This window comes from Myxocyprinus asiaticus, chromosome 43 (assembly GCF_019703515.2).
Source record: "Myxocyprinus asiaticus isolate MX2 ecotype Aquarium Trade chromosome 43, UBuf_Myxa_2, whole genome shotgun sequence".
Lineage (NCBI taxonomy): Eukaryota > Metazoa > Chordata > Actinopteri > Cypriniformes > Catostomidae > Myxocyprinus > Myxocyprinus asiaticus.
This window is the reverse complement of record NC_059386.1, coordinates 12,328,007-12,616,364: the sequence shown is the minus strand read 5'-3', so window position 1 is coordinate 12,616,364 and position 288,358 is coordinate 12,328,007. Positions and strand designations below refer to the sequence as shown.

At 38.4% G+C, this 288,358-nt stretch overlaps 7 protein-coding genes and 2 pseudogenes across 17 annotated transcripts; 6 read left to right on the top strand and 3 right to left on the bottom strand.

Annotated features, from left to right (window-relative positions):
- The first annotated feature begins 13,422 nt into the window (after positions 1-13,422).
- Positions 13,423-85,401, top strand: gnaz (guanine nucleotide binding protein (G protein), alpha z polypeptide). Of its 5 annotated transcripts, none has more exons than XM_051685581.1 (3): positions 13,423-13,688; positions 62,018-63,336; positions 83,422-85,401. In XM_051685581.1, exons 2-3 carry the CDS (start codon positions 62,614-62,616, stop codon positions 83,764-83,766), a joined length of 1,068 nt encoding a protein of 355 aa, XP_051541541.1. In that variant the 5' UTR covers positions 13,423-13,688; positions 62,018-62,613; the 3' UTR covers positions 83,767-85,401. The 5 variants fall into 5 exon arrangements, with proteins under 5 accessions (XP_051541541.1, XP_051541545.1, XP_051541543.1 ...); XM_051685585.1 differs by lacking the exon at positions 13,423-13,688 and adding an exon at positions 59,905-60,011; XM_051685583.1 differs by lacking the exon at positions 13,423-13,688 and adding an exon at positions 59,911-60,054.
- A 14,551-nt stretch (positions 85,402-99,952) lies between these two features.
- LOC127433623 (ras-related protein Rab-36-like) lies at positions 99,953-108,244 on the top strand. The gene is made up of 11 exons (XM_051685666.1): positions 99,953-100,009; positions 100,478-100,566; positions 104,485-104,576; positions 105,416-105,490; positions 105,669-105,770; positions 105,885-105,949; positions 106,620-106,671; positions 106,769-106,850; positions 106,938-107,028; positions 107,332-107,448; positions 107,619-108,244. The coding sequence occupies exons 2-11, from the start codon at positions 100,513-100,515 to the stop codon at positions 107,672-107,674; spliced, it is 786 nt and encodes a 261-aa protein (XP_051541626.1). The 5' UTR covers positions 99,953-100,009; positions 100,478-100,512; the 3' UTR covers positions 107,675-108,244.
- Positions 108,245-143,435: 35,191 nt separating this feature from the next.
- ywhah (tyrosine 3-monooxygenase/tryptophan 5-monooxygenase activation protein, eta polypeptide) lies at positions 143,436-148,546 on the top strand. Its single transcript, XM_051685274.1, has 2 exons — positions 143,436-143,853; positions 146,034-148,546. The coding sequence occupies exons 1-2, from the start codon at positions 143,767-143,769 to the stop codon at positions 146,685-146,687; spliced, it is 741 nt and encodes a 246-aa protein (XP_051541234.1). The 5' UTR covers positions 143,436-143,766; the 3' UTR covers positions 146,688-148,546.
- Positions 148,547-159,044: 10,498 nt separating this feature from the next.
- On the top strand, positions 159,045-188,179 carry LOC127433556 (sodium/glucose cotransporter 1-like; annotated as a pseudogene).
- A 7,256-nt stretch (positions 188,180-195,435) lies between these two features.
- On the top strand, positions 195,436-211,819 carry LOC127433760 (RING finger protein 208-like). Its single transcript, XM_051685940.1, has 2 exons — positions 195,436-196,156; positions 209,592-211,819. The coding sequence occupies exon 2, from the start codon at positions 210,573-210,575 to the stop codon at positions 211,356-211,358; it is 786 nt and encodes a 261-aa protein (XP_051541900.1). The 5' UTR covers positions 195,436-196,156; positions 209,592-210,572; the 3' UTR covers positions 211,359-211,819.
- Positions 211,820-212,372: 553 nt separating this feature from the next.
- si:dkey-106l3.7 (uncharacterized) lies at positions 212,373-220,724 on the bottom strand. Of its 2 annotated transcripts, XM_051685939.1 has the most exons (7): positions 216,274-219,668; positions 216,074-216,153; positions 214,996-215,157; positions 213,630-213,783; positions 213,246-213,322; positions 213,028-213,128; positions 212,373-212,927 (listed from the first exon to the last, which is right to left on the bottom strand). In XM_051685939.1, the coding sequence occupies exons 1-7, from the start codon at positions 216,284-216,286 to the stop codon at positions 212,858-212,860; spliced, it is 657 nt and encodes a 218-aa protein (XP_051541899.1). In that variant the 5' UTR covers positions 216,287-219,668; the 3' UTR covers positions 212,373-212,857. The 2 variants fall into 2 exon arrangements, with proteins under 2 accessions (XP_051541899.1, XP_051541898.1); XM_051685938.1 differs by lacking the exons at positions 216,074-216,153; positions 216,274-219,668 and adding an exon at positions 219,708-220,724.
- A 1,673-nt stretch (positions 220,725-222,397) lies between these two features.
- LOC127433940 (protein FAM166B-like) lies at positions 222,398-229,804 on the top strand (annotated as a pseudogene).
- Positions 229,805-230,559: 755 nt separating this feature from the next.
- On the bottom strand, positions 230,560-238,331 carry LOC127433938 (AP-4 complex accessory subunit RUSC2). 6 transcript variants are annotated; one of them, XM_051686317.1, is made up of 12 exons: positions 238,269-238,331; positions 238,021-238,144; positions 235,928-237,229; positions 234,786-235,263; positions 233,837-234,631; positions 233,599-233,721; positions 232,819-232,895; positions 232,424-232,598; positions 232,201-232,306; positions 232,077-232,123; positions 231,460-232,003; positions 230,560-231,370 (listed from the first exon to the last, which is right to left on the bottom strand). In XM_051686317.1, exons 2-12 carry the CDS (start codon positions 238,036-238,038, stop codon positions 231,217-231,219), a joined length of 3,819 nt encoding a protein of 1,272 aa, XP_051542277.1. In that variant the 5' UTR covers positions 238,039-238,144; positions 238,269-238,331; the 3' UTR covers positions 230,560-231,216. The 6 variants fall into 6 exon arrangements, with proteins under 6 accessions (XP_051542277.1, XP_051542278.1, XP_051542281.1 ...); XM_051686318.1 differs by having other exon boundaries at positions 235,928-237,348; positions 238,021-238,284; XM_051686321.1 differs by having other exon boundaries at positions 230,560-231,389; positions 238,021-238,284.
- Positions 238,332-240,208: 1,877 nt separating this feature from the next.
- atp8b5b (ATPase phospholipid transporting 8B5b) lies at positions 240,209-268,497 on the bottom strand. The gene is made up of 28 exons (XM_051686254.1): positions 268,357-268,497; positions 256,831-256,908; positions 256,626-256,681; positions 256,419-256,532; positions 256,011-256,109; positions 255,849-255,910; positions 255,594-255,666; positions 254,148-254,218; positions 253,972-254,054; positions 251,899-252,057; positions 251,711-251,799; positions 251,427-251,620; positions 251,022-251,230; positions 250,891-250,934; positions 250,162-250,327; positions 249,833-250,021; positions 249,569-249,684; positions 249,322-249,486; positions 249,105-249,216; positions 248,419-248,524; positions 248,180-248,321; positions 247,863-248,046; positions 247,177-247,400; positions 246,714-246,797; positions 246,109-246,354; positions 245,875-246,013; positions 245,652-245,782; positions 240,209-242,089 (listed from the first exon to the last, which is right to left on the bottom strand). Exons 2-28 carry the CDS (start codon positions 256,883-256,885, stop codon positions 241,835-241,837), a joined length of 3,567 nt encoding a protein of 1,188 aa, XP_051542214.1. The 5' UTR covers positions 256,886-256,908; positions 268,357-268,497; the 3' UTR covers positions 240,209-241,834.
- Positions 268,498-288,358: the final 19,861 nt, after the last annotated feature.

Below are 288,358 nucleotides of genomic sequence, written 5' to 3'. Positions count from 1 at the left end.
CAGGGGCCCTTGACTACCAGGGGCCCTTGACTGCCCGGGGGTGGGGCCTCCTCAAAATTGTCTCCAAAATGATCGTAACAACAAAAGTGATAAAATTAACCATTGTTTTAATTAATTTACCTACTAACATACAGTACATAACTCCTTTGCCTTAAATGGAAAAATATGTAATTTGTATTTCTCTTTCATGCGCAGGTAAGCCCAGGTAAGTTTTAATCAATGTTTGAATCGGTATTAATGCCAAAGGAGGCTGACGGCATAAAGTCTCCTCTCATTAGTAGACTGACCAATCAAAATTGATACTCAAATGATGCAACGTCATCTGCTTCCGTCCAAAATTAATCTGAAAAGGGTAAAATGGAGGCAAAATGAAATTTGCCTCCTTCCGGATTTATAACATATGATATATGATAATCATTATCAGAGGTAAACATTCAAGCCAATCAGCTTTCAATATGATGTTAATGTGTCATGAAGCCTACTTGTGGTTAACATGACAGGTGAAGAGAAACTTTTAAAATTTGCCAAAATATAGATTAAATAAAAATTATTGGAGGGTTGAAAAACATGTGAAAGAATTAAATAAATTTCATATACGGTATAAATTTGACTCAGTGAAGCAGTGGAGGATGGAGTTCCTCTACACATACTGTATTAGGTGAGTAGATGCTACTCTGTAAGGAATGGAGCCCTCCATTCATGCATAAATGTTTGCATTAATCATATTATGTAGATGTGATTCGTTCCATTTTGTTTACTGTATTGACAAGTTTTGGGTTGGTGATCAAAAAGATTATACTGTAACACATAGGTAGTTATCAAGACTATTTTAAGATATCAGGGAGAGCAGATCATCTGTGTATGGGAGCGTACTTACCAGCAAAAAACTTGCAATGAACATGATATTTAAATCCACTGCAATCTTTTATTGGCTTGATCTTTCAATACTGAGTTACATATTCACCTCAGAAAATTCCCTCACGGACTGCCACTGGAAATCGTAAAAAAATATATACAGTTATTAGACTGATCATTAAATCACTAAATAAATCAATAAATGCCCCTTAAATTTAATTTTAGCACTAGTTTGTGTTCATATTCATTTTATCCATATCTTTGGTAACCCTAAAAATAAAAAGACAAAGCTTGCACTTAAATGAAAAATCAACCATTTTGTGTTGTGTATGACTTTCTTTCTTCTGCAGAACACAAACGAAGATTTTTAGAACATTATTTCAGTTCTGTAGGTCAATACAATGCAAGTGAATACTGTCCAGAACTTTGGAGTGCCAAAAAGCACATAAAGACAGCATAAAAGTAATCCATATGACTCCAGTGGTTAAATCCATGTCTTCAGAAGTGATATGATAGGTGTGGGTGAGAAACAGATCAATACTTAAGTCCTTTTTAATATAAATCCCCACTTTCACTTTGACATTCTTCTTCTTTTGTTTGGTGATTTGCATTTTTGTGCATTTCGCCACCTACTGGGCAGGGAGGAGAATTTATTTTTTGTAAAAAAGGACTTAAATATTGAACTGTTTCTCACCCACACCTATCATATCGCTTCTGAAGACATGGATTAAACTATTGGAGTCATATGAATCACTTTTATGCTGTCTTTGTGTGATTTTTGGAACTTTAAAGTTTTGGTCACTTTTTCAGGGTTACGGTTATCGGCACATCACTCAATGACACTGATAATGCTTAAATTAAAAATCAACCCAAAGAAAATGCTAAAATTAAAATGGATGCAAACAAGTGCTAAAATTATATAAAAGGGACATTTATTGCAAAATGTTGTTTTTTTTTTTTATTACTTTTTGTGATAGTTTAATGATTAGTATATTCATTTGAATATTTATAGATTTAACAATTTCACTACGCATTTGAAATATTTATTTAATGATTTAATTTCAAATATTTGGCCCTCCATAGTTAGGGGTTTGTTCAAATCCCTAATCCTAAGTATGGGGTTTCCATACTTAACATCTGCTAAATACCTTGAAAAGATTAGATTTACAAACATTCTAAATCATAAAAGTCTCAAAGACATCTGAATGTTTTTTTTACATCTGTGAGGAAACATCTTATAGATGTATTACAGATGAGCAGACAACCTAAAAAAATATGTCTTCCAGATGTAAACACACAGATCAAGTAGATGTTTGGGTGATGTATGTGTGTGACCAGGGAAAAGTAATTATGTAATGTTGTAATTAGTAAATAGAAATTATGCTTTTTTTGTTTTGTTTTTGTAAACACTACTTAAAATATATTTTACAACAGAAACTCAAAGTAATGCAATTTAGAAGTAAAATTAAAACAAGTCACAATAAATCAGTTATCTTACACACTTCTTTCCTTTCCTTTGAGACATTAATTGTTGTATCAGAATGAAACATGTCCACTTCCTCTAATATGCTGACTCTTATAATATAATTTCTAACCACTAGATGGCACACCAGTGAAAGAGAAAATTGAGTTTCACTAACAAAGACGAGGACTTTTAACAACACGTAGGCTACGTCTGAAAACTGGAAAATGCTGCCTTCCGAGGCTGTATTTGGAGGTAGGATGAAAATAAGGTGCTTTTCAAACTGTTCTGAGACCAGTTTACTTGAGAATTCCATTCATTAAAAAATGCTGTCAGTTAAGCCATTAACTGATTAGACATCAAGTCAGCTGCCTACGTTTTCAGATCAGCAGCCAGTGAATGTAAATTAATAATAGTGAATGACCACTCTATTCAAGTATTGTCTGAAATGTACACGTAACATATCCAACATGTGCAACATGTTAGTGACTGAATCAAAATTACTTCGAGATATTTACAATGTATTTTACCCTGTTGTATGCCTATAGCTAGTAATAATTACCATTAAAAAAAAATGCAGACCGTCAGGCTTTTTATGGTGTACAGGTGTGTTAATGCAGCAAACACAGAATGTGAAGTGGGTGAGAAGAAAGGAGGGTAATGTGTTAGCTGTGAAACGCTTTTTAGGTCATACAGGGGATGGTTGGTGGGTTGCACCTCCTCTTATCAAGGCCTAAATCACAATGAATCTCTTTATACCGTCTGTCAGTAAGAGCACTAATGATCTCTCGCTGAATCAATGCACACCGGGGGACATCTCAAAAGCATCCTTGTTAGTTCTCCCAAAAATACAATTCTGTCATTTAATCATCCTAATTTTGTTCCAAACTCATAACTTAAAATCCTTTCGTGTTCCATAGAAGAAAGAAAGTCATGTGGGTTTGAAACAACATGAGGGTGAGCAACATGAGAGTTTCATTTTTGGGAGAATAATTTTTTTTTAACAGAAAAAAACAAAAAATTTTTTTTAAAGGAACTGATCATTATTAGTTGCTGAAATAGCAGAAAGAAAGAGCGACAAAAGGGATACGGCCTCATCTAGGTCTTGGTTGATTATCAGATGCTATACTTCCTGTATGCAGCTTTGGCACCTACTCATGCACCCTTTCTGATACAAAGCTCCTGAATACATTTCTTATGCACCAATGTTATGTGTCACTGCTATTATTGTAATAGACATCAATTTGAGCTGATGTTAATGGCTGAAATGAGATCTGTGAAACCTGTAGATTATTCCATTGACATTTTCTCTTGTTTTTTGGTTACATGAATGATTCAAAAGTGAATTTACTTCAGGTCAGGCATCTTTTATTTGCAGATGACTCTTGGTTTGGTTAAGGTCTGAATATATATATATATATATGTATATGTGGCCAAAAGTTTGGAATAATGTACAGATTTTGAGCTTATGGAAAGAAATTGGTACTTTTATTCACCAAAGTGGCATTCAACTGATCGCAATGTATAATCAGGACATTAATAACGTGAGAGATTACTATTACAATTTGAAAAAAATTTAAATAAATAATTAACCTAATTAATTAATTAACCTAAAATTAAACTAATTCAAAGAGTTCTCATCAAAAAATCCTCCTTGTGCAGCAGTGACAGCTTTGCAAATCCTTGACATTCTAGCTGTCAGTTTGTCCAGATACTCAGGTGACATTTCACCCCACACTTCCTGTAGCACTTGCCATAGATGTGGCTGTCTTGTCGGACACTTCTCACACACCTTACAGTCTAGCTGATCCCACAAAAGCTCAATGGGTTTAAGATCCATAACACTCTTTTCCAATTATCTGTTGTCCAATGTCTGTTTCTTCGCCCATTCTAACCTTTACTTTTTGTTTTTCTGTTCAAAAGTGGCTTTTTCTTTGCAATTCTTCCCATAAGGCCTGCACCCCTGAGTCTTCTCTTTACTGTTGTACATGAAACTGGTGTTGAGCGGGTAGAATTCAATGAAGCTGTCAACTGAGGACATGTGAGGCGTCTATTTCTCAAACTAGAGACTCTGATGTACTTATCCTCTTGTTAGTTGTACATCCGGCCTTCCACATCTCTTTCTGTCCTTGTTAGAGCCAGTTATCCTTTGTCTTTGAAGACTGTAGTGTACACCTTTGTATGAAATCTTCAGTTTTTTGGCAATTTCAAGCATTGTATAGCCTTAATTCCTCAAAACAATGATTGACTGACAAGTTTCTAAAGAAAGCTGTTTCTTTTTTTGCCATTTTTGACCTAATATTGACCTTAAGACATGTCAGTCTATTGCATACTGTGGCAACTCAAAAACAAACACAAAGACAATTTTAAGCTTCAATTTAATGAACCAAATAGCTTTCAACTGTGTTTGATATAATGGCAAGTGATTTTCTAGTACCAAATTAGCAATTTAGCATGATTACTCAAGGATAAGGTGTTCCATTGAATATAAAGTTTCTGTCCGTGTCAAATGGGCACTCTGGTTACCAGTCGGGGTGTGTGATATCACTGTACAAGAAGTGGAAAGTTTACATCCCCTGGGCGAGCAAAGCTACTCAACACCAGACACGCAGAGGATTCAAGACCAGCACAAAACACAAACAAAGCACATGGCAACTCCAACAGATGCATACAAACGAATGTTCAGTCATATCAAATGATCACAGAGGTTTACCACAGATGTAGCATAAATTACTTACAAATTTTAACCTGAAATCCACATCCCTTGTAGCAGCCCAACCTGAAATGCATTTACAAAAATTGAGTTCATTGCAAATTTTCCACTCAATATTTTCACATGCATATGAGCTTGTGATTCGTCGCAAATGTTTGGCACAAGTTTGCAGCTCTTCACCGGTAGTGGTGAACCTGCAGCAAACCTTTGGTAACAATGGACAATTTGCAGTTTGCAGCTAAGCTCATTTGCATGTGTAAATAATCATTGGCGAACTTGCTTCAAGTTTTCGGCAAATTAGCCATGAACTTTCTATTTTTTTAAGGGTGGGATGTGTCTCATTCCACTCCCAAGTTAGGGCACTAGCAAGGGCCTTAATCCAGTAAACACTGATGACTCATACCTTCGACATGATTATGAAGTTACACATTAAAGGTTCACTCAGTATTTTTTTTTTCCTCATTTAAAAAGTTTTACTTCTAAAGAAATGAATAGTCATTTTTAAACATATGTATAAAATCATGACCACTCGTGTGAGATGAAGAGTTCAGTCATATCAGTAACTTTATAAAAGCTCTATTATTCTACATGGGGCAGGGGTGCATCAATAGTATAGTGCTATTATAAAATCCTCTATTTTCGATAACTTGAAGACATGCAGTGTTGTATAAAGTACTTAACTGTCATCCTTAATTAAAAGTAAAGATACCTTTATGAAAATTGACTAATTCAAAATAACTAATATTAAAGGCGCTGTAACTGATTTTAACCGCTCTACTTCTACAAAACTGAGCCTTTGAATTAGCCACGCCCCCTCTTTCCAAAACCCTGCACTCCAAAGATTCCAAATGAGCTTAATTGGGACCGACATCATGCAGAAACAGTTGATAAAAATAACATCAGCAAAGTAGCACCTTTAACTGACAACTGTTATGAACAACATGGCACAAAAATGGCAGTAAGCCACGATAATTCACTGAAACCACAATACAATGAGAATGCGCAAAATGATTGACATGTCGAACGCGTCAGAGACCGCGGTCCGCGGACACATTTTTGTTTGCCGTTTACAGAGTCTAGAGTTGTCACAGAGACAGGTGAGATATCTCACAGCACTTATTTCATTAATATCTTTCAGGGATTAGGAATTTTTTTTTATACCTTTCCATGAAAAAAAAAAAAAATCGCTTACAGCACTTTGTAGGGCTTTACTGGTTGTTTAGATCAGTGTTACTATCAGAAATAATTAATAATTATTTCTGTAGTTATTAATTAATATTTAAATTAATTAATTGGATCTAACTCATTAAAACCTCATATGGGGCTCCAGTAAATGTAGTGTGCTACGTTTAGGAGCAAGTTTGGTTATTAGCAATAATTAATAATTATCAAAGACAATTATTAATTATTAAAATCAATAGAACATTGATGAGAATCAATGTTAGCTTTTTAAAATCCTTTTTAAATCAAAGATAATCGTTAATTGTTAACATCGATGAAACAATTAAAATTAAAACTAGCTTATTGATCATTCAAATTCAACAATCAAAGATAATTATCAATTATCAAAAATCAATAGAATATTAATAAGGATTAACAATGACGGGGCACCACCCTGGAATTAGGGACTAATAACCAGATAGTAAAACAGTCTCAATATTAGATTGTTTTCTTAGGAAAATCGACATCCGAAGAATATCGATTTTCGGGAAAAAAAAAAAACAATGAATGAAGGTTTGAATCCGAGCACTGACATCCCGTCAGCATGACACAGGTGTATGCAAAACAAACCAAAACACTTCTCTTTGTAATATAAACGAAGTTTATTTATGCAATAATATCAATTAATAATTAATACAATGCAGTCAATAAACTTCCGACTTACAACTACAAACTAAACAGTGATATGATTAGATATGGAAATCAAAATAATCCTATAACACATAAGGTGTGTGTGTGTGGGGGGGTGTGTGGTTAGTAAGAGAGAGAGAGAGAGAGAGAGAGAGAGAAGTGACGGCCCTAAAGCCGATTTCGCGATCGTGGGAGAGAAAACAGCTGTCAGTTTATCACAGAGACGCGGTGGACGGCTTGTAAACAGTCCCGCGTTATTCGACTCTTTAATGGATGAAATCAGTTGCTGTCTCACCCGCGATGGCGGAATTGCACAACAGTCCAATTTGGTTGGACCACAATACAGCAAAACAAATTTGTGATAATTAATACCCTGAGTATTAATAATGAGTGGACATGGCGGTCCGTAAACTGTACAAGCAAAAACCTTGAAACACAAGAATAACACACTACAATATTCTATCTCTGCCCAGACGTAAACCTCTTACTTGAATCGCATGAGGACACAGGTAGAATGTGTTTTCCTCTGTCTTTTAACTCTGACCTGGTTCCTTGAGACTTGGGTGATGACGGGAGGCCGTTTCCTCGCTCTGTCGGCGGGCGGTACGGCTGTTGATTCTCGGCGGGCTGGCGGAGAACTCAGAAATGTCGACTTGATTGAAGATGGAAGAGAAATCTTTAATCTCTTCACTTCTGTAGGCAAACGGATGAAGATGCAAATTGCTTGGCGGTCTCTCCTTCGGATCCGTTAGAGTGTTCGGTTGAACACAGAGTAATCTCAACTCGTCCAGCGAGATGGAGATTGTATGGCTACAGTTTCAAGTCGGATGTTACTTCCTTGTGCCACGAGGTTGCACCGGAGAGCAGCGAAGAGCTGCGTCTACACACTGCAAACAAAGTCGCTGGAAGCCACTCACGAAACATTTCAGAGGTATTTCAACTCCTGATGATGTCATGTTTGAGGGACGTTCTGTTGTGTGCCTCATCCAATAGGAGTTGAGAGTTTGATCCTTTAGTGAGCAAGGCTTCATGGATTTGTAGTCTGTTTTGGACTCCCTTTGTTTGATTTTGGCGCGATTTTTATCAGTAAGATTTACGACTTGGAAGGTGGGGGCTTGAGTTAGGTTTTTATGACTATATTAGGCCTGCCTTTGTCTTCTATCTGAATACATGAGGCCCAACAACTTAAATGTACTTAAGTAAAAAGTACAAGTCAGTGGCATAACGAGTTGTCTGTGGTTGCCATTGTGATTCAGATTCGTGAATCGATTCATGAAATTGGAAATGGTTCAGGAAACCTGTTTGAAAACCTTTTTTTTTTTTTTTTGCTATTCCATTTGGTGCCCCTCATGGTTTAAACAATAACAGTAGCTCTTACATTAGTCTGCATAAACATGAGAAATCCAATGGCAAATTCCACAAATTCAGTAATTGTTACATGTGATACGGCCATTAGGATCATGGTGTCTGGGCGGTGGTGAACTGCTGTCAGGAGCTCATGTGCCAGGGCTCCAGGGTTCTGTGGAATCCGGGTGAGCTGACACTGAATCCACCGTTGATATAAGAGCCTGATCAAAGCCACCCTGTTTCGCCTGAACGATTTTCACAGGATTACCGATTAGGGAGACAGGAAGCAATGAGAGAGCCACAGAGACAGAAAGGGAGAGGGGGAAGATGCAGAATGAGAGAGACAGACAAACGGAGCATTAGAGGAAGCTATAATTATGTGGAATTAAATACTGAATGCAGAAATGTTGTGTAAAATAATGGTGAAATGTGTATTTTTTCCATTCTGTTGCATTCCATCTAGCTGTTTTTGAACACAAGAATGCATCTTATGGTCCCCTAAGAAACAAATCAGGGATCTGGTGAACCCGAAACCAGCTTATTTATACAGGGCTTTCTTGACTGATTAGTCAACTAATCATTGTTTAACCTGTTTGAAAACAGTAATTAATTTTGCAATTCTGTTTGGTGCCACGAGTGGTGCAGAAATGACACATCCTGCATTTGATAAAATCATAACGGATGGTGCAATGCCAGGAAGCCATGGACCCCTTGAAAGTATTGCCACAGAAGGCATTTTTCTTGGTTAAGGATCATTGCTCAGTACAGCATCTGTTTTCGACCGGAGGAACTTCACAATCATTATACAAATGCTTGTGTTGGGGAACTACACTACGGATTTCTCAATGTCGGTTTTCACTCCGCTCAATCTGATAAGACACACACGTGCATGTGGTCACGTCTAGCATCTGTAACATCTGCTTCCCCTGAAACCCATGCAGCACGGTGGCCCTTTATCCATCATGTTCACAGCACTACCACAGGTTCATTAGAGTTATGTGGTTATAATGCATTCAAAACTTGTACGAAACTATTAAACATGGTGCAGGCAACTAAAAACATGTGCAATGAATGGCTCTAATTGAATAAAATGCTGAATGAATTGGAATTGAACCAGGTCCACATTCACAGTTTTTTTAAAAAAAAACGCATCAAAGCATGCATGAGGAGATTATGCATGCAATTTCTCTTTAGTTGTGATTGAAGAAAACACAAAAAACAAGATAATGATTAGCATATTGTGTGTTCTCTTTGCATGGCCCACATGAATATTTATGCCTCTTGAGATCAAACTGCATGTGTATTCATATGTACAAACACATCTGATTTGCAGTTACAGTAGTATACACACAGTAAACTGATTTACCTGCTATTTCATGGAAATGCAAGAGCCAATGCAACACTATAGTGTGGTATCATGGATTGCAAAGCATTTTTCATGTGCCAGACTTTTAATTTCGCCTGCATGGACTGACTGCATATACATCATTACTCCCACAAGAGAGCTGTTTATAGAAATGTACCATAAAATCACCTCCAGCAAGAGAACAAGCCCAACAATGTGTGCCTGGTTAAAAAGCATTTATAGTTCGATAATCTTACACTTCACTAAAGACCCATTCACACTAGACTAATTTAATCAAGCACTGTACAGTGATTACTGTTGCACACTTGTAATTGTAATCCTACTTAAATTGATCAGGGCTGTATTGTTCACATGTCTGCAATGTAAAAATTTCAGGCCAATCCTCACCTCCACTTTCTGTTTAGTATATTGTGGTTCCTGGATACAGTCTGGCTAACAACTAACGCACGTTGCCAAGTTGATGACACATTACTCTAGTAAGCATAAAATACAGTACATTGCACACTGACATATTTTGTACACTACAATAGTCTATTTTTAATTAGATTTTAGAAATTCTTTTGCAATACTTCTCAGAACTGAATTAATTATATTTATAATGTACATCTCTGATTGCATTCTGGATATAAAGGATGTATTTTTTACTGCTAGCTATATTAGCTCTTTTGGAATAAAACTACATTTTGAAACAGCCTTCATTTTGGGAATGCTCCTCCGATGCCTTAAAATGCTGCCAATGTAGGCAGCTCAGTTGGTTTTGCAACAGAGCCAATGAAGTTGTCTAGAATAGATGGACTATATAGATGCAATATAACGCAGTTTAACATCTCTGAAGCTGTGCACCTATCATGCATGACAAATGTATATATTATTCCAAAGTCTGCTTCTAAAGGCTTCTACTTATGATAAATCCTACAATTCAACTATGTGTACAGTAGTGTCAGAAAATATAAGGTAACAGAACCATCCACCTTAAAAAGGACTAACGGTATCAGATTTTGCAGTGTTCTCATCATGCCAATTTTTGTCTCAACCATGACATTTCAGATGCCTTCCCTCTCTAAGCTTTAATGAATGACACTCAATGTGAAATCAAGATGCTGTGACCCAGCGCTGGAACAACATGTTTGACAGCTGTATACAAGGAGGTCCACTTTTTCCATGTTGTGTAAGGTAACAGGGCAGCAGCGGAATCTGATCAGATCAAGTGTCTGAGTTTGTTCATTAATCATCAACTGCTGCACACACGTGGCCAAAGACTGCATGACAGTCCTCGTTGGCACTCATGGCAGTCACCTACCTGTCCGGTAAGACCTACACAAATGTTATGCTTGGGGTTTATTCTTGAGGTGAATATGAACAATTTGTGTGTGCAAGAACACCATGTAAGTCAAGACATGACTTTACTCCCCTTTGTATGCAATGTCTAAATGCACTTTTCCACCATTGGGCTCAATGGTTCTCATTGCGTAACTGCTGTTCTGTACCAATCCGGGCTCGTTGATACAGTTACGGTTTCTTTTTCCACTGTGGCGCTGCTAAATCAGGATTAAAATGGACTGACTAAGTGAACAATTGTGAGTCGCCACACACTAAATCTGCTCCACCAGCACGGTTGAGTACGATTAGCTAACCATGCTGAGAAAGCCGGGCAAGGAATGGTTTGTAATTTTACTATACCAACATGCTCAAATGGAAATGCTAATAGAACCATTACTCACCATGCACCATACTTGTGATGAAAATGTGCCTTAAGTTGATATGTACTTCAGAGGAAAAGGATGACACCTTCCTATTTCAAACAAATCTGTAAAGGTCTAGTGCAAATCTGCACTAGGACTATTCAAATCTGCTCCTGGATGGCCACTATCCTGCAGAGTTTAGCATCAACCCTGATCGAACTTACCTAAACAAGCTAATCAAGCTCTTCAGGATTCCTTGAAAAATTACAGACCGGTGTGTTAGAGCAGACTGGAACAAAATTCTGCAGGTTGTTGGCTCTCCAGGAGTGGATTTGAATAGCTGTGATCTAGTGCAGGGCTGTTCAATTCAGTTTGTGAAGGGTGATGTCCAGCAAAGTTAACTTATAACCCTGCTCTTAAACACATGCCTGTAATTTTGAAGTAATCCTGAATACCCTAATTAGCTGGCTCAGGTGTGTCTGATACAATATGAATGACTCTTTTCCTCCTATCCTACCTTTCGGAAATCCTCTGGAGGGCCACATTCTAAAAAGTTTACTAACTAATTAGCTGTCTCAGGTGTATTTGATTAGGGTTTGAACAAAATTCTGGATGGTGGCTCTCTGGGAGTCAATTTGCATAGCTTTGGTCAAGTGCAGGGATATTCAGATCCGTTTGTGGAAGGCCATGAATTTCTGAAACGTAGGATGGCAGAGGAATAGTCATTTATATTTATGAAGAAAGCCATAACTCATTGGACAGTTCAGTAATATCCCTAAGGAAAGCAGTACCTGATTGGTCAGACAAACTTAACCCTACCCCTAACCCTAAACCAAACCCTAACAAATCAGGTAGTGCTTTACCCGTAAATATGAATTCATTTTTCCCTTCTGACTCTTTCTGCTGGAGGGTCACATTCTGATAAGTTTATTTCCTGATTAGCTGTCTCAGGTATATTTGATTTGGCTGAATTCTGAATGGTGGCTCACCAGGAGTCGATTTACATAGCTTTGGTCTAGTGCAGGACTATTCAGTTCTGTTTGTGAAGGGTCGTGAATTTACGAAACGTAGGATTGCAGGGTAAGAGTAATTTATATTCATGAGAAAAGTGATACATGATTGGATGATTCAGTAATATTCATCAGGAAAGTCCTACCTGTTTGGTCGAACAATCTGTTAACCAACCCTAACCAATCAGGTAGAGCTTTGCTCATAAATTTGAATGACACTTCCTCTGCCATCCTACGTTTGGGGAATCTGCCGAAATGCCACATTTCCAGAAAAGTTTACTTCCATGCCTGCTTGTAATTTTCAAGTAATCCTGAAGACCTTTATCAACTGGTTCAGGTGTGTTTGATTAGGTTTGGAGCAAAATTCTGCAGGATGGTGGCCCTCCTGAAATGGAATTGAATAACCCTGGCCTAGTGCACCTAAAACTGTGTATGTTTGTTAGTGTTAAGTGATGTTTGGGATGCAAGGAAATGTACTGGATGTGGTCCTTAGCTGCCTGGGGTGAGGCAGAATGTCATTGTCTCAACAGGAGGGTGGGAGGTGAGAGGTAGGGTGGCCCATTGGTCCAATCACCCACAAGCTATTGCTGGATATTTTATTTGTCAGCACATCCATCCGTATAAGCTGGGGACCAATGGCTGCAGAGGAAGTGGTCCTTCTGTCACAAAAAACAGTTGGCACAAAAGCAACATATTACAGCATTATCCAATCCCCTCTCTGTCGCTTGCCGTCATCTGCTCCCTCCCCTTCCACTCCCTCCTTTTGCTCTCTATCGCTTTCCTGCAAGCTATTTCAGCTATCAATGAAATCGCAGCCAACCCTGTTGTGGACCAACTCTTGCAGCTGTGCGATTGCCAGAGCAGCGCTGCAGAACATCTGTTTACACTGTTATATGTCCTGCTGACACAGATAACCCTCCGTATTCTTCATTCCTATCCATTTTTCTTTCCTGTACAGCTTGTATGTGTTTCTCACAGAGCCTTTCGACAACCCTTTCTGCTTTCTCCTCAGAATTTAATCCTGGCTGTTTTCCCCTCTCCTCTCCTCTATCCCCACAGACTCCTCCCTCTGTTTTTCTCATGCTCCCTCACTCACGGACAGACACACTCAAATACAAGCACACATACACACACACACACACACACCCTCCTCCCCCATCGCTGCAGTGTCTCAGAACTGCCTTGGAGCTAATAAGAGGGGAAATAGCACACCGACAATTATTAGAGGAGGAGAGAGAGCGCAGCACAACGAGTGAATGAGTGCATGTATGAGAGGAGATTCGGGGAGATTCGAGGATGTTGGTGATTCAGGACTAAAGGGACGGATTGCGTGCTCCCTCTGCCTCCCAAGCGAATATTTGTCTGCAGCGTTGCTGGTGAATGGACGGCAAACAGTGAAACGGTGAGGCACTCCTTTCTTTTTTTGCAATTCCCTTTGCACACACACCTTATTCTAGCTTTTGCACCAAGGCTAACTTGCCTGTTAGTGCCCTTGTGTTTGTTTTTGGTTGAGATAGGTAAATGTAAGCATTTGTTTAATGCCGTTCAGCATCTTAGGTAGCAGAATGGCATTTTCCTCTATCTCGGTTAGATGATGTTGAGGGATGATGCTAAACTAGTTATCCTGAGCCCTAGATTGGTTAGCGACTTTATGTTTAAGAACTAAACATCTTATGTTTCTTGCCCACATATCGAAAGCCCCACATCAACATTGTCCCTAAGGCCGTACCCCTGCTAAGCTTTGACTCCCACCGCTCCACGTTAACCAACGACACATTCACTCTCCATCGATCACCGTCAACCCATGTGTATGCATATGTGTGAGAGGCGTGCACGGATTTGTGGTTTGCCCATAGAAAGGCCCCCTGCCCCTAAAGTAAGTGTCATATAAAGCATTTTTGCTAAAAATAAAATTGCTGAACATTTTTGCAACTAAAATTCCTTGGATTGTTAATATGGCAGCAGAGGGCGGTGTAGCCTGGTGACAGGGTTGCGCGTTCATGCAATGAAACCTGCACAGGGAGGGGTTAGGTGGCTGGGGTGGGGGGTATAATGGTGGAGAGATAGTAGGGCAGAGGGGCGGAGGTTGATGCAGTACAAAGAATGAAAAAAAGGAGAGAATGATGAAATATATCCTAAGAGAGCTTTGCAAAAACCCGCCATAGGCAAAGGAACAGATACAGGCCTGTGCAACAAAAGGGGGGAAAAATCACAACTTGTTTCTCCTAGAGAGCAATGAGAATAGAAAGCAAATGGAGATTTTGCTAAAGACTCTTGCTTCTCAAATATTTTTTATTTTTTTTCTAGAAAAAACTCAAATGTATGTCCTCTAAATTCAGTTTCAGAAGAGATCCCAGCCATGTCTTAAACTGTGCTTAGATTTGCATATTTTCTAAAGTCTGGAATTAAAAGTTGGACATTTTAACTCAAACATTTCTCAAAATCCTTCCAAGACCAAATTATCCGAGATATGCAACATTGTAAAAATGTTAACTTAAATGTCTTCATGTGGAAACATCTAAATTAACTGGTTTAGAAGTCAAAATATTATTTATTAGGACTGAATCAACTTAAATTAATTAGGTTACACCAACAAAAGTAATTTCTAAGGGTCAGATCAAGTAGAAATAACTCAAGTTTATGGTAAAAACAGCATTTTTGTATGGTGTATTCACGTTCATTTTATAGCCCTATACTCTTACTGTATGTCAACAATGGTCTCATTTTTGTTTTTTTATTTATCCTAAGAAATGTTAGGATAAATATCTGAGACAAAGTTGATACTTAAATGAGCTATAAAAGAGTAACCAGTGAGCAATATAATTTTTCTCTTGGGAGGTTTGGCAAAGATGTCAGGCATATGAACTGTTATGCTCACAAACTTTTTTTGAAACACAGAGGCCCTTAGTGTTGCTCAGTAGAGCACTAATTCAGTTAAGATGCTGTTGTACTTACAAAGTAAGTACAGAATACACCAATCAGCCACAACATTAAATCCACCTGCCTAATATTGTGTAGGTTCCCCTCGTGCCGCCAAAACAGCACCAACCCGCATCTCAGAATGGCGTTCTGAGATATTATTACTCTCACCACAATTGTAGAGAGCGGTTATCTGAGTTACCGTAGACTTTGTCAGTTCGAACCAGTCTGGCCATTCTCTGTTGACCTCTCTTATCAACAAAGCATTTTCGTACGCAGAACTGCCGCTCACTGGATGTTTTTTGTTTTTGGCACCATTCGGAGTAAATTCTAGAGACTGTTGTGCGTGAAAATCCCAGGAGATCAGCAGTTACAGAAATACTCAAACCAGCCCATCTGGCACCAACAATCATCCATGTGATCATGTAATCAGCCAATTGTGTGGCAGCAGTGCAGTGCATAAAATCATGCAGATACAGGTCAGGAGCTTCATTTAATGTTCACATCAACCATCAGAATGGGGAAAAATGTGATCTCAGTGATTTGGACTGTGGCATGATTGTTGGTGTCAGATGGGCTGGTTTGAGTATTTCTGTAACAGCTAATCTCCTGGGATTTTCACACACAACAGTCTCTAGAATTTACTCTGAATGGTGTCAAAAACAAAAATCCTGTGAGCGGCAGTTCTGTGGACAGAAACACCTTGTTGATGAGACAGGTCAACGGAGAATGGCCAGACTGGTTTGAACTGACAAAGTCTACGGTGACTCGGATAACCGATCTGTACAATTGTGGTGAGAAGAATAGCATTGGGGTTGGTGCTGTTTTGATGGCACAAGGGGGACCTACACAATATTAGGCAGGTGGTTTTAATGTTGTGGCTGATCGGTGTATGTGAAGACTTCAGCACTCCCCTCCTCCCACAGCCCACAAACTGACCAAACTGCAGGATGGTTGTGCAACATCAGCTGAGTACCAGTTAATATTTGTACATCCTGTGCTGTCGTCTGATATGATGGCCGTTATGGAAGGCTTACCCCCATTTTGATATTGCTGCTCATTTGCTTATAAGGACGCATGGAAAAATGGTGCTCGTAAAAACACAGACATCAATATCGGTAATATAACCATAACAATTGTTAAAACAATTACCACAATAAGCGAGTGAGCTCATAGAATGATGGTTAAAAATAAACCCCTCACAGAAACACTTTAGAAGCACGTAGATCAAGAATGTGCTGTAAACAAAACCTTTAAAGCAGTGAACCACAGATTGTTATGCATTTGGGTCATGTTTTAGGCATAAAAATACCTGAGCTTGCCGCTATGATGGCAAAGCATGCATACACATGGAAGCCATTTTAATTCATTTTTACGGAATTAAGTTCGAGCTTTATCATTACACCACATTACATTTATTATTCATGTAGGCTGCTGTCACTGGAAATATGTCAAATAGGTTAGGATCCAGACCGAACTGGATTATTTTATTCAGCTTGTTGAGGACAAAGTAATTCTATCTATGTTATCGACATTGCACAACATTTCCAACACCTTGTTAAAAGCCGAACACATTTTTATACCTGAAGATAATGTAGAGAGTAAAATTTAGTCACTGTTTAACATTGATAGGAAAATTCTTAAAAAAGAAATGACAAAATATAGCCTACACATGCAACCTTTAGAGTGAATACCTGAACAATAATAATGATCGTGTTTTCTGGCAGAGCACTAGTGGTTTGTCAAAACACCTCACCGATGACCTTGCATGCACTGATAGTCAGCTATTCATTCATTCTGACAAGTTAATAGTATTAAAACAGTAATTATTATTATTATTATTATTTATAATACCTGGCATATTGTTTAGTTTCTGACTGTTTTTAAGTGACTTGTTTGATACATTTGAAAGGTTTTTGAATCAGTCATATCTCTAATATTGCTAAAAAGGTCAAGTGTGCTACATGTTACAAAATTGTTCCTAAAAAGGAAGTCAGTGAGTCCTGCAACCTGTCCAAACACACTAAATCAAGGATGTACTTTTTTATTGTTGGGTGAACTATTACTTTAAATACAAGTTAAGCTCAATAAACAGCATTTGTGTCATAATATTGATTACAACAAAAATGTTTTGTGACTTGTCCTAACTTTTCTTTAAAAAAAAAGTAAAACATTTTGGTTACATTGAGGCACTTACAATGGAAGTGAATGGTGCCAATCCGTAAACGTTAAAATACTCACTGTCAAAAGTATAGCCACAAGACGTAAACCATATGCATGTTTACATGATTTTAGTGTGATAAAATCACTTAATAATCTTTTATGTGTAGAGATTATGGCAATTTTACAACTTCATTGCCATGATGATGTAATGTCAACTAACCGTAAAATGACTAACAATGTTGATTTAAACAACTTTACAGCTCAAATAATACATGAGTTTTAACAGAAGAATTAATGTAAATGCTTTTATAAAATTATTAGCTTCACAAAGTGGCAAAACAAAGAAAATAAACAACAGACGTTAGTATTTTCTGATGATTCAAGTTTACTGTGAAATTCTGGTATGACACATTAGGTAATTAGGAAATAACTAAGAAACCTGATTGATCACTGGAATTCCAAAAATGAATAATAATAATCACTATTTTCAGCTGGAGTGTCCCTTTTTAGTAATATCATCATGAAGAAATGCAGCATGCGCATTGTGCAAGACTTCTATCCTGACATAGATTGGCTGAAATGAGAGTACTGGATGAAGTCAACTGAAAGGGCTCTTTTTTAGTGAGTGCAAGGAAAATCTGACACTCTGACAAGTTTGGGGGTCATGAGGTGACTGGGCCCTTATTTTGTGGAAACACATGTGAGAGAAGCCTTTTGTTCAGTTGAAACAAATCATTAGTTATAATCAAGTGATTCATTTATATGAAGCTGTATGGAATTCTATATGATATAGATCATATGCAGATCTTCAGTTGGTTGCATTAGGGTGTAAAGGTAAAACAAAATAGAGCTTATGCTTATACGGTTTGGGAGGAAAATTGAGGACATGCAGGGAGATGTTTAGTAAGAAAATGCTGCTGAAATTTGCCCAAAGCATTGCTATAAGTGGAGTAGGTTTGATCTTATGTTACTGTGAGAGAAAAAATAAATAAAATAAAATAATAATAAAAAAAGAACAGGTCTTTTCTAAGAAGCCATACCATATCTGAGCATTGGACAATGATATTTCCATCTGAAACAGCCTTCCAGAGAGGTTATTATCTGTAGACTAAATTAATTCTTTGTGAAACAGTTCTTTGACAGCTGAAAATCTAATCCAACAGTGACTGACTTCACTAGGATCAAGATTGTTTTTGCTCAGCAATGTGTTCAATGTGAACGGGCCCTAAGGCCTATTCCACACTGCTACCTACAATCCAATATTTTGGTCTTAACTTAACTATATTAACTGAACAACCCTTATGTTGTGTTCCGGTCATTTTGACCTGGACGACTTTTACAATTATTTTTTTCTTAATCCAACTAAAATTCCTTGACTTTGTTCACATATGGTATCTGAAAACACACCAAAATACAAAATACAGAAATGTTAATTGTTCAGGAGCATCCCGATTCTTTAGATGAGCACATATGTGGATGTGTGTTTGCACACACAAAGTCCTCGGACATGTGTGCGCATGCGCGCACACACACACACACACACACACACACACACACACACACACACATAAGGTGTGTTGAGTGCCCTTTTGTGCATTGTCTTTCCATGTACAGTACACTCTTTGAGGACTATTTCAAGATCTACTTATCATATTATGTTGTGTTTGGGCTTGTTTGAATCATGATAGTCTGCTGTAAGTTACGTTATGTCATTGTCTATGTTATATGTATGTTTGAGGAAGTAATAATATGAAAAACGTGATGAGACACTCCTGTTTATTATATTTATGTGTGTCAGTGGGAATTTCATACACTAATACTCACTACAGTGTGTCCTCTGAGTGAAACAAATTTGCTCTTTGCATTTCACTAATAGAGACCTATCCAACGATATATAAAACATGGCAATCTCATCTTTTTTATGTTTTTACCAACTCTGAATATAATTGTTGTGATAATACATTTGTAATGTAACACAATTTTTGTTCCTGGGTAGTAAGTGTTATTTCCTAATTGCTTATGCCTCAAAAGTATAGAAAATGGCTATTATTCCTCACAAACTTTGCTTTTGTGACCAGGACAGTGACATTTTGAAATTTACCTATTTCCAATGAGAAAATGGGTGAATTTGTATCTTTTCGTTCACATAAAGTCAGAAAAAAACAACATGAATCCAAATTAACATGCATTTATACTAAAGTAATACAAAAATGACTACAAAAGATTTAGAAGTGGTAGTTTTTCGAGATTTACGATTATACTGTAAATCACTTTCACCAATCAGCCCCCAAAGGTACTCATCATACTTCAAGGTGTCCAGCAATGTCTTGATGCTGTTGTAATCCTCTTTGAGGTGCACCAAGTGAGCCAGGGGAAGAGACGGGTACTTGTTACCATTATGGAGCAGCACGGCTTTGAGGCTCCTGGATGAGCTGTCAGTGAAGAGGCATAACTCACTCTGGTTACAGGCGATTCCATTTGCCTCGAACAGACTGGTCACATTGTGGCAGAAGCAGAGCCCATCTTGACGGCTGAAGAAGCTGGAAAAAGGTTGGTGATGCTTCCTCTGATCTGCGACTTGCACACTTTCATCCAACAAGTTCCACTGCTTGAGCCTAGATGTCAAAAGCTCGGCATTGGACTTGGTGAGACCAAGATCTCTAATCAAGTCTTTGAGGTCTTTTTGGTTGGGGTACTGTGGGTTTCTCTCCTCAGCTTCACCTCTGAAATTGTCATCTGGATCTACAATGTCTTCCTCGCTCTGACTTGTTGCTGTCTTCTAAAAACAGCTGCTCTCTCTCCGGAGGAGTGGGTACGGGGAGCTCGTGGCAGTGTGGCACCGGGGCGATGGATGAAGGAAGGCCGGATACGTGATAGCAGGTGCATTCATGCCAGTCCGACATTTGGAAGGGTCCACCATGCAGAAGTAGCAGTTGCTTGAGTGGTCAGTGGGTTCCCGCAAAATTCTTGGGATAGCGAACTTCAAGGCTCTTTTTTCCCCTCTGTACCATCCTACAAAAATACATTTAATTCACCCATGACTAATGTGTAAGATTAATATATCATTTTTTATATATGATATATTTTTCAATAACATAAATTGCAGAACATTTTATTTTTTTACAATTTTAAAAATTAACAAATTTTATAACATAAAATTCTGAGCAACAATTGTCCATTTTTTTTTTTTGCAGTGCTCACAGGTGAAATGAGGTGCCCAGGGTTTGTCTTGATCCCTGACAGGCATGCCAAAATATGCCTTGTAGGCCTCACATCTTAGCAGATGCTTCCACCGAGTACTTTTTCGCTCTTATCTTGATAAATTGGCCACAGACATAGCAAAATGCGTCTGCCGGATGCATGCAGCCTCTTGATGCCATCTCAGAAAAATGCAGATATGTATCCACTTAGGCAGCTGGAACTAAACTGAACTGGTGGGCTTAAGGCTCCTGTATTTATACTACTATTTATATTACTGGAAAGTTCTAGAAGTTACTCCAAGTTTACTCAGCACTGAATCTATCTGGAATGTTCTGGAAAATAGGTAAATTTCAAAATATCACGGTCCTGGTCACAAAAGCAAAGTTTGTGGGGAATAATAGCCATTTTCTATACTTTTGAGGCATAAGCAATTAGGAAATAACACTTACTACCCAGGAACCAAAAAAAAAAAAAAAAAAACATTTGTTACACGGTGTTATGGATCAGCTATATGCATTGTAAAATCCAGATTATAAGCTTTAAAATTACACCTATTTTGTTTAGATCAATCAAGTGGTTAATTTATAACATAATTATTATTATTTGTAATTTTTTCAGCAGGGAGTGCCCTCCACTAGCCCAGTAAAAGCTCAATTTACTGAATCATTCTATCAATAAAAAATAAATAAATAAATGTAAATAAATAAATAATAATAAAAAAAAATAATAATAATATATGTATGTATATATATATATATATATATATATATATATATATATATATATATATATATAAGGGAAAAAAGTACAAAACCTGTCATAATTACTAAAAAAAGAAGCTGACAAAAATGTACAGTTGAGAAGTTTACATACACTTAGATTGAAATCATTAAAACTAATTTTTTAACCACTCCAAACATTTAATATTAGCAAACTGTAATTTTGGCAAGTTGTTTAGGACATCTACTTTGTGCATGACACAAGTAATTTTTTCAACAGTTTTTTACAGACAGATTGTTTCACTTTTAATTGACTATATCACAATTCCAGTGGGTCAGAAGTTTACATACACTATGTTAACTGTGCCTTTAAGCAGCTTGAAAAATTCCAGAAAATGATGTCAAGCCTTTAGACAATTAGCCAGTTAGCTTCTGATAGGAGGTGTACTGAATTGGAGGCGTACCTGTGGATGTATTTTAAGGCCTACCTTCAAACTCAGTGCCTCTTTGCTTGACATTATGGGAAAATCAAAATAAATCAGCCAAGACCTCAGAAAATAAATTGTGGACCTCCACAAATCTGGTTCATCCTTGGGAGCAATTTTCAAACGCCTGAAGGTACCACATTCATCTGTACAAACAATAGTACACAAATATATAAACCATGGGACCACGCAGCCATCATACCGCTCAGGAAGGAAATGTATTCTGTCTCCTAGAGATGAACGTAGTTTGGTGCTAAAAGTGCAAACCAATCCCAGAACAACAGCAAATGACCTTGTGAAGATGCTGGAGGAAACAGGTAGACAAGTATCTATATCCACAGTTAAACGAGTCCTATATTGACATAACCTGAAAGGCTGCTCAGCAAGGAAGAAGCCACTGCTCCAAAACCGCCATAAAAATGCCAGACTACAGTTTGCAAGTGCACATGGGGACAAAAATCTTACTTTTTGGAGAAATGTCCTCTGGTCTAATGAAACAAAAATGTAACTGTTTGGCCATAATGACCATTGTTATGTTTGGAGGAAAAATGGTGAGGCTTGCAAGCCGAAGAACACCATCCCAACTGTGAAGCATGGGGGTGGCAGCATCATGTTGTGGGGTTGCTTTGCTGCAGGAGGGACTGGTGCACTTCACAAAATAGATCATGAGGGAGGAAAATTATGTGGATATATTGAAGCAACATCTCAAGACATCAGCCAGGAAGTTAAAGCTCGGTCACAAATGGGTCTTCCAAATAGACAATGACCCCAAGTATACCTCCAATGTTATGGCAAAATGGCTTAAGGACAACAAAATCAAGGTATTGGAGTGGCCATCACAAAGCCCTGACCTCAATCAGATAGAAAATTTGTGGGCAGAACTGAAAAAGCATGTGCGAGCAAGGAGGCCTACAAACCTGACTCAGGTACACCAGTTCTGTCTGGAGGAATGGGCCAACATTCCAGCAACTTATTGTGAGAAGCTTGTGGAAGGCTACCCAAAAAGTTTGACCCAAGTTAAACAATTTAAAGGCAATGCTACCAAATGCTAACAAAGTGTATGTAATCTTCTGACCCACTGGGAATGTGATGAAATAAATAAAAGCTGAAATAAATCATTCTCTCTACTATTATTCTGACATTTCACATTCTTAAAATAAAGTAGTGATCCTAATTGACCTAAGACAGGGAATGTTTTCTATATGATTAAATGTCAGGAATTGTAAGGTACTTTTGACTTCAACTGTATAATGCAATATCTTAGGATAATATATGCAATATGAGAGATTTATTAACAATCTTAGTGGGCGGGTCATTTTGGCCCAGGAACACAAAAGATGTTACCACAAACACAACACAAGGGTTAAATGACATCACCCTCTCGTTGCTCATGCCAAGTTTGTGTATATATCACCTTTATAGGTTTGTTTACTACACATTTATGCATGTCCATTTACAAGGCAAAGTGATTCGGCATCAATGCACTGTTGTCATGACATCAGCAGGACGAAAATGATCCGACTGTTAAAACAGTAGTCTGGATCACATTTCTCCTGTAGGGCTTACTCAGCATCAGCATTTGTGTACATTCACTGTTATCAGCAGAGTTTGTTACACAGTGCAGTGAATGGTCTATTAACGTTGTGTTGAGGTACACAGATCAAGAAAGAGGGTTTAAGCTTTGAGAACTGACATTAGAGGTTCCAATTTGGCTGTTTTTTAGGAACAATGCAATATTTGTTCCAGCACCAATAGGGGATGTATATGCATTTTATTTTCAATTACAATGGGTAGTTGACAAAATTATTGTTATAGTCAACTACCCATATTATTTAGTGGAATTTTAATTTTAGTCACAGCCAAACGTTTTATCATTCAAATACACATACTTTGGTTAAAATAGAAACTACATGCATCATGTGTTAAAACTAAAGGTGTAAAGGTGAACTAGTTGGCATTCATCGCATTCATTGGTCAAGCTTGACTGCATGCGACGTCTGCCTCTATCACTCACAAATGGTGCTTACCAAGAAGAGGGAGGTACAGTGTCTCATCTAGGTCAGCAGGTACGGAAGAGGGACCCAGAGGTGTGCGTATCTGTTTGTGTGCACATGCCACCAGGGGAAGGGGATTTAGGAGCTTTCACAATAACTGGGGAAAGAAAATCACATTAAAATGGGTTCATCACATAATAATGTAATGCATCATAATGGCATGTTTGATTATGAAATCCAGCATATCAAATAGCTCATTCCCTATTTTTACTAGACGTTATACGCATGTGGTCATTTAATCACATTTTCTGCTTGCATAAACCACATCCAACTTTAATAATAACATAAAGCAGATTTAGATGTATCAGACAGAATTTGATGAGCATAGAGGTATTTTTATACAGATGTTACAGTTAAGGATTATGGATTCCTTTTTTTTTTTTTTAATCTTGCTTTGATCTAAAGTATTGCCAATACACCAATATGTGTGAATCCTCATAGGAAAGAAAGATAAAAAATGAGATCTCTTTAATATCTCAGTTGTTCTCATAGACAGCAATTGGATTATATGGAGACGTTTGCATTAGTCTCTTGCTTTCTAGATTTTTCTCCAGAGAAAAGACCCTAATAATCTCACATGTGTCCACTAGTAGAGATCTCAACAACGTCAAACTGTGCTCAGATCTGCCAAGATGTCATACTCTGTAATCAAATATCAAAGATTTCAAAATGAACTAAATATTTTTTAAATTCTTCTAATGTTTCATCATTATGGTACAATAACATTTTGTTTCCATCCATTTAACACGTTAAAATGTCTGTCATTTCTACTCGATTTTATGAGTTTTCAGAGTTTCAACTCAATTTTCTACATCTCTATTTAAAAAAATACTCCAATTAATTTATCACTGCAGGTTGGAACCACCTTGATTTTACTTCAAAATTTAAGGCAGAAATTAAACAAACTTTAACGAGTCCTTGCACTAAAAAAAAAAGCTAGATGCGGCATGACAAATAGAACAGAATGCACGTGTCTCAAGTTGCATTTTTTAACAAAAAAATGTAATGCTAATGCACGAGATACTAAAAAATCTGCTAGACATGGCACAACGATTAAATATGTCCATCTAGCGCATGTTTACATAGAAAAACAACTGAAAACAACATACGAACAACTTATAATTCATACGAGGCAAGATATCATATGACTTCGCTCAAATTTTTTTTTGTGACTTTTAATCCCATTGATACCAACCAATCAGCAAACAGAATTACAAATCGATACAATACAGGCATTTCTTTGCTACCCTCCTATCCAATACTTTATTTTACAGCCTGATCTCATAAAATTAATATGATATGGCAACATTTTTGCAAACCAATCTTACGTGCTAAATTACATGTTTGGCTGCAGTTTCCCAGGAAAATGTCCAGCGAGTGGCACCAAAGGTGAGTGAAATGTTGTTGTAATCAGACGAGGTTTTTAAGGTGAATATTAGATGGATGTTTTAATGCGTAAAATGTACCTTCCTAACCTAAAACTTTAACTTAAACCTAACCACTAGTGTTCTAAAAGATAACTGAGAGGTGAACAAAACAGACATCCTTACCCTAAATCAAAGCCTAAACCTAACCGACAGTGCTTTAAAAGCAAATTCGACATGAAAATCATATTTACTGAAGCAACCACAAAATTTTGTCTGGCTTCTATGGCACTTTCGCTTCACTTTCACTTTCGTTTCAAGCGTCCTTGGCTGGGCTTGAGCCTCGGTCTCCGAGTCCAAAGTCCAACACTCTATCAGGTGAACTAGAGCAGAAGCTAATCTCATTGGAATAAGTGTGTAAATGTAGGTGGGTCTGTAATACAAGCGTTAAAATGTATCGTTTTTCAAATGATGCGTTAGAGTAAAAGTGTTTTGATATAGTAATAGCATAGCAGTAGTAATACAGCGAAAAATAAGTGTTTATAAAGTCATAATCAGCTGCTGTAGTCGTGATTTGTGTGAAAGTGAATAAAAAGCACAGTTGTTTTAGCGCTTCTAGTGTTCATTTCACCAAGAAACTGCAGCAAAATGGTTAGGTTAAGGTTTGGGTTAGGGGTTGCTTAGGATAAATTGTGATATCTTCGTTTGTTGGTTCGTTTATTTTTCTCTATGGAAGTAAAAGTTGGCGTTTTTGTACAAACAATCTTGTACTGTTATTACAACTTCTCATGAGATCGGGCTGTTTGAAAAATAGTGCAGAAGGACACAAAACATTAGCTATGCTCCTTAAACCCTTGAGTATTCTACAAAATGTAATGTTACAGCTCTTATTCTGACTGTAGGTCAACAATTGTGTATATTTTTATTTTCCCTAAGGAAGGAGGAAGAAAAAAGTTTATCTTTTTATGAGAAACATCTGAGTTGACACTTAAATTAATCATACAGTAATTGAGATCTTTAAGTCTCCCAAACTATCAAAGAGCGACCTCTGAGCAATACATTTTTGTTCTGGGACTGTGTAAGAACCATGCTACAGTATTTGTGTACAGGTTTAACCTCCAGTGTGGGGACCAAATGTCCCCACAAGGATAGCAAACCCTGAGATCTCCTACACTGTGGGGGAAATGGCTTAGTAAACATACTAAAGGATTTATGTAAAAATGCAAAAAGGTTTCTGTGAGGGTTAGGTTTAGGGGTAGGGTTAGGGGATAGAAATTATTGTTAGATCTGTATAAAATCAATAGAAGTCTATGGAAAGTCCCTACGATGATATAAAACAAAACGTTTGTGTGTGTGTTGTGTGTGTGTGTGTGTGTGTGACTGAGGGTGGATGAGCTAAGTGGGTCCTCTTTTCTGTTCTCATTATGCACAGAGCATCTTTGTATTCAGCTGAACAGTCATAACAGCAGTCATATGACTGAGGGGTGGTGGAGGGGTGCTAGCACCCCATGAGTTCTCCCTCAATCATATGACTGCTATACAAGTTCAATACAAGTTAAGCTCTATTGACAGAATTATGCTGATTACCATAGCTAATCATTTCAATTTTTCCTCAGTATTTTTTTAATTTAATTTAATTTTTTAAATTGTGCAATGTTTTTTTGCATGGGAGCATTTGCCGTTTTTCTGCAGAAGGAAGTGTTTCTGCTAGCTTTAGCGAATTAGCCAACCTCAGTACAACACTTATCTTAAATAAAGTACAAATTCACACAGCGTGGAGTTATGGTGAAGCATTCAACGCAAATGTGTAAGGTGCTGTCTTCACAGAAGTTTTGGTAGTTGCCACATTCGCCATTAAGTACAAATGTTGCAGTGTCGCTTGGGTGCATGAAGTACATTCCACAAGTAGTCTTTTTAAGAAGTACATCATCTGCATACTAGCAGTACTCTGAGTCTATTAACTCTATTAACACTATTAACACTACAAAATGGTATAAAATAATGCAGAAGTGCTCAATTTGGGTTGAAGCTACTATCTTTGCAATTCCATTTGGTGACACTTGTGGAGTAGAAATTACACAATACACCTTTAAACTTGTGACCCCGCATTCACATGCATGGACGTTGTATTTTGGCTTTGCTATATGCAACACATACTTTAAATTAAATTAAACCAAGTGAATACTATTCACAAGACTCTAGTCTGTCATTTAAGGGTTAAGGGTTACACTTCTGGTGCACCGAGTTACGTTACACAACAACATGACGTCGAATTCTACAGGTGCAGAGCCAACAAAAGTGCCTCTGGTAACCTCTTAGTTTTTTAATTGAAACCTGTTTGGGTGTAAAGAGGAAAGTCTCTAGTTTCGTTTGATATGCCGCTTTAAAAAATGCATTCATTTTTCAGCACACTGATAAACATGATGTCCACATACGCAGATTTTGGGACAATATTACCTGACAGTGACAGTAGTCACGCTCAGGTCTCAGGAGGTTAAAATATACAGTTTCAAAAAATGGCCACAAGACTTAAAAGTTACATGTGTCAACATGAGACTATGGAATTGCTTACTAACCTTGTCTGTGCAAAGTTAATTTTTGCAAACAATTGATGTAAGAGATTTAACAAATACACAAGCTTTACATTTCTTCACATTGCTTTTAAACCCTTGAAATACCTTGAAAGTGCCTTACTGTAACCATGATTTTTGCTTTTTTTTTTATATATATAAAAACAGAGAGATGAGTCTGAATTAATCAGTTTTGGTAACAACATTATGTTATCAACATTATGCAACAAATGTTGGTGAAAGAGCTCATCTTGTATTGACACCAGAACATTCCTTTAGCATTACTTTCTTGTCTGACTACCCCTCATAAGCATCTTTACAGACCAGTTTTGTGCTGATACTCCCCCTCATGGTCTGTGTTTACAGTGAATAGTGAAATCACACCCCAGCTAAGTGCAGCAGCAAGCCCTAGCGCAGAGATAAACCGGCCCCTCCCTTCACCATACAGCCCAAAACGGCTCATATCTTATCAGAGTCTGAATTTTAACTACGCACAACCGCAACAGTGCTAGACAGATTAGCAACATGTCACTCTTGAGCTTGATCAGACCTCTTTTGTATTCCTTTATTTGACAGCGATTGCAGTCTTATGGACTAGATCGAGCCCAGACAGGCCAATAGAACTCACATACTCACAAATAGGAATGGCGATCGATTTAAGGAATTTAACGATTCTGGTTTAAATGATCTAATAACGTTTAAACCATGCCATTGATGATTCTTTTATCACTTTTTAACAAGCATCAAATAATTAATCCTAATTATATCATACCATATATTACACTTTATATATATTATAAACAAAAATACTTAACAAAAATACTATTTTAGTAAGATTGTTTAAAGTAACACTAATTACAACAAAACTTTGTTTCCAATGCTTATCTTTAATGTTTATATCCTCTAACATACTGTATATCTGAAAACATTCATGCACACAAGTGCACACAGACATGCCATTGTCAGGACAAGAAGCCCATGTGACTGAAAACGACACATTTATCAGGGTGTAGGCCATGCCCCTACCTCTCATGGGACAAAAACAGATTTACTGTGCGGTTGCCCACCATCAGCGGCGGCCCATGACAACTCAAAAGTCCTCTGTTTTGGGGTTGCTGCTGAATGAAACACTGCCACTCATTGTTTCGCCTGATGTTTGGACTGTTGTATAACAAAGAAGTGTCCTTTGAGTGAGACATGTAGGGTCGGTCTTGGGCCACGAGCGTACAAAGCCTTGGACAAATGTGATTGTTTGAAGCTCATCATGTGATGCCCTGACACTCATTTCCAATGTACTGTATATGATTCCTTCATCTGGACGTGATGACATGCACAAGCCTGGAACACTCTGAACTTCATTAAAGGGATAGTTCACCCAAAAATGTAATTTCTCTCATCATTTATTCACCCTCATGCCATCCTGGATGTGTATGACTTTCTATCTTCTGCTGAAAACAAACAAAGATTTTTAGAAGAATATTTCAGCTCTGTAGGTCCATACAATGAAGGTGAATGGTGATCAGGCCTTTTGAAAAAGTGCATAAAGACAGCATAAATGTAATCCATATGACTCTACTGGTTTAATCCATGTCCTCTGAAGTGATATGATAGGTGTGGGTGAGAACAGATCAATATTTAAGTCTTTTTTAATATACTTCCACTTCCACATTCTTGTTCATACAATGCGAGTAAATAGAGGCCAGAACATAAAGGCAGCATAAAAGCAATTCAGTGATTAAGTCCATGTCTTCAGAAGAAGCCATACGCACAAATAATGCGAATTGCCAAAAACAAAAGAAGAAGAATGTGAAAGTGGAGATTTATAGCAAAAAAGGACTTCAATATTGATCTGTTTCTTACCCACACCTATTATATCGCTTTTGAAGATATAGATTTAACTAGACACCATTCACTTGCATTGTATGGACCAACAGAGCTAAAATATTCTTCTAAAAATCTTCGTGTCCAGCAGAAGAAAGAAAGTCATTCACATCTGGGATGGGTGAACTATTCCTTTAACATCTTAACATTTCTGCTTTCAACCTTTTTTGGCACAACCCTGCAGAAATGGCCAGCTTATAATGAATTCTTAGACTGGTTTATAAGTCTTGCTAGTTAAGCCAGTTAGAGCACACCAGCATCAGCAATGCTGGACTTTTCAACAGGGAAGTTCCTTTCAATAAACTTTTCACTCCTTTTCTGGTAATTGTGTCCACTTGGTAGAGTAACAGAAGTGTTACCACACCTCTTGGATCAGTTCTGGAATCTACAGACAGCCTTGTCAAAGAAAAATAAGTAATTTATAAAAATTCACTTTTTTTTCAGTGAATTTTGAGTAAAAAATTGTCCCCAATTTGGAATGCCCAATTCCCAGTGCGCTCTAAGTCCTCATGGTGGCGTAGTGACTCGCCACAATTCGGGTGGCGGAGGACGAATCTCAGTTGCCTCCGCGCCTGAGACCGTCAACCTGCGCATCTTATCACGTGGCTTGTTGAGCACATTACCGCGGAGGCATAGTACGTGTGGTGGCTTCATACCATCCACCGCGGCATCCACACACAACTCACCACGCGCCCCACCAATAGCAAACCACATTATAGTGACCACGACGAGGTTACCCCATGTGACTCCACCCTCCCTAGCATTTGGTTGCTTAGGAGACCTGGCTGGAGTCACTCAGCACGCCCTGGATTCGAACTTGTGACTCCAGGGGTGGTAGTCAGTGTCAATACTCGCTGAGCTACCCAGGCCCCCTTGAGTAAACATTGTTTAAAATAATGTATTTAATTTCAGCAATTTAGTCTCTTTTGCAGCCATTAAATTGCATTCCCTGATGACAAAAAGGTGGTTAGCTGGTTTGACCAAGCTGGTAAGGCTTGTCTATTTTAATGGTTTTAGATGGGATTTGGGCATTTTTCAGCTGGTCAGGCTGGGAGACCAACTAGACTGGCTCACCACTGTAGTCTGCTTTAAAGGAACAGTTCACCCAAAAATGATTTTTTTTAATCATTTACTCACCCTCATGCCATTCCAGATGTGTATGACTTTCTATCTTCTGCTGAAAACAAACAAAGATTTTTAGAAGAATATTTCAGCTCTGTAGGTCCATACAATGAAGGTGAATGGTGATCAGGCCTTTTGAAAAAGTGCATAAAGAGAGCATAAATGTAATCCATATGACTCTACTGGTTTAATCCATGTCCTCTGAAGTGATATGATAGGTGTGGGTGAGAACAGATCAATATTTAAGTCTTTTTTAATATACTTCCACTTCCACATTCTTCTTTTTTTGTTTTGTTTTGTTCACCTACTGGGCAGGGAGGAGAATTTAATATAAAAAAGTACTTAAATTTTGATCTGTTTCTCACCCACAGTCATAAACATCTGGGATGGCATGAGGGTGAGTAAATGATGAGAGAATTTAATTTTATGAGGGGAACAATCCCTTTAACATGTCTTTTCTGCAGGGTTATATATCTGCCTTATATCGACCTATATGCACTGTCTACATATTGCATTGGTATTGACCAGTATTTTCAAAAGCGTACAGTCTCAAAACTGCCTTAACATAAAGACAGTGATTACTGAGCATTGATTATGCTTTAGCTGATCTAACATGGAGACATATACCTGATGAAGACAAATAATGCTCGGATTTCCAGTGGTTTATTGAAATCCCATGACTTCAGATAGAGATAAATGAGAAAAACTTTAACCTTCACTGATTTTATGAATTAGTCACAATGCTGAATTAATTTATCCTGATAACCTGACGTTCTGTCTCCCCATTCATTCATTCTCATAAAGATTTGTCCCAGTTCCCAATTTGCATTATGCTCTCTGGCAATCTCTACAGTCACTCATAATTAAAATCTTTCAACCGCTATTACTTACAGTAAAGGGCCTCAACATCTCATCTATCTCTTTGTCTCCTTGATCCAGGACTCTCATCCAGGCCTGGACATGACTTCAGTCTAAGCACCTTGCCTTGGTATGCCTAATGTCTTGTCACAGCAAAAAAAGAAAGGAAATTAAGTAGAAGCATGTAATAGAAATTCTATAAATAATCTTAATAAAAGATTGTACTGGTCACCCAGCAGGGCAGGACTTCAGTTCACCCAAAATGAAAATGTATTCACCCTCATGTCTTTCGAAACCAGGTTGACCCGCTTCTTTCTTCCATGGAACACAAAAGGAGAAATTTTGAAGAATTTTACTGGTCGTTTTTTCCCCATGCAATGACAATGCATGGACACGGAAGCTTTCAAGCTTCAAAAAAGTATGCAAAAGCACTAAAAAGGTATCATTAAAATCGTCCATTCGCTGTATTCTAAGTCTTCTGAAGTCATACAATAACTTTGTGTGAGGAACGGACTGAAATGTAAGTCATTATTCACTGATAATCTTCCCCTTCAGTGAGCTGTTGATCACTGCAATTGAATCAATGAGTCAGTCCAAATTGTGAACGAATCATTCAGACTAGTTTAGAAAATCCGACTCAAAAGAATGATTTGATAATGAATTGAACATTGTTACTTCACTCATGAAGAAGAGCTCGGACAGATGTCAAGATTTCAGTGAATAAAGACTCAAATTTCAGTCTGTTCATCACACATACTCCCTTACGAAAATGGAGAGTTCATGGCAAATTTGCCACTGATAATTTTCACATGCAAATGAGCTTTGCGGCAAACTTGCAGCAACTTGCCCATTGTTGCCAAAAGTTTGCTGGAGGTTCACCACTACTGGAGAAGAGCTGCAAATTTCTGGCAAACATTTGCGGCGAATCAAAAACTCATTCGCATGTGAAAATAACAAGCAGCAAATTTGTAAGGGCTGGCATATGGGACACCCCTCACTGCCTTACGAGCCATCTATATCAGCATTTCTTAAATTATGGATCGTGACCCAAATTGGGTCACATAGCCATACATGTTGGGTCGCAACGTATTTTGATATACGTGTAATTATTTTCTTAGTAAAAGTAACTGAAGTTGTTAAGAGCAAATGCACTCTGTCCAGTGCACTCTTTCATGCTGTTGCGCTCGCCGTGACTGTTTTTCGGCTGTTTTCCACAATATAATTTGTTATACTCGGTCTCTCACCACGTTATCAATCTAGGCGGAGGCATGGTCAGGTGCGAAGGTGATGCGGCCAACAGGTCACTCCACTTGACATCACAACACACCGCTGTTACCGTGCACACTCGCCAAACAGAAAGATTACAAAGTATCAGAAAGAGTGAGGACCGCCAACAAAGCGTTATGTGGGCAAGTTCAAAGTTTTGAGTCGCTCTTAATAAGACGACATTTCCTCATGCGGCACCCGCAGGTTGAGAGAAAGCCGCGAAAATTCACTCAGAACATGATGAAATGTTAAAGTCAGGAAAATAGAAAATAATTGATGTGGCGGTAAAGATAAGTGGAAATATGCAAGTACTGTCTATCCAAGTGGCATAAGTGAGTAAGTTGCTTACAGACAATCACTTTGGGTTGCGTTTCCCAAAAGCATAATAAGCCTCTTATTATATTGGTGCCAATGATCTCTATGATGAACTTAAGCTTGCGATGCTTTTGGGAAATGCAGCCCTGTACAGTTGTGTGTCATGCAGTTTTTCATAGTCCAATCCTTAATAAATAGAAAGACATCAGTTCAGTATGACGAATAATGGTCAGCTTGATATTAATTTAATGATCTTATCTGTTCTGTGGAAACTATTATTCACAAATGTATGAACCTTTTACCATGGCAACCAATATTTTCTGCCAAACTACCATAGTTAAGCCAGTGTTTCCCAACCTTTTTTCTGGCACGGCACACTTTTTACAATTAAACAAATCCCATGGCACATCTCTATCCCACTGTCCCACATAACCATCATTGATAGTTTTCCTTTTCAAGAATTTCCATGTTTTCTGTCCATTTTAGTTGCGTGTTTAATGTTTGAAATTCGGCTATGCAAAAAACGCAAGTCAAGTAGGTACAGTAATGAGATCACAGGTGGCAAGAGTGCTAATTGGGTAATGAATAAAACAACAAATTTGCATCTTTTCTTATTTTTAGGTTTGTTCTTGCAAATTAATTCTTGCAACGCCACAGCAAATAATTTTTTATTTATCTGTTTATTTGCATGGCTCCAGACTAACATTTAAGAGTGTTAGCACCGGTGTTAAGTTCTACAAATGGTCACACCAGCACTTGAGTTGGTTGCACCGGTCCAACTGAAAGAAAATTTGTTTTCTTTCACTGTTTCTTTCTTTTTATCAGGATCTTGATGATTAAAATACAGTCATCTGAAGACAAACAAAGCCTTTTTCTACAATCAGAGTGCATTAGAAAAGATTTTACACAGAAGGAAAGTTCCATTGTATCCATAGTTTTAACTGTGGCATTTGAAATAAGATCATAGCAACCAAAATTAAAAGTAAAACCATGATTAGCAGTAAGCATAAAACAAATTATGGCATTTTTCATAAGAAAAATACATTCTGAAATTAAATTGTATTCTCTCACTACTATTTTGAAATAAGTTCATGGTAAATATTTTTTTAATATCTGTGATGTGTGGATTGAAACCTTACAATTTCTGTCTGTTCATTGTGCAGATTTCTCCTTTATTCCTTTTCAGTGCTGTTTAGAATGTTGGGGCCGTTTAATAAAATTTTTAACTAGTTTAATCATCAACACATTATGGGTTCACATAGAGGTTTTAAACAAATAATCAATGCCGAATTCGTGACCCAGCCCATGCTTCTCGCAGCTCTGTTTACGATGATCTGTGCGGCTGAGCGCTCGAGACCGGTCCACGTGTAAATGCACGTCTCTGCGCTAATCTGTCCATTGAGCAGCGCTGACTGATCCGGGTAAAGCTGTTTCCTTTCGCGTTTGGAACATACAGAACAAAAAATGACAGCGCACAATCAGAGAGTCAGCCAACTTTGTAGTCGCACCAATGCGACCTCTTGCAAAGTTTAATCGAACTGTTAGGAAAAACGGTTGAAAAATTAGTCTCAGTCCAGAGCCCAGATTTTTTTTGTGGAATCTGATAATTTTCCACAGCACACCTGACAATCTTTCATGGCACACTAGTGTGCTGCGGCACAGTGGTTGGGAAACACTGAGTTAAGCTACTGCAATTATTGTTACTAAAAAATTTGAAATTCATATGGTATCTCTTTCAAACTGTGTAAAATGCTTGCAGAATCTTTCTATCTTTTCCTGACTAAAAGTTCCCACTAGGTTTGTTTATCTTTTTTTTTTTTTTTTTTTTTAAATACATGTAGTATGGGGGGTCACGTGACACCATGCAAGAAGCAGACGTGTGAGCGACGAGCTCTGCGCACTTTGCTAAATTTTTTATTATTTTCATGTTATAATCTGGTGAATTTGATACACCCAGTTACACACTTGCTCTTTGACGCAAAACATAGCAAAGAAGTCAAAATCCTCAGGCTCTGGAGACATTAAAAGACACTTACGTGTTCAGGATGAAAGCCCCGACAGGCCTACAGACCGGGGACTCGATTTGAATGGCGTGGCGGGAGAGGTGATCCAGCATCAGTTGTCCAACATGTCAGTGATATTGACGAAGATTCTTGCTGACTTGGAGGATCTCGCTGTAATATGTTGATCGATTACGGCGATGGAAATAAAATTCTCTGAATTAGTTACAAGAGTGACTGATGTTGAGAGACGAATCGATTGTCTGGAATCTTTGGAGAGGGAATTAACCACTAATCTGCCCGCGACCAAAGTTGATTTGGAACATCTCCTTGAAAAGCTTGAAGATCTTGAGAATAGAAGCCGCAGAAATAACATTCGAATTGTTGGAATTCCGGAGCATGAGGAGGGCACAGATATGGTGAAATTCCCGAGTCTGCTCGACATAACAGGCCACAAGCTGGAAATCGAGCGAGCTCACAGAGTCCCAGCTCACAGATTTGCTGAGGGAGATAGGCCCAGATCGATTCTGGACAGATTTCTGAGATCATCCGATAAAGATCTTGTGTTGCGCCAGGCGAGGAGCAAAGGAAAGCTTTCTTGGAAGAACCATAATATTTTCTTGTTCCCGGACTTTGCAAGTTCGACGAGAGAAACGCGATCGGTTCAAGGAATGTAAGAAACTCTTACATCAGCGAAAGATCACTTTTGCTCTGATGTTTCCAGCCAAACTGAGAATAGAAACGAAGGACATTTGCAAAGTATTTACATGTCCCAATCAGGCAATGTCTTTTATTGAATCAATGGGTGAGTAAACTGCGTTGGCTCCGCCGAGCAGCTGGAGCTTGTTTTGTGAATAACATTTATCCTTAAAGAAACTTTTGCATTGATGAGAGATTACTTTTGCATTGAAGTTCCTGGCCAGTTTGAGAGTGGACACTACGGATGGCCGCAAAATATCTACATGCTCACACAAAGGATGTCTTTTATAAAGATGACGGATTGTGTAAGTCATGGTATATACTTTTATGCGGCCTCCGAGTGAATTGACTCGACCATCCGGGGAACCGGAATGCCGGTTTTGTTTCTTTTTGTATTGGTTCCGCCTAGCGGCTGGAGCTTGTTCTATTGAATAACACTCCTTTGGAACAGCTGTGGATTAATCTGTTCGTTCTTCGTGCTTATTCCTCCTGCTGGCTGGAGTTTGTTTTGTTGAGTATTTTTACGGGACATTGGAATGATTACATCATCTGCTGAACTCATAACAGCTGGCTCACTGAACATTCGTTTGGAAGATATGGGGTGGACATGTTTTTTTTAGTGCTGGTTCAAGTAAGAGCAATGGAGTCATTATACTGATTAATAAATCTACAATTCAAAAGTCTCAAACAGACTAAAGATAAATTAGGGAGAGTCATTATGGTTTTAGCTGAAATTCAAGGGCAAAGGTTGATTTTGGCTAATATTTACGCACCTAACGCTGATGATCAGGGCTTTTTTATAGATATTGAAGGGATGCTGCAAACCGCTGGCACCCCTCATGATATAATATTGGGAGGAGACCAAAATCTTGGTCTTACGGATATTTGGAGACTTTTGAACCCATCTGGTTGGGACTATAAATTTTTTTCATCAGTCCATAAGATTTATTCTAGAATAGATTTTTTTTTTTTATATCCAAATCCCTCATTTCATCTGTTGTTGATTGCTCAATTGGAAAAATCTTAGTCTCAGATCATGCCCTGGTGAGTTTAGAGGTGTTGCCATATACAGAGAAAAATAAATCATATAGTTGGCGCCATAATGTGTCCCTTTTGCAAAATCCTGATTTCCAACAAATGTTAAAGACTGAAATCAATGTTTATATGGAGACCAACTGGTCCTCAGTATCCTCTATGGGCGTGGCTTGGGAGGCACTTAAGGCGGTTCTTAGGGGTCGGATCATACAGTATGCCTCATTCATCAAAAAATCCAAAGCACGAGAACTCGTGGAGTTGGAAGAGAATATTAAAAGTGCAGAGGCAGAGCTGAAGCGCCGTATGTCAGCTGATGGCCTCAGAGAATTGACCTGATTGAAATATAGATATAATATTATTTTGTCACGGAAAGTGGAGTTTTGGTTATTCAGGGCAAGACTGAATAACTTTATACTTTGAGTCGGGTGACAAAGCAGGGAAGCTTTTGGCTAGATATATAAAGCAGAGAGAGTCTTTTTCTATCATTCCCTCAGTGAAATCTGCTGGTGGTGAAATTTTTACCTCAGCCATTGATATTAATAATGCCTTTAAAGAGTTCTATCTTGATCTTTATAGCTCCACGTCTTCGTCTACTAATGAAGATATTAGAAACTTTGCGGAACCATTAGATCTCCCTAAACTGACGACTGAGCAAAAAAACTCTCTTGATTCTGAGATAACCTTGGAGGAACTTGACGAGGTAATTAAGTCCCTACCTACTGGCAAGGCTCCGGGGACAGATGGTTTTGCCGCAGAATTTTTTAGATCCTATGCTACAGAACTGGCTCCACTTTTGTTAGAAGTTTATACTGAATCATTAAAGAATGAAAAGCTTCCTCCAACCATGACACAAGCTCGGATCAGTCTGATTCTTAAAAAGGACAAAGATCCATGCAAGTGTAAAAGTTACCGTCCAATCTCCCTGATCCAACTAGATGTAAAAATATTGTCCAAAATTTTGGCTAACCGATAAAGTAAGTTTATGTCATCTCTTATACATATAGATCAGGTGGGGTTTATTCGGGGCTGTAGCTCTTCTGATAACATCAGGCGTCTCATCAGTATCGTCTGGTCAGTAGCGAATGATCAATCTCTGGTCGCTGCCATCTCACTTGATGCCGAAAAGGCATTTGATATGGTAGAATGGGATTATCTTTTTAAGATTTTGGAAATGTATGGGTAGAGTACATTTATTGGTTGGATTAAGTTTCTTTATAGACACCCTGTAGTAGTGGTACAAACAAATGGATTCATTTCAGATTATTTTACTCTGGATAGGGGCACTCGGCAGAGCTGCCCTCTTTCCCCATTATTGTTCTGTCTTGCCCTGGAACCATTAGCAGCCGTGATAAGAAAGGAGGATGATTTTCCAGGGGTGGTGGCGGGAGGTGTGGCGCATAAGCTTCTGCTTTACGCAGATGATGTTTTATTATTTGTCTCTGAACCTACTAGATCTATGCCTTGCCTCCACAGAATTATTAATTCCTTTTCCAAGTTCTCAGGATACAAAGTTAATTGGTCTAAATCCGAAGCTTTGACTGATTTAGTTAGTGTCAATTTTGACCCTTTAATAAAAAGATTTTTGAGTGATGTGGGCAGGTGGGCTTCATTACATTTATCGATGATTGGGAAGATTAATGTTATTAAAATTAATTGTATTCCAAAATTTAACTACCTGCTACAATCTCTCCCTGTAGATGTCCCCCTCTCTTATTTCAAGCAATTCGATAGCATTGCGAAGTCCTTCATTTGGAATGGTAAACATCCCAGATTGCATTTTAATAAGTTACATAGGCCGATTGACAAAGGAGGGCTAGGCCTACCCAAGATTTTGTTTTATTACTATGCGTTCAGTCTCAGACATTTGGCTCATTGGTCACTTCCACCTGAGAGAGCCCCTCCCTGGTTTGTTATTGAACAGGCAGTTGTTGCCCCTATTTCGCCATTACAAAGCATCTCTATCAAACTAATCGGAAAAGTTAAGTTACACCCCGTTATTTCGCATTTACATTCGGTATGGACTAAAGTGTCCAGATTGTTTAAATTGGACCCTTATTTAAATGTTGCCTCAAGCATATGGCAGAACACAAGATTATGTATTGGCAAGTCCCCTTTCTGCTGGCCAGAGTGGATTGTGAGGGGGTTGCTACACTCGGTGACCTATATGAAAGTGGAGTGTTGAAATCGTTTGAAAACTTGGTCCAACATTTTGGGATCCCCAGACCTCAGTTTTATAGGTATTTCCAATTGCGCCACCTGCTTTGTACTATTTTTGGGAGTAGCACACACCGCCCTAAGGAGGCAGATGCTTTGGGAGAGGTGAATGCGGCTTTTGGAAAAGGTCATGAGGCATCAGTGTACTACTCCCTGTTAATTCAGAGTCTGGGGGATGGAGCTTTAACTTCTATTAAGAGATTATGGGAGAAATATTTGAATTTGGTATTGGAGGATTGAGTGTGGACTAAGATTCTGAAAAATGTCAAGTCTGCATCTAGAGATGCAAGGGTTCACCTTATGCAATTTAAGACTTTACAAAGATTTGATTGGACCCCCTCTAGATTATATAGGCTTGGTCTTAAAGACACACCCACCTGCTGGCGATGCCAATCAGAAGCTGGAGACACAACCCATGTTTTTTGGGGATGCGTTAAGATCCAAGATTTTTGGTTAAAGATTCAGAATTATTTGCGTGACATTCTGGGCACTCAAATTTTACTTTGCCCCAGACTTTGCATTTTGGGCGATGGGGAAGTTATAAATTCGGGGGACAAATATGTAAAAAATTGGGTTCTGACTGGCGTGGTGATTGGTAGACAAATTATTTTAAGGGGATGGAAGTCAGACGGAGCGCCACAATTTCCGGAGTGGTGTGAGGAGATGGGGAGGGTGGCGGCTTATGAGAAGATGATAGATGGAAGGCTGGGGCTGGAGGACTTATTTTTCAGGAAGTGGGGTAGGTATTTGGCAGTTTTGGAGGACTCTAGGGGAAGGGATGAGGAGGGAGACGTTTAGTTTAATTATGCAGGTTTATTATATATTTTATTTTTTATTTATTTATTTTTTATTTTATTGTTTGTGTGTGTGTATTATTTTATGTGACCACAGGGGTGTTCTTTGGGGTTGGGTGGGGTTGGTGTTAATGAGGGTTAAAAGTTAAATGTTGATTCGGTGTGTATATGTTGTGTTTTTCTCTGTGTTTTTTCTTTGAATCAATAAAAAAAAAAAAAAAATAAAATAAAAAAAATAAAAAAAATACATGTAGTATGATATTTTTTGGCAGAACTTTGGTTGTCATGGTACATGTTTGTAGGGGTTAAAAAATATGATGCTTTCCAGTTCAAAATGGATGCAATTGATTATATCAATATAAAAAAAAAAAAAAAAATTTAATTAATTTTTTTTACAGTTTCAGAGTGCATGTTTGTGTGCATGTTTAAATGTTTAATTTTATTTATTTTATAGTCTTTATAAAGAATAATAATGATTTCTGTTAGAGTCTGTCTATATCACAATTGTTATAAAAAAGTGAATAAATTAAAGGATATAGCAAATACAGCATATTGCACGGTTTTGTAAGTGTGGGTCCCAGGTAAACACAAAATTTCTCATTTGGGTCCTGGGCCGAGAAAGTTTAATAACCTGTGATCTATATTGTGGGTAAATTTGCTCATATAGAATGATTTTACTCATGGAAGCATCATAGCAGCAAATATAACGTGTTTTTACACAGACTTTTTAATGGCTCACAAAATATACACAGGTGACAGGAATCACAATTGATTGACGTTAAAAGACAGCGAGACTTTTACCAGTCTTAACTGCTTTCCAGTGATGTGAAGGGCTCACATACTGTAGTCACACATAGGAATGGCAATCGTAAGGAATTTAATGATTCTGGTTCCAATTAACCATGCCATTTACTATTATTTTATCGCTTTTTAACAAGTGTCAAATAATTGATCCTAATTATTTTATGGTATATACTAGATTTTACATATATTATAAACATACTATTATAAAATACTAAACAAAAACAATACTATTTTAGTGAGATTGTTTAAAGTACTACTTTTTACAGTAAAACTGCAACGAACAAGGTATGATGTCTTGCACAAGGGTTTCAGGTTTTAATAAATAATAAATCACAAATAACAAATAATATTATAAACAAAATTTTAAAATATACCATCTCACTTCAAAAATGTAAGATATAGTACATGAGTCGTATGGACTAGTTTTATATATTTTAAAGGAATTTTTCGGGTTATAAAACAAGTTAAGCTCAATTGACAGCATTTGTGACATATTATTGTTTACCTTAAAAATTTATTGTGAGTCGTTCCTCCTTTTCTCTAAAAAAAAAAAATCAGTGAGACACTTACAATGTAAGTGAATGGGGCCAATCCGTAAATGTTAAAATACTCCCTATTTCAAAAGTATAGGCGTAAACAATAGTATGTGTGTTAACATGATTTTTGTGTGATAAAACGGCTTACTAACCTTTTCTGTGTAAAGTTATATCCAATTTTAGAACTTTGTTACCACAATAATGTAGCGCCATAAACCCTGTATTTCCGGTAAATGACAATTCAAACAACTTTACAGCTCAAATAATACACTAGTTTTAACAGAAGAATCAATGTAAGTGCTTTTATAAAATTATAAGCTTTACATTTCTGACCTTAAACCCTCCAAAGGTTGGCCCCATTCACTTTTATTTTAAGTGCCTCACTGAAACCTCGATTTTTGCCTTATTTAAAGGAAAGAGGGACGAGTCGAAATTAATTTTTATGGTATTCAACATTATGCCACAAATGCTGTTGACTGAGCTTAACTTGTACTGAACCCGGAATATTCCATTAATGGTGTTTCTTTTTTTTTACATATTAAAGCATGACAGCCCAAGTCCTCATTCACTTTCATTATATGGAAAACAGTAAACAGGATACCCTTCAAAATTCACCTTTTGTGTTCAAACGGAAACAATTTTTTTGGGTGAACTATTTCTTTAACAAATTTAAATGACGCTATTTGGGCCACGTCTGATGTCTTGCATAATGTAATGGTTTAAATATAGAGTGCTGGATATCTCGGAGTCTGCAACCTACATCTAACTTGTTTCTGACGTAGGCAGGTTCCTGTGCACCACCAATGAGTCAGAAGACCAGAAAGAGAATGCTGATGCATCTCTGTTCCTTCATTGCATCCTGTCTGTAATCAGTGGCATTTACTAAATCAAGCATCACTATTGTCATTGCTCATTTTAGGGTTGTTTGAGGTTCCCTGGTACTTTCTGTTGTATAATTGGATGAAAAATCCCATAGACCAACAATGAAAGAGGGACCTGAGCCATATTTAGTGGCAATAACATCATAGAGACTGGGGGTGGGCTCTTTTGGCTTGATCCAGTAAGCAACCACCTAGCAACCACATTGCAAAACACTTAAAAACTGTTACAATGGTATTCTGAGACATTTTTTCACTTCCAGCACTGATGGTTTTTGCTTGAAAGTGTGTTTGTAGTTTGAGGTCTTGATATGATTTGAAAATGTTCCCACAATCGGTGTCTCAAATCTCAGAAAAAGTTCTCAAAAAAACCCAAAGACCGTTATGTCTCACTTCCAATTCTGGTTTCAATTTTTGTCATGTGGGTTTCTATGTAAGTTCTTGCTGCAGGTTGAATTTATCATCCTTTTTCGGCCATTGATAGCTAACATAAGATAAGATAGACTTTATTGTCCCAAAGGAAATTTGTCTTGGACATATACAGTACAGTATACAGTTTTAGCTCTAGTATAAATGCAGTGTCAACAGTTTCTGAGGCATTCAGTTCAGAGATTACTAACACACAGGAAGCAAATGTTACAGTCATTAACACTGCACTGATAAAAAAAGTCACCAGAAATGAGACCAAGGATAACTTCCCTATCTGAATCATTCTGAGGTGTATCAGACTAGCACGATTTCAGTTATATCTGAGTGGGTACAACCAAAGTGCCTGTAAGGCAGGTCAGGTCACTTGGCAGCCATATTCGTAATGCCCCTGGGCAGCTATGTTCTTGTCATTCAAAACAATTTGTACATTTCATTCCGAAGGGCTCATCCCTATGCTCTAATCCCTTAGAAGGGTTTACCCTGCAGACTGAGAGCTTTTGAGGGTTGAAGGGTGTAGGGCTGAAAAATATCGGTCATTCTGAACGCACATCAACATCCGTCCACAAGGCTGATGCTCAGTTGCACCTAATCATAAATCTTTATACATGATTTTGCCTTACTATTTACTACTTTCAGAATAAAAACAGAAAGGAAATGCTTTAAAACTTTATGAAGAAATGTAAGCTTCATGTTTACATATTTTTAATTACATTTTTTTTTTAAATGAACACGTAAACAAATGTTCAGCATATGTTCAATACTTAACTATAATGCCACTGTGTATACTTATTTTATTTCAAGTCCTTTATTAGAATAACATGCAAATGTACAGTTTTGCTGAGTGTGCTTGCAGTTAGTTACACTTGGAAAACCTGCAGACTTATGGCGCATGATCCGCTTTTGGTCCACTTGTCAGCGAAATGTCCATCAGTTGAAACCTACGGAAACATTAATTTCAAAGCACCCTGCGAAGCAGCTATTTATGAGCACTTCGGTTTGGAACAACCCTTCAACATGCCTTTCGGAGGCTGATTTATCACATTTGAAATGCAGGGGAAGTGCTCGCAAACAACAACAGAACAAAAAACAAGACAATGACAGAAGAGCACATAGCAAAAGAACACAAACACGAACCATGTGCTTACACACAACATATGAGACAAGACATGGGTGGTTAGAAAAAGGTGGGAAAGGTAGGAAAAGAGTTATGAGACACAAGCCGAAAGAGAAATCCGTGAAAAATCGTGAATTTTGAGTGTAAAAATAAACAGACCGTTTGAGTTGCATTCGCCGTTTCCCGCTTCCTCCTTTCCCTAACTGTGAACATTGTTACACTGGTGCCGAAATCTGGGATTAAGGGAGGAAGAACACCATCATGGATCCCTCACCTCTGGAGGATGGGGTCAAGACCCTTGCCAGCATCCACCAGACACAACATCAGGCCCTCCTCGAGCTGCACACCGAACAGGAGCAGCGACTCATTGCGCTCCTCCAGGCCCAAGCAGAGGACCGGCAAATGTTCCGGAGCTTGCTGCATCAGGAGGGTGCTGCTGCCGCATCCCCAGCCCCTGGGACCGCCCTGCCCCATGTTCCACTAGTCAAGATGGGCCCCCTAGATGATCCGGAGGCCTTCTTGGAGCTCTTTGAGCAGACGGCAGGGGCATGCAGATGGCAGACATTGCCAGACATTGCACTCGCCTATCCGTACTTTTCTATTATAAATAACCGGTTATATCGAGTGATGCAGGACGCTCAGACAAAGGAAGATACGACCCAGTTATTGATACCGAAGAACCGTCGGGATATGTTATTCCAGATGGCTCATTATAATCTGATGGCAGGTCACTTAGGGCAGGAAAAGACACTGAAGCATCTAATGGCCCGTTTCTATTGGCCGGGCATTCACGGAGATGTTCGCAGTTGGTGTGCAGCATGCCGTGAATGTCAGCTGGTGAATCCGCCGGCCACCCCAAGAGCGCCTTTGCACCATCTTCCTTTGATTGAGGTCCCCTTCGATAGAATTGGTATGGACCTCGTCGGGCCATTAGAGTGGACGGCACGTGGGCATCGCTTTATGTTGGTTCTGGTGGAATACGCAACGTGATATCCGGAAGCAGTGCCTTTGCGCACTATCTCAGCACGTAGTGTTGTGGAGGCACACTTCAAAATTATCTCCCGAGTGGGGATTCAGAAAGAAATCCTCATTGATCAAGGCACTACTTTTATGTCACATACACTATGCGAGCTGTACGAATCATTGGGCATTAAATCGATTCAGACAAGCGTGTACCACCTGCAAACAGATGGCTTGGACGAACGGTTTAATAAAACCCAGAAAATGACTCCAACCAGGTCTCCTAAGCAACCAAATTGGCCTGGTTGCTAGGGAGGGTAGAGTCACCTGGGGTAACCTCCTCGTGGTCGCTATAATGTGGTTCACTCTTGGTGGGGCGTGTGGTGAGTTGTGCGTGGATGCCGCAGAGAATAACGTGAAGCCTCCACACGCACTCCACGGTAACGCACTCAACAAGCCACGTGATAAGATGCGTGGATTGACGGTCTCAGACGTGGAGGCAACTGAAATTCGTCCTCCACCACCCGGAGTGACTCGCCTCAATACGCCACCACGAGGAATTAGAGCGCATTGGGAATTGGGTATTCCAAATTGGGGAGAAAATAAAAATAAATAAATAAATAAATAAAACCCTGAAAAACATGATTCGTAAGTTTTTGCACGAAGATGCTTGGAATTGGGATAAGTGGCTTGAACCCCTGTTATTTACAATGTGAGAGGTCCCACAAGCCTTCACGGGGTTCTCCCCATTTGAATTATTGTATGGGCGTAAGCCTCACGGTGTCTTAGATGTCATGAGGCAAAATTGGGAGGAGGGACCTTCAAACAGCAAAAACGAAATTCAATACGTTCTTGACCTAAGAGTAAAACTCCACACATTGGGGCAACTATCACAGGAGAATTTGCTACAGGCTCAAGAACGTCAGACCCGGCTGTATAATAGGGGAGCTCGGCTATGGGAATTTACACAGGGAGATAAAGTCCTTGTATTACAACCCACATCAAGCTCTAAATTGCTCGCAATATGGCAAGGGCCCTTTGAGGTCACACGGCGAGTCAAGGAAGTTGATTATGAGGTTAAACGCACAGATAGGGGTGGAGCTTGTCAGATTTACCACCTCAACCTGGGTGGTGGTCCCCATGGCTTTGGTGACGGTGGTACCGGAGAGGGAGGAGCTCGGGCCGGAGGTGAACTTAAAAGCCAATCACGGCACCTCGGTCATTTGTGGAGACCACATCTCACCGTCGCAAATCACGGACATGGCCTGGTTGCAAAGAAAATTCTCGGACGTGTTCTCGCCCCTTCCCGGTCGTACAAACCTCATAAAACACCATATCGAAACAACCCCAGGGGTAGTGGTACGCAATCGTCCCTACCCATTACTAGAGCACAAAAAAAAAAATTTTTTCGAGATGAATTAAAGGCCATGTGGTGCTGGTTCCAAAGAGCGACAGTTCTGTGTGGATTATAGAAAGGTCAATGCGGTGTCTAAATTTGACACATATCCAATGCCTAGTATTGACGAACTGCTCGATCGGGTGGGTACGGCTCGCTTTTACTCGACACTGGATTTAACGAAGGGTTATTGGCAGATCCCCTTAACGCCAATGTCCCATGAGAAAACGGCCTTCTCCACACCGTTTGGCTTACACCAATTCGTGACCCTTCCGTTCGGTTTGTTTGGCAAAGAATTTTCATCGTCATGTGTGTTTTTGTATGTTTCTGGGTTAAGAGTATGGAGCAAAAAGGTCAGTTCGTTCTCCAGTTAATTTCATTGCTGTCTAGGGGACACAATAGAGATGTTAATGCTGAAGTATGTAATTTCTTGTCTTAAAAAAGATAGTCGCAGCCCAAAGTTGGTTGTCGGTCTGGTCAGGATGCTTAAACAATGTTTTGATAATGCCACAGAGTCACAGTGTTATCTTTTCAGGGTTCTTTAAGGGTTCCCCCTCCAAAAATGGCTAATATAAAGATGTCTCTGCACATTAAACTGGGAAAGAAGAAAGTATTTTTTAAAAATGCACACTTCACCTTTAAAGTGATCTTGTTTGTACTAGATAATGTCCTTTCTGCCTTGATGACTCTGGGTGCTCTGGAATTCACAAGAACAGTTAAATGGCTGATTTGAGTCATGCATGTTCCATCAAACTCTCTGATGTCATAATGCGACTCCAAGGGCCGTAGCTCTCCGCCATCCAAAATTAAACCCCCTGTCTTCAATCCTTAACTGAGAAAGTCAAGAAACATAATAATTAGCTGTAAAACAGGAAATTCTCCCCAGCGGCACTTGAAACCGATTGTTACAGTGGTTTAAAAGCATTGTGAATTCCCCTCTGAAACATATCTCCTGAAACAATGATTGTTTTTGTGACAGATGGTTGAAACCAAGAGGACAAATGAAGGGAAATGATATCTGATTGTAACATCATTCTGTGAATTGTATGATTGTTCACTGTTGTCAGTATGATTAAAGAATGTGTCTGTTCTGGTTGGTATGTGGTCTCAACTGCCCACTGACACAGTAACCCAGGGCTCTTCCCAAAAGCCACTGCAGCTCAACAGACAAAAACACACTTAATTTGATTCCTGATTTGGGAACTTGCTTAAATACTGGCAAATAGTGGATTAAAGGAATAGCTTAGCCAAATATGAAAATTCTGTCATAAATTACCCTTGTGTTGTTCCAAATCTGTATTCTTTCTCTCTTATTCAGGACACAAAAGGAGATGTTTTAATGTATATTGTGAGAGGAGAGGTGCAAAAACTGGTTTCCAATTTCTAACCATTTCAGTTTTGGTGGCTTAATGTGGCTACATGGAGTTAGAAAACTTTTGAAAAGAAAAAAAAAACTCGTAAAAATGTGTAAAAGTAAAAGACGTGCGAGTCGCGATTTGTATGTATTCGACTGAATTGCTTTACTCAGTTAACTCATCATGGGTCAGATTATTAATGGGATTTAAATCATGTGTTATGTTGCAGCTCTTAATAAAGTTGCCAGCAAACTAGTGAGTAGGGCTAGGCGATATAGCCAAAAATATTATCACAATATTTGTTTTCATATCGTTCAATATTGATATTTATCACAATATACAATTCATACCATTAAAGGGGGAGGAAACCCTTACAAAAAACATACTAGCTGCAAACTAGCCGCAAACTTGCAGCAAATTTGCTGCTCGTTATTTTCACATGCAAATGGGCTTTTCATTTACGCAAATGTTTGCCAGATGTTTGTAGCTCTTTGCCGGCAGTGATGAACCTCCGGCAATCCTTTGGCAACAATGGACAATTTGCCGCAAGTTTGCCGCAAAGCTCATTTGCATGTGAAAATTATCAGTGGTGAATTTGCGGCAAGTTTGAACTCTCGATTTTCGTAAGGGAACACATTCCACATGTGTGTTAGATCTCAAGAATGGATGTGAACATAACTTGTTTATTTACAAGTAAACTCCAGGGCATAAGCTAAGTATACTCAGTTAAGTATTCATTCCGACATATGTTGTATGTGCCCTTTTTTCGACTAAATTTAGGCAATTTCATCATTTTTATTCAATGTTTGACTCCACTGAAAGACTTTCTTGTGACGCTCCACACTCCAGCTCAGTAGGTGGCGATAATGCACCATAAGCTGTATTGCCAACTGGATATAAACATAAGAAGAAACACTTTCTTTCCTGTGACAGTGCTATGGATCATGAAAAACGTTTAACTTAATAGTACATTGGAGATGCCATTGCGTTCAGTCGACAGCTGTATTGCATCATCAGTGCGTCTTGTTCGGTACACAACGTTATCATATTAGACGAATAGCGGCTACCGAGCCACATTATCAGTCTCCATGACAGCAGAGCTGGTGGCTAATACTTCCTAACCGGCTGAATTCATGACTGTGATCCAGTTAGCTGGTTGTTTATATAACTTTGCCAAAATGCTTGCATTTTTAGCGAGATGTACCTGATCTGATAGTCTAGATGCAGAACATAGGCTAAATATAGAAAATTTGTCATCATCGATGTAGAAAATCTATTGTTTAAAAAAATCTCAATATAATTTTATCGCCCAGCCCTACTAATGAGCAGGGTTGGGAGGGTTACTTTTGAAATGTATTCCACTACAGATTACAGAATACATGCTGTAAAATGTAATTTGTAATGTATTTAGTTAGATTACTCAAGGTCAGTAACGTATTCTAAATACTTTGGATTACTTTTAGATTTTTTCTACTTGTTTTGACAATAAAAACTCTATACATTTTTTATATTTTATATCAAAACTATATTTACTCTATAATTTTTTTGTAGATATTTTTACAGGAAAACAAAACAAAAATTATTATGAAGAATATGATTTTTGCCCTAATATCAAAGGTCTTACTAGAAAAAAAGAAATTATGATCCAATGTGAATTTTCTTGATAAAAAAGTATGATCATGCCTGGTAACGGTGCATGTAAAATGGCTAGAAATAGCATTTTAGCTTAGCGTAAAGCTGACAATTTACACAAGGTTTATTTCTATTTCTTGTGCTCCAAACTTACTTCAAACTTACTTCTCTGTCTGCTCGTATGAATGTAACACATCATAAGAAAGTGTTTCACCGCTGTTCAAATGCACTTTGGATCGCATCATTTATATGTATAAATTTTTTCCATCAGAAAGGACTAAATATTTAATTAAACAAATGACAATAAAATGCAGAGTAATCTCTTCAGTAATCAAAATACTTTTTGAATGTAACTGTATTCTAATTACCAATGATTTAAATTGTAACTGTAGTGGAATACAGTTACTTATATTTTGTATTTTAAATACATAATCCCATTATATGTGTTCCGTTACTCCCCAACCCTGCTAATGAGTAACAATGTGAGAGTAACGTTTTATCTACTTGCCAATTTAATTCACATTTGCCCGTTCAGTGAGTGTTAATTTGGGAAACAGCTTTTATATTTGTCCACAGCGAATGAAATATCAGCACTCATGGTTTACATTACTGTGGCATCCATTTCCATGATGCTTCATTAATAATACAGTGACAGTAGATGCGCTAAAATTTATGAGCCTATATGATTGAGCTGGGATACAGTAAAGTGTCTGTAAATGGCTTTCAAATTATTCTGCACTGTAATCAATTAATGTCTGTAACCGGGCCATGAGTCATGCGCCGTGGGTGGTTGGGGCAAATACAGCAGTATGATTTAGGGGAACCCTCCCTCAGTAGTGTGCCAGAATACTAAAGGGTGGGTGTGTGGGGGTTTAAAGGATTGACGTCAAGGCCTCATTCAAACAACTGGCAGACTGAACTCTGAAGTCTCTGGGCCAATTTACTTAGACAGTGAAGAAAACAGTTCAAAAGCTATAAATACTGATGGTTTGTGTAAACCAATATTGTATATTTGGTTTAATATACAGAATCAACAAAGTTAATCATTCATAGGTTGATTGCACTAAAATATTTGTGTGGCACTATCGAATACATTGCTCTTATGATTCAGGTAATTGACTGAAATACAAATTCTGAAACTTGGTGCCCATGAAGTAAAGATGGTAGCATCCAGGTTGCATAATGGATCACATATCATCCGGATCCATGCGGCAGCCGAGAAACTGCCATTGAGATCAATGGAAATGCTAATGGATAGTGCTCTCCAGGTATCCTTGGTCCAACCAATTTTTAATGATTTTAAGCTAATATTACCAGCTAAGCTGCTTTGTTTTTGATTATGTTAGTTTAATGAACGTTGAGTAATGAGTACAGATCCAGTGGTGGCAGATCTGAGGTTGCTCTATCATACATTACTGACACTGCAATAGCTAGACACTTAGGGACTGTGACAGTGGGCAACCGAGGACAAACTCGGCTAGCACATGCACAGCTACAGACAGTGGAGACATTAGGACAGTTTGTAAATAACAATGATAGGAAATGGGAGTGTTTTGATACTGCAGGTCATAATTTAAAGGGACAGTTCACCCTTAAATTAACCCTCATATTGTGCCAAAACCTGTAGGAACACAAAAGGAGATGTTAGGCAGTATGTTCGTCTCAGTCAGCGTTTACTTTGATTGCATCTTTTTTCCATACAATGAAAGTGAATGGTGTTTGAGACTGTCATTCTGTCACAAGGGTTTGGAACGACATGAGGGTAAGCAAATTATGACAGATATGTCATTTTTGGTGAACTATTTAAACTAAGTACGTGTCGGATGAATACATTTTGAAATACACTGTCATATTTTCATTGAATTGGTCACCAATGTGACCCTGGACACTACTGAGTTCACCCCTTCCCCAGAACAAACCCAGCTTTGTGCAATAAACAGATTGTTATATAATATGCAGTGGCATCTCTGCCTTATTGATGAATGCTTGTGTTATAGAAGGCTGCCTGCCAGTTGTAACTCTTTGGGATAAACTCTTGCCCCACCTCATTTATGTCACATTCATCTTACAGAGTGGGAAACCTATGCATAATTAATGAATGATCACCAATGCATAATGTAATATTTTACACGTATATTATATGATTAATGTTATTAAATATAAATAATAGTATATTTACTATGATTAAATAATAATTTAATGTATTATCTAATACAAATTATATTTAATTTAATATTAATATATTTTATTGTATATGTTTATGCTGACTTATATATTATTATTATGATTTAAATTATAAACTAATTTTGTAATGCACAATTGCAAGTATATACTGTATGGTAGTATTTGTTGTGCTGAATGTAATTTACACTGATTTTAATCATTTAAAAAATTATCCCAACTTTACTGTAATATAGATTTTATTCCATTACAGTAATGAGTATGATAAAAAAAAAAAATGTATAAGAAAATGTGCTTAATTGTCATGAAAATGACCAATGTCACAGTGCAAAAATTCATATTTGGTGTGAAATATGATCTGGATTTTGTAAGATTCACCCACAAACTCCCTGTAATAATGATTAGACAGGAGAAAGTATTTTAGCATCTTAAAAATGACACACTTCATATTTAAAGGTGCACTCAGTCATTTGTTCCTCATTAAAAAAGTTTAACTCCTGAAGACATGAATTGTAATTTTGCAATATATGTAGGAAATTATGAGCATCACATCAGTAACCTTATAAAAGCTGTTTTATTCTACATGGAGAGGGTCCACACATGGGGGCTGCCATGTTTGAATCACATGACCAGCCGAATACTACTCACTTAATCTCAGTAACTGTCCTGTTGTTTGACACTTTTAGTCATTGATTAAAGTAATCATGGCTGACTGTGAATACTAAATGTCTACAATGGCATCTGAAACTGAAAACTATTGATTTTAAATGATTCTGCATCCACACAGCTAGGTGTCAGTGTAAGTCCAAGATGATACAAAGAAAAAAGTTACTGAGTGCACATTTTAAATCAGTTCTGAAAACAATAATGACAGTTTGCCAGTCTTTCAGTTCTTTTGTTGTTAAAGTTGCACTTTTTGTGTATTTATGTTACGCAGCCACCTAGTGACGTAGATTCAGTATCTCATAAAACAAAAAGTTCTCTGATAAGGCACCGATACACTCACGGTGAAGTTCTTCTTCATTCTTCGCTCAGAGCTAGAAAGAAGTTCGAAACAGTTGAGAAATTGTCACTGCGTCCAATATATCCATACTTCCCTACTATAAAGTATGCCAATGCAGTAGTATGTCCAAATCCTCAGTATTCACAAACAGTAATCGAGAAATACCCTGATGACCTACAATTTCCAGTGAGGTTCTGAAGTGCAAATCGTCTGGACACTTTTCAATCCCATAATACCTCAGGAGTGGAGGACACGTTACATTCAAAACACGGGATTTAAAAAAACGGCGGTGAACCATGTGTTGGATGGCTCTTTTCAACTGTGATATATAGGCCTATACCAAGAAAGTTTGTTCCTTGTTCTTATATGGTGCTTGTTTAACAAAACCAGAGTAGATTATTTTTGCGGTTGTTGTTATTAAGTCATAACTTTGGAACACGGGTCAATACCCACGTTCCCGTATGTAGTATAACCGGAATCTATTCATACTACTCGCATGCTTACCTAAAAGAAAATATTGTTTTACCGGCCAGGAGTCCTTCATCACATACAGGACACTGCCCAAGCCGCTGGGATGCACGCTGTCCTGTAAAACAGACTAAATTTAAATCATTAACCAATATGACTTTAAAATATGTTATAAAGTACTATGAATAGATTACACAAGATCAGTAAAATAAGCTGTTTTAGCCACTCATGATAATTTAAAGTAATATACAGTATATGCAGTAGGTAATGTGTAATTTGTCATGTTTACATTCTGCATTCATGGCGTTAACGCTAATGCTAACACTAACACGATATACGTGCTATACGAGCAATACACTTTTTTCTAAAAGACTGATATGACAAGAGTCTTCATCTAACTGGAGTGGACATCATTTTAAACATGTTTTTCAAAAATACTAAGCTATTCATTTTTATTTATTTTTTAAGTTTAGTAATTGTCAAAAAAATAAAAAATAAAATCACTGAGTGCACCTTTAATATCTTGCTGATCCACAGCGTCGGAAATAATACTGAACAAATATGTTTTTTTTTACAAATCAAACATATTACACAAGATTATCATACTTAGACTCCCTCCCATGTGCAGCTTTATGAAAAATCATTATAATTATGTGCGTATTAAAAACAGGAAATATGTGAGGCTGACAGCAGCTGATCTCTGGAGGCGAGAGGCAGCCGCTGGGTTCAGATTACCTCAGCGCTCATAAGAAAACATGAGTCTGGCTTAACTGTGAAACTTCTGTCATACTTCAATACTATATCCACTCACACATCAATTCATTACCTATCTTAAGGACACACGCCAATACATTTCCAATAAACACAACCAAAAATATTAAATATTTTGGTTCTTAGGCTATTTTTTTGTGGAATACTTACAACAAAGGACAAATGTAGTTTAGGCCAGGGTTTTTTTTTTTTTTTTTTTTTTTTTAGTGTCCATCAAGGGGTGCTAGCGGGTTGGCTGAAAATTTCAGACAACAAAAGCTTTAGTAAAATGGCAATATAAAAGCCAATTATTTTTGTCTGTATAATATCATGCTTATTTTTTCTCACACTGTATAAATGGGTCTTTGTAGGCCTACATTAAGAAATATATATGCCTTTATACTGAACTTCACAAGGGGACAATAATACATCTAAGGTTTGAAAACCCCTGGTAAGAATAAATGTTTTTACACTGCAACAGTAGCTTGTCAAGCTAAAAAGCTACCATTATTTAAAGTAATTAAAAAAATAGTTCACCCAAAAATGAAAATTCTCTCATAATTTACTCACAATCATGCCATTCCAGATGTGTATGACTTTCTTTCATCTGCAGAATACAGCTGAATATTTTTAAAAGAAATTTCAGCTTTGTAGGTCCATAACATGCAAGTGGATGGTGACCAGAACTTTGAAGGTCCAAAAAGCACATAAAAGAAGCATAAAAATAATTATATGACTCCAGTGTTTACATCCATTTCTTCAGAAGCGATATGATAGGTGTGAGTGAGAAACAGATCAGTATTTAAGTCCTTTTTTACTATAAATTCTCCTCCCTGCCCAGTAGGTGGCGAGATCCACAAAGAATGCGAATCACCAAATAAAAATCAAGAAGAATGTGAAAGTGAAAGTGGAGATTTATACTTTTATGCTGCCTTTATATGCTTTGTGGACCTTCAAAGTTCTGGCCACCATTCACTTGAATTGTATGGACCTACAGAGCTGAGATGTTTTTCTAAAAATCTTTGTTTTGTTCAGCAGAAGAAAGAAAGTCACACATCTGGAATGGCATGAGGGTGAGTAAATGATGAGATAATTTACATTTTTGGATGAACTTTCCCTTTGAGCTACAGTCAAGCTAGCCTTCTGAAAAAGTAGCTATACTACAGGCTACAAACAAAAAGTAGCTGACTGCACTGATGCTATATATAATTTGTTTAATTTATTAATTTTGTGTTATCTGAGCAGTATTTTTTGGCACCAAAAACAAAAAAATATAATCTAATTTAGGGTGTCAGCACTAATCAGCATTTAAACAGATACATTTACACAAAATACTACCAACAATAAATATATATATATATATATATATATATATATATATATATATATATATATATATATATATATATAAAACTTTTATAACTGAGTTGAAAACATAGTGATAAACAGTAGAATTTCACTACAATTAGAGTATACTATTAACAGACTTCCCATGCTTCATATGAGAGAGACAGTACATTGTAGGCGAATGCATTTGCTTTCTACCTCAGTTCACTCGGCTTTAAAGCTGTGATATTGTAATATTATAAAATATATTGTTCACTGGAAAAAGTAGCTAGTTACTGGAAAAGCGACTCTGTTTTAAAAACAGCTGAGCTACTTTACTGTCAGGGTACTGAAAAAATGTAGTTAAGTTAGTTGCATTGCAACATTCCGTTAGATACTCCCCAAACCTACTCACCCAAGAAGGGTCAAGTTACAGCGGAAATGGTTACACAAGGCTTAGTCTGGTGCATGCTGTATTTCTCAGCAATTCCAGCTGTCAAGGGCTATGACAGCCATGAAATGTCGCAGGATAATCAACAATCATACATATATTCCAATAACCTGGTTTCCTCTGAAGTAATTATCTAAAATGGTATTAGCTCTAAAAGCATCACAGTAGACTGATGATGCAAAAAGGGGAATACAGAAGAAATGCAGAAATGTGCTTGTGTAAGCTTTGAATATTTATGGTCATACAGAAACTGTTCTCTGCTCTGCTAAAACTAGCTGAATGTGAACTAGTTTGGCATGATTTTAGAAGCATTTATTGAAGCATTCTGTGTAACACCAATATGGCCAAATGGCTTGTGTGCTTTGTTCCAAGTCTTATGAAGCCATACAATAGATTTTCGAGTAACAGACCATGTTTAAGTTGTTATTCATTTAGGACAGATCATCTTCACATCTGCCCTAGCTTCCTTATAGTGTGTGTCTTATTTTGCTTTGACATTGACCGGTCAAATCCTGCCACACATATTTCTGCAATAAACTTTCTAAGTCTGTGTGACCGGTCTAGGAAATGTAATCTCTCCACTGAAACTAGGCCATGGCATGATTTCACATTTGTTACACCGCCAATAGCACACAGCCTGTCACAAAGAGCATCCATTTATTATGCTGTCCCTCAGGCACTTGCTTCTGTTCTAAAACATCACCTTTAGAGCTCATCTACTCCACTTGAAAGTACATATATGAATATAGTGTCAGTGACCACATCATATTGAGGGAGTCATGTCCTTTATCAGTATATATTTTGGCATGCTTTTAATAATGGATGGCATAATGCATTCAATATTTTTTGGCATGCTTTATTAAGAAAGTTTGACTAAAGCTTCAACTGAATTGTAGCATCTTTAGGTTTAATAATGAAGTAGATTTTTGTGGTACTTGTCCGTGCAAAACTCGCTGCCACATGCACAAAGATATTTTGGGTGGTTGTTAGCATGTGGTTGATAAAAGTTTTTGGAGTGGGTGTTAGGATGTTGCTATGTGGTTACTTAGGTGATTTGAGTGGTTAATGCCATTCCTGTGATGTTGCTAGGGTGTTCTGGGTGGTTGCTAGGGAACTGCTGTGTGGTTTATTATCTGTTCTGAGTGTTTGTTAGCGCGTTAGCCGAATGGCTGTAAGTGGTCATTATGCTAGCAATCACAGCTTATTATTCCCACATTTTATACTTACGAAAAAAATAAAAAAAACAACAGTGTTGTATAAACAGCAACATGCTTCTTTATTACTTCTGAATATATGAAAGTGTTCAGAGCATAGGCTTGGTTGAACGCAAACAAACTGTCCTGTTTCCTAGTGGCTAATGCAGTGACCAGTAGCCAGTTGCAACAAACCCCTTCAGATAAAGGAACAGTTCACTCATAATTTACTCACTATGAGCACAAGCTCATTCACAGCGGCTCACGTGTTCACGTGTTTTTAGCACTAAACAATGGAAGCTTGCTAAAGAACGTCTCTCTTATTGCGCTCATGAACCTGCAATGGATGTCAAGATTTTCACTGAAAAAAAATTACTTAAATAAATCCATCTTGTTTCTCACTAAAATCTTTCATATGTCTTCAGAAGACATAGAATATGACACTCAAATCACATGGACTACTTTTATGATACTTTAGGGTCTTTTTGTAAGCTTTAAAGTAAGGCACTATCCACTGCCATTGTATTGAAAAGACTAAGATATTCATTGAAATGTCTTATTTTGTGTTCTGCATAAGATACAGCCCACTACATTGCAAGTAAATCACCAACATATGCGACTAAATTCCACGCTATGGGACTAAAATATGCCTGTTATTAGCCACTGGCTAGTAAATGTTCAGATTTCACTCACCAGTAGGGCTGAGAATCGATTCCCAAAAGAATCGACTCCTCCGGTTGATATTTTTTCAGACTGTGTTTATTTCCTTGACCACTGAACTACTACACATTTCAGAAGCCAAACAGCACTAAAACAATTGACAAAAGTCTTATAAATGGCTGCATCTTGAGTCTTTTGTAGTCCGTCGACATCTATAAATCCGCTCTGTTTGTTCATCTGTATGAAGCAATCACACAAGCCCTTCAACACATTTGCTTTCCAGTGTTGTCTGCAGGTATTTTACTTTGGATTAAATTTATAATCAATTAACATGCCCAATTTGTGACAGTAAATTACAATAACAACTTCCCTGATGTTACAACATAAGTCTGCAACAAGGAGATGGCAGAGTTCAGTTAGCGTCCTAGTTCACGTCGATAAATCGGTATGTTAAAGTTTAAATGATCAAGGTGCTGCACTTAAAAGCGAGAATCTAATGCTTCTCTAATCGTTCTCAACATTTTACAGTGTTTTAAATATATATATATATATATATATATATATATATATATATATATATATATATATATACACACACACATACACAAAAGGTTTTAAAGGCCTAGCCTACATTTTACACCATTTTACATTTAAATTATTTTATGAAATTAAATTCAAAGACAACATTTTTTAAATACATGTTATAAAATATATTTTTATATTGTATGAAATAAACCACAACAACCTGGATTGTTAAATAAAACTGAAGTGTATTGTTTGGATATATTATTCAGTGTACAAGAGGTAGTGGACAATTACTGTACATTATAATTTAAACCTCTTTCTAAACAAGAGCTCATGAGTGGTAACAGAAAATTTCAATGTAGGTAAAATGGTGCTTTTAAGATTATTTGTGGTAGTTCTTCGAAATACAGCCGCATCTACTCAAACTTCCCTCAAATTTATAATAGGATTGAAGCATCACACTTTGGTATGTGTATACAGGCCCTGATTTAATTTTAGAATGGACTTATTAATAGTAAATGTTGTTCATGCTATTATAAATAGTGCAAAGAACACTTTGTAGTGAGTTGTTTATTATGAGATTTCACTTTACCTCCTGTTTTTTTCGAAACTGAAAAAATTAGTCTGGAATCAGGAATCGGAACAGATTCCCACATTTCTGGAATCGGACATCCCTACTCACCAGTGATGTAGTTGTATAGTGGTGCAGAACTTAAGCACATCGATCATTTTATTGAATAAAAAGCTGGCATTTAAGAAGCTGGATTCAACCTCATCTTTTACTGCGTGCTGTGTCTCGTGAGTGCACATTCTGAAGGAAATTTATTTGGCTGCAGTGGTTCCTGAGGTGTCATGATCGCTTTAGTTGAGTGTGATATGCCTAGTTACATTTATATTGCATTTAAAGATGTAAACTCTGATTTTGCTTAAACTTTTCCACGGAATGTTTCACAACATTCACCATTTTACAGCATGGCTATAGACCAGTAACGTGCTTGTTGGACGTCTGTAAGAAGGTAAAAGTGTTGCAAAACTCGAGAGCTTGTAGATTTGAATTTGAGAACTTGTACAATAAATATTTGTACATGTAAGTCAATACACATATTATGCAAGTAAAGGTTTCCTTTTGGCTCGTTCCGTGTATTTTGTGTCCAAAGACCAGATCCACATTTTTATTACGTCTCTATTAATACTCTTTCTGTAGGTGATCAAAAGTAAAAAATAAACATTAATTCTAATCATACATTGCACGGATGAGAGACAAACAACCGTGCAACTTCTCTGTCCTTAATGCGTGCTATGTTAATTCAGCTGTAAACATTTACTTGCGGAGTTGCCGGTTCTCTTAAAGAGACAGTACAATTTTGGCACTTGTTTTACATATCTTTGAAAATACATGTAAATCGTACAAGTGCACATAAACAAACATGTAACAAAATGTAGTAATGTAGTAAGTGTAATAAATGTGTACATATTAATATTTAAAGGGACAATCATACATTATGAAATATTTTAACTTAAACATTGTAAATATGGAAGAATTTGAAAAATAAGCTCTTGTAGCATTTATGCAGGTTTTTTTTTTGCAAAACTAAAGTTTTTGCATGGTACATTTGATATAGTAGCACTTAACTAAATTATTGTAATATGTAGAATTCTATTTTCAATTTTACGTTCCAACCTTGTAAATATTTTGCTTAAAATGTGTATGAAATGTTTTAACAGTGACAAAAGCTTGTATAATTACTATAAATAAAATTTTATGACATCATATAAATTGACAGAATGTGACATTTTTACTTGTTTAAAAATCTAAAATGCGACTGAAATGATAAAAAAGCAAAATATGAAATAAAATGTACAATCTCGCATACTATATCACGTGGAGTCATATATATATATATGAATACTTTATATATCTGAAGATGCCCCCTTCTCAATTTGCTTAATATCTTTTTCAGTTTTCAGTTGCATTACGCTTACATGTCATTTAAAGTCTGGCGACTAAAAACAAAAATGTACTAGTCAATCGCGATTTGTCCGTGGAGGGTTGAGAAAGTCATTAAAATTAAACAGGAAAAATTATGATCAAGGGTTTTCATAACTTAAGGGGTTTGTTGCAACTAGACACAGGTATTGCATTGGAATGAGCAGAATCAGAGTACCTGCTGGTCTGAGCCAGTTATTTTCCATCATGATAGTAAATAAACAGTCCACCTGCTATCTGTTAGCTTTGTGGTTAGAGGCTTGGAGAAAGGGGTGTTACCTCTCGCTTCAGGGAAGGACATTCAGCTCACATCTGTTTCCGTTTCACACCCTGCCTGCCTCTGCTCGTGTGTCTAAAAACTTTGTGCATTTGATCACCTCTTTGGCTGACCTGAATCTATGATCGAAGAAAAACGCAGGTAACAAGGGAGTCCATGGTGGGACAGGTTTGCTATGGAGAAGGTTAGATTTTTGATGCATACCAAGGTCTGAGGTGCTTAATGCTTGTCCAGTCCAGTGTGAGAGGTGTGTGTATGTGAGAAGCAGAATTGTGTAATGTGAAGTATATTGTAAGGCTAAAAGTGCGGTCACACTAGGCTTTGAGTATGCCTTTTTTTTTTTTTTTGGACCGCAACGGACCAGGATATGCTGTCGCGTGGGAGGGCTTCTGGTGTAAGTAAATAATACAACACAAATAACAAATAATAGTATATTCAAAACGTTACTCACTTTCCTGCAACAATAAAACACGCCGTTTTAAAATATGTATTCTTTGTATTGAGCCAAGAGGTCAACGTGTGACATTTCGATCTTCTATTGGTCACACTCAGACTTCCTCTCGTCATACGGATTCGCAATTCAGAGTTCACCAAACTTGAACTTTTGTCCGCAGCTGAAAGTGAATTTCTTGACACGAGCTTGCATTTTCATTCTCCCACTTTCAGATGCGTTTGAATGGGAGTGAATGGAGCACGAAGTGTAGCGTGACCGCCCCTTAACGGAGGCTGACTGTGCTAATGACCATGTCTTTTCATGTTTTGTTGAAGTTTACTTAACTTGTGGGCACATGAAGGCAATTGGTGTGATTTTATATGAGTTTATGATGAGTTCTCACATGTGCAAACCATTTATTTATTCTGCATGTGTAATTCAAGAGTTTTTATTTGTTGAAACTTTTATTGTATGCAGGAGAATGTTCTTGTTGTTCTTTTAAAAACACTATTTATATCTGTACAGATGCATCATATATTTAAAAATATATTTAAATAGTAGGGGCACCATAGCTCTTTAAAAATTACCTGTGTAGTGGTCAATTTTTAAAGGGATAGTTCACCCAAAAATTATAATTATCTAATTTGCTCAACGTCATGCCATCTCAAATTCATATGACTTACTTTCCATGATCCCACTTTATATTATGTGTCTTTAACTACTACATACTAATGATAAAATACACACAACACAGTACTTATTGTGTAACTATATGCTGTTCTGCAAAATTCTCACAAGATTCAAATTTGCTGCTACTGAGGTTGAAGTACAGGTAGGGATTAGAGATACAGGGGTAGGGATTAGGGATGGGTTAAGGTTAGGTTTAGGGGTAAGGTTAACAGTGTAACTACAGATGTAATTAAATGCACGTACTTTAAATGTAAGTACAATGTATCAACACATACAGTATGTACATAATACGTACATTGTATAAAATGCTTAAGTACATAGCAGTTAAAGATACTTTATATAAAGTGGGTCCCTTTTTCTGCAGAACATAAACAAAGATATTTTGAAGGATGTTTTGTGTTTTTTATAAAACATTGTAAGTCAATGTGGTCCAAAATCTTCAAGCTCCAAAAAGGACATACAGGCAGTATAAAAGTATCCATATGACAAGAGTGGTTTAATCCATGCCTTTTGAAGCAATATGATGAAATGTCTTATCAATGTATAATGATACCGGGACTGAGTACCTAGCAACCGCATGCAGCTTTAAAGAATCACAGTCTTGAAGTCTGCACTGGTCCAATCAGGCCGGATGTCAATATTTATAGTGAAAAAGGACCTATATTTTGGTCTGTTTCTCACCCAAAGTGATCGCTTGGATTAAACCAATCGAGTTGTATTGATTACTTTTATGCTGCCTTTATGTCTTTTTTGGAGCTTGAAAGTTTTAGACCCAATTGACTTATATTGTATGGACAAAAACATCTCATACACCCATCAAAATATCTTTGTTGGTGTTTCACAGAAGAAAGAAAATCATACAAGTTTGAAACAAGTTAATGATAAGAGAATTATAATTTTTGGGTGCACAATCCCTTTAATTTTCTGGGAACTAGTCCGGACCTCTCCAGAGGAGACATACATTTTCACTTTTACTTGCCCTGGGCTCCTTTATGATATCTAACATCATGTTTTTTACCTGCAGGAACATGGGCCTGTAGCTACCTCACTGGCTTATGTAGACAGGAGGATCTAGTACACAGAAGCCTAAAACAGTTCACGAGAACAAAGGTCTGACATTCCAAGGGAGAGAGAAATTGAGTGAAGACTAAAGGACGGAAGGGGTTGTCAACAGATGAATCAGACACAGAAATACAGTGAAGCACACTGGACACCATGAGGGAAGACAGCGAAGGGATTTTACGGTTTCGACCTTCTCTCTCTCAACATTGACAAGTCCACTTGAAGCCCAACGTGTTCAGGGGAGTGTCCCCTGATGTAAACCCCAAATCCTTGGGATCTAAAAGGCAACCACGCCCTTATGCCAGGGCCTGAGTGGGTCTTCCAACATGTTATGGTAGCATTGCACGCCAAAATACCAAACCTTGAGAAAATCCAAGACGATTGCTAGACTTCGACGATGCAAGTTGTGTAAACTGAATCAGAAACTTGTAGGTCTGACATTTCTAGCAAAATATTCCTCTAGCATCATTTCGGCTCTATCAACGTAACATCGCATACTTTGTTTTTACTGTGCACCTTCCCACTACCTGGGATTACCAACTCTAGGTGCAGCAAACCATGGGGTGTCGACAAAGTTCAGAAGAGAAGGAGGCCGCCCGGCGCTCACGGCGCATTGATCGGCACCTTCGTTCGGAAAGCCAGCGGCAGCGCCGTGAGATCAAACTCCTGCTGCTCGGCACGAGCAACTCAGGCAAGAGCACCATCGTGAAGCAAATGAAAATCATCCACAGTGGAGGTTTTAACCTGGAGGCCTGCAAGGAGTACAAGCCACTGATCCTCTACAATGCAATCGACTCACTCACCCGCATCATCCGTGCCCTCGCCACCTTGAAGATCGACTTCCACAACCCGGATCGGGCTTACGATGCGGTGCAGCTCTTCGCCCTCACCGGCCCTGCTGAGAGCAAAGGCGAGATCACAACGGAGCTCCTGGGGGTGATGAAGCGCCTATGGGCCGATCCAGGGGTCCAAGAGTGCTTCTGCCGCTCCAATGAGTACCACTTAGAGGACAACACGGCATATTATCTAAATGACCTGGACCGCATTTCTGCGGCAGAGTACATCCCGACTGTTGAGGACATTCTGCGCTCACGTGACATGACCACTGGCATTGTGGAGAACAAATTCACCTTCAAGGAACTCACCTTTAAAATGGTGGACGTGGGTGGCCAGCGTTCAGAGAGGAAAAAGTGGATCCACTGTTTTGAGGGTGTGACTGCCATTATATTCTGTGTGGAGCTCAGCGGCTATGACCTCAAGCTTTATGAAGACAACCAGACGGTAAGAGCATGATTATTTGTTCTTCAGTGTTTCAATCCCAAGTCAAAAAAATTAAATACAAATATGATACCAGTTTTTCTAAAGTGACAGTAGTACAGAGTTTGGTACCTTTAAATTTAGTAGCTTGTCCGACTGTTAGGACTGGGAGTCAATTCCAAAAATAATCGATTCTTGGATTCCGAGACATTGGAAATCGAATATGAAGCTTATTTTCATATTTTTCATTTATTTTAAATAAATGAACACTATTTCTTTTTGACTACTGATAACTACTGATTCTTTTTCACATTTGCCTTTTCATTTCAATAATGGCAGACTTGCATAAAGATTGCAGTGAAAATGAAATGTCAAATCATCAATTGCATTTTATTTAATTTTTAATTTTGGTACATACTTTGCAGACACTTTGTGAAAATGAAACAGTTTTCATTTTTATGACAGTATTTATTTGTCGGCAAAAATAAGCTCCATAAAGTCGACTCTGCTCAGGGGAATCGATTCAACATGGAAAACACGGCCTATTATCCTAATGACCTGGGCCGAAATTTTGCGCCAGAGTACATCCTGACTGTTAAAATCGGCAGAAAACAAGCTCCATAATCGAAAGTCGACTCTGCCCAGGGGAATCGATTCTGACCAGGGATGTGAGATTATCTTTTGTCATTCATACTATCAATCATACATAGTGTGAAGCTTCATATTGTTTCAATTCTTTATATTCCACTGTTTATTGTAAGATTTCACTTTGTTTCATTTATTTTCTCAAGAAACGAGAAAATTAGTCTGCAATAGACTCGAAAACCACCTGGAATTGGAGTTGATCCCTGAATAGCCCTACCAACTGGTAGACGGCTGCTTTCAAATGCTCACATTCGTATTTGCACGCATGCTCTGTGAAGAGTGCTCACGGTCCGTCTTGACGAGATATTAAAAGGATAGTTCACCCAAAAATATAAATTCTGTCATCATTTACTCACCCTAATTTTGTTCCAAACCTGTAAGACTTTCTTTCTACAGTGGAACACAAAAGGACATGTTAGGCAGTAAGTGAGTATATGTTGACAGAATTTTCATTTTTGGGTGAACTATTCCAACCATAACAGTTGGTTATGTTTTCAATGAATGTAAGTTAGTGTAAATAAGTGGGACAATTTTAATTTTTTTATGTTTTCAGATCTGTGCATTAGGCCTTGCAGTGTAAATGCAGCCTTATACCTGCTGGTGTCTGCTATGTTGTTAATATGAATACTGTTAATATTATTTGTTCTGCTTGTAATTAGCTTATTTGTTGTTTTTTACTGACTGTTTATTTAATAGCAAAAAACTTAAAAGGTTACCTGCAATTTTTTTAAATTTGTGTTTAATAGGATGATTAGTTTTTGCTACTGTATTGCAATTGGTATCCTTAAATTTTACTGGCATTGCTATCGACTACTGAAAATGTTGTACCATGAAAACCCTAGTTCTGGCCACTGGATACATTACTACATTAGGCTACGTACATCTCTACTGTGAATTCATCCCATCAGTGGCGCTGACAAACGAACTGCTTTTATCATCTCAGTTTCACATTTCCTGTGGCACAAAAGCTTGCAGTTACATTCAAGCTATTCGGACACCTAACAGTATCCACAAATTAACAGCAAATGTTATTTACATTTATTGTGTAAACCTGATTTGATTTTCCTCCAACATTAATTAAAGATATGTTGATGGTAAAACATGGAATTAACTTTTCTTAATGGTCGTGTAGCGGCATAGATTCTCTCGCCATGTGGCGAGGCTAATTGCTTACCAGCAAATTCAAAGACTGCATACCTGTGTGTGCTAAGCTAAACCTTTTCCCTCGACTCACAACAAGAACATCCAAGTAGTGCATGAGCCTGGAATATCAATTAACATTGGGGAGTTAAAAATAAAAGTGTTCTGCAAGTCTTGAGGGGTGGAGATGTACCGGAGTGATAATTGAGTTCACAGTGCAAGGTGTCAGGGTGTACCCATGAGAATTATCAGATTTAACACTGGGGAAAATCGCTGATGTGATGGGGGGGGGGGGGTCAAAAAAGTTTTATAAGTCTTCAGCTTAAGAGTTACAAGAAAAAGGAAGTAGCATGTCAAAGAGGAAGTGTGGAAACTGGGGGAAGGAATTAAAGTCTCATTTCCAGTGTTCAAAGAGAGGAGTGGCACTTGGGGGTATATTGACAGAACAGTGTGGCCTCCTCCAATAGCTTGTGCAGATTTGGCACCTTATCTGGTCTGAAAAACAATGCAGCAGTTAGAGACAGACGTCTAGTATGATTTTCAGTATTAGTTTCAGCCAAGGTGTATAAATCACTTTCATGCCAGATTAAATGATGTCAAACATTTTGAATGTCGTTCAAATCAACATTGTAATCAAAGTTGAGTTATATTTTCTTTCTTAAAGCTGAACTTTTTCAGTGTTAAAATACTTTCTCCTAACCGAGCTTTACTGTATATGCAAAGACAACTGTAAGTAAGCCATTTGAATGAAACTTTTTTTTTTATAAAACAGTAAACACCATGGCCCAATTTACACCTTGCAGTCAAATGCATCTCAAATGTGATGAAAAACTCTACTTACATATTACATAAGAGGCTGTGGTAACTTAAAAATGATTCATCTTTTATCAGTTTAAAAATATTGATGCATAATTCAAATGCTTTCCATCACTTTGACAGTCAAGGTTTTTCCTTCATTAAAATTACAGGCTGAAGCCCTAAATTTGCCAAAGCAAATTTTATGATATTCATCTCAAGTTCAGTGCTTTGTAAGTGCTAAATATGCTTCTTATCTGAAATGAGTGAAGCCTGGTTTCACGTGACTGTTGCACAAACCACATAGTGATAAGAAAGCTGGAGAGAGATGCAAGCGAGTGGAATTTGAGGAGAGAGATGAGATATTGTAATCCAAGTGTATTCCAATGGAATAATTAATGGGATATTATTCATTGTTCAGGTGACAAGATTGCCAGACGGCAATGTCTGTTGAGTTCTTTACAGTGCAATGGCAGAATAAACAGAACAAGGCAAAAACCCACAACACAGCACTTTAACAACGGATGACTGTAGCATAATCTCATCACATAATTAATTACTTGCGTAGTTTTATCCGGATAATGAAAATGCATTTGCATTTATATCTTCTTTGAATGTGGTCAGAATCAGTTCCTGACCACCTCCGACTGTGTTTTCAATCCAATCACAATGCATCTTGGGTGCATTTACACCTGGCATTTAATGTGGTCAAGAGCTATCCATTTGTTTTGAGCGTCTAGCTTGACACAACAACACTGACTCAACCAATGAGTTGGAGGCGGGACTGTTTGTGCAGATGGCCATATTCGGAAGGCTGTTAGAAAAAAAATATTTTTACATTTCCATACTGGTCCAAAATGATTTACTGGTCCATAGTTTTCACGAGCAAAAAATCTGAGTCGGGCTTGCTAATCAGAATAGCCAAGAAACTCAGTAGGGGCTCCACTATACCAGCATCCAAAACACAACATATGCTGCGTTAAAAAAATGCTCATGAAATATCTGGCTACATGGGGCCTCACAAGTTTCATAAACATACGCTAACAACTAGAGTGTGTTTGAGCACTGAAATCAGGGTCTGTGGTGAGCCTCTGAATTAAATTACTCAACAAGCACTCATCTCAGAACTGGCCAACATGTGGATCGCTTGCATGCTGCCAGTCTGCTTCAGTTCTGCCAGTACTGACCAGAATTGCCAAAATGAGACACACCAGAATTGCCAAAATGACACCCCTCTTCTTGCGCATTCATTTACTCAAACATCAAACACGATGGATCAGTCTGTCTGAATGAGCCTTCAGCAAGAGAGAGAGAAAGAGATGAGCATAGTGTTACTGGGAGAAACTCTTGGTGACTCTTGAGGGTGTTAAATAGAAAATGTTGACTAAGATGACAGGGTCAGACTAGTGACACTAAAAGCTTTTGTGCTGTAGTAGACAACTGCTATATTCGTAGGAAATTTGAATGCATTCATTATAAAGGATTCATTGTAAAGTAAAACAGGACACAAAACTTCCAGTTAAACGAACAGAATGTTTACTCTACAAATTACATTTAGCAGCTTCTTCAGTTTACTAACGTCTTAATACAAAAGTCTTGAACATTTTGTCACAACCTCATTTTATTGCATGAAATCAATTTAAACTTGTAAAATGGAACTTTACTTAAAGGTGCACTCAGTAAGTTCAGTTTCAGATGCCATTGTAGAAATTTGTATTCACAGTCAGCCATGATTCATTTAAACCATGAGTGCAAGTGTCCAATAACAGAATGGTTATTGAGATTAAATGAGAAGTATTTCGCTGGTCATGTGATTCTAACATGGCAGCCCCCATGAGGGGACCCTCTCCATGTAGAATAAAACTGCAGTTATAAGGTTACTGATATGACTGGAGTCTTCATTTCATGTGAGTGCTCATGATTTAATACATATGTTTCAAACTGACAATTAATTTCTTAAGGAGTACAACTTTTCTAATGAGGAAAAATTACTGAGTGCACCTGAAATCCATTTACAATGGGACTACATGAATAAATCCTGTTGGCCATAACCGAATGTATAGAAACCCAGATCCAGACTGCCACAACACAGTTTGGAATTAATGCTATCCATGTAATAAAAAAATACAAATAAAAACAATTAAAATATGGTTATTTCTTTATTTCTTGTTGTATGCCAGATGGTTAAAATTGTGGGAAAAAAGCCAAATATTGTAAAAATCTACTGCAAATTTCTTATATTATGAAGTAATATAATGCAAAAACATTTTTTATTTACAATAACACATTGTACACTCACAGAGCACTTTATTAGGAATACCTGTACATCTACTTATTCTTGCATTTATCTAATCAGCCAATCATGTGGCCACATTGCAATGTATATAATCATGCAGATACAGGTCAGGAGCTTCAGTTAATGTTCACATCAACCATCAGAATGGGGAAAATGTGATCTCAGTGATTTGGACCGTGGCATGATTGTTGGTGCCAGACGGGCTGGTTTGAGTATTTCTGTAACTGCTGATCTCCTGGGATTTTTACACACAACAGTCTCTAGAGTTTACTCAGAATGGTGCCAAAAACTAAAAACATCCAGTGAGTGGCAGTTCTGTGGACGGAAACGCCTTGTTAATGAGAGAGGTCAATGGAGAATGGCCAGACTGGTTTGAACTGACAGAAAGTCTACGGTAACTCAGATAACCACTCTGTTATATTGTAGTGAGCAGAATAGCATCTCAGAATGCACAACACGTTGAACCTTGAGAGGTATGGGCTACAACAGCAGAAGACCACGTCAGGCACATTATTAGGACCACAGTGTTCCTAATAAAGTGCTCAGTGAGTGTATGGTGGTACAGGGTCGAATCCCGCTTAGTCCTTTTTTTCATTGCATGTAGTAGGCATAACTAAATTAATTCAAGTTTGTAGAACAAGACTGGAACAAATCCATTCAAGAGACTATTTTTTTATTGAAAAAGCTTAATTTTATTCTGTGGAAAAGTTTTCTTTAGATTAATTAAGTTCATTCAGTGTTTTTGTGTGTGTATAAAAAATACAGTTGCAGGAAACACGTTTGTAAGATGTCCCAAGGCAAGTTTTTCCATAACACTGCAAAGACTCAGTACCTTCCACAGATAATTAATTACCTACATGTCCATGCTCTTGCAAGTCTCATTTCCAGCTGTCGTGAGTTTTGCAAAAAACATTTTTATTCAGGTTTTATGTGGAGTGATATTTAATAGGTTGTTTGACCAGAATTCCAGGAAACATTTTAGTACAGCGATAAATCTAATTATTTGCACCACTCTGCCTGGTGTCTTGAGCTAACAAAACTGAAAACAAACATTGAAGTTTAAACGTTCCTTGAGCAATTTTTTTAAGCAATTAAAGTTTTGCTAACTCCACCATTTTGCACAACACAAACCCCTCTCTACATATCAGCCAATAAAAGGCCTGCAATCCCAAACACACAGCATGATTCATAGACAGAGAGCGTTTCTGATTGACTAGTTTTCTGATTGGCTTATTAATATAAGAATACATTTTAAAAAACACAGGCCGGCCCGCTGACTCTTTTTTGCTGTTTGTAAGCTTAAAGTCCCCATGCAATCAAAATTAAAGTTTTTCTGCTTTTAGTCTATATCTATTAGCTTTAAGGTCATCTATATGCATACATAATTTGTTTTCAGAAGATATAAGCATTTTAAATCTTCAGTCTCTCTCTTCCGGCTAAAACAGTAACGTCACCATAACGTTACTTTGTCCAATAAAATACTTTCTAGAAGGAAACGCACCCTTCTCCTACATTTATTCATCGCACATGGCTGTTCTCACCTACACTGATGATGCCTTCACAGGAGACTTCGAAGGGAGCATCCATCCTGTAGGATTGTTCTAAATAGAATTTCCAATAAGAATCACTTAAAAAGTGAGTTCTGACTTATCATTATCACCTTTCAGTCCTCTGAAGCTCTCACAGTGGAGGGTAATTTTCTTCAAAGGAAATAGGGCATAGCGATGATGCAGGTGCTGGATATTATTCATATGTTTAATGCAGGTGTTTTTCAGAGGTTTCTTGGGGTGTACAGAACAAGAAAGTGTTCTTTATTTTTAAGTATACTGGAATTCAAAACATTGATAAGATCTTTCATGGATCTGGATGTTTCTCATTCATCTGCACTGGACTTGCACAACGGCTCCAACTTTGTCGTAAGCAAAGGCCGCGATGCTGTGTTTGTTTTGGGGTTGGTTATGTAGTAACGTGGTCAGTTAGATCATCGTTCGGTTCTCAATTTGAAAAAAAGTCGTACTCGGTATTGAGATTGCTTCTCAGTTTCCCTGACTGAACATCGACTCTGGCATGAGAAGCAGCAGAGAAATGTCTGTGTATGTGGGTTTGCAGGGGGCTTCGATGTAAACTAAAGCCTATTGTAAGGCTGGGCGATATGGCCAAAAATATTATCACAATAGTTGTTTTTTTTCATATTGTTCAATATCAATATTTATCACGATATAAATTTCATACCATCACAGGTTTATTAGACCTCAAGAAGGAATGTAAACATAACTTGTTTGTTTACAAGTAAACTCCAGAGGGTAAGCTACCTTTAAAGTATATTAATCCGACATAAGGTGTGTGTGACCTCTTTTCGATTAAATGTAGCTAATTTTGTCATCTTCAGGAGATGTTTGACTCCACTGAAAGACTTTCTTGTGACACTCCACACTCCATCTCAGTAGGTGGCGGTAAAGCACCATATTGCCAGATTCACACACACTCTGTGAGCAGGGCGTGAGCGAGGCATGAGCAACGCATCGTGTTTGGGCTTTCACATTGGCCGCGTCTCTTTTCTAGGTTCCTACAGCAATGCCGAGCAATCACTTGCACATGTTTATCAGCGTACTTGGTTAACGTGATTGTTTAATATATCAAAGCCCCTTTCAAGGCAAGTCAGTTCAATCTGCGGTCATCTTTGGAGCGCTCTCGGGCAGGCTGGGCATCTTTTTCTTTGTAAACAAGCGGTATAAAAGTACAGCTCCTGTCTACTTGAATGGGGAAAGACAGAAACTTCCAAAATGGTTGGTCATGATTACGATCAAAGAACATATTTAAAGTCAGCAGTAAAATCTGACGACAATAGTATCATAAATTGTACTGCTTTACCTCAGATTACGCTAAAAAATTATTTTTTCAGGCTGGATCAGCTAATGCACATGCACGTTCTTGAGTTGATTGACAGTCGATGCCTTTATCTAAACGGTGACTGGCTCTTTTAACTGTAAAGCGGGACTTCCTTTCTACATACGTTGACCGCTGGGTGCTAGAGCTTCTTGGTTGAGCGTTCCAATTACTCCCATTCATTTTAATACCAGTGGTCCGTCTCTTCTAAACTGTCTCTGTATATAAACAACACGGGCAAAAGTTCTGCAGTTTATTTATTAATTATTTTCTTTATTTAGTTATTTTGCGTTTGTTTGTATGTAGACCTATACATTGTAGTGTATAGTAGGTTTGGTTTAAAAACTTTTCTATACTCTCCTGATTATTTCAGTTTTCTGCTACACCCAGAGCCACTGAGTTCAGCGTGAGCCGCTTGGCAAAAATAGGCTCGGCGCCGAAACCATCTGCTCACTGGGATGCTTCTGGGACACGTGACTAACGCTTGCAATGTGAAGGGTCTAATCTGCTAAAATGGGAGCTGAAATGAAAACGCGCTGCTCATGCCTCGCTCACATCCCGTTCACGGAGGATATGTGAAATTGCCCTAAACTGGATGGATTGCCAACTGCCATTAAACATCACAAGAAGAAGAAACACTTTCTTGCCTGTGACAGCATTATGGATCATGAAAAAACTTTTAACTAAATAGTACGTATATAAACATCAATGGTGTTGATGTCGGAGTTGGTGTTGTGTTCAGTTGATAGCTGTATTGCTTTGTCAGTGATGTCTTGTTCGCTACACAACGATATCATATTAGCCGGATAGCTAGCTAGTGGATACCGAGCCTCAGTATCAGTTTTCATGACAGCAGGGCAACGTAGCTGCTAGCCTGCTAATACTTCCTAACCAGCTGATTTCATGACTGTGATACAGTTAGCTAATCTTGTGTATAACTTTGCCGAACTGCTTGCATTTTTAGTGAGACGCACCTGAGCCGATCATCTAGATGTAGAACATATTCTAAATATCGAAAATTACTCAAAATTTTATCATCAACACATTTTTTTTAATTAATATAATATTATATTTTATAAATACTGATATTGTTTTATCGCCCAGCCTTAGTCTATTGGCAATTTTTTTTTAAAGGCATGAGCCGTTCTACAAATTCACGATTCAGTAGGAAACTCATACTCTGTGAAATAAAATCGCTCACAGCACAGATAGACCATGCAGTATTTTATCTATTTTGACTATATACTATATAAGTAATTATTTGAACATCCTAATAAAATGTCCATTTGCATTTATGCATTTGGCAGATGCTTTTATCCAAAGTGACTTACAGTGCACTTATTACAGGGAAAATACCCCTGGAGCAACCTGGAGTTAAGTGCCTTGCTCAAGTACACAATGGTGGTGGCTGTGGGGATTGAACCGGCAAGCTTCTGCTTAACAGTTCTGTACTTTACCACCCACTACACCACCACCAATCATTTAACAAAATAAAGGAACCAATTTAATAAGCCAAATTTAAACACATTTGTATTAGAAATGTCCTCACTACTGTAATCCTACAGTCCCTCATTAAGGGAAACACGTATTTCCGCACATCTGGCTCAAAATCTTTCCAGTAATAGACCACCAGAGATTTAACTTTTCAGTTGCAATTCGCAATAAACTAATTCTGCTGGGGACTTCAAGCAACAGTTGTCAAGTTCGAGGCACGACATGTTCTATTCTCTTCTTTCCCCCCTCAACATCCTTTTCCACGTTTCTTTTTTTTTTGACCCAACACTCCCTTTAAAAAAAAAAGGGTTACCATGGTAACTGTTGCCGAGCAACAGAGCAGTCAAAAGCTCCTAATCCTGGGCTGTTGACAATGAGCTGTGACCGAGAGAGGGGGGTTGGGGTGTTTTACATGGCGCTCGGCAACAGAGATAGAGGGTAGAAGTGTGCTTGTGCCAGTTGCGGCAAACGTGTTCTTGTACGGAGTAGGACAGTGTGAGGAATTGCATTGGGCAATAGTCCATTAAAGCAATGCAGCTCCAATGCAAATTGGCTGGGAGGAGATGGAGAGAGACTGAAGATCTGGGTCATGGGATGGATGTTTGGACAATATGGTAGGATATTTGCCATTGACAAAGTTCAATCACGGAGAGCTTTTAGCATCTCACCTAAAATATGCAAGCATGAATGGACAAATACCAGCCACTGAGCTACATTTGAATCGTTTTGGACCAGAAGGCACTGTAACTGCAGTTAGGCTTTAATATTATATCTACACAATACACTTTGAGATTATTTGGGGTATCAGGATTGATGACAAATTGATGCACATAAGCACAACCAATTAAGTACGATACTATTCCTCATCAAAAAGAACCTCCTCCTTTCTACAGTAAGTAGAATTACATGTATTAGTGCCTTATAAGTATTAAAAACGTGCCTAAGTAATGACATGTAAAAATGTGCAAAAGTCAGCACATAATGTGATGCATGCTAACGCTAACCCAATAGAGCACATCAATACCCGCCCACTTTTTCAGCCGTCTGGGTTCCGGAAGTGTTCCCATTCATTTCGCCCATAGGCTTTTTATAAAATATTCATAAAAGAGTTATAACCCATGAACCAAACCAACCAGCTCTTAGGTGGATCACAACATTACAAATTTTGATTTGAAGGAAAAAAAGCATTTAAAAAACAGACTAAAAGACAAAGGTACAAAGCTGAGGCTGCAGTGGGCACAGGCTCACCAAAACTGGACAGTTAAAGACTGGAAAAACACAGCTGTGTCTGATGAATCTAGATTTCTGCTGAGATAGGCCCACTGCAGCCTCAACTTTCTGTTCTTGGCTGACAGAAGTGGAACCTGATGTGGTCTTCTGCTGTTGTAGCCCATCCGCCTCAAGGTTCGACATGTTGTGCATTCTGAGATGATATTCTACTCACTACAATTGTACAGAGTGGTTATCTGAGTTACCGTAGCCTTTCTGTCAGCTCGAACCAGTCTGACCGTTCTCTGTTGACCTTTCTCATCAACAAGGCCTTTCCATCTGCAGAACTGACGCTCACTGGATGTTTTTTTGTTTTTGGCACCATTCTGAGTAAACTTTAGAGACTGTTGTGCGTGAAAATCCCAGGAGATCAGCAGTTACAGAAATACTCAAACCAGCCCGTCTGGCACCAACAATCATGCCACGGTCGAAATTACTGAGATCACATTTTTTGCCCATTCTGATGGTTGCACCTACGCCCTCACTCACAACTCTCACATACAGCAGACACTAAACAATCTAGCCAAATGATTTTTCATTTACATCAAATTTTATTTTTGAATCATAAAACATTTACTGAGGTCTGGAACTCTGTAACCTCATAGCTGGTTACGGCCATGGCTGGATCATGGGTAGTGTAGTTCTTCTCCAGGTATTCAGCTATTAAACACGATTTTTAAATAACAATGTTGAAATAAAGCAGAATGTTGTGATTTATTGTTGGTGCTAGCTAATGCTAACCCTAAATAACCCTGCATTATTTGTACTACACGCATGAATGCTACCTCAAATCATGTGACCTGTTGAGGAAATGTGTGCTAGTACTTTTCTAAGCAGTCGGTCTTACATGGTAGACGTACTGTACGAGACTACATAGATTTACATTGAAGGAGGAACCTGAGCCGTATCTGGGGACCAGTATATCTTAGAGGCTTGGGGGTGGGCTCTTTTGACTTGGGCCAGTGAGCAACCATCTCGCAACCACCCAGACTACTATAACAATCACCTAGCAATAACCTAGTAATCACTTAGAACCCCTTAGCAACCCAACAGCAAGGCCCTGTCAACCCCCCACAACACATTAGCACTGTAGCTAGTTTTTAATGTAAAATTATTACTTTCCTTTAGTGACATGGCATGTGCAGCCACTGCCAGTAATGTAGAGGGATGCAGAGGGAGCTATACAGACACATTCACGTCTTCCAATTACTGATACATGTGGATGTCAATGAAAAAATCCATATCATCCCAGGTGACTCAGTCTGCCTGCATTCAATGAAGCTTTGAAGTTAGCCTTTTAGCCACATGATTTGCGATTTTTAGAAGGTTACCTTTTTACATTGATTGAAACAACTCATATTCAGTGTTCATCTCGTCAACAAAATTACTAATAAAAATGTTCATTGACCAAAGGTTTTTTGATTTTATCAATGATAACAAGACAAGACAAAAAAGACACATCATGACAATAATCAAACAGTTTAAATTAAAACATACTGTTGATGAAAATATGACAAGAAACAAAAAATACTGCAAAATATTTACAGTGCACTAACACTGTTTCTTTTTTATTTTTTTAAAGAAAGAAAAATCTAGAAAGAATTTGTCAAATAATCTAGTTATACACTACCGGTCAAAAGTTTTGAAACACTTACTCATTCTTTATTACACTTTTTTTCACATTTCAGAATAATAGTAAAGTCATCAAAACTATGTAATAACATAAATGGAACTGTGGGAATTATATTGTGACTAAACAAAATCCAAAATAAATCAAAACTGTGTTATATTTTAGCATCTTCTAAGTAGTCACCCTTTGCCTAGAATTTGCAGACATGTACTCTTGACATTTTCTCAACCAACTTCTTGAGGTATCACCCTGGGATGCTTTTTAAACAGTATTGAAGGAGTTCCCATCTATGTTGGGCACTTATTGGCTGCTTTTCTTTATTATTTTGTCCAAGTCATCAATTTCAGAAACTTTTTTTTTAAATTAAATTTTAGTTTTATAATGAAATAAATTAATATGGTGGCACAATTATATTTTTGTCTACAAAACTAATTTCAAACATTTAAGCATACGCCTTCAGATCAAAAGATTTGTAAGATCATGAGAAACATTTCAGTCAAGTGTTTCAAAACTTTTGACCGGTAGTGTAGTTACGCTTATAACTACAGTTACGCTTCATCTGCGTAAGCCAGACACATGTACAGTAAACATTACTAAAGGGTTAATCACTCAAACACATCCTATTTGCCTGTATGTGACATTAATCATCTTTATCCACAACATAAATGTAATATTACAACCTACATCTGTGCAGAAAATAAAGCAAATGAACAGGTGAACTTGAACTAATTTCCTAAACTGTCTAAAGGTGAGCAATTCACAACAGTAACTTCTAAAAATTAACTAATACTTCAGTGTATTCATTGTATGCTATTATTTCAGGAGCTCTGGCTCATGCTGTTTAATCTTACAAATTAAACATTACTGTTAATAGTTTTGATAGATTTTTAAATAATTGTAATTAGTTTATACATTTTTCAAAATATTTAAATATTTGGTTAAAGTTTGGTCTGTTACAGTTGAATATATGTTTTTTGTGATTTTGCACATTATTGTCAACTTAAATATGCAATTTTTAACAAATAAAAAACTGTAAAAATTAACACTGCTCATCTTACATGGATTCTGAATACATAATGTTTTTAAACAGAGGAAATAAAGAAGAAAAGTGTAATGTTTAACACACTCACTCACTATAAGGGTTTTATCATCCAGAAATGAGACAAACAATAGCTTGAGAAGCAGATCTATGCTTTTGAGTTTTTTTTTTCTTCCTGAAACTGATTGAAAAACTCTAGTAATTTGTACTATAATTTTATAAAAAGAGCTGATAACAAGGAGTGCTCCTTTAAGTTAACAATACAACTAATCTTTGTGTAATGTTCTTATCTTCAACAAAAGGAAATGGGAACAGGGTGGGAGGGGGCAGGATAAAGAATAGAGACAACTGTGAGGCATAAATCGTAGCAATTTCAAGCAGGTACGGTGTAAATGTACTTTACAGCTCTCCCTTATTGCTGCCGGGGCTATTAGAAGAATAGACAAGAGTAATTTCCACTGAGCTACAATTAAATGGATTTTCTGGAGCGAGACATTTCAATCCAACAATCCTTATTTACAGGAAACAAAGCATTAATACATTGTTGAACCTTCTTATTAATATTTAAGCCTAATGAAGACTTGTGTCTGGAGTGCACATGGAGAGGGAAGGCATCACGCTGTGCTTTGCATCTCTGTGGGGTTACCCCCTCCCTCTGGATAACCACCTCCTTCTCTCTTTCTTTCTCTTCTCTCCTTTCATTTCTCTGACTCTTGACTCTGGAGAAAATCTTGGTTGGAAACACCCTGAGCCTCAACAAAGCACTTCCATCCAGCCTCCCGGGCTGTCCGATTGCTTAATGGATACCCTGAGATCTGCAGGGAGGTTTAGCTAATGGTGTAACCTGATTTTGGAAAGCACTATTCAAGGCCAAACGCTTTCTGCAGGACTGTGGAGGCACCTCTCAAACATGAGTACACACTCAGGATAATCGCAAATCTGTGGCTTTGCCACAGTAGGATGTGTACCTGGATTAACATCTTTTGTTGGTCTTGGAAATACATTTGTATCAATGAAAGTCCTAACCCTATCCATAACAATTAACTAACCCTAGAATCGGGAGAAAATTATTGGCTGATAAGAATGCTGAAGCGCCAACCTCAACCAACACAAGGCTTTGAGAATGCAAAATTACTTGGACACATCACAACAACGGCATTTTCCAAACCGCATGTAGAGCCGAGGAGGGCGGGGCCGGGCTGGAATGAGACACACCCGGTCCCCAATCAGCCTGATGGGGTGCGCGAGGGATAAAGGCGGCCGGGGACGACAGTTCGAGAGAGAGAGAATGACAGACAGCTGTACTGTGTGTTTATAGTTGTGTGTTTTGTTTAAGTTGTTTATTAAATTATTATTTAAGTTGTCAAGTCGGTTCTCGCCTCCTCCTTTCCACCGAACCCCTTACGCTGGTGCCGAACCCGGGAAGGAGGAGGGATTCCCGTCGCAGAGTCCTCGACACTGCCGTCCACCCAGGGGAGCGCCGCTGCCGTCCGACGGGGGACGGAGTAGCCAAACCACCCAGACGCGGGGAACGGCCGCCGTCTGCGAGGCGAGTGGGGACGGGACTCCCCGACCGCCTGGAGCGAGGGAGCCGCTGCCGGGGGCGGAGGAGTGCCCTGCCGTCCCCCAGGAACATCAACAGCTTTGTTCTTCGGAGTGAGTAGGGCATAGGGATGATAACTTGCAATTGGAATTCGCCCCAAATATGACGCAACAGTGACAAAAGGATATGATATCATGCTCTATGCCTTAAATTACAAAAAATGTAAGAACATACCATCTACTTAATTTCTCACAGCATTGCAAACCACGCACCTTTGACATTTATATTGAGCCAAGAGGTGATGTTCAAGGCCGAAACATTCTCTACACAAGTACTTGAACGCAGACGCCTCTACCAAAGCAAGCTTGATTTTGTGCGTTGTTGCGTTCCAAAATGTGTCAGAACACAATTCAAAACTCAGTGCAATGCAACGCATATAGTGTACGAGTTGCATTCTGAACGTTGCCACAAGGGGCGCAATAGCAGAGAATAGTGTGAACTGTTCACTTTGACATTGAGTTTTCACTTTCATGTCAACTGATGTCATGGTGAAGCAAAAGTTTGAAGAGAATCTTGCTGAGCAAGTCAATTCAAGTCAATACATTTATAGCAATTTACCAGAATAATAAAACATCCGGTTTTATGGCACAAACTTTTGAAGGAAACTCTATCTCCACTTTAAGTACTGAGGTTTGTTCCCGCCACATAAACACATGTTTAGCATGTTTAACTGCATACACATACTTGCGTCAAGTATGTTTCTGGCATTAGATCCTCTAATGATTTTACTTTGGTGTAAACAAAGGCTTTTGGCTCTTTTTATTGACAGACAGTTGAGTGAGGACATGAAATCAAAGAGGAAAAAGAGAGGGGTGTGGTATGGAACATCACACGAGTGGGACTCGAAACCGTGTCTCCCACACAAACCCCACAGCTCAATGCCAAAGCATCCATAGCGCTCTGTCTAGATTCTGTATTGGTAAAACATCTTTTCACTATATAAATTCACAGGTCGGAATTGACCAAACTTTGGTATACAGCATGTACTGGCATTTCCGCTCTCCCACATTCGCTGTGTATGAATGGAAGTGAATGAAGCGCAAAGTCTATTGTGACCACACCCTAACCCTAAAATCTTAGACATGGATGTTGATCCAAGAACACATTCAACTTTGTAAAACTTTGGTCACCATTTAGGAAACACAGCTGGAAAGAAACCTCAGTAATGCAATAAGGCAAAGATGACCAAAATTGTTCAGTTAGTGAAAGACTGCCGAAAAATTGGACTCATTTCCACATTCCATTGTTTTTAGTACTTTGCATATTTTAGTCTGCTCTCTCTATTTCATTCACTCTCTTGAAGAAGATCTTGTGATTTGCTTAAAGCATGATGATGTTTTGTGTAATCTTTCAAACAGCGGCCCAGTCTTCAGATCAGATTCCTCCCTTGGTCACAAGCTGCTCGTCCCAACCACATGCCTTCAGCCATTGCAGCTCATGCTGTATGAGGGGGGCACCCCAAAACCACTTATAGTAAATGCTATAAATATTCAGGATAATCAATTCAAAGAGACGGAGCACTTGTATTCAAATGAATGGGAGAAATTGGAACGCACAATATGGTGGATGTAAAAAAGGAAATCCTGCCTTAAGGTTAAAGAGTCAATCACCTTTTAGATACAGACAGCGCATACGCATTAGCTGGACCAGCCTGATAAATAGCGTTTGTTAGCATGATCTGAGTTAAAGAAGCACAATTTATAATACCATTGTTGTGATTTGAAATATTTTATTTGATTGTAATCTTGACCAACTGTTTTGGAGATTTCAGACTTTCCCCATTCAAGTAGATAGGAGCTGTAATTTTATACCGCTTGTATCCATAGAACATTGCTGCCTGGTAGCGTTCCCAAGATGGCCTCCGAGTGGACTACCATACAAAAAATCTAGAGTTCTGACAAACTTGCCACAAACCTGCCACAAATTATTGAAAATAAATATATTATTTTCACATGCAAATCAGCTTGCGATTCACCGCAAATGTTTGCCAGAAGCAACTGCAACTGCATTGCACTAAAAGCCACCCAGAACACCTCAGCAACCACATAGCAACACCCTGTCAACCATCCACAACACCCTGGCCACCCATTTAAAAATGTACTAAAATCAACTAAGAACACTGTAGCAACCGTTTAGCAACACCCTGGCAACCACCCACAACACTGAGTCTAGCAAGGAACTGCATAACTATGTGCTAAATACCATGCAGAACACCTTAGCAGCACCATAACAACCACCCACAACACCCTAGCAACTACATAACAGCATGCAAAAATCACTCAGAACACCTAAGCAACCACATAGCAACTGCCAGGCAAACACCCACAACATCCTAGCATTGTGGTGGTGAGTTTTACATGGAAAACCATTCACATTTTTTTCCTTAAAAATATAAAAATGTAGTCTGTTATATTTTGTTAATGTTTTTCAACCTAAGTGTACACTAAAAAGGGTGTGGGAAGTTCAAGGTTGTACTCACATCAATACTACAGATGAGACAAATCTGTGAGACTATAAATAAGAATAAATGGACCATACCATACAAAAAAGTTGAGAGTAGGCAACTCCATCTCTAAAAGAAACCACCCAGAACACACTAGTAACTGAATAGTAACGCTATAACATTTTTCCATTTTTGGGTGAACTCACCCTTTGTACATTTTCAGGGATTAAAATGTATTACTAGGATTGGAGATTGTATCATAAATGTTACAGCTTATGTTGCCAACAAAAGGGTTCTGCGCATTTCATGGGTGTTATTTACATCTTGTCCTCTTTGTCTTTGTTTTATGGGCATTACCCTGGCAAACACAGCAAGGTAATTGAACATGGGCAGGTGACTAATTTAATTAGATTGGGAACTCAGCCGGTCCAAAGAAATAGAGGTTAATAACCTCAGTTGGCCATATGGTGCTTGTTGAAATCGAAATGATACAGTGAGCTGCTTTCGCTTGTTGGTTCTGTTCTGACTTTTTACGTTATCGTCTTTTACTTTCACTTAATCATTTTAGGATTTCTTTTAAAAACTAAATTTAATACATACTGATTTGGAAGCTTATCTTTGAGATAATGTCATATAACAGATTTACAGTACATGTTTTAGCTAACTAAATATTTACTAATGATTGATCCATATTTAATATTAACAGAAAGTCAGTTCTCTGGTCATCAAATCATCCAAATCAAGGAATAACAGGATATGCATCACCTTTCAAATGATCAAATGTGACCAGCAATGAAAATTGTATAGTTTAATTGAACCATAATCTTTTCCGAATATAAATGTTTTGTCACTTTTGTTGCTACAACAATGAATAGCACTGCTGTAGTAATGTACTCTATTCAAGGTTAAAGGGCCACAGATTTCATCAACCCCATTGGTTTTCCCCTCGAAGGAGCCAGATCGCTTTGTTATAGTCTCGACATACACACAGACCGCCAACAATCCGTTCACTGACCGTTTGATGCATGTTGCACACAAAACTGGAAATCGCTCTCTCGATTTTGCAAGCTTTAATCTATTTGCCTATTTCACGACTTAAGAGAGTAAGGGCACATAGGCTTCTTTATTCAGTCCGCTTGGAAACGGATTTACAATATGAGCGCTTTTGAGAATAAAAGTCACTGGAGTTTTTTTTTTTTATTTTTTTTTTTTAAGTTTTGTTTTTGTTTTGTTTGAGGCACTTAGTAGCAAGTAAACTCAACCTGGTCTCATACAATCCCATTACTATACCTACATTTTTCTAAATTATTTTTAGGTGGCTCGTTTTTCATGTATTGTAGCAGTTTCCTGGTGAAATGAACACTAGAGGCGCTATGACTTGTACATTTTATTGTTTGCATTACATTGCATGGTAGCTCAACTAATAGAGCATTGCACTTGCGATGCAAAGGACCAAGGTTGACACGTGAATCAAAAGTGTCATAGAAGCACCACAAAATGATGTAGTTGCTTCAGTAATTGTGTTTTTCTTCTCAAATTTGCTTTTATGACTCTATCGGTTAGGTTTAGGTTGAAGTTTTAGGGTAGGTTTAGGCTGAAGTTTTAGGGTAGGGAGGATGGATTTATTGATTTAAAACTTGATAGATCATTTAACTTAAAGGTGAAGTATGTAATTTTTTTTTTATGTCAAAATACTTTCTTCTATCCCAGTTTATTGTTCATTAACAACAATAAGTTATCCATTCGTGTGTTTACCTTCCCCAAAAGTATAAACACTGAGCCTCCCAGACACTATCAAAACACTGATGTTTATATTTGAGGGGCCCGCTCAGCTCCACCGATCCCTCTCTAGCTCAAACTATAGCGTGAGTTTGGGGTATGGCTACTTGTTCAGCCAGGGGAATATGAACATCCATGGCAGACGCATACAGAGGAAAATAAATTTAGCTTTGCCAAAATTCGAAGAATTGCTTAAAAAAACACAGAGACAGAGAACGGAGTAAAACCAGAGTGAAGATTAGCATCACATTTACAAGGTGGAGGACTTTGAGGGAGATGCCAAACTTGCCGATTTGCTTCTCGACAGGTAAGCTACACTCAAGGTATTGCCACACAAGTTAGCTCATTACTGTCGAGTTCCAGATAAATTTGTAAGATACTCGGAATATGTAACGTTACGCTTACTAGTTACCAGAAGAACCATCCTACCTCATGTGATGGATCCCCCGCACACCCAGCTGCCGTTCAATCCGGCGATGTTATCGTACGATTCCTTTCCCACGCTTTCTGTCCGGTGTGTATATGTCATAGTGGTCTTGTTTATCATGAAGTTAAATGTTTATCACCTTTTATTTAGTATGGCCCATCTGTACATAGGGAATCAGAGAGTGCAAAAGGGCGTGATGAGTCTAAGGGGTGTTGGCAAATGTTGTTTGAAAACATAATTTATTTTTGTAATTGCGTTTGGTGCCACTAGTAGCGCACAAATTACAACCTCATCTGCTTGGGAGAAAATTTAACTCTCTCTTAGCTCTACACAGTGGACATTTCACCTCGAACTGCCACAATACGTTAAATAAACCATGTAATATAATTTTTCTAAAAACGTTGTCACAGTCACATAATTTACCTGTGATCATGCTGGATTTATGTCTTTAGTTGTCAGACGGCTCTTCCTTGTCCCTCTAAAATCCCCGATTTCTTCGACTCCCAATTCAACGTTTTATCATCAGTACGAATGCTTAGTGAGTTGTTTTTGTCCAGAATACAGCTATATTCAAAGGTCTGCCTATGCAAGAAAGACCACCTTTGTCAGTGCATCATATAATAATTTCTTCTCTCTTTCTGTTTCTCGCAAATTCTCTAACAGAGTCGCATGGCCGAGAGCCTTCGTTTGTTTGATTCCATCTGCAACAACAACTGGTTCACCAATACCTCACTCATCCTCTTCCTCAACAAGAAGGACCTGCTGGCCGAGAAGATCAAGCGTATTCCGTTGACGGTCTGTTTCGCCGACTACAAAGGCCAGAACACCTATGAAGAGGCGGCCGTCTACGTGCAGCGACAGTTTGAGGACCTCAACCGCAACAAGGAGACCAAGGAAATCTACTCGCACTTCACTTGCGCCACTGACACCAGCAACATCCAGTTTGTGTTCGATGCGGTGACGGACGTGATCATCCAAAACAATCTCAAGTACATTGGGTTGTGCTAGGACAAGGGGACAGGGGGAGAGGGGCGGCATGCACAGTAAACAAAAAAACCCATCGTGAATGACAAGGCCAGCCTGTCGAGCTATCTGGGTTCCCTCACAAACGCTTGTCGAAACCGTAAACTGAGATGAGGCCCAGAGGAAAGGGCTACATGCTGCCATCCTGCTAGACTTATCAATGTCAAAACTTAAAGGAATAGTTCACCCAAATATGAAAATTCCTTTTGTGTTCCAGGGAAGAAAGAAAGTCATACAGATTTGTAATGAAATGAGGATGAGTAAATGATGACAGAACTTTCATTTTTGGGTGAACTGTCCTTTAAAGGTCAAGGCGGATTTACAATGTTGGGATAAATGTGTTTGTAGACACACACACACATTGTTATGTTTGTTCACACACAATAGACTTTGGGATCAGCTGTCAGGCACCTTTGTGACATGGAATCACTGGAAGCATCTCTCCATTCCTCTCTTCCCTGAGAAACAGCAGGAATTCCATACCATCAATTAAGTTTTGTCTTTCTTTTAAGGGTCTTTGATTTGCCTGATTCAAGATATGCTGCTTTTGGAGAGGATATATAGAGTTTATATGAAAACATGCTAGTATATAAGAGGTTACAAGTATCCTGGGTCTGAGTCTGAGAGAAAAAATTAACTGATGTCATTTGGTTCTGCTCCAAAGGTGAAAACTGCCTCTGTCTTAAGTTGGAGTCAAACGGCTTTTTACAAAAGTTCACACTGTTTATTTTTGGCTGTCTGACCCCAAGGAAGCAATCTATTTTCTTGTTTCTTTTTGTTCTGTTTTCTTTTTGTCTAAAATAGGAGTTTTTAGAGCAAGAGTCCTTCTTTCCATGAGAGTGTCACAATGAAGTGAGCATTAAGTGTTTCATAACGATCATTCCAGAATCAACAAAGAATAAACAGTGCCAATATAATTGTAAATAAAAAAAAAGGCCCATCAATAATGTTACTTTTTCGGTTTTTATGGACAAAAAGTATATACATGTATATATTGAAACATTAAAATATGCATGATTTTGTTACTTTGGGATTTTGATAAATTATAGTTTAATTTGCTTTCATATATTTTTTAGTTTTACTAACATGCTCCAAAAAATATATCAAAGTCAAACACTGTGTACGATTGTACATTTGTTTCCTGAGAGGTATTTACTGAAAAGAGTTTTATGAGCGGAACATGTCATTTACGTCCAGCGCAACCTAAACGCAGCACAAAAATATTAAAAGAGGATTTACTCTTCAAAAAAAAAATTCTACAAAAGAAAAAAAGAGTGGGTGGGGAGGGGGAGAAACGAGCAAAATCTTTCTCTTCTGGTGTCATTTTAAGTGGACGTTGTTCGCTGTATGTGTAAATACTATGTGAGGTATACTTTGTGAGACAATGGAAAAAAAAAAGAAATCACTTTTTAAGATGTATTGGGCTGATTGACAGAATATAAGGGGTCCTCCCATCTCCAATCCCCCTTCTGTACAACTATGAAGAATTCTAAGGGCTTCAGAATTGATTTTACAGGATGTCCACCAAAAAAAAAAAAAAAAAGAAAAAAGAAAAGAAACAAACAAACAAATAATTAAGTATAAAAGAACAATAATAGTGAATAAATGGAATTATGCAAATGCTGTTTGTGCTGCAGGCTTGTTTTCTTGTGTTGGGGTGAGTGAGGCTTAACTTTTCTTAATGATCGAAGTTACACATAATTGCAGCCTGTTCTAATGAACATTACGTGATGGCAACATTTTTGCAAACCAAAATTACGTGCTTCATGACATGTTTAGCTGGGGGGGGGGGGGGGGCAACAGCGAGTGAAATTGGGAATTCCTCGTTGATGGGAAATAGTTGCAATCCCCAGTCCCGATCATGAGTGGGGTTCTCGGCGCAGGGTAGACACACACTGATCCACCCATTGTGGCGCGCGTGCAGACCCGGACATCTAAGGTCATCACAGACCTGTAATTGCTCCATCTCGCGTGGCTAAATGCCACTTGTCCCTCTAAAAAGTTGGACGCCGATGATTCCAGTGTTGTCAGATTTTACTGCTGATTTGAAATATGTTCTTTGATCGTAATCTTGACCAACCATTTAGGAGATTTTGGTCTTTCCCCATTCAAGTAGATAGGAGCTGCACTATCATGACTGGAAATAGCCTCCCATGGACTGACTTGCTAGAAAGACTTTGGTAAATGTTGGTGGGTCAAGCATTACAATGTATAATTTTTCAAATGATGTGTTATAGTAAAAGTGTTTTGATATTATAACATAGCAGTGTGTGAGTAATAGAGCAAAAACATTAGCGTTTATAAAGTCATAATCAGCCTTTGTAGTCGTGATTTGTTAAAGTGAACAGGGCCGACCCAACCTATAGGCAAAACAGGCAGCCGCCTAGGGTCCCGACGTGCCTGGGGGGGCCCCACGCAGGCGCGAACATGTGCAATGTAAATGAACATGCAAATGTAATGTAAATAGACTTTTATTTTTAAATTATCCGCAGTTCAATGGTTTCTGTCACGCACTCACTCAGGAGAGCATGCAAGTGCAACGCGCGTGGACCTGATAATTTCACATACAAATCACAATGATGGTGAAAACTAAAAAACAATATATTACACCTAGGGCCCCACAAACCCACGGGCTGGCCCTGAAAGTGAATAAAACGCACAGCTGTTGTAGCGCCTCTAGTGTTCATTTCACCAGGAAACTGCAGCGAAATGTAGAATTCGACATGTAAAAGTCAGTTTGCAAAAATGTAATTATAGTAACATTCTATGAGACTAGGTTGCATAATTGCTTGAGTTGGCACTTTTTCCACAGAGATAAATACTTTAATAACATTTTGTATTTTCTACGACACCATCAAATAGTTTGTGTATTGCTTATATTTTACATTCAGAAAAACTAGGGTTGGGTATTGATACAGAGTTCCCAATTTGATTTGATTCTGATTTATAAGCTGTCGTTTAATATTTGATTCGATTTTGATTTATTTGGATATATTTCAGTTATAATGACCATTTTTAATATCAGGATTGTTTAAATGAAGGTTGAGATTAATCAGAAAATCAATGTTTTTACCCAGCACTAACAGAAACTCTTCAAGATTTCAAGCATGAAGATTTATATTGGGAATTTACAAATTCATATTTTGGGTCATATTTCACCCCAAAATCAAATTAATTTTGCATAAAGAAAATGAAGCCTATTTTAGGACAACTAAGACTTTTAGCATAGTGACATTATTTTCATGACAATTAAAGACGAACCAATATTGATAATTGGTACATACCGATATTTATGTTGCTGAAAGTCGATGTGATAGCCAATGTCATGCAAATCCAAACTGTTTTGCCCATTTCCTAAAATAACGTACATACTAAAGCTCCAATCTAGTAAAAGTAAAAATAGGAAACAAAGCTTAAAAGGTGGAAAAGATAACTGTTAAAATTCTTTCTTGTATCCCAGCTTAATATGCATACAGAACAATAATTATGTCAGTTGTAGGTTGATGTCACATAAAAGTGTAAAACTGTTGCTCTGTGGTGCTATTAAAGCATTCTGACACAGTGACCATTGACTCGACCGATGGCATGAGTTTGGGGAGGGACTATATGTTTGCACATCCCATGCAACACAGGGGAGCTTTCAGGAATCTGTTTAAAAACAGTGATTATTTTCGTGATTCTGTTTGGTGACAATAGTGCACAGATATGACACATTTTAACTTTAAATAATTTTAACACCTTGCATACAGAAACAATTTATGTTTTTTTAAAGAAATAAGCCCTGATATTATTTGCTGTCAATGTCATTCGCTAATGTTGGATCCTATTAACATTACCAGCATATTTCATGCACCCCTAATTATTTAGGCACTATGTTTTCAAGTATTTGAGTGTTATCACCCCAATTTATCCACATCAATTTGGTGTATAACTTCTACATTCTAGGAAGTAACTGAAAGTCTTTTCAGTCAAGCTAGTCCTCTCCGGCAATTCTAGAAACTCAACGCTTGCAGTGGTGTATTGCACAACTGGCAATCAACGAACTAATTAAATGTTCAATTAAATTAATTTTTGATTGATTTATGTCTGAAGAGAGTTCATCTAGGAAAACGATCTGAGAGTGGAGTGTAAATGGCATAAAAAAGTTGCCAAAAAGTGTATAAAAGTAGTACAATCTTAAGTTAAACTGCATTGCCTTGTTCAAAGGTAATTGGAGACATCAAAATATGAAAAAAATTCCCTTTGAGAATGGTGGAAATATTCAGCAGAGTGTTTAACACTTGCTTTTCTGGGCACGAATCACATGTACAGCCTGTCACGATTGTAGGTGTTAATGAGATATCGGGTAAGCTTTCATGAATGCCTAATTGCTGATGAAACTTTGGACATAACATAAGGCAGATGACATAGGTGTAGTCACATGCTCATGATGTTGTCAAATTCAACTAGGACCAATGAATCAAAATGAGAGAGATAAGGAGTTTTGGTGTGTCTAACAGATTTTGAGTCCTGGAGACTGTGGGTGCAATTGCTGCTGGTTTTTGCCTCATAAGTGAGAATACAAGACCAAAGTTAGACCATGAATTATTAAAAGTGGACATTTGTCATAAAAAACAGAAATAAATGGATGAATGCTACAGCAGAGCTGAGCAGGAAGGCCGGCCAAAGGAAGACCTTGTGACTGTCATGAGCAACAGGGAAGGAAACACAGCAAACAGAGATGAGGAAAGCACACATGCACACAATTTAATCTCATTCTTGAGAATGGTAATCAGCAGTTTTAAGCTGTAAAGTCTCGGCGACAAATTGGATTCACCGTCCAAATCATTTACAAGGATGAATATGGCCTCTCACTCTAATAAAAGGGATATGTTTGGGTGAGTCTCCTGAAAACATGTCCAGGTCATATTTCAGCCCAAAATAAAAAGATATATTTGTATGAAGAAAATCAAGCCTAATAGGAACATTATGTTTCTATTATGTTTTTTTGCCATTATTTTCAAGACCAGTGTGGGTTGTAATCTGATTGTAAAGTAATTAGTTACTGTAATCAAATTACTCACTGAAAATTATTAAAGCAGCTCTATTGAAAATACTAAACCAGTACACTTGAAAACAACTTAATACATTTATGCTTGAGATTAGAACATAATTATATTGCATAAAGTCCAAGTGATTTTCAACACAGACAACAAAAAGTGAAATGATCACATTGCTATTAAATGTTAAAATCGATTGACGTTGAGTGTTTACTCAACGAGATTTTTACTGCTTGCTCAATTCAATTAATTAAAATGAGCTATTACTACACAATTCTTTAGCATTTGGTCTCAACTTAATTTCATTGTGTATAATTCCACTACAGTATGCTCACGTAATCCAATTGTGTTGGGACTATGTGAATAATATTTGTTGCATCAATGTATTGCTGAAATGGGGCAGGGGATTTCCAGTTCCCAGCATGCTTTGTTTGGCACTGAATTAGGTAAATATTAAAATTAAGTGTTATTTTAATGTATTTTCTATACAAAATAAAACAAGTAGGAGACTTGTTAGTGTTTAATGTTCTGTTATGTTGGGATTTAGAGGAGTCATGGAGAAGAGTGGAGCAAATGGTTAGTTCCTGGTTGGGTATTTAATTAAAGAAAAATCAGTATGTAATGCTTTACATTAATAGATCATCAGTATAATAACTGATTGGAGATCTGCAAACTCTTCGCAGCACCAAACTTGTTAAACAGTACAAAAGATGTACTATATATACATATATATATATATATATATATATATATATATATACACACACACAGTTGAAGTCAGAAGTTACATACACTTAGGTTGAAGTCATTAAAACTCATTTTTTAACCACTCCACAGATTTAATATTAGCAAACTATAGTTTTGTTAAGTCGTATAGAACATCTACTTTGTGCATGACACAAGTAATTTTTCCAACAATTGTTTACAGACAGATTGTTTCACTTTTAATTGACTATATCACAATTCCAGTGGGTCAGAATTTTACAAACACTAAGTTAACTGTGCCTTTAAGCAGCTTGGAAAATTCCAGAAAATGATGTCATGCCTTTAGACAATTAGCTTCTGTTAGGAGGTGTACTGAATTGGAGGTGTACCTGTGGATGTATATTTAGGCCTACCTTCAAACCCAGTGCCTCTTTGCTTGACATCATGGGAAAATCAATAGAAATCAGCCAAGACCTCAGAAAAAAAAACTGTGGACCTCCAAAAGTCTGGTTCATCCTTGGGAGCAATTTCCAAACGCCTGAAGGTACCACGTTCATCTGTACAAACAATAGTATGCAAGTATAAAGACCATGGTACCACGCAGCCATCATACCGCTTAGGAAGGAGATGCATTCTGTCTCCTAGAGATGAACATAGTTTGGTGCTAAAAGTGCAAACCAATCCCAGAACAACAGCAAAGGACCTTGTGAAGATGCTGGAGGAAACAGGTAGACAAGTATCTATATCCACAGTAAATGAGTCTTATATTGACATAAACTGAAAGGCTGCTCAGCAAGGAAGAAGCCACTGCTCCAAAACTGCCATAAAAAAGCCAGACTACAGTTTGCAAGTGCACATGGGGATGAAGATCTTTTTTTTTGGAGAAATGTCCTCTGGTCTAATGAAACAAATATGTAACTGTTTGACCATAATTACCATTTTTATGTTTGGAGGAAAAAAGGTAAGGCTAGCAAGCCGAAGAACACCATCCCAACCGTGAAGCATGGGGGTGGCAGCATCATGTTGTGGGGGTGCTTTGCTGCAGGAGGGACTGGTGCACAAGATGCTGGCTACCACCCCTGGAGTTCGCTAGTTTGAATCCCAGGGCATGCTGAGTGACTCCAACCAGGTCTCCTAAGCAACCAAATTGGCCCGGTTGCTAGGGAGGGTAGAGTCATATGGGGTAACCTCCTCGTGGTCGCCATAATGTGGTTCGTTCTCGGTGGGGCACGTGGTGAGTTGAGTGCAGATGCCGCGGTGGATGGCGTGAAGCCTCCACACGTGCTATGTCTCCGTGGCAACACGCTCAACAAGCCACGTGATAAGATGTGCGGGTTGACTGTCTCAGGCGTGGAGGCAACTGGGATTCGTCCTCCGCCACCCGGATTGAGGCGAATCACTACGTGACCACGAGGACTTAAAAGTGCACTGGGAATTGGGTATTCCAAATTGGGTGAAAAAGGGGAAAAATCCAACAGCAAAGAAAAACAATGCTATCAAATACTAACAAAGTGTAAGTAAACTTCTGACACACTGGGAATGTGATGAAAGAAAAAAAGCTGAAATAAATAATTCTCTCTGCTATTATTACTCTTAAAATAAAGTAGTGATCCTAACTGACCTAAGACAGGGAATGTTTTCTACGATTAAATGTCAGGACTTGTGAAAAACTGAGTTTAAATGTAATTGGCTAAGGTGTATGTAAACTTCTAACTTCAACTGTATATATATATATATATATATATATACATACACACACACACACACACACACACACACACACACGTATATATATACACCGATCAGCCACAATGTTAAAACCACCTGCCTAATATTGTGTAGGTCCCCCTTGTGCCGCCAAACAGCGCCAATGGCATTCTGAGATGATATTCTTCTCACCACAACTGTACAGAGCGGTTATCTGAGTTACCGTAGACTTTGTCAGTTCGAACCAGTCTGACTATTCTCTGTTGACCTCTCTCATCAACAAGGCATTTCCGTCCACAGAACAGCCGCTCACTGTATGTTTTTTGTTTTTGACCCCATTCGGAGTAAATTTTAGAGACTGTTGTGTGTGAAAATCCCAGGAGATCAGCAGTTACAGAAATACTCAAACCAGCCCATCTGGCACCAACAATCATGCACAGTCCAAATCACTGAGATCACATTTTTCCCCCATTCTGATGGTTGATGTGAACATTAACTGAAGCTCCTGACCCGTATCTGCATGATTTTATGCACTGCAGCCACACGTTTGGCTGATTAGATAATCGCATGGATGATTGTTGTGGACAGAAATGTCTTGTTGATGAGAGAGGTCAGAGAATGGCCAGACTGGTTCGAACTGACAAAGTGTACTGTAACTCAGATAACCGCTCTGGACAATTATGGTGAGAAGAATATCATCTCAGAATGCTATACTGAGATGCGGGTTGGCACTGTTTTGGTGGCACGAGGGGGACCTACACAATATTAGGAAAGTGGTTTTAATGTTGTGGCTGATTGGTGTGTACATATATATATATATATCATGCTAATGTGTTTGCTGCTTGAAAGCAACAATCTACAAAGTTCAATAGAGCTATTTGAACAGATCAATTTTAATTTAGTTTAACTCAATTCAATTCAAGTTTTTGCTACACAAAGTATTTGAGTAGAGCCTATATTTTAATTTCATATTTTAATCTCATTTTGCGGAACTAATGTCCACAATTAAATTAATCTAAACCAACTAATTTTTCACAGAGTGTTTTAGTCAAAAAGTATTGTAACATTACACATTACATTTTAAATTCTTGTAATCAGATTACAGTTACTTATTTTCAATAAAGTACATTACTTGGGTTACACAAATTTCTAGAATAATTTCTAGAATACTGTGGTAGTGTGGGTGTGGTCGAGCTTCGGCTTGTGAATGGAGGGTGAGATCGGGAGATGAGAACGGTAAGGATTATCACCAGTCAATGATTGTCTCTAACAACTGTTTGTCATTGCAGTGAGAGTGGAGACGGAGTTAAAAGCGAGCCAGATGCCAGTAGAGGAGGAGAGAGACCTGCACACACACAGTCTCCGCTGAAGTTCACCTTTCCCAATTCTCCCTTTCTCACCCCAAGAACCCGATTCATTTACAAATACATTTAAAACATGAATTATTTTCATAAGTATTCTGTTTTTGCGTTTCTGTAACAGCTGAAAGGTCACTGACATGGCATCGAAAGGGAGAAATGTGTGGTGCTGAGTGTGTGACGTGTGCGACAACGAACAAGGAGGAAACGTTAAGTTTGAGTTTGTTGAGCAGAAAAACAAAAACTTTTCTGTAAAAATATTTTTGCAAGTTACTTAAAATAAGGTTATTTGTAATGTTATAACTTTTCAGATTAAGTAATCATTCATTTGATTACAATTTCAGATAAGTAGTAAATTGTAGTAGATTACTGTGTTTGAGTAATTTACCTAGCATTGTCTATGACAATTATGCACATTTACCCCCCACATTCTCAATATGCGTCCAGATTTTTCTTTTCAGTTTATTTTTTATTATCATTATTCTCAATGATGATTCTCATTAATGTAATACAGTATTTGTTTGTACTGCATCATAAAAAACTGTAATACAATGATTTTTTATTTTATTTAAATAAGCATAAATTAAAGGCAATACAACAAATACTACCATAGTGTATAAATGCTTTACAATATAAATAAAATATAATTATTTATTTCTCAGTAATGAGAATGGTCATAAAATAGGTTTTATTTTCTTTAAGCAAAATAGAAATAATGTTTTTAAAATCATAATGTTCTTAACATGTTTCGTAAGATTCTAATATCTCTGAAAAAATGTTGCGTTGCCATTTTAAACACAAATATGAGAACATATTTGTAGGTCACCTTCATTAATAAAATAATCACAGATGTAATGATGTGTGTGATTACTTTATTAATGCTAGTGACCTACAAATATGTTCTCACATTTGTGTTTAAAATGGCAAAAGTGAAAACTAGACAACTTATGTCTCCCATCAGCCATGTAGCATAGGGGAGTCCATATAAATGTACACCAAGAGTGTTGTTAATATTTGGAAGATAACTGTTTGTTTTTTTACTGCATTAAACCTGCCAAATGCAGCAATTTTTATTCCACTACTTTAGCTGGCATTAGTGTATTCAGTTCCATAAACAAGTTGGATTTGTGTGTAGCCTGCATTCTTGTTTAATTTCAATTATAATAGAGTAGGTCAACTGTAAGTTAATTGATCTCCACCTCATTTTACGAACAGTAGGGTAAGCTGCACTGAAAATTATGCCAGCATTAAATAAACGAAAGACATGTTTGAATATGCATCATAATGTACATCACAGCCTGGGCAGACATACTGTAGGTAGAAATTAATAGATACTGCCAGCCTGTCCATCATCATTGATCTTTGAGAAATGGAATACCACCCCAGGCAAGACTGAACTATTCAGATTAGGCATATTTAGCTTTAGCGTCCATTAAAAGGATTTTTGCTGTAGGGTTGTTATTATAAGCTAAAAATCTGACCTACTGACATTGATTTATCTGAGGCTGTGTACAACATCTAGATTATTTAATGTAATGTGAAAATTACAATCCTCATGCTTATTTAAAGTAAAAAGAAATGATAACATTTAGAAATGTGTTCCTAAGGGATATTTCTTCAAGTGTGTCAAATAAACATACCTGAAGCACCATGCATGAAGAGCACAATCTAACTTGCTTGGCATGACACAGCACTCTCAGGCAACACAAGCTATTGAAGATGATCTGCTACCATCCTGTGGTCATTCAGAGTGTTGCGTCACTACAAGGTAAATGCAGAGCTGTGTCACAAATGACAAACTATACACTACAGTATACACTATAAACTTATACTATGCACTCGGCCATCTAGTGTATGCATTTTCAAAGTGTAGTGCTGTTTCAAATGGGACACAAACATTTTTTTACACAAACTTTTTTTACGTTTCAAACGCAAGCAGTGTCCCTTGCAAAAAATCTAAACTAGCCGCAAATTTGCTGTTGTTACTTTCACATGCAAAATTAGCTTTTGATTCACCGCAAATGTTTGCCAGACATTTGCAGCTCTTCGCCGGTAGTGGTGAACCTCCGGCAAACCTTGGCAACAGTGGACATTTTGCTGCAAGTTTGTCACAAAGCTCATTCATATGTGAAAATTATCGGTGGTGAATTTGAAGCAAGTTTGCGGCAAATATGCCATGAACTCTCGGTTTTCATAAGGGCTGTTTTCGCTTGATTTAACACTTTAGTCAAACTCAGTTGAACACTTATATCTCAAATAATGTACATATTCCCACAGCATGGGGGCGATGCCGGTAACACTTGTTCTCATAATTAAAAAGGTGTTGTCTTCACAGAAATTTCACTAGTTGCAACATTCACCATTAATTACAGTTGTTTTGCCAAGTTAGCATCATGGCTAGGTAACTGCACCCCTTCCGCTACATATGGCAAGTCGCGACCGTTTATGCTGCGTACTATTCAACTTGGAAAATCGGATTTTCCAACTTGCTACTAGTTACAGTAAAGTGCAATGGAACAACTCTTGAAGTTGTAATTCCAACTTGGAAAGTCGTGTGGAAATTTGAAACTCCGAGATGCAGTGATGTCACACAAACATGTCACCACCCAGGAAGATGTACAAAATAAGTGATAATCATTCACTTTATTAAATAATAACAATAAATTAGTCAAAGTTCCTACATTACATAATATTAAAGCTTGTTTAACAAACATTAGCAGAGTAGCAGGTGTTCAAAACATGGTAAATTATACTCTGTAGCACAAATGCTAGCGTTGCAGAATTGTTTATGAATTGGGTTGTTAGGAGGCATCTCTGGTGACAGTCAAACCCCTGCTAAGCTAACGGGAGCGTTACAGTTTTGTTTCCTTAAATGTCATCTTCCGAGCATCTGGCAATGGAATGCATTTATGGTTGGAGATTGGAGATATCAAGTAGGAATATCCCACATCCTACTTGAATGGAACGCAACATTAGTGCCGAAGTGTCCAACATTTCACACTCCGTTTGTTCGGTTGAAGAAGTATATCATCCGGGTACTCATAGTACACTTATCTTTGTTGCATTTATAGTGTAAACATCCTACTATCACTACTTACACTTCAAAATGACGTAGAATAGTGAAGAAGTGTGCGATTTGGATCTTCCGCAATGTTCCTATTTTGAATGCATAACATATTTTGGACAATAACAGTATACCAATTTGCATTATGTGTGGGAATATGTAAATGACGAAATCTTCAAAGCCAAAGCTCAAAGCTTTTTTTTATTGTCATGTGTACAGAGTACAAAGTACCAAGTACGCCTGAAATTCTTACTTGGGTGCTTCTCGCAAAACAAGACAACATGTACAGTACTGTGCAAAAGTTTTAGGCACTTGTGAAAAATGTTGCATAGTGAGGATGTCTTCGAAAATAATTACATAAATAGTTTTCATTTATCACTTAATGTCATACAAAGTCCAGTAAACATAAAAAAGCTAAATCAATATTCGGTGTGACCACCTTTGCCTTTAAAACAGCACCAGTTCTCCTAGGTACACCTGGACACAGTTTTTCTTGGTTGTTGGCAGATAGGATGTTCCAAGCTTCTTGGAGAATTTACACAGTTTTTCAGTCTATTTAGGCTGTCTCAATTGCTTCTGTCACTTTGTGTAATCTCAGACAGACATGATGTTCAGTGGGGGCTTTTGTGGGGGCCGTGACATCTGTTGCAGGGCTCCCTGTTCTTCTAATCTTTTCTATTTGCAAAAGTAATGTTTGGGAGTTCAACATTTATATTTCCTATTAACATACTAAAGCTGAAGATATAACTAACCATCTTAAGACAAACACTTTTGTGAAACATCTTAAGTGCCTTATAAGACTTTTGCACAGTACTGTATATGCAAAGAAAGCAAGACAAACAGGGAGTGATAGACAGCAAATTTACATAAGCTTACACAAAAAAGCAATGTGCATAGAGAATGTGTATAGAGCAGGGCTAGCCAACCCCACCCCTGGAGAATAAGTAGTGTAATGTATATGTAAAATGAGTATGCATATATGCACTCATATATTAATGTGTAATGTAAATATGTATATAAGTGTGTAATAAATAATTATAAATAGCAGCAGTATGTTTATACAAAAATAAAAAAACAGCAGTTGCAGGCTGAGCAGAAATAATACCACAAAAAGGTTGATGGTAAGTGTTCTGAAATGAGTGCTAAATTATATTAAGTGTGTATGTGAAGGGGTCTATAAAGTTATGTATTAGATGTAACAGTATGATTGAACAGTCTAATGGCATTGGGGTAGAAGCTGTTCCTGTATCTTGATGTGTGTGTGCTAATGCACCTGATCCGCTTCCCAGAGGGGAGAAAGGAGAAAAATGGTCATGCAGGGTGAATAGAGTCCTTCATGATGCTTTCCGCTTTCCTGAGACAGCATTTAGAGTGAATTTCCTGGATTGCGGAGAGACGTGCCAATTATTCTTTGAGCTGTTTTCACCACCCTTTGCAGAGCAGTCTTGTCCTGTGACGAGCAGCTGCTATAGCAGGATGTAATGCCTCCGGTGAGAATAGATTCAACAGTGCACCTGTAGAAACTGGTCATGACTGCTGTGGACATCCAAGTATTCCTCAGACGTCTGAGGAAGTGACGACATTGGTGAGCTTTTTTGATGGCAGTCTTTACATGTTCAGTCCACTTGAGGGTAGAAGTGAGTGTGACCCCAAGAAATGTATAACTGTTCACCCTCTCAACAGCATCATCTCCTGTGTAGATAGGTGTGCACTGTTCCCTGTTTCCTTAAGTCAATAACCAGCTCCTTTGTTCTGCTGTTATTGAGAGCAAGGTTGTTACTCTGTCCTCCCTGTAGGCTGTCTCATCATTGTTTGTGATCAAGCCTACTACAGCGGTGTCATCAGCTAATTTTAAGATGGAATTGGAGCTGTATCTGGCTACACATTCATGGGTGTACAGTAGTGGGCTCAGCACGCTTCCCTGTGGTGTGCCAGTGTTCACTTATTATATATACAGTACTGTGCAAAAGTCATAAGATGTTTCACAAAAGTGTTTGTCTTAAGATGGTTAGTTATATCTTCAGCTTTAGTATGTTAATAGGAAATATAAATGTTGAACTCCCAAACATTACTTTTGCAAATAGAAAAGATTAGAAGAACAGGGAGCCCTGCAACAGATGTCACGGCCCCCACAAAAGCCCCCACTGAACATCATGTCTGTCTGAGATTACACAAAGTGACAGAAGCAATTGAGACAGCCTAAATAGACTGAAAAACTGTGTAAATTCTCCAAGAAGCTTGGAACATCCTATCTGCCAACAACCAAGAAAAACTGTGTCCAGGTGTACCTAGGAGAACTGGTGCTGTTTTAAAGGCAAAGGTGGTCACACCGAATATTGATTTAGCTTTTTTATGTTTACTGGACTTTGTATGACATTAAGTGATAAATGAAAACTATTTATGTAATTATTTTTGAAGACATCCTCACTATGCAACATTTTTCACAAGTGCCTAAAACTTTTGCACAGTACTGTAAATATAGTCCAAAGTTAATGCATGGAAATAAATAAGGTTTTGTATTATTTTTATATTTCATAATTTGGGGGCCAAATTAAGTGGTTGTTGAGACTTTTAATTATTACAAAGAGAAGACAGATAACCCTACACCATGGCATTCAGATATTGAACAAACATAATAAAAGAAGGCACAAAATGCTTACCTTAAAGGTACACTCAGTACATTTTTGTCTTTGTGTCATTTTGGACTTACACTGACAGTGTTAATCCCGTCAATGAAATCACTGACGAAAGCGTTCGTTGACGAAGTTTTTTTTTTTTTTGTTTTGTTTTTTACGTCAACGATAACGAAGGCGAGACAAAAAAGGCGCATCGTCACGATAATTAAACGATTTTATTAAAGCATACTATTGACGAAAATATGACGAGATAAAAATGATACTGCAAGAAAATTTTACTGCTTCAAAACGTGGTAAATACCTCATTCAAACGCATCCTATTTATACATGATTTTAATCACTATAGTAGCCAATAAACACAGCATATATGTAATATAACAACTTACATCTGCACAGTGAAACGAACGAACAGGTGAACTTGAACTAAATGGCGCGCTAGTCAGAATGTTGCGTAATTCGCGTTGCGTAACTTGCGTTGTGAATACACCGTAAGAAACACACTACACGCAATATCCTTTCACGGAAAATGAATAAGTCTCTAAAGCATGAAGAATTCAGAGTACAGTTGGCTAACTTCTAAAAAGTAGCTACTCAAGTCTATTCAATATTATTTTAGGAGCTCAGTTTTTTTCACAGCAAGGACAGTAGGCAATGTATAGTTATATGTTTGATACATTTTTAAATTAGAAAATGTATATAATTTTTTTCCCCTAAATGTTTGAATATTTGATTAATGTTTGGTCTGTTACAGTTTGACACACTTTTTTGTCCATTTTGCACATCGTCGTCAATTAAAAGATTTTATTTTCGTCAGACTAAAATGGACTAAAACTAATGAATATGAGACGACGAAATATTGAATAATTTATAGGATATTTTTGTCAAAAGTTTAAAACTATGACTTAAAAAAAAAAAAACTGAAAAATTAACACTGCCCAGCGGCTTGGATGCAGCATCATTTAAAATCAATAGTTTTCAGTTTCAAATGTCACTGTAGAAATGTAGTATTCACAGTCAGCCATGATTACTTTAATCAATGAGTAAAAGTGTCAAATATCAGGACAGTTACAGAGATTAAGTGAGTAGTATTCGGTTAGTCATGTGATTCTAACATGGCAGCCCCCATGTCCGGACCCCCTCCATGTAGAATAAAACGGCTTTTATAAAGTTACTGATGTGATTGGAGTCTTCATTTTAATGTGAATCTCCTACATATATTGCAAAATTACAATTCATGACTTTTTTTTTTTTAATGAGGAAACGATTACTGAGTGCACCTTTAAATCACTTTAATAGACAGTCTTTGTAGATTTACACTTATGGGTTGAAAAAAAAACCTAACCTGAAATCTATCAATATATATATATATATATATATATATATATATATATATATATATATATATATATATATATTCAATAAAACATTAATTTTTATCATACAATAACATTTATAATACAGTATGTTACTGTATGTTACATATCCTCCCCAAAAACGTTTGAATATGCACAATAAAAGAATACATCTGTTGTCTCTGCTCGACATCTCAACAAAAAATACTGTAAAAATAAGTGTACTCGTTGCCTTAGCGGCGTACCTCCGGCATCACGTGACAGCGGGCTCCGGCTCGTGGTTGCTATGGAGACGACGGCAGGATTTGATGCAGTACGTCAGTGCGCGTTCGGCAGGAATCAGAAAGACTGCGCTACGGGAATATACGTGAGTTTACGCCTGAACATGCTATTAATTTTATTCAAATTCAACAGTATACATCCTAGTAGGATAAAACGAATATTAGAGATGTTTTTAAAACGAAGTTTCATTTTGATAAAGAACCAAATACGCCGTTAAAGCACTATGTTGTGTGGCAATTCCCGTTCATTACATGTTGTGCAACGGTTTCATGGTGATATTAACTTAGTTAACCCTAATTAAACTTCTGCATTTACTATGAGTTAAAGAGCTTTGTTAAAACGTATCTGCTAGCATATCTAAATATATCTTTAAAAAACACACTACAGAGTAATTTGAGCAATGTTATTAACAGACTGACTTTCTGATTATGTATACTCTATATAGACATTATATTCAGTATAAAGTATTTACAATATGTGGATGGAAATGTACAGAGTAAACACATAGGTTAGGCTTATCTGGTTTTGCTGACAAAGTATGTGTGTCTTTTAGGCCAGAGGTTCCCCGGACTACCTGCTGACAAGACAATGCATTTCGCCCCTCCTGTCAGCAGAGACAGGGTCATATCTAAATTTCCCAAGGTACTTATCATTCTAAAGTCACATAATGTTCATAATAGATAATTCCACAGTTCTTAAATGTATATTTTCTGCAACATGTCTTATTTGTCTTGATATGCATCCATCTGATGAATATTTATACCATGGAAGTGGCTAAAAGATGATGATTTAAAACAGTTTAATCATCCAGCCTGAAGCATGTTGCATCTCATGCTACAGGACATTCTGCAAACATTCTGTAACTGAACCAGGTGAAGTAGATTAAGTTACTGAGAACGCGTGACATCCATAGACTGATGCTTACAGGATCGCAGGACTTTTGCAGAAATAAAAATAAATGTTTCATTTAGATGGTTATGTGTACTATTTTTTCTTCAGTATTGGGGCTTTAATGTCAACATGAAAACAAAACTGCTTCTATTTACTGCATATTCCTGCTTATCCTCCTGTGACTCCGCGGCCAAATGTGTGGACATTACATTTTCAGTTCGCTATAGGCTATGGTTAATTTAAATTCATTTAAACTGACTGATCTCAGTTTAGAAGGCTCTGGGGTGTCATTAAAGGGTTCAACTTTCGACGTATGGAGTCATGTGACAAAACAACATGGCGCCGATCTCAGCTGAGTTTGTTTTTGGGAGAAACGGCAACAAAACTACATCTCGTAAGAATACTCATTACGTATTTACATTAAAATCTGAGTCAAAAGTTTAAAGTTTTGTTTCATGCGATATGCCATTTTAAATATTTCATCGATTTATCGCGAAACGGCGCAGTGTTAAACACAATGACCACGTATGTGGACTATAGGCTAATTTTCCTTAAAATATCCTATATTTACTGTGCATTATCACATTGAGAATCAATTGATGCATGCAAAAGCTGGAACATGTTGCTTTCAGAGGCTTTATATGGAGTTAGGATGAAAATAAATTGCATTTCAAACTGTTCTGAGACCAGTGCAGATAGAGAGCACACTGGAGGTTAAGTCATTTACAATTAGGGAGCAAGGGAGCGTCCTATAGCTTTCCTATGCAGCCAACATCTGGTCAAAAGTTCAGTTTCAGGCTGCACATGATGTTTGGACTACTCAACATGTTTGGCAGACATGGGACAATGATAATCAGTACTTAGATTCAGAATTTATAATGTATAATTTTATTTTAACATGGTTGGCAGTGATTGGATGACGCTGGCCATTGCTTTGAATTAAAATGTAATTTGATTTCTGATGTAATGTATGTTGTAACTTCTCAAAAACATGAATGACCAACACTCCTGGAAACATAATAAACAATTTAATAAAAATAAAATCTTTCTATAGTTTGGTATTATTTAAAATGTCAAAACTTAGTCCCGCTGTCCACATATGAGGACATACATTTTTAGGAAAACTGTTTGGTCTTTCTTAGGGCCTACTAGTTACAAATAAAAAAGGGGAATGGAAAATTCACACAGGAGACACGCTCGGGTCTTGGGAGGATATATATATATATATATATATATATATATATATATATATATATATATACATACACTGATCAGTCACAACATTAAAACCACTGACAGGTGAAGTGAATAACATTTATTATCTCATTACAATGGCACCTGTCAAGGAGTGGGATATATAAAGCAGCAAGTGAACAGTCAGTTCTTGAATTTCATGTGTTGGAAGCAGGACAAATGTGCAAGTGTAAGGATGTGAGTGACTTTGACAAGGGCCAAATTGTACTGGCTAGACGACTGGGTCAGAGCATCTCCAAAACAGCAGGTCTTGTGGGGTGTTCCCGGTATGCAGTGGTTAGTACCTCCCAAAAGCGGACCAAGGAAGGACAACTGGTGAACTGGCGACAAGGTCATGGGTGCCCAAGGCTCATTGATGCGCGTGGGGTGCGAAGGCTAGCCCGTCTGGTCGGATCCCACAAAAGAGCTACTGTAGCACAAATTGCTGAAAAACATAATGCTGGCCATGATAGAAAGGTGTCAGAACACACAGTGCATCACAGCTTGCTGCGTATGGGGCTGCGTAGCCGCAGAGTGCCCATGCTGACCCCTGTCCACATCTGAAAGCGCCTATAATGGGCACTTGAGCGTCAGAACTGGACTGTGGAGCAATGGAAGAAGGTGGCCTGGTCTGATGAATCATGGTTTCCTTTTAGATCATGTGCGTTGTTTACCAGGGGAAGAGAGTGCAGCAGGATGCACTATGGGAAGAAGGCAGGCCGGTTGGGGCAGTGTGATGCTCTGGGCAATGTTCTGCTGGGAAACCTTGGGTCCTGGTATTCATGTGGATGTTACTTTGACACGTACCACCTACCTAAAGATTGTTGCAGACCACGTACACCCCTTCATGGCAACGGTATTCCCTGATGGCAGTGGCCTCTTTAAGCAAGATAATGCGCCCCGTCAGATACCACAGGACACCTTAAGATGTCTTGTGGTGTCCATGCCTCAAAACAGGTCAGACCTGTTTTGGCAACACGAGGGGGATTTAAATGATTTTAAGCAGGTGGTTTTAATGTTGTGGCTGATCGGTATGTATATACACTATATTGCCAAAAGTATTCGCTCATCTGCCTTTAGACGCATATGAACTTAAGTGACATCCCATTCTTAATCCATAGGGTTTAATATGACGTCGGCCCACCCTTTGCAGCTATAACAGCTTCAACTCTTCTGGGAAGGCTTTCCACAAGGTTTAGGAGTGTGTTTATGGGAATTTTTGACCATTCTTCCAGAAGCGCATTTGTGAGATCAGACACTGATGTTGGACGAGAAGGCCTGGCTCGCAGACTTCGCACTAATTCATCCCAAAGGTGCTCTATCGGGTTGAGGTCAGGATTCTGTGCAGGCCAGTCAAGTTCTTCCACACCAAACTCGCTCATCCATGTCTTTATGGACCTTGCTTTGTGCACTGATGCACAGTCATGTTGGAACAGGAAGGGGCCATCCCCAAACTGTTCCCACAAAGTTGGGAGCATGGAATTGTCCAAAATCTCTTGGTATGCTGAAGCATTCAGAGTTCCTTTCACTGCAACTAAGGGGCCAAGCCCAGCTCCTGAAAAACAACCCCACACCATAATCCCCCCTCCACCAAACTTCACAGTTGGCACAATGCAGTCAGACAAGTACCGTTCTCCTGGCAACCGCCAAACCCAGACTCGTCCATCAGATTGCCAGATGGAGAAGCGTGATTCGTCACTCCAGAGAACGCGTCTCCACTGCTCTAGAGTCCAGTGGCGGCGTGCTTTACACCACTGCATCTGACGCTTTGCATTGCACTTGGTGATATATGGCTTGGATGCAGCTGCTCGGCCATGGAAACCCATTCCATGAAGCTCTCTACGCACTGTTCTTGAGCTAATCTGAAGGCCACATGAACTTTGGAGGTCTGTAGCGATTGACTCTGCAGAAAGTTGGTGACCTCTGCGCACTATGCGCCTCAGCATCCGCTGACACTGCTCTGTCATTTTACGTGGCCAACCACTTCGTGGCTGAGTTGCTGTCATTCCCAATCACTTCCACTTTGTTATAATACCACTGACAGTTGACTGTGGAATATTTAGTAGCGAGGAAATTTCACGACTGGACTTGTTGCACAGGTGGCGTCCTATCACAGTACCACGCTGGAATTCACTGAGCTCTAACACTATATAACACCCACTTTTCATGATCCAATCGGTTCCTGATAAATAAAACGAAGTCCCACCCTTTTATGTTAGTATTTCAGTACACACCTTATTGCATGTGGAAACAGATTTAAGAAATTTTCAGAAGTTGTTGGCAATCAATAACTACTTTTGGCATACACTTAACCAGGAAAATGCTGCCATTCATTTTGACTTGATGGCCAAAATTGTTTTGTAATTGTTCGTTGTTCATTCAGCATTTATTAGTTCTTCTTTTATTAGTAGCCTTAACTGTTCTTTTATTCTCTAGTGTTATAATCCTCAAGCTTGCCTACAGATGAAGGACGACTGGAATTCAAAAGCCAAGATGGCTTGCAAAGACAGGGCTGCTCGCCTACAAGAGTAGGTTATCAGATGAGTATATTGATCAATTATATATGGCAGAGGCTATCTGCACTAAGTGCAAACAGCGATAGATGCTATTTACACCCCTAAATAAAGACTAACGTACAGTAAAGGGCTTCACTGCAGTGTGTTTATTAGGTTTATATAGAGTCACAAAGACACCCTACACCAACCCCTAAACCTAACCCTAACCTTCACTTACAAAAATGAACTATGATTTTACTACAGTAACCATAGTATAACCATTGAATTTTGTAGTAAAATCATAGCAAACCACAAAATTAAAAATGGTTACTATATTAACACCATATTACTGCAGTAACACCATGAGTAATTGCATCAAAACTACAGCTTCCATAAAAAAAACGTGGTTACTACAATATTACTTTAGTAAAACCATGGTCATTTTTACTCCCTGACCTTCACTGTGACAAAATCACTGCAAGGAAATCAACCTTTATATTCATTTTTATTTATTATTATAAGTAGTATTAAAAAAATACTAAGAGTGGAGATAGGAAACAGGATGGGAAAAGTGGGACAAATGGTGGACTCTAACACGGGTCGTCCACATGGAAAAAGCACATCCACACCTTCGTTACACCCCATGCTACTGCAGCAACAGTAGTGAGTGCAGTTTGTCTTCAATATGTGTGTTTTTACTAGACTATTGGAGAGCAAATAGATGCGCTGTCTGGCAGGTGCTATTTACACAGTGCAAATAATCACTCTGATTATATATTGATCAAATATACAGTATATGCCACATATGACAAGACAGATGTTGTTAAAAATACTTTTTTATTATGTTTGTTTCATTTTAAATTATTTTGTAGATATGACAGGCTTAAGATGTCAAAAGCAGTAGTGGTTGGAGACCTCAATGTAGGAAAGACATGCTTAATTAACAGGTAAAATGTATTGATTTCCTTTCCACATTAATAAAACATTGTGAAACTCTTTAGGAGTTTGTCAATTAAAATAGAGGTAGTAATTTTAAGTTCTCAGCAAGGTTTCACCACCCTTGTGTTTTTTAATGCCGTATGGTTCATGTAGATTGAAGCCCATTAAGATTCTTGTATATTGTAGGTTCTGTAAAGATGTCTTTGAGAGAGACTACAAGGCTACTATTGGGGTTGACTTTGAAATCGAGAGATTTGAACTGTCTGGGCTGCCATATTCTCTTCAAATGTGAGTAATGATTTTTCTGAATTACAACACATTAGCTTAAAGGAGAAGCAACCAATCTTATCCTGAGAATGTTAGTTGTTTGATATTTGATTTTGCACATTCTATTATTTGTAGATGGGACACTGCAGGCCAGGAAAAGTTCAAATGCATTGCATCAGCATACTACAGAGGGGCTCAGGGTAGGTAGTGTAGGTCCATTCTTAAAGTTATAGTTCACCCAAAAATGAAAATTATCTCATCATTTACTCTCCGTCATGCCATCCCAGATGTGTATGACTTTCTTCTGCTGAACACAAATTAAGATTTTCAGAAGAATATGGTGGCCAGAACTTTGAAGGTCCAAAAAGCATATAAAGGCAGCATAAAGTAATCAATACAACTCCAGTGGTTAAATCCATATCTTCAGAAGTGATTCAGAAGTGTGGTGATATGCACAAAGAATGCAAATCAACAAAAAAACAAAAGAAGAAGAGAGTGAAAGTGGAGATTCATAGTAAAAAAGACTTAAATATTGATCTGTTTCCCACCCACTTCTATCATATCACTTCTGAAGATATCGATTTAACCACTGGAGTCGTATGGATTACTTTTATGCTGCCTTTACTGTATGTGCTTTTTGGACCTGTAAAGTTCTGGCCACCATTCACCTTCATTGTATGGACCTACAGAGCTGAGATATTCTAAAAATATTTTTTTTTGTTGAGCAGAGGAAAGAAAGTCATACACATCTGGGATGGCATGAGGGTGAGTAAATGATGAGAATTTTCATTTTTGGGTAAACTATTCCTTTAAAGCTGAAGATAAGAAAGTTCAAACCTCTATATAATCATTTCTGTTTTTGCTTTAAAGTTATCATTACTGTTTTCGACATGGCAGATATCAAGACCTTGGAACACACACGGTAAGTAAAGTCTTGATAGAAGTGGAAATGTCTCAAGCATTTTGAATGCCTCTCAAAAACCCCTCTCCAGGAAAGTAATATGTATTGTGTTTCTCAGGCAGTGGTTACTGGAGGCTCTGAATGAAAATGAACCAAACTCTTGTTTTGTTTTCTTGGTTGGCACAAAAAGAGACCTCCTGGTGAGAATGATTGCCCACACACACATGCACATGTACACTCACAACTTGTAAAAGCTATTGAAAGGTCCCCGCTGTCTTTATCTGAAGTCTGCAGAAGAGTGCCAGAGAACTGAGAGAGATGCCATACAAATGGCAGCTGAGATGAAGGCTGAGTTCTGGCCATTGTCATCAAAAACAGGTACATTCTGTAAGCCTACAATGATACGAATGTGAATATAAATGTACATGTAGATGGTTATGTCAGTTCACATTTTATTTGAAAACAGTTAGACTATAGCTGTGGGGCTAGGGGGGACATTGAGATCGGCACCCTATATTTCTTTAGAGATAACCCCCCCCCCCCCCCCCCCCCCCACCCCCAAAAGATCAAGTGGCACTTGACCCACCAAAGATTGTGTCCAAGTTCCTGTCTTGCAAGAAGTACAAGATTGTTTCTATGTGGAACTACCATGTAACTATTACTACATTGGTTTTTCCATAGGGGAGAATGTGCAGGAGTTTTTCTTTCGTGTGGCGGCTCTGGCCTTTGAAGATACCATTCTGAAAGACCTGGAGACAGAAAATAGCACCGCTCAGATCGGAGATGGAAGCATTCTGAGTAAGAGATTACACTTTAAAATCCTTAAACAGAGATGGTTAGAAAAACATTGGTAGGTGGAAAAATGCAATATGAAGGTATTGTTAGGTGCAAGATAAAGAAGATTAAAAGGTAAAGTTTGATAGGAAGTAACATGCCCTCTAAATATCAATGTGTCTTTGTTATTTCAGATGATAAAGCAATGGAGGATGCTCAAGCAAAGCTTATGAAGAAATCCTGCTGTTGACCCTCAAGGAATTTTAAGGGTTGAAGAGGAAAAAGTAACTAGTGTGTTAATGATAGGAAGGAACCGAAGAAATATGTAACATAGTGGAAAAAGGGAATTGTTTCCCTGACATAACCAACCTTTAAGTTGGTGCATCACTAATGTACTGCGTATTGTTCATCCTCTCTGAGAGGGACCAGAAGAGAACAGCACTAAAAATAGAGACTGATCACACAAGCATCATATTATGATTCAGACTGTAGTAATAATGTCAGTATTGTGTACTGTTGCATAAATCACTGCCATTTGATGGTTACATTATGTTATATATCAATCTTTTTTTTCATTTTTTTTTTTTTTTTTTTGCCATATAAATAAATGCACATCATAAATAAGCACAGCTCATGAAATTGTTGATCAGTATTTGTGTATCCCTGCTCGAGAAATATATGTACCACAATGATAGATGAAAAACATGCTTAATGTGTGGAAAGATGTACAATGTAAAAGCTTATGATTCATCATTGATCATAAAGTGTAACACATGCTGGCATAGTATATTTATTATTTGCAGCTTTTTCTACAAATAAAGTAAAATACCATACCATATATAGTATGTTACATGGCAAGATATTTTACTTTAAATTGGTAGTCTAGGTGTAGGCAGAAAAAATATTATGTTGGCTTGTGATCTACTATTTAAACTTATTATAACTATTTTGGCTTTACAAAGCCAACATTCTGTCCTATTTAGAGGTGCACTCAGAAACTTTTGTCTTTTGAGTCATCTTGGACTTACAATGACACCTAGCGGCTTGGATGCAGCATCATTTAAAATCAATAGTTTTCAGTTTCAGATGTCATTGTAGAAATGTATTATTCACAGTCAGCCATGATTACTTTAATCAATGAGTAAAAGTGTCCAATAACAGAACAGTTACAGAGATTAAGTGAGTAGTATTCGGCTGGTCATGTGATTCTAACATGGCAGCCCCCATGTGCGGACCCTCTCCATGACTGCTTTCCACTTCACTTTTAACATCCACTGGCTAACTCCCCTAAACACTTCCCCTCAGGGGAATCCCTGCCACCATTTTGGAAGTCAGTTCCACTTCATTCAGTGAGCGAGGGAAGTTTCTACTGACAGACCCTTAACCCCTTGATTTTGACCGAGGGAGCAAGCCTACTCTGATGTACGCTTCAGACGGCTCCATATCCCACAATGCAACTCGATTGTGACATGACAGCAGATCGTGCTTCATCAATCCCACCCCCACACAACTCTAATGTATGATGAAAGTGAAGTTAGGTCAATTAAGCAGTTTAGAAAATGTATATTGAGATTTAACAGCATAATACTTGTAGCTACCTTAAACTGTTTATCACAGTTATAGCCTATGTGTTCATTGTTATGTTAACATTTTCGTTTCTGTAAAACTTGATGAATTCTTTCAACAATTCATTATAATAATAATAATAAAAAATTCATATATGAGATTTATACATAAGCCTCTGAAATTACAACTAAACCTGAATCTGTGGTAGCATCAATCTCCGAAAAACATTGTTTTCTCAGGTGCAAAAATCACTAAATAATTCCACAAATTGACATCAGCCTTCAACATGCTCCAAGAGATCAAGGGTTAAGTGTGTTCCAGTTAAACCCATTGGACAGGTTCCGCCAGTAGTGGACAAATCGACACTCAGAATTAAAGATTTAAAGATAAAAACGTTTTAATTATCTATTTGTTTCTTACACAAACCTTTCGATTTGCTTCAGAAGACATTAATTGATCGACTGGAGTCATGTGGATTACTTTTATGCTGCCTAAATACAGTATGCTTTCTGGACCGTCAAACAGCCATCAGTGTCATGACACCCATTTACTTGCATTGTAGGGACATACAGAGCTGAAATGTGCTTATAAAAATCTTCACTTCAGTTCTGCTGAAGAAGGAAATTCATTCACATCTGAGATGGCTTAAAGTGAGTAAATCACGAGATAATTTTCATTTTTGGGTGAACTAATCCTTTAAGGGCATAAAAAAAACACAAGTAATCGTAAAAATTGTTTAGATCTGTCTGTCTGTCTGTCTATCTATCTGTCAGTCTTACAGTTTTACTAAGGTCTGTAAAACCTTCAAACCCCAAGATTTAAGTTTTTATTTTTTTTACAACTTTCAGGCCAACATTAAAGTTTGTATCTACAAACTTTACCTATTATATTATATTATATTATATTATATTATATTATATTATATTATATTATATCTCTCCTGTTTTATATTGTTGAGGCAGTTTTTGTGCGTTGCCGGTGTATCTCCAATACGCTAGGCGGCGCTGTGTTCTTCTGTCTGCTGAAATAAACCCGTGGAAGTCAATGGCCCGATTAGTTTAGAATCAATACCTTTATTACATTATTTGAGGTAGATAAAATGTAAACTTTGAGACGTCAGGTTATAAACGAATATTGAATTTTTACTTCATAAACTAAGTTGGAAAAGGTCTTTTCAGCGCGTTGCTTGAGGCAGGACACATGCGTCACGCGAAATGTAAACAAATAAGATGACATTGACATGAGTTTGACTGTTGTTCTTCATGTCTCCTAAGCACTCTATCTGCACTTTAAATAGGCAGTTGCAACTCTTTTGATACTTTATCATAAATATCTTGTCGATTGGGTTAAAGCAGCACTGAAGATGTTGATATTCTGTAGATTGGTTCAACATTGGACGACTTCTTGTATCTAAATGTGTGTATAATTGTATATTTAACGACTACAATGACTGTGACCATGAAGGCAAACAAGTACTACAAGCTTGTTGTGCACAAGAAGGGCTTTGGAGGGAGTGGTGAGTATGCTGTCTATAGTTTAGTTAGTTAATAGAGCTGTATATTCAATTACTGATCTCAGCACTTGTAATGCAAATTATTGTATGCATTGCAGGCATTTTTAACTCTAACTGGTTTTCCACCAGTTGATGATGAATCCAAAGGTGTTCCCTCAGGTTAAACTGGAGGATATTGTTGAGATTGCACATCCAAATGATGAATATAGTTGAGAGGAAATGTTGGAAAAAACATTTATAGACAGAGTCTGAAAGAAAAAGTATTATGTTATTGTTTTTTATGCTGCGGTTGTCTTACCATGTCCCTTGTAGTGTTATGAAATATATAAATACATGAATAAAAGTACATGTAGATCTAATAATAAATGTAAATGTTACTCTCGTCACCTCTCTGTCATTCCTTTAGTCCTCTCCTGTTGCAGGTCAAGAGTTTGAAAGAGGACTTGCAGAAATGTTAGCTTTGTGTTTAAATCAATTTTGCAGAATATCACAGAAAATGCAATAAAATTATGCATATTCCTGCTATATCTCTGTGTTAACTTAGTGAGTGTTCCCCCTCCTACACCAACAGAAACTATCAGTATAGATCAGACAGTGGCTCAGGCCTTCAAGCTGCATGCCTACCAATATCTCATCATCAACATTGTGGATTCAAAGGTCTTCAATACAGAAATACACTTTTTTTTTAAAAATATTTTTATTACTTTCCCAGTTATTCCATTTTTACCATTCATTACATGTTAGTGCAATTGAAATTTAACAGGATGTGACTCTGAAGGTGGAGCTCACCGTGTTTCTTTCTTCATGTAGAAGAGTTCCCTGAGATCCAGAGAGCCTCCATCAGACAAGACCATGAGGGACGTTATTATGAAGATTTTTACAGGTCAGGCAGTTTACTTGGCATTGAGGCGCTCTGCTTTATACTGCTCATTATTTTCATTCTGTTTGATTGTGGTCTTGTGTTGTGGTTCAGGGTGGTGTCCCAGAATGAAAGGCGTGATGAGTGGACATCTCTGCTAATCACCATTAAGAAGCTCTTTATCCAGTATCCTGTGCTGGTGCATCTTAAAGGAGCAGGTATGTAAGGCAATGACATAAATCAAACCGATCAAGGGACCAGAATGTCATAGAGAATGAGCAGTGGACTCTTTTGACTTGGGCTGTTAAGCAACCACCTAAAACAACCTATGAAACTTGCAAAACCTTAGCAATCACCCAGAACACCCAAGCAACTGCATAACAACAAGCTAAAATCCGCTCGGAACATCTTAACAGCCGTATTAGCAACACCCTAGCATTGTAATGGCAAGTTTTGCACTGGCAATCACCACTTACATTTTCCTAAGATGATGTATAAGAGTTGTTGTTTGGTGTTTTTAAAAATATCACAGTCTGAAACTTTGTCACTTTGAGGTTGAATTAGGCATTTTTGTTTATGTCTTAGTATTGCAGATGGATTCCAGTGTGGCCAGAATTCCACTGCTGCTCAGGGAAATTATCTTGAAGCCATCAACTTGTCTTTCAACAGTTTGCATCTGTATTATACAGCTTTTTACCAACTTATTGTCAGTAAAATTATTTGTCTTGATATCAGCGTCCTTTCTCATCTCTTTCAGTGTTTGATAAGCACTACATCAACAGTAACTTTGATTGCACTGATCAGATGTCTGTGGTCATCACTCCAGGAGTGAGTGTGTTCGAGGTGGACCGCTTGCTCATGATTCTCACTAAGCAATGCATGATAAGACAATGGTCGGTGTTTGCATGAATGGCCAGTACAATTACTGGTGTTTTTTTTAAAGGGTTAGTGCATCCAAAAATGAATTGTCTTACAATGAAAAGGAATGGTAACTGAGGTTGTCATTCAACCTAACGTCTCTTTATGTTTCATAAAAGAAAGAAAGTCATACGGGTTTGAAACAACATGAAAGTGAGTATATGATGATAGAGTTCCATTTTTGGGTGAACCATCACTAACATTGTGATCTCTTCTTAACAGGCATTGGTGTAGATCTTGTGTGTATGGGAGAGCAGCCCCTCCACGCTGTTCCACTCTTTAAGGTTAGTAACGACTGTGTCAGGTCAGTATTGGAGGACATCAGATGTTTATGAACATTGTTAGCCGTAGATTTGTAAATGGGACTAATAGCACATTCTTGTCATGCACATTTCTATTAGTTACATAACCGCACAGTGCCTGGAGACTCCAGAATCGGAGATGACTACAACCTGCCTCACTGGATCAACCACAGGTGAGATATGAGAGATATTCTGTCATTTATGAGTGGTGAAAATTCATGGAAAGATTAGGCATTGCTGGGGTGTTTTGGGTGGTTGCTATGTGGTTGCTTACTGGCCTACGTCAGTGCAAGTCTATGGATTTTTTTCATGTGTTTTATTGTCTGCCAGGCAAAAGGCATTACTCTGATAGCTTAGAAAAGTAATATTACACTTCTCCCAAATAAGCCACATGAATTGAGGCATCATTTGTGTCCATATTTCAAATGCTAATGCTTGCTTTAGGGTTGATACAGATGTATTGACCATAATGAATGTGAATTTTCCAGCTTTTACACTTCAAAGAGCCAGAACTCTTGCAGCTGTTTTACACCACGGATCAAGCTGGCTGGACAGAAGGTTAGAAATATCTTTATTCCACTGTTAACATGAAACAGTAAAATTGTTTAATATTCTTTTGAGAACGACTTAACAGCTTTGCTTGTAAATCTGCTAATGAAGCGGCTGTCTCTCTGTTTTCTTCTCATTTATAGGCTCATGCTGAGAAAGCCAAAAGCATCAAAGAACATGGTGAGTAATTAGCTTCTCTGATTGGTTTTGATCTTCAGTTCAAGGTTTGATAAGCTGTTTAATTGGTCATTTTCTAACTTCAATTGGATTTGTCTTGCATAGCTCTTTGTGCTCCCAAAAATGCTGAGAACAGCCTTCCCATCCAGGTGGACTATGATGACTATGATGCTCAGGTCTTAAGACTTCCTGGCCCCTCAAGAGCTCAGATGTCCACTAATTTCAGGTACTGTACATTAAAAGAATAGTTCCACCCAAAATGAAAATTTTATCATCATTTGCTCACCCTCATGTTGTTCTAAACCAGTATGACATTTTTCTTTGGAACACAAAAGGAAATGTTTTGTAGAATGTTCACGCCACTCTTTATAAAAGTAGTCCTCATGACTTTTGTGCTATCTTCCAAGTCTTCTGAAGCCATATGATAGCTTTTGTGTGTGAAACAGACTGATATGTCAGTTAAAGGGTCACAGCACCCCCCGTTTCAGCACAGTTGAGCTCTCACTACATTTTTAAATGATACACTCAAAGTGGGCGTGATCAGCAGTGGAGTGAGGACAGAAGGGGGAGTGAACCCAACAACCCAACCCAAATCTTTAACAGCATCAAAGATTCTCACAATTGCTTGTAACAGAATGCACAATTAAATTATACACTGTTTTGTAAGTTCACAATACATTACTCTCGCTGGTAATTTATATCTGTAATTTAATACACAAATAAATGCCAAGCTATGTACTCTGTATCAAAAATATATAAATGTTATTTACAGGCGATGATTTACAAATATAAGGACTTAGATTGGTTAACACCCATTAGGGATGGATGGATAGCGTTTGTGTCTGGGACAATCGATGTAGACCGTGTCTCTAACGAGTCCCAGTCAGAGATACCGCACATCACCACATATCTCAAACTACTCGCGTTAATAAATGCGTGCTGCGCGAACACTGGGGGGGGGGGGGGGTACTTGCATCACAGTATTATCAACTCTCTCAACTGACTGATGGCGTTAGAGAGTTTGAAGCGCTGGTCACATGCATTGGCCATGACTCACTTGTCAAACAGTAAAGGCCATGCCTTCTCGTGTATAATATCGAGAACACCCGTGACGTAGATTTGCTGATTTGGTTTTCAGTGGAAAGCCTAAACCACGTACGTCACGACTTGTGATGTTGACTCGATGTTCATTTCAAACCCGGAAGACGATCCCTATCCTAATCCCTAAATTACCCCTTTTCCTCTTGAAATAAAAAATAAGGAATGTTGACATTCTCTGCCCTTATGTGCAAGACATATATACCTGTTAACATCTCAAAAAATGTGTTGTAGTGTTTCATGACCCTTTAAGTTTAAAGGGAAAGTTCACCCAAAAATAAAAATGATCTCATCATTTACTCATCCTCATGCCATCCCAGATGTGTATGACTTTCTTTCTTCTGCTAAACACGAACAAAGATTTTTAGAATATTTTAACTCTGTAGGTCCATACAGTGCAAGTGAATGGGTACAAACATTTTGAAGCTCCAAAAGCACATAAAGGCAGCATAAAAGTAATCCGTACTACTTGAGCAGTTATATCTATATCTTCCGAAGCGATATGATAGGTGTAAGAAACAGATAAATATTTAAGACCTTTTTTACTATTCATTCTAATATGCACTGATATTGCGAATTGCCAGAAACAAAAGGAGAATGTGAAAGTGAAAGTTAAAGTAGAGATTTATAATAAAAAATGACTTAAATATTGATCTGTTTCTCACCCACAAAATATGGATTACTTTTATGCTGCCTTTTTGTGCTTTTTGGAGCTTCAAAGTTCTGGCCACCATTCACCTTCATTGTATGGACCTACAGAGCTGAGATATTCTTCTAAAAATCTTTGTTTGTGTTCTGCAGAAGAAGGAAAGTCATACACATCTGGGATGGCATGAGGGTGAGTAAATGATGAGAATTTTCATTTTTGGATGAACTATCCCTTTTGAAGTAATTCACTTAAAATCTTCCCCTCCTTTGTAGCTCTCAAATCTCATTCATAGATGCACAATTTAAAACTCTGCACATCAAGATGTATCACACCAGGTATAATGTCAGTGACACCAATTGCCACTGGTTCTTGCATGTCTCATAACTGAACACATAATTGATGCACTGGTCACTGTTTGCTTTTATTTAATGAAAAAGAACAGACTGGACATTCTGCAAAACAGCGTCTTTTGTGTTCCACAGAAGTTTGGAAGGACATAAGTAAGTAAATGATAGAATTGTGCTTTTTGGGTGAACTAAACATGTGACAGCAATGTTACCAATCTGCTTTTGTCACTAAATAGCTTCAGGAAGGAAACATACATCATTTTAGTTCTTGAAGCCTACACATGGTCCAACTTCTTCCATTTAAACTGGTTTTAGCATTTACTCCTTTGTATTTCAGGTCGAGTCAAGAGAGGGAATCAGCCAGCAGGAAAAGCTGGGGCTCAGCTGATGTAAGTGGAGGTGTAGTGGGCAGTTCTCACCCCATCAGACCAGAGGAACAGAGGAGCCTGGCATCAGACGACAGTCTGGGCCACATCTCTAACATCCTGCTCATCCCACAGCCAGTTCAGGGCCAATACGAAGTCAGCAGCTCTCTGGGGTACACCAGCTGCACAAGAGGTACAGAACATCACCAACCAGAGAGAAATCAGTGCACTGTTATTCCTGTGTGTTGATTTAGGCATTGTAAGAACATGTCCTCATGTTTGCTTTTCCCCTTTCTAGAATTGCTGGAGAAGATGGTAGAATCCCAGAGGGACTCCAGTGCTCTGGGCCGCTTCACCGTGGGCAGTGCTGAGTCTACCCTGCACGTCCGACCGGGCAGTTACATGCCTCAGAGGGCCCTCATCAACCCCTTCGCCCCCTCCCGCATGCCTATGAAACTCGCCTCCGATGCACACAGTCTCTAGGCACGATCATGGTTTCAAGCTCGATTACACTTCCTAGTTCTTCACGCATGCGCAGAGTGCTAGATGGAACTAAGAAGTGTAATCGAGCTTGAAATCATGATTGTCAAGAAGACTGCAGATGTCAAGATTTACAGTGAAAAAGGAGTTATATTTTGGTCTGTTCTCATCCAAAACCGTTTGGATCGTTTCAGAAGACATTAATTAAACCACTGGAGTCTTATGGATTATCTCGATGCTGCCTTTATGTTCTTTTTGGAGCTTGAAAGTTTGGTCTCTATTTACTTGCATTCTATGGATGAACAGACATCATATCTCAATTAAACTATCTTAGTTTGTGTTCAGCAGAGGAAAAAAAGTCATACACATCTGGAATGGCATGAGGTTGAGTAAATGATGAGAGAATTTTCATTTTTGGGTGAACTATCCCTTTAAATCTACTTTAATAGGGAAAGATTGATAACTTCAATAATGTATGTCAAACCCCCAAAATATTTCTGACAACAATGCAGTATATACAAATGCAAAGCACAGTAACTATTTTAGTACCTGAAATGAGTAAAATGGCTTCACAGTTTTTTGACTGTCCGTCCAAATGTGGATAAGAATTGTCTTCCACGGAGCATAATTAGTCAAACCTGTCAGTGACAGGACAGATCGTAGTATAAGACACCAGAATTTGGGCAGAATGGTATCATACATTTATTTATGCCTCTTTAGCTCAAATCAGGCTATAACACTCTATTTTTCCATAGTTAATGCACTATTGGCTCTTGTATAGTGCTGGGAATCGTAAGGAATTTAACCATTCCGATTTCGATTCCTCTTAACAATTCCGGTTCCTTAACGGTTCCAGTAACAATTCCAGTCATTCTTTTAGTACTTTTGAGGAAGAATTATTTTATTAAAATGAGAAATACAATTCTTATTGGATTTACTGTCCTCTGCAGTCTGCTGCCAAATGATGAGATCCTATTTATTTATTTTAAATTTTTATCCATTTTTCTCCCAATTTGGCATGCCCAATTCCCACTACTTAGTAAGTCCTCATGGTGGCGCGGTTACTCACCTCAATCCGGGTGGCAGAGGACAAGTCTCAGTTGCCTCTGCTTCTGAGACCGTCAATCCGTGCATCTTTATCACATGGCTCGTTGTGCATGACACCACGGAGACTCACAGCATGTGGAGGCTCATGCTACTCTCCATGGTCCACACACAACTTCCCACTGAGAGCGAGAATCATTAATCGTAATCACGAGGAGGTTACCTCATGTGACTCTACCCTCCCTAGCAACCAGGCCAATTTGGTTGCTTAGGAGACCTGGCTGGAGTCACTCAGCACACCCTGGATTTGAACTCGTGATTTCATGGGTGGTAGTCAGCATCAGTACTCGCTGAGCTACCCAGGCCCCCAATGATGAGATACTTTAAGATTTCTACAGAGCATATATAACAAATCAGAAATAAATGTCATACAGTGTTTGTAAAAGGTGTGTTTGCTGACTTTTTAGTGACAAAAATCCAATCCAATAATTAATCCTAGCAAGGCTATATAAAAAATAAAATTAAAAATCTTAAACAAGAAATGTGATGGCATATTTAATTTAATTATATATATATATATATATATATATATATATATATATATATATATATATATATATATATATATATATATATATATATATATATATATATATAAAATTCCTTGGATTACAAAACTTGTATATCTTTAATTAAACATTGTCATATGAACAACCAGTCAGTAACTTCACTGCTTGATTAAAGTCTCAGAGGTCTAATGTAACATGACATACAAGCTTTATGTTGTACTTAAAGCTTGTAAGACTTCTACAGTTCTTATTTAATTTTGAGTTGGACATTCATAACTTGCACATCAGTGTAAGATTAATACTATACCATAATCAATAATGTGTCATAATCAAATGAGTCCGCCCGTGAAATAGAGTTCCCAGGGGGAAAACGTTGTCTCAGGCGCAAAAATCACGTAATAATTCCACAGAATGCGATAAGCATCAGTGATCATGGGCTTAGGGTGTTCAAGTTAAACCCAATGCCCGAGGTGCAGCAGTAGTGGGCACTTGCACAACATAAGCAATGACGGACATACAAAGACGGAGGGAAGGGGATACAATTTTGAAATGGAACACAGTCTAGACCGAAGTGCCGTATGTTTTGCGCTGTAAATTCAAAAGAACCTACTCATATGAGTGATTCTTTCAGGAGTCGGAATATACCGGAAGTGCTTTATGTTTTGCGCTGTAGATTCAACAGAGCTGGCCCCAAGAGTCATTAATTTGTTTATTTGACGCTGTAGACACAGTAGAGGGCAGAGCTGCTGCTGAAATCACCGTTATTTTAGGACAGTGTTCCATCTGCACCTGAAATTCCGCTAATAATTGCCGCAATTTCCACGTTCATAATGCGGGTGAACTATTCCTTTAAATTGAAATGTGGACTTCCTGTAGTACAGCCACCACATTGAGCATTTGCGATCTCCTACTCCTTATACTGTCTCCGATATTGTCTTTGAAACCAAAACTTGAGTCTATATTTTTGTTACTGCTCTTGCTTTTCAAGAAAAAACAATGAACCTTTGAGGATTACACCAGCAGTCCATATCCAAGCGAGTTAAAAAAAAAAAGAAAATAAATTGTCAATCAATGTATACGCAAAAATACACATCCCATCTCCTGTACCCATCCACTTCCACATGAATGGACATTTACCCCATACAGCAAATACCCTGGGTGTGAAAATTGTTTGTTTTCAACAATCACATGTTTAACGGGGAGGTGCACAGGACAGAAAATGTGGCATCTGTGGTTGAATGATTTTAAACAGTTCTCGCCTCTGTCCATTTTGGCCAAACAGAATTTTGCTTATGATTTTGGCCCTTTTGAGCAGGCCTGATTGTATTTTTGCTGAATTCTACAGAATGGATTTAAATATAGTAAAATATGTGAAACCTTGTTGAGGGTACTACACTCTTACTAGTGGCTGAAAGTATAAACAAATTAGCTAAAATATTTAAAGGAACAGTTCATCCATAAATGTAAATTATGTTGTCATTTACTCACCCACGTTGTTCCAAACCGTATGACTTACTTTTATTTCGCGGTGGAACATAAGGAGAAATTTATAAGAATGTTGACACTGCTCTTTTTTCCAAACAATGACACTGAAGGGGGACTTTGTGAAAGTCATACAGGTTTGGACCAACATGAGGGTGAGTCAGTTATGACAGAATTTTCATTTTTGAGTGAATGTTTCCTTTAATAAACAAAAATTCAATCAAATCTGCAGACCTTTCAGTAGAATTCTTCGGTGCACAGATCCCGTGTGGGCCTGCTTTTGTGGGCAAGCACCTCAAATCAGTGCAAGTGAGGGTATCACTATTCTTTATCTTTTAGAAGTTTTTGAAGGTTGCTTTGGTAACTTCAGCCAGTGTTTTAGATCATAACATTGGAACAGGGTGGCTGTGTTGTTTACGTGTAAAAGTTCGATGAGCGACAAAGGTCACAACCTCAGATTTTTATAGGATGTCTGGCTCTCTCTCTGCACAATCCCCCTTTCCTGGGGACTTCTTTATTTCGCAAATGGTTTTGATCTTCCCATTTCTCTCTAATCAAGCACCAAACTTCAGTCCTCTCATGCTCACAAACTTAGTCACATGTAAATTAACAAAATCACCAATCACAAGCATTTCGAATGACAACACTGCACACTGAGATTATCATGCATGCCTTGCCTGGACAGTACCAGTCCTCTTTTCTGCCAGTCATGTATGTGTTTGTACAGATGTTCGTTCACACTTACGCATTACTTGTGAATGACATCACAATCCTGACAATGCCGTTTGGGCTGCATGTGTTAATTTTGCACATAATATTCACTGTAATCTGTAATCTTATGATATTGATGGTAACACACTCCTTTTCTCTTCCCACCTTCTCTCTCTTTTTCCTTGTTTTTTTTGTTTGTTGCTTTGTGTCTGTCTGCTTGAACTTGTTCACCTTTTTTTTTATATATATACCTTTTTCTCTTTTCCTGTTTCTCTCTGTATCTTTCTCAACTCTCTATCATAAAATTTCCAATTGGGTCTTGCGTGTGAATGTTATTTTGGATGTGGTCTATTCCATCCATGCTGTACATGTGTCTACACGCCCTGCGCTGTGGGGTACTCTGTGAGTGTGTGTGTGTGTGTGTGTGTGTGTGTGTGTGTGGTGGGGGTGCCCCTGAAGTCCTACTGCTGTCTGCCCCTCCGACAGTGCCTAGCTTCTGCTGTATGGTGGAGGTGGACTGGAAGTCCCTCACGACTCCTGCCTTCGTCCCCTCACGACCGATTACTTCCCTGACCGCCAAACCCTGCAGAATGACTACACGGAGGGCTGCTATGACCTGCTGCCTCACACTGACCTGGAGAGGTATGTTTCCTGCACCACTGTTTGGCACAGGTGCTGCACAATTACTGAATCTACAGCATCACAACAAAATTATTTTTCTCTGAATGTGATTAGAGAGAAAGACTGACCATCACTTCGTAAATGGTATTTAAGTCGACATTTAAAAGCAACAGCAGTTAAGCCAAAGTGATGTATAATTCAGAAAGCAAAAAAGAATTAAACTTTGTGTCAGTCCTTATTCCCAAATTAATGTTAATTAATTTATGTAATGATTCAGGTCATATAAGAGGTAAATAAAAGAGTTCACAGCACCATAGTGAGTGTGTTGTAGACACATTATGTGCAGTTCTGTTTACTTGCACAGTGGTGTCATCACTATCAAATGACGCTTTTCTCTTTTCAAGTGAGAGTGATAATCATTTGTTTCAATTCTGATTCACAGACTACAGATTTTAATCACATTACTGTATAACTGAGAAAGGTCTTTGAAGAAAACATCAGATAATAATGATAGCTATAAGTCGATTACAATTTTTACAAAAAAACATTTTAAAAAGTGTACGCATTAATTCTGACAGCTCTAATAAAAATGCTATGCAGTATCACACTTCATTTCATCCCACATAAGAATAATATCCATTCTGTTTATGAAAATGTTTGCCAAAAACCATGCAATCCACAGCAATCTCCCTTTGAATCCTGTGGGAAGTTCTGCAAAGCTTGTCTGAGCGAGCAGTGGTAACCAAAAGGGGTGGAGCTTAGCAAATGGTCAATTATTTTTGATATGCCCTGCTATAATGACCACAGTGCAAAAAGTGAAGCAGGTGGCTAAAGTAAAATGGACATCACAACTCCATCTTGTGTAGGCGTGACGACGAGGCTCCAGTGATGTTGGTCCATCAGGTGTTTGAGGAGTTCATCTGTCAGAGGCTAATGCAAGGCTACCAGATCATCGTACAGACCAATAACAGGAAGCCAAAACCCGCTATGGCCCCGGTCCTCAGCAGCAGTCCCATCTATTCCAGAGGTACATTACTATCCACTTCACTGCTAGACATCTCACAGGATTTTTCAGAACTGCTAAATGAAATGCATACTTGTTTACCTCATACAGTGACCATGTTTAGATGCACTTAAGAAAACGGTTTATTCCAGGGTTTTTGCAGAAAGCTGCATCTGAAACATCATGTAAACTAGAATGCCAATTTCCATTGAAGGGATTAAGAGAACACTGTTTAACACATCCAGGTTTCTTCCGGAGAATGTGGCTTAATGTGATCCTGTAAACACATAAGTGCCGTTATTACAGGTATTTGAGGAGTGAACGTGTGCGTGAACACACCGAATAACAAATGTCATAGGATGGAGCCAAACAACAAGTCAACAAAGTGGAAAGAATTCAAAATTTCTGGGAGTACAGTGGGAAAAGCACATGCACTATAAACTATGTCCATTTATACACACCAATGTAAAATATTTACAGTCCCTAACATTTGCGTATATGCGTTCGCATACATTGGGGGAATCTCAGAGTTTCACGTAAGAGTAAAATCCCACTATTGCACTGCAGCTCCGCTGCAGGATGCGATGCAAATTTAAGGAATCAAACACAGCAACAACTCGGGAATACCTGGAAATAAAGTGAAGCAACGGGGAATAAAATAGCAAAATCTTCCTTGGATCCCATGTTTGTTATTTACACAAGCGTCGCAGGGAAATTACGTTGCTGTGGAGAAAGCTACTTACTGAGCGTGCCGCATGTATACGGGAGTAAAGAGTACACTGCTTTTACAGTGCATGTAAACTGGAATGCTACTTTTTCGTTGTGATGAGGAGGAGGGCCGTGACTACGCACGCCTGGCCCCCAATTGGGCTAATCAGTCGAGGAGAGGGATAAATGCAGCCGGGTGCGGCAGTTCGGGAGAGAGAGAGCCACATGCAGCTGCCGTATGTGCATTTGTGTTTGTGTCTTTTTGTTTAAATTAAATATTACTTTGACTGTTCAGCCGGTTCCCGCCTCCTCCTTGCCCATTTTAAACCCTGTTACATTGGTGCTGAAACCCAGGAAGGAGGAGGGATGCGCTGTCATGGAGTCCTCGCCACTGCCATCCGCACAAAGGAGCAGCCGCGGCCATCCGCCAGGGGACGGAGGAGGCGCTGCCGGCCGCCTGGACGTGGAGGAACGGCTGCCGTCTGCGAGGGGAGGAGGGGATTGCTGCCAGCCGCTTGGAGTTGTGGAGCCACCTGGAGCGGTGGAGCCGCTGCCAGGGGCGGCGGAGCTCGCTACCAGCCGCTAGAACGCAGAGGGGTGTTCCATCCACCAGGGGTCGGAGGACTCGCTAGTGTCCGCCCGGGGAGGAGTGGCTGTCATCCGCCAAAGGGTGGAGGAGTGGTCGAGGATCAGGTGACGGCATGTCTGGGAACCAGCAAGCAATTTTTTTTTTCTCTCTCTCTCTCTCTTTCTCTCTGTCACTCTGCCTCGCTCTTTCCCTCTCTCCTTTTCCCTCTCCTTGTCTCCCTCCCAGGTCACGAGGGAGGTGGGGAAAGCCTGCCGGCAGGCAGGGCCAGAAGGGGGAGGTGTACGTCATGCAGGGGGTTCCCCGGAATGAGGCAAAGGAGGGAGGAGTGTGACAAGGAGGAGGGCGGGGCTGGGCCATGACTATGCACGCCCGGCCCCCAATTGGGCTAATCAGCCGAGGAGAGGGATAAAGGCAGCTGGGTGTGGCAGTTCGGGAGAGAGAGAGCCACACGCAGCTGCGTAGCCGCAGACCGGTCAGAGTGCCCATGCTAACCCCTGTCCACCACCGAAAGTGCCTACAATGGGCACGTGAGCGTCAGAACTGGACCATGGAGCAATGGAAGAAGGTGGCCTGGTCTGATGAATCACATTTTCTTTTAGACCATCTGGACGGCTGGGTGCGTGTGTGTCGTTTACCTGGGAAAGAGATGGCAGCAGGATGCACCATAGGAAGAAGGCAGGCCGGCGGAGGCAGTGTGATGCTCTGGGCAATGTTCTGCTGGGAAACATTGGGTCCTGGCATTCATGTGAATGTTAGTTTGACACATACATCCTGCAAGTACCTAAAGATTGTTGCAGACCACATACATGGCAACGGTATTCCCTGATGGCAATGGCCTCTTTCAGCAGGATAATGCGCCCTGCCACACTGCAAAAATTGTACAGGAATGGTTGTTGGCTTGGCCTCCAAATTCCCCAGATCTCAATCCGATTGAGCATCTATGGGATGTGGTCCAGCATGGAGACCCCATCTTGCAACTTGAAGGATTTGCTGCTAACGTCTTGGTGCCAGATACCACAGGACACCTTCAGAGGTCTTGTGGAGTCCATGCCTCAATGGGTCAGAGCTGTTTTAGTGGCACGAGGGGGACCTACACAATATTAGGCAGGTGGTTTTAATGTTGTGGCTGATCGGTGTATTTCATAAATGAACATGCAGGGGATGGGGCGGGAGATATGTAGAACTTTGTGAATGATGGGCGGTCCAGTTTTGTGGAAATCTGTGGAGCTTTCTGCATAGTTCTGCAGGCCCAGATTCAGTATGGGCTTGGTAATTAATTATGTGCAGTGTAGAGATAGATCTATACATCGGTTTTACCGATTAATCGGTGCTGATAGTTGCGTTTTAGAACTAGCGTTTATTGGCAAAAATCTATGGTGATTCGTTTTTTTTCATCTGTGTTCCTCAATCTTGCATCATTGACAATATACATCTATATTTTTATTCTCACTTTTAATGCATATTTTGTTATTTTTATTGAATAATCAAGTATTTTAAATTTAAGCGAGGGCATGCAATGAAAAATTTTACTATATGGAAACATATATATACGTCAGCACATATATCGTGTGTTCCTCTTCATATCTTGTGAATAATAATAAACCTTATTCCTCATTAAACCTAATCTGGTAAAGTATACAGTATGTATATATATATATATATATATATATATATATATATATATATATATATATATATATATATATATATATACAAAACCCTTCATCTGTTGAATATATCGTTTATAAAAACCTTAATTTGGTAGCATTGTAACGGAGCCAAGTCTCCATCATTTTTTTAAATAAGAGTCCCCTGTGTGTTTTGGGCTTGTTTATAATTAAAAGTCCCGCATTATGCACCATATCTTATTTTTTCTGGTTATTTTTGGGATTTTGGTTGAAAAATAAACTACTTCTGGGATTTTATATATTTTGGACTATTGCAGCCTCTGTGTCTGTGCCCGCCACAGTAAGGAGAGACTAAGAAATTTTTTATAAATCATTCTATACATTTATTTAAAAAACTATCGGCTGATTAATCATTTAAGCATTTTCCACCACCTTAATTTTTTGGCAAAGTCCACTATCGGTCAACCACTAGTACATCTGCTTGCATCAGTGTTTAGTGGATTTATTCTTAGTAGACATTCTGATTGCAGTCACTCCTGTGATGACAGATGGTTGATTTAATGGACTCTTGCATGTATTTTTCAGGGCTGGTGTCTCGGCGTAAACCAGAAGAGGAAGAGAGTCTGTACTGGCTCAGCTTGGGCAGAACGTTTCATAAAGTCTGCCTTAAAGACAAGATCATTACTGACACCCGTTATCTTCCAAATTCAGTCTCACATCTACAGAAGATACATTTGTTGAATAGCATTTGTGTTTTTTAGTATTTTTAGTCATTCAGTCTCGATTCATGCAAGGCTTTCTTCTGTAGATGCATGTTTGTTTTTGTTTGTCTTTAGGTATCATATGAATCCACACAGATTCAGTACTGCTACATTCTGTGCCCTCCTCATGCAGACGCCCACTTCCTGCCTTTCTGGGTCGAGTTCAGTCATGAGCGGTTGGAAGAGTACAAATGGAACTATCTGGACCAGTACATTTGTTCTGCTGGCTCAGAGGACTTTAGGCAAGTTGTACTATAGCTCTGTTATAAAACATAGTGAGCTGCCTAGTTGTGTACTAGCTACATAGGCAGCTGCCTTCTAAGGCAGAATCCAAACCTTAATGGAACCTTGTGTCTGATCTGAAATGCTCTCCAAATGCAGCAAATCCACGCACTTCACAAGCAGAGACTCGACTCACAATTGATTCCTGTATTGTTTGACATTAAGCTATTCACTAAAGCCAAAAAATACATACGATTTTTTTTATTAATTGGTTGAATTATATTTGTGTTTTCTATACTTTAGAGCAGTGGTTACCAACCATGTTCCTGACAGACCCCCAACACTATACATTTTGGATATGTCCCTAATCTAACACACCTGATTCAACTCAAAAGCTGTGTTGAGGGTAACACTGCTCTGAAGTATAGAAACCACAAAAATAATTCAACCAATATTTGTATGTATTTTTTGGATTTAGTGTATAGCATTGCTAGCTTAGCAACATGCTAATGTCAAACAATATTGGAATTAATTGCAATAGTTGAGTCTCTACTTGTGCGGTGCGTGGAATTGCTGCCTATGCAGAGCTTTTCAGATCAGTCACTTACAAGTACTGAAAGAAGTAAAAGTATATTTATATTGACATAGCACTCGACTCATCTTGAATGAATTTTTTCACTAAAAAGCTTGATAATGGTAATTGTAATTGCAGAGGCAACATTTTGTGTGAAATAATTTTTTTCCCTCTCTCTTCCACAGTCTTATTGACTCTGAAGTTCTGGCATAAATGCTTCCTGTTGCTTCCAGCGGGTGGAGCCAGGCGAGTGGCGGATGGTGAGAGTCACTGGGATGTGTATGGGGAGGGAATGGGGGCGAGGCGGGATGGCCTCTCTGGCAGTGGGGACTGGTCCCTTTTGGATGGATTTATCCACTTCTTGGAAGGCCTGAACAGGATTCGTCGCCAGCATCGATCTGATCGAATTATTCATGTGAGTGCACAGGTACAGTAAAACACAAATGCCATATTAAAGGGGTAGTTCACTCAAAAAAAAAAAATTACTCACCCTCATTTATTTGTTTCAAACCAGTATGACTTTCTTTTGTTAAAAGTGGACATTTTAAAAGATTGTCCTTGGTGCTCTTTGCCAAACAATGAATGGGGACGGATGCTGTCGAAAAATGAAGCTCTAAAAATAACAAAATAGAACCATGAAATTACCATAAAAGTAGTCTATATGACTATATGCTTTATGTTCCAAGTCATTTATAATATCTTTTTGAGAGGAACAGACTAAAATTTAAGTTGTTATTCACTGAAAATCTTCTCTTCGACATAAGTCTTATGTCACATTTGTGTTTGCGCATATTCAGTCACAATATATGCATCATGCCAGGTTTGGTGTCAGTAATGTCAAACACCATTGGTTCAAGTTTGTTTTTGGAATATACAGTTGCAATCAAACTTATTCAACCCCCCTGACCAGCAATACATTCTGGTGATGTGAATTAAAACACATCAACTAAAACCTCAGTAAACAGTCAAAGTAAGTTTTTAATACACATTTGAGTGATTTTGAAAACAAAGAGTTCAGTTTACCCGAATTTTAAAATAAAAACTAACTAATTCTCTCCACAAATGTCATGTCAAATTTTCAACCCTCAAAGTCAATCAATTGTGGAGTATCCTTTATCCTTAATAACAGCAAATAAATGTTTCAGGTAACTGTTCTCAGGCTTCGGACACCTCTCTATTATAATTTTTACACATTTCTCATGAGCAAAATCTTCCAGCTCATTGACATTCTTTGGTTTCTGTGCTGCCACTGCTTCCTTGAAATCCCAACAAAGGTTTGCAATGGGATTTTAATGATGGGCTGAAAGGGCCATTTAAGGACATTCCACGACCTATCCCTGAACCAGATTTTGGACCAACTTGGATGTATCCTTGGTGTTATTGTCTTGCTGGAAAGTCCAGTGATCACCGAGCTTCAATTTACACACTGAAGGCATCACATTTTTCATGCCAAAATGGCCTGATACTTGAAAGAATCCATGGTGTCAGTCACATAGTCAGGACAGCCGTTTCCTGCAGCCGCAAAACACCCCCATAACAGGACTGACCCATCTCCATGCTTGACTGTGGGGATGGTGTCATTCTGGTCATCACCTTGTCATCTTACTCCAGATGTACTGCTGACCCATGGGTCTAAAACTCATTTTCAGTTTAGTGTCATATGTCTATAAAACCTTCTTCCAGGACTCCACAGGTCTTTCCTACTTCTTTCCTATTTCTTCTTGAATATTCAAGTCAACATTTCCCTCGGTGAAGTTTTGCTTTCTTCCACACCCCAAGAAGGTTGCTGTTGTACCATATTTAAAAAATGTATGAATGGTGCTGCCAGCTTTGTCTATTGGAAATTGAAGTGCCTTGGAAATTTACTTTTATCCATGACCTTTCTTGTGTAATGAAATAATCTCCTCTATTAGCTTTTGTGACAGCTTATTTGTAATTGCATTTTTTGCATAGAAATATATTTTTGCTTACAACGCTAAACTTAAATTTTAAAACTTAAATAAGTGCCATTGCAGATTGATTAATTAATTTTGTTTTAAAACAATTACTTGTGTAGCCTTACATATTTAAGAAACAGCTACATGCAGTTGAATAATTATGACATGGCTGTATTTTTAAAAAATCCTGCTATTTACAAATATTAGGTTATATATTCACACTATGACTTTGAATGTGTCACTCAGCTGATATAGATGTAAAGTTAAAAAATTCTGGGTCATCAGAAAAGCTTACCTTTGTAAATCGTTACTGTCTTGGGGGGTTGAATAATTTCAGTTGCAACTGTACATACACTACCGTTTAAATGAGATTTCGAGTGAATAGTAACTTTAATTTCAACTTAATTGTTCTTCAAGCTATCGTAAGACTTCAAAAGACTTAAAATATGTAGTCGTATTGACTATTTGAGATTTTTAAAAAAATCTTTTTTACTTTTATTGTATGGAAAAGAACACCCGAGAAGTTTTTCTTTGGTGCTCCATGAAAGAATCAAAGTCATTTGAGTTATGAACAACATGAGGGTGCGTAAATAGTGACAATTTTTTAATTTAATTTTTTTGTACTTTTGACTGTCTGAAAACTTTCAATGACGTATTCAACAAAAATGAAAATGTATTAGGAATTGTAGACCCATCTGTGCAAAGAATAACAATTGCTTCGTTTAATGCAGAAAGGACCTACCATAAAAGGCTTGCAGGTGACAGGAACCCTCTCATCTTGCACTCCAGAGCCTATAGTGCCCCCTTTGGGAAATAAAAGGCACCTCCGCCCTCTCTGCACTCCTGGAGCTCGATCAGACTCAGAAGTGAGTTGAGCTGAATGATTTCTGAAAATCAACACTGCAAAATCAATCAGAACCAAGTGTTTGACTACCCATGCCAAAAACAAATCGATATGGACTTTCATCTAGTTCCACATATGGTAAGGGTTTTTAGAAAATGCCAGAGATTCCAGGCATTTTCTTAATGTCTTTGATGTGCAGGACTGTAGAAGAGCAGCAGCTTGCTGCCCAGCAGGCCGGAAAACCATGTGGCCCTTACAGTGAAGCTGCCAACGTTGCCCTGACAACCACCTATGTCGATAGCCCTCGTAAGGTGAGAGCCCAAGGCAGACCACTGAAGGGACTATGCTGTCGTCTAATTCCTGGCTTCCTGTGTGTTTGCCTGTGCTTTTGAGTGGGGAAAAGGGCTCTTCTATTTGTATAATGTGTATCGCTTGCGTGCTCTTTGATTTTGTCTCATTTTTGTTAATGAAATTAAAGAAATTGTTAATCAAATTACACACCATATGGCATTTGATAACATCTCGATTTCAAATGTTTTTTGAGAAAAGTTTGCAAATATACAGTGTAAATATACAGTATATATATATATATATATATATATATATATATATATACATACTGTAAGTGTTGGGTAAGTTACTTACAAATAGTAATCCACTACAAATTACTAATAATTTCTCAATTTTTTTTAATCAGATTTCTTTATTAATTACTTAATTGGAAAGGTAATCACATTACTAATTACTTTTAAGTTACTTTTTAAAACACCTTTCCACTCAACAAATTCAAAATAATGTCTTTATTTCTTCCTTGTTACACACAAGTCAATCACTCATCACCTCACATTTCTCCTTCACAATGACTCATTATGAGGCCATAATTCACGTATTCTACATAAATAATATATTAGAAATTAGAAAACACTATAATGTACTTAAAATTAATTAAATTAATTGTAAGTCAGTAACTGTAATATGATTAAAATAATTTAAAATGTAATGCATTACACTTCTTTTCTGACTTAAAAGTAAGTAGATTACTGTAACTAATTACTATATATATATACTAACAATAAACAGTATATTTTAACATAATTTATTAACCTTGGTCAATGTTAATTTAAATGTTAACTTATAAAGAAACATTTGTTCATTATTACATCATACTAGTTTATATATCATTAGCTTATGTTAACATATAATCTTTTAATTTTTAAAACGTATTAGTGGACTATATGTTGAAATTACTGTTGCTGAAAAAGTATTGTTCATTGTTAGTTTATTTTAACTAATGTTTTTAACTAATGTTAACAAATACAACCTTGTTGTAAAGTGTTTACAATATTTACTTACATTTTTACGAATATTTACGACATTTTTCAATCAATGTTTTAAATTAATTAATTGAAACAACTATAATAATTGATTCAAGAGCAGCAGATTCAAAGAAATTAATTAAACTTTCCAACTCTATCACCATTTTTGCTACTGTGTTTTAAATCAGAGACACTGTTAAATCATCTCTGTCTTGATGCTCTCATACTCATTAGACACAAGGAGTGGGCCCTCTCATGAACGTGCATACTGCTGTTTACTGGATGAGATGATTTATAATTAAAAAGTACTTAAATATTCATCTTTTTCGCAAACAAAAGCGATCGTTCGCTTTATAAGACATTCATTTAACCACTCGAGTCGTATGGATGACATGTTGATTGCCACTCTTTGCAGACATGTTAGTTTTGTATATATTGCCTTTTTTGGGTCGCAGTTCTTCCAGCCAGTTTACTCTCTTATCACTTATTACCGCCAAACACTTCTGAAAATAGGTGAAACAGTCCAACTAGATGCATTTTCTGCCATTAGAGAGCTGGAGTTGCTACCTTCACTCTCCTGTGAACAACATGGCCGATGTGACTCACCTGGGACCACCCAGAAGACACCAGCTCAGAAACGGGGCCGCAGGGCCGGTGTACAGGTGAGAATGAAATGTCGCGGGCTACGATCTCCGATGCCCAGCATTTTCCTGTCCAGTGTTCAGTCTCTGGACAACAAACTGGACGATCTCAGGGGATGACTTAAATTCCAAAGAAATCTACGGAATTGCTGTGTTTTCTGCTTTATGGAGACGTGGTTCACCACCAACACGCCGGACCACACGGTCCAGCCCGAGGGCTTCTCAATCTACCACGCAGATCGAACTGATTCATTGGGGGGGGAAAGAGGAGGCAGTGTATGCTTTCTTATAAACAACGCATGGTGTATGAATGTGGAAGTAATTTTACAGAACTGCACTCCTGACCTTGAATACCTTCTGATCAAATGCCAACTGTTCTACCTGCCCAGGGAGTTCTCATCTGTGCTTATGGCCGCAGTTTACATCCCACCCCCAGTACTTTGAACGAACTATACCACGTCGTCACTAAATATGAGAACAAGCACCCCGATGGACTGTTCATTATCTCGGTGTACTTTAACCAAGCCAACTTCAGGAATATCTACCCAAAATACCACCAGTAAGTCTCCTGCCCCACCAGAGGCCCAAACGCCCTCGACCACTGCTACAACTCACATAAAGGACCGTACCGTTCCCAACTGCGGTTGTGCCAGGATGACAACCTGTCTCTCAATGTCAGTAAAACTAAGGAGCTGGAGATCGACTTCAGGAAACAGAATATGGTTCTTGCACCCATCTACGTCGGAGACATTGTAGAGAGGGTCAACAGCTTCAGATTCCAAGGGGTCACCATCACTGATAAACTCACATGGACTGAGTACACAGCATCTATCATCAAAAAGGTCCACCAATGCCTTCATTTCCTCAGGCGTCTGAAGAAAGCCAGGATGTCCACTACAGTCCTCACCACTTTCTACAGGTGTGCTGTGGAGTCTGTCCTCACAGGGTGTATTACATCCTGGTGTGGCAGCTGCTCCATACAGGACAAGAAAGCCCTACAGAGGGTGGTTAAAGCAGCCCAGAAAATAATCAGCACACAGCTACCAGCAGTAAAGGATATCTACACCAAACGCTGCCTCAGAATTCAAAGCGCATCATGGAAGACCACAGTCACCCTGCACGGGCACTTTTCTCTTTTCTGCCCTCTGGTTAGCGGTTCAAGAACCTACACCTATACGAACCCGCACCACTAGATTCAGAGATAGCTTTTACCCCAGTGCTGTGAGAATGTTCAACATACACTGATGTGCAATTTCAGTAACAATACCGGACTCTACACTATCACTTTTGCAACTTGACTTTGCACTGATCTCTCCAAACTCATCTCTTGCACTGTTACTTTATTGTTTGGTAATTATTTTGGTTTATTGTTATCTTTGTATATATGTATATTTTGTACTTAGTAGTACTATCTATTTTATCATGTCTTGTCTGTAGTCTGTGGTGAAGCATTTAAGCAAGAATTTCATTGTACTTTGCACACGGTACTTGTACATATGACAATAAATGTTGAACTTAATGCTGATTGTCTGTGCTTTTTGGAGCATTAAAATCGTGTTACCATCCACATCCATTATAAGGATCTACTGAGCAGAGATATTTTTCTGTTTTTCTTCAAATGTGTTCTGAAGAAAGGAAGTCATATACATCTGGGATGGCATGAGGGTAAATGGGTGAACTATCCCTTTAAGTGTACTTAAAGGAATACTTCACCCAAATAGTTCTCCTGCTGAAGGCAAGGTAATTTATTTATAAAGCACAATTAAAAACAACAGGTAGTTGGCCAATGTGCTTTACATTATTAAAACAAGTACATAACAGCAAACATAAAAAAAACACTACTGAAATCAACAAAATACACATGGGTACCAACATATCTCCAATCATGGTTTAGCTAAAAGCTTGGGAGAAAAGATGGGTTTTTAACTGAGATTGAAATGATACCAGTTTAGGAGCTGTTCTAATGTGCAGAGGCAAACTATTCCAGAGCTTCGGGGCCACCACTGCAAAGGCGCGGTCAGCCCTCAGCTTAAGTCTGGCCGTTGGAACAGTCAAGATTTTCTGATCTGAGGACCTGAGGGATTTAGATGGCGTGTGCAAGTGCAAAAGGTCTGAAAGATAAGAAGGTGCAAGACCATTTAAGGATTTAAAAACAAACAATAAAATCTTAAAATCTATCCTGTAATGGACCAGCAGCCAGTGCAGAGAACACTAAACGATGATTTTTAGAAGAATGTCTCAGCTCTGTAGGTCCATACAATGCAAGTGAATGGTGGCCAGAACTTTGAAGGTCCAAAAAGCATATAAAGGCAGAATAAAAATAATCCATACGGCTCCAGTGGTTAAGTTAATGTCTTCTAAAGTGCTACATTGCTTTGGCTGAAAAAACAATCAATATTTAAGTCATTTTTTTACCTTAAATGTTCACTTCAGGATGCGCATTCATGAGAAGACGTTCCATATGAGAACTGACCCATGCTTTTTGGACCTTCTAATGTCTGGTCACCGTTCACTTGCATTGTATGGGCATACAGAGCTGAGATATTCTTCTTAAAATCTTTGTTTGTGTTCAGTAGAAGAAAAAAGGTCATACACATCTGGGATGGAATGAGGGTGAGTAAATGATGAGAAAATTTTCATTTTTGGGTGAACTATCCCTTTAATGTCCTTAATGAGGGACTGAACTACAATCCCATGAAGACACCTCTTTGCACCGCAACAACGCGTTCTGTGTGCGATACCCATGCTTTGTCCTACCTCTCGTTGTTGTGAGACCCCGTTGAGACTAGTACGGCAAATATGCATTCCTGCTAGTCACTAGATACTGATAGCATGAAAATATCTTTATTTTTGCCCCTCTTGTGATCACCTGTGACATGCCGACCTCTGTGCCACCTCATACCAAACCTTGTGTAGTTCTGTCTTTAGACTTTTTTGCATGGAACTAGAACTAGTTAATTGAAAATACTGTAGTTCCTTTGCAAGAAGCATTGGAGTTGATACACACTGCTTTATTAGAGCTGTATCTGACAATTTCTCACTTGGTTCTTCAGCTGCCAGCTGAACAGACTCCAGCCAATCCCATTGAAGGTGGGTTGATGGAAAAAGGAGGCAACCAACCAGGTGAGAGAGCAACTGCTACATCCCAAGCCACAGTAGAGCTGACCCCATGCGCTGGTTCAGAAATGGGGTAAGGAAACAACTCAAAATATTCAGAATATTGCTGCAGATACTGTATATTCTTGTCAGAACATCTCACTTTTGTGCTGCAATGCAGAGTTCATTCAGGCTCCATTGCATTGAGCCTCTCCTCATCATCCACACTGATGGAAATCCTGGAAGACATTAAGCATCCCACGTGGGAGCCTTTGTGTGCTTAATTATTTATTAGTTTTCTATAATGTCACCCATGTGTGAAATAAATGGACTGCCTATGCTTACAGCACTGGAGTACAGCTTCTACCAGAGAAGAGGGGCCTGACACCCAACTGCTTTGTCAGTGCTGAGGTCATACACTGGCTTGTCAGCACTGTGAAGAATGTGGCCACACAGGGCATTGCTGTAGAAATCATGCAGGTAAAATTAACAACATCAGGGCTCGACAGCTTTTCCAGGTTCCAAGGCATAAGTCACTTGTCCCAAAGCAATTTTTTTTTCAATACAGCTTCAATACATTACAATTATCAGCAAAGTGGGACGAATCATCACGAATATAAAGTCAGCCTCATAGTGTTCCAGAGATTGTGCACAATTCACACTGCATGACCTCATGAGATCACTACAGGCTTTTAATATTTTTATGAATGTTATTTTATTACAGTGTATTTGATTATTATTATTATTATTATTATTTTGAAAATTATTTAGAATCTTATTATACAATATGAATATATTGCAAATAGTTCATTAACTTTATATTTGGAATTACACAAATGTGAAAGTAAAATTATTAGTGCTGTCAGTCTAAAAATTGTAATCGCGATTAATCGCATAATTTTTTGTAGTTAATAATGATTAATCACAGATTTTGAAAGTGCTGAAATTTGACTCTAAATGTAATTCTTTCCCAACAAAATGCATTTATTTCCTTCTTATGAAAAAACAAAACAATACGTAACAATATAATGCTTTACATTATCCAATCAAAGCTTTCCACAGTATGAAGCTAGAAATGCACTAAAATAGCACCAATTCAAGTAACATTAAACATTTCCCAAAGTCTAAGTGGGAGTTTGACTAATTAAAATAACTAGTCTCCCCATAGATTGCATATTCATTGCAATGGGCATTAAATCTCTTAAACTCTCATCCTACACAATATTAATGAGCCAGCAGACTGTGGCTATCCACTTTGCTTGAGCAATCATAAAGCTGCGTTCATGATTCGCATCAGGACGTCAGTGCCAGCGTCAAGCCCTGATTTGAACTCCACATTAAAACCGCTTGCAGACAAAAATGTCTCATTCTGTATTTTGGTGATTGTTAAGATTTGATGTGCTTCTGTGGTAATTAAAATGCACCTTACATAGGCTTAAAAATACTTGATTTCTGTCACAAGTGCCACCTGGGCTTGCTTTGTACAACAAATAGTGTTAAGAGCTACTTTCCCCATCACTTTATCACTGACACAGTATCACTGTGGATTGTGTGTGTTTGTGGTGTGTGTCAGTGTAATGACTCCGGGCAGACACATCGCAAATGTTCCGCCCCCCCAACCAGCATTTATACTGGTTTGTGCTGTATTAATGGTAAATGCGTTAATCGCGATTAAGAAACATGAACGTGTTAAACCTAAATTAATCTCATGCATTAACGCATTAATTTTGACAGCTTTAAAAATAATATTTGGTTTTAAACCACAGACTGAAAGCAAATGGGATCAGAGAGCCACATTCGCTCTGATGCACACCACCACATACAGCACGCGGACCTCACTGCACTTTAAAGGCATTTTGGAGTTGTCAAGACAATCAGTGTGCCTCTGTTTATTCTCAATCTTTCAAGAGATCAGGATTCAACACTCAAGCATGTAGACACTGTTTCCCACAAGAGTTTGCAGTGTAAATGGAGCTTTAGTTGTCCAATTGGACAACCTCATTTCGCATTTGTCCAATTTGTTTTTTGTGGTTTTCCCGGCAAAGCAGACAACTGTCAAGCCCTGAACACTGCAGCTCACAAGTCAATAGCCTATGTGTATTTATATTCAAAACTTGACTCTGTCTCCCTGGTGCTCCTGTAGAAGATGCTGGATGAAGGTCTAATCACTCATGCCTCTGGTGATGCCATGCGGACTTTTGTCTATGGCATCTACCTTTACCGGATTGTCGACAAAGACAGTGAGAAGGTTAAGAAGAAACTATACTGGAAAGGGGCATTCGCGATTAAATCACTGGAAGTCGCCAAGCCGTTGTTCTCTTGGTTGCTAGTAGGTGTTTCTACTTGACAGCTTTACCAGCGGCGTCAGGTAGCCGATCACGTGAGCTTCACTGTCTGCATTCCCATTGGTAGTCACTGCATCACTGCGCATTTGCAGGAAGTTGAACTCTGCTCAAATTTCTGTTACATTGGCAACTCTCATTGAACTTGAATGACTTGGCATAGTGTCTGGTGTACATTGTAGCTTCTTTACGCCAAGAACATATGAAAACAAAACACTATTCCCTACAGGTCTAACTACTCTGCCCCCAGCTGGAGCCAATGTGTGGTCTGCAGCAGCTTTGGAGGATTTTGCCCTGTTCCAAAAGAAGTGGTTTGAGGTGGCCTTTATTCTGGAGGAATGTCGGCCCTGTGACTTACCTGACTTCCTGCTGCCCTGGCTGCCCAGTTGCCCAGCCTCATACGCAAGTAGGCATAGCTCCTTCAGCCGCAGCTTTGGAGAACGCAGCCAGGCTGCTGCACTGCTAGGTACACACCCGGATCTGCATTAAAGCAGCATGCCGCACCCCCTCCCTAAAAAGTTCTGGAAGGCTTGCTGAAAGTCACGCAGAGTCAAAATCCAAACCACTTTCCTCTCATAATACTAAAGCATACAGAAACCGTGCCATCTTCTAGTCACCCGACAACCATTACACAATTCCTGTATGCAGTTACGGTTCTAAAACTCGACTAAAATCTTAGCACGAGGTTGACTTTACAGCATCATTGAATGACCATATACATCATTATATTCTTCTCATAAAACAGCAAGCCAAGTGTTTTGATTCAATCTCATACCAATGCAAATCTAATTCTTCTTTATGACTTTGAGTGACTCTTCTCCGTTCCAGAACTGCATGCTGTCGTAGAAAAATAGTCCATCTTTTAATATATCCTGTCCATTCCCACAAATTCCCAAACCATCATGAGTCCCCATCTGATTGATTGATGTAAAGACAAAGTTTGCGATTCTGCCAGTATAACAATACCAATTAGTCATTAACTGATGTGGCGATACATACACACTACAGTTGGTTACATCTACTCTAGCCAATTAGGGCCCAGAATGCTTTGACAATGTGCTGATCCAATCAGACCACGGACTGATGCTCCAATACACCAATCAAAGCGCTGTGTTGGGTGGGCTAACAGTAGTAGTGAGTTGCATGTAGAACATGCTGTTGTGTAGTGGCTGTAGTCCAGTAGTGCTGTGTTATGGGTTCTTCTTGCTTTCCTCCATCTATCCCGCTGGATGAATGATGTTCCAACAGTGTTCCCAAACCTGAGCGAACCTCCGCCGCAACCCATCACCAGTCTTACTTTGCATACTGCTCTGATGCACTCTGCTTTCAGTCATTTGCTGCTATGCAAAGCTTCATACATTATGCAAAAATTTATTCATGCTTCTATTGCCTTTAAAGACCCCATGAAATCAAAACTGGTGTTTTTTTGGATTTTAGTTCATGACTTTTAGATTTGAAATAATTGATATGCTATTGTACTCTGTCTTAACACAGTATCCTAACCAGACATGATGCAATTAAGCAGCAATTGATTAAAGGTTTTTGTCTTAACAAACTGCGACAAGCCACTCTGTCCATCACGTGCCAACGTAAACCCATAAATCATAGAGATCCCAAACTTAACCAGATGGTCCCAATTCCCTGTCACTACTCAGACGCATACACAAACCCCCATCTGACCCTAGGCAGTGCTATAATATATACTTTTACATTACTAATATCTCCGCATCCATAAGGGCTTTCCTCTGATTCTTGAGTCAAGCCCAACAAATGTATATCTCCGATTTCATTTGCATCTATAACAATTCAGCCTTTTTGAATTATCTGAAAAACATACTTTTTCATACTCCTCCTAGGCCATTTGTCTGATTTGCATGAAAATTGGTATACATCTTCTACAGACCCTCCTGACAAAAAGAATTTTGATTTGTCAAATTGTTCTGAAGATATTAGCGATACAATTCCGCCAGTGGAAAGCATTTTGAATCACTGAGCAATATCTGCTCAATGCAAAGTCCAAACGTAACGAAACCTGGTATACATAGACAGCAGGCCATGTTGAGGATGCACACAAATTTTCCTACAATTCTACCCATAGGGGCGCTACAACTAAAAACTGTCATAACTCTGCAGATGTTTGATTGACCAAGTTCAAATTAAATATCTTTGGTTCAGTGCTAACATATTCTTAAAAAATTGATTCGACAAATTAACAAAAATGGCTGCAAGCAGCCAGTACAAATTCAGCAACTAATAACTTGAATTGCGAATGGCCTATGTTTATGAAACTTATTATACATTAGAAGGTTCTTTACATGAAGCTGTGTATCAAATTTTGTGAGAATCGTCCATATCGTGGAGCTATAAGCAAATTTGCGTTTCTGCTAATAACTCCAGAACCGTATAGGCTAGAATAAAATTTCTGCGGCGTCATGCCAGGTAGCCCCGCCCACTGTGTATTCTTAGCAGACAGATGCATGTAAAATTTCTCTTCTGGCTTTCTCTTCTTAAAAAACAGACCAAAAATATTGATGACTCATGTTACACAACAATTTTTTGTCCAATAAAATGCTGTCTAGAATTAGAATGCCCTTCCCCTAATACCATCTGTCTAGCAAAAGCAAGTAGCTAATCATAGTTCCTGGCTGTGACGTACCTAAAGCCTATTGGCTGGGGACCAATATGTCCTCCGATATGTCCCAACCAAACTTTCTTTTTTAATAGGAAATATGTCAACACAGTAAAGAAACTGTGTTCGTCAAGCCACAGGTTCTTTTATAAGTTGCACAATGGGAAATTATTATTTAGCATCACTCTTAATTTGGATTGGTTCAAACATCATCAACTAAGAACTAACTGCCTTAAACTCATTATCACAATTACCCGCCATTTCTATCTTTGACTCAGTTATGACCTTAATTACTCTATGCTTAACCTCGATATTATTTCATCCTCTTGGCCATTTCTACTCTATCTCTCTCTGTCTTTCTCTCTCTCTTTTTTTGCCCCTCCCCTCTCAGCTGCCACATTTCCAGAGCAGAAAACAGTCACCTTGGACGTTGATGTAAACAATCGCAGTGATCGGATGGAAAGGTGCAGTTGCTATTATTTAACAAGCATGTGCTTTTGTGAATGACTTAAACTTCAGCTGGAAGTTTTGAAAACTACAACAGAAACCTTGCATTTTTTACTCAATTTGTCATCTCTTTATCCAGGTACCGTTTTTCTTCAGCTGCCTTACTCAAAAAGGAAATACTCAAGTGGACAGCGACAGCACCGTAACTCCACTACCTCAGCCAATCAGAGCTTGTGTGGCTCTGAGGAATGGATGGGCTACAATTGGGCCTACAACACCATGCTGACTAAAGCCTGGAGGACTGGTGTGCGGGGGGACGAGAAACTGGCCGACCGCCTACTGCGAGATTTTACAGACTTTTGTATCAACAAGGATAATCGACTGGTGACCTTCTGGGAGATTTGTGTGGAGAAAATGAATGCCAGTACCCCTTGAGAAAAGACACTGGAAGAAGGAAATAGATACTATTTCAAAGAAAAGCTTTAAGAGCTAATGTACTGCTGCTGCCATCTAATCAGTAAGATAAATAAAGCAAACAGCCTCATCATCAAACACTCAAATGGATGAGTCACATGTTTACAGAGTGTCAGCAAATGCACCTGCAGTGCTTTCAGTCTTGAAGCCATAACAGTTTGATTGGGTTTGAGTGAATGGTAGGTCTTCACCTAATTGTATATAGCAATAATAATCAGGAAAATTATCCCTCCCTAAGCCCAACCTTAAAAATGTTACTAATACACAGAGTGGATACATACATGTAATTAGGGCTGTCAATCTATTAACATTTTAATAAATACAATTTTAAGTGCATTTATTACATGAGATGCCCATTAATTATCAATATTTGCTGAAAATGCCACTGAATTAAACATAATTCAATATATATTAAATGATACATTCAGATATATTTATTTGATATAAATAAATCTAAATTTTAAATATGATTTATATTTTAGTGAAGTTTCAGGAAGTAAAAAAAAAGGATACTGCATTAATTGCGTTAATTTTTGTTAACGCGTTAAAAATTATTAATCAGCAGAAATTAACATGGAAATTTTTTTTGGGATTGTATGGAGCAGTGCATGCTTATTCATTATGCATGACGCATGTCCCGGCCAAAATAAACACGGGAGTGGATTTACTGTACGGAGAATGGAGACTTCACCCACAAGCGGTGAGCCAGGTGTGGGAGAGATACGGCCAAGCTGCCGTATCTCTTTGCATCGCCCTAAAACGCTCGCTCATTGTCATCTGAACCAGTGTCAAAAGTGAAACTGCATGAGAGAGAACCAGCGTATGCGCAATAGAGACTGAGAAGGACCTGGCCGCATGCAAGCTGTAGCCAGGTATACTTGCAGAGACTGAACGGAAAGAAAAAAATAGTTTTGAGATTTTAAACTTCAGCATTCAATTTGTTTTATATCTGTATGTATAATGTCTAATAATGCATTGGCAATGTACACTTATAAATTGAATCTGCCCATTTGATCTTATTATTAAAAAAATACCACTGTAAAATGCCAGATTTTGCACGACTTTTAATTACAGGATGTCCACTGATTTTATGGCATGTATACATGTATCAAAGATTTACCTGTAAAAATGTGTCTAATTAACAACAAAAAAAACCGGAACATTTTAGCATGTACATATTTAAATTATTAAAATAAATGATGACTAACCAATTTCTTAAAGTTCCTGGAGACAAAGTAAAAAGTAAATATATTTATGATAATTTTTTTTATGATGTATAATGTATCATCTACTATGATAAATTACACATTACATTAATTGTGGCAGTTGAGTAAAGCATTGATTAGACTATACAAAAAGCGGCTTTAGAAGTCAATATATTCTTTGTTTTATTTCCATATCATTGAACATATACCTATCACTGGCCAACAGTCTGGTCAGTTGTCAATCTGAGGTAGACTGAGATAGGACACATTCTTACGTTCCGTCTTTACATATCTGTCAGACGGAAGCTCTGACCTCCTCTGACTGCGATTCACAAAAACATGTAGCATTATTTTGAATATATATGTAATCACACTTAATTATTTTGTTAAATCTACAGCCTTTGTAACTGAAAATTAAAATAGCTTTTGTCTGGATTCTGATCCAATGTCGCAGATAGTGATTGATCGCATTAATATTGCATAATTTAACAATTTCCTTTAAAGAGATAGTTCACCCAAAAATAAAAATTCTCTCATTATTTACTCACCCTCATGCCATCCCAGATGTGTATGACTTTCTTTCTTCTGCAGAACACAAAGATTTTTAGAAAAAGTAATCCATACGACTCCAGTGGTTGAATCTATGTATTCAGAAGCGATATAAGTGTGGGTGAGAAACAGATCAATATTTAAGTCCTTTTTTTTTTTTTTTACTATAAATCCCCACTTTCACTTTCACATTCTGAAAGTGAAAGTGGAGATTTATAGTAAAACATGATTGAAATATTGATCTGTTTCTCACCCAAAGTGATTGCATTGCTTCAGAAGATATAGATTCAACCACTGGAGTCATATGGATTACTTTTATGCTGACTTTATGTGATTTTTGGAGCTTGAAAATTTTGGTCACCATTCACTTGCATTGTATGAACATACAGAGCTGAAATATTCTTCTAAAAAAATCTTTGTTTGTGTTCAGCAGAAGAAAGAAATTCCTACACATCTGGGATGGCATGAGGGTGAGTAAATAAATTATGAGAGAATTTTCATTTTTGGGTGAATCCCTTTAAAGATATTATGGCAGATAAAAGTGCTCTATAATGTCACACTTCATTACAGCCCACGTCAGAATCTATCCATTCAATTTTTACAGCTAGGCACATTTTAAAGAAAATTGCGCTTTTCACAGAAATTGGAAATTCATTCCAATGGGACATTCTGTGAAAGTTGTCTAAATTGAGTAGCAAACAGTACCCAAGGGAGACAGAGCTAAGTGAAGGGTCAGTTTGGTCTTAAAGTGCCAATTTTGCATTGCCTGGCTGGTCGGGATGCTCAATCAAACAGAGCAAGATGTTTTAATAGTGCCACAGTGTTTACACATTTCTGGAACATTAATCTATGAATGTAGGCCCGCAAAATTGCAATATCTGTCATTCACAAAAGTTTTACACATTCACCACCCCTTGCATGTTTGTTTATTAAATATTTCAGCTAATTTGACAATGTTTTCAGCTTCGAAAAAGAGTAGTACTTTCAGCCCCATTTAACACATTTTACTACATTTAAATCCCTTACCGGAGAATTCTGCAGATTGTTCCTCAAAATCAGTGGAGAAAAAAGTCCACAGATACCATCTGGGACTACTTTATAATTTAGAAAATGTTTTAATTGAAAAAAAATGCCACACTTCACCTTGGCCAACATTGACGTTAATTACTGGCACCATGTTTTTGGGTGAAAATGGAAAATGATGGTATTGTATGTCATGGTAGGACATAAATATGCCATCTGTAAAAAAAAAATAACGTGCACTTTCTGTACCAAAGGATATTGCAGGAATTAGTTAAGGACATAAAAAAATTTGAACAAAAAAATCCAATCACACCAATTCTAAAGAGCATCTTTTTTCTTTACATTATCCCCAAGGTCAGACAGATTCATTTAAGCCCTAATGTTATAATGCAGTAACTGCATCTCTTCAGCTGTCACACACTACCAGCCAGTGCATATGGATAAATCTTGACCTTTGTTCTCATTGAAAACACGCATCTGTCCATACTCAGTACAGAGTCCAGTCTGGACAACCACGGTCAAGATATAACCCGAAAGAGGCATGTCCATGCATCATATTATTCTTTCATCAGCCTTAATAAACAGAAGAGTCGCTTCATTTGAATGCGGAAGAGTCTCTTATCACGCGCATGCCCGTTGAGCCGCTGCAATGAACAATGCAGCAAACTTAAGTGCGCAGGTGCGCGCCTGCAGGGCACGCGGCTATTTTTAGTAAATGACGTCATCGTGAAATAGAGCGAGTGCAACCCCCCCTCCCACCCCCACCCCCCAACTCCACACAGCCTGGGACTGACAGGACGCTTGCAGCAGCAGTACCCCACAAGCCGCCTGCCATCGGGGACATTAGAAAAAAAGAGTCCGCCGAAACTTAGAGGAGATAGGGCTGGGAGGGGAATTCAAGCCTTAAAAAAATATTTCGATATACAAAAAATATAGATCTGCACCTTTCAACCCTTGGCTCGCCGTTTCACCCTCACGTGCGCGGCTGCTCCAGGTTCTGCTCGCGCTTGTGTGTTCTGACCGGAGCGCGCGCTCTCAAACACAGCCAGTGTGTTCTGCTGAAAACCGACCGAACCCCGGTGCGATCGAACCCTACCAGAGAGGATGGCTGACAGGGAACAACTGATCCAAAGAGCCCGTCTGGCGGAGCAGGCGGAGCGTTACGATGACATGGCCTCCGCGATGAAGCTGGTGGGTCATTATTACAATGCATGCATTAATGCAGCATTAATCCTAAACGAGCTGATCACAATAGAAATGTATAGACGATTTTTTTTTTTTTTTTTTCATAAAGCAATGTTGAAATCAAGGTGAAATTCTACTCTGTGCAATTGCAGAAGCTCTTGCCTTTGTCCTGGACAGGAGCTCTTTGTTATATATTAAATATCATTTGTAAAACGTAGGAAACAGGCAAATGTGCATTTAAAAATTAAGATAAGTTATAATAAATAGGCTAATCAATAGCGAAAAGGACGAATGACGGTACAGAAAGATAATAAATTGTAGGTTTCGGTTCAATATCGTGCACACCAATCGTTCCAGTGGATGAACATGGGCGGCGCATTGTGCATCTGTCTCTCTGAGAAAATAATACAATAAACCACAGTAGAGCTCAATTTTAATTCATAAACTGTGTTATGTGGTTAAATAAAACGTGCTCAGCCTTGAGAGTTGATGCTTAATTGTTCTAATGTGACATAAAGCGCAATATGTAACCCAACAGCGCAGCATCAGCTGTCTAGTTTGACATCGGAGCACAAAGGATGAAAGTCAGTCAGGACACAATGGCTTTTGTCAATTTTTTTGTTAATTATTATTTCCACTATTAATGTAAGCATACATTTAATTTCTTTTGATAAGATATGACCATTATTATGTGACTTTGACTTTTTGTACACCTCAATGTCTGTGGTGATTACGGCCCTGAAATCGGACATAATATTGGTAGGAATGTCATAAAATATCGATACATCGATTATTGATCTGCACGTTATTTTCTCATTAGGTTTTTGAGGCATTGCTATTTTAACATTAGCCGTAATTCAATTAGAAGACTAATTTGTGTGCTTTCCAATTCACTGTCAGTTGGACCTCCATTTAATGTAGTCTGGCGTAATAGCTTTGGGAGATAAACATTTGGTGATATAACATTTACTCAGTACTGAAGCCGGTTGATCACTGGACAAGAAGCACCGCATCGCGGGTAGGATAAGGCAAAGGTATCACACACAGGACGCGTCTGTGCAGGTGGCGGTCCAAAGTTGTGAATCTAGTGGACATACACTCAAAAGTTAGGAAGGTTTTTGTACTTTTTCAAGAATGAATAAAGTGACATTGATGAGTTTGTAGGTTAGTGTATGAAACTGGTGTAAATGCGCAATCTGAAAGCATAATTAGAAATGGCAGCGTTTATTATTTAATTATTCTGTATGTAGTTTTGAATAGGTTTAATTTAAGCTGTCAAATCACAAAAGACGTACTTGTAACTGAAAATACATTGCGTAGGCTATATGAAAGATAATCCACTAATGGGTAGAGATGTCCTTTAAAAATGATTTGGGTCAAATTTAATGGAAAACTATGCGAGTTGTGCTCCATGGCACTGCAGAATTTTGAGCAGCCTACGGAATCGTAGCTGGGCGCCGCCGACAGATGCCGAGCAGCAGTGTGCATACATTCTTAGAACATAATTGTTTTAAATTTAAGAACGCACCATGTGGTCTGCCAGATGTGCCAGGGGTGCGACCCCCATTAAATTACCCTGCCGCTCACACTTTACCAAAGTTGTGTTAACAAATATGTATGAAGAGACAAAGACTAATTATATTTGAAAAATGCCAATATAGATATATAATCAATAATCATCTGGAAACTTTTCTGATTATCGATGTGTGATAAAGACATAGATCCCAAGCCTACATATCGGTAATCTGCTATAATAACAAATAATTATCTGTTATCTGTAGCGGACAAAATTTCAATATCGGCCTTTCCCTACATTGCATACAGGGTTGGCCATGCATTCATCAATTGAAAACCCATATTGGGCAAACACTAATCTGAATATTGGAGGGAACATGCCCCTCTCAATGTCTATGGTGGTTGCAGTCCTGATATAGGCCATCATTATTGGTTATCGGCCATAATAACAAATAATTATTGACTATCTGTATTGGCCAAAATTTCAATCCATCCTTACAATACATACAATGTTGGGTTTAACTACTCATAGGCCTTTTATTGGTCAGGAGGCCTTTGTACTGCACCCTAATTTCAGTATGTATGTACCAGTTTCAAACTGATACAGTTCGCTACAAATAAAAACAATAACATTTTTGACTCAACATCTCCCTTGCTTTCTGTACTATCAGGTAACAGAACTGAACGAGCCACTGTCCAACGAAGACCGCAACCTGCTCTCAGTAGCTTACAAGAATGTGGTGGGCGCCCGACGGTCATCTTGGCGTGTAATATCCAGCATAGAGCAGAAGACAGCAGCGGATGGCAACGAGAAGAAGCTGGAACTGGTTCATGTCTACCGAGAGACCATCGAGAAGGAGCTAGAGTCGGTGTGCCAGGACGTTCTCACCCTGCTGGACCAGTACCTCATAAAAAACTGTGATGAGACCCAGGTAGAGAGCAAGGTCTTCTACTTGAAGATGAAGGGAGACTACTTCCGGTACCTGGCCGAGGTGGCCACTGGCGAAAAGAGGGCCTCTGCTGTCGAATTGTCCGAAGGGGCCTATAAGGAGGCTTTCGATATTAGCAAGGGCATGCCGGCCACCCATCCCATCCGCTTGGGCCTGGCACTCAACTTCTCCGTCTTCTACTACGAGATCCAAAATGCACCCGAGCAGGCCTGCCAGCTAGCCAAGGAGGCTTTTGATGATGCTATCGGCCACCTGGACAATCTGAACGAGGACTCCTATAAGGACTCCACGCTCATCATGCAGCTCCTGAGGGACAACCTCACCCTGTGGACCAGCGACCAGCAGGACAGCGAAGGAGGGGATGCCAATAACTGAGAGACCTGCTCTATCTGCTCTCATTTCTAGCTGTAGTAGCACCCATCTATCCCTCCTACAATGTCTTTATACTATATCTTATTTCTCTCTTTCTACTTATTCAATTGTTTTCTTCTCCATTCCATCCTTTCTGTCTCTTTGTGACACCTAGATGCTCCTTTTTGGTTCCTCAGGGCTGCACTTTAGACCCTTTTTAGTAGGAATGGGAATCATAAGGAATTTAACAATTCTGGTTCCGATTCCAGTTCCAGTTAACGATTCTGGTTCTACTTCCAATTGCGCTTAATCTGATTTCAATTCCACATAATAATTAACAATTCTGGTTCCAATTCTACCTGCAGTTAACGATTCTGGTTTAGATTCCAATTCCACTTAAAGAAGAAAGAATGGTTGTAATGTTTGGTAACAAATGTTTGATAACATGTATATTTACTCCATCTAGTGGTTTGCCTCTCTTGTAAACCCATACCTTGGAAAAAAAAATTTTTTTTTGGGGGGGGGGGGATTTTTCCCTTTTTTCTCCCAATTTGGAATGCCCAATTCCCAATGCGCTCTAAGTCCTCATGGTCGCATAGTGATTCGCTCCAGTCCGGGTGGCGGAGGACGAATCCCAGTCGCCTCTGCATCTGAGACAGTCAACCCGCTCATCTTATCACGTGGCTTGTTGAGCGCGTTGCCACGGAGACACGGAGGCTTCACGCCATCCACCGCGGCAACCACACTCAATTCACCGTGCGCCCCACCGAGAACAAACCACATTATAGTGACCATGAGGAGGTTACCCCATGTGACTCTACCCTCCCTAGCAACCGGGCCAATTTGGTTGCTTATGAGTCCTGGCTGGAGTCACTCAGCACGCCCTGGGATTCGAACTAGCGAACTCCAGGGGTGGTAGCCAGCGTATTTTACCACTGAGCTACCCAGGCCCCCTCATACCTTGGAAAATTAAGAATTTTGTGGCTTTTAATCCATGTGTGTTAAGCTTTGAGACCATCTGTATTCTAGTATACTCGTAAATGTTGACAAAATTTACTTTTCGTAGATATTTGCATTTAAAATGTAAAGTCTTTCTCTTCTGTGAAAATATTGATGACTCATGTTGCATAACACAGATTTTTGTTTCCCTCCCCCTACTACCAACTGCACCCAACTAGTAAGTAGCAATGTTAAATAGCCTGTTGGCCATTACAAAAGGTGTCTTTTGGAAGCATTCAGATGTTCCAGAATCGTTAGCGGAACCGAACGTCATGAAAATCATCAGGTTCCAGTGTCTTTTAAGGAATGGTTCTCAATTCCCAATCCTACTTGTTAGTTCTTTCTATCTCTTTTTGTTTTGTCTCTTTCTTTGTTTTCCTGCCTTTCACTGTTTTCTTCCTCCTCTGTCCGTGACCAATTTTTCTGTATGCCGTTTGCTTCCTCCTCCACATGATGAGTTGCAGATAATTAGCCTACTGGTCTCCATGTGACATTTACTTAGTGTGTACTTGTAAGGACTCAATCTTCGTAGAAACTCTATAACACTTATTACAGGAAGAGGTCTTCAGTATGTGGCACAGTACAGTGCTGATGTTACACCTTTACCAATTACGTTTTTCTTCTTCTTCACTTGTCCTTGATCTGTACATCCATCACTGCTTAGATGTGTTTGTCTGTCGACCCCCCCATGAAGCTCACCTTGTACACCTTGCTAGCCCTGTGAATTGTGTTTGTCTGCTGATCTCAGAACAGTACGTCGTCATCTAAAATGTAGGCGGCACTGTTACGAGATGCAGTGATTCAAGAGTCTTTTGATTAGGATTACATATGCAAGGTTATGGCAGAATGACATTAAAGACATTGCGTACCATGGGAACTCTCAATATGCAGTCTATCTTGAGCCCTTTATTATGGTTTTACAGATGTCTTATTGTCTTTTTACTATGTTTAATTGTTTTATACACTTTCACACACAACATGACAATTAGGGCTGGGCGATAGGACGATGTAATCGGATATCGGCAATATCTGACAAATACCCTGATGCCGCCTGTGACAGACAATGATTGAGGACATCGGGGAAATAACAAACTATGGAGCTGTGAAGTTTCCAAATATTTTTAATAGTAGCCCAATAGTTATCATGCACTTACGTTTGAAAAGGGACCTAGACCAATATACGGTCATGGGACCCAGAATTCCTTGCTACAGACCTGTTTCACTCACAGTGCATGCAGAAAATGTCCTCTCGCAAGATAAGCAAAGAAGGCTAGACACATATCTATGCATGTCTTTCTCAAGAGGCGCACTAGCGAATGATACTAGGGGCTGTTGTCTTTAGCCTCCTCGTTAGCGCGCCCGCCTCCCATGCCGGAGACACCAGTTCGAATCCCCCTAGGAGCAGGTTGAGCAGGACTGGTAACATATGGTCTGAGGAAGTAGTAAATGGCAGAAAAAAAATTTCACATTATTTTTTATCCTGCCAGTTCATCAAATATATATTTTATTCTGTAAGTGGATGTCATGTTTTGGGACAATATATTAGGTTTACCGCTTCACACAGGCCTTTTTTATTGTCCTAGCTATTTATTCGGCTCGTCAGAGAGGGCAGGGTAGTTCATTTTTGTTCTTTTTTTAGAAAAATATTGTGAAAATATTTCTTGCATATCACCCAGCCCTAATGACAGTAATGATATTCTTTTTTAAAGTGATAGTTCACCCAAAAATGTAAGTTCTGTCCTAATTGACTTACCCTCATATTGTTCATACTTTCTTTCTCTTGTCCCCAACCCCCCCACCCTCCTCCCGTGAACAACACCATGAAGAAAAATACTGGAGTTTTGTGGTTTTTAGTCTACGAAGCCTAGATAGGTTTGTGTACTCCTAAAAGTTGTCCAATCAGATGCTCCTAATAGAGTGCAACAGTGCCTGCCACTTTTTCAGCTGTCTTGGTTCCGTAAGTATTTTTTCCATAGGGATTTCATAAAATAGTTCTAAGCCATGAACCAAACCAACCAGCACCGAGATGAACATTACACACTTTGATGTGCAAGCTCAATTTCTTTCACGCTATAATTTTTTTTTTAGTCCTGTACTTGTTACGTTTTATCCTAAACAAATTAATGACATTTTTATCAATGGAGTAGGTAGGCCTGTTAATATATCAACATATCAGGCTTAATCATTAGTCAAAAAATGTGATTAAATTATTTCATAATTATTGAACCAATGTGAATAAAGGATAATATCATGTCTGCCTTCATGCAAACCACAAACAGACAGTAAGCAGACTGCTGATTTTGTGAAATAGATTTGCATATCATCACGGGAATATTTACTGAACTAACAATTGAAATATAAATGACATATATAAATAGGTCTGATCTTTAAACCAAGCAGGCTCACAAAAGAAAAAAAACTTAATGGTGTGTAACACAAATAATAACAAACAAATAATGATTGTGAGTAAAGGCGCAGGACAGGATCGCCTACCTTTCTCCAAATATTCCACAATATGCATAATATATCGTAATCGGGGAAGAAAAGAACAACAATGAATGTATATTGCTTTTATAAAACGGTTCCGGTCCTGGATGCTGATTAGTCAACAGCCATGCTTTATTCATGATAAACAAAGTCCCCCTAGCATGATCCTGCAGTAGCAGAGGCTGCAGTTTTAGGACCACCTTTCTAGGACACTAGTTTTTTGTGACAGCGCCACCTATTGAATTGGATGACCAAAAAAAGTGACCAAGGCAGTGTTCTCACCAAATACTAACGACTTATAGTTTTAAAGGTTTATTCCACCCAAATACAACTTTCTGTCTTGCAATTCAACTTGGTTTCTAAGAGCTGCATGTTGAGCAATTTGTGTAACTAATCACGTATTGAATCAATACGGGACACGATTTGTCCCGTATTTAAGCTGGTCAGATGGCGTCACGGTGAAATCGTTCCAGATCGCCAATTTAACATTGATATAAATTGGAAAATTTGCCTGCAGTGTGTAAGGGACCGTCTGAAAAATCCACACATTGTGCTAAAACGTGCTAATACTGTGGAGGATGTGGTAAGGGACTGTCTGAAAAGTCAACAAATGGTGGTAAAACTGTGGAGTTTTTCCTATATAAATGTTCAATAAGATCAAACAATGTATGAATACAATCATAAAGACAAGTACAGGTGAAGGAAAAAATAAACAAATAAATGTTTGTTTGTTTTTTATTAAAAAATATGTATAACCCATCCAAAATGTATACATAAGATAAAGAAGACAAATAATCGAAAAAATTAATTAATAAATATATTTTTAACATACAAATTATGTATTTTCTTTTTATAAGTCATGGGTCAGGAAAGTTCTCATTTTAGCAAATAAGAAAGGATATACAATTTTTATTAATAACGCATATTAACTCACATTAATTGCTAAAATTGTGGAGGATGTGGTTAAGTGTCCCTTATTTTAAAACTTCAAAAGTGGCAACCCTAACTCTGGGGGCAGATTCAACATTGTGTATATATTTTATACAATAATAAATAATAACAATACAACACCCACAAACAAAAAAACAAATGACCCCTCTTTTGCCAGCTGCCACATGGACAGAACTGCTGTAGGCTTCACAGAGTGCGAGTCAGTCCACTGTCGGCAATCTTTGGAACGCTCTCGTGGGAGTTATTTCCAGTCATTACAGTGCAGCTCCTATCTACTTGAATGGAGAAATACCGAAATCTCTAAAATGGTTGGTCAAGATTATGATCAAAGTACATATTTCAAATTATCGGTAAAATCTGACAACACTGGTATCATAAATTGTGCTTCTTTAATGCGCACATACTCTCTAGAGTTGAATTAACAGGTAATGTCTGTATCTAAAAGGTGATTGGCTCTTTTACCTGTAAGGCGGGACTTCCTTTCATCCGTTGACCATTGGCAGCCGTTGGGCATTCTAATTTCTCCCATTTTAATAGAAGTGGCCCGTCTCTGCTAAATAGCCTCTGTGATAAAACACAGCTCTGACCTCTTCACAGAACTTCTATTTGTATCACTCCGCAGCACCAGTGTCGGCACCAGGATGAATTAGGGGGGCATTTTAAATTTCTAGGGGGGCACACATTCACTTTACCATATCTCTGTAGCTACTGTAATGCAACTAAAATGACTGGTGCTGTTTAGGGATATTGTCATTATATGGTTTCAACATTAACCGCGATTTAAAATGGCACGGTTAATTTAAGACAAGAAATGTTTTATTTACACGTGGTAAAAATACTATATATTTAAATATAAATTAATATAAAGGAGTTTTTCGTTGTAAGCCTAAAAGTGAAGATCTCTTTTGCTTGTGTCTGGCTGGTTACTGGCTGTTGTTCTGGTTACAGATGGAGGCGCGGACTGAACGTGCACTTTCAATTCACATGAAACTGCAAAACACATGAACTTCAAAATATAAGAAAGGAATTCGATCTACCAGTCTCAAAACCATAAAACGGGACTTAAATCATCTGTTTGGGAGCATTTGAATAACTGACTGAAGACGATCGGATGTAATACAGACAGTCACAGAAGTCATATAAAGGTACATGTGCTACAAATGGGACCGGATGTTCCACAAGTCCTCCAACAACATACTAGTGAGTTTATTATTTTTCCTGTGGGGCTTTTAAAGGGATGAATTGAAAGATGCAATTTTTGATAATATTTAAGCGTGCTGACAGCGCTGTGCTTTTACGTGTACTTTCAACGTGATAAACTTTGAGAAGTTGCGACTCTATTCATCCTCATTATTTAAAGCATTGGTTGTGTTCAAATTAAACGCATTGAACAGTCAATTTATGTTCTATTATTATGCATAGTCCACATGTTTATTTGTAAGATGTTGTGGACAAATTAAAGAACAATATTTTTATGGCGTGTGCTGCTGATTCTTTGGTGGGTTGTCTGACAGACATCGAATTTCTTTAATAAACTGTTGCAGAAGAAAAACCTGTGGGATGCCGTAAGTAGGCCTACATGTTGCACCTCTATTCACCTAAAATAAACTTTTGAAGCGACTCCAAGCTCTCCAGTTACACTGAAGCACAATATTCTGTGCCCAGGATGCAGATAAGTGGTGTTGCCCTATGTTGGAGCCCCTCTTTTTATTATAAAGTTCCCTGCTGTTAGCCCCCTCTGGCATTTATGCAGCACCTTTCAAACTTGCCTGGGCTATCATCATGTATGAGAGAAAATCAAATACACATTTTCGCATTAGCCTATACAGTATGTATCATGTCCTTGCTGTGCCGAACAGCCAATATAATACAAAACTTTATTACTGTTATCACAGGACTGCCAATACTGTGAATGTCGCCAGGCAGCGAGAAACGGTTCAAGTTCAAATACCGAAAGACTCCAATAAACCAAGTAAAATCGCAAATGTACAGCAGTGCATGTATATGAGTTACTGGATACATTTTATTTTGTGATTTGATTAACTTGACCTGTACTGTAGGGCACTGTATTTTACTGTATTTCACCACGTTTGGCTTTCAGCAGATACAGCTTTTTCCGTGGGCAGACCGCTTCTCCTGTTTCAGTGATGTAAACAGATAGCAGGCGAAGTGAGATCGGGAGGTAAAATAAAGCACATGGAGCCACTAAAACATAATCCACGAGATCACAAATTCCTTTTTTATGAGAGGGGTGAGCAGAACGGAGAACTAAACTGTTCAAATTTGCTGCATGTCTAAAGTCTGCATAGGGAGCGTCAGCGCCACACCCCCTGCCGCCCTGCGCGATGCCTGTATCGCATGTGCCAAGATCCACCTCTGGTCAAATCCGCCATGGCCCCCCCCATTTTAAGGCATTTAATGATTTCACTTACAAAATATAAAATTTTAATGAACATTTGTGTCCTTAATATTTTTATTATGTGGTGACCATTTTATAAAAGCATTAAGGCACTCAAGGCCATATTGTAAATATATAGTCACTCTGCTTCGCGTCGTGCCTAACAACACCATCCAGCCGTGACTGTATTCACAATATATCACGGCCTCTCATGCCTTATTACTTAAATGTACAGTAGACATGCACAGTTATTAACAATGAGGCAGAAATTCAAACACAATTTTCTTAAAGGGAAAGTTCACCCAAAAATGAAAATTCAGTCCTTGTTTACACACCCCTGTGTTGTTATAACCCTATATGACTCGAAGGGAGAAATTGTGAAAAAATATTGTGCTCAGTGATGTCATACAATGGCAGTGGATGGTGACCACCTCTTCAAGCTTCAAAAGGACATAAGAGTATAATTCAGGAGTCTATTAAATTAATGTACAGTATGTGACTCATGTCTTGAAGGAATACGATTGAAATCTACTGTATTATTTAGTGAAAATCTTCAACGATTGTTGATCTCCCGTGCGTGTTCATAAGACAGACTGCACGAGAGCAGAACACTACAGCCACTCGCGAGGTGGGGCGTTCAAGCAAAAACTCCTTTTGTTTCACTTCGACAGGACCTCCAACAATATTAACAACAGAAAAGCACAACATGGCTGGACACAAACCAGAGAACAGAACATACAAAACATGTATGAAGAGTTTGTAGTTGAAAAATAGATCAGAAACATGTATTATGAAAGTAAATGGATAGTATCTTGGTGCAATTTCTAGGGAACTCCATTAGTCACAAGCCCTTTGGCAATGAAATATTTCCAACAATAAACTTTGATTAAGTAAAAGGCTCTGGCACTGATGACTTTACATATGTTTACAACACACACCATAAACAGCGATTGCACCAATATGCAGCAGTTACATGCTATGATAATAATGTCGTTGAAGCTCCATCAATAAGCCATTTTCATTTACTGTCTTACTATTTGGGCACAGAAGGTCAGAGTTTATGAGGTTTTACATCTTAAAGATAAAAAGTTGGCCAAAGATAAAAAGCTGGCCATGATAAGATGTGACTCCAGAGAAAATCAGGGGATTTGTTCAGGAATTGATAATGTCTATGCACAGACATCTCTGTCACACCAGACATTATGCCAGAGCTGATCTGAACTATGCATTGTCAAATGTAATCCATATGATGTACCAAAATACAGAAGGTTATAAAAGAAAATTTCCAATGAATTTTTTTTTTATTTTTTATGTATAGTTAGATTTTCAAAACAACCCAAATAGATCACAGGCAATGAGATTTTGATGCTCCAACAAAAGGTATATGTTGATAGTACCAAAAAGGCAATGTACCTAAATTGTTCAAGCAATCTTTGTGGCAGGTGTGGATTTCTGGGGAATAATGTGGTTTATTGAATCGGCTAAAAGAACATAATTTAAATTAGACAATCTCGGTGACTAATGCTCTGCCATAGCCATTAGTAAATCTTGAAGTTGAGAATAATTGATGCATCATTTCCCTCAGACAGAATCTCATGGCCAAGTGCGCTTATCACTGGAGTTGATGCTAGAAATTCATTGATATTATGGGTGATGTCACGGTCCGGTCACCTTGTCAGGTTGGGTTTTTGTCTGACAAGGGCCGTGGCATCATCGCTCCCTGTCTGTCTTGTGTTTCGTTTACATTGTTTGTGAGCGCACGGGTCCGGTTGTTAATGACCACTGGGCAAGGAGGAAGCTGGGACCGGATTGACAAATGCGTAAGACGCTTTAATGTGGCACTTTTCAGTGTACATTAAACACTACAACACAGCTGCTTTTCAGCAGCTCCAACACATATTGCTTTTCAGCATCACACCATCAACACTGACACACAGACAGACAGCTTCAGGCGTCTCTCTCTCTCGTCTGCCACTGTCTCCTCTCCTTAAATACTCTCGCCACCCCTCACTGGAAAGCCAGACCGGTGTGGCACACAGGTGGACCTCATTCACCATTTATCTTCCTGGCCTCGCGCTGCCCAGACGCTGCTTGACCCGGCACTGCTCGCCACAGCGAGTTACCGCAAATGTGCACTCTGGTGATGTCATGGTCCTGTCACCTTGTCAGCTGGGGTTTTTGTCTGAAGAGGACCGTGGCATCATCGTTGCCAGTCTTAGTCCGTCAGTTTTAGTCCGTGTCGGGATCCGGACACTCATGCTCCATGTTCTGTTTGTTTTGTTCCAAGTGTGTTGATGTTTTTGCCCTCATGTGTTTCAGGTGCTGCTGGCATGCAGAATCAGCATTCCCATGGGAACCCTGATTGTTTCCATGGGAACGCTGATCATGCCAACATTCAGCTGCGAGCTGCACCTGCCCCTTGTTTGTTCATGCCTATATTAATCCCCTCGTGTGTCATGTCCTTTGCTGGATTGTTTGACTGAATGTTAAATGTAGTTCAGTGTTGACTGAATGTCTTGCTAGATTGTTGATTGGTGTGAAGTAACTAACCTCACTCTCTCTGCCTAGTTGGTCCTGTCTCGTGTATCTGTTTGTTGCCCACGTGTCGGGTGAGTGGTTGCCTTCCAGTTCGCTGCATGTCAGCTGGGTTTCCCCACGGAAGATACCTCGTTGTGGTGATGGGGGTGTGGTCATGTATCTGTCTGCGGGAGAGAGCGTTAAGTCTCGTCACCTGAGTTATCATTATCTCTAACACCTGTTTCTTGTTGTAATGATGGCAGAGGGAGACATAAAAAGGCAAATGAGGCATCAGAGTGGCAGAGAGAGACTGTACCTGTGTGTGCATGACAAAAAGCATTTATTCGTTTGTGTGTGTGATTACTTGGCCTCTGAGTGCCCTTTTTGTTTACATTTTGTGAACGATGCTGAAGAGTAATACAAATTCTCACGTTGACAGTTCGCTGCCTCCTGACTCCTTCGTTGCCCAGATAACGAACCTGCTACACTCGTCTTTGCCCGCGTGTCGGGAGCTAGATCGCCCTACACTGCTGGGCATCGTTCTGCACCTCACTAAGCTTCATCGGAGGATTCCACAAATCTCTACCTCGACATCCACAGTGACTGCTCACATTTATTATAAATAAATAATTTGAACTGTTCCTCTGTGTTTGGGTCTGGTTGTCTCGCTTTTGCTCGTTACAGGTGCTTTACAAGGAAGGATGTAGAAGAAAAGGGTTCATGAAAGTGACGCTCCATCATGCAACCAAAAGTTAAGAAATGATTCATTTTGCTGCAACGCACTCTTGCGTAGGCGTCTATCAACCATTTTCAAGAGGCAGGTCCAGTTGTGCTTTCGGAAATCCAGTTCACAGTATTCCTGCTGGAGTTCAAACTGACCCAGCTCTTTCCACAAATTTATGCTTTTGTGCATTCATATCTGTCAGAGATTTCTCTAGGGTGAATAGGGTAGTAAACTGTCCCGTATTAGCTGGGACATCCCGTATTTTGGCCGGAATGAAGATGTCCTATACAGGACACCTATTGTCCTGTATTTAAGTGGCAAAATGCTCAAAGGAGCCTTAGCTGTCACAAGGGGAAGTTTTCACAAGGGGTATTTCTCAGTAAATATAGGGTTTTGAGTCAAAAGTCCAATTATACACGTTTTCTCAAGCAGAGGTTTTGTATGTTGGTTTCAAACACCTAGTTCAAAACCCTTGTAAATTATAATATAATATACTGTAATATATCCACCAAACAAAAATATTTAGCTGTTGGGTAAACAAGTGAACACACATAAAACTACACCGGCATTCATTAAGGCAAGTGTCAATTATATTATAAAGATAGGCTTTAACTGAAAGTTTGTACTCTGTTCTCAGGACAAGAGAATTTTTCAAAAATGTCAGGTTGGGGCAGGTTGTCACATGCTTTAAATATTATAAATGTAGAAAATGTATCAATTACAATATTTGTTGTCCTAAGCAATGGTTTAATTTTTTTTAAATTTAGCTTTTTTATATTACCTTTTCCATTTTTTTGCAGTTTCATGAATACATTTATGCTTTATATTTGTTTTTGTTTTTTTCATTTTTAAAGTTAAGCTCAATCAACAGCATTTGTGGCAGAATATTGATTACAACAAAAATTAGTTTAGACTTGTCTCTCTTTTTCTTTAAAAAATTCAAAATCTGGGTTAAAGTCACGTACTTACAATGGAAGTGAATGGGTCCATTCTGTAAACATTAAAAATAGCCACAAGACATAAACATTATGCATGTTAACATGATTTTAGTGTGATAAAATCACTAACTAACCTTTTCTATGTAAAGTTATAGCCAATTGTACAACTTCGTTGCTATGAAGATGTAATGTCAACAAACCCTAAAAACCTAAAATGGCTGTAAAAATAATGATTAAAATCTTTATAGCTAAAAAAACACATGAGTTTTAACAGAAGAATTAATTTAAGTGCTTTCATAAAATGATAAGCTTCACATTTCTGTCTTTAAACCCTCCAAAAATTGGCCCCATATACTTCCATTGTAAGTGCCCCGCTATAACCTCCATTTTTGCATTTTTTTTAAAAAAGAAAAGGAGGGACGAGTTGAAATGATTTTTTGTGGTAATCAATATTACATCACAAATGCTGTCAATTGAGCTTAACTTGTACTGAACCAGGAATTTACCTTTAAAGAAATGTGCAAAGAGCTATCTTTTTTCCTAGGGAATAGCTTTTTATAGCCAAGACTTCAAGGAACATAGCTATACAGAAATTAAAACCTACTGTGAATAATACAACTTGCCTAGTGTCCCCTATTTTTAATTAAAAATGTATTTTGTCAGAATACAGTAGATGGCTACTTTTGAATGGATGTCAATGGTGAAAGATGCTTTTGGGGTCAAGATAATATAGTTATTACAGCATCTACCTGCAGGGACTAAATGGCCCATGCTAGGCAGCCAAACCTTGACCACTTGCTGCAGGCATCCTAAATCTTCCTCTTCAAAATTCAACTTGATTGAGGTCTTATTTTTCTGCAGTCATTTTCATATTCTTTTGTCTACCTGCAATGCCCCGCAGCACCTCACGATGTCCTTATAACCATGTTACAATATGATGCACAAATCTGTACACCAAAAATTGCACACATGGACCCACTTGACATTGTTGATGCAGGTGATGTGGCTAATGGCTATTTGTAAATTGTACTCTTAAGTTCTACAGGAACCCAATCTCACACTTCCACTTTCTGCTTAGTTGACCATTAATACTTACCTTGCACACAATCACAGATTTTTGATAGCCCTAAGACACAAACACACTTTTATAATTAACTCTGGGAAGGTCACGCCCATCCCCACACGCACACACACACATTTATATATATATATATATATATATATATATACAGGTGAAAGTGTACGCATGAACACACAGTGACTCTCCTGCAGGTGTAAGTGAGTGTGCCAGGTGTCTTTACCATCAGACTCGTGTCAGAGAGGGATGCAGTGTGGTGGTCCGCTTGCCCTCCTGAAACACCATCAAAATGGGTGCAGATTATTTTGGATTCTCTTATGTCCGAAATGAGAATAAAAGGAATATGACCATAGCTGTTAACAATCCAGCGGACATCTCTGTGATTGTTATATATTTTCTGGTGGTTCTGGCTGTGGGAATATGGGTAAGTGACCATTATATTCTATCTACTGGTAAAACATTTTACTAGTGTTGACAGACATTTGCGAATTGTTAACTTTGCGTCAACATATAAAAGTACAATGGCTATGTGAGATAAGCCTTAAGAAGACATGAGGACAATGTGTGTGATTTCATGGAGAAAAACAAAACTAAATAACAAAGCAAAAAGTAAAGTGTATCCCTCCGCAAAGTGTCTTAGGAAATGTAATTACTCAGATAATATAAACTAAAAAAATAATAATAATTCTTTATATGACAAATATATTTTATGTGGCTTTACAGTAACTTTAAATGGATAAAATAAAATAAAATTTTTTATTATTTTATTAATACTTTATATTATTAAATTACTCTACAGAAATTATTTACAGAAAATAGTTCTTAACTGTGGTCAAATCATAATAATTTTTACACTAGTGAATATTTCTCAGGGTTTGTTTTATTGTTTTAAGTACATACCTTAAAGTCTTGGCTACAAAGAGCTTTAAACATTTCCACTGTTGCCCAAAAAGTAAGCAAGAAACAAATAGAGAGAGAAAAAAAATACTTTAAAATAAGTTGACCATTTGTGACCCACTATTGGGGCATGTTGTCACACAATATGGGGTAAATTGTCACAAAAACAACGTGACATTAAACAGCCTATTATAGGCTTTTTAGCTAAATTTAAACAGTACAACACAATTATGAAGCACAACACATAAAACGTGCAAAAATGAAAAGTTATACAAAAATATCTAATCATTGTTTTGACCAACAGAAATTGTAGTTAATAAGTTGCATAAATTACAACAAATATAATGTGACATTTACAAAATAATTGCATTGTTGGGAGAACACGGTTCAAACTTTCAATTATATATATATATATATATATATATATATATATATATATATATATATATATACATATATACATATATATATATACATATATATGTAATGTATATATTAGAGCTGTAAGGCTTAGCACGTTAACGCATGCAATTAATGTAAAAGTCATTACACTAATGCACACTTCACAACACAGACACAACAGTGCTTCCATGTCAGTGATAAAACAATGCTATTTGATGTACAAAACAAGCCCAGATGGGACTTATGATAGAAATCACGTATTTTTCAGCCTATGTAAGGCAAATTTTAATTGCCACAGAAGCACAGCAAGTCTTAACTATCACCAAAACACTTTTTGTCTGCAAATGCTTTTCATGTGGAGTTCAAAGCGGTGCTTGAGGCTGGCACTGGCACCCTGACGTGAATCCTGAATGCGGCTGCACAATTGCTGTAGCTAAGCGGATAGCCACAGTCTAACGGCTGATTAATACTGAGATTTAATGCCCATTGTGGGGACTAGTTCAATTAGTCAAACTCCCACTTTGACTTTGGGAAACGTTTAATGTTACTTGAATTGGTGCTATTTTAGTGCATTTCTATCTTTATACTGTGGAAGGCTTTGTTTGGAAGATGTTAATAAAGCATTAAATTGTTACATATTGTTTTGATTTCTTCTGCATTTGACAGGTAAAGAAGTATATATTGTGTCAAATTTCAGCACTTTCAAAATCTGCAATTAATCGTGATAGAATAGAATTAATTAAACTTTTAATCGACTGACAGCACATATATATATATATATACACACACACACACACACACACACACACACACACACCGATCAGCCACAACATTAAAACCACCTGCCTAATATAATGTAGGTCCCCCTCGTGCTGCCAAAACAGCTCTGACCCATCAAGGCATGGACTCTACAAGACCTCTGAAGGTGTCCTGTGGTATCTGGCACTAAGACATTAGCAACAGATCCTTTAAGTCCTGCAAGTTGTAAGGTGACCTGTTGGTCCAGCACATCCCATAGATGCTCAATTTGATTGAGATCTGAGCAATTTGGAGGCCAAGTCAACCTTTAACTCTTTGTCATGTTCCTCAAACCATTCCTGAACAATTTTTGCAGCATGGCAGGGCGCATAATCCTGCTGAAAGAGCCCATTGCCATTAGGGAATACCGTTGCCATGAAGGGGTGTACATGGTCTTTAACAATATTTAGGTAGGTGGTACATATAAAAGTAACATCCACATGAATGCCAGAACCCAAGTTTTCCCAGCAGAACATTGCCCAGAGCATCACACTGCCTCTGCCAGCCTGCCTTATTCCCATGGTGCATCCTGCTGCCATCTCTTCCCCAGGTAAACAATGCACACGCATCCGGCCGTCCACATGATCTAAAAGAAAATGTGATTCATCAGACCAGGCCACCTTCTTCCACTGCTCCATGGTCCAGTTCTGACGCTCACGTGCCCATTGTAGGCACTTTCGGCAGTGGACAGGGGTCGGCATGGGCACTCTGACCGGTCTGCGGCTACGCAGCCCCATATGCAGCAAGCTGCGATGCACTGTGTGTTCTGACACCTTTCTATCATGGCCAGCATTAAATTTTTCAGCAATTTGTTGTACAGTAGCTCTTCTGTGGGATCGGACCAGACGGGCTAGCCTTCGCTCCCCATGCGCATCAATGAGCCTTGGGTGCCCATGACCTTGTCGCCGGTTCACCGGTTGTCCTTCCTTGGACCACTTTTGGTAGGTACTAACCATTGCATACCGGGAACACCCCACAAGACCTGCCGCTTTGTTGATGCTCTGACCCAGTCGTCTAGCCATCATAATTTGGCCCTTGTCAAAGTCACTCAGATCCTTACGCTTGCCTATTTTGCCTGCTTCCAACACATGAAATTCAAGAACTGACTGTTCACTTGCTGCCTAATATATCCCACCCCTTGACAGGTGCCATTGTAATGGCTCATTGTAACATTGAGATAATCAATATTATTCACTTTACCTGTCAGTGGTTTTAATGTTGTGGCTGATCATTGTATATAATGACATATTATGGTTTAGCCTACCTTGAAGTATGACAGCGTGTTTTTATTGTGTTCACTGCTACATATAACAGCTGTATCCGAAAATATGACAGAATCACAAAAATTATTATGTATTAGAAACCAACATAGATAAACACTACTAGAGAAAACATTTGGACTTCTGACTCAAAACTTTATAGTTACTAAGATATAGCTGAGATATAGACAGCTTCCTCATGTGACAACTATAGCCTGGTCTTACCAACATCATGCTTTTCTTAAATTCCCATGATTCCAAATATGAAGTCAAATTTGAAGAAATCTGTCAGTGAAGGGGCTGCAACAATGTATACAGAATTTAATGGATACATGCCCCCTTTCTTTCCAAAGGCAATGGTGAGGACCAATCGAGCCACTGTGGGGGGCTTTTTCCTGGCTGGCAGGAGTATGGTATGGTGGCCGGTAAGGAGAACACTTGACAAGCTTTAAACTTTAAAGGCTATTTTGAACTTTGTTGAGACATACAAACATAGAGAAATGGAAGAAACTGTATTGCTTGATCATTCATACATCATTCAATATATCAATAATAATAAAGTTTATATGTAAACTGTAAGTTTACAGTTTTTTACTCAGTATTACTTAACCCTGTCATAATCTGCTATGCAAGGCTAAAATTACCATAAAACTAGGAACAGATTTTGTATTTATCAATAACCTGACCAGATATTACATAATAATATCCCTACCAGCCCCTCTGTTTTACTACTGTTTGTTTTTCATGGCCATCCTGATCACCTCATGATTGGGTGCACAAAATCTTTTATGGGGCCATAATGCTGTGATGCCAGATGCAATCCACAACTCATTTGAGTTTAAATCACTGATACTCTTTATCTATGTTCTCATGCTTGAAAGAAAATGCAGTTTTTATTGAGCTGTAGAATTAGTCGTGTCATGCTTAGGTTCAAGTTCTTCATCAAAAACAACTTTTTACATGTTATTACAAAGTTCATTGTTCTAATCATTATTGTTTAAATTACACCTCAGATTGTGCAGAAGAAGCCATTTACATAGCTTATCATTATGGTGAATGTATTGCCAGATAGAATCAAACAGTGGACAGAGTTAATATATTCTAAAGCAAGACACAACATGTGTTGGCACAGAACAGCTCACTCAATCCTGTTGTATTGTTTTGTTGTATTCTGTTATGCATACGTGTAACAGATCACTTAAATTATATTTTCTGATTGCAAATTATGTGTTATAATTGTTCATACATACTGTACATTTCTATCTATCTATCTATATATCTATCTATTTATTTGCACATATATACAGTATAGACTAATTATATGAGGCATAACTCAATTAGATTGCTCTAAAACACCTTACTCTAACTGTATAACTGTTTTCCAGATTGGTGCCTCTCTCTTTGCCAGTAACATTGGAAGTGGGCATTTCGTGGGAATAGCAGGAACCGGAGCGGCTGCTGGTATTGCAATTGGAGGGTTTGAATGGAATGTATGTAAACAAATTTAAAAATGACAAATACTTATGATATTGTTGCATGATTGTATGTTTAAGCCTAATATTTATGAATTATTTGAATTATATATAAATTCTTTGAATTATTAAAAATAGTAATAATATTCTATATCAAAAGCATTTTGCATGTAAGTGAGAAATTAGGGGTAAGTGTTAGGTGCAAGGGCTAGAGTTAGAGGTAAGGGTAAGGTGTAGGGGTTAGTGTTAGGTGTAAGGGTTAGTGTTAGAGGTAAGTGTTAGGTGTAAGGGTTAGTGTTAGGGGTAAGGGTTAGGTGTAGGGGTTAGAGTTAGGGGTAAGGGTTAGGTTTAGGGGTTAGAGTTAGGGGTAAGGGTTATTAGTAGGAGTTAGAGTTAGGTGAATTGGTTAGGTGTAGGGACTAGTGTTAGGTGTAAGAGTTAGAGTTAGGGGTAAGTGTTAGGTGTAGGGGTTAGTGTTAGGTGTAAGGGTTAGAGTTAGGGGTAAGAGTTAGGTGTAAGGTTTAGGGGTTAGAGTTAGGGGTAAGGGTTAGGTTTTGGGGTTAGATTTAGGGGTAAGGGTTAGGTGTAGGGGTTAGAGTCATGTGAAGTGGTTAGTTGTAGGGGTTAGTGTTATGTGTAAGGGTTGGAGTTAGGGGTAAGGGTTAGGTGTAAGGTTTAATGTTAGGTGAAGGGGTTAGAGTTAGGGGTAAGGGTTAGGTTTAGGGGTTAGAGTTAGGGGTAAGGGTTATTAGTAGGGGTTAGAGTTAGGTGAATTGGTTAGGTGTAGGGACTAGTGTTAGGTGTAAGAGTTAGAGTTAGGGGTAAGTGTTAGGTGTAGGGGTTAGTGTTAGGTGTAAGGGTTAGAGTTAGGGGTAAGAGTTAGGTGTAAGGTTTAGGGGTTAGAGTTAGGTGTAAGGGTTAGATGTAGGGGTTAGAGTTAGGGTTAGGTTAGGGTTAGGTTAGGTTAGGGTTAGGTGTAGGGGTTAGTGTTAGGGGTAAGAGTTAGGTGTAAGGTTTAGGGGTTAGTGTTAGGGGTAAGAGTTAGGTGTAAGGTTTAGGGGTTAGGGTTAGGTGTAAGGGTTAGTGTTAGGTGTAAGGGTTAGAGTTAGGGGTAAGAGTTAGGTGTAAGGTTTAGGGGTTAGAGTTAGGGGTAAGGGTTAAGTTTTGGGGTTAGATTTAGGGGTAAGGGTTAGGTGTAGGGGTTAGAGTCAGGTGAAGTGGTTAGTTGTAGGGGTTAGTGTTATGTGTAAGGGTTGGAGTTAGGGGTAAGGGTTAGGTGTAAGGTTTAATGTTAGGTGTAAGGGTTAGAGTTAGGGGTAAGTGTTAGGTGTAAGGGTTAGATGTAGGGGTTAGAATTAGGGTTAGAGTTAGGGTTAGGTTAGGTTAGGGTTAGATGTAGGGGTTAGGTTAGGGTTAGGTTAGGTTAGGTTAGGGTTAGGTTAGGTTAGTGTTAGGTGTAAGGGTTAGAGTTGGGGTAAGAGTTAGGTGTAAGGTTTAAGTGTTAGAGTTAGTGGTAATGGTTAAGTGTAGGGGTTAATGTTAGGTGTAATGGTTAGAGTTAGGTGTAAGTGTTAGGTGTAAGAGTTAGTGTTAGGGGTAAGGGTTAGGTGTAGGAGTTAGAGTTAGGGTGTAGGCTTAGGTGTAGGGGTTAGAGTTAGGTGAATGTAAGGGGGTTTAGTGGAAAGGAGGAGGCGAGAACCGGCTTGACAACTTAAATAACAATTTACTAACCAAAAAAAACACAACCAAAACACATAACTGAAAACACACAGTACAGCTGCCTGCAATTCTCTCTCTCCCGAACTGTCATCCCCGGCCGCCTTTATCCCTCGCGAGCCCCATCAGGCTGATTGGGGACCGGGTGTGTCTCATTCCAGCCCGGCCCCGCCCTCCTTGGCTCTACACTCCTCCCGGCGTTGCCTCAGGCCGGGGAGCCCCCAGCATAACGTACATCCCCCCCCACCCTTCCTCTCCGGGGGGGGGGGGGGCGTGCCTTATGCCCCGACTGCCGGCGGGTCCTCCCCGCCTTCCTCGACCTGGGAGGAGACAGGAGGGGAAAAAACGACACAAAATGGCGAGGGAAAGGCCAACACGGAGCGACAGAGAGAGAGAGAGAGGAGAGAGAGAAAAAAAAACCTCACCGGTTCTCTGATGCGCCGTCGCGTGGTCCTCGATCACTACTCCACCCTCTCAGGCGGACAGCAGCCGCTCCTCCCCGGGCGGACCGAAGTCAGACCTCCGATCCCCAGCGGACAGAACGCCCCTCCGCGTTCCCGGCATCCCGTGGGGACTCTCCTCCGCCCCTGGCAGCGGCCCTACCACTCCAGGCGGTCGGGGAGTCGCTTCCCTCCTCCCCCAGCAGACGGCGGTTTTCTCTCGACCCCTCCACGTTCCCGGGGGACGGCAGGGCACTCCTCCGCCCCTGGCAGCGGCTCCCTTGCTCCAGGCGGTCGGGGAGTCCCGTCCCCACTCGCCTCGCGGACGGTCGGCCATTCTCCGCGTCCGGGTGGTCGGGCTACTCTGTCCCCCGTCGGACGGCAGCGGTGCTCCCCTGGGTGGACGGCAGTGTCGAGGACCCTGCGACGGGAATCCCTCCTCCTTCCCGGGTTTCGGCACCAGTGTAAGGGGGTTTAGTGGAAAGGAGGAGGCGAGAACCGGCTTGACAACTTAAATAACAATTTATTAACCAAAAAAACACAACCAAAACACACAACTGAAAACACACAGTACAGCTGCCTGCAATTCTCCTGAACTGTCGTCCCCGGCCGCCTTTATCCCTCGCGCGCCCCATCAGGTTGATTGGGGACCGGGTGTGTCTCATTCCAGCCCGGCCCCGCCCTCCTCGGCTCTCTAGTGAATTTGTTAGGTGTAGGTTTTAATGTTAGGTGTAAGGTGTAAGGGTTAGAGTTAATGGTAAGAGTTAGGTGTAAGGGTTAAAGTTAGGTGAAGTGATTAGGTGTAGGGGTTAGTGTTAGGTGTAAGGGTTAGAGTTAAGGGTAAGGGTTAGGTGTAGGGGTTAGAGTTAGATGAACTGGGTTAGGTGTAGGGGTTAGTGTTAGGTGTAAGGGTTAGAGTTAGTGGTAAGAGTTAGGTGTAAGTGTTAGGTGAAGGGGTTAGGCGTAGAGGTTAGTGTTTATGTTAGGGTTCTGGTTTAGGGTAAGGGTTGGGGTAGGGTTAGGTTTATGGTTAATTGTAAGTTTAACAGGATAACTTCAGATGTAATTAAATGCAGGTACTTTAAATATAAGCACAATGTAACAACACATATGTACATAATACGTACATTGTATCAAATGCTTAAGTTAAGTAGTTAATGACACCTAATATAAATTGGTTCCGAATAGCTGTTATACAAAGTAGAATAATCTTTGCAAACAGTGCAAAATATTTAAGTAGTTTATCCATGAACACTGCTGTTTTCTGTTGAATGCTGTTGTTGGGCATCCACCAGATGGCATTTATGGTTAGACTTGATATGAAAGAACTGATATCCAATTAAGTAGAAACACACAAATATCTACTTAACTTCTTTTCAATTTGTTTTACACAGGCTCTTGTTGTGGTGATCATTCTGGGATGGCTTTTTGTGCCCATTTATATAAAGGCTGGGGTATGCTTCATTTATTCTCCTGCATAAGGCATTACAAGCAAAACTTGCAAAAATTGCTTATTCACACAACATAAGTGAGTGGGATCACTTTATCTGTACAGTATCTTTTTTATGGTACTTTATTCATGTTATCTGCAGGTCGTGACCATGCCAGAGTACCTAAAGAAACGCTTTGGTGGGCAGCGCATCCGTATCTATCTGTCTGTGCTATCGCTGTTTCTCTATGTCTTCACCAAAATCTCTGTGAGTCCAAAATAACAGATTGGTTGACCACAGAGTAAATACTGCATCATAGGTCCTGATCATGACATTAAACTGATCCGATAGGGTCTAGTTGGATAGCCTACCAGAAGATCCCTGATCAATATGGTTATGGGGACCGATAGCTAGAGAAACTATCGTGAGTACTACTGGGACGCAGCGGTAATACCTAAACCTCATTAAGGCAAGTACAGGGTTTAACCCTAGAAAGGCTTTTTGAGGGTACGGCTAGGCAAGTACATGGAGACCTTGGAAAGGCGAACCCACTGCTAGTCCATGCATAAGGGCTCGTATCCCATCATGGTCTTACCTGGAATAAGGAAAATCTACGTAGTATAAACAATATGAAAACACAACCAAATTCTAAACATACTGGCTCGGCTGTCGCCCAGGTTATCAAGGTCCACAGTGGCTGTTTAACCAATCTGCCAGCCACTAAAAAACATGCGAAGACTGGAAAACCAAAACCAAAAAACAAGCACTTCTCCATGGCCACCTACAACATGAGAACGCTGAACGATACCATCAGCACCGAAAGAGGCGAACCCATCAAGCACAAAATCAATCGCATTATAGCCGACTGTGAGAAATAAGACATCAACATCGTAGCACTCCAAGAGCACTGGCAAAAGACATCTGATATGGTGGGCTATAGTCAACACAAACAACGCAGCAACTGGACTCTGGCACACTCAGACTCGTCATCCATTTGCCATGGAGTAGCCATTCTGTACAACAGCAAGATTGCTCAGTTAACATCCTCAATCACAGTCAAATCGGAGCGCATAATAATCGCACATATCAAGGGCAATCCAAGAGTATGCATAGTCTCAGCGTACGCCCCAACAGAGACAGCCGAAGAACGTGACAAAGACGAGTTTTACAATGACCTAACTGAGCTAACCGAGTTGATTCCACCACACACGATCACCATTCTTGCAGGAGACTTTAATGCACGAATTGGTAACGACAGTCATACAACAAAACCAAGAGTTGTAGGCAGTCACTGCTATCATCATTGTAGACAACCAACTACAATGGGTCACGAATGATTTGCATGTGTGAAATGGCAAGTCATCTACCAGCCAACTCTTGGTTCCCGAAATGACCGAAAAGGCTGCGCACCTACAGAAGCCCAAAAGGCGAATATTACCAACTTGACCACATTTTGTTCACCACAAAGTGGTGGGCTTCTGTAAAGAACTGTCATGCATACAACACCTGCAGCATCGGATCAGACCACAAGATTGTGAGTGTCAAATTCAAGCTTGCGCTGAGATCTAGCAAGACACCACCTAATGCTAGATGCACTTTCATGTACGAGAAATTGAAAATCCCAAAATTCAAACACAAATTCAACATGGAAGTGAAAAAATGATTTGAATCCCTCTTTGATGAAGCGGCAATCCAAGAGAGAGCAAACGCACTGAATGCTGCACTCGTAAAACGGGCGAAATCTAAGCAACCGAGCTGGGTCAGCAACACCACACTCCAGCTCATCACCAAAGAAGGTGATCTGAAAGCGAAATTTAAGCTAACTCAAAAAATGCCAGACAAAGAGGGGTGGCAAAATGCACAGGCACAAGTCGCACAAGCTTTTGAAGCAGACAACGATGCCTATATCAACGCCAAGCTCGACACAATAGAACTAGCGAAGAAACCACGAGAACCACAAAGTCTGGAAGCTAGTAAATGACATCACTGAAAAACCAAAAGCTGCTTCCGCCAACATGGTTTGAATGCTCGATGGCAGTATTCCCAGCTCCAAGTCCGAACTCCAAAGCGAATGGTCAAAATACTTCTCAGCTCTACTAAACAACAAGAGCCTGAAAGTTAACCTTGAAAACTGCCCATTACCAACAACCAACACCTCAGGCATACCATTAGGCGATATAACTCGAGAGGAAGTCGACAATCCAATTGAGACCCTCAACCGAAATAAAGCACCAGGTCCAGGTGCAATGACAGCCGAGGTGCTAAAAGACGGAGGCGACTTTGTGGTAATCAACTACACATCATCTGTCAGTTGGTATATAGACAGCTTACGGCACCAAAACAATGGACATCAAGTCTGATTAACCCAATTCCAAAGAAAGGAAACTCACAACTTATGACCAACTATCGAGGAATCAGCTTGATGTCAATAGCAGCCAAAGCCTTCAATCCAGTGTTACTCAACCGCATACGAGACCCAATCGACAAACTGCTCCGAAACAACCAAGCAGTCTTCAGAACAGGTCGCGGTTGTGCTCAACAAATCCACATTCTTCGCAGAATCATGGGGGGAGCAAACACACAAGACATCCCAATGTACATCACATTTATTGACTTCAAGAAAGCCTTCAACTCGATCAACCGAGAAATTATGTTTGCCATCTTGCGTCATTATGGAATACCAGCAGAAATTGTCGGTGCAATCAGAGTCATGTACGATCAATCGACAAGTCAAGTGTACGTTGGAGGTGAGCTATCAGAACCTTTCATCATCACAACAGGAGTCCTACAAGGAGACATTCTAGCACAGTTTCTCTTTATAATAGTCATAGATTATGTCTCCAAACAATCCACAGGCGATTTTGGATACCTAACACACAAAGAAACATCTCTACCAAAAAGTCAACGACCGCAATGATCTTGCGCAAAGAAAATAGAAGAAACGCCTGAACAGAAGTTGAATGATCTTTCATTTGCGGACGACATTGCACTTTTTGAGAATGATAAAACTCGTGCACAACAACAACTTTCTACCAACCAGCAAAACGTTGTGGCAGTGGGGCTTGAGATAAATGTAGAAAAGACCGTCCAAATTCAACTTAACGACAAATACCGACCTCAAACACAACTCATCATCGATGGAACAAAATCGCGATTGTCAATGACTTCAAGTATCTGGGGTCTTATATAGTATCAACCGAGAAAGATGTCGAGAATCAAATCTGCCTTGCCTGGGTTGCCTTCACCAAACTCAAAACCATCCTGAGATCACCCAGACCGAAAGTGAAGTTTAAGATGCGGCTTTTCAATGCAGCTTGAATATCTGTGCTGCTTTATGAATGTGAGTCTTGGGCGCTCACTGAGGCACTGGAGCACAAACTCAACATCTTCGCTAGAAAGTGTTATCGGATCATGCTGGACATCAGTCAAGCTGAAGCTCAGATGACTAATCAAGAACTTTACAAGAAAACTGGCCAAATTCCAATCAGCTCAACTATTAGATCGAGACAGCTGCAGTTTATCGGAAGTAATATCGAACCCACGTAGTAGACAGCGCTTTTCATATCGAGAAAAAGTGTATAAAGATCTTAACCACTTAGGCCTGGAACTGGAAAAAGAACATCTAATGCAAGAGGTCACCAGATTGGCAGAAGATAGAAAGTTGTGGAAGAGTATTGTTGTGCCTAACATGCCTGCCCGTTGATGATGATGATGAAATACTGCATACTGTATGGATGATGCTCAAAAAACCTGCAAAAAAATGTCATGGTCCTACTCTAAAATAATAATACAAAATAAAAAATACCCAAATAAGTAATTATATTTTGCGTATAAAAAATAAAACCTATTTTACGGCCATTAAGAGTTTTGAGATTATTTTCATGAAAATTAAGCTAATTTACCCCTCCCTCCCCCCCCATCATCGAAATGTTTAGATCAAAACCTTTACATTGAAAGATTCTAAGATCATATGAGAAACATTTCAGTTATGTATGTCTAGACGTATATTTGTAGTACTATATAGTGGTCATATATATAATAGTGAATTGCAAATACAGTAGTGCAATATTATACCTAGGTTCCCTGCATTCCTTATGTAGAATACCAATTTCTGTTAGGGATTAAATCAGTTCAGGGAAGTTAAATGGATTTTTATATGCACTCTGAAGCTTAAACTACAACAGAGAGTAAAGTCCAGCCTTTGTTATTGACAGGGATGTACTGTAGGGATTGTGGTGAATGAGATGGGATGATTATTGTAGCATGATGTGTCATGGGTAATTGCCCATTTTGACAATACATGATAAGCCTGTGGAAGGCGAGTTATAATGCGTTGAATTTGTGACTTTTAACATGTGTCAGCCACATGGTCAGTTGTGTAATAGGTTAATCTCACTTTATTGTTTAGTGCAGGTTTGCTTCTGGGGGACAGACATCAGAAATGATCCTGGGTGTAAATGTTTCCACTAACTGTGACTGAAAGTCTTCTTATGGTCAGAACTGCAGTTAAGACAGAACTGCAAAATGTCAACAGAGCAGCTAGAGGTCATTAACACTTATTTTGTTGGTTATTACAAGCTATGTAGCACAATTACGTTAAAAAATATATCACAAGCTGTGCATAATGTGCACTCACTATGTTGAAATTGAATACTGCTCAGTACTTACTGCATACTGCACAGTATGTACTGTATAGTGCCTACTAAATATAGTATGTGAAACAGAACACATTAAGCAGTGCTAATCATTTCAAACTCATCATTTTCCATGTTTTAAATCAGTGTCCACCCAGCAAGCACAAAAACATTTCTAAAGCATTTCATTTTGGTTGCAGTTGGGCTACATCTCAGTACAAAACATGCCTTTAATTTAAAAAATAATATAACCAAAAGATGATGTGCAGCTTCCGTATTTGAATGACCAAAAAGGACCAGTGGTAACAAACTTTGAGAAAAGTTATATTTTAGTTGCAAATATGTGTAAAATCTTTAAGTTCCCAATGGCCCGCCAGGCAAGATAGCTTTGCGCTGAATTTTTTAGATCTTATGCTACAGAACTGGCTCCACTTTTGTTAGAAGTTTATACGGAATCATTAAAGAATGGAAATCTTACGCCAACCATGATGCAAGCCCGGATCAGTCTGATTCTTAAAAAGGACAAAGATCCAAGCGAGTGTAAGAGTTACAATTTCCCTGATCCAGCTAGACGTTAAAATATTGCCAAAAATTTTGGCTAACTGATTAAGTAAAGTTATGACATCTCTTATATATATAGATCAGGTGGGGTTTATTCTCGGCCGTAACTCTTCTGATAACATTAGGCATTTCATTAACGTCATGTGGGCAGTGGCAAACGATCAGACTCCGGTCGCTGCATCTTACTTAACGCTGAAAAGGCGTTTGATATGGTAGAATGGGATAATCTTTTTAGGATGAGCCACATGATAAGATGCACGGATTGACTGTCTCAGAAACGGAGGCAACTGAGACTTGTCATCTGCCACCCGGATTGAGGTGAGTAACCATGCCACCACGAGGACCTACTAAGTAGTGGGAATTGGGCATTCCAAATTGGGGAGAAAAGGGGATAAATAAAACTCTGACAGCGTACTGCCCGGTAATGGCTTTTCAGTCGGGCGCCTTCCAGTGGCCCAACAGGGCATTAAGTATTTGGGTATTTTATTCCCAGCAAATTTGTGTGATTTAGTTAGAGTTCATTTTGACCTTTTAATAAAAAAGGTTTTCGAGTGATGTGAGCAGGTGGGCTTCATTACATTTATCTATGAATGGGAAGGTTAATGTTATTAAAATGAATTTTATTCCAAAATTCAACTACCTGCTACAATCTCTCCCTATAGATGTCCCCCTCTCTTATTTCAAACAATTTGATAGCATAGAGAAGTCTTTCATTTGGAATGGTAAATGTCCCAGATTACACTTCAATAAGTTATATAGGCCGACTGACATAGGTGGGCTAGGCCTACACAAGAATTGGTTTTATTATTATGCATTCGGTCTCAGACATTTGGCTCATTGGTCGCTTCCACCTGAGAGAGCCCCTCCCTGATTTTGTATTGAACAGGAAGTTCTTGCCCCTATTTTGCCATTGCAAAGCCTTTCTATCAAACTAACCAGAGAAGTTAGTTACACCCTGTTATCTCGCATTTGCACGCGAAATGGAAAAAAGTGTCCAGAGTGGTTTAATTCAGACATTTATTTAAATGTTGCTTCGAGCATATGGCTGAACCCCAAATTATGTATTAGTAAGTCCCCTTTCTGCTGGACAGAGTGGATTGTGAGGGAGGTTAATACGCTCGGTTACCTATATGAGAGTGGAGTGTTGAGATCCTTTGAAAATATGATTCAACATTTTAGGATTCCCAGGTCTCAATTCTTCAGGTATTTACTGCTGCGCCACCTGCTATGTACTATTTTTGGGAGTAGCATACACCCCCCTAGAGCAGCAGATACTCTTCTATTACTGCTTTTGGAAAAGCTCATGAGGCATCAGTGTATTACTCCCTGCTAATTCAGAGTCTGGGGGATGGAGCTTTAGCTTCTCTCAAGAGATTACAGTATGGGACAAAAATTTAAACTTGGTATTGGAGGAGGGAGTGTGGGCTAGGATTCTAAACGTAAAGTCTACATCTAGAGATGCAAGGGTGCACCTTATGCAATTTAAGATTTTACATCGATTCTATTGGACCCCCTCTAGATTGTATAGGCTTGGTCTTAAAGACACACCCACCTGCTGCCGATGCCAATCAGAAGATGGGGACACAACCCATGTTTTTTGGTGGTGTGTTAAGATCCAAGAATTTTGGTTGAGGGTTCAGAGTTTTATGTGTGATGTACTGGGCACTCAAATTTCATTTTACCCCAGACTCTGTATTTTAAGCAACGAGGCGGACATTAATATAGGGCATAAAAAATTAGGTCCTAGCCAGTGTTATGATCAGCAGACAGATCATTCTTAGGGGATGGAAGTCAGCTGGAGCGCCCTAATTTCAAGAGTGGTGCACAGAGATGGATAGGGTAGCGGCATTCGAGGAGATGTTATGTAGAAGGCTTGGCAACTTAGATTCGTCTAATAAAAAATGGGGCTGTTATTTGGCCTTTATGGAGGGCTCTCGGGGAGGGGTAGTGGAGAGATGTGCGGTTTTGAATGTGTGTGATTGTTATTTGTTTTTAAATATATTTTTTCTTTTTTTTTTCTTTTCTTTTTTTGTGTGTAACTCAGGTTATGACCACAGAGATGTTTGTTGAGGGTTAGGGTGGGGTTGGGGATTGGGAGGGGGAAAGGGAATAATGGGGGTTAAAGTTGATTCTGTGAATATATGTTTGCTTTTCTGTTTCAAGTGTGTGAATCAATAGAAAGTATTAAACGGGGGAAAAAAAAAACACCTTCAGAGCTTAAGGTTTTAATTTTAAACAACCAAAATTAAGCATTTTAGAAACGTTGTTGAAAATACCTACCACGTAGGATTTTTTAAGTGGACTAAAATCATCAATATAATTTGTTTTTATGATAAAAACAAACCCAGCAAACATTTAAGGGATGTCTTATTTAGGTTTTAAAATAGCATATTTTCAACATTTGAATTAATTTTTTTAAAAACAGTGAAAATACCCAAATACAACCAGGTCACATTAAAATGTTGGTGGAACATAATTTGTCAATAGGTGGACTAGCTGCAGTCATCTACACAGACACTCTGCAGACCATCATCATGATTGTGGGATCATTTATTCTCATGGGCTTTGGTAAGTCTGATCACTTTACTTGCATCAGTTGTCAGTGATTTCCCATCTTTGCATTTACAGAAAACAGCTCTTCTTCAGAACTTGTGTAGCGTAATTGTTAAAGCTCACGGCTTGTAACTAGAAGGTTGCTCAGTCTGGACGTCCCCTATGGTTCTTTGGATAATAGCGTTACTTAAATATCCAAAGCTTCACCTAGCATTATCTTTTTTAATTTGACAGCGTTCAATGAGGTTGGAGGCTATGAGAACTTCAAGGACCGTTATATGACTGCGATCCCATCAGTGGTGGGTGTAAACATCAGTGAAGCATGCTACACTCCTCGTGCAGACTCCTTTCACATTTTTAGAGACCCCATCTCAGGTGATCTGCCCTGGCCCGGACTCATCTTTGGTCTCACTATCCAGGCTGCTTGGTACTGGTGCACTGATCAGGTACTAATACATCTACTTGTGATTGTATCTATTGTCTTGTGTTGTTTTATGCTCTGTGTACATGTGATTAATGGATAGTAATAGAATAGGAAAAAAGCTCTTTTCCATACAGTTAAGATGAAGCAGCTGCTGTCGAGCTCAGAAAAGACAAAAAAGCTCCAAAGCTCTCAAATCTCATTGGCATTTCTGCATATTCAAATTTGGCGAAATGTGATTGGTTGTGATACACAAGCAAATGAATCATTGAGGTTAAGTTTGGTTCACAATATTTGAATATATGTGAACATGAATAACATTTCAGAAGTACAGTGAAGGGGATGATTTTGAGCAAATAACTTTAATTTTGGTGTGTTCCTCACATAAAGCTATCATATGGCTTCAGAATTGGAATATACTGTAGAGCACAGGACATATGGACTTCTTTTATGTATGTTCATCTTGCTTTTTGGAGATCTAAAGACTTATTCCCCATTCACTTGCATTATATAGAAAAGAGCAGTGTAAATATTATTTATAACTTCTTTCACATTCTACAGAAGAGAGTTATATGGATTTGGAAAGATCGAAGGATGTATAACTGTTTACATCGTATTCATTTATGGGTGAACTGTTCCTTTAAGCTTTTTTATGTGCATCCATGAAGCTTTTTGGAGCTCTAAAAACTTATTCCCCATTCACTTGCATTATATGGAAAAGAGCAGTGTAAATATTATTTATAACTTCTCTTATATTATACAGAAGAGAGTAATATGGATTTGGAAAGAACGAAGGATGTATAACTGATTACATCATTTTCATTTATGGGTGAACTGTTCTTTTAAGCTTTTTTTGGCCATATTTTGGTCCCATGTTTGAGGAAAAAAAAGTGTTCTTTCAACCAACCTAAAGCACAGACATTCATGCACACACGTACACATTGACATTTCTTTCAACCACTGACGTATCTTTTAACCACACGTGCTAAGCTAAGACATTACACGCACACATATACATTGACAGACATTGTGTCCATTTTTAGAGCACAAACTACACTTTTATCTTGGGTTTCTCAGGACGAACAGTGCACTTCTTGTTTTAGTCAGAGCAAGTCCTAAGTTAAGACAGGCAATGCTTTTAGACCCCAGACTACTCACCACTATATAAGATAATATATACAAATAGCCAAAGAGAGGACAGATATCTCACACACTTGCTAAGTTAGTTTAACAGTACATTAGCTAGAGTCAATGATGAGCTTCCCATGTCTGGTTGTGATTTGGTCACATTAGCAAAAACGCTAATACGCTAATGCAACCACATACATTATTTTGTATATATACTCTTTGAGAAGAGTTTAGTAAATGTTTTGTAAAGTTTCTTAACAAAAATGTCAGATCATGTAATGTGTTATATATCTTTTACATCTGCTAAAGACTTTTTACAACCCACACATCTCTGACAAGGCATCAAAAAGTTTAGTATATTTCATGATGTACCTTGTTGACTTTAAGACTCCATCTTGTTTTAGGTGATTGTGCAGCGTTGTCTGTCTGCCAAGAACATGTCTCATGTAAAAGCTGGTTGCATCCTGTGTGGTTATCTCAAACTTCTGCCCATGTTCCTCATGGTTTTCCCTGGCATGATTAGCAGAGTGCTCTACCCAAGTGAGAAACACTGGCACTGTGCCTGATGGGAATGTTAGTCTAGGTAAACAAATGGCAGTTCACTGATGAACCATTTTGTACATGTCACAGTAGTAGCGTAATAGGCAATCAACTTTCCTCACAAAAATCGAGAGTTCATGGCAAATTTGCTGCAAACTAGCCGCAAATTCGCCACTGATTATTTTCACATGCAAATGAGCTTTGTGACAAACTTGCAGCAAATTGTCCATTGTTGCCAAAGGTATGCTGCAGGTTCTCCAAAACTGGTGAAAAGCTGCAAAATTCTGGCAAACATTTGCAGCGAGTAACATCTTATTTGCATGTGAAAAAAAGAGTGATAGTTGTGGCAAGTTTGCCAGAACTCTAATTCTTGGCTAAGTGATATATGGCAAGTTTAATGTTTCTGTAGTCATGTGTAGCCAGACTTTTGACATCAGCTGGAAATATGGTCCACTTTGCAAGTTAATCTAACTAAGAATTGTAGCAGCCCAGTACATAACCAGGTAAATGCTTTTTTTCCTGGAGGACAAATAAAAAACAACTCTTGAAAGTCGCGAAAGAAACAGTCAGATTAGAACTGGCGATTTCAGCACTGCTTGCCATCCTTGTGTGCAATATGACTTCCGTCTGAGGCTAATGTTTGTGCTATTTCTTCTTCTTTATGTAAGATGAGATTGCATGTGTGGATCCAGATGAGTGTGACTACTACTGTGGAACCAGTGTAGGCTGCACGAATATTGCTTATCCCAAACTGGTGGTGGACCTGATGCCAAACGGTAAAGAATATACTAATATTTCTTTATCTACATCTATAATAGTCTATTTTGATCAATTTGTTTGATTTGTGATATGTGTCTAACTGTTTGTGTGTTTGAAGGGCTCAGAGGATTGATGTTGTCCGTCATGCTGGCCTCTCTGATGAGCTCACTCACCTCCATCTTTAACAGTGCCAGCACACTCTTCACCATGGACATCTACACCAAGATCCGCCCCAAGGCTAAGGAAAAGGAGCTCATGATTGCTGGCAGGTAGATTTACGTCCATTTGTTTGTCTTGGATATTCATCTTATGCAGGTTTGTGCGCCATTCAGATTTGAGAATGCCTTTAAAACGACAATTTACGAGTTCACTGGTTCATATAGTCCTGGAGCGCATTTAGGTAAACGATTGTGCGTGCTGTCCATAATGGAGGGGCTCGAGCACGGTACTGGGCTTGAGCTCTGAGACCCCCACCCGGAATATCTGACTATAGCAAGAAATAAAAAAGACAATTTTGTATCTTAATCAGGATGTTTGTGCTGCCTGTCATCAAAGTTTGAATTTAAGATGTGAATAGGTATCAATGTATTTTCTATGCTCTGAGGTCCCTTTATTTATGCGTGTAGGTTGTTTATGCTGGTTCTTATCGGTGTGAGTATTGCATGGATTCCCATCGTACAGTCGGCTCAGAGCGGGCAGCTCTTTGACTACATTCAGTCCATTACCAGTTATCTGGCTCCACCCATCGCTGCCGTCTTCACCCTCGCCATTTTCTGCAAGCGAGTCAATGAACCAGTGAGTCTCACGTTACAGGATTTCTGTATTTTCTCCAAATTTTTTTTCCCCATTTTATCATTCATATAAGTTTAGGTTTGATATTTAACTAACAAAAAGAACAAAAAATGACCATGGTAATACCATGTGTCATAGTAGGCTGAATCTCATGAAACCTGTCAAGGTCACATATTTGGGGTGAAATATGACCAGACATGCTTCGTGAAATTCACCCGGTAATTTCAAAGTTTTTTTGGACATGTACCAAGGTACATATGTTATACTTTATTTTTTTCCCAACAATTTCTCTTTATATGGGCTTTTTGGTGTTTGATTTTCTGGCTTTTGACACATATTGTCCTTCCCTCACAGGGTGCTTTCTACGGGTTGTGTATTGGTCTGTTGGTGGGTCTAGCACGTATGATAACTGAGTTCGCATATGGCACGGGCAGCTGCGTGGCACCCAGTAACTGTCCCACGATCATCTGTGGTGTGCACTACCTTTATTTTGCCCTCATCCTCTTCAGTCTGTCCTGTATATTGATACTGGGCATATCCCTCATGACCAAACCCATTGATGACAAACATGTAAGCTCTTGTTTCACCAAAAAAGAAATACTTTATACCTTTGTGCCTAGTATGGTACAATTTATTGTTATTTTGTGTCCTTAATCAAGTCTCCATACCACCATAAATACACCTAAAAATGTACAGATTTAAAAACACCTGTTTGGGACACCTGTTTGAAAACATTTTAGTAATTTCTTTTGGGTGTCACAGAAATGACACACTTCACCTTTAAGTATTGAATATACTGTATATCGCTTAAAGGAATATTACGGATTGATGCTATCCACAGATCATGCTGTCAGTTACCATATAAAATAATGTCGACTCAGTTTGGAAAAACAACAACAAAAATACACTATGACATAAAACAATGACAGTCAAAGGGGCAGGTGTACTTTGGCAAGTGAACACTTGCTCCATAGGCTTCTAATATTTAACCCGTAATATTTCTTAAATGGCCATCTAATAGAGCTTTTCAGTCATGACGTCAATTTGTAGGCGAGCCCGTAAGTCTTATTTGCCATGGGTTTCCTCAGTTATTTTCAGTCATGTTTAGAAGGGATCACTCTCTTGTCAATCTTGCGAGATTCTTACACGGCGTAACTTTGAAGTTGCACAGCAACGAGGTGCGCTCGTAAAAGATTATTTTAGATTGTCTTTTTTGATGAACAGTCAGTTTTGATGATCAGTTCAAGCTCTAAAATAAATATTTAATATAATAAATTTGATAACTTTAGCTCTACATCTGCTACTTTTGGTCATGAGATATTGTTGGTCACTCAAGTATATCAGTCAAGTGGTCAAGTGGTAACATATTTGCCCCTTGTATAACAAATCTCAGGTTCTAATCCACTCAGATGCAACTTTATATTTTAATAAACAAAGACTGCATCTGCACTTCAGTGGACGTTTATCTTGAGTGGGGATACATTTGTTCACAATTTTCTTTGCGATTCGACTGGAAAGGATTGCAGGCTGCAGAACACAAACAGAATCTCCACAAGATTTGTTTTACATTTTCCAGTTCTAAAAGAGATAAACGTCTTTAAACAGCACCTAGTTTTTTTCAACACAAACACTTTTAATTAATAAATTACTATTAATGTCAATTTAAGTCATAATAACAGTATCTAAGATTTAAAGTAATATGTGCCTTAACATGAACTCAAAATATTACTGTATCCAAAAACATGGGATGCTATATAAGATTTTAAGAAGACAGCAGGATTTCTTAATAATAATGATAATAAGACAGAGGCTATTTGCACTAAGTGTAAATAGCAACATCTTTGCACTAAGTGCAAATAGTTTTAGACAGACACTTGCACCCCTAATTAAATACTAACAGGGCATCACTGCAGTGTGTTTATTTAGACACCCTACACAGACACCCTACAAGCACCCTATCACTGTGAGGAAATCAACCTTTATATTAATTTTATTTATTATAAGTAGTATTAAAGAAAAATATTAAGAGTGGAGACAGGAAACAGGATGGGGAAAACTGGGTAAAAAGGAGGATTAGAGGGGGCCTGGGTATCTCAGTGGTAAAAGATGCTAGTTCAAATCCCAGGGCATGCTGAGTGACTCCAGCCAGGTCTCCTAAGCAACCAAATTGGCCCGGTTGTTAGGGAGGGTAGAGTCACATGGGGTAACCTCTTCGTGGTCGCTATAATGTGGTTCATTCTCGGTGGGGCACGTGGTGAGTTGAGCACGGATGCCGCGGTGGATGGCGTGAAGCCTCCACATGCACTATGTCTCCGTGGCAACGCGCTCAACAAGCCAGGTGATAAGATGCGCAGGTTGATGGTCTCAGACGCGGAAGCAACTGGGATTCATCCTCCGCCACCCGGATTGAGGCGAATCACTACGCGACCACGAGGACTTAAAAAAAAAAAAAAAAAAAAAAGCACTGGGAATTGGGCATTCCAAATTGGGTTAAAAAGGGGAAAATCAAAAAAAAAAAAGAAAAAAAAAAAGGAGGATTAGAACCCGGGTCATCCGCATAGAAAAAGCACATTCACACTGCTTTATCACACCAAGCCATTGCAGAGACACTCCAGGAACAGTTTGTCTTTAATTTCTTTTTTTTACACCAGATTGAAGTTTCTAATGCTTTCCATCATTAATACACTGAGATACGAGCAAAAAAGCACAGGCAAAAGCATCTTAACAGCATGTGCGAGAAGTTGAAGAGAGAGGGATCCCTTCTAGAGACAACCGTGATTTTCCTATGTTTTTAATGGGGTTTTTTAACTTATGTGTAAAATAAGGTCTGTGGTAAACATTACTTGACAATATGTGGACGTTTTGCTCTACAACATAAATTACACACAGTCATACCTCAAACGTGAATTTTGAAGCCGCCATGCGTTTGAAAAATAAAAAGGTATGTAATTTAATATGGCTTCAAAATTCAAGTTTGCGGTATGACTGTGTGTACTTTATGTTGTAGAATAAACCGTCCACGTAAAGTTATGTTTACCACAGACCTTATTTTACACACAAGTTCAAAAACCCCATTATTAAAACCCCATAGGAAAATCCAGAGGGAACCCATGGCGAATTCTCTTCCGGGTTTTTGGACTACAAGCTGAACAGCTCTATGCCACATTTCATTATGTTCACAACAAAAAACAGTTGCACTGTAGTTATTGGCTGTTAGTATTTCTATATCTGTGAAAAAGCTATTTTTTTCTCATGACGCCGCTCATTCTCTGGCCCCTTGTTTTCCTACAGCTGCACAGGCTTTGCTGGAGTTTGAGGAACAGCACTGAAGAGAGGGTAGATTTAGAGGAAGATGACTGGACTGATAATCAAGATTCCAGCTCTATGGAAATGGAAGGTATGTATCCATATTGACATAAGACAACATACTGAAAACCCATTCTCTCAACTTATTTGTTTCATAGGTAATCATTAGGGATGTCCCAATACCATTTTTTAGAAAACAAGTACAAGTACTGATACTTCCTCTTCGTTATTTGCTGATACCGATACCTGTTTATTTTTTTTTTTTTCTCCCCTTTTTCTCCCCAATTTGGAATACCCAATTCCCAGTGCACTCTTAAGTCCTCGTGGTGGCATAGTGACTCAATCTGGGTGGCAGTGGACGAATCTCAGTTGCCTCCACGTCTGAGACCGTCAATCCGCACATCTTATCATGTGGCTTGTTGAGTGTGTTACCACAGAGACATAGTGCGTGGAGGCTTCACGCTATTCTCCGCGACATCCACGCACAACTCACCATGTGCCCCACCGAGGGCAAACCACATTATGGCAACCACGAGGAGGTTACCCCATGTGACTCTACCCTCCCTAGCAACCGGGCCAATTTGGTTGCTTAGGAGACCTGACTGGAGTCACTCAGCACGACCTGAATTTGAACTCGTGACTCCAGGGGTGGTAGTCAGCGTCTTTACTCGCTGAGCTACCCAGGCCCATGTTTAGTGTTTTATTAAATTTCTTTGTAATATTGCAGTTTCCAAATACAGTACTGTGAGACTGATGATTTAGGGACGGTGTGTTTTAGTCAACTGTTACAAAAAAGAGCTCATCAAAAAAGTGAAATTGAAATTCTGCAATTTCACAGATAAAACATAATATACATTAAGACTGTCTATCAATAAGGATTCTTGTGCAAATGTAAGGGGCATGTGCATTCATGAACAGAAGAACCTTGTTATATTAACATAAATGGCCCTATAAAATCAGTTTTATTTTTTCTGAATTTCATATTTAACAGATTATTTTCATTTTACTATCAAAATACTTACTATCATGTCTAAATAAATGTATTCATTAAAACTTTGATCAAATGAAAATAGAACAATTAATTTTCAACATAAAACAGCATTATTTTTTATCAAATAAAATGCTTTAAAACCAGAACCTCACAGCACAATCCAAAATACAACATTGGAGTTATTTGAAGTTCTGCAAAACAGAGCACCACAGATGTGAGATATTGCTTGAGTATAATAACATTTTTGTTGATTTATTAGTAGTAGTAGTAGTATTACAGTGAATATTACATAACTATACAGTAGTGATATACTGTATTTCTGTCGTACTTTTTTCCATTTTAATTGAGCTTTTATTTTGGCGGAGTGCAGCCCTTTCCAGTTCTGTGTGTTTTTGACAGTAGCTTCTCACTTCTGGAAAAGCAGGTAGCTACCTGACCAAGTGTGATAATTAAATCGCAAAATGCTGCGATTTAATTAAATAAATATGTAGCCTGTGCTGCGCGATACAGTGTAAACGACTGCTCTCCTTTCTGTAATCTGCTACAGAGTTTGCGTGAAGTTTATAAAGAAGATGTTTTTTTTTTTTTAGTGTATGAGCACCCATACAATAATTGAGAGTACATGGCTAATTTGGCACAAACTTTCCACAAATTCATCACTAATCATTTTCACATGCAAATGAGCTTTGCGGCAAACTTGCCGCAAATTGTCCATTGTTGCCAAAGGTTTGCTGAATGTTCACCAATAGCGGTGAAGAGCTGCAAACCTCTGGCAAATATTTCCAGCTAATCATATGCATGTAAAAATAATGAGTGGCAAATCTGTGGCAAGTTTCCGGCTAGTTTGCCAGAACTCTTCAGATGTTCACTTTAAAGTGCGCAGCATATGCAAACTATATATTTATCTAATCGCAGCCTTTGGGGTTTAATAATCACACTAGGAAATAACGTGATTTTAATTTGTGTGCTGAATGTTTACAGAGTGACCTTCGTACATCAGATGGTATCAGTTTTTCATGTACAAGTACATGAGCACAGTATTGGACTCAATACCAGTATCGGTATCAGGACATCTCTAGTAATCATATGTCAAGTGTGTTTCTAGCACACATTTTCGTACATTTACACACTGAAATGTACAAAAACATATTGACATCATCTGATACGTAAACCCTTTAATGTATAAACACCTTTAGAGACATACTAAAGTTGACTAAACTAAAACGGTTTCTCTTTTAGATGCTGTCAATACCCTACATTTTCTTTCATTTCAGTGTCTATCCAAACATTCAAAAATGTTTCAGTAGTTCAGAAGTTAATGTAATCCTGCCATGAGGATAGTGTAAACGTGTTTGGCTCGCTGTCCCTGGAGGACGGCTTGAGGCTTGAGACTTGACCCGACCTCGAATACCCACCAAAAGAAGCCAAGACCGGGCAGCGAGTCACTAGTATCGGAGCCTCGTGAAACACGGAAAGCAATGTGTTTGGGTAGGAATATTGAGATGCTAAATGGGGGCGGGGGGGGGTTGGGGAATGTAGGCTTTCGATGGGTGGGGGTCTCTTGAGCCTGTGTTTGAGAGGGGCAGAAGTGCCACAGATGATAGAATAAGCAGTTAGGGTCATGCTAGGGTCTGCTTGGGGGACAGGAAACTGAGAGCTACAGGTTAGGTAGAGAATGAGTTGAGTGAAAATAAGCAGAAACTGCAGAAACAGTGGCGGTTGTTGCCGCTTGGAAATGAGCTCTCACAGGAGCTGCTGTTGCACTGGAGGACTCTGCAATGACCGTGGCTGGAAGGCCACCCCCCCAGCCCCTCTGGAGGAAGGGGGGTAAACCTCCCACTGCCCCAGCAGGTCTGCCCGTGATGAGAGCGGGCCCCTGCTGCCTTAGGCAGGCCCACCCTGTCCGGGACTCGACCTTATGCCACCTCCAGACGCAAGTCATTCGACAGGAGGGGCCCGTGCAGCGAACGGGCTAACCCCATGGGTGTGGGGCTCAGCTACCACTCGTGCGGGCGAGCCCATCCTGTGATCGAATAGGGGCCCTCACTGCATTCAAATGGGGGAGTCCTCATAGCGGCACGAACAGGACAGCCCACGATACAAATAAACGTGTGTTAGCTCACACAGCATTCGCATGGGAGAACCCTCACTGTGATTCAAACGGGAGAGCCCTTGAAGGCATTTAAGTGGGAGGGCCCTCGCAGCATCCGAACGGGATATGTCCCCATCTCCATGTTTATGGACGAGGCTGTTTGGAGCATATGATTCATGTGAGAATGATTTATGCTGTATTTTACCGAGCTTGCTCAGTGCTGCAAGTAGCTGAATCCACAGGCATGGGCCCACACAGCATTCGACGGTAGAACACTTGATTCTTGTGAAAGTGATAAATGCTGCATTTTAAAAGAACTCCCTATGCGAAACGAACAGGCTGAATCCTCGAGCACGGGACCACACAGCATTTAACAGGAAGAGCCTGTGTTTTCATGTGAAAAGTTTATGCTGCATATAAACAAGAGCTCACTTTGCGATACAAATGGGCTGAGTCGTCAAGCATGGCGTTCGACAGGAGGGTGTATATTAGGCTATATTCGAATTAAATTGATTGATGCAGAGATGCGGGCTTATGGTGACCTGTTTAGGGAAGACCTAAAACAGCCCAATTGTTGTCAATCACTTGGTGGGTAATGGTTCATTTGGTATGAGTGGCATAATATGGGACGATTAAGCAGAAAAAACACATCATGATTACGGAGCCATGGATGCTTAGATGCCTGGCCTGAAAGACATGCCACATTTGAGGCACGTGAATGGTGTGTTTGCACTGCTTCAGAGATGTATTGAGCCAATAGCAGGGGCGCCACAATATACAAATAATAATATACAATGTACAGTATACAATACACACAATATAGGACACACATATACAATAAAAATAGAATAGTATATATACAATAAAAATAGTATATATAAAATATACAGTATGTTGTATTGTGCTGTATTGACATTCAGGCTGTCGGTTGATAGTCAGTTGCCAGTGTGTTGTTAAGAGAGAATATAATTTATGACAATCCAGTGTAAGATTAATAAAGTGCAGTGCTGATGTATTTTGATCGTGAGAGATCAAGAGTTCAAAAGTCTGATTGCTTGGGGGAAGAAGCTGTCATGGAGTCGGCTGGTGCGGGTCCTGATGCTGCGATACTGCCTGCCTGATGGTAGCAGTGAGAGCAGCTCATGGCTCGGGTGGCTGGAGTCTCTGATGATCCTTCGAGCTTTTTTCACACACCTCCTGGTATATATGTCCTGGAGGGAGGGAAGCTCACTTTTGATGATGTGTCTGGCAGTTCGCACCACCCTTTGCAGGGCTTTGCAGTTGAGGGCAGTGCTGTTGCCGTACCAGGCAGTGATGTAGCCAGTCAGGATGCTCTCTACAGTGCTGGTGTAGAACCGTGTGAGGATATGGCGGTTCATTCCAAACTTCCTCAGCCGTCTCAGGAAGAAGAGGTGCTGGTGAGCCTTCTTCACAACGTCCTCAGTGTGGACGGACCATGTGAGTTCCGCAGTGATGTGGACACCGAGGAACTTGAAGCTGCTGACTCTCTCCACTGGTGCTCCATTGATGGTGATGGGGCTGTGTTCTCTGTCTTTTCTCCTGAAGTCCACCACAAGCTACTTGGTCTTGCTGACGTTGAGGGAGAGTGTGCACCTCCTATCTGTAGGCTGTTTCATCATTGTCAGTGATCAGACCTACCACCGTCGTATCATCAGTGAACTTCATGATGGCATTGGAGCTATGAGTTGCCACACAGTCATGTGTGTACAGGGAATACAGGAGTGGGCTGAGAACACAGCCCTGCGGGGCTCCAGTGTTGAGGGTCAGTGATGAGGAGATGTTGCTGCCCATTCTAACCACCTGGCATCTGCTTGACAGGAAGTCCAGGATCCAGCTGCGCAGCGAGCTGTTTAAGCCCAGAGCCCAGAGTTTCTCATCAAGCTTGGAGGGCACTATGGTGTTGAATGCTGAGCTGTAGTCTACAAACAGCATTCTCACATATGTGTTCCTTTTTTCCAGGTGGGAGAGAGCAGTGTGTAGTGTAGATGCAATGGCATCATCAGTGGAGCGGTTGTTGCGGTAAGCAAACTGCAGTGGGTCCAGTGAGGAAGGCAGCACAGAGCAGATGTAATCTCTAATTAGTCTCTCAAAGCATTTGCTGATGATGGGGGTCAGAACAACAGGACACCAGTCATTTAAGCAAGTGATTTTGGATTGCTTTAGTACAGGCACAATGGTGGATGTTTTAAAGCAATGTTTGGATTTAATTGTTAATCTTTTGATTCCCTCACGTTAAATTAAAGGTGTAATAGAACTCAGGTGGCATGAAGCCGGAGCAGCACCCATTCGCGAAGGCAGCCTCACACTATAGAGACCGCTCTGGGCCGGAAAAATAGGATGAGAGGACCTGTGTACAGCCATAGGGGGCTATATGACAGGTTTCCAGTGAAGCAGTGGCCTGTGTGGAGGCAACCTCGATGCCAGGTCTGCTTCGGTGAGGAAAGATGAGAATAAACGAAAGACAGTGCAAAAACAATGATTAAATTGGCAGCCAGCGTTGCCGCGAAAAATGAATAGTGGCTGCTGCGGCAGCTTGGTGAATAACGTAACAATTGCGATGGAAGAGCTTATCTGATGAGGGCAAATGCTTTGGGTAGAGTAGTGTGTCATCCAAAACTGTCGCATGGATCTGTCGTGGGTAAGTGGGTGGAGCCAAATGCATGGATGTAAGCAGCTGTTTATGTATGTTTACTCTGGCGATGTGATTGGTTGGATTAAATGAACATGCTCCTCCCGAACTTTGTTATGAAACTCCATTTGTGTTCACTTTATGTATACCCATGATAACAGAATATGTCCCTGGATCAACACACACATATCGAACAATCATTGCCCTCTGATTTTATGCTTTGATTAGTTTAAAAGAGTGTTGTTTTAACAACAAAAAGTATGCTGACCCAGGCACGTGTTATATTTGTGCAAATCACGTTGTGCATGTAGAATATTAACATTCAACAACTGATAACAACTGTTTCTGTTTGTCTCTTGACCCCACAGAGGATCGTAAGGAACCAAATTGCTGTAGGAAGGCCTACAACTGGTTCTGTGGTTTTGATCAGGGCAATGCCCCTTAACTGACTAAAGAGCAGGAGGCGGAGATGAAGATGAAGCTCACTGACACGTCTGAAAAACCGCTGTGGAGAAATGTGGTTAACGCTAATGCTATAATCCTCCTCACCGTCTGTGTCTTTTTCCATGGTTTCTTTGGTTAAAAAAAGCACCAAATGTTTGCTAAATGTATTTAAAACAGCTAATACTTTAAGAAACGGCAACTATCAGAGCTATTCTGTGGACAGAAGCCAAATATATATAGCCTGATTGTAGGAGGTTATAGAGTTCCTCTTCAAACACTTTATACTTACAAGATCATCGACAAACACTCCTTCCTTCCTTATAGCTGCCTGCTTTGATTTATTGGAGTGCAATAAAATATTTTGTTGTTGTACATTTAGATTAATGCACATTGTTTTTTAGCAACTTTTGTTCCTAGACTTTCATTGTAAACCCAAGGACAAACTAATAAGTTATACTATCATGTCCTTTGTATTTTCTTGTAGTCATGTCAAATTTAGCTGCTACAGTAACTCATTTTACACATGCCTACCATTTTTTTTGCGTACATTTAACAATGTTTACAAGGTCAAAAACCTCACACTGAGTTTAAAATACAGTACAAAGAGTAATAGTTTCAACTAATAATACAGAGATCTTCTCCACTTTATTGTGCGTTTTCTGTGAACTTTTGAGATGCACTATGATCAAATCAAAGCTAAACATTTGGCTCTATTTTTCTTTCTCTTATCAACCAAACTCCCAAAATACGTGTTTTTACTTTCCTTTTATATTTTGGTCTTACAATTTTGAGAGTTCACTCGATGTATTGATTTTGTTGTAAGTAAAAAAATATTATTATTTGTGTTTATTTGTGCCTGGGATAAGGAGAGATTATTTAATAATATTCATATTTTTACCATGGTATGTATATCCAATATATTTCCTGTAATATAATGTTAATTTAATGGTTTCTGACTTATTGTAATAAAATAAATGAACTTCAGTATTTATGTAGCAATACTTGTCTTTATGTGTTGTATATGTTGTGTTCATATGAGGTTTACAAGCTATTAGCATTTTTGCTTTAGACAAAATCATTTACACCACTGAAATGTCAGGTGAGCAGAGACAGAACTCTTACAAAAGGTGTCAACACAGCAGTTAATATATGATTTTGCACAAAGATTCTATAGATACATCTGAAATCAAAGTCCAGGAATATCCTGGGTTCCTCATTATAAAGCCACTCAAAAAGCAATGAGTTATCCATTGGTGTGATTCAATAATGGATTTTCCTGAAGTATTTCCTGAAGTATAGACAATGGAGACATTCATTTGGTTGAAGAATTCACAGATTTGTAAAAAGGCAACAAATTGAATGCAATTTCTAGAGTACTAGATTTACAGTTTGTTTGCCATTCCAATTTTGAATATTATTACATGGCTCTCTGGAATACTTAATTCTGATTGGTCAATTGCACTCAATAACTTTTGTCTTTGTGTCTTATTGTACTTACACTGACACCCAACAGCTTGGATGCAGCATTATTTAAAATCAATAGTTTTCCATTTCCGTTGTAGAAATGTAGTATTTACAGTCAGCCATGATTACTTTAATCCATTAATAAAAGTGTCAAATAACAGGACGGTTACTGAGATTAAGTGAGTAGTATTTGGCTGGTCATGTGATTCTAACATGGCAGCCCCCATGTGTGAACCCTCTCCATGTAGAATAAAACAGCTTTTATAAGGTTACTGTTATGACTGAAGTCTTCATTTTAATGTGAGTGGTCATGATTTCCTTCATATATTACAAAATTACAATTCATGTCTTTAGGAGTTAAACTTTTTTAATGAGGAAAAATTACTGAGTGCACCTTTAAGTGATGAACTGTTTCTTCACAAAAGCAGTTTATTCATTGTAATGAAGCATCTCCTCCATAGACATCCATTCAAAAAGAACGGCCTCTTGTCTTCTCGGCAGTGTACCGCACATATAATGTCTAAGGGAATGCTGCATTATGCTAATCTATGCTAACCTTGTAGGCTCCCTCTTCAGATGGGCTCTGGTGCTAGATGGTGCTATAAGAAGTGTAATCGAGCTTGAAATCATGATCACCAAGGAGACTGCTGTCAAGATGTACAGTGAAAAAAGAGTTACATTTTGGTCTGTTCTCACCCAAAACTAACTGGATCACTTAAAGGTGCACTCAGCGATTCCTGAGAAACACTGTTGATATTAAAACTCAACTGCCGAAACAAACACACCCCTCCCTTCAGTGCTCTTTTGGAAACTCCGCCCCCCAAATTCATGCATGTGAGACGGTATTATACACACCAGCTCCAGACACTCACAACTCTCCTGCTACTAAATCTAACATCACAATAACAACATACTGTATATGGGTTATTTGAAACATAGCTACATTTATGTTACCCACCTATCGAGAGAACTTCTGCAACTTCTGCATCCATCTTCAAGCCTTTTACCTCTTGGAGGTCTCTCCACCGCTGAAAAGCCTCGCTGATGTTGGCATGGCTCCTAGCCCTCGACTTATTTTTTAGTTTATTTTCGTCTGAACTTTTTCTCAGCCATTTGTCGTCCTTGGAGTTTAGAAAGTTCGCATTAGCTAGATTTGCCGTTGCTCTTCTAATGACTTTCCCTCTTGCTCTGCCCCCACCCCCCATCCTGTGCACATGCAAGAACCACCCCCTGTTGCTGATTGGCTGGAGTAGTGTTGTGTGGATTGGTCCGATCCACTTTGTTTTTGTCCCATTTACAGAGCCAGGGCTGTGTACAAATACAAGATTTTTTTCAGCACACCCACAGAACGGACAGCTAGCAGACTGTGAGGAAATATTTGCAGAATTTGACAAAAAGTGTATTAGATTAGAATTACTGAGTGCACCTTTAAGAAGACATGGAATAACCCTTTAACCATCAAGCTTCCCAGAGAAGAAAAAAAAGTCATGGGTTTAAAACAACATGATGGTAAGTAAATTATAGATTATTTTTTTTTTTTTTTGAAGTATTTCAGTTTTGCCAGCATATCATGTGCCCTCAAGCAGAAATAATACAGTACAAGTGCTAAAATAGCATATGTGGTAATGATGCTAGCTGTATGCTAATTATATAAATGTAAATTAATCATAAATGTCATGTAACCTCACACAAATATTATTATTTACTCTCTCTTCCTCTATAGTGAAATACGTTGATGGTTAAAGGTGTGTGTGTATGTGTGTGTAGGTGGGTTTGGGTGATTTACAAGGAAATTGTTTAGGTTACAAACTGGTAATTACAAGGGTATTATGCTATAAATTTTTATGAGGACATTTCTAGTGTCCCCATAATTCAAATCGCTTAAAAAACATACTAAATGTTTTTGTGAGGGTTAGGTTTAGGTGTAGGGTTAGGGGATAGAATCTATAGTTCGTACAGTATAAAAATCATTATGTCTATGGAGAGTCCTCATAAGGATAGCCACACCATCGTGTGTGTGTGTGTGTGTGTGTGTGTGTGTGTGCGCGTCACTTTTTCAAGTAGGACTTCGGGTTCGGGTCGGGTTCAAGTTTGTAATGAATAAAAAAATAAACAGGCTTATCGAACTTGTTTCGCACTCGCGCTCTCACTCACAAACGCACGAGAACAGATGAGTTAGGGGCCGTTCACACTAAACGTGTTTTTGCACACGTCTGTTTTGTTTTCCCATTGTTTCCCATTGTTTTCCTAATGTCTTTGACATTTGCACCATGTCTCGCTTTTTCTTCAGCATCTCGTGCAGGATTGGCACACCATGTCAAATTAAAAAGAACTTCAAATTTTAAAAAATGCATTTTGAGACACCTGCGCTCTGTTTCACTCTTTGCGCTGTGTCTAGATTGTTTTTAGCACAGTTGTCACAAAGATTCAACAATCCACCAAGCACCAAGTGAAGTTTCAGCAAATAAACGGTAAGTCAATGCTTTTTTTTTTCATTCTGCTCTAGTCTACTAAGGGGCAGCTGTGCCTTGTTAAAACTGTGTATGTACTGTTTCAGTACTGTTACGAATGTTGCCTATATGCTTACATAAAATACAGCCTATTGCAACAGTACTTGCTAAGAGAAGAAATTAGATAGTAAGCGATTTCAGGTTAATCTGATGGTATCTTTCGGGCAGGGTTGGGTCGGGCCACATGGTTTCGGGTACGGATCGGGTTCGGGTTTCATTTTAAGGTCCGTGCAGACCTCTATTCCTTATATCTGAGCAATTCAAGCTTGGAGTACCACCTGTTTTCTCCAGGGGGCAGTAAGCGAAAATCGCTACATTAGCAATGAACAGCTTTTACAGACAAAGAAAAAAAACACACTTACCAAGAGCAGACAACACAAGATGAGAACATGTTCTTGCGTTCAAACAGCTTGACGGAGCGCAAATCCGAAGGCAGGGATCTCAAGACATGTTTTTTTAAGTTTCAAACTTCATTTAACTTGGCACAGCGACCTAAAAACAGTACATTTAAGACGTGACACAACCGAGGCGCTCCAAAAGCATCCGTCTGACGCAGGAGTACATTGACCCATCCTTAGATTAAATCTCAGACTGATTGACAATTGATGCTTATGTTCAATAATATGGAAATAAACAATATATTGCATTCTAAAGCCACTTTTTGTATTGTCTTTTTTAATGCTTTACATTTGAGCCAAAATAATGTAATGCATTGTAATTATCTGTATTATTTTATATAATATATATTTTATTTATAATTAAAATATAACTATTTATAATTATGTAATCATTATATATTGAATTACTGTTATATGAGGAGCTTTCTAAGCAAATATTTATGCATACGATTAATTGCGCTTAACTAGATTAATTAATCAGCATACCATGTAAAGTCAATTGACAGCCCTGCTTATAAAATTTGCCTGCCAGACGATAAAAAGGGGCAAAAATTTCATAGACTTACACTGAATGATGCACCCAAGAAATCCATAACATAAAATCTAGAGTTGTGAAAAACTTGCCGCAAATTACTCACTACGTATTTTCATATTCAAATGAGCTTCCAATTCACTGCAAATGTTTGCCATAAGTTTGCAGTTCTTCATCTGTAGTGGTGAACCTGCAGCAAACCTTTGGCGACAATCAGGGCCGTTTCTAGGCATAGGCGAACCAGGCAGTTGCCAAAGAGGAGGCCGCCGCAACGCACGCCAAACAACACATCCCCCCCCCCCCACCAAACAGGGGCAGCAATATGGATCTCACCCTAGAATGGTCTGAAACGACCCTGGCAACAATGAAGAGTTTGCCGCAATGTCAAGCAACCAGAATAGAAACTTGGGAATGGGCTCTTTTGACTTATGCTACACTCTAACACTCTAGCAACCACAGTCTATCAATGTCCTAACAACCACCCAGGACACACAGGCAAATGCAAAGCAATACCCTGGATACCACCCACAACATTAACCTTGTGCGAAACCGCATGTGAGGACTTACTATTTTGGATTCGCTATACACAACGCATAATTTAAACGAATAAAAACCGACTGAATACTGTTCACAAGACTCTAGACTGTCATTTAAAGGGTTAAAATTATGCCGCACTGAGTCACGTGACAAAACATGACGTCGATTTCCTTGAAGCGCTCCTACGGATGCAGCACCAACAAAAGTACCTCTGGTAAGAAATCTCTAAGTTTTTTCATTGAAACCTTTGGTTGTAAAGTGTTGCTTCTCTAGTTTCATTTGATATGCTGCTTTAAAAAATCTGTTCATTTTTCACGCTTTGGTGTGCTAATAAACATGAAGTATTTGGATGGAACGGTTTTCTGACAGATGTTCCAAAAACACATTTTGAACAACTTTTCATAGTAACAAATCTGTGGGTCATTTCACTTCATTTTAATTGAAATTTTATTATATTTTTGTTTGTTAACACTGTACAGTAAGGTGCCATTCATTAACATCAGTAAATGCATTCCTATATTTACTGTGCATTTTCACATTGAGAATAAATGTATTCATCCAAAAGCTGAAAAATTTTGCTTTCAGAGGATTTATATGGAGTTAGGATGAAAATAAGGTGCATTTTGAACTGTTCAGAGCCCAGTGCAGACAAACAGCACACTGGAGGTTAAGTCATTCACTAAATAGGGAGCAAGGGTGCATCCTATAGCTTTCCTATGCAGCTAAGTGCATTCACTCCTAAAATCTGACCAAAAGTTCAGTTTCAGTCAAAAGATGATGTTTGGACTCAACGTGTTTGGCAGACATGGGACAATGATAATCAGTACATACATTCAGAATTGTATATTACAAAATTTTATTTTAACATGATTGGCAGTGATTTGATGATGCTGGCCATTACTTTTAATCAGAATTATGTATTAATCTTTCTAGAAAATCAGTTGTAATGTCTGTAAAGTCTCAAAAACATGAATAACCAACACTCCTGTACACTAATTGATGAAAAAAATCAGGCTTTCTATAGCTTGGTATTTCTTAAAAATTCACAACTTAGTCCTGCTGTCCACATATGAGGACATCAATTTTTAAGAAAACTATTTGCTCTAGAATTATTTATTTATTTTTTTATTGCTTGTTTATTAGGTGCTACTAGTTACAAATAAAAAAATGAAATGGAAAATGCACACAGAAGTCATGCGGGTGTATCAGGAGGTTATGGAGGTGAGATTAGCATGTGCATGCACTATTCACATTTTTCTGTAATATGTGTAAATCTTGTTCTTTCAGTTTGTGTATGCATATAAAATCATGAATACACTATTCCCCTCTCAGTCCTGTGGATTATCTGTTGGGTCAGCACAAGGACATGTATAAAGCTAAAACTGATGAAATTCTCAGTCTGTTATATAACACAATCCCTTAGCCCAACATCCCCATGCTGTGATCGCTCAACACATCGCATGGCATTTGATAATTAAAGCACTACCATCGTGTTTCTTTTTGAATACATAGCAGCTGAACATTTGCACACCTTTTAAGTGGTTTAATAAAATATAATGAAATCTAAATGTCAACCTTTCTGCTTCTGTGTAGGCAGATGATTTGTATTTAGCTTTAATCTGTTAATGTGTCACCCATTTGTTTTCAACATCTACGGTGTGGGCAGATCTGTGAATTTCATGACAAAGCGTCAGAATGTTCCAGAGCAGCTGAATACAATGACAAAATGCAAATGTGTGTGAGTCTGTGCAGTTGCATCTGTACACTGTTTGTGTTTGAGAGAGAGAGACAGAAAAACAAAAAGATGGATGGAGACAGAGAGAGAACGAGAGCTTTCAAAGGGAGGGGGGATGAGTGGGGGGCTCTGATTGGCTGGAATGTTTTTCTGGCTATGAGAAAATGTGATACAGCCTGCAGAGGCACTGCAGCAGAGAGAGAGAGAGAGAGAGAGAGAGAGAGAGAGAGAGAGTCTGTGAGGAGGCAGAGTACGAGATACACACAGAAACAGAGGCATAGCATGCACTTGTGAGTCAGAGTGCTTGTGTGCGTGTGTGTGCGGGTGCGTATAAGTGTGTGTACAGAGAGACAGACAGATAGAGATAGAAGGGAAAGGAATTCCACAGACAAATGGTGCTCATCGTGCTGTAGAGAAAGATATTGCAAAGAAATCTAGCATGCAAGTGAGAATTCCAAGAAAGAAGAGGAACGACAGAGTGTGTGGACACTGAAAAGGAGGAAAGCAGACCCAGACAACCATGAAACCTCTTACACAACTGATCAAGTGAGTGATTGAATGAATGATTGACCTGACGGACACAGAATTCGACCATCACGGGACCAACAAGAACATAGTGCACCTTAAATCTTTTCGCACAACGGTGCTTTGTGACGCATCCGACATCTCGACCTCCATCTTTCCCATCCTCCACCCTTCCATCAATCTTTCGGCTTCTGGAAACAGGCAGGGAAGTGTTTCCTGCGTCCTCGCATATGCAACAGGAGCATCCGATGCGATGGGTAGCACACCGAGGTACAAGACAGCCTGAGACAGCAGCATCAGAGGGACTTTGTGTCCAAATGCAAGGAGAGACAAAGATCTACTAAATAAACCAAATCCACTGCACACGTCCAAATCCAGAGATCTGCCACTAAAAACACAAGAGACATATATACAGGTAAGGATGCCAAGACGGATGTATTATTGGTGTATTTGGTGGCATATGTATAATAAGATGAGTTTACCTTTGTGTGTATGTTTATGCGTGTCAAATATTCTACACTGTAAAATGTGAAGATGTGTTTTGTTTCCTTGAGATACTTCTATATATTGTAACTCTTAAAAATAACGTTCATTGGTGTAACCTAATGTATATAGGCAAATTTCTTTCATATTAAATATATTTGACTTGCATACATTTTTAGATTATGACAAAACATTTACAGTGAATATCTTTTTCAGTGTTTATTGGAGTGCATAGATTATGAAGGTTTGGGGAATATGCAGTATAATTGTTTTTAAACCTACCTTTGTTTGCATGTTATATGTTTTTCAACGCATTTCTTTTTGCATGTGGTCTGTACATTTGTGTATGAATGAGTCTCTTTATCTTTTGTATTTACTTCTGCATTTCTGGGTCTCACATCCTATATTGCACTACTATTCTTGTGTAACCATGCTGACCATGTTGTGGAACAAGGCAGGTTGCAATTCATGTTTGCATTCACACACACTAACACACACGCATTCCATCAATGACTCACATTATGCGAGTGGGCATCTTATCACATGGGGCTACTCTGACACACATGAATCGACATCTGCCGTTAAGACAGAAAAGGACCTGTGCTTGAGAGTCAATAAGTGTGTATGTGTCTGTGTTGCATGCATGGTCGCTGCAGTCAGTATGGGTGCTGCGTATGCTGCTCTGGTTGCATAACTGCCGCTGCTGGCACACCCCTCCCACGACACTGCACTAAAAACTGCTAACAGATGCACAAAGTACCTGAATATTAATAACAACCGAAAATCTCAACCCAACATCTAAAAGTTCCTGTTTGCTCCTGCCTGCACTGTTGATTCAGCCTTCTGACACAATGAAGACTGAGCAATCAATATTGTCTGTCAATATCTCAAAGGAGGACAGCAGAAAATGTCTGTGCACCTGAGGTCATGGCAAAATCAGCCTTGCTTTGGCAAATAATCACTTTGTGTTGATACATGTTAATGTATTTTGTGGTGACGGCATTTAATCATCACTACATTGTTAAAAAATCTTGTCAGTGGAATTTCTGTCGTAATAAATCCTAATGGGATCAAGCAAGAGTCGTTTAAGAATCCTTTAAGATTAAAAAAAGAATCTGCTGGATGCACTGTAATTACTATTTACTAGTTAATCCCTCAGAATCTCAGTTTATCCAGTACGATCATATTTGATTCTTTGAGGATTCTTGTTTGAAACCATATTTATTTGATTGCTCAAACAAAATTTGTTTGGTCGAAGATTATGGTAGAAATTCCTAGAAAGTTTCCAGGGGGGATCGGGGGGAGGTGACAATGGCTTTTATATGGGCTTTATAATTTTGAATAGCTATATTAACTGAAAACAAATCTTATTTTCTTATATTATCTTCTAATGTAATTTTGCTTCTTAAAGGGATAGTTCACCCAAAAATGAAAATTCTCTCCTCATTTACTTACCCTCATGCCATCGCAGATGTGTATGACTTTCTTTCTTCTGCTGAACACAAACAAAGATTTTTAGAAGTTTCAGCTCTGTAAGTCCATACAATGCAAGTGAAAGGTGGACTTTGAAGGTCTGAAAGGCACATAAAGACAGAATAAAAGTAATCCAATGGTTAAATCCATATCTTCATAAGTGATATGATAGGTGTGGTTGAGAAACAGATCAATATTTAAGTCCTTTTTTACTATAAATTCTCATCCCTTCCCAGTAGGTGGTGATATGTACATAGAATGCGAATTGCCAAAAATAAAAGAAGAAAAATGGGAAAGTGAAAGTAAAAGAGATTTATAGTAAAAAAGGACTTAAATATTGATGTTTCGCACGCACACTTATCAACCTGATGATGCATGTTATTCCAGCATGATTTGAAAAATGTTCCAAAGAGCATCTTGTGTACTTCAATAGAAGCAAGGAAATCTGACCTTTTATAACAAAGAGTTAACAAAACTAACAAATTTGCTCATATTAGTGACCTTGAAATACAGTAGAATCTGCTGAATATGTCCTCTGCATTTTATGCCATAACATTTCTTTGTTTTGATTTTTTTTATTGTTTAGTTCCATTTTTAATTTAGACTTTGAAGCCAAGAATTTCAATGTAGTCTCAACTGTGGGACCCCACTGTACACACACAGCAACCATTTCTAAGACCAAGGACACAAACATAGTCTGACTACACATTTACCAAGTATCACACAGTGCCAGAATTGGCAAATATATCTTTTTTTGTTTGTTTGTTTCCCAGAACCATCTTATCCTTTACTGTACACCACCTTAATCTGATATTTATTCTGCTTGTTCTTGGGAATTTATAATTCAGCAAAAACCTCCATCAACTGACTTGTTTGTTTTCTGTCATTGAAAAGAAGCTTAAGTTTGTGGCAAGTGCCAACGTTACATTATTTTTAGGTATTGTAGGTATTAGTAGTCATCAGAAGTACAGTAATTATGCTGTATGTAAAGTGTGATTCTAAATCTATATGCTAGAAATTCTAAATATACAACATAAACACTTTTATGTATGAACAACTTGTACAAATGTTTACAAACTTAGCTTCATATAAAATTGGATTTATACATTTATTTTTTTATAACTGATAATTAATGTGATTAATTTAATATGTGTAACACCATCAATTCAGAAAAATCTTTTCTTATTCGAATAAAGTTTAAGTTTTTACTCATAACAGAAAGTCCCACAATAGGGTTGTTTCTGAGCACTGAACTTGGTCAAGAGAGCCCTTGCAAAGGCTCCAACAAGTTCATTTCAAACCAGTCCACTTTACATACAACAGTTACGAATATGAATAAGATCACCCTGTGACTGCATGTGTGAGATCTGCGTGGCCATAAGGGCAGTGCTCGGGACAGGCAAGATGAACAACTGATAACATCGCTGACACAGGACATGGTGCCCTCTTGGTGCCACCTCACTGCACAAGTGGAATGCATCCAGAGAGAGAACGAGATAGCGGGCGGCAGGGAAAGGATGTGGTTAAGGAATGTGCTGGGTGGTACCTGTGTGTATTTTTGTTGTGTGTATGTGAAAGTAGGAGTGAGGGGGGGGTATGAGGACAGGAATGTTCTAGGTATGACTGTGCACCCTTATGTTTACTTGATTTCTGTGTTTTTATTAGGTTCTGTTGATGTTAGTGGAGATTTTCAGTGATTTAAGGCCAGTTTTGTTCCAGTTTGAGTGTCTGTTTGTGTGGAGGTGCCAGGACGTACTGGAATGCGATACCTTGACTATGTGATAAGGTTGAAAATGAATTCAAGAATGTTGTTGACTGTTGCTTTATGCAGTTATTGAGCCTGTCAATGTTTTTTTAATGTATATTTCTGTCTAGTGTTTTAGAGTAATTATTTTTCCTAACATTGTGAGAACATTCATAGAATACTAATAATATCATAAGCATGCTAAGGTCATGCTAGCTACTGTACAACACTCATGTCAAAACAACATAGTAAACAAACAGATATTTAGAAAGTAGTTTTTCACGTCATATTTATAATAAAGTATCAATAACATGAATATGCATGATTTGTTTTCCATCAACATGGCAGCCAATATGAATAATGAAGAAAAACCACTGTCTTACCTAAAGCAGCAAAGTCCAACACTTGAACCTGCATCATATATATATATATATATACATATATATAGACAGGACTTCCTTTCTACATCCATTGACTGTTGGGTGCTAGAGCTTCTTGGTTGGGTGTTCTAATTTCTCCCATTCATTTAAATAGAAGTGACTCATATCTATCTGCTAAATAATCTCTGGCCTCACACTCTATAGAAATACAATGCCCATCATGCACTACGTCTCCACCCGAAGTTTGCACACTTTTATTCCTGGTTTCTCGCAATACAGGGACAGTAGAGGTGTATAAAAGCAACGTGTTACTTTATTTAAAAAGTATTAAAATATTTAAAATATTATGTGTCTAAAATAAAAAATATTGTGTAACTTTACTCATTACTCTAAAAAAGTAATCTGATTACATAACGCACGTTACTTTTATTGTGCTACCCCCAACACTGATCATAAGGATGTTCCATTAATGTTATTTTAACAATATTTGTTCCTAACCTTTACATATACAACATATAACATTCTCTGTTAGGTGGGTTGTCGCGGCGTTATATGTGTAATATTGACACTGCACTTACAAAACTGTGCCATGGTTTAACCATGGTGTTTTGGACATATACCATGGTAATTCCTTGGTAATGCCATTACATTATTTATAGTACTTTAGTATTTACCTTAGTTTGTAAAGACCAGGGTACCACCATTAATACCATGTTTTTTTTTTTTGGGGGGGGGGGGGATCTGTATTCCACTACAGATTACAGAATACATGCTGTAAAATGTAATTTGTAATGTATTCCGTTAGATACTCAAGGTCAGTAACGTATTCTAAATACTTTGGATTATTTCTTCAGCACTGGTAGATTTTTTCACTTGTTTTGACTATAAAAACTCTGCCTAAAAAAACCTAAATATCTTATGCAGTGTTGTTTCTAAAACAAGATTTTTAGATATTTTTACAGGAAAACAATACAAAAATTATTATCAAGAATACAATTTTTACCCTAATATCAAAGGTCTTACTAGAAAAAAAGAAATTATTATCCAGCGTGAATTTTCTTGATAAAAAAATTAAACAAATGACAATAAAATGCAAAGTAATCTCTTCAGTAATCAAAATACTTTTTGAATGTAACTATATTCTAATTACCAATGATTTAAATTGTAACTGTAGTGGAATACAGTTACTTATATTTTGTATTTCGTATTCCCGCTTCATGTATTCCATTACTCCCCAACACTGAACTTGGAGTACCATGATATACAGTGTATACAAATATGTAAACCACTTAACACTATGATAAAGTGTGGGTGAAAATATTGAGTTTCCAATGCATCACAATTTTGTTTGAACGATTTCAATATTGATTCTTAAATCCCAAGATCGATCTTTCACTCAATTCGATGCACAACCCTCTACAATGCAAGTAAACCACTCACATATGCGACCAAATCTCCTGTTATATGACAAAAAAAGTCTGTTATTAGCAACTGGATGTAATATTGTGGAGAAGTTATTAGCAGCGAGATACTTTCATTGTGTGCATGTTGAGAGTAAATGTTTGGTTTAACTCGTTCTGTGTGTCCAAAGACAAGGTCCACGGATCCATGTGTAATTAAAAAAATGTATCTTTTAATACTCTTTACGTTCTTTATAGTCAGTAGTTTGTTAAAAACAACAAAAAAGAAACATTTAATTCTAATCACACATGGATTCACTAAAGAAATCATGCACGTCTTCTTGTCATATGCGCTTGTCTTAAAGAGACAGTATCAGTTTAGCATGTGTTCTACATATCAGTGTAAATACTTGTAAATAGTACAAATTATGTAAGTAAACAATAATGCTTAAATTTGACCATTGGACCCTTTTCACACTTTCACGTTCGTGAAGTGGAAGTCTTCATAGTTGGGTAAATGCAACTATGGCCACTGCCGAGGTGTACAGTATATTTTCACAGTCTTTAAAATTTTTGCCTGCATTTAGGTTTGGAGACATTGACATTGGACAGATGAACCCAGTCGCAGACCAGAAATTGAATAAAATAACTTTTATTAACAGTAACACAAAAGCTGGGTTCAAAAGCAACAGAAACCCAGACTAGAGCCAACCTGGATGGGAAAACAAAAACCACATGAGAGGGAAAACACTAACATAAACAACTGAATAAACTAACTAAGGGAAAAAAATCAAACAGAAAGCACTGGAACCAAATCTGGGGTGATAATAAGAAAACAGTGCTAAGCTGACCAACAGGACAAGACAGGAGAAATTACAATGAACTGACAAAGACTAGACCAACACAAAGAGAATATAAGGGCAGGGAAATGAGGATAATGAGGGGAAACAGGTGAGAGCAATTGACAGAACAAGGACTAAATGAGGAGGCAGAGACAGGTAAGCACATGGCTAACAAACAAAAATCCATGTGCAGACAAACATAAGAGAAAACCAACAAACACAACAAAAAAAAAAAGATTGAAGTAAGAATCCTGCCACACAGGAAGAAAACAAGACAAGTGGCAGGACTCTGACAGTAACCCCTCTCTGGGTGGCTCCAGGAATGGAATGAGGTCAGGTAGCTTCACAACAGAGAAGTCAGGGACTGCCACTGGGCAGAGGTAACTGGACAGATAGGTCGATGGACGTAGCGGGCTGGACAGACTGGTATATGGCAGCAGAGGACTGGATGAACAGGAAGATGACCACAGCAGACTGGACAGACAGAAGGGTGGCCACTGGTGACAGGATAGAAGGGTAGGCAGCCGTTGAGAGCTGGGCAGACACACTGGCCACTGGTGAAGGGACAGACTGAGCAGCAACCACAGGGGAACGGGCAGACATGAAATTGGACATTGGACAGAGAGTGAGGTGAAAGGTGGCTGCTGGGAACTAGAAAAACTGAAAGGCGGCAACAGGGGACTGGGCAGGCTCGTCGGCGGCCGCTGGGGACCGGACAGGCTCGTCAGCAGCCACTGAGGTCTGGGCGGGCTAGCCAGTGGCCACTGAGGTCTGGGCAGGCTCGTCAGTGGCCACTGAGGTCTGGGCAGGCTCGTCAGTGGCCACTGAGGTCTGGGTAGGCTCATCAGTGGCTGCTGGGGACTGGACAGACTGGGTGATGGTCACTGTGGCCAAGAGCGCTGGCAGCGGCAGGGGTACGGCCTCCTTGGCCGTGAGCGCTGGCAGGGGAACAGCCTCCGTGGCCATGAGCACTGGCAGCAGAACAGCCTCCGTGGCCATGAGCATTGGCAGCGGGCAAGCTGCAGCGACGTGGGACCCCTCCAGGTGAGCTGCAGTGGCGTGGGACCCTTCCGGGTGAGCTGCAGTGGCGTGGGACCCCTCCGGGTGAGCTGCAGTGGCGTGGGACCCCTCCGGGCGAGCTGCAGCAGCGTGGGACCCCTCCAGGCGAGCTGCAGCGGGCTCAGAAATAGTGGCCCATCTCCTTCTCTTCTTGCGGATGGTAGGAAGAGCAACAGTGGGCTAGGCCGCCTACTTGTGGTTAACCACAGGTTCAACCGCCACATGGAAGTCAGCAGCAGGACCCCCAGGAACCTCAAGGACCTCTGAGGGAACCCCCACTCCAACTTTTCAGCAAAATCTCCACCTCCTTTAGGCGACACACATGGTCTACCACGTCCCAGTAGGATCCATTGAAGAAAATTCCCAGCTCCTCCCAAGTCATCGGCTCATCGAGACCACTGAGGAACAGCAGCTTGATCTGAACTTCTGCTAGACACCACCTCTGGGTAGCCTTCCAGAGGGCCTCAGCGTAGATCCAGATAGGCTGACCCTCCTAACAACAGTTCAGGTCCGCATAGAAGGAATTTTTTCTTGGGGATTAGACCTCCGCCGGATAGGAGCTGAGTGGAGTAGAATTCCCATAGTGGAAACGTGGACGGTCTGCTGCATTCAATTTGGTCAGTTCTTTCTGTCACGTTCATGGACAGATGAACCCAGTCGCAGACCAGAAATAATTTTTATCAACAATTTCACAAAAGCTGGGTACAAAAACAACAGATACCAAGACTAAAGCCAACCTGGCTGGGAAAACAAAAACCCCATGAAAGGGAAAACACTAACATAAACAACTGAATAAAGGGGGAAAATCAAACAGAAAGCACTGAAACCAAATCTGGTGCGATAATCAGAAAACAGTGCTAAGCTGACCGACAGGAGAAATGACAATGAACTGACGAAGACTAGACCAGCACAAGGAGCATATAAGGGGAAGGAAATGAGGGTATCGAGGGGAAACAGGTGAGAGCAATTAACATAACAAGGACAGAACAAGGATTAAACGAGGAGGTGGAGACAGGTAAGCACATGGCTAACAAACACAAAGCCATGTGCAGAGAAAACCAACAAACACACACACACACACACACAAAAAAGACTTAAGTCAGAATCCTGCCACACTGGAAGAAAACAAGACAAGTGGCAGGACCCTGACAATCCACACAAATTCAAAGGTAAGTTGATAAAAATAAATGATAATTGAGAGGTTGTGCGTTAAATCAGTAGGCACACATTTATGTATTAAAGGAACGATCTACAAATCCGTCACCCTAAATTTAAAAAATCACAATCTGTGAGTTGTACTTGGAGAAACAATACCTGATGGGAGGCGACGCAGGATGGGAAGGAGTGGAGAGACCCATGTCCTGCTCCATCTGACTTCTAACCCTGTCAAACACATATTCTCATGTCAGTTGTGATGTGTAATAATTCCATTAAAACCATGACTGTACAACTCAGATTTCCACCTGTGAGCCACTGTTGTAAGTCCTTATCTTGAAAATACTGTCCACAGACGAAAGTGCTTCCTTGTTTAATAACGAAGTTATGTTCTTCACATTTAATTGCCTGAACCCACTGAGCTCGTACAAAGTTCAGCATCTTTTGGAAATTCATGGAAACACAAATGTGGTCGTTTTCTTTTAGAATTTGTGCAAATTGAAACACTGTAGTGGCACTGGTTATTACTGTTATTTCTGATCGCCACCATAGTTTACCCAACTATGAGAACTTCCATTTCACGAAAGCAGACGTGTGAAAAGGGTCCATTTGATGAAAAAATTATGATAAAATATGATTTGTCAAATTTATATTTTTTAATTGTACCTAGAAGTTTCCTTTAAAATTAAGAGCATTCGCTGACAGTGAATTTATTTTATATGTAAGCAAATTTGACTTTGTAACAGAAATGTAGCCATATGGATCGATATTGAATCTTTTTTAAGGCTGTTTCTTAGCAATATTCAACGATAAATTACACCATGTGTCCATATTTGCATTTTTCATATTTGTCAATATTTACTAATCGGTTCTCCTAATATGGTCCAGCTCATCTTAATCATTTGCTGTCCTTTCATCTTCCTCTCTGCCTCTCTTCAACATGTTTTCTGCTGACAGAGTCAAACACACACATGATTTCATTCCATCCACTGGGCAAGCAGTGGCGGGCAGAGCAACAGGCATTTGGCCTGCTTTAATATATGATCTGCTGTCTGCTTCTCTGATGAGCCTCTTACATAACAGAGAAGCTTGTCTTATCAAATGCGAAATCCTGTGTGCGATGTTAGCCAAAAGAGGCTAAGCCTGTTTCTTGTTGCATTTTAACAAACCAAACAAATAAAAGAATGGCAATTAATTGATTCCCAGCATTGAAATATTTCAGACATTATATTGACCATAACTGTTTGTATATGACACACTGGAAAGAACGAGACTCAAGCTATGATTGAATTTGAACAACAACAACAAAAGAAAGTACCATGGGATTATAATAAATTGCTATAGGCATTATAAAATACTGTATAAAGGTGGAAATGGGGAGGTAGAGGGATGCCAGAAGAATTGTCAACGGTGTGAGGGAAGCATCTAAATAAATCTTTGGGATATGATTGGAAGGCCTAGATGAACAAGCTTCTCCCAAAATTATGTCTGGAACTCAATTTGTTTTTATTATGATTTGGGTTTCTGGAATTCTTGATTCTGATTAAAATCAATAAGAATTCTTGATTAAACTTACATCAATATATTATGTCCATTTAATGAACAGGATAATGTACAGCCTTTTCATATATATTTAAAGACCTCTATGTCTGAAAGTGTGAGAATCATTTCACTCACCGCATCTCACGGTTTCTAACACCCATGCACCATCTGACTATGCCGATATCAGAAAGCGTATTCTCACCTTTGTGTGTGCACGCACACCAGTGAGAGTGTGGTTATTTCTGGCTCTGCCTCGCAGCTCTGTGGTTCTGTGGCAAGTGCAACTCAATTGAATGTGGCTGACATTTACTGGCTGACCGGTGCCTCTAACCTCCAGAAAAGGGAGGATGGTTTGGAGCCACATCCTGTGTTCATATCCTGATTACATTAGTAAAAACAATAAAACTAATCAGAGAGATGGCAAACAGAATGAAAAGAGGTTATGATGACTAGTTATTAGGTCTGATTAGTCATAATATTGTCTGGATGCTGGTACAAAAGGGGCGTTTTTTGTGTGCTTGCGCATGATTCTGTGTGTGTGTGGGCGAGAGTTGGGTGGAACGCTTTTGCAGTGGAGTGTGAGTCTTTACAAATGAATAGATGGAGAAGAAAAGATATAAACAGAGGTTTGACTTATGGTGCATTCACGTCAGAATTTTCGTATTTATGAGAGGATTCATAACTCGCAATGACCTTATATCGCAATGAATACATTTCATGAGATAATGCATAAACTAAGAAATTATCCCCTCATAATTATCATACTCATAATGCCAAAATAGATCCATTTGCTGCTATATTGTTGATGGCAGTAAAACACTTATTCACAGTATGTTAATTCACCTTCTTGAAAAATATCAAAGAACAAAGTGCACTTCAAGTGCACAGATATTATACTTTTAGTACGGTTATTATACGGTTAGTAGCCATGTAAAAGTGGGATAATGTACAGTCAACCGGTTGTTATCGCAAAATAAATCCCTTTAGGGTGATACAAGACCCCTCTGCTTCACATCAGTGTCCTGATCACCCTGTCGGGGTTTATTGTCGGGGACTGTACATTACATTATCCCTTATATATCAGACTGTAAAATGTGTCACTGTAGCTACCTAACTACATTTAAATTGGAAGTGTGTAATTTTCTGCCGCTAGCATCAGCAAATGGAAAAAACAGGTTTCCTGAACACTCCTCCTTCCTGCCATTGGTTGGTCAAAGAGATAGTCCCACCTCAATCTCATGCCATTGGTTGAGCCAGTGTTGTTATTTCAGGAAGGTCAGGATGCTCAAACAAACAAAGCATCTGTACATAAAAAAAATGTGAAGAGTTTCTACTAGACTGAAAATTATGGTAATTCTGACATGATGTGAAAGCATCAATACACCTAAATCAACAGTGGAAACGAGCGACACGACGGGAAACTACAAACCAGAATTATAATTCTATTATAATTAGTAAAGTGATGTTGCACAATTGCAGTGCATTGGGAATTGGGCATTACAAATTGGGGAGAAAAGGGGAGAAAAAAAAAAAAAATAGAATATGATTTTTGCCCTAATTGCAAAGGTCTTACTAGAAAAAAATTAATTATGATCCAACGAGAATTGTTTTTTTTTATATATATTATTTTATTTTCTCCCCTTTTTCTCCCCAATTTGGAATGCCAAATTCCCAGTCCTCGTGGTGGCATAGTGACTCGCCTCAATCCAGGTGGCGGATGACGAATCTCAGCTGCCTCTGCGTCTGAGACCATCAATCCGCGCATCTTATCACGTGGCTCATTGAGCATTACCGCGGAGTCATAGCGTGTGTGGATTTTCCATCTGAAAGGACTAAATATAAAATGTAACAAATGACAATAAAATGCAAAGTAATCTCTTCAGTAATCAAAATACTTTTTGAATGTAACTGTATTCTAATTACCAATTATTTAAATTGTAACTGTAGTGGAATACAGTTACTTATATTTTGTATTTTAAATACATAATCCCATTACATGTATTCAGTTACTTCCCAACTCTGCTAGAGTGTGGATGTAGAGCAAGAGAATGCATGCTTTCTACCTCTTTCTTTCTGCTGTTTCTGCAGCATGTAGGTCAGCTTCCTCTCTCCCTCCCTCTTGTTTTTGTCTCTCTCATACATTCACATATTTCATCCTTGCACAGCATGAAGAGCACTATTAATAATGTGTCAATGTGCTCACCACTGTTTCCTCGTTTAAAAAGGCACACACATATTGTACACACAAACCACACCTAACCTTTTTTTTTATCAGATGATTAAATATTAACAGTCATGACATTTCCCATGTCCTCTGCTAACAAACAGGTATCATACTGTAGTAATAGCCTAATACAACATATAAAACAGTTCCAGTACTAGATGCTATTTGGTCAATACAGCATTCTGGCCATGCTAAAATGTAGCAACAGCTATGACACGAAATACTTGGCTGCTTTTGTGTATATCACTGCACAGCACCCATAGAGGCCAACTATTAACTGTAAGGCCAAAGAATTCTTCGGTTATGTCTCGCGCACAGTGTGCAATACGAAAATTTCATCATTAGCACAGTACTGTCCACATGCATCCTAGTTTTCCTAGACACGCGGATGGTCTTTGTGTCTTAGTGCGGCGTTGGCTCATGACCCTGATGATGAATGTGCTAAAAGCCCTTACAAAAAATCTAAACTAGTCACAAATTTGCAGCAAATTCGCCGCTCGTTATTTTCACATGCAAATGAGCTTTTGATTCGCTGCAAAAATTTGCCACAAGTTTGCCACAATTCTCATTTGTATTTGAACATTATCCAGTGGTGAATTTGTGGCAAGTTTGCGGCAAATTTGCAATGAAATCTCGATTTTCGTAAGGGAGTATCACAAAGCAGTATTGTGTGAATACATCGAATACGTCTGTATGGGTTTGCGGTTGAAAAAGTATACTTCAAAAGGCTCTTGAAATGAGAGTTCGGCCATGTGCGAGACAAAAAAGCACACAGAAAAACAAATTATACCCTAGCCATTATTTTACTTTATGTTAGGGTCCATATCTTCTAGTGGAAGGATGACACAATGAATTTGCTAAAATAATTTTCCAAAAATGTTGTTCCTTAATGTTTTTATTATGTAGTAACCAATTTATATAAGCAATAAGGCACTCAAGGTCATGCTATGGGATTTTGCCTAACAATGACCATTAGCTATTTAAACAAAAGATTCTCATATGTGTCACAATAATAATCATATGTGAAGCTTAGGCATTTTTGTCAAGTCCCTCTGGATAATAGAGTCTGCTAAATGTCTTAAATTTTAACATATAGCACAACCTCTCCTGTCTTACTGCTTAAATACACACCAGCAGCCATTTTAGATTTGGTGGACTTCTGCAATGTTGTGTTGCTACACGGCATTTATAACATTACTTTATAACAGTAGGACAGATTGTTCTGTGTTCAGGTCTTCAATCTCTTTCCCCACAATTCCTCTAGGTGCCCCATAGGGCCACAGATGGCAGCTGGCAGCTAAAGCAAGAGACTGGAAAAGATGCTACAGGGTTCCAGATATCTGCTGTGAATGGACATGCTGTCTAGATCACAGCCTGGCCGAACACTTTCAAATTGCACAGAATCAGCTCTTAAAATTTATTCATCAGAATTTCCCCAGTGCTCTTTTTCTTTGCTGTAGATGACGGCACATTTAAAGTAATTGTTCCCAAGAGTGCAGGTGTTGTATCCTAGCATTAACATTACCTGAACTCTTTTTTCCTCCCCAGGAAAAGAAACGACACTACCTATGAGTCTGCATATTTGTGCCATGTTGGGAAAAGCACTTGAAGCAAGGAAGGTCTGGCAAGACTCCTGAGACACTCTCAGACCTGTCATATCATCAAAGAGTGGACACACTTACTGTCAGAGTCAACACAGACTATTTGAGGAATTCTGGGCTTTTAAGTGACTGGGAGAGCACCTTCCAGATCTTTCCAATGCCACATGAGCGCCTCCCAAAAAGCCTTTGCTTATCAGAACACAGGTCATGGAAGTGTAGCCAATATCGAGAAAACTCAGAAAAGGGCCATACCACAACGGGGACCCAAAACAGGAAAGAAATTTTGTGCGGTTTTGACACTGAGGTGGATAAAACGTCTGTAACAATTGTTGCATCAGTTCCTTTCTGAAACTCAATAGGATTAAATTAAACAGTATTTAAGATCTCATTATTCTCCTAAAACTATTCTGTATTTAGGTCTTTATTGTATTTATGTCAAGATATATATGAAAACATTGATAAAATTGCCAACATATCTTCTGATATTGAGTGTGACGCACTGTGTAGTGTTATAATATCATTGAATATCCTGTTACTTTGTTTCATTGAGTATCCTGTTAAATTAACTATATTGAATTGTACAATATCAGTGAACAGGGTGTAAGTCATTGCCTCAAGACTCTTGGAGCCACAAATTGCGACCTCTCAAAACCTGAAGCAGAACAAAGACATCTGTTGTCCTTCAAGGTTTTTTGTACTGTAGACATTCTGCACTGGCCGGAAGTCTTTGTCCATCTGTGCCACACATAGACTCAGGGTGATACAGCCTGTGACCAAGGAGGGACTTTGAGACAGCAATGGACAAACCCATCCGTCCTCATGTCCCCTGCAATGGCTAAGTGTCCTCCCCCAGTGCACTGAAGACGTAACCTGCAGGGCCATAAGCTACACACAGTTCCTCTGCCCACAACACCAAGTCAAGGTTTGAATGTCCTGCCTGCGGCGCCAACCTGTGACCATCCCCATGGACACCGTCAAGATCATCCGGTCAGAGAAGTTTCCTCTGGAGTGTCCTGTCCCAGTGACCCAGCCTCGCTATGCCCCACCTCCCCGTGTGGCCTGGGATGGAGGAGGCGAGGGGGAGGTTATTGTCAACCAGGCATGTGGTGACCTGACCATGGAGGTCAATGGCAACAACGTGGTCCCATCCAGACCCCTAGTGTCGCCCCCTGCCCCCGTCTTCTGCCGTGAAGCCAGTTACCTTGCCCAGCGCAAGGCCAGTGCATCCGACATCTGCTACCATCAGTTCCACTACAAGATGGACAATGTAATTGTCAACCAGTATGTGCTCCGCTCTTCCTCCACCTCTTCTTCCTCCTCCTCCACCTCCTCAGACCCGGTAATGCCATGCGAACCACTAGACTGCCCCACTTGTGGACACACCTACAACTTTGCCAGCAAGCGGCCACGCATTCTGTCCTGCTTGCACTCAGTGTGTGAGGAGTGCTTGCAGATCTTGTATGAGTCCTGTCCCAAGTACAAGTTCATCTCCTGCCCCACTTGCCGCCGTGAGACCGTGCTCTTCACTGACTATGGGCTAGCTGCTTTGGCCATCAATACCAGCATCCTCAGCCGGCTGCCACCTGACCCTGCGGGGACTGTGCAGTGGGGCACCGATGGTGACCGCAGCTGCTATCAGACGGTGCGCCAGTACTGTCAGTCGGCTTGCACTTGCCACATTGCCAACCCCCTCTCTTCCTGTGGCATCATGTAGACCAGAAAGGGCAGATGACTGGCACAACTCATCCCAAAAACTTTATCCACCTGTGCCCACCACATGAGTCACACACATTCACCCTCCCTGAACAGTCACGGATGTATCTGTATATTTAATAGCACAAGATGCTATGTGGACTTGAAGTGAAAAAGACACTTGTGTGCAAAGAGAGATATGAAATATCAGAGTAATGTATTTTATGTATGAACTGATTTTCCTCTAGCCCTCAATCTCTTGTTTGGATGTGTTTGTCATTAACATCTCTTTACATGGGAATGCCAAGGGAAGTCTATCTCCCCCCATCCTGGGTAAAATAAAGACCAATAAAGAATTAAAAGTTAAACTTTTGGTTTGTTTCAAAGGTAACTTAGTAGCTCAGTCCCTAACGGTAACACACACACACACACACACACACACACACACACACACACACACACCCAGTCCACTAATTATTAAAAAAGAAAAAAGAAAAAAAAAATCTTGTCTGTCTCTTTCTTCTACGCTAGCTATTGGCTCCAGCCACTTTGAGAACTTGGCAGTGTGATGCTGCAGATATTGTTGTTTTTTGTATGACAGATTGCTTGCTATGTACCTAATTTGTAAGTGACTTTGGATAAAAGCTAAAATGTCTGCTAAATTACTAAACATAGATGTAAATGTAATGGCACCAAACAGACTTGGAGGCTGTTTTTAATCACTTGTTTGTTTCCATTGCCTGTACAAACATATAGTCAGGCCCCAAACTCACGCCACTGGTCAATGTTGTTATGTCTATCCCAGATGAACTGCTCAAGCAAACAGATTGCAATACCGTTTGGTGCCACTAGTGGTGTTGAAATTACACACCTTTACAGTACATGCATAACATTTAAGAAGTGTATTATACACAAAACTTGACATGGAAGTCCAGATTCCAATAGAGAATACAGTATTTGAAGGTATCCTTGAAATATACTGCTACAAGTACAAAGGTGAAGACACAATGACTTAAAAGACACATACAGTAGACTGTAAATATGGTAATTTTATTACAAGAAACAATTATTATCAAAAAAACAAAAATACACTGTACAAAAATACATGGTTAAAAAAAGAGCTATTTTGATATACAATCACTAAACTGTATACAGTAATTGACTGGCAACCGATTTTCTACATAGCTTTCATGTCCAATTATTTATTTATTTATTTAGTAAGAAGATTTTTAATAAGAGTAAGTCAGCCATTATCGCAAAATAAATGCAAAACCTAATCACTCTTTCAGGGTTTATTCTGCGATAATGACTGGATGACTGCACAAAATATACACAAATTCAGTACATGCAATTTATTAGTATTACTCAGTACTTAAGTAAATACACAGTAATATGAACACTACATGACAGTAATATATGACAAAATTGTGTTATACATAAGTGCAGCATAATCCTTGTGTAAATGGTAGGTGTAGATCACCATTGTGAGGCTGTTGACTGGGCAACAATGAGACATGAATTTCAAAGCCGTGTGGTCATCCTTCTACTTCTGAAGAAGCTTGACAGTTTTGTTTTCTTCTTAGGCTGAACACTTTGAGGAAAAGTACAGGAAAAATTTCAAAATCAGCATCAAATAGATAAAAACAATCAAGAAGAGAAAGAATTGCACTTTGATTTTCGTGAATTCTCACCTTTTGTTTTCTGTGTCAGGCTTTTGTGTTTCTTGCCTACTAAATGAGGTAAATTTCAGCTTTTGAATCTTACTTGGCTTTTTGTGCTCATTTTCCAGTATCTGGTTTAACAAACAAAGGAACTTATAAGTGATCTTATAATAGTTTTCAGCAGCCACATTTCCATGCTACTTATTATTTATATCTGTAATATTTTGGTCCATTCTCTGTTTACTTACAGGAACTTTACTGTCAGGTTCCTCGAATAAGACACCTGCAGATACGAAAGATTCATCTTGAGCAAACCTTGCCCTTCCTGTGGGAGAGACAACACAGGTCAGGCATTAGATATACTGATATGATGAGGAAATGGAAAAGACATAAACCAAAACTATAGCAACTGACCCTTCATTAATTATTCTTATTCTATAGGATAAATAGAGACATTCCGGCTTGGATATTTAGTAAAAAAAAAAAATATATATGTAATTTTTCAGAGAGTTTGTATATATATATATATATATATATATATATATATATATATATATATATATATATATATATATATATATATATATATATATATAAAAATAAAAATAAAAATAAAAATAAGGAAAACTCACTGTGAGGGCCTAAGAATGCTCGTGTATCAGACTGTGATCTGTGACGAAATTCTCTGGAGTCCTTTAGGCGAGTCTGTTGGCTGGTTTGATATTCAGGACCATCTAAACTTTGACTGGCAGGGTAGTTTATTTCCTCCTCATTCAAGCTTGCACACTGACAAAACATTTAGTTGAGAGTTAATTATGAAGATAAAATAATGCCTAAATGCACAGAGTAAGATTTGTGAAAGCGTAAATCAAATTGCAAGCGTAAAAGTAAATTGCATGTGCACAGAAGGTTTTTTAAAGGTGTAAATCAAGTTTCAAGTGTAAGAAAAAAATATTAGCAATGCTTATAATAATGCTTTGCATAAGTGTAATTCATGTGTTGTGAATCTGTAATTTTGCTCAACTCAACTCTCACAATAAAAGAATGTGTATGTACTGTATTAATATTTCAGTTTAATATTTAAGAGAGGAGAGACACCCAGAGGAACGACGCTGAGCCATATGAAGACGAAGCTGTCTGTCACATTGTTAAACCAAACAGGTCAGAGTAAATTGGTCAAGCAAAACCTCATTTGATTGGTTACTAGAAGCAGGTAGACCCGCCTTCCCCCTTGCGCTTGCAAAACTCTGTTCAGTGAGAAATTTGTGCCAAAAGTGTGAACGCAACAAAGGGAAGACAGAACAGTGTGTTTCAGATTATTTCTGGAAATATTTATGCCACATACACAAGTCATTTACAAGTTTGCAGTAGTTTATTTTATACACACAGATTGATTCTACGCAGTCAATCCATTTTGCTGTTCTTTAAACCCTTCCTTTGCTTGCATATCGCTGATTGCAGGTTTGCAATGTTTTTGGCCAAAAACAGTGCTAACAGTGTAAGAGTGAAAAAAAGGAAGTCAGAAGAATGCACACCAAATTTACTTTGTTAATATGAAATTACAGATTCACAACACATTAATTACACTTATGCAAAGCATTGCTAATATTTTTTTCTTATGCTTGCAACTTGATTTACATCTCTACAAAATGTTCTGTGTGCATGCGATTTATTTTTACGCTTGCAATTTGATTTACACTTTCACAAATCTTACTCTGTGCATGCAAATTTTTCTATCATGCTTGTAACTACATTTACCGCTTTTACAAATCTTACTCTGCACATGCAAATCGTTTAGGCACTATTTTACCTTCATAGCTAATGCACTTCAAATAAGTAGTTTCAGTTTACAGGAAACAATAAGAAGTCATTTTGATACATCACACTACTTTTGGCAAACAGACACGATTTTGGCAGCAAAATAGAAAATGGAAAGACTTGAGTCAAATTCTAAGAACTTAAAGTGCAACTATAGTATGGTATGTCAGTGTCTCTAACCTTAATTTCAGCATGCTGGTTCTTCAGAATCTCTACCTCCTTCTGCAGAGTGTGATTTTGCTGCTGTAGCTTTGCAATGTTCTCCAGCATCCTGCACACCTGCTCCAGGTACAGCAGCCCTGGAGAGAGCTTGTCCCGTCTACATTGTTCACCCTCTTCAAACTGTTGAGACACAGATAACAAGACCTTTCAAGACAAGTCCCAGAGATTAAATCAGTGAATCACATGTAATTTGATGGTATATCAATTTACGGCAAAAGCTAATCTAAGGGCAATATACTTACTATATGGAATGTAAAATCTGATGTCTATTCTAGATCAGCTCTGCTCCAAAACTTAGTGAGGTGCTTCGCTGCCTACTATTTACAGTACGCAGCTGCCTTCTTCTCAGATACAAATAGTGCTACTCAAGGGAGACTCATCTCACAATTGATTTTAATAGAGTTTGATGTTGCTAAGCTAAGCCCATAATGCTCTTTAAAACAATAAATTACGAAGTGCACATAAATATCGGGTAAAATGGCTACATTTTTAATTAGACTGAACTATTTTTGAATAGTATTTCTGATTGACATCTCTCTCAGCTCTTCTACCATCTTGGATACATTTTTCACTGATCTTGTTGCAATGTATTCTGGAATTGTTTTCTCTGCAAAGGATAAATGCGATGCAACCTTAATTTATGTATTCAAAATCTGCCTCTGAATGCAAAAGTTCACTAGGTTTTGGAGGAGAGTGATTTCTTTGATCATAAATCAGTCATAGAGCTAAGACTCCATACTGAGCTGTTGTTTTAACAACTGAAAATCTCAACACAACTTATAAACTCAGTGACATTTCACTCCAATTACTTGTAACAAATATACAAGGATGTTGCTCATTATGCTATTTCCTCATACAAAATGAAATAATGGTTTAGGTTATGGTTATATAAAGTTTGTTTTCCCCTTCTGTTCACTGAAATGATAATGTTCAGACATGTCCAGAACGGTTCACTATCAACAGCGACATTCTCAACACCCACACATTCCTTACTGCCTGCACTACGCTGGCACCATTCCAGTCATTCCTCCCTCACCTGAACCGACTGGTTTACAGTTGAAACATTATTAGTTCGATGTTTCATGTCACAGATCCAGACAAATTCCAAAGAAAGACCTTTAATATAGACAAAAGATGCATATTTGAGAATGCATGTTACAGAAAGACTCAAACATGTGTGAGTCAGTCTGGTTAAATGTGTAAGGGGTAATCTGCTCAATACTGTGGCCTATGTACCTGAGCTTGTCATAAAAGATTATGAAACATGAAGATTGCATGTTATTTGTTGACCAGTGAGGCTCACATGATGTAGGCAAAGTACATTCAGCTTTAGCTCCACTTCCCTTTGTCCTTGGCCTTTGCATCACCTGCTGAGAAAGGTATACTGTACCTCACCAAAAAATGAAAATTATGTCATTACTTACTCACCCTTATTTTGCTCCAAACCTGTATGGTGTTATCTTTTCCCATGGAACACAAGAGAGGAAATTTTGAAGAATCTTCATGCAGCTCTTTACCAAATTTCACAGTGATTACAGTATGTCTATAAAGCTCCAAAAAGGAAGTAGTTCATATGACTTGTCTACTATATTCCAAGTTTTCTGTTGTACAATAGCTTTTTGTGTTTGGAACAGATTGAAGGTAAATGAGGCTATTGTCTGGAAAGCCTGATCTTAAAAAAACAAATCTGGAAATAATTTAGGTTAAACATGACAGGATTTTTATAATTGGTTGTCATTTGGCATGGACCAGGCTCGTGATTGGGTGGGGGATGTCAGAGTCCCTAAAGCTTAGGGAGTCCTTATCCGCGACTACAATGAGTTGTATCCCTCACGCTGGCATAAGTAGCCTACGTTCCCTACATTCGAGTGCTCGCAGTGGGAAGTTTTTCACTTCAGAATCACATTAAAACAGATTTGCGTTGCCGTCTTCTGGAGAGAAGGACATTAGGTTTATGTGAGTCTCAAGCTGTAGAGAAACACTGGACATATCTGATTTCACTTTGGCAGCAAAACGCTTTTGTGCTATGAAACAAAGAGCTAAGGAAATTAGCCAAGGTGAGAAATTATATGACATACCCTAATGATTTGTTATTTTAATATTTATTTGTAAACGAAAATTGCAGTTTAGTTTTGTTTTGCCCTCATTGTTGAATGTTTTTTTTAATTAGATGGCAGTTCCATTATTATGCATAGTCCATCACGTTTACAGCGCAAAATAAACACCGAAATGAGAAGACCGGATTTTTTCCAATTTGTCCGGCAAACTATATCGTTCCCGGACACGTCTGCCCGTGAAATCCCCATGGAGTAATTGTTTGTAATGCCTGATCAAAAACCTATTGTGTTATCATAACAGCTTTGAAACTGTGAAAAGATCTATACATCTGAAAATAACTTGACTGGCTTCACATAAATAATGCATTATTATAAATAAATAAAATCATGCATTAAAGACATGTTTTAGGAAAGTTGATTTTAAATTGACACAAATCTGCTCAACACTTATTTATTATTGGGGAAAATAAATATATATTTTCCCCTGTCAGCTTGGACCAGTCTGGCCATTCTCCTCTCACCTCTGTCATTAACAAGCCGTTTTTGCCCACAGAACTGCTCCTCGCTGGATGTTTTTTTTTTTTTCACACCATTCTCTATACACTCTAGAGACTGTTGTGTGTGAAAATCCCAGGAGATCAGCAGTTACAGAAATACTCAAACCAGCCCATCTGGCACCAATAATCATATCATGGTCTAAATCACTGAGATCACATTTTATCCCCATTCAGATGGTAGATGCGAACATTAACTGAAGCTCCTGACCCGTATCTGCATAATTTTATGCATTACACTGCTGCCACACGATTGGCTGATTAGATAATCGCATGAATAAGTAGGTGTACAGGTGTACCTTATAAAGTGTCCAGTGAGTGTATTTAAACTGCACAGAAATGCCATTGACAGCTGTTCCCTCATAACTGCTTGTGTGCATATAAGATTGTTCTTGTGTGTAAATATGTGATATATTTTGTAATATTGTGGTTCAGTAATTCTGTAGAAGATATCTTACTTATGAATGTAAGCTAACTGAAAAACACACACAACAAGAAATGTTTCATTTCAATATTTATAGCTTTGGTTATGTACTACTATGTGTAACAAATGATTTAAAAGTAATTGTCATGTTTACCAAGTTATCTCGACATAAATCATAAAAGGATTTTGTAGGATTTCTACTCAGGCAGTGAATACAGCTCCCATTAAAAGTTCGATGAGCTAATGGAATCGCTATGATGGAGATGGAGACTTGATTTAATGGGCGAACTCAACTGATCACCAACTGAACCAAAATGTCTTAGAGGAAACTTTGGAGTGAGTAAAAAAAAAAAAAAAAAAATGAAAAAATGAACTAATCATTTAAACAACACTATTATATCTGTGGATGTTAACAACAACAAAAAAAGTGTAAATGAAAACAATCATCAGAGGTGCTTTATCAATGGTACAGTGCCAAAAAACATAGGCTATAACAATTCTGACCATGATATTTAACTTATATAAATATAAAAATGATATATAAGTTATACAAATAATGTTGTTTGTACTTTATCCGAGGCATGCAAAATTACAGGGTGAATTCAGAAAGTCTGTTATGCATGTGATGGAAATGCATGTAGATAGCAGGTTCACTTCAGTTCAGAGTCTGATGTCTAAGTGTGACATTAAAAAAGAGCCCTGTATGTCCAGGGCCATCCCAAGCAAAGGACAGGGCCCATTGTGAGGTCAAACGTGGACCCAACCCCTTATCACCCAACACCCCCCACACCCCTGAAGCGCAGGGCCTGGTGTGACCGCACCGGTTGCACCGCCCTAAGGATGACCCTGTGTATGTCATATATGTGTCAACTGCATAACAGCTGAAGCAATGCACAATGAGGAACTGTAGCAAAGCACATGTTTACAGGTGGAAAAGCATGATTACATTAAACTTAAAAAAGTTAATTATTTCATTACAAATAAACTAATTACTAAAAACCTAAATGCTATAGACTAATTTTGCTAGAATTTTCCAGATACTGTATGCTAAACAGCTGTCTTTGGAATTGGATTATGCACAATGGTTTTATTGGTAGCTGACATTAAATACTTTTGGGAAGTTGTGACATGCTATACTCCATCTAAAACTATTTTAAACAGCGCTTTACTAATTGTTTTATAATTGTAATGAATTCAGATTTTATGACCTCATATTCTTTGAGAGACTACATGGAATATTAATCTATCAAAGCGCAAGACCATTTAAACTAGTAAAGGTAAAAAATAATTAAAAATGGTGAAAAACTTTTGAGAAATGTTGACAAATTAGAGGACCCAAAATACACACTTTCCCAATATATTCCTATACATTTTTCCCTTAAAATCTTGATGTTGACTTAAAAAAAAAAACAAAGTTCATGAACATGTAATGTGTCAAAAAGTGGTTTATATAAAAATCAAGCACATGAAAGCAAGTTTTTTTTTTTTTTGTGACAAATTTAAAATAAAATGAATACCAAATCAATAACTTTACATTTCTATTATTCATTAGTTTCTCAAATCTGTAGTTGTTTTACATTGTACTGTTTATTGTTATGTATTAAAAAACAACTTTAGACATTGAGAGATGCTCACCTCCAATTGGCTATCTACTGTTCGACCATATTGGTGTGATTTAAGGAGTCTTCTGCACAGCTCTGCTTTCTTGTGATCTGAAGGTTGTGAATGAGTTCTCCTCGGATGACTAAACCGATAATGCGGTCTGGCGTTAGTTGTGTGACAGCTAGTCGGAAATGTGGCTGTGTTACAACGGTACCGTGGCCCAGCGGTCCCTCTCTCCACCTTGTGTGGGTCTCCTCTCCTTGAGACATGCCCCGAGGTTGTTTCTGTCCATCTCAAAGCTTGCTCCACCTTCAGACATGTTTTTCTTGGAGCCACAGAGCCAAGATAGACACATGAGGATGAGGAAGAGCAAACAGAAGGAGATGGAGATGATGGTCGAACATCATCTTGAGCAGAGCCATTAACTAGAGATGTGCTGTGAGACTCTGAAGTCAATCCACTGCACTGGTGAGAGTGGCAGACACTAATCGTACTGACCGTCTCAAATCCGGAATCCTCTGATTCTGATTTTACTTTGGAAAGTCGAACAGAGTCCCCGGACACTGAACCACTCCCAGTAGAGTCCAATCTGTTCACACAGGCTTCTGTGTGAGAATGTAAATACGGGTAGCCTTCTGTCACCCAACTCTCAAGGAGATTCCCAAAATTCCTATAGAGGTTCATTGATTATAGGTTTCTACCTTCAGGCTGATGTCGTCAACCAGAACATGTGAAGCTCCTCAACTTGACTGACTAGTGACTTTCAGGAAGTCAGTTTTTGACAGTTTTCGACCTTCCAAAGGCCGCCCACATTCCGACTCCAATGCTTTTCAATCATCCTTTGACAACTGCTCCACTTCCGGAACTGTTCCCCAAATACTGAGCTCATGCTGTTGGCTTCTTGATCTGTCAAGACATGTTGTGAGGGAGATGAAACTTCTTTAAATTCTTTTCTACAGTCACACCGAAACTACTGGTATCCTGAAAAGTAAGTGCAAATGAAGTTCCCAGATGCAAGACCTAATTTTATCCAACATAACAATTTTAAAATTCACACTGCACATGCAAATGAAGGCAAAAGTTTTGCTTAACTTAATTGTTTTCATTATGCAGGCCTGTGTGAAGTAAAAAAAAGAATAATTCAACTCACCTGCTATGCTTGTAAATTCGACATAGAAAAATAGAATATATCATTATAGAGAAGCTGAGTAAAGAAGCAGCTTCTGTGTTCCTGAAAATTGTCAGTTGTTAGAATGGCAAGTAAACAACAACACACACAAAAGTAGATTTTTGGTGACTTTTCCAGCATTATTGACTTGATCTAACAAAATTTTCAGAGTGTTTAGATACAAGAGGAATGAATATAGTATGTAACAATTAACTAATTATTGTCAGTAGAATACTACAACCATCCACCCTATTAGCTGTCAACAAAACCAGCTTCAAACACTTAAAGGGATAGTTCACCCAAAAATAAAAAGTCTCTCAATATTTATTCACCCTCGTGCCGTCCCAGATGTGTATGACTTTCTTTATTCTACTGAACACAGACGAAGATATTTAGAAGAATATCTCAGCTCTGTAGGTCCATACAATGAAGGTGAATGGTGGCCAGAAATTTGAAGCTAAAAAAAGCACATAAAGACAGCATCAAAGTAATCCATATGACTCCAGTGGTTAAATCCATTTCTTCATAAGTGATATGATAGGTGTGGCTGAGAAACAGATCAGTATTTAAGTCCTTTTTTTTTACTATAAATTCTCCACCCTTCCCAGTAGGCAATATGCACAAAGAATGCGAATCAGCAAAAACAAAAGATTGAAAGTGGAGATTTCTAGTAAAAAATTATTTAAATATTGATCTGTTACTCACCCACACCTATCATATCACTTCATAAGATATGAATTTAACCATATGGAGTAATATGGATTACTTTTATACTGCCTTTATGTGCTTTTTGGAGCTTCAAAGTTTTTTACCCATCCACTTACATTGTATGGACCTACAGAGCTGAAATATTCTTCTATAAATCTTTGTTTGTGTTCCGCAGAAAAAAGAAAGTCATACACATCTGGGATGGCAAAAGGGTGAGTAAATTATTTTTTTGTGTGAACTTTTCCTTTAAGCCCAGAGGAAAGGCACATGGAGCAATTTTTCTTGGTGAAACTTTCATTTCACAACTATGCAGAGTCTTCTGGTCTGATCCACACCGTGGAATACACATTCCTGTTCATTGATAACATCAGCATTCCTCTCTTTGTAGGAAAAATGAAAACAGGCCATTGCTTCATTAGAGAAAAAACACACACTACACATAAGTGTCAAACGTTAAACAGACAGTATCTCTATGAGGAATACGTATAGGCTATGTAAATTCCTATGAAGATATTCAATTAAATGTGATTATGAAATTATGACACTAATCTATGTGACAAAGTTTAAGATATTACGGCATTGTGATACTATAGGTAGGCCTACAATTATTGCACATAATTTAATTGTTACTTCACTAAATATGACATATATCATATAATCAATAAATATTTATCTTCACATATCACTGCAAGGTTAACACAAAGTAAATTCTTTAGAATTTTAAATAATACTAAAAAAAAAAAAAAAAATGTCAGATTCAAACTGCAAAGCTGAGGAAAATTTTATTCCTATAATTACTTAGTGAAAACATATCCTTTATAGCTACCAGAACGCAAATGTATTTTAGGCTAATATTCTGTTCTGTTTTCTGGTTATTATGCTTCATTTAGTAAAGGTTAAAACCATATTTCGATTAGCATATTTTATGCTTGTGCCTATTTAAGCCTACAGTAGCCTTTAAACAAGCATGAAATGTTGTTGTTGTTTCTCTCACATTGTTGTTCTCTGGCTCAGTTATAATTTTTTTTGGTCACAGATAGTAACATGACATAATTCTGAGTATCTCAGCAGTAAACTAAATATCTGTCCATCTTATGGAGTTCAATATCCTTTCGAAAGAATTGCTGTGTGAAGTGAATGCATATCTGCTGCTAACCACAAGAGGCTGCAGCATCACAACTGACTTGTCATACAGTATGTCATCATCGTCAACAGGTAAACAGTCCAGCCAAATGCAGCAACAACCCTGAATTTTTATATCAGTCACAGACCTATCCTAATTACCAGTTTGTGTTAAAGAATCAATGGCTGAATTTATTTCCAATTATGAAACAAATTGGAATATAATTTTCTTAATTCTAACTTTCTAAAGCACAATCATATTTAATATGAGTCTATTATTTTATTTTTTGACTAGTGATCAATAGGGATGACTAGTCTAGGGAAGACCATACATGACTTGATTACGTGTTCCCTGACAGAATAATTGCACATGGACACTCCTCTGCATGTTCACTAGCAACCGCCACAACATTTACAGTGTGCTGTAAACTTATGCAGGCTTTAAAAGATCCAGCTAGCAGGACATGGAGCAGTTCCCACCGAAATTCAGTAAAGTGCTGGTGACATCTGACCCGCAGTACATCCCAGGGTAAGTCTGTAAGTTGTTGGATAAAGGAATATTTCGGGTTCAATACCAAAAAGTTAAGCTCAACCGACAGCATTTGTGGTATAATGTTGATTTAAAAAAAAAAAAAAAAAGCACAAATCTGGGTTACAGTAAGACACTTACAATGGAAGTAAATGGAGGCCAATTTTTGAACATTAAAATACTGTTTCAAAAAAATAGCCACCAGACATAAAGGATATATATGAGTGTAAACATGATTTAAGTGTGATAAAATCACTTATTTACCTTTTCTGTGTAAAGTTATAGCCAATTTTACAACTTCTTTGCCATGATGATATAATGTCAACAAACCCTAAAGCGACCGTAAAAAATTATATTTAAACAACTTTACAGCTCAAATAATACATGAGTTTTAACAGAAGAATTAATACAAGTGCTTTTATAAAATTAGAAGATTCACATTTCTGTGTTTAAAACCCTCGAAAAATTGGCTCCATTGACTTCCATTGTGTTTCACTGTAACCTCCGTTTTTGCTTTTTTTTTTTAAAGAAAATGAGGAACGAGTCGAAATACATTTTTGTAGTTATCAACGTTATGCCACAAATGCTGTCGATTTATCTTAACTTGCATTGAACCCGGAATATTCCTTTAATATTTATCTGAATTATTAAACGTATTCCACAACCATGGTTCGTATTCTAATCAAACTGAAAAAGGTGCATGCTTTTGATGGATAGTTTACTGTAGGTAGTTTCACAAAATCCTTTCTAAATTTAACTTCAAGCTATGCACCCTTAAAGCAAGCCTATTTAATCCCAGCTATCACTCATGGCTGTCTGTCTATCGCTATCTATCTATCTGTCGATTTATCTATCTGTCTGTCTGTCTATCTACGTATCTGTCTATCTGTCTATCTATCTACGTATCTATCTGTCTGTCTGTCTGACAGTTCACAAATATACTGTAAACTGTATACAGTATACAAATATACAGACTATAAACAGTATGTCTATACTAACCTATAAAGCCAAAATGCAGTAACAACACCACACACTGAAACTGAAACTTCGGTTAAAGCAGTTGTGTCGTAATGTGTAGTAACTGCATTTTGCCTTTGCAGGATAGTTTTATTTAATAATTTTTTAATAACATCTGTTGACATGTGTTCAGGTATGCAGGGTATTGTCCTCAGCTGAAGTATCATATGGGCCAGTCATATGGTCGGTTAACAGCAAAGCTCCTGACTTCTCCCGAGGTGTCCCGCTCACAGAGGCTTGTGCTCCATACCGGCCACTTCCCATCCACAAAGAATGACACTGGGATACGTGACAAGATCTTGAGTAGCCGACTTGACGGGAGAAGGAACCTGGAGAAAATGATACCAGGATACACAGGTTATGATTACCTTGGGTGTTTGAAATAATTACTGAATATGAATTACATAAAATATGTACTGTATACTGTTTGATATGGCTCTCTGGGATAGCTTATTCTGATTGGTCAATTGTACCACTCACCAGTTCTAATATTTTTTTATAATGACCGCTAAACTGTTTAATTGACCATTGCCCCTGAAAACCTGTTTTCTATATAGCTCTGTGGGGTTTAATGTCTCTTGTGTCACTCTGTGGCAGTGGCGAATTCACAGGGCCAGCAAAGCCTTCTCTGCGGGCCTAACATGCCTAATAAATAAATATTTTTCATCCTTTCATTCTCAATCACCTTTTTGCCAATGTATTTTTAATCACTTTCCACTCTTAATTAATCTAGAAACAAATAGAGGAAAACTAAACGTTTATCCAGTCAGAATTTATTCCTTGATGCTTTCAAGCAAAATGTGACAACTGTTTCACAAATCACATGCCCGAATCCGAAACAGCGTGTGAGTCTGTGCTCCACCCCCTCAGGCCTTCAGAATTTCTACAGAATCCCTCAACAGTGCAAATGAATGAGCAACTAAAGTCAGATTGTCAGATTCATCAGCCAATCAGATTGATTTATTTGTTCTTGGTGGGTGTGATCTTTAGGATATGTCCCGGTTGAGGCCTTCTAGCTGGCCTTGAGTGACGCAGTCACGCTTTAAGTGATGTACGTAATTTGAAAGTGAAGAGCGCGAGATCGTCATCACTGCCGCTATCGCCATTGAGAAAGAGATCCTTATGGATTTAAAAACACGAGATGTTCTGCATGACTGTGTGATTATGCTTAATTTATTAAACAGGAAAGGAGGACTGATTTTCACTTCATGTAAATTGGTAAGTGCTTTTTGCATTGTTATAGCAACATCTGGATTTTAAGTGTAAATTAGGCTGCTTGAGCATTCAGTGTTGGATCAAGTTTTGAAAAGTAATGCTGCGTTCCATTCAACTCGGAAAGTCAGATTTTACAACTTCCTACTAGGAAAAGTGCAATGGAATGCATCTTGAAGTGAAAATTACAACTTGTAGGCTCGTGCAGAAATTCTCAACTCTGATTTCGCTGAGATGCAGGGGCATGCTGTCACACAAACATGTCGACACTCAGGGAGATATACAAAGTAAGCGATAAACATTCACTTTATTAAGTAATATCGATAAATGAGTTTGTTTCCACATTACATGATATTAAAGCTTGATTAACAAACTCCTGCTGCAGAAACAGCTGAACAAAACATTATAATCTCTTTTGATAATCATACACCTGAAGCACAAATGTAGCGCTGCAGCATTGTTTAACAGTTGTGTTGCTAGGAGACATCTCTTATGAGAGTAAAACACCTGCTAAGCTAACGGGAGCACTGCAGTTTTGTTTCCTTAAACATCATCTTCCGAATATCGGGGAATGGAATGCATTTATGGTCGGAGATATCAAGTAGGAATATCCCACATCCAACTTGAATGGAACGCAGCATTACCGTGTACCCTGACGAAATTGAAATGTATTGCAAGCAACATTTAAATCGCAAATATTATTAGATATATTTTTCCAGGTATTATAAATCTCCTTGGTAGATTCATATGAAAAATTATGATTTTTGAATGTCTGTTCGGGAGACGTTCATTTCACAAACAGAATTTTTATAATTAAAATTAATTTTATTTATTTTTTAATTAAAATTAGGCTTCCTTGAGCATTAAGTGTCATTTCAATTTCTGGCTTTCGCGTGTGGACGTGTTTTTAAATGTCAGTTGGTATTATTAGTTGACTGCCACGTAATGTATGATAGGCATACAGTGTCTTATTCACTGTGAAACTGTGTTTTCTTAATGGCATGAATCACACTGAAGGCCTAGACTTAAAATGCACGGCCCGTGGCTGCTCGATCATCATGATGGTGATTGAGCTCCTCAGTTCTTTTGTTGTTTTTGTTTGTTTGTCCTGTGTTTAGTCATCTTTTTCCAGTCAGTTTTAACAGAGACGAACTGCTGAACATTCGACAGCATGTACCAGACAATCTTTTCCCGGTTTTCGAATATTCAGACGTTTTGCTAGACATTTTAGTTGGAGGCGCAGCTCTGCTGTTCAAGAGACGCAGGCGAGGGAGACGAGCCGGTGCGCTGGTCAAACATTTGCACTGTACATAACAGATTGTATTAGATTTGCACTTCCCATGCGTATGTGTGTATGTATGTATGTGTGTGTCTGTACGTATGTGTATAATTAGTTTTATTTTTGATTATTATATATGTCTTGCTGCTGTTTTTGTATTGTTGTGTACTGGAAGCTCCTGTCACCAAGACAAATTCCTTGTATGTGTAAGCATACTTGGCAATAAAGCTCATTCTGATTCTGATTCTGCTCTGTGGTCTCTTTCTTATCACATAGTAAAACAATTATATCTCAGATAAATATTTCATGTACATTTATTTCTTTGGTAAGTAGCCATGTAATAAAGATATGTACAGTTAACCGGTCATTATCGCAAAATATACCCCGAAAGGGTGATGGTCTTGGATTAGGGTCTTGAGTTGAAGTTATTTTATTATGTGAGAAGACAGGGATGGTGGAGTGATATTAGAGACATGAAACTAGCACAGTTATGCTGAAAATCAGTTGCATGAGACAAGCGCAGAATGTCATGATTGACCAATTCGAATCAGGTATTCCAGAGAGCTATGTTATAACTGACTATAGTGTCTGGCTGACTGTAGATCATCCCATACATATTGTATTAGCAGAGGAGGTGGAGGTTTATTTAGGATTTATTTTTTTTATATGTGCAGTTTGGTGGTTCCACGAATGCAGTTCTCCTTTGTGCATATTTGTAACTAATGTTGTGCAGTTTAATCCTTGTTTTAAAATACATTCAACTTAACTTTGTGTCTGGTTTGTAGAACTGTTACCATGCACCATTTCTATGTGTTGTCCTCCCAGGTTTTGTACCATTGGGTCAAAACTACTTCTGCAAAACATATGCAGAAACATGTTGAGAGGCGCTATTAGAATTCAACCAGAAACAAAAGAGGAGGTTTCTTACAGCTTCTGCTGACCTGCCTCCTGCTGTCAACAATAGTGTCCCAGACTTCAAAGTGAGCTGTCACACTCAGTTTATTTCTCTTTCACAGCTCTCCTGTGTAAGGTCACCCTGTTTAATTATACATGCAAAATATCCCATATCAAACAGATCGAGTGTCACTGGCCCTGTAAATGAAAATAAATACTAAACAGGCTTTTCAACCAGGACAAGATTTTAGGCAATTATCATACCGTTGTGTGGCAACAAGCTGTTAAAAATCCACAAGAAGATAAAGATGCTATTACTGTAAGTACACTGGCTTTAGCTTCATTTATTAGCTACTCAAGCTTACATTTGTCCTTTGTTGTAGCCAAGAAGTTTGAACACCCCTCCGATAGCAATATCTAAAGATCCTGCACCGTATGAGGCCCCGGACCCCTGGAAGCCACAAGGCTCTCCGTACCTAATGGAGGATAGCAGCATACATAAGTATTTCATCTCAGGTTAGCCAGAGCTGGGCTTAAGCAAGAACTACCTTACTGTACCTTAAATGTTTACTGTATGGCCCAATCAGAGACATGACTTACTCATAGCTCAGTGTCTCTATAACATTTGCAGCTTGCTCAGACTTTTGCACCATTGTGTTTGCTATTTTGACCTGTGTATGTGCAGGTTTTACTGGATAGGTCCCCAAAGTCCGGTTCCTCTTCGGGGCTGGATATCCCATCACCACCAACAAGGCACTGATCCAATTTGGCAAGGAAATGAAGGCAGGTCAAACATCCCTTGACTTGCCAGAGGAGGAGACCAACGGCTTGCCTATGATCACTACAATATACCCCTCCCAGTCTGGTCTCCTACCCTCCTACACAGGGCACATACCAGGTTTGTCAAAAAGTCTGATTAACATAGTAGTGAATTATGTTAACTGCCTAATTATGATTTCTTTCTTAGTAACAGGGCAATGTAAATTTGGTTTTGTAATTTTACGTCACCAGGATACAGGTTTCAATATAGTCATACATTTGGGCAGCTCACTCATAATGCTTTGGGTCTCACTGGTACACAAGGAAGAAAAGTGGGGAAAAACAGACTGAACTGAAGACCCAGCAATGGAAACAGTTATTACACATAACACATCTAAGGGCAAATAAAGGCATTTGCTCAGCTAACAAGCAACATGTTGTAGCTGTTAAGTTAAATTGATCATAATTTTAGTGAGTTTAACTCACCAACTGCTGGAAATTAGTGATTCATTATAAAAAGAAATGTAACAATATCATTACTCCATTATGGAGAGAATTTCATTATTTTGCTAATCAATGCAAAGTGCATAAGGGTATTTGGTATGAAATGCATTTGTAAAGTTATGTCCTGTGGTGTGACATACTATACTCTATCTTAAACTAGTTTAAGTTAATTGTTTATAATTATTATGCATGTACTGTAGCTTTTATTTGCCCATATTAATTGAGAAACTACAAGAAATATTTGTTCATTTGTCACACCGCAGGACAATTTAAAATGAACTATGAAGACAAAAAGGTGATTAATAATGATGAAAAACTTGGCTACCAGTTACAGGACTTAAAACATACCCATTCCGTTATACTGTACATTCACATAAATTGTAATCTAAAATCTTGTTTATAAAAAAAAAAAAAATCTGTGAACACATTATGCGTCAACTACCCATAATTTATGTGATCTCTGACAAGATAGGTTTTCATTTGTAAGCAAATTGAAAGAAAACTTTCAACTTAAAAAAAAAAAAAAAAAAAAAAAAAAAAAAAAGACAGAGGCCTATATATGTACACCAATATAAACTCAAAAAAGGTTTTATTTCCACAAAGATCTCACTAGGCACAACTTTAATTTCAGTAAATTGGAAAATTGCTGCCGTTTTAAAATATATCCCCAACAATGACTCCTAATCAAACTGTCGACTTTAAAAAGCGCTTGTCCATCTGACTGTCACTAAACTGCATGGATCAGACTTGGGAAAACAGCTCTGCATCATTAACAAATACCACTACTTAACTAGTCCAGCTGCTGAAACAGTAATAAATATACATCTACTCAGCATGCGTCTTTTTAAAATGAAAATACTTACACCGATTAGCCACAACATTAAAACCACCTGCCTAATATTGTGTAGGTCCCCCATGTGCCTCCAAAACAGCACCAACACGCATCTCAGAATAGCATTCTGAGATGATATTCTTCTCACCACAATTGTACAGAGCGGTTATCTGAGTTACCGTAGACTTTGTCAGTTCGAACCAGTCTGGCCATTCTTTGTTGACCTCTCTCATCAACAAAGTATTTCCATCCATAGAACTGCCGCTCACTGGATGTTTTTTGTTTTTGGCACCATTCGGAGTAAATTCTAGAGACTGTTGTCTGTGAAAATCCCAGGAGATCAGCAGTTACAGAAATACTCAAACCAGCCCATTTGGCACAAACAATCATGCCATGCTCCAAATCACTGAGATCACATTTTATCCCTATTCAGATGGTTGATGTGAACATTAACTGAAGCTCCTGACCTGTATCTGCATGATTTTATGCACTGCACTGCTGCCACATGATTGGCTGATTAGATAATCACATGGATGATTGTTGGTGCCAGATGGGCTGGTTTGAGTATTTCTGTAACTGCTGATCTCCTGGGATTTTCACACACAAGTCTCTAGAATTTACTCTGAATGGTGCCAAAAACAAAAAACATCCAGTGAGTGGCTGTTCTGCAGCTGGAAACACCTTGTTGATGAGAGAGGTCAACAGAGAATGGCCAGACTGGTTCGAACTGACAAAGTCTACGGTAACTCAGATAACCGCTCTGTACAGTTGTGGTGAGAGTAGTTGCTGAGATGCGTGTTGGTGCTGTTTTGGAGGCACAAGGGGGACCTACACAATATTAGGCAGGTGGTTTTAATGTTGTGGCTGATTGGTGTATATTTAATAGATGTCATTGTGCAAAAATACAATAAATTCGGCAATTCTAATTCACTAAATACTGTACGTAATAGAAAAAACAACAATTTGTTTGTCATGAGTAATTTATGCAATCATGCAGAGTAATACCTAAATAATGGAAACAGGCCATTAGGATATGTGCTTTTTATAAACCCACTGAAGTTCAACAACAGTAAAAAGTATTTACAGTACACTGACAGCTAATAACCTGAGACACAGGTAAAGTGCGGTGATTGGTTGGAAAAGACTTCTGGGGACCTCAGTTCCATTTTTGTGCTTGAGTGCTGGCAGAAAATGTCCATCCACATCATATACTCTAGATACTATGACTTGATTAAGTGTTATAAATTTAATCTAAAAACCTTTATCATCACATTATGGCTTAAAGTTAGTGAATATTCCAACATATCTTAAAAAAATTATCTTGATTAGGAAATAATTTCAAGGCACCATTCTACAGTATATAGCATCCAAAAACAGAGATGGTGCACTTTCAATGGATTGTACAGGGTGTGTCAGTTCACTATGCAAGTATACATTAATCTTTAAATATTATTCAGGTGCTTTTTTGTTATTATGGATTAACTGTGCTTCTACAAATTCTTTCTGAAATCAGAATCCTTACAGGCTTTTTAGATTCAATATATGCTCTTCATTTGCTGTGCCTTTGTCATGGTTCCCACTGAGAAGAGTCTCTGGCCATTTTCCTGTCCACACTGACTGTGCAAGTAGATCCACTTTTGATACACCAAGCTTGAGCCATTCTGAGGGCCGCCTGCAAGAAGACAAATGTTCTGACACGAAGACAACTTTAATTAAAAAAAGTGAAGTTATGGAAAGTTATGAGGACTCGTAGCTACTAACCTACTTCTCAGAGTTCCACTTAAGTTCTTTTGGGCCCTCTCTGACCCAACTACGATTCCAACTTCAGAGCCAAAGAGCCTGGCCCAATGCAGCTCACCTAAGGATTTATCTTCCTGAGGTCTTGGTGAAGATCCTGGCATCTGACTATTTTCCATTCTGGTGTCTTCTTCCTCTTCCCTAAGTGTACTCTCAGAACAGCTGACCGCTATTCCACAATCTGTGGTGGGTGTCTGATTGAGCCAATGCCCATCGGTGACTCTTTTACTGGAAATGTCACCCTGACCTAAAGGGCTCTTGTGGTTCTTCTGGATCAAGCTCATCTGAAGGATCTGAGCTGACTGGGAAAGAAGCAGATGGGGCAAGGGTACTCTCTGTTTTTGCTTCTGCTTACCTTGAAGGTGAGGTTCAGATGGCAGATGGAGATCAAATGGCACCAAGGAGAGTGGCTGCAACAAGAGGAGCAGCTCCTGGAACAATGGCCTGTACGTTGGCCCCTGGGCCAGAGCCAGGAAACCCCATTGGTGATAGTGTTCCATCACAGCATCTTGGAAAGAGATGAGTATAGAATGAGGAATGAAGCATTCCAATGCATTGTATCTTCTCTGAATATTACTTACCTACACAAGTGTATAAATGACGTATCCAGAATTCCAGAGCTCGCAAGCTAAAGAGCAATATGTTTATTAGCTAATTGAATTGTTGTAACAGAACCTTTACACATGTGCTCAGCATTTGACATACTTTAGCAGATCCATGATGAAGACATTGAGCCTCATGCTGTTACTTGATAATTGGGAACATTTCTTTACCACAGATAATAAGCTGTCAGGCATTCGGGTAGATGAGCCTGAGAAGAGAGATATGTTGTCAATCTTAAAACTACAATGTTTATGAGCTTTGGGACATAATCAAAATAAAGACCTCTACCTTGAATTTCCATTAAATTTGATTGGTTCCCACAGACCTGGTCGGGCGGTGGCCTCTATGACATTCCATAGTTTGTTGCGATGCTGTCCAATGATCAGGTCCAATTTATAGGCTTTCAGACCATCTTGAAGAATGTTCTGGATTGCGGGGCAGAGCTGTTTGAGGACGAGTTGGCTGATACTGGTGCACAGTGAACTGTTCTCAAGTCTGATCTGAAAAAAAAAGATATATATTATTGAGACTTCATATATATCGAAAATGAAACCACATGTCTGAATGTAGAACAATTGCACCCACCAGTCAAATTAGGACCCTTGGGTTACATTTAAAATTTCTGTTATGTTCAGTGATACATTTTTCCCAAAAATTTCACCCCAATATTCATGTTACATAAAGAAGCATTAATGAATTTTTGTTGCCTCTTGGGACTACCTTTACTTCTGGATCTCGTCTTGAGCGAAAATGCGCTATTATCAGATCCACTGCCAAACTCACACCTTTCAACATTCCTTGAGAAAAACAGAAAATGATGGGTGGAAGAGATGAAAAAGTGAGTGGGTGAGAGTGAAGATTAGAAAGGTAGAATTGAAATGGCATATTCTACTTAACAACGGGGTTTCAGGACCCCTCAACATCCAAATTGACAAATGACTTTGCTAAGGAATAAACACATGTATAAATATTTACACAATGTTTGTATTACATTTTAAGTGCTGCAGTTGTGGGTCATTTATGACCATTTGTGGACAGTAGTATGCACATTTGTGCTCACAAACATGCAGAGTGCTTTAACCAATCCAATGCAGTGCGAGTTAAAAGTAGGTCACATTTTCCCCTTCAGGGAAGCGGAGGCAATGCTTCAGACATCCACTCTGTATCTTTTTCTCTATGAACATACAGAAAATTTCTGCCTTTGTAAATGACAGTCTGAGTGGACAGAATTGTACTTCTCTTTTTCGAATTGTTTAATTTCTGCATTTGCCATGTCTGTGCAGTACATGTTACTGGAGAAATCTCATTAATGTTATAGCCATGTTCACATACATGTCTGTCACCATGCAAATCTTGAACACATTTCTATACTAAGTCACCATAACAGAGCATTACACACTGGCAATTGAATAATAATCTTCATGTTAAAATGTAGGGTGAAAAAATTAAGAGAATAGTCATGTAAAAATGTATGCAGAATTTGAATACTTAGCATCTAACTTCTCTTGTGCAGAAGATCAAGTGAGAGAACTTCTGAAGTGGCTTCTGGAGAAAGCCAGAACAATTCATGGGGTCTATCAGCCATGGAGGAGGAGTCAACATGATGACATTCCCTCATAACACCTGCAGGGTTGAAGGAGTGCACATCAGAAGTTGAATTTGTGACATTATTATCAAGACATACACATAATTTAACTAAATTAGTGGAAACAATAACTTGAGATTTCTAGACACCCACAAGGTGACCTCTTTGGCCCAAAGAAATGGTGGACGTTGGTGTCGAGTTCTTCCTTGGTGCAGACCTGTGAAGCACCTTCAAAAGGCCACAAGGATCTTTGTTCAGTGCTGGGTAAAGAGATGAGAGAAGTGATAGAAGTCAAGGAGGTAACAGAGGAAATGGCAGGGGAGGAATCTTGATGGGAAGGGTCTGAGGCATACTGAGGGACCGTAGCCAACAGCTCTTTTCTGATAGCTGGTGTAATCTGAACAAGGGGCACCTGGTCTGGAAGATTATACAGAGGAGAAGCTTGTTTTTTTCCAGTCCAATTATATTTTTGATTTGGGTTTGTGTGCCTTGCGCAGGCCTTTGGACTCTCCTCTGTGTGCTCTATGCTTTCAAGACTTCTTGCTCTCACTGGGCTCATATGTGGACTTCTGTTCATCAACTCTAGGTTTTGGTGAATTTGCCCCAACAGTGTGCTGGTTTGGGTACATTGAGGGTGACCGTGGGGCAAAATTGGACTTGATGTGCATGTGGAACAAGAGTCTGAGCTGGTGGCTGCCAGGTGGATTGAAGAGAAACTCCCAAGAGGTGAGGGTGGCATATGGTGTGAATGTCCCTTGCTTTTGCAAGTAGCTTTGGATGGACCAGGCTTGCTGTACTTGTTGCTAATGTACTGATTAAGAAGGGATCCAAGTGCCTTGCTCTGTTGTTTGCCTGAGGGTACTTGGAGTACAAAAGGTTGGATGGGGAGAGAGGCGGGCCTTTGTGCTTTTGTGTAGCGCACAACCTCTATTGATGAAGCACAAGCACCTATATAGACACAAGAACAAGTTTAGCAAAGTTTGTCAGACAGGGAGTACTTAATTGGGAGTACTTGTGGTTACCCTACAAAACCAAGATGTTTGCTTTGGTTTTAAAGAGGTTTAATGAATGCTAAATATTAGATTTTGGATAAGTTTCTTACCCTCTGGATTGGATTGATTACCACTGTCATCACTCAGGGAATATTCTGTCATCTTTTTATTGTGTTTAGGGTTGAAAGACACAGTGTTTTGGTCTGAAGCATCCTCTTTCTGGATGAAGTGTGAGCCCGAAGGACCCTCTGTGCTGTTTTTCACAGAGGATGAATCTCCATTTACCTTCTTACGTTGGGCAATTTCTGCAAATGAGGTGGCATGTTGCCTGTATATAGGTGAAGCTAAGTCTGTGTCTAAATGGCTGGGACAGCTCTTTTGTAGGGCTCCCTGCTTTGATAAGTAAGAGCATTTCTGGCTGTCAATCCAGCTTTGAGACTGAGGAGTCTTGATGTAATTACAGCTATCATGTTCTGAGACTCTTGTAGCAGAGTAATGTGTTTTTGCATATGCCATTCTCTCTTTTGTTCCCTTAGATTGCTCTCTGGTTGCTCGTCTAGTGTTCTTCACCTCAATGTGCCCATCACCCTGGAAAAAGGGCATGTCAGGTCAATTGGACAAAACTTTCAAAATGCTGAAACCATTTTCAGTTCAAAGGACCTTTTACTTTGAAAATATATCTAGCCTAGATCCAGTTTCACTATTTTGAATATCAGTAGATTTAGATAAATAAATGCAGACAAATATAACTGACTGTTTAAAAACATCAAAATCAAATTCCACCCTATTTAATTTCTTAATATGCATTCCTGGTTTTGTTATTCTAAAAAAAAAGTTTGTATGCAAAAAAATGTAATTTCATCAAAAGTTCTTTGTCAAAATGTAACAACTCGCTCTAACTATGAAATTACTTTCCATTTCAGTTGATGTCACCAAGTCCTCTTATTTTTCAGCCCCTCCCCTCCAACCACCTGTCATATTGAGACAACTTTTCACAATCCAGTCAAATTCCCAATGGATTATGTAATGTCCCATACTACTGTACATATTTTTTTTCTTTTTGAATATACTGTTTATTCTGAAATATGTTTTATGGAAGTATTGTAAATAGAGTTGCAAATGCCATTTCATGTTTAGTTAAGTATATGTTAAATATTGGTCTCTTAATAAAAAAAAAAGTAAATCTCTAATGTAAATCTAAGATCTAATTGAATTCTAATCTAAGGCTATGGTATGGTCATGGATTAAATACCTGATGTTCACATTGGTCAACCTTTGGCCTCTCCTTTTCCTCTCCCTCTGACTGTCCGAAGAGGAAATATTCAGAGTGTGGAGAACAGCTTCCCTGGCTGTGAGTCTCAGAGAAACTGGTTAAAGAGGACCAAGCTGGGCTGGGTGAAGACTGGGATGATAGGTCACACGTAACCAGTTTATAGTAATTCTGGGTGGAACCTGTCAGCCGTGCCTGACTCTGCAGACACATGGTGAGGTCTGCATTTTCCATTGATGAAAAGCCATCAGAGTCAAGTGGATAGATGTTGCAGTTTGGATCAACGTTGTGAGATGACCAGCTGTGTATAGGGTTGGAATCATCTTGTGACATTGTACCTGATTCATGAACAGGACTATCTAGGTTAAGTGGAGTTGCAGGAACCGCATTGTTGGTTTTGTTGTAGATGGCACTGAAATTAACCAATACTCCATCAGAGCTGTTACAGGAAGAGTCAGTGAAATAGTCTGTTGGGTTTTGAGCAAAAAATTCACAATCCAAGAGGTTTTCAGTTTGAGCACACCTATTATCAGGTTCCTCAAGAGTATGCTTGCTATAGTCTTCATCACCCCAATCTTGCTCATCACAATCCATTAATATAAGGGTTCCTTTGCTATCCCTACGATCCTGACAACATGAATCTGATTTGCTTCCTTGTTCTTTATGTTCTTTGGCTTTGCTAAAAGGGATCATGTCACAGCTTAAAATCTTCTGGCTGAACAAAGAACCACCAGTCTTGGATTTGATGGTAAAAGGTTCAGAAAATTCGGTAGAGTATCCTGTGGCCATATTTTGCGCCAAATTGAACTTTCCTTGTAGTTGTAAGGATGACCCCTCATGGTACTTGTGCAAGTTGTCTCCATCTGAATCTTCATCTTCCTCATCCTCAATCAGCTCAGATTCAGGAATGAAAATGTTTTGCCATCTGGGAGTACCTCTGCAGTGCGACGGCTCTTTTATTCTTTGAGGACTGGTTAATGGTGTGTTCTCTGACAAACTAAAGAAGCGTTGGAGATTTGGGAATGACTCATATCCTCTGGAATTTCTGTCTGCTGTTTTTGTAGAACTTGACATGCAGTTGTGGCTTAGACTGCAATAGTCGAGTGCTTCCCTGGGGAGATCTCCCCTCTCAGGTAAGGATATACTATGGGTAAGATTCGGAGTATGTGGCCGTCTGGGTGCCTGTACAGAGTTATATAGTTGCCACCCAACAGACTGGCTATAAATTGGGCAGATGTGGCACACAATCAGAGTCGCTCCTGACTTTGGAGAGACATCCATTTTCTAAACACCAGCACATGAAAGCATCAGTCCTTGCAAGACAGGCTTGTTAAGTGACATAAACAGATCCTACAGTGTGAATACAAAGCTCAGCAGAAGCTCAGATATCTGCCTTTTCATTACTGAAAGACAGGATAAAAAAAGAAAAAAGCATTTAGTGGACTAGCTATGATAATATCATAATAAAAAATCATGGCATTCATACTGATTTTAAAACCGTGTTTTCAGTACAAACCAACCCATCGATGACACACACATTTAACCTTGATCAAAACAGGGACTTATTACTGACTTATGTTGTTCTTAAATAAAGCTAATTATTACCTAACCCTACAATTTTCAGCATTATTTGAAACTTCAGGAACACTTCAGGATTTTTCTGTAATTTTGGCCTGAAAAGATAATTTTCTTAATCAGTATTTTTGTCTTGTTTTCCAGTAAACATATCTATACTTGCATTAGATATTATTACTTGTTTTCAAAGAATATTTCTTTAATTAAATTAATTTTCTAGCTTGAAGTATCAAACTACCAAATCTTGTTGTATTTACACCTAAAATAAGATAAATAAAACGTCAGTACAAGTGTTTTAAGAATGTTTAGATTTTTTTTTTATCAGAAAACAAGACAAAAATACAGGTAACGAAAATATTTTTTTGCAGTGTAGATCAGTAACACAATTATTTTAAAGACACTAAGAATTTTGTTTGTCATTTTAGTATTAGTATGCTTAGTTACTAGTAAAATAGGACCCTACAGTCAGGCTGTTAGCAAGGGCAACTGCATCAACTCACCCAGCCGTGAAGCTCCATCAATCCAAGAGGCAGCACACAGTCACTCTCACTCTGTCTGCACAGTAACTGGAGCAAACACGCCACATGACCACAAACTCATGCTCTATATACACTGAGCACAAACCTAAGCAAAGGAAAAGAAATAAAAACAAAAAATGAAAAGAAATGGGTGAAGTCCTTCTTTTAGTTCCTCTTTAGTCACACTTCTTTCTGTTCAGCACTCCTCATGGCTTATGTGTTCCTCTTACCTCTCTTCTCCCCTAGTACAGTGGTTCTGAGCCCCACTCTGTCCAATAGCAACAGCATCACAGAGCCCACTGAGCATGCTCAGTGCTTTGTTGTTGAGGGATCATATTTGAGGGGATGGCAGATTTGCCTCTGCTCTCAGCATGGGGGGGGAACTGAACACTGTCTCACACTAAGAAGAGAGCTTGGAACAGGAAATTGAGATAGTACTCAGTAAGAAACTAATGTTTAAAATTATAGAGATCACTTGCATGGAAAAAATTATGGAAGAAGCACAATATTCAAGAGAGCCTATTTTTAGAGGGCCTTAATATTCAAGGTGCTGTTGAGCATCAGCAGTGGCTTTTAAAAATGTCATTGTTTTCATTCAATTTTATCGAAATAAGCAGAAAGGATGCTGACCCTGTTTACATTCTGTATTAAGATATTTTCCAGGTGATCTGATCACAAGTGGACAGCATTAAATGCAGGTGTAAATGGCACCTACATGTTTTGTGACTGGATCACTCAAACTCACATTCTGAGGTGGTCAAAAACGCATGTCACCACATCTCATTTGCAGTGTAAACACACATCCTGATGTGTCCCTGATAACAGTAAAGAAGTTTTAAATCAACTGTTGTGCTTTTTATATTTGCCTGTTACATGCGGCTTCAATAGAAAATAATTGCTCAATATGAATATTTGGAAAAGCACACAGAAATGCATTAGACTTCACAGAACTACTTCAGTATGTCTGATATCAACAGGAAGTGACATAGATGAGAAGCATGCATATATAAAGTTCACTTAAAACCGGTACTCTACTAAAATGACTGAGAATTCTGCTTGAAACATCATGTTTGTGCTTACATTAAAATGTACATTTATCTGGAAGAAACTTTCATAGCTTTTTTTAATGCTTTATCAACATGCAGTAACACAGCAACGCTACAACACGTTACATATCTGAATGTTAAAATAGTGAATAATGGTTAAAATTCCACAAACACATATACTGGGCTGCTAATTCAGCTTCAAAACCTATAGTTGAGTCCATTTTTTAATAATCATATCAAAATGCATTACACTGATAAACTATAGGAAATATATTATTCTTTTGGTAGAAGATCCACAGGAGCCCCAAACTTCAGTTGTCTCTGCTAAGCCCCCCGCACATCCTAGTGAATTCAATGGTATATAATGAAAAAACCAAACAGCTGCCACAGTAATCAACGTTTTTGTGGTTGTCCCCATCCATCCCCACTTCATTCAAGTCACAAGGCAACAGACTCTTGCCCTTATTGGAATCTGGATGTAATCTAACAAACATCTGTTGTAGGCATTGCAAAAGGAAAGGTTGCTAAATCCCCTAATCTAGCTGCCTCTGTTTTTCTCTTCGACAACACAACAGCTCATACAGTATATTTATATTCATTGCTATAAGCTTGCACATGAAAAACTACAACAAGCTCATCAGATTATTCATCAAAATGCCTTTGCTGTTAATCGACTGACCTAATAAAAGGAGGCAGGTCTGTTATGTGGACAGCAGAGAAAAAACAATGCTAAATGCATATTAGAAAATGCAACTAACCATATATTGTGCATTATGATAATTATTAATAAATAAATAAATAAATAGTGTTTTACATTTTTAAAGGGAGAAGAAAACCATTCTTATATCTTTTGTCGATGACGTCAAAGGCAGTGCAGCCAATCAAACTCACAAACACATCTGTCACTTGGTTTAGACTTATACACTAGCTAAATTAGGCAGATGCCAACATGCACAAGTTAGTTGATATCAACTCATTTACGAAAACCATGAACAAAACTATACATATTAAATGAAAATGATGCAGACTACATTAAATTATTAGCTGAAATTATTGAAATTTAATTTGGAATGAAATTATAATTTTTTACAGATAGTTATAATAATAACTAACTGGGCAGTGAATAGATTTGTCTGCACATAATGCTTTTTTTTTAATGGTTGACTAAGGTATATCAGGGTCAAAGCCGGAGCTGCATTAGGACAAGTGGCTTGGTAACGGCATGTTACTCAGACTTCCTGTACATTTTGATTTTCTCTGCACTCATGTAGAACACATTGACAAATCAGATCACTTTAGGAGGCACAGTTGAATCTAGGACATCGCAGCATCATTATGGAGCCTCATCTTTCTTCTAGTGAAAGTCTTGGAGTAGTTTTGTTTTGATATTAACAAAGGAAAATTAATTACAATACATTTTCAGTGTTCTCAACACTGTCATGCTGGTCAGTCCTTGAACAACTGTACGTGCTATTGTGCTTGGGAATTTTCCTTCAACGAAAATACAACTATTTTATGCTTGTCATCGGTTTATGTTAGAGTAGCCCTCGATGATTATCTCCTAGACTTAAACAAATCTGTTAAAATGGCTCATCCCACAAATGCCTTGAGCTCAATACATTTATTATTACGAATACTATGTAGATACATTTTATCTGGCATTTAGTAAAATAACTGTATGAATGCAATAAAAATCCAAAAAGGTTTTCTCAAAATTAATTGATCAAATTTATCATTAATCAAGGCACATTTGCATCTTTGTACAAAACATGACAAAATAAAATAATGTTGAATCACAGCACATCAACGTTGACAACCATTTCCAATGTTCATAAAAACAAAACACATAAACAAACAAACAAACAAACAAAAAAGATTCACAAAAATCGTGTCTTAAATTAAAGGAACGTGAAATCTGTTTGTGTAGATCTCATTAATGTCGCATCAACTTCTGTTTGGCACAGTGTTTACAGACGAACATTACGTTTTGCACACAATTAAATATTTAAAATTCAGTATGTCCTCTGGTCTTACTACAACTGCATGGATGGTTTGTTATTATTGTTGTGTATTTGTAAATGTGTACATGTGTGTTTTTAATACTACATTACAAAAACCTCTCAAGTGACATCATTTTCAGCTCCTAATCACATAAAAACCTTCTCATTGATTCAAAGCATCACAGCCTCTTCACTCCACAGCCTCACTTAACTCTTATGTGAAATATTTTTCAAAGTTTATTTAAATATTACTTGAAATACCCTATGATGAAACACTATTTAACCAGTGTTTACCCTGGTTCTTAAAAACCCCATGAAATGGCTTGATGGGCGCAGTATTCTGTCCTTATTGACGTATTGCCAACTGAATAAGGAAGTTTGGGCTGGACATATCAAATGGTTCATAACTACTACTTCTTTTTTTTTTTTTTTTTTAAAAGCAAATAGGCTTTCATATCATCACAACTATTAACCATGATATGCTTCTTGCTGGTCCATTCTGGTGGGAAAAAACATTCTCATTCTGGACAGCATTTGATTGGATAAAAATCTGTGAAGTGCAGCAAGAAAATTTTTAGCCATATTTTTGGTATCACTATTTTTGCTCCATTATCTCGGAAGAGAAAGACTGTACATTTTAAATGTGTATATCTGATAAAAGGTACTTTTGTAAATATTTAGGAGTACACTAGCATATATTGTAGGTGATGTTTCACCAATGCCAAAAGTGAAATCAAGCTTGATGGCAAGTCATCTCTGGGGCTCCTCAAAGATGGTTCGGTACGTCTGGGGTGTGCTGTCAGCCACCGGTGTCTCAGTGTGGGGGAAGAGAGTGGATCTGGTCTTAACTGGTATACGCAGGAAGCGTCCTGAGGTGACCAGGTCTCCATAACCACGAGCGTGAGAAAAGGCATAACCAGATCGACGAGTGCTGACTCGTCGCCGTGGAAATCGGCGAGGAGGAGGTGGAGGCAGAGCTTTGGCTTGTCTGACCTTATGCCGTACCTGAAGAGAGGAATTATGGGGGGGGGGGGGGGGGGGGGGTGATAATTGGAAAGGAAGGAAAAATAGGGAGAAATTCACTAAGAATTAATTGAGCCTGTAGAAAGTGTTGTTTTAGCACCAGATTCACTTAATGAATAATGCAAATTAGGAAATGCATGCCACATTTCCCCATCTTGCAGGCCGGTACTGAGTGCTAGGTTGCAAAGAATGTAAAAGACTATGACAATCCGGCATAATTTACTGGGACTAGTATCACCCCACCACTGTAACACAGAAACCCCAAGTTTCTGAAAGGAAAACTTTTTAGAGGAACTACATTCTGAAAGAGACGTTTCCCTCTTGCATTCGCACCTGCAAAATACCCCTGATGACGTAATGTAGTGTCGACCATTTTTCTTCTGACGTTGTTTGCACACTCAATGCAGTAACAACAGAAACAACAACACCACTTGATCGGAGCTACGCTTTTGTTAGGGCTGTTGTACACAAGCTGCGTCTGCAGGTTACAGTAAATAGTCGCATGAGCTGCGCTGTGCTGCATCCCTGAAGTCACAGTGAGTGGAGAGATGAGGAACACATTCCTTATATAAATTAGAATTATTTTACATTATTAAGTTTTTAATAGTTCTCAATTATCCAGTCTCGATAAACATATTATTTATGTCCGTTATCACAGGAAAATCTCATTGTAGTCCTACAGAAATCACTTTATTTTCTGTATAGTGCTGCAACTGTCACAGAGATGCGATGAAAATTCAAAGTGTGTCTCCCATTGAAGTCACGCAGCAGCTCTGCTAACCCCTCACAAACACAAAATATGTGAAACAGTCAGTATTCTTTGGATTCTTTGTTGGTTTTATGTCATTTCTGAAAATGGAATTGGAAAATTTGTGCAATCCTCTGAATAACAGGCTAGCAGCTACAAGTTTTTTTTACTCGTCGACTCTTCACGTTTCTTATTGCTTTGTGTGTCATACATGTTTAACAAATCACAGGCTTCAGCCCCTCCCACAGTCCATCTTCTCCCAAAAAGTACCTACCCCAGATTAGGAGCTAAAAAAGTGCCTCTTTTAACTTCTAAGAGGAACTACAGTTCCTCAAGTGCGAAATCGACAAAAAGTGAGTAGTTCCTCAAAAAGTACCCAAAACAGGCCTCAGTTCCTGGAGTGGGAAAGGGCCTTGAGTTCCAACACCTGAATCACATTTTTAAAACGTCGGAAGTTATTTGCACCAGGCCAATAGCACTGACTTCTGTGAATGAATGAAGCACAATCTATAATAAGCCTAAATTTACACAGAAAGGAGGTGTGCACTAAAAAGAATATACTAAATTGCCTAATTTAAATAAGCTTGGTGCAATGCTTAACCAGCGAAATAGTGTCTGGTTAAACTAGATTGCAGGTTAGTAAAATAATTCTGCCCAATATCATTTGTTTCAAACGAACAAGAGGTAAAGGAGAATGAAGCAGAATGAGGCTTTTAATATTGTACAAAATGAGTCATTTATTTATGAGATTATGACCCCAGTGGTTTTGGATTCCAGAAATAACTGTGACATTACGCCTCAGTGTGCTGCTCTTTTGCAGGGAAGAAGATCTGACACTGCCATCCTGCTAAGTACTGGCACAATGCCTGAGACAGTTTCTATCCGGTTTGAGGGCAGAAGTGTCATAAATAGTAAACATGTAGTAAGTAAAAGGAGTCCACAAAGCCCATCAAAAGCTATAAAACCTGGTATTGTTAGGAAAAAAGCACATAAACTTCATCCGTAGCAGTATGAGGTTTTGATACAAAAGAACCGAAACTAGCTGCAAACTTGCAGCAAATTTGCAGCTTGTTATTTTCACATGCAAATGAGCTTTTGATTCGCTGCAAATATATGGCAGAAGTTTGCAGCTCTTCGCCGGTAGTGGTGAACCACCGGCAAAATTTTGGCAACAATTGACAATTTGCCGCAAGTTTTTATGCTTATTAGAGTATCGTGTTGTTAGCTTAGCAACATGCTAACATCAAACTCTATTGAAATCAATTGTGAGTCGAGTCTCCTGTGCGCTTCGTGTAATGAGCACTATTTGTGTGGCGTACAGAGTTGCTGCCTATGTTCTAGTTCAGTGGTAAATATGTTATTGAAATTTCACATGTTCCTTATCTATTAATTAAAAAAGATGTACAATTTGGATGTTATGTATTTTGACCATGGTGAATGTAGTAATGTAATGAACTATAGTATATCATACTCTATTGAATATGTAAAGTTGATCATTTTAAATTGTCTTCTGTTAAATATGACTTTATTCTTTTCTACACTGTATACAGTAGATGACACTGTGACATAAAAGTGAACTAAACAAACATATATATATATATATATATATATATATATACACAATGATTGAATATAGGAATTGTTGCAGCTGACTACACAGCACAGGAACACCTGCCCTTGGTCACACTCTTTATATCACTCTTCTTACTCTCTTCTAAAATTCCTTCTCTTCTCCTCTTTTCCTTCATCTTTACCTGGAACTTTCCTAAAAGTAAGACGGAAGGCTGCTAACTTGCTTGCTGGCAAACTGGCAGAGGAATTTCAAAAGAAATGAGCTCACCTGACTACCATTTCCCTCAGTATTACAACTGAAATCATATGAAACACTTACGCTATGTGTTATATTATGGCCTGAAATTCATTTCTGAAGGGCTCATTGCCCCCCCTTAGATGCCTTATATTGTTGGGGATTGTTTCTACTTTGTAGTCATGACACAAAGATATTCAATATTGTATAATAATAATAATTATTATTATTACACTATTTCACCTAACTGTTTCAGTTATCTCAAATGGTATATCCAATGGACCAGTTTTTCTTAATTATACCTTATATTTTGATCTCTTATGCATTATGAGGTTTCTTTTCAGTCACTTCTTTCCCAGCAAAGTACAATGTAATCTATGCTGAAATTTGCTGACTTACATTTATTGTTGTTCTTTGCAGATCATTTATTTTTCCATGTTATTAATGTCACATTCTTATTTTAAACGCATTAATTTTTTTATAATAAATAACAAAATAACTTCTTTATAACATAGCTAGTATGTGCCTCACCTCGAAGCTGATAATGATAATGCTGATTATTTTCAATTGCGCTTGCTCCTTAGTTCAGTTCTTAATGGCAAAACTAATGCGAACAAGTAATCAGTAAAGGAAGACAAATGACTTAAAGCTGCTATAGCAAGCAGCCCCCTCTGTTGGTCAAAATAAACAGCACATGGTAAATCTTGTTTCAATAGCGGCTTTCTTGCCATGTATTTTCACTTTGCGGACTGTTTTGAACGCACAGTGAAAACGGGGACATTTCCGGGGACAGCTCCAGTCAGGGACAGACCGTCAAAAACCGGGACTGTACCAGGAAAACGGGGTCGTCTGGTCACCCTAATGTAGAGCATTCCATTTCAATCAGTAATGATGTTCCTTTTCAGTTAGCATGCTGCCTTAGAACGTAGCTTCCACTGTAGGCCATAGACAGCAAGGCTAATTAGGTTTTGAAAGTTACTTCAACTCACCTTGTCGTTAATAGTGGGCTTGACTTGGATGAAGAGGAACCGTTGTGCCACCACCGGCAAGGAACACAATATAGTGGTCAGGAAGATGGTCAGCCACACGTTCGGCTGGTTTAGCGAGTTTCTCGCAGCGCCTGAGAAAGATGCACATTGAGAAACATGGAGCCATAGAATACACACAAACATGCAGGATGAAAGGATGTGGTTGGGATGGAGGGACACTCACCAATGAAAGGGAAAGAGGAGGTGAAAATGAGGTACATGCCATTGCTGTACATGGTGAAGGTGACTGCAAAATACACAGACAGACTCCCCCACAGAAAGAACTGATTCACTGCCGTCCAATAGTACGTGTCCAAACCCAGCTAAAACACACATGTCCACATTTAGATGTTGTGTTTGTACTGTACTGTATGCATGAGTGAAAACGTTAGTTTTTTAGTCCTAAATGAGAATTTACCTGCACACTAACGGCAATGAGCAGGCAGGTCTGTGCCAGCAGGGCAAAGGACTGATAATCTGCAATCTCTTTGCCGTCGTCTCTGACGGTGTCCCACATGGCTGCCCAAGGAATGAAGAAGAGGATGAGTGAACTGTAGCAGCTGTGCAGCAGGATTCTCGCGAAGGCCATTTTACTGAAATACTGGTTCAGCTGACCCGGAGCGTAGAGTTGAGGGTACTGGAAACTCCAGCGGTCATTGACGTCCTGCACACACGTTTATGTACTTACACATGCATATATTGAGTTTCATGATAAGAACTGTCACACGCTAATTAGGGGGGAGGCCCTTACAAAAATCAAGAGTTTATGGCAAATTTGCCGCAAACTTGCCACTGATTATTTTCACATGCAAATGAGTTTTGTGGCACACTTGCGGCAAATTGTCCATTGTTGCCAAAGGTTTGCTGCAGGTTCACCACTACAGATGAAATTTGTGGCAAGTTTGTGGCTAGATTGCCAGAACACTACATTTATTGTAAGGCGTGGGGAACCCTACATGAAATTTGGATACATTAAATAAACATTTAGATTGACATTTTAATATCATATCGTATTAGACATACTTGATCAAAGAGACTTAGGGCAAGCACAGGTAAAGCTGTATACACCAGGTTGTAGAGTGTTATGAACCACTCATCATACACAGTCTATGGAGAGAGCAGAAAAAGCTAACATTAGAACAAAATTTGCATCCAAGAAAGCAAAGTGGTTGACTAATATGTGTTCTTTAATGGCTGATTCCAACATCTATTCTGGAGAGCAGTTTAGCTGATGGCTGATATACAGTACATTATACAATTTAATGATAGCAAATAAATACACTAAATCGCATATTTTTAAGTGAACACTTTTACTAAACACTTTTACTAAACATTTACACAAAATTCAGTTGATTTTGGAAATAACACTACAAAGTGACCATTTTTCTTAATTAGCCAACCGGCCTGGCCCATATTTCGGTCATTCGCAAGTTTGAACAACAAAATTCATGTGGCATGATTCCAAAGACTCTGATTTCCTTCTTACCTGAGCAGAAAAGCCACAGAAGAAACCGTACCAGAAGTGGACGAAGGTGAAGGTGAAGTTCTTGTAGAAGAAGTAGCGCAGGAAATTACACATGCGCAGATAGGACCAGCGGCCGTGGACCAGCAGGAGGCGCTGGAGGTAACGGAACTGGGCGAAGGAGAAGTCACTGGAGAGAACTGCCTGCATCCCCTCCTGCCCACTAATGCCAACACCGATATGGGCAGCTATAGAGGAAAGATGAGGGGGATAAAGTATGTTAGCAAGCATAAGGTCTGTCCCTTTTCGCAAACTTATTCACTATTCTATGCCATTTTTAAGTTCACGCTGACCATGTTTTTGTATCCATCTGCACTGTTTTTCAATCATTTATTAATGTACATATGCATTAGACAGACGTCTTTTACAGTTGCATCGTGTCTAGTTGTTTTTCAGCATCTCACGCAGGAGTGCCGCATTTTTAGGGGTCATATAAAGTAAAAAAAACTTTAATTTTAAAAACAAGTTGAGACACTTGCCCCCTGTTTAATTTGATGCACCGCATCTAGCTTTTTTAGTACAAGAATTCAGTTGGACTGAACGGCCTTGTGTTCCATTTGAGACAATCCTACCTTTTGAAAATTCACTAGATGGCCAAGAACATAGTGCAAGTACACAGTACATCATCTGAAACATAGTGGAACACTCACTCTTGATCATGCTGACGTCATTGGCTCCATCTCCAATGGCCAATGTCACGGCTTTTTTGTGCTTCTTGACGACTTCCACCACTTGAGCTTTCTGAAGAGGAGTGACCCTGCAACAGATGACCGTCTGGCACATACATGCCGTCCTCAAGAGCTCCAACTGCATGTCCTTCTGCAGAGCAAACGCCTGGCCAGAGAAACAAGGAATAAACAGTTTTGTCTACCAATCAACTGTCCTTTATTATTGCATAACTTGCACAAGATGGGGAATGGATGGATGGATCATTTCAGTAAGTAAACCAAGTTTACATTTCTCTTACCAAACTGTGGCCGTTAATGACCAGTCCATACTCTCCATCGACCTCCTCATCCTCTACCACTTGAGATTTTTTACCGAAAAGGCTGCTCTTCACAATGGGCGGCTCATCTCCTGATCCTGGTGACATCTTTCTCCTGGCATTCCTGTACGTTACCACAGAACAGAGGAGTCTTAATACCTCATGATGAATCTATTTAAATGGTTTAGAAAACGGCACTCTGAAGGAGAGATGGCACTCACACAAGCTCCTCTCGTACTTCCTCTGCTGTATTAGCAGCCACTATGAAGATCTCTTTCATCTCCTCTCGGAGCATATTGCAGGCATAACCGATGTTCTCAGCAGTCTCTGTGTGACATTGTAATGGTTACATGAACATAATGCTGGAAACTTTATCGTAAATAAGGTTTGTCTAATTTGTCATCTCCCACAACCGATGCTGGTCCTCAGCATAGGATGTTTGTGTGCTGGTATCTCCACGATGCTTCTTAGGTCAACCAGCTTCACCATGGAGTCCATGCTGGTCAACCGTCATTACATTTTGTTGTTGAAAAATATGGCTATACTGGTCCATCAGCTAGACCAGCAAAAAAAACAGCCTTGAACCTGCATGGATATTTATGTTTGTGTAAACTGGACTTACAATGTTAATGGTTTTTGTCCTAACCAGCTCCAACAGTGACAAGTGACAGGACATTTTGTTGGTTCCTTGGTTTCTATTTCTTAACCTCACCCAAATTGAAATTTCATTGGTCCAAAATCACACTTCACATAGCTGTATTTATATTTAACTTCAAATATGTTCTGATTGTCTTTAATTGTGGCTTTGATTGCGAAAAATTTCACTTGCAGATTGGACAGACAAATTTCCTTTTCTTGTGTCATGCCTGGTTAGGATACATTGAGGTAAGTGAATGAAAAAACTCACCCTGTTTGTCTCCAGTCAACACCCATATTTTTATGTCAGCTTTGGCGAGTTGCTCAATGGTCTGAGGCACTCCATCTTGAAGTTTATCCTCCACTGCAGAAGCACCAAGGAGCTGTGCAAATACACATAAATATGCTTCAGAGAAGAAAAACTGTGAAAAACATTATTACTTTATGGACATGCTGTAAGATAATGTTCTGTGTGATGGTGACTTTACCAGCAAGTCTTTCTCAATCTCTTCATAAATGGCATCCAGTTTTGCCTCACGGTCATCCAGTGCAGTGCTGGCCTCATGGTGGCGCAATCTCCACTCCTCAAACATGTCTTCATCTAAGTCTTTATAAGCCAGAGCCAGTGTCCGCAAACCCTCTCCAGCATATTCCTGCAATGGTGTTAGTTGAGCATAAATACTGTACCTTAAAAAAACACTCACACAGACCCATAGAAACACAAATGTAACTTACATTCAAATGTTCTGTGGTGACCTCCATGAGTTTGGAGCAAGACGGATGCAGTCTTTCAAAGATAATTGTATCAGCTCCCTTACAATAGAGAATCAGCCTGCCCTCTGGATTCCGAACTGAAAAACCAAACACACAAACACACTTGACAAAGTTTAATACATTATTCTGCCTTGTAGGTGGACTTTGTTAACTGTTTCATATAATTTAACATACTATAAACAAAGGATCACTCTTATTTAGGAATGAAACAGCTCATGGTCTCACCAATAACAGACATTCTCTTGCGGACGTTGTTGAAGTCCAGCACTGCGAGTAGCTCATAGGTTTTGGGGACACCCATTTCCACCACAGAGATAGTCTCTGGGGTACGGGCTCGGAATACAAAGCCAAAATTCCTGGCTGCAGTAACCAGTGCTCCCTCATCTGGAGACTGAGCCTGGTAATACAGCTCTCCTGTTGAGAAAGAGAGAGCCTATCTTTACTGTAGATGCGGGCAAATCTTATGGTTGAATGTATTTTCTGTGTATTAATACATTGAATATCGTGTGTGAATAGTCAAAAGTGTTTTTAAGCATGCACTAGATGTCACTCACCCTCAGTTTTCTCTTCTGGCATAACAGTGTGACAGAGCGCTAGCAGACGGAAGAATGAATGCACCTCTGGAGAGCCCATCTTCACTGCCTCCACCAGCTTATGGTCATAGAAAGAGAACTTCGGGTCGGCCAGTTGGTTCCAAGAGAAGTCTACCTTTTCTGTCTTCTATAAATGAGAGGTAAAATGGGGGTATTTGTGACAACATATCCTTATAGTGCAGCATGTTTTCACACTTAATGGGGCAAGTTGTCACAATTTTAACCTGCTTTTTAAAGACACTGATTTAAAAAGTCCTTGTTTGAAATTTAAATACTATCCAAAGTAAATTAAAGCCACTGTCCTCAATGTATTACATGCTATTTAATGGATATCCAGTGCAATGTACAGTGAATCATTTATGAAATATCAAATAATTCATGAAACAGCAACAATGGAAAAGGTAACATACAAAAATATTTAAAAAATTGGCAAACAGAGACTGTAATAGATTCATTTTATATGATTACAATTTATAAAACACATGTGACACCTTGCCCCGGCCTAGCATTTATGAAAAATACCCTTCATGTTTGAATCAGGTTTTTGAAACCAACATACAAAAGCAATGCTAGAGAAAACACATTTGTGTAATTGGATTTTTTAATCTAAAGATATAGCTCTTGTGGCAACTAGCCCCAGTCTCCCCTATTGATATTAGGAGTATATTGTAAATTTTTTTTACAACTAACCTCAGTGATTTCAATCCTCTGCCCAGAAAAGTCCACAACCTCACCTGAGGTTAAAAACATAAAAACATGAGTTAAGTTACACACTATACTTTAAACTCTTACATGCAAGTGCAAGCTCTTTGAGCTCTTACCATATGACTTTCTATTGATGGAGCACCTGTTGAAGGTCATGATGTTCTGGGTCAAGGTTCCCGTCTTATCAGAGAAGATATATTTGATCTGACCTAGCTCCTCGTTGAGAGTGGTCGTTCTGGCCTGGGCTGGTGTGTCGCTCTTCACATGATACATTTTACGGTCCCAGTCAATGAAATAACTGTTTCCCAGACGAAGGATCTCCACACTATTGTCAGGTTGAGAAGAGATTTTGAACCAAAATGAATGGCTCAGCCAAAAATTTAACTTCTAACTTCTTCAATGCCATTGAATTCCGACATCAGCTGAGATGTTTACAATAATTGTGTTTTTCAGGTCTAAAAGCTATAAATAAAAATAACCAAATACTTTCAGGACTTTATTAAGTTAATATGAGGTCTGACCTGACATAGAGAGAGATAGGCACAACAGTGTTGAGAATAATAACATAGGACCAGAAGGTGAGAAATGCTGACAAGGCTGCATTCGCTCCATCAGCTCTGGGAAGGAAGACAATGAAAGAGTTCCCCTCCTGGTATTCCCAAATCCCATTCCCAATGGACAAGATGGTGCACATGAAGGCCAGGAAACCAAAAATCTGACGAGCAAAGAATTTTTTTTAAAATTAATTGTATCATTGGGTGACAAACTTGCACGTGTATACATACGACTAAACTTGTCAACTCACAAACAGCACCAGGGCATTCATGAGGCGATCAATGCTGGTTCTCTTGAAGATGGACTTGCCAGAGTTCTGCATTAGCTTTGTGTCAGGACCTAACCAGATTTGGAAATTATCATCATTATTAAAGAAAGGATATAAACTTCATATCTTTAATTTAAGCTTCATATGTCAATTTATCAGCATATCACAACCTCCAAACACCACGAGTCCAAAGCACCACTCTGTGTTTCTGAGTGTACATCCTCTGAGCAGAATTCTCTCATTATCTAGAGCAAACGTCTCTCCTCCCACCGTCAGAGTTCCTGTGAACTTATCCAGACGGTTGTTTGGAGGCTCACAACGCACTTCACCTGCGAGTGAAACAATAAAAGGACAATGTTTTATACTCTATTTAGTATAGGTGGTGCCAAACAGAAATATCTATCTATCCATCCATACATACATCTTTTTATCCATCCATCTATCTATGTATCTTGAAACTGGGCCCCCCAATGTGAAAATTGTCAAAACTTTAAAACATCCATAGAACCACTGCAAACGTGATGAGTAGATTTTTTTTTAATAGAATGCACTAAAAAGAAGCACTATACTGTATAGCTCGTTAGATGACAAATAACATGTCCAATTGCTTTTTTTCAAAACATGAAGATGTTAGTTTAACATGCATGCATAAGGGAATATGTGTATTTTAGGTGCTGTGACAAGTCACAATTTTATTGCCTTATTTTGATCACCTTTAACCCTTTTTCTAGAAGTACAAATAAACAAGTGTCTCAATATGAGGTCATGGAAACTGCAAGTATGATAATTACTGGGTAACATTTTACATTAAGTTTTGCATAAAGTTAACCTTAACAATGTGTAATAAAATTTCCAGCATTTATTAATCTTGGCTAATGTCAATTTATACAAATACAATTGTTTATTGTCTGATCATGTTAACATAACATTTTTATTGTTAAAAATGGACTCATCTTTTCTCTGTTGCCTATAAGTGTGTCTAGATGCACTGTAATTATTTTTGGTTTATGTTTTATATTGTATATGTGTTTTAAATGTGAGTATTTAAAAAAAAAATTCTAGTGTCAAGCACTTTGGTCAACATGTGTTGTGTTTAAATGTGCTAATAAATGAAAATAAATTGACTAGTATATAGAAATTAACATTAAATAAGATTATTACAGTAAGTATTGTAAGAAAATGCTGTTTAAAATAGTTTTAGATAGTTTTAATAGTATAGGACACTGCTGGCAATGCTTGACATTCAATTTCAGCTATCCAAATATGTGTACATTTTTATTTAGAGCAGCAAAATCAATGAAAACAAAAAGTTGGCCAGAATGTGTGCAAAAGTTAATAAAAGTTAAAACATCAGGGAAAATAAGGTAACTACAGCAATGTGGGGGAAAATATGTATAAATAAAATGACATATTTTAAATAGGGCCTATTAACACAACACCTCGAAATATATATTTGTAAACAAATGTATAGAATAAACACTTACCTCTTAGAGAGCAGAGATCTTTGCAGATTGGATGGTTTGGTTATTTTCCAGATTAATTGCACTTTATGTGAGTTTTTGCACTTTTATATCAGAAGTTTTTTAATTCCTTCCCCAGCAGATTATTCTTGAGAAAATGTGAAAAGCCCTAATCATTTGTCAAGCGCTGTTTCTGCTATCCTTTACACGAAATAAGCCTCAAAGACTCAAATAGCCACAAATTGTTCATAATTTATGTCCTGCGTTTCTGTCAGGCGTGCACATTATTCAGCAAGGTGTGCGATCTGTGTCTAATAATACTGTTATGAGAAGCCACACTTCAGTTCCCAGCAATGATTTGCGCTATGAATGATGCAGATTAGTGTGTACTACTTAGCTTTACTTCTTGCCAATTTTGCTGTTATTTTATTTGTTGTAACTTTCAGTTATTTGTCTTTTTGTGATTATTTAGAGCTCATTTTAATACATAATATGATGTTTTTAATTTTCACATCATTGTGATTTGTATGTTAAATGATCAGGTCCATGCATGTTGATCAATCCCTGAGTGTGTGCGTGATAATTTAAAAAGAAAAGAATAAAAGAAAAAATTTAAGCAATCAATGTTTCTTAATTTGATGACCTGTTTATGTACTTTGCACATGTTCGCATCCATCCATCCATCTATTTATCTATGATTACTAAAAACTTATTTTTTTTGTTGTATTATATAAAATTACTGTAGATACAGATACTTTAGATATACTGTATAGTGCCACTCACCATTGAATGCTGCTAGTTTCTGGATGTCATTGCCTAGCTTTCCTGTAAGAGTCAGAGCCTGTTTCACCTTCAGGTTAGTCTCCCTGTGTGAGACAAAGATACAGACAGAAAGAGATGATGGCTCTGGTATAGTTATAATAGAGTCCAAGTATACATTCACATGTTCAGCTACTGACCCATCCAGCTCTGCTGTCTCAATGTAGACGAGATTCATAGGTTCACTACTGGAGAGCAGCAACAGATCAGCCTACAGCACAGGTGAAACAGAAGCATTTTTCAGTATGTCAGTAAGAATGTCAGTAGTTTTAAAGGAAAACAAATGCTACATGTTACATCCTGTTAATTGGTTAACTGTAAGTTAGTTACCTTACCATGTAGAGTGAAAAATTATATTATATTTAAGATGACAATGGCATGACATTTTTCTTTATAGTATTGTAAAAAATTATGAATAACCTTAAAATGTACGGTGAGAATGTGTATTTAACAATAAAATACATGAACGTTTACTGTAAAATATTATTACAATTCTGTCAAGTAATTAAAAAAATTCATTAGTATTAATACGTAGCAGTCTGGCAACGACAGCTGCCAATTTGCCACAAATTGATGCCATAAATTTAAAGGAGCAATATGTAACAATTTTCATGTAATATTTTTTTTTTGCCAATGTGTGAACTTGTAACGCAACTTAAAAAATGAGCCCTTCCCGGACTTCCTAGGTTGCTTATTAAAGTCTGTAGACTGATTTTCATGCGAAGTGAGCGGGTCGCTTTTGCCGGGAAAATCCAAAGGATGAGACGTTTATGTGCGCTCCCGAGAGCCTTCTACTGAATCCCGTCTGGCTAAGGGGGGAACGTGATCGTGGTCGAGCGGAAACTAGAGTGAACATCGGCAGGGCATTTGATTCCTGGAGGGACCTTTGTTCGGTTTTGGGGATCAAAACTGACCCTGAATTGGCGTTTTTCTTATTGGACAGGTAAGCTTACATAACTGCAAAGCTTGTGAAATATAGTGCCATAAGGATTGATCTGAGTAATTTTAGCTAACTTGATCTTGCCTGCTAACGCTGACGAATTGCAAGCTACCTTGCTTTGTAACTTTCAAATAATTTCAACGATCTTCTCTTTATACTAAAAGTCAGGTATACAGGATAAATTTAAGCAAATATGCTAGTTTCTTGATCGTAGTACAACATATGACATACAAAACATACAATAGTGCAACATAACAGTGCAGTACAACAGTAAACTGTCTGGTACAGTTCTGTATTATGTAGCTGTATGTGTGTATCAGTATGCTATGTTATCTGATAAGTAGTTTTAGTTTAGTCTCAAAGTTTGTAGTAAAACAATCATAACTGTGTAATTTTAATTATGCTACCTCATCTGTCAGCATGATGCCGGTGAATCATGTTCAGTCTTTTTGTACATTACGTCATTGTTTTGGATGCTCACTCGCGTCCCTATGGAGTGTGTGCACGAGCGCGAGCACGAGCAACAGGTAGCTGGCTGCAGTTCATTTAACGGCCACAGGTGTCATTAATAACAAGGGTTTCTTAATCTTACATACTGCACCTTTAACAAGATTTTTGTTTACGATTTTTTTATATCGTTACTCACTGTGACAAACTCATTGTTTTCCAGTTTGATGATATCACCCACTTGAACATTCATCCATTTCTCACTCTTTAGCCTGTTTGAGATGATAAAATTGAAGAGTGGTGTAAATTGTATTATATATTTTCCTGCTATTGTAACTGTGTTCTTTTTACCATTAAAAAAACCCTCTGTTCTCATGTTCTCAATGTTTCTTCAAAAATGCAGTTGGAGAAAAGTACTTGACAAAAGTATAACTCCAAAGAGGTGAATACTCACTCTCTGTCAATGAGTACTTCGACTTTTCTATTGTTCACGTGCTTGTCATTCTTGTGTCTGGTCTGTGTGAGGTGAATAAGGGAACACAAGATGAAAGAGAGACATAATATGATTGAAGACACTTGATTTAATGTAGTGGACACAGACAGGAAGTGGACTCACAATGTCATCAGAGAGATCTTTGGCCAGAGTAATAGACAGCACTAGCAGCAGAGGGACTACAGTAGTGAACCATGACAGGGACGAGATCTGCGGAATCAGCTGTTTAACACAAACACTAAATTAGTTGGCAATATTCTTTTCACTTAATAAAAGCTTCTTTTAACTATTTGTACACATTTGAGCAAAAATGTCTTTCTTTAATCAGAAACACTAATTAAGATTTTATCATTTGAAAAGATTATAGCTGTGCTTTCAAGAAATCATATTTTCCCACCATTGAAAGTTCTGAAAATTCACTTACAGTATGCTTTTTGTTCAGCTTTCCTATCATTTATCCAACTCATCCCATGGGAAATACATTTACCCTATAGACAAAAATGTGATGATCTAAGCATCTAGTTAAGATACCTGCAAGATGAGGAGAAAGACGAAGTAAGCGTTGGCCAGCCTCTGAAACTGCTCAAACAGATTGAGAGGGAGGAAGGTGAAGATGTTGTACTTTGAAGTCTTGATGGCATTGTTCTGTAAGGACAGACATAAGACACACTCAGATCACACACTCTGTATGAAAAATAATGTCCATTTTTCATTTTAAGGAAATCTTTTTCTATTTACCGCATATTGAAATGACAGATTGAATTCCCTGTCATTAGCTCGCAAATGCCTCTCCTCTGTGGAGAAAATTATAAATATATATATTTATAAAACGCAGCATTGGAAACATTAAGTTAAGAATCAGTTTGAAATGTTGCATATATGAACTGAAAAATAATCAAGCTGTTTAGGCCATTAAACATCAGTGTAATTGGTTATGTTATACCCTCTGTTTTCTTTTTCTTTACGTTTATTCCACAAGCTGACAGCAAGGAGCCCATCTTTCTATGATCACATCATCACACTGGTATAAAAAAAGAAGACAAAAAAATTCCATAAAGTCATTAAAATACAATTTAAGTAACAATATTCAGTTCTCCAGTGAGATTTGTTGTGCATTTGGGTTGAAGACAGAGTCAGAAATTAACCAGAGCTCTGAGCAAAAATGTTAAAGAAAGTAAAGAAAAACTAAATAATAATAATAATAAAAACAAAGCCAATTCTTCTGATAATATTCCATTCTAAGCCTAGTTATGGGATTAGTGTCTCTGCAGACATAGTATTGAGCTGTAGCTGTAGTCACAGTAAGGCAAGTGTTGTTGAAAGTGTTGCTAATATAAAGTTTTGGGGGGTTTTTTTATTATTGAAAAAAATCTAAAATCGGCTTTAAAACCACAGAATGTGAAGAAACTACTCCAAAGTACTCCAAAACATAAAACAGCCATAACATCAAATTCTACTCTGATGGTATAAAGAGCCGTATAATCAAATATAAAGATTGGCCAATTATTTAAAATATATTCTAGCAGTTTTTATTGTGTTCTGATATCTTGTGCATTCAAGGTTGATTTGATTTTATAGGTAAGAGCTATAATTGTTCAGATTAAGAATTTATTCCAATGAATTGATTGAATTGATGTATTTGACAAATGGATGAGACGAAGTGTTTGAGAAAAAAAATGTCATCATAAAAGTAAAAGAAAAGAATGAGGTGGAAATATAACAACATAATTCCACTGGAATTTGGCATGTAGTTCCGAATTATTTTCCGTCTAAAGTCTGACCCCATTTGTCCAATTCCTGACAAGCACCACCATGCGACAAAAGTTAATGTGCCAAAAATGCTTTTGATGTCACATCCCTTTTGATCTCTGGCTAGCGAGATACTATATTTGCAAAGAAGTAAGTGAAATATTGCTGTTTTGGTCTCAGTACTATTAGGGTTTCAGTTAGGAGTATACTTAATACTCAAATGTTTCTTTCGTATAATATTTGTTCATGTCTTGCGCATGTGTGGTGCGCAACTGTAGTTCCAGCTGAGACCACTGGGGGCAGAACGGAAATTCCGAAAGTAGACAAAACATTCTTTCAACTTCAACCTTTAACTTTCTGTGCCATGAGAACAGTCTGAAATATTGTCCTTCAATAAAAAGTACATTTTTGACACTGGCTGGATGTTCTATAGCAGTGTGTAGTAACAGTTTTGTTCTAATTATAACTTTTCTTTTGTCTTACAGCTGCAGAAGGGACATTATAGCTTCCGTCTTTTACAGTAATAGCCAGTCTACTGCTGTACACTGACAAAAACAGTTTGTGATCAAGTAAATATAGCAGAAAAGATTAAGTACATTCTACATTGAATAAGTTACCTGTAGTTTAAGTGTGAACTTGTAAATATTAGGTAAATTCTGCATTTGTAGCCTACTCAATTCAAACATTTAAAAATGAATGCTCTATCTTGCGAGAAAATATTGACAACAAGATTGTTTACCTTTACAATGTGTCACTGTGTATTTATCCTAAAGTAGAAAACCTTAACATTGCAGACACATTGCTAATTTGAGTACATTTCACTGGTAAACAAAGTAATTACATTTTACTCAACTTTTTGAAGCTGGTGTTCCCGGCATGCTTGAATAATTAATGAGCTTGCATGCATGGTTTTAGTGTTTGCAAGTTTATTTAAATTTTTATTGTTCTTTTATTGTTGGTTTTGTTGTTACATTTGGTAATTTCTTGTTTTGTGAAGTCTGAAGTTCATTTCATACATACATACATACATACATACCTACCTACCTACATATATATACATACATACATACATACATACATACATACATACATACATACATACCTACCTACCTACCTACCTACCTACATATATATATATACATACATACATACATACATACATACATACATACATACCTACATACCTACCTACCTACCTACCTACCTACCTACCTACATATATATATATATATATACAGGTGCTGGTCATATAATTAGAATATCATCAAAAAGTTGATTTATTTCACTAATTCCATTCAAAAAGTGAAACTTGTATATTATATTCATTCATTACACACAGACTGATATATTTCAAATGTTTATTTCTTTTAATTTTGATGATTATAACTGACAACTAAGGAAAATCCCAAATTCAGTATCTCAGAAAATTAGAATATTGTGAAAAGGTTCAATATTGAAGACACCTGGTGTCACACTCTAATCAGCTAATTAACTCAAAGCACCTGCAAAGGCCTTTAAATGGTCTCTCAGTCTAACTAAAATGTTTAAGTTAAATTTACTCACTTATTTGAATCAATAATACGTTGTGAAGAAAAGTAGATTTTACTTCATTTTATACCATAAATTTTACTTGGGTGGGGGGGGTGTACGGTGACGCCATGCGAAGGGCAGACGTGTGAGAGACAGCTCTGCGCACTTTGCTAATTTTTTTAATTATTTTCATGATATAATCCGGTTACATGTTTACTGTTTGAGGCAAAACATGTTCAAAGAAGTCAAAATCCTCAGGCTCTAGAGACATTAAAAGACACTTACGGGTTCAAGATGAAAGCCCAGACAGGCCTGTGGACCGGGGACTCGATTTGGATGGTCGGCGGGAGAAGGAATCCAGCGTCAACAGTCCAACATGTCGGTGATGTTGACAAAGGCACTTGCGGACTTGAAGGATCTCGCCATAATATGTCGATTGATTAATCAAATTCTCTGAGTTAGTCACAAGAGTGACAGATGTTGAAAAATGAATAGATTATTTGGAGTCATCAGAGAGGGAATTAGCCACTAATCCGCCTGCGACCAAAGTTGATTTGGAACGTGTTCTTGAAAAGCTTGAAGAATAGAAGCCGCAGGAATAACTTTCGAATTGTTGGAATTCCTGAGCATGAGGAGGGCAGAGATATGGTGAAATTCCTAGACAAGCTTTTCCCGAGTCTGCTCGACATAACAGGCCACAAGCTGGAAATCGAGCGAGCTCACAGAGTCCCAGCTCACAGATGTGCTGAGGGAGGAAGACCCCGATCGATTCTGGCCAAATTTTTGAGATCATCCGATAAAGATCTTGTGTTAAGACAGGCGAGGAGCAAAGGAAATCTTTCTTGGAAGAATTACAATATTTTCTTGTTCCCGGACTTTGCGAACTCGACAAGAGAGAAACGCGATCGGTTTAAGGAATGCAAGAAACTCTTACATCAGCGGAAGATCACTTTTGCTCTGATGTTTCCAGCCAGACTGAGAATAAACACCAAGGACGGCAGCAAAGTATTTACATGTACCAATCAGGCAATGTCTTTTATTGAAACAATGGGTGAGTAACCATTGGGTGTTTTTCTTGTGAGTGGATTGACTCACTATACATACTCTGGCTTTCGGAGGAAGCTGGGTGCCATTTTTGTTTCCTTTTGCGTTGGCTCCTGGAGTTTGTTTTGTTTTGTTTTGTGGATTAACACTTTTCTTAAAAAACTTTTGCATTGACGGAAGATCACTTTTACAATGAACGGATGAACGCAAAATATCTACATGCCCACACAAAGGATGTCTTCTATAAAGTTGGTGGACTGTGTAAATCATGGGATATACTTTTATGCGGCTTCTGAGTGAATTGACTCTTGACCATCCGAGGAACCAGGATGTGTGTTTCGTTTCCTTTGTGCTGGTTCTGCCTAGTGGTTGGAGCTTGTTTTGTTAAATAACATTACTTCGGGACATTTATGGATGAATCTGTCAGTTCCTTGTGCTTATGCCACCTGTTGGCTGGAGTATGATTTGTGGAGTATTTTCGTGGGACATTGGAATGATTATGTCATCTGCTGCACTCATCAGCTGGCTCACTGAAGATTCGTTTGTCTGTCCGAGGAAACTGAATGGCTTTATATCGGCTGGAATTTGTTTTGTAAAGGAACACACCTTTGAGACAGTTCTGTGAATGAGTCTACACGTTCTTTGTGTTTATTCTGCCTATTGGCTGGGGTTTGTTTTACAAAATATTTGATGTTATATAATTTTGTCTTACAAATTTGTGAGGCAAAATTTAGCAATCCGATGGCAAAGTTGTCACGGGGGCTCTTGTAGGTGTACATGGACTCTTTGAGTTTAGAGCGATTGACGCCGGTTGGCGCTTTCTTGCGCGGGGTTAATGCACACGTTTTTCTTTTTTCTGTTTGTTTTGTTTGGGGGGAAGTTCGGGGTTTTATTGTTGAATTGATGTTGAAATGTGGTCTTCATAATTTTGTTTCTGGCACACAATTTATTTTTTCTATTATATCAAAATGTCGAATGTTGGTATGAGTGTACTATCTCTCTCCACGTGGAATGTGAATGGGTTGGGGCACCCCATAAAAAGAAGGAAGGTTATTTCTTTTCTTAAACGTAAGAAATATGATATAGTGTTTCTTCAAGAAACACATCTTTCCCCACAGGAAGCTGAAAAATTTGGGAAGATATGGGGTGGACATGTTTTCTTTAGTGTTGGCTCAAGTGCAAGGGAGTCATTATATTGGTAAATAAACATTTACAATTCAAATTTCTCAAACAGTTTAATGATAAATGTCTTGTTTTAGCAGAAATACAGGGGCAAAGCCTGGTTTTGGCTAATATTTACGCACCTAACGCTGATGATCAGGGCTTTTTTATAGATCTTGAAGGGATGTTGCAAGCCACTGGCACCCCTCATGATATAATATTGGGAGGAGACTTGATCATAGTGAAGCAAAAGTGTGTATGCCCCCTAAAGCAACACTGACGCATCACAGGATGTGTAAAAATCTTGGTCTTACAGATATTTGGAGACTTTTGAACCCATCTGGTAGAGACTATACATTTTTTTCATCAGTCCAAAAGATTTATTCTAGAATAGATTTTTTTTTATATCCAAATCCCTCATTTCATCTGTTGTTGATTGCTTAATTGGAAACATCTTAGTCTCAGATCACGCCCCGGTGAGTTTAGAGGTGTTGCCATTTACAGAGAAAAAGAAATAATATAGTTGGTGCTTTAATGTATCCCTTTTGCAAAATCCTGATTTCCAACAAATGTTAAAGACTGAAATCAGTGTTTATATGGAGACCAACTGGTCCTCAGTATCCTCTGTGGGCGTGGCTTGGGAGGCACTTAAGGCAGTACTTAGGGGCCGGATCATACAATATGCCTCATTCACCAAAACATCCAAAGCACGTGAACTCGTGGAGTTGGAAGAGAATATTAAAAGCGCAGAGGCAGAGCTGAAGCGCCACATGTCGTCTGATGGCCTCAGAGAATTGACCCGACTGAAATACAGATATAATACTATTTTGTCATGGAAAGTGGAGTTTTGGCTATTCAGGGCAAGACAGTCATACTTTGAGTCGGGGGACAAAGCAGGGAAGCTTCTGGCTAGATATATAAAGCAGAGAGAGTCTTTTTCTACCATTCCCTCAGTGAAATCTGCTGGTGGTGAAATTTTTACCTCAGCCATTGATATTAATAATGCCTTTAAAGAATTATATCTTGATCTTTATAGTTCCACGTCTTCATCTACTGATGAAGATATTAGAAACTTTGTGGAACCATTAGATCTTCCTAAACTGAAGACTAAGCAAAAAAACGCTCTTGATTCTGAGATAACATTGGAGGAGCTTGACGAGGTAATTAAGTCCCTACCTACTGGCAAGGCTCCGGGGCCAGATGGTTTTGCCGCAGAATTTTTAGATCCTATGCTACAGGACTAGCTCCACTTTTGTTAGAAGTTTATACTGAATCATTAAAGAATGAAAAGCTTCCTCCAACCATGACACAAGCCCGGATCAGTCTGATTCTTAAAAAGGACAAAGATCCAAGCGAGTGTAAAAGTTACCGTCCAATCTCCTTGATCCAACTAGATGTAAGAATTTTGTCAAAAATGTTGGCTAACCGATTAAGTAAGGTTATGACAACTCTTATACATATAGATCAGGTGGGGTTTATTCAGGGTCGCAGCTCTTCTGATAACATCAGGCGTCTCATCAATATCATGTGGTCAGTAGCGAATGATCAGTCTCCGGTCGCTGCCATCTCAATTGACCCCGAAAAGGTGTTTGATATGGTAGAATGGGATTATCTTTTTAAGATTTTGGAAATGTATGGGTTCAGGAGTACATTTATTGGTTGGATTAAATTACATTATAAACACCCTGTAGTAGTGGTACAAACAAATGGATTAATTTCAGATTATTTTACTCTGAATAGGGGCACTCGGCAGGGTTGCCCTCTTTCCCCATTATTGTTCTGTCTTGCCCTGGAACCATTAACAGCCGCGATAAGAAAGGAGGATGATTTTCAAGGGGTGATTGCGGGAGGTGTGGCCCATAAGCTTCTGCTTTACACAGATGATATTTTATTATTCATCTCCGACCCCACTAGATCTATGCCTTGCCTCCACAGAATTATTAATTCCTTTTTCAAGTTCTCAGGATACAAAGTCAATTGGTCTAAATCCGAAGCTTTGGCTCTGACAGCGTACTGTCCAGTAACGGCTTTCCAGCCGGGCGCCTTCCAGTGGCCCAAACAGGGCATTAAGTATTTGGGAATTTTATTCCCAGCAAATTTGTCTGATTTAGTCAGAGTTAATTTTGACCCCTTAATAAAAAAGGTTTTTGGACAGGTGGGCTTCATTACACTTATCGATGATTGGGAAGGTTAATGTAATTAAAATGAATTAAACTACCTGCTACAGTTTCTCCCTATAGATGTCCCCCTCTCTTATTTCAAGCATTTTGATAGCATAGCGAAGTCCTTCATTTGGAATGGTAAGCGTGCCAGATTTAATTTCAATAAGTTACATATGCCGATTGACAAAGGTGGCTAGGCCTACCCAAGATTTTGTTTTATTATCATGCATTCGGTCTCAGACATTTGGCTCATTGGTCGCTCGCTTCCACCTGAGAGAGCCACTCCCTGGTTTTGTATTGAAAAGGAAGCTCTTGCCCCTATCTCGCCTCTGCATAGCCTTTCGATCAAATTAATCAGAGAAGTTAAGTCACACCCCATTATTTTGCATTTACACTCGATATGGACAAAAGTTTAAATGTAGCCTCGAGCATATAGCAGAACCCTAAACTATGCATTAATAAGTCCCCTTTCTGTTGGTCAGAGTGGATTGTGAGGGAGGTTAATACACTCGGTGACCTATATGAGAGTGGAGTATTGAGACCTTTTGAAAATTTGGTTCAAAATTTTGGGATTCCCAGAACTCAGTTTTATAAGTATTTACAGCTGCGCCACCTGCTTTGTACTGTTTTTGGGAGTAGCATACACCCCCCTAGTGTGACAGATACTCTGGGATTGGTGATTACTGCTTTTGGAAAAGGTCATGAGGCATCAGTGTATTACTCCCTGCTAATTCAGGGTCTAGGGGACGGAGCTTTAAATTCCCTTAAAAGATTATGGGAGGAAGATTTAAATTTGTTTTTGGAAGAGGGAGTGTGGGCTAAGATTCTTAAAAACATCAAGTCTGCATCTAGAGATGCAAGGGTGCGCCTTATGCAATTTAAGATTCTACATAGATTTTATTGGATCCCTTCTAAATCGTATAGGCTTGGTCTTAAGGACACACCCATCAGCTGGTGATGCCATTTAGAAGATGGAGACACCACCCATGTTTTCTGGGGGTGTCGTAAGATACAGGAGTTCTGGTTGAGGGTCCAGAATTTTATGGCTGACGTATTGGGTACTCGGATCTCCTTTTGCCCCAGGCTCTATATTTTGGGTGACGGGCAGTCATTGATGTAGGAGATAAGTACATGAAGAACTGGATCCTGGCCGGTGTTATGGTGGGCAGACAGGTTATCCTTAGAGGATGGAAGTCAGCTGGAGCCCCCTCGTTTCGTAGTGGTGCGAGGAGATGCGCAGGGTGGCAGCTTGGGAAGAGTTGTCATATAGAAGTCTAAGCAACATGGATATCTTCATCAGGAGGTGGGAGACGTGTTATTTTAAATGTGTATGTTGTAGCCTTTTTGTTTTTGAATATATACTTTTTTTTTAATGTATTTCTAAATATTTTCTTCTGTTTTATTGTTTGTTTGTGTGTCTTTGTCAATTGAATTTGACCACTGGGGTATCTGTTTGTGTTGGGTGGTGGGATGGTTAATGTACGGGAGGAAGGGTTGTAAGTACTATAATGTGATTCCAAATATTCTGTTTTTTTTATGTTATATGGAATCATAAAAACTTTTAATAACAAAAAAAAATAATAATAATAATAATAATTACTTCAACTGTGTGCAGAAACTTTTGAAATAAAAATTAAGTAAATCTTACTAGTCATTCTTTTCCATGTATGTAACAGTGCATCTGCATTAATGTAAGTGAAACTGCAGGTACAAGACCTTACAGATACAGGCACATCACAATGGATTATGTTATTTGTCTGTTAATGTCTAACTGTGGTTGATTATTAACTGGAAGAGAGTTCAGTTTATTTTACAGCTCTGTGGCTTATCAGCCCAGGGTATTCATGAGAGGGGGATGTATTTACACATACTGTACATGTATAGACTAATTACACACACACACATTCATTGGGAGATTATTTATTATTACAACCAGTTTCATAGACATTAGTCGTTGTTTATTTAACACGAAACATTCAGTCTACTGCTTGATGAATTTTAAACATAGGCTATATACAATTACTGTTAGATGCGACAATTCATGCTTGTTCATAGTTTGTCAATGCCTGTGTTCACAAATCTCGAGTCCTTCACAAACTCTAATATATATGTATATTATATAAAAAAATCCCAAGCAGGATAACTGACCCATCTGAAATAAACAAATAAAAAAAATAATAAAATAAAAAATGCTGACACTAATAACCCTGAACATTAGACCGAGCTCACATACCTTCATCTTAACCTTTATCTAATCTAATATTATCATGACCCATCTAAAACTGCCAGGATCACTTAACAGTCAACACATTGTCAATGTCCTTTAAAATAATTGCTATGTAGTATCAAAAAGTATGAGCCACTCCAGAAAAACTGGATTAAATGATCAAATTGAATGCCTATATCTGAAATTAATGATACTGGGGCTTTTACTGTTTACATTTTGTTTTGTTAAATCTACTGTAAAACCACATCTATTGTTGCTAGAATGTTACCAAAAAAATACAGTGATGGCATTTCCAGCATTTTACAGTTCACAACTGTATACATAATGATTTTGTGTTAGTATACCAGCCTACTTAATTAACAATATGTTGATTAATACTTTCAAATGTACTGATAATTACCATAATAACACATGAAAGGCTACATGATTCCTTACAGTTAAACAATACTGGCCTATCCTGCAACTAGCGTTGGCCATCAAAACATGGACTGTTTGTCTTTATATAACTTTTGGTAGCCTGTAATATGACCTTATATAGCTGTGTTATTTATGACTTTATTTATTTGTCTTTGTACACTTGTTATTATAATTTATTTCATTTCATTATTTCAAGTTAATTACTCCCTACATATCCTTTTTTCTCTTATGTCTATTTGTATCTGTATATATTTATAATTTTATATACTTTTTTTTTTATTCCTCTTGGCGCTTAATTGTATTTCTCTTTTTGTTTTTTTGTTCTGAAAACTTGTGTCTGTTATTGCAATACAATTGCAATTACTTTTTTGGTAAAAGACGCCGTAATCTTTACCAGTGCTCGAATGTGCAGTCCGTTAAAAGTCTGGAAAAACATCCATCAAGGATAATGTCGTTGTCTTTAATGAAATTTAAGAAAACTTGAGTCTCCTCATCACTCCAAGTGTACCACTCCACTATGCTGTTTGTTGTGAAGATAGATGTAAATTATGTCATGTGACATAATTATTTGCATTAATGTCATTTTTCTCATCAAAAACTGTTTCTAAACTAATTTTTCACGACATTTGGCGTGTCAATATAGGATTTATGCGCTAAAGTTAAACAGAAATATATTTTAAAAATTTTACAAATATTTTATCAAAAATATGCATTTCCATCAGTTTCATTTTAATGCGCTAAAACTTTTTTCACAACAAATCCTTGGATGGATATGTAGGTGCTGTAAGTCAGTGTCATTTTTGGCCACTTTGGAGGTCAGTTACAGGAAAAACCAAAAGTCTGATCAGTTAGAAAAGATATAGCACACTAAGCTAGAACAGTCTGAAGGTCTGTACCAAGTTTGGTGGAGCTCCAGGAGTTACAATTAGAAATTTTCTGTCTGGGTTTAGGGATTTTGTGGAAAACCCTAAACAAAGTATGTAGACTAACAGTATGTTGTCTTTGTCAAGCCAACATAATTATTACAATATGTACTGTACAAGTATTAAAAGTATATGTATTGTCTTTTTAAGTATTTTTCACAGGAAATTCTAAGAAAATTTTATAACACTTTATAATTAGTTTGTATTCATTAGCATTTGTTAACAAGAAATAATGGTAACACTTTACAATAAGGTTCCATTAGTTAACAACTTTAGTTAACATGAACTAACAATGAAAAATACTTTATCAGCATTAATTAATATTGGTTAATGTTCATTTTAACATCTAGTTTTAACATCAAATCAAAAGTTGTATTTGTTAACATTTGTTAAAGCAGTATGACCTAACATGAATTAACAATTAACAATTGTATTTTTAAATGCAATATGAACTAACCATAAACAATAGTATATTTATAAATAAACATTAACCAAGATTATTAAATGCTATAAAAAACAAATTGGTCATTGGTAGTTCATGATACCTAATGCATTAATTAATGCTAAGAAATTAAACCATATTGTAAAATGATACCAGTAATTCATATTTTTACATCTAACAGTTATTACAAAACTTTACAGTAAATTCAATGGATAGTATCAAGTTTTACAGTATGATATTGTAACTAATCAACATGTTTTTACTATAGCATTTTTATGTTCTTTTTCAATTAAAATGACTAACATTTTACAGTGCCCTAACATAATCGATAAATGTCACATTGACTGAAGGTTCAGTGACCATATATTGATGTTGACGGTTAATGGCGTCAGTCTAGAGATCTCCCCTCAACACCAGGAAAACACCTGATCCTTCACCATCTTTATACAAGAGCCAACAAGGAAAATCACACACCCTTAAACACACTAATTAAAACTTTGCCCGATGCCTTATCTCTTTGCCTTTGACAAATCTAGACAATACTGTTGATAAAGACTATTATGTGCTATGTTTTCTGGCTATAGAGTTTCAATATAAAGATACTTAATTTATTATTCATTTTTTCAACAAAGAACAAATCACCACATGTGCCTCTAGCTAATGTCAATGAGTAACTCACTTTGAGAGTGAAAAACAATTTTCTCTTTGAAAAAAAAAAACCTTACAAGAACAATATGCCTCCTCACAAGGTCACTAAATGTGTATTATATGTGAAAAGTGGACCAACCAAAGGTGGGAGTACATATAGCCATACCTGAGTCAGACGACTGTCATCCAAGATCTCTAGAGAAACAGCAGCGTTACAGAGTAAACCACTACCTCATAAACATGCGTGGAAAAAGGCACTTAAAACCTCACTACAGTTCCCATAATGCAACAAAATTGAGGTCCGAGTTGACAAGAGATTTGAACAGGTATAAGTTAAGGGTGTAGCCTGACGTGACAAGGAAGAGGTTTCAACTACGGTAGGACTGGGTGGAGTTACAAGCTGCAGTTTGGTCTATGGAAAGGGTTAGGTGACAGGGAAGTTGAATATGCTTTGAGGAAATGGAGGGATTTTACAGAGTATCGTGTCCAGGGAAAGAGAGAAAGAGCAAACAGAGGTTGATCTTTGGACTCTGGTGGGTTGGAAGAAGGAAACTGGTAAAACGGTTGAACGAGGGAATGAAGTAGGTGAAATGTTAGAAACCATGAGCCACTGCTGTTGACATGGCTGACTATATTTAATAGGCCCAACTTAAAATCTTTCCTAGATTTTAAGACAGAAGCTGTTGAGTTCCAAAAAAAAAAAAAAAAAAAAAAGCATACAAGTAGTCCATATAACTTCTGAACATGCTTCAGACAAATAAGGCTGGGCATAGAAATGTATTTTCTCATCGACTTCAAATGTTTCATACTTGTTTTCTATGTTGTGTTCTCCAGTTGTGCAGCTGTGTTGTGTTTTCTGTTGTTAATATCACTGGTGGTCCAGTTGAAGCGAAACAAATCGGTTTCTCGCTTGAACGCCCCATCTTGCCAGTGGGGTTGCACAAACTGCTGCTCTCGTGCACTCTCATGAGCATGCACAGGAGATCAACGGTCGTCTCACTAAAGAGTTTCACTAAATAATACATTCAATTTCGGTTTGTTTCTCACCAAACCTTTTCATATGCTTTCAGAACAAAGCATGAGTCACATACAATAATTTATTATACTTTTGGCCCGGTAATCACAAAACATCTTAAGGCTAAAAGTAGCTCCAAATGCGGAAATTTAGGAGCAATTTAAGGCCGTGTCACTAATTTTAGGACTTGTGACATTTTCATATAAGAGTAATTCATTAAGTATTTTAACACTAAAAGTAGTTCCTAAATCCATGACAGCTTAAATGACCTCCTGATGACTTCTAAATCCTTAAGAGTTAATCATTAACTATCCGAAGCATGGCTGCTGTCGTCAATCCACATTAAAAACAATATATTAGAATATTATTATGACACTGACTGTTTAAAAAGGTATCTGAATCACAACTGAATTGATGTATTTTAATGATATAATATTATACATATTATAAAGATGACATTGGAAAAGGTATAGCCTGAATCACTAAGGTGTTTTCATTATTGTAATCTTAGTTAAAGACTGAAACAACCAAATTACCCCGGAAATAAAGGTTTTGACAACTCTGCGTGCCCTGGCCACATCAAAATAAAACTGTAGCACGGACGAAGTGTGAATTTCTGTCATCCATCAGAAGAATAATCTGTCAAACTATACATACCCTCTCCAGACCGCACAGTGTCCGACAGTTCATTGCATATTTTTCCTGTGGATGCGTGCACGCTGCGGAGAAAAAAAGGGGGCATTCATATATATATCATTGTCTGTCTTAGCTGACAAGTAGCAGTTCCCTGTCTACCAATCACTGAGGGCGATTAAAAAAAACGCGCTCATAAAACGCAACGTCATCCATAGCAACGAAGTTAATTCCGTTTTACTCTTATCTTAAGTTCCCTTATGACTCAGTACACTTGACATTGCGTCAGGAAGCTGACGCTATGGGGAGTGTCCTTCTATACGACCTAGTTGAAACCTTTCTACAATATCACCGATTCTAAAATTGGCTATGGTGTTTAAGCCCTTTTAGACACGAAGCTATCTGGTATAAAAGCAGGTGCGCAAACACCATTCCTCAGAATTTTCTTCCTTCAAGACAGCGATTCATCTCTCGTCTTAGAAACCCTCTACATTGTGCGGACAGAATCTTCGAAGTTTAAAAGACTCTCTGCTCCCCTGCAGTGTTCCGGCAGACACTCTACACCTCGTCGATTGACGCTTCGTTGTTGAACGGGTTCTCGCTTCAGCGACACATCTGTTCCTCACAGCATTTCGGCTTGAGTAGCCTTTATATTGCTATATATATATATATATATACACACACTACCGGTCAAAAGTTTTGAAACACATTCTTTATTATAATTTTTTTTCTTCACATTTCAGAATAATAGTAAAGTCATTAAAACTATGGATTAACATAAATGGAACAATGGGAATTATATTGTGACTAAACAAAATCCAAAATAAATCAAAACTGTATTATATTTAAGTATCTTCAAAGTAGTCACCCTTTGCCTAGAATTTGCAGACATGTACTCTTGACATTTTCTCAACCAACTTCTTGAGGTATCACCCTGGGATGCTTTTTAAACAGTATTGAAGGAGTTCCCATCTATGTTGGGCACTTATTAGCTGCTTTTCTTTATTATTTGGTCCAAGTCATCAATTTCAAAAACTTTTTAAATTTTTTTTTAATTAAATTTTAGTTTTATAATGAAATAAATTAATATGGTAGCACAATTATATTTTTGTCTACAAAACTAATTTCAAACATCTAAGCATACGCCTTCAGATCAAAAGATTTTTAAGATCATGAGAAACATTTCTGTCAAGTGTTTCAAAACTTTTGACCGGTAGTGTATATTATATATATATATTAAAGAGTCGCTTACGTGTTCGCGTCTTTTTCAAGATGCTATTCCGTAAGAGTTCCTTACGCGAGGGACACATCCCGCCGTCAGATCATCATTCGCTGTCTGGGCCACACCCACGCAGAAGCAGCTCTCATGGAGACAGACCAAGGGCATGAGTCCCAAGACGCTTCGTTCGCAAATCGCCCTCATTCTGAGGGACAATTCAGCTGCCCGCGCCCTCCCACCCGCCTCTTCTCTGACTCCCGAGAGGTCACATGAGGAAGTATGGCGGGACCTCGAGGTCAAGCAGGATGAATTTGAGGTGGACATTGTGCTGGTACACGCCCTGCGAGCCCCTCAATCTCCATATACTGCGTCTATGCCGATACAATATGTGCATGATGAGCTTCGGCCCTCTGCTGGAGCGCACAACCTTGTAACGTTCGGCAGTTCTGATGCTGGGGATGATATTATGTCTCTCGCCGCATCTGGCGAGTGGTCAGTGGATGACGTTGCCGACCCTTCCACCAGCGTGGGCGAGGAGTGTGCACATGCCACTGACAAGGAGATGCTTCATGCCCTTTCAAGGGTGGTCGAAGAGGTCAGTCTCGTGTGGTCTCCTCCAAAGGAACCTGAAAAATCTTGCCTTGATGAGTGGTTCCTGCAGTCCGGACATCAAGTGACCGCGTTCCGCAGATTTGCCCCGTTCTTCCCGGAAGTTCATAACGAACTTACAAAGTCCTGGCACGCACCATATTCAGCTCGCTCGCACAGCAATTCCGCTCTCCTCACCAAAGTAAACCACAGGGAAGACAAATGTTATGCCCAACTACCCCCTGTCGAAGAGGTGGTAGTGGCACATCTCTGCCCGGCGAGTAACAGGGCGTGGAAGTCATGCCCCTTTTATCCTTCCAAATCAATGTCGACTTATGTCCGCACTGGCTGGAAAAGCATACTCAGCAGCGGGCCATGCTGGTTTGGCACTCCGTGCGATGGCGGTGCTTCAAGTGTTTCAAGCCAAGCTCCTTAAACAGATGGATGAAAAGACTACGATCCGGAAACCTTCAAAGAGCTCCGCATCGCTACGGACTTAGCACTGCGAGCCACGAAAGTTACTGCACAGGCCATTGGCAAGTCAATGGGTAACCTAGTGGTTTTGGATCATCACATCTGGCTGACCCTGAGATGTGTAATGTAGAAAAAGTCGCTCTCTTTGATGCTCTGTTGTCTCCAGCCAGTCTTTTTAGCTCCTCTGTGGATAAGTTTGCTGCATGCTACGTCACGACACAGCAACACTCGAAAGCTATGACACATTTCATGCTGAAATGGAGCAGTACTGCAACACAACCAGCTCACTCTCACTCTGTCTCGAGCCAGCGCCTGGCTAAAAACCCCACACCTGCCACCTCAGCGCCACCAAAAGTTGCCGCAGAGCCGCCAGTAAAGCCACGCAAGCCTTGTCCCAAATGAAGGCAGCCACCTCAGCGCGAGCCCCGTGCCGACGGGTGGTCACCATAAACTGCCACTGCATGACATCACTGAGCACAATAATTTTTTACATTTTCTACTTTTGTGTTAAAAAAAAGAAAGTCAGTCATATGCGGTTATAACAAAACAGGAGTGAGTAAACAATCACTGAATTTTTATTTTTTGGTGAACTATCCCTTTAACCCTCCCACTAAATTTAAACCTAACCTTAGTAGCATATGCGACTCTCACGAGAATTTGGTATCTGGATGGTTACCTTCTAGAAAAAGCCCAAATGTACAGAGTTAATGATAAACATTCAGTATTTTTTAAAGGTGCACTCAGTAATTTTTCCACATTAAAAATTTTATAAATAATACATAATAAAGAAAATTGTTTAAAATCATGTAAACTCATATAAGATGAAGACTCCAGTCCACTCGCTCCAAAATATATTAATCATGGCTGACTGCAAATAGCGCATTTTTACTATGACATCTGTAACTGAAAACTTTTTGATTTTGTGTGATACTGCTTCTACTCAGCTAGGTTTGAGCAAAAAATAAATAAATAAACAAATAAAATTTACTGAGTGCACTTTTAAATTATATCCATCAATGTGTCAATGATATTAAAACCATTTAAGCAAATGCGACAGATATTGTATAGATGTTTGTATAATCTCTTTTTGATAATCGTAGGCCTGTAGATGAAATGCTAGTATTGTAACATCTTTATCAGTTTAGTCACTAGGAGATGTCTCTATTGACAACAGAACACCTGCTAAGCTAATGGGAGTGCTGCCGTTTTGCTGGCTTATAGACCTTATTCACAGTACCTCCATCTTTGATTTTTGACGGGATTGGGATAGACTTACCGTCTCCTCAATGACATGCACTTTAGGTTATAAAGCTATCAAAAAGCTTCTAGATCACATCTAATTTTTCACAAATCATTTTATCTGGAGTTTTTTGTATGAAATTTGGAAATATATTTGATCGATGTTTCATCAACGGAATGATCCAAAAACATTATATCCTTCCTGGGCTGTTCGGTCATTTTCGACCGATTTAATTTTTAAAAAAAAATTTTAATATAAAAATAGTTTCCTAAATCTCAGTGGTACAAGACTTTGTGACTTTTCCTAGACTTGCAAATAATAATAATAATAATAATAATAATAATAATAAAGTGGTCGTACAAAAAAACAAAAACAAAAAAAAAAAGCTACACCTTTGCTGTTTGTTGTCAAAATTGCCCGACTATAGCAAATTAATGGGAGGGACCCTAACACAGAGCAATGTTTTTAAAATAAATAGAATAAAATAAAATAAAATATTATCCACAATGCCGAATACGCACACACAGAAATGAAGAGGTGGGACTATAAAACTTTCAGAATGGATGTTTATGGAAACAAAGAAACAGTAAACTAATTTACTTTACGGAGTTATTGAATTTTGATATTTACTGTAAAATAAATTATTGGTAACAAAATGCTTATTCTATGTCTTCTCTTTGTAACACCATGGTCAGGTTTGACAGTAAACTTACAGTTATGTCACATTATTGCAAAAACGGACATTTCAAAACAATAATACAAAAAATACTACAATTTGTCTAAATATATATCCAACTGCATAACTTGTGAAAATCTAATCTAAATCTAAAATTAGGATATCAAAAATGAAGTTATAACAGACAAGCAGACCACACAGTCTCTGCAGCCATCTACTTGTTATTATTATGACATGATTTATCAGTTCATGTAAGTGTTCTTTTTTTACCAGATGTCCGCAATCTGTCCCCAATACATTCTTATAAGATCCCCGAACTTTAAGGGAAAAATCACGGAATCTATTTGTTTTTCCTTTACAAAATGACCAAGGCAACTCAAAATATTTGTTAAAGATACTTTATATATAAAGTCATTTGTTGGAGTGCGCACACAAATATTTTAAGAACACAATTTACTTTATCAGTGACAATACCAATAAAACTTTAAAAATGTGGAGTAAACTCATTCAGTTCCACACATGCCAGATCTTTACAAGTATTTGTTAAGGAGTTCATTTGGATAGAAAAAAAAATTAATTACAAATAAACAAACTTCCACAAGTTGGCACAAGTAACAAGTATATTACAAAGAGTGATAGTTCCCTCCTATAGAACAATGATAACAGTACTCAACAGTATATAAAGTGACCAAAAATTATAAGTGAGAAATGTACAGAATAAATTACAGGTTCTATTAAAAGAATCATGATTGGCAATTTCAACATACATTTGAAACATTGGCAGTGTTTTCTGTGAAAAATAAATTTTTACATGAAATTGCATGGCACCAATTATGAGGTGAGACTTTTTGCAGAGGCAACAAAGAGAGGACAAAGTTTGCACGATATCTTCTTTTTTTCCCGCTTAGTTTTTGCAGTTTGAGTGGTTTATGAAAAAGAGACAACATAGTACAAAATGTATCAAATGAAAAATAGAAACAAATTATTTAGATGGAGGGACAGTCATCAGAACCCCTTTTAAAATGAGAAAAACCTGTTAAACAAAATGAACAATCGGAATTACAAGACCTCGCAGAATAAATCAATCACAAGTCTTTACTTAAAAGGAAAAACAACAGAGTTTAAAATCACTTAAATAGAAATCTGAACAAATGAAATAAGGCCGCTTAAGAACACATTTAGTCACTATTATCTTTAATTGATCAGTGATCTTATTAGAACTTGATCATATTAGATATTCTTTTTTAAACGTCTGTTAATGCCGTTTTCATATTTTACTACTGTACGATTAAACCGCCCTTCTAGTGAGCAAATAGTTTAAATAGAAAGTATCCAAAAATATTACACAACAGCCTGTTAAAGCATTCACACATTTATACAATGCTACGTGGATGAATAATAATAATTATAGCTTCATACTGACTGATAATGCTGCAAGTGATTGTGTGATATATTCTCAGTGGAAAAAAAAAAAATCAACCATTGGCTATGAGGCATGTGTATAAGTGAACTTAAGCTTGTTTTTTCATCCTGCTAGTTGAACTGGTCTCAGGGTGGCTGAAGGACCACCCTACATTTAAAATGAATGGTAACCATAATAGAGATAACCTATAAGAATGAATGGTAACCTATAAAAAAGGCATGCTGAAGGACACATCGCATGTGACCTGGTTGAAAATGGCGTGTGAAATGTATACAGTGTCTCTCTATTGTACCAATCTGACTGTGGTTAGAGAAATGTATGATCACAGAGTTACTGGATCTTCATTCATGCAACGAAACACTCCACAACACCAAGTGAATGATTTTCAGCCCCTCGGATGTTAAAAACATAGGGGCCAAACGATCACATTCATTATAATTACATTTCTCTTCAACTTGACACATTCACAGCATCAACACAATAAGGCAACAAACACATGGTGAAAAGGGATTACAGAGAAAGAAAGTGCACAAACATTAAGTGGATTCTGTGTACTTAACAACAGATGCTACTGAACTAAAGACCTAACACATTCATAGCGCCACCAACTGGAGGTCAAATCTCAAAGTCCAACATTATTAAAAGTGATCATTGGCAGGGTAGATGCCATATTTAATTTGACACAAATGAAAATTAGGCTGAAAGGCATAGAAGTACAGCCTTTTCAATACGATGAATGATGAAAAAAATGAAAATGATTGAATCATTGTGCGAATCTCACTAAACACACAAACACACACACACACACACACACACACACACACACACACACATATATATATATATATATATATATATATATATAAAAATGGGAAATGATGGGGAAAATAATGGGGGGAAAAAACAATGCAAAATTAAAACATCCAGTAACATTAGGGTAATGAGGATTTGAGGGGAAAAAATTGCCTAATTGTCATGAAAGAAATTAATAAAAACAAACAAATTGTTGCAATGCAAAAAAATCATAATGGTTCTAAAAACAGGCTTAATTTTATATATATATATATATATATATATATATATATATATATATATATATATATATATATATATATTGAAATGAAAAAATAAATAACAATTTATACAAATATATGTGTAGTTTATATTTATTTATATATATATATATATATATATATATATATATATATATATATATATATATATATATATATACATACACACATTTATATATATATATAAATAAATATAAACTACACATATATTTGTATAAATTGTTATTTATTTTTTTCATTTCAAGTTTGGGGTGAAATGTGACTTGGGCATGTTTTTGTAAGATTCTATCTAATATTTCCAATGGACAAAAAGCTTTGGAAAACATGGGTTGTAAAAATGTTATGTGACCTACAAGCTAAACACAGTACAGTCCATTATACAGACTATACGGATGGAACTGTCTATTACTCTCAGCCTTGTTTTAATTTGCGTCAAACTTAATATGGAATCTAACCTGAATAATAACCATTGCCAGCTTGTTAGTCACTGTGTGCGAGTGTTTCTCAGTGAAAAAAAGAATGTGTTCATCGTTTTCAAAGTTAAAAGGCCACCCTCCTCCTGTAGTGAACGATGCGGTGAGGGTCTGCAACATCCAAAACTAACAGTGCTCTCTCTAAAATGTCAAATGACCTCTCTTGTGCCACCAACAAACCTTCTGTGTTGGACTGAGGTCGGCATGAGTAGCCAGAAAAAAGTTATTGTTGACAAAAAAGAAAGGGTGACAGAACTACAGTCCAGCCATTTTACACCAAATTATGTCTTTTTCACACAATTGCAAGAGTCCTAGATCGTCTTCTGCCATTAGGGAGCGATCTCACCTCCCCTCCTCAGCTGAGCGAGTCTCGGATTTGAGTTTGACAAACTCTTTGGCCACCTCGTCACCTGAGCGCTGGGAGAGGATGCGCATGACGGTGAGACCTGTGTCGTCGATGTGTACCCGTGGGCCCAGTGGACACCAGCAGGCACAACTGGCTCTCGGCGCGACGTCGCGCAACTGAATGACAGCGATGCCAACTACGCGGTCTGCACGGCCGAAGCAGTAGTCTTTCACACATACTTGTAGCTCATAACACTCCGGACCATCCTCATTTCCAAGAATACTGTATAGGCAGAGAGAGGAACAGAAAAAAAACAAGAAATTTCACACTATTTCTTGTAATTATTTGTATATGGTAATTATGATTTGTCCATCTGTCTGTTGAACGAATCAGACATCTCTGTCTGTCTATCTGTCTGTCGAATGAATCAGATATCTCTGTCTGACTGTCTGTTGAACGAATCAGACATCTCTCTGTCTGTCTATCTACCTATCTGTCTGTCTGTCTATCTATCTCTGTCTGTCGAACGAATCAGACATCTCTGTCTGTCTGTCGAACAAATCAGACATCTCTGTCTGTCTATCTGTCTGTCTGTCTGATGAATGAATCAGACATCTCTGTCTGTCTGTCTGTCTGTCGAACGAATCAGACATATCTCTGTCTGTCTGTCTGTCGAACGAATCAGACATCTCTGTCTGACTGTCTGTTGAACAAATCAGACATCTCTCTGTCTGTCTATCTACCTATCTGTCTGTCTGTTGGACGAATCAGACATCTCTGTCTGTCTGTCTGTTGGACGAAACAGACATCTCTGTCTGTCTGTCTGTTGGACGAAACAGACATCTCTGTCTGTCTGTCTGTTGGACGAATCAGACATCTCTGTCTGTCTGTCTGTTGGACGAATCAGACATCTCTGTCTGTCAGTTAAAAGAATCAGACATCTCTCTGTCTGTCTGTTGAAAGAATCAGATATCTCTGTCAGTCTGTCTGTCTGTAAATCTGTTGAACAAACCAGCCATCTCTCTGTCTGTCTGTCCATCTATCTGTCTGTCTGTTGGACGAAACAGACATCTTTCTGACTGTCTGTCTGTCTGTCTGTTGAACGAACAAGTTATCTCTGTCTGTCTGTCGAACTAATTAGACATCTCTGTCTGTCTGTCTGTCGAACCGATTAGACATCTCTGTCTGTCTGTCGGACCAATCAGACATCTCTGTCTGTCTGTCGAACCAATTAGACATCTCTGTCTGTCTGTCGAACCAATCAGACATATCTCTGTCTGTCTGTCTGTCTGTCGAACAAATCAGACATATCTCTGTCTGTCTATCTGTCTGTCGAACGAATCAGCCATATCTCTGCCTGTCTGTCTGTCGAACGAATCAGCCATATCTCTGCCTGTCTGTCTGTCGAACGAATCAGCCATATCTCTGCCTGTCTGTCTGTCGAACGAATCAGACATATCTCTGCCTGTCTGTCTGTCGAACGAATCAGACATATCTCTGCCTGTCTGTCTGTCTGTCTGTCTGTCGAACGAATCAGACATATCTCTGCCTGTCTGTCTGTCGAACGAATCAGACATATCTCTGCCTGTCTGTCTGTCGAACGAATCAGACATATCTCTGCCCGTCTGTCTGTCGAACGAATCAGACATATCTCTGCCTGTCTGTCGAACAAATCAGACATCTATCTATCCATTTATCTGTCTGTCTGTTGAATGAAACAGACACCTCTGTGTCTGTCTGTGGAAAGAAACGGACATCTCTCTGTCTGTCTATACTGAAATGAAATTGGCAATTTGAAACTTATTCTTCACTCTCATTTGATTCCTCACGATTCAAAGTTTTATGTGATGTTAGGCTAGTCATTAATCTTATTACTCTATATTGGCTGGGCTTTGCACTCACAAATGGAAGGTCTCATTGAATTTGGGCGCCCAGCTGTTGTTCTTGGATTTGGTGGCAAATTTACGTTTCTTGTCACTAAGATGAGGGCCGATCATGGTGACCTCCACAAATGGTCGGAACATTCCAGACGTCTGCCAATTCAGATCATTAGCTGCCACAACTGGACACAGAGAAATGAAATTCGACTATCAGAAAATGCATTTGTGGGGCAGATTACGAGTCTCACAATAAATATAGCTCAATTAAATCACAGGAAGTTATGTTGTACCTTTAACTGTAACCTTGTGCTCTCCGGTGCCTGGGTGAGTGAAGAGGTCGATCTGAATTGATACTTCCCCTACTGATTTATCAACTCCAGAGCCTAAACACACACACACACACACACACACACACACACAGTGAAATGCATGGCACAGCTTAAAAAGATACAATTTTACTTTTAAGAAAAGTAGCAGAAAAATAGGAAACCATAACCAGCTGGGCGCAAGTTAAACTTTACAGAAACAGGAGGTCCTAATGGTGATGACGATGATATCTGAGAGCACAGAAACTCATTTAGGGTGGGGGCTCATTCGGTGAATCTCAAAAAAAAAAAAAAAAAACAATCTTATATTTAACCCCCAAATAAAAATACAAAAAATTATAATTAAAGGACATTACAACTATTAAGACCATTCAGGTTGTTTGCATTATTTCAATGATAATTAAGCACATTTTACCCATAAATTCTTATTACTGTAATGCAGAAAAAGCTCATTTCCATTATTATAATACAGTAATGAAAATCATCCTGTCTAGAAAAAATAAACATATCTACAGATTTTTCTTTCATTACAGTAATAAAAATTAGATTATAAATTGTGTTATTACTTTAACGATGGGGTAAATGTGCTTAAAAAATCCCATGGAATCAAAAGTGGAGTTATGTGGTTTTCAGTTCATGTCTGTTGACTTTGAGGCCATCTATATGCTAGTGCACACCTAAAAGTTGACCAAATTCATTTATAGCAGCTATACAAATTTAAAAGTATTTATCTTACTGGAAAATGGACAGAATTTATTGCTGACTCATCTTGTAATCACAGGTGTATCCAAATTTTCATCCAATAAAATGCTCGCTAGAATGAAACAGTCCCAACCAACTAGAAAAAGCAACTAGAAAATCCTGTTTCATGGCTGTGACGTAAACTAATGACTATTGTTATTAAAAAATAAATAAATAAAAAGCTCTTCAATGTGTCCCGCCTTAATTTCGAGTTCCAATAGTAAATACATCAATACAGCAAAGAAACCTGCACTTGTTGTGCCATTTCATGTGGTCTTTAATGGTCCTAAAATATGCTTGATTTGCTAAATGCAAGATAAAATTTCTTATATTTTGATTTTGGGGTGAAATATGACATTGACATGTTCTTGGCAGGCTTTGTGAGATTCTCCCCATTAGAGGATATTAAAAAGGGCAAATGAACCCAAAATACATCTGGGAACTGCAGGGAACTGGTGTGGTACCAGCGGGATGAGGAGGCTGTGATTAATTGTGTCTCAGGGAGTCTGTGCTGACCTACCCCTGGAGGGCTGTATTTTCTCACTAGGTGTTATCCTCATACCCTTCCCATTATGCACTGGGACAGAGAACAGAGGCAGAGAAAAAGCATAGTAAAAGAGACAAGTCAAAGCAAAGCATATTACAAGAACAACAACAGAGAAATGTGGAACGCTGATATACAGTAGAAGGAAACGTGGACAGAAAGATAAAGCTTGCAGACAGAGAAAAGCTTCCGTACAAAGTACACAAATGAGTCCAGTGTACCGTGATCTACAGCTCAAGAGTGACACCTGGTGGTGTAATGCAATTACTGAATGATATCTGATAAGGAACTGAGGAAATGCAGCGTATGAACAGTTTGTTCAAAGGGATAGTTGACCCAAAAATTCAAACTCATGTAACATCATAGCATAATAACAAACCATAATGTAATAACTGCACATAATGTAATAGGTTAAATGTAATAAATGGTTATAATGTAACAATTTTCTCAAAACAATCAAACTGGGAGCACAAAGTAATAAAGTTTTTCACATAATGTAAATGTATAACGTTATGAACTCACTGTAACATCTCATGATGTAATCACAGTACATAATGTAATAACACCAGCAAATAATGGATAAGTGAAACTTCATGTTTAGAATATAATGATTTTCTCTTAAAATAATAATGAACACATTCTGAGAAAATAAAATCAAAAGTGCCTTTTCCCCCTGGGGGTCATTAGCCCCATTGTATCCTACACATTAAAATGGTTTTGGTGAGTCCATAATTTAATACATTTCTCATAATGTAATAACCGATTATATATTGATAAACAAAAACAAAAAAAAAACGTTATTACATTACACACTCACAATCATATTAAGTTTTGAGAAAATTAGTACATTATGAACATTTATTACATTTAACGTATAACATAATGCTTTGCTATTACTTTATGAGATGTGGAAAAGTTGGCCAAATCTAATTAGCAAAAAAAAAAAAAAAAATCTGTGAAAAACAACTTACATTTCAGTATGTTCGTCGCACAAAGCTATTGTATGCCGTCAGAAAACTTGGTACTTTATGGTACTTTTTTCCTTTTTGGAAATAGACAGCTCATGCTCACTGCTAATTTTATTATATGTGAAAGAACAGCACGAACATTCTTCAAAACATCTCTTTTTTGTTCCACAGTAAGACAAAAGTCATACAGGTTTGGAACATGATTTTCATTTTTTGGTGAACTGTTTAAAATGTATGTTATCATGTTACAGGTATGTAAATCTGTTATATGTATAGAATTATGTGCATGTGTTAATAGATGTATGTGCATGTGCCGTTACCTTGAGCGTGCTGAGTTGTAACAAAAGTCTTGATGAGTGTGTCTGTGGTCTGTGTGTAGAGCGACAGCGCGTGTCGCAGTGACAACAGTTCTGGACTCTTCTCCAGGAAAGCCTTTTTCAAACCATTGCCACCAGCGTGGAAGTATTGCTGCAGTAATGAGACAAGACAAAGTATGATCAAAGGCTCTCTTTGTACACCAGACTCTTTGAAATATCATGGAAGTTTTTATCCTGTGATAATTCGTACCTTTATGGTGTCAAGAGCCACATCCATGACTGCACACTGCTTGGGCGTCAGGCTTTTGGCATCACCAGACATGTGATCCTGAAGATTAGAGCAAAATAATGTTAAAAATATTAAGACATTAGACAAGGGTAACCATGATTTTAACTGAGTTCTATGTTGGTGCTGTAAAAGTACGGCCTCACACTCCTCATCAATATTCTCCAGCTAGACTGTGAGCTGAGTCAAAGAGATCATAGTCAAGATTAAATAATAAAGCCTGGAGTTGTACCTTGAGTTTGGAGAGCTGACCCAGTTCTTTAGCTGCTGAAAAGATCATCCCCTGATAGGAAGAGAACAGTGTTAGATCGTGTCTGTTTGGTGTCTGTCACCAATGGTAATTAGATTTTAAATTATTGGTATTATTCCATATTATGTAGGAGTATTTGGCAAAACAAACATATTGGTTAAAACAGTTCAAATGGAAGGTCTGCTGTCAGGAATAAGGAACTAAAAGATGGAGTTCTTACAAAGGTGTCGTTGCCCTGAGGAAGGATTATGTTCTTCTCAAGACTGTTCATTACGATCCTCCACAGCTCCTTCAGAACTCTCTTGAGCACTGTCTTCTCACACACCGACGCAAACAGCATCAGACTGCTCACAAACATACACACTCAGATCAGGAGACGCTTTAGGTAATCTGGCTTCAGGTGAGTGCAGGAGAGGTTTCACTCACTTTGCATCCAGGAAGTCCATCAGTGGCCGCAGCATGTTGTCAGAATCGGCCTCCACCTGGTTGTGGCTGTTGGCGTTCACGGGACCCTTGATCTGGTTCAGCAGACTGGCCATCTGACGCATGCAGTCATCAATCCGAGTCTGAAAACTACAGAGGGAGATCAGAGTTCAGTATGTGAAAAGAACTACAAAAACTAGCTGGACTGAAGCAATGGATGGATGGTTCAATTGTGCAAAAGCAGTGGGACATCAATGTCACTTAAATTTTTTTTTCCTTTTAATTTTATTTAGGGGCTTTTAAATCTTTACCTGACACACAGAAACACATGCGCTAACCACTAACAGCTCTGAAAAATATATTTTTAATTAAATGTCAATATAATTTTATTTTAAGATTCACTGAGTGTTGTTATTCACAAAGCTCTATACGTTTAAAATATGTGGGTGAATCTCATGAATCCTGTCAAGAACATGTCTGGGTCATATTTTATTTTATTTTTATAAAATAATAAAATTTTGCATTTTCAGCACATTTTCCCAATTCCTATTATCATAATGCAACAAATATAATACAATATAATACATAGATTAAAACATTTTAACTAATTAATTGCACAGTTTTAATGTAATTTAATGTAGGAATTGTCTGAAGACCTCCGAGACAGGATTGTATCGAGGCACAGATCTGGGGAAGGGTACAGAAAAATGTCTGCAGCATTGAAGGTCACAATGAGCACAGTAGCCTCCATCATCCGTAAATGGAAGAAGTTTGGAACCACCAGGACTCTTCCTAGAGCTGGCTGCCCGGCCAAACCGAGGGATCGGGGGAGAAGGGCCTTAGTCAGGGAGGTGACCAAGAACCCGATGGTCACTCTGACAGAGCTCCAGCATTTCTCTGTGGAGAGAGGAGAACCTTCTAGAAGAACAACCATCTCTGCAGCACTCCACCAATCAGGCCTATATGGTAGAGTGGCCAGACGGAAGCCACTCCTCAGTAAAAGGCACATGACAGCCCACCTGGAGTTTGCCAAAAGGCACCAGAAGGACTCTCAGACCATGAGAAACAAAGATTGAACTCTTTGGCCTGAATGACAAGCGTCATGTCTGGAGGAAACCAGGCACCGCTCATCACCTGGCCAATACCATCCCTACAGTGAAGCATGGTGGTGGCAGCATCATGTTGTGGGGATGTTTTTCAGCGGCAGGAACTGGGAGACTAGTCAGGATCGAGGGAAAGATGAATGCAGCAATGTACAGAGACATCCTTGATGAAAACCTGCTCCAGAGCGCTCTGGACCTCAGACTGGGGCGAAGGTTCATCTTCCAACAGGACAACGACCCTAAGCACACAGCCAAGATAACAAAGGAGTGGCTCTGGGACAACTCTGTGAATGTCTTTGAGTGGCCCAGCCAGAGCCCAGACTTGAACCCGATTGAACATCTCTGGAGAGATCTGAAAATGGCTGTGCACCGACACTCCCCATCCAACCTAATGGAGCTTGAGAGGTCCTGCAAAGAAGAATGGGAGAAACTGCCCAAAAATAGGTGTGCCAAGCTTGTAGCATCATACTCAAAGACTTGAGGCTGTAATTGGTGCCAAAGGTGCTTCAACAAAGTATTGAGCAAATGCTGTGAATACTTATGTACATGTGATTTTTTTTTTTTCTGTTTTTTATTTTTAATAAATTTGCAAAGATTTCAAACAAACTTCTTTCACGTTGTCATTATGGGGTATTGTTTGTAGAATTTTGAGGAAAATAATGAATTTAATCCATTTTGGAATAAGGCTGTTACATAACAAAATGTGGAAAAAGTGAAGCGCTGTGAAAACTTTCCGGATGCACTGTAAATATGTACATGTTAAAATGTTCAGAGTTAATTAGACAAATTTTTACTGGTATAAATCTGTGATAAAAGTATATGTTTACATGCCATAAAATCAGTGAACATGCTGTAATTAAATGTTGGGCAAAATCAGTCAGTAATCTTTTTTTAATAATAAAGATCAAATGGGCAGATTCAATTCATATCAAGCTTTGTTGGCAAGATAAACTTAAGTGTACATTGCCGATGCATTATTAGACACTACACATACATATATAAAACAATTAGCTTAAAATTTAAAATCTCAAAACTATTATTTTCTTTGGCTGCTGTTCAGTCTCTATTGCGCATATGACGAGTCTCTCTCACGCGGTTTCACTTTTGACACTGGCTTAGATGACAGTGAGCGAGCGTTTTTGGGTGATGCGAAGATATACAGCAGCTTGCTCGTATCTCTCCCACACCTGTCTCACCACTTGCGGGTGAAGTCTCCATTCTCCGTACAGTAAATTCGCTCCTGTGTTTATTATGCCCGGGACATGCAATGAATAAGCATGCACTGCTCCATACAATCAGATTCCGTGCCAGGATGTGCAGACGAGCTGAGCGTGTACCTCCTGGAAATGTATATATGCCAATTTTAGCCACAGGAAGTGGCTAAATTGTCATGGAAATGGCTAAATTGTCATGGAAAATAATGTCACAATCCAATAAATATTAATGGCCCTTCATCTTCCTTTTGCAAAATATAATTTCTTATTTTTGTTTTTGACATGTTTTCGTGAGATTCACCCATGTATTTGATAAATAAACACTAACGTGTTTCCAAAGGTGCTGCTTAGCTCATCCAGGACGTTATTCAGCTTGACCTGCAGATCATTCAGGATATCACTGGCCTCTGTGTCCAACTGCAGGAACAAAAAAACTTTAACTAAATTCTATGCTGCTTGTGAAAGCTGTTTGGATCTACAGTCACATTATTTCAAGAATCACCATTTCACCCACCACACAAACACCATTTTCAAAAACCATTGCTACTTTGAGGTTATGAGAGTTCAGAGGTGGTGAAAAACACAATGGTTGATGGTGACGGGGAAGAGGTACCCTGAGAAAATTCACACAGTCCCGATGAGTAAAAGGAACAAATGAGATAAGACAGATCTGGAGCCCCTCTTTTGCAAAAGTGCTCTGTTTATAACCTTTCAAACTAACATGTACTATGTGACTGCACAGGCAGCAAAACCCACCTGTTTACTGCTGATCGCCACCTTCAGAGAGAGCAAAGCAAAGGCACACGCTTTAACTTTCAATCATTGCAACAGTTATGTCATAACTAACCCCTTAAATCAATTAAATTAATCAGCAGCATTAAAAATGGGACTATGGGTTCACTCTAGGTGAGAATACCATTGGTGTATAATGTCTAAAGGATTTAGCGTGTACTACACTACAGGTCCATTATTGCAGGCCTCATGTTTACCCAGTTCGGAGCGGAAAAAAGTTATTTGCATAGGATCATCCATTTGGCACACAGTGAGCATAGTAGCACCTATCACAACCAGCCAATCATGAAATGTCACTTGGTCATTATAATACATAATCTCTTATTCTTTCATTTAATAGACTTTTTTCACAGACTGTGATGACGCGTTTCTGCCTTATTTAGCAGCTGAAATATCACAAACATTTTTTATATTCTAAATTTTTTAAATATTGAGTGTAAATTTATAACATTATTCTTTGTGTTATATCACCCTCGAATTAGTTCTAAAAAATTAATTACCACAGCTGCGAGGGGGTTTCTATTACAGCTGCTGAGAGAGTGACAGTAAATTTATCATCTTCTCCCATCTGACTGTCTTAATCCAACGCTCTGTTTTTTCCCTCTTCTGGAAAGTCATTCAAACGTAAGAGTGGATTTTTTTTTATTGGTCTCGGAGCAAATGGGCAAGTGAAAATAATTTTTGCTGTGATTTCCCATTCACCGCTGTCGAAGTTTACCCTGCAAACGTTTACTTCCGTGATCCAAAACACGGAGTGTAAAAAATGTCTATACAGTACATCTAGGTCTACAAATCAAGCTAGTTAAAAAAAAAAAAAAAAGTGTATTAAATTAATGTTCTGGGTTGTAAAAAAAATTCTGTTTCTTAATACAAATTAATCTAATAATATTTAAAGTGGACTCATCCTTCAGTTTGTGAAAAAAAAAAAAAAAAAAACTTTCACAGTAATGCACTTACCATGTAATTCAATGGTGCAAGTGTACTGGAGGGTTTTAAAGCAGAAATGTGAAGCTTGTATTTTTGTTAAAGAATCTATATTAATTCTTGCAAACAAAAATGTGTTTTTTGAGCTGTGAAGTTTAAATCTGCCATTTTATGTTGGGACTAACTTGTAGTTATGATACTTATAGTTGCTGATGTTTAAAGATTGGATGCAACTTTGCACAGAAAGTTAACAGGTATAATGAGGTCCTCTGTACAGTACACACTTGTGAAAGTGTGTATTTGAATGTTTATTGCCCTATGAACTTCTATTGTGAGGGCATTACTGTGGAAGTTACTGTCAGTAGAGCTTAAGTTACAATAAATGATTGTTATTGTTTGTTAATGTTAAAGAGGGGACAAAGAACACAGGGTTGAGAAACAACTCAGAGTCTGTCTGGTTTCTCAGGCTACTAGCGTAAATAGAGAATGAAAGAAAAATAAAATAAAAGACTCATCTATTCTTTGAAAAGAGATAATAGCAAACACTCACAGAGTTCTTAACAGATAGTGAAAATTTAAAATACTACATTTAGATCAATACTATGTTATATTATTTAAACATGAATATTAGAATGTGCAACCAGGGTTCAAAATTGGCACACGCAAAAAATGATTTTGGACCCTGTGTGAAACAGTTCTATGGGCAAAAGGTAGCATTTCTATTCATATTTAAAGACAATTCATATCTTCCTGACAAGGTACTCAATACACACCTTGTCCTCTGAGATCTCCATCTATGGGCGGGGTTAAGAAAAAAAAAAAGAACCTGTCAAAATCTGTATATGTGTGTCCACCTCACATAAAGACCAGCAAATCAATTATTGCGATTTTTGCTTGTACAGGGGACATCACTAAGGTGATGGTTAAAAGAGTGAATATTAAAAATAAAAGATGATATCTTATAAAACTAAGAGATAACAAACACACCTTACCTATAGCGGTCTTTCAGAATAAAGATACAGTTGAAACAAATTAAATGATTTGTAAAAGAATATTTTTTTTTGTTTGTTTGTTTATTTTAATAAACAGAACCCACCTTTGCTTCATCACACTATTGAAGGAAAGCAAAAGGAAGAAAACGGATGCTAATTAAGAATGGACAGCTTAAACAGAAACCATTCTAAAGTCCAACATACATACAAATTAAACAACTCCATTTGCATGTGTGGACACTTTGATG

What these genes read in the sequence shown, in the direction of transcription:
- si:dkey-106l3.7 (XM_051685938.1), bottom strand. Translation starts at nt 220,358, where the DNA reads ATGAACCTCTATAGGAATTTTGGGAATCTCCTTGAGAGTTGGGTGACA. An exon ending in CAGTAGATAGCCAATTGGAG is followed by an intron (nt 215,158 to 219,707) that starts GTGAGCATCTCT and finishes GTGTCTCAACAG; the next exon opens with TTTGAAGAGGGTGAACAATG. An exon ending in CCTGACACAGAAAACAAAAG is followed by an intron (nt 212,928 to 213,027) that starts GTGAGAATTCAC and finishes TTTTCCTCAAAG; the next exon opens with TGTTCAGCCTAAGAAGAAAA.
- LOC127433623 (XM_051685666.1), top strand. Translation starts at nt 100,513, where the DNA reads ATGCATTTCGCCCCTCCTGTCAGCAGAGACAGGGTCATATCTAAATTT. An exon ending in GCACAAAAAGAGACCTCCTG is followed by an intron (nt 106,851 to 106,937) that starts GTGAGAATGATT and finishes CTTTATCTGAAG; the next exon opens with TCTGCAGAAGAGTGCCAGAG. An exon ending in GCCATTGTCATCAAAAACAG is followed by an intron (nt 107,029 to 107,331) that starts GTACATTCTGTA and finishes GTTTTTCCATAG; the next exon opens with GGGAGAATGTGCAGGAGTTT.
- ywhah (XM_051685274.1), top strand. Translation starts at nt 143,767, where the DNA reads ATGGCTGACAGGGAACAACTGATCCAAAGAGCCCGTCTGGCGGAGCAG. An exon ending in TGGCCTCCGCGATGAAGCTG is followed by an intron (nt 143,854 to 146,033) that starts GTGGGTCATTAT and finishes CTGTACTATCAG; the next exon opens with GTAACAGAACTGAACGAGCC.
- gnaz (XM_051685581.1), top strand. Translation starts at nt 62,614, where the DNA reads ATGGGGTGTCGACAAAGTTCAGAAGAGAAGGAGGCCGCCCGGCGCTCA. An exon ending in TTTATGAAGACAACCAGACG is followed by an intron (nt 63,337 to 83,421) that starts GTAAGAGCATGA and finishes ATTCTCTAACAG; the next exon opens with AGTCGCATGGCCGAGAGCCT.
- LOC127433760 (XM_051685940.1), top strand. Translation starts at nt 210,573, where the DNA reads ATGTCCTGCCTGCGGCGCCAACCTGTGACCATCCCCATGGACACCGTC.
- atp8b5b (XM_051686254.1), bottom strand. Translation starts at nt 256,885, where the DNA reads ATGGGCTCCTTGCTGTCAGCTTGTGGAATAAACGTAAAGAAAAAGAAA. An exon ending in AAGATCTCTCTGATGACATT is followed by an intron (nt 255,911 to 256,010) that starts GTGAGTCCACTT and finishes CACCTCACACAG; the next exon opens with ACCAGACACAAGAATGACAA. An exon ending in CCCTAAGTCTCTTTGATCAA is followed by an intron (nt 246,355 to 246,713) that starts GTATGTCTAATA and finishes ACGTGTGTGCAG; the next exon opens with GACGTCAATGACCGCTGGAG.
- LOC127433938 (XM_051686317.1), bottom strand. An exon ending in TAATCAATCCAATCCAGAGG is followed by an intron (nt 234,632 to 234,785) that starts GTAAGAAACTTA and finishes GTGTCTATATAG; the next exon opens with GTGCTTGTGCTTCATCAATA. An exon ending in TGGGCCAAAGAGGTCACCTT is followed by an intron (nt 233,722 to 233,836) that starts GTGGGTGTCTAG and finishes TCAACCCTGCAG; the next exon opens with GTGTTATGAGGGAATGTCAT.